The sequence below is a fragment of the Mya arenaria genome, chromosome 8, assembly GCF_026914265.1.
Source record: "Mya arenaria isolate MELC-2E11 chromosome 8, ASM2691426v1".
NCBI classification, from domain to species: domain Eukaryota; kingdom Metazoa; phylum Mollusca; class Bivalvia; order Myida; family Myidae; genus Mya; species Mya arenaria.
In genome coordinates, this window is record NC_069129.1 from 64,943,294 (window position 1) to 65,157,268 (window position 213,975).

General features: G+C 35.2%; 13 protein-coding genes and 1 long non-coding RNA gene across 21 annotated transcripts; 8 read left to right on the plus strand and 6 right to left on the minus strand.

Moving 5' to 3' along the window:
• Positions 1-906: 906 nt before the first annotated feature.
• Positions 907-12,070, minus strand: LOC128242883 (zinc finger TRAF-type-containing protein 1-B-like). Its single transcript, XM_052960284.1, has 4 exons — positions 11,809-12,070; positions 8,284-8,522; positions 5,788-5,999; positions 907-4,722 (listed from the first exon to the last, which is right to left on the minus strand). The coding sequence occupies exons 1-4, from the start codon at positions 12,016-12,018 to the stop codon at positions 4,331-4,333; spliced, it is 1,053 nt and encodes a 350-aa protein (XP_052816244.1). The 5' UTR covers positions 12,019-12,070; the 3' UTR covers positions 907-4,330.
• A 6,314-nt stretch (positions 12,071-18,384) lies between these two features.
• LOC128242319 (negative elongation factor D-like) lies at positions 18,385-29,797 on the plus strand. 2 transcript variants are annotated; one of them, XM_052959421.1, is made up of 15 exons: positions 18,385-18,559; positions 20,502-20,617; positions 20,894-20,999; positions 21,955-22,068; positions 23,586-23,693; positions 23,922-24,074; positions 24,356-24,486; positions 24,728-24,848; positions 25,096-25,168; positions 25,409-25,521; positions 26,080-26,216; positions 26,506-26,716; positions 27,094-27,234; positions 27,890-28,019; positions 29,230-29,797. In XM_052959421.1, exons 1-15 carry the CDS (start codon positions 18,491-18,493, stop codon positions 29,259-29,261), a joined length of 1,755 nt encoding a protein of 584 aa, XP_052815381.1. In that variant the 5' UTR covers positions 18,385-18,490; the 3' UTR covers positions 29,262-29,797. The 2 variants fall into 2 exon arrangements, with proteins under 2 accessions (XP_052815381.1, XP_052815383.1); XM_052959423.1 differs by lacking the exon at positions 18,385-18,559 and adding an exon at positions 19,500-19,708.
• Positions 29,798-61,298: 31,501 nt separating this feature from the next.
• Positions 61,299-76,882, plus strand: LOC128242107 (transcription factor 25-like). The gene is made up of 17 exons (XM_052959150.1): positions 61,299-61,554; positions 65,874-66,035; positions 66,265-66,398; positions 67,698-67,763; positions 68,231-68,316; positions 68,642-68,772; positions 69,064-69,163; positions 69,880-69,973; positions 71,069-71,161; positions 71,284-71,389; positions 71,706-71,807; positions 72,325-72,437; positions 73,140-73,298; positions 73,646-73,736; positions 74,012-74,088; positions 75,554-75,629; positions 76,050-76,882. The coding sequence occupies exons 1-17, from the start codon at positions 61,393-61,395 to the stop codon at positions 76,227-76,229; spliced, it is 1,932 nt and encodes a 643-aa protein (XP_052815110.1). The 5' UTR covers positions 61,299-61,392; the 3' UTR covers positions 76,230-76,882.
• A 1,320-nt stretch (positions 76,883-78,202) lies between these two features.
• On the minus strand, positions 78,203-97,783 carry LOC128242859 (conserved oligomeric Golgi complex subunit 7-like). 2 transcript variants are annotated; one of them, XM_052960243.1, is made up of 22 exons: positions 97,658-97,783; positions 96,099-96,191; positions 95,783-95,827; positions 95,083-95,138; positions 94,602-94,686; positions 93,664-93,753; positions 93,323-93,391; positions 92,084-92,119; positions 89,822-89,942; positions 89,413-89,495; positions 89,096-89,206; positions 86,816-86,974; positions 86,056-86,110; positions 85,428-85,561; positions 84,456-84,596; positions 83,911-84,265; positions 83,715-83,768; positions 81,612-81,742; positions 81,120-81,203; positions 80,681-80,795; positions 79,539-79,670; positions 78,203-78,990 (listed from the first exon to the last, which is right to left on the minus strand). In XM_052960243.1, exons 1-22 carry the CDS (start codon positions 97,658-97,660, stop codon positions 78,824-78,826), a joined length of 2,319 nt encoding a protein of 772 aa, XP_052816203.1. In that variant the 5' UTR covers positions 97,661-97,783; the 3' UTR covers positions 78,203-78,823. The 2 variants fall into 2 exon arrangements, with proteins under 2 accessions (XP_052816203.1, XP_052816204.1); XM_052960244.1 differs by lacking the exon at positions 83,715-83,768.
• Positions 97,784-97,914: 131 nt separating this feature from the next.
• Positions 97,915-104,553, plus strand: LOC128242860 (homocysteine-responsive endoplasmic reticulum-resident ubiquitin-like domain member 2 protein). The gene is made up of 7 exons (XM_052960245.1): positions 97,915-98,349; positions 98,798-98,968; positions 100,403-100,557; positions 100,939-101,103; positions 101,470-101,730; positions 102,033-102,162; positions 102,386-104,553. Exons 1-7 carry the CDS (start codon positions 98,218-98,220, stop codon positions 102,557-102,559), a joined length of 1,188 nt encoding a protein of 395 aa, XP_052816205.1. The 5' UTR covers positions 97,915-98,217; the 3' UTR covers positions 102,560-104,553.
• Positions 104,554-105,967: 1,414 nt separating this feature from the next.
• LOC128244479 (testis-specific serine/threonine-protein kinase 4-like) lies at positions 105,968-107,494 on the minus strand. Its single transcript, XM_052962480.1, has 2 exons — positions 106,820-107,494; positions 105,968-106,330 (listed from the first exon to the last, which is right to left on the minus strand). Exons 1-2 carry the CDS (start codon positions 107,492-107,494, stop codon positions 105,968-105,970), a joined length of 1,038 nt encoding a protein of 345 aa, XP_052818440.1.
• Positions 107,495-109,257: 1,763 nt separating this feature from the next.
• On the plus strand, positions 109,258-133,392 carry LOC128243787 (protein broad-minded-like). Of its 5 annotated transcripts, none has more exons than XM_052961729.1 (36): positions 109,258-109,459; positions 110,033-110,191; positions 110,764-110,913; positions 111,120-111,306; positions 112,142-112,216; positions 112,671-112,796; positions 113,020-113,095; positions 113,460-113,563; positions 114,023-114,084; positions 114,376-114,517; positions 114,733-114,789; positions 115,011-115,113; positions 115,577-115,717; positions 115,989-116,075; positions 117,331-117,473; positions 117,932-117,961; positions 119,907-120,034; positions 120,336-120,537; positions 120,878-120,975; positions 121,388-121,526; positions 122,157-122,244; positions 122,606-122,724; positions 123,342-123,461; positions 124,844-124,932; positions 125,426-125,542; positions 125,765-125,873; positions 126,156-126,252; positions 127,719-127,763; positions 128,744-128,866; positions 129,531-129,614; positions 129,957-130,026; positions 130,430-130,551; positions 131,112-131,266; positions 131,686-131,826; positions 132,705-132,893; positions 133,264-133,392. In XM_052961729.1, the coding sequence occupies exons 2-36, from the start codon at positions 110,040-110,042 to the stop codon at positions 133,375-133,377; spliced, it is 3,984 nt and encodes a 1,327-aa protein (XP_052817689.1). In that variant the 5' UTR covers positions 109,258-109,459; positions 110,033-110,039; the 3' UTR covers positions 133,378-133,392. The 5 variants fall into 5 exon arrangements, with proteins under 5 accessions (XP_052817689.1, XP_052817692.1, XP_052817688.1 ...); XM_052961732.1 differs by lacking the exons at positions 117,932-117,961; positions 127,719-127,763 and adding exons at positions 118,524-118,553; positions 127,289-127,303; XM_052961728.1 differs by lacking the exon at positions 117,932-117,961 and adding an exon at positions 118,524-118,553.
• Positions 133,393-139,535: 6,143 nt separating this feature from the next.
• LOC128244796 (kelch-like protein 24) lies at positions 139,536-144,071 on the minus strand. Its single transcript, XM_052962877.1, has 4 exons — positions 143,981-144,071; positions 142,788-142,947; positions 141,553-142,272; positions 139,536-140,987 (listed from the first exon to the last, which is right to left on the minus strand). Exons 2-4 carry the CDS (start codon positions 142,890-142,892, stop codon positions 140,070-140,072), a joined length of 1,743 nt encoding a protein of 580 aa, XP_052818837.1. The 5' UTR covers positions 142,893-142,947; positions 143,981-144,071; the 3' UTR covers positions 139,536-140,069.
• Positions 144,072-144,075: 4 nt separating this feature from the next.
• On the plus strand, positions 144,076-147,830 carry LOC128244797 (mediator of RNA polymerase II transcription subunit 10-like). Its single transcript, XM_052962878.1, has 4 exons — positions 144,076-144,246; positions 146,433-146,516; positions 146,943-147,045; positions 147,301-147,830. Exons 1-4 carry the CDS (start codon positions 144,125-144,127, stop codon positions 147,394-147,396), a joined length of 405 nt encoding a protein of 134 aa, XP_052818838.1. The 5' UTR covers positions 144,076-144,124; the 3' UTR covers positions 147,397-147,830.
• Positions 147,831-150,360: 2,530 nt separating this feature from the next.
• On the minus strand, positions 150,361-161,608 carry LOC128242884 (partitioning defective protein 6-like). The gene is made up of 3 exons (XM_052960285.1): positions 161,412-161,608; positions 157,709-157,931; positions 150,361-155,129 (listed from the first exon to the last, which is right to left on the minus strand). Exons 1-3 carry the CDS (start codon positions 161,472-161,474, stop codon positions 154,180-154,182), a joined length of 1,236 nt encoding a protein of 411 aa, XP_052816245.1. The 5' UTR covers positions 161,475-161,608; the 3' UTR covers positions 150,361-154,179.
• A 208-nt stretch (positions 161,609-161,816) lies between these two features.
• On the plus strand, positions 161,817-170,671 carry LOC128242885 (uncharacterized). Its single transcript, XR_008262736.1, has 4 exons — positions 161,817-161,972; positions 165,293-165,451; positions 165,693-165,880; positions 166,864-170,671. It is a non-coding gene; the product is annotated as an uncharacterized LOC128242885 (long non-coding RNA).
• Positions 170,672-178,401: 7,730 nt separating this feature from the next.
• Positions 178,402-189,053, plus strand: LOC128243483 (uncharacterized). Its single transcript, XM_052961274.1, has 4 exons — positions 178,402-178,730; positions 179,869-179,958; positions 182,154-182,240; positions 182,576-189,053. Exons 1-4 carry the CDS (start codon positions 178,682-178,684, stop codon positions 185,068-185,070), a joined length of 2,721 nt encoding a protein of 906 aa, XP_052817234.1. The 5' UTR covers positions 178,402-178,681; the 3' UTR covers positions 185,071-189,053.
• Positions 189,054-189,058: 5 nt separating this feature from the next.
• Positions 189,059-207,365, minus strand: LOC128243484 (cyclic nucleotide-binding domain-containing protein 1-like). 2 transcript variants are annotated; one of them, XM_052961276.1, is made up of 14 exons: positions 207,204-207,365; positions 204,902-204,983; positions 204,597-204,710; positions 204,055-204,104; positions 203,454-203,631; positions 201,496-201,644; positions 200,988-201,121; positions 200,709-200,770; positions 200,438-200,516; positions 199,124-199,256; positions 196,587-196,696; positions 191,629-191,779; positions 191,157-191,224; positions 189,059-189,869 (listed from the first exon to the last, which is right to left on the minus strand). In XM_052961276.1, the coding sequence occupies exons 1-14, from the start codon at positions 207,277-207,279 to the stop codon at positions 189,741-189,743; spliced, it is 1,515 nt and encodes a 504-aa protein (XP_052817236.1). In that variant the 5' UTR covers positions 207,280-207,365; the 3' UTR covers positions 189,059-189,740. The 2 variants fall into 2 exon arrangements, with proteins under 2 accessions (XP_052817236.1, XP_052817235.1); XM_052961275.1 differs by lacking the exon at positions 196,587-196,696 and adding an exon at positions 198,591-198,700.
• Positions 207,366-207,544: 179 nt separating this feature from the next.
• LOC128244785 (AN1-type zinc finger protein 1-like) lies at positions 207,545-213,036 on the plus strand. The gene is made up of 8 exons (XM_052962860.1): positions 207,545-207,645; positions 208,834-208,876; positions 209,062-209,101; positions 209,856-209,983; positions 210,487-210,584; positions 211,723-211,919; positions 212,266-212,346; positions 212,754-213,036. The coding sequence occupies exons 1-8, from the start codon at positions 207,549-207,551 to the stop codon at positions 212,919-212,921; spliced, it is 852 nt and encodes a 283-aa protein (XP_052818820.1). The 5' UTR covers positions 207,545-207,548; the 3' UTR covers positions 212,922-213,036.
• Positions 213,037-213,975: the final 939 nt, after the last annotated feature.

A 213,975-nucleotide genomic window follows, 5' to 3' on the forward strand; every position in this document is an offset into this window, starting at 1 on the left:
GAAAACATTCAGAAAGGAGTTTTTAGGTTGCTTTTGAGTTAGCATGCAGGCAACCAGTATGTTGTCTGATAAATAAATTTAGACACCTTTGTCCATACGTAACCAAATAGGTCAGAATATGTATGGGCTTAACATCTTGGACAAATTCCAATATTGCTCGAGTCACTCAAAAGTTATCCCACTTTAATTAAAGAAATTACCTTAAATTGGTGTCCGAAAAATAAATTTAGAATCCTTTCTCCAATCATCACCAAATTTAGTCAAAATGTGTGATGGGAGTAATATCTTGGATATGTTTATGAACCAGCCATACCACTCAGTTGGCTCATGAGTTAACCACCCTTTAATCATAGAAATTACAAAAAATAGGTCATGTGTGGTCAGAAATGTGTAAGGCCAGAACAGTTTGGTCAAAATTGATAAAAAACCATGTTGCTTCAGTTACTCTACTAGCCCTTGAATAAGAAAAAACTGTACTAACAATGTCAGATCTCTAATTTTGTGTCCATCTTTAAATTTTGCTTAACGACAACCATTTATCACCGAACTTGATGTCCTTCAGAGTGGAATGGCATATTTTTGCAATAGTTTTCACTTTTGTTTATAAGCTCCTTTGAGGACTTTCCTAACTTGAAAGTAAACTGGAGTGTCAATACTAACAACAAATGAAGTAATAACCAGAAGCAACCAGTTAACCTGTTTTAAAAAATTGGGTCCCCAGGGGCCATTAGATCTGAGTGAAATTTGCAGACAAATGACATACCTGCCTGGACTTGTATATAAACTTTTAATCACATTGAATGAACATGATTTTGTTTAACATTAAGACTTACTGTTTTAATAAATTTAAGTAAAAACAAGATAACTGATTGCATTGGGAAACTCATACCAGTGAAAACACAAGACTGACTTTACTTAATATTTATTCTCTAATCTACTTAAATAGCAAACAATACAATCTTAGTAAAATATATTAATGCAAGAAAGTATAATATACCAATAGATCATGACAAGAAACAGGTTATCTGACCTAAGGAACGGTTAACAGAATATGGAGAAAATAACAAGTCAGGGTTCTTGATTGAATGTGAATAGTGCAAGTCACAGAAGGTACCACTACATCTGTCTAAGTATGAGTCTATAAGTATTATAGTGAGCTCAAATGTGATTGAGAACCCTGGAAAGTGTTATGATACAGTGTATTTGGAAAGAATACAATATTGATTTTCTCTTCTCCTGATTATATTTAATTGGGTTGTGCAAAAAAATAACTGTCTGGATAGGTAACAATACACATTTTTTATAGTCTTATATGTAGTACTTAATATAGATGGGTCACTAGTTCCATTAACGACAGAGCATTGTGATATTGGCGATTCAAAGCATAATTTATTCACACATTCATCTTTACAATAAAACATTGCCCGTTTTTGAACTACAGTAAACTATTTTCTAAGTTTGAGAGTTAATCCTGCACAATCTGTCCAGCTCCAAGACATGGCTTTCAATGTTTACCTAGCTATCAAATGGACTTAACAACCACAGTGTTGTCTTGACAACAAAAAGATTTCGAGGCTTTTATCAGAAGAAATACATTGTTTTACAATATGGATTTTTTTTTAACTAAGTCATTCATTTTCAGGTTTTTGGTCATACTGTAAAAAAATCGTTAAAATTGACAAAAACAATGGTTATAATTGTCACACGATGTTTTGGTGAGGATTTTTAACACTTGTGTCCCCATGTTCACATTAAAACCAATTTAAAGGACCAAAATGCACGCCACATGGTTACGCCTTATATAAAAAAAATCCTTTGGAAAATGCATTGCTTCCTTAAATGTCAATTTACTGTATTAATAAAAGACAAACAAGAGAAGAAAAAGTTTGTTTGAAGACCCAATGTTATGTATGTCATGTATCATTATCGCATATATCAATCTTTGATGTATCAGTACTGAATAGATGCCTGTTCAAAGACAATTCAATAAAATAACTGCCAATAATCCAACAATGTCAATGAATACATTGGTTCATACAAATATTAACGAGAAATCAATATTGTATTACTCAATTTTGCAGGGAAAAATAATCCAGATAGATTGAAGCATTATTGGAGAAAAATGAAAAACTGAAGTACAAATATTGGTCATATGATACAGCATTGAAATCTGTCTTATGGGACAGGGTGATTGATGTTATCCGCATTTTAATTGACTGATATTCTTTATAAATTTTATTTAACTGGAGAACATTTTCCCCAATTAAATATAAAAAAAGCTGTGTGAATGAAACAAATATTAATATGTTTGTGTATGTGGTGAACATTTTTTTAACAATTGTGTGATAAACTTCAGTGCATATTTGTGACTGTGAATGGTTCATGAATCTCTTTTTAATGATGATTAATGTCTTTTTGATATACATGTTATCTACTGTCAAGGCAAACAACACTGCTATTGACAACGTAGACTGAAGAAGTTCTTACAATCTAACATAAATAGACACTACTGCACTTATGAATGATTGTGGGGGGTCTTTTTAGACATGGCTGAAATATATCTTAACACGTTAATGCCTATACAATAACTACAATACCCGTAGTACATTGAAGCCTGATAGGAAAGCAACTATTTACAAAAGTCCCTTTGAATATTACTCTGTTATCACTTGCAACTGTACTCAATCTCCAGCATAGATTTTCAGAGAGCATAGCAGTTAAAACAATATCTTGCAATAAAAAAAACAATACCGGTAACATAAATTTATAGGAAAGTGGTTTACAAATGTTTTTATTTCCTTGCAATATCTAACAATTACTGTATCTTAGACATCTACCAGTCATCGAAATTAGACTTTTGGATCAACAAGCCCGAATTATTATACTATTGCTTGGCGTCAAATTTTTGAACAAGCCCTGCTATATAAAATTAAGAATTTTAGCAAGCCCGAAAGACATTTTACCAGTGCAGGGCTTGCGAGCTTGTGCTAATTTCGACCACTGCATCTACCATCTGCACATGCAGCTAAATCTAGTTCCAATGTTATCTGCCTTTTAAATGTACAACTATATTCAATGATTGTAATATCCTAAATTACAACTTGTAAATCTCTAATGCCACGTTATGTCTTACTATATCTAATACATAATGAAACCTCGTACTTCACATCAGTCCTTACAAGACATGAAATAAGGTCTTTGAAAGCCCTTGGAATACATGTACAAACTTGTGTTCAACTGCATTACACAGACACATGAAAAGTGGGTCAAAATAGGGTACCATTTTAAAAGGATTTAAAATATAATGTACTTATAATACAGGTAAATTAGGATACAAATTGAGTAAAATGAATAATTAAAGAGATATCTTGCATACATGTATTTTGACCCAAGAAAAACATAAATATACATTACACACTATCAGTCAACATTCTTGCAACAGTTAACACAAATAACACACTATCAGTCAACATTCTTGCAACAGTTAACACAAAAACATATGAACACACAAAAGTTAGGGCAGTTTGAAACAGTGTAGCCATTAAACCATATCTTTGTTAAAACAAAATATCTTGAGCAAGTACTAATAAGCCAAGAATAAATTATTAATCATGAAGGATAGAATGATCTGATGAATTAAAAAAAAAAAAAAAAAGATTTTAAAATATTTTATAATTGGTACAAGTTTGAGTTATACGGTTTGGTCCCAAAACAGTTTAATTATTAAGTTGTATATATATTGTACTAAATATTGGGTTTTGATTGATTAAAAAATATTGTTTATACTATTTTTTTAAATAAAGTATATACACAGTAAAAATATGATATATTTAGTAAAATGCCTTCGTAAAACAGACTCTTCAACAAGATACAATCTTAAAATAGACTTAGCAAGATTTAAAACAGAAGTTTTGACTATTGTAAGAATGCCCAATGAAACAATAAACAAGAGTAACAGGAACAAATAAAAACAAGTAGAAAGAAAGAAAGATAAAATAACAGTCAAACCTAAAGTCTTAGTAACCGGGTGATTCATAGTGGAAAATGTCAAGATTTTTCAATCAAATAATGTCAATGATCTGGGCCTGTTTAAATAAGTTATCTAAGTCATGAACCTGCTGCTTAACAGTGCTCAGGTTCACCAGAAAAGTTACAGATGGAATCTTTGCGATAAACTTCTTAACTTATTTTTATAAAAACACATTTTACGTCAAAAATGAGTTTATGCCTGTAAATTTACTATTGAAAGCCTTACAATCTTTATTGAAACATGACCCATGTAGAGAATGTAACTATCAAGCGTTTCTAAACATATATGCTCTCAAGCTTTCTAAGATGGGACTTGAAACATCAGTAATCGCATGTTCATAGTTTTGGATGCAAGGAGCTTGTTACACTCAATGGAGTCAATGATGGGAAGATCATGGAGAGTGGTCTCAAGACTATCGCTTGTGAACTCGTGTCGGTAGATGGCGGGGTTAACCTTCATGTCCCCGTACGGGCCCTTGAGGACGACGTAGTGAAGGCTGATGGGCTGAGTCAGTTTGCTCTTTAGAACAAGCTGGTAGGTGAGGGCGCGGTTGGAAGAGTGAGCCGGGTCCTTCTGATCATGGGTAACCTTGGCACGAATTACCCACTGGTGGTTGAACGCAGAAAACCGACTTGACTCATAGAACAACCTTGTAATAAAGTCATCAGTGCGGTATGGCTTCAGCTGCAGGTCTGAAAATGTTTTAATGAATGAATCTTTAAATCTTATAGACATTATCAACTCAGTCATAAATAGGAAATTTCTGCACCATAAAAAGAACATGAATCTGAAGATGTTGAAATAAGCTCTTAAGATGCCTGTGGCCATTCTAAAAACAAGTTGCCAACAGCTGCTTTAATTGTCTCTTAATATAAAAGAACATGGACAAAATGAAGAAGTGGCTAATTCAATTTTCTTAACCATTTTATTTCACTGGTAGAAAGGATAATGCTAAATGTATATTTTGCAATTAAAATACAGGAAATTAAATTTAAACTTCTTTTAAAACATCCATGTTTGGTGATAATTGATGTCCATTAGTCAAATAAAATGAGAGCGGATAATGTAAATGCATTTCGCAAATTAAAGGGCCATAACTCCGGAATGCCTGGGGCAACATGGCTACCGTAGTTATCAAACTTGACATAGATATCCTGCCCACACATATTAATAATGTACAAGTTTGGTGATGATCGAACAATCATATTTCAGTCACAGTGCAGGCAACATATACCTTTAAAATTAATGTATTATAAGGGCCATTACTCTGAAGTGACTGGGACTACATGGCTGATAATCAATATTCTGCTTATACACTTATTGTCAAAGTTTGAGTTGATGGCCTACTGCATGACCCAGTTTAATATAGAATACATCCTGTATCATAGTATGGGCATAAAATGAAAACACAATTTGAAACCATTAGTTTTTTTAAAGAAATCTATTTCTATTTTTACACTTTCAATTAAAAAAGGTCATCTGTGAGGTTGGGTTTTCTTAATTAAACAGTAAATATATAGTTAACACTTTTAGTGTTCCATGATCATAAGTGCACCGCACTAAGTGATGAACTGATGAAATTATTTGTAGATTAACTCTTATGATTTAGCCATTTGCAATAAGCAGTGACCATCAAATAATATAAATATATCTGATAAATCAACCAGAAGGGCCACAAATATTCAAATCAGTGTAGAGGTTAAATACAGCTAATGTGAAATACAATCACTGGTCTTTTATACACAAAATATGCCTACCATTAAATGTTACTTTCTCAAATGAGAGAAGACTGAATATATCCTTGAACAGCTTGTGTTCTGCTGACCGGGCATCATCTATCTTGTTAAGGGCATCCATTATCTCGAGCCCGGAATTCTGTGGGTGAGTGCACGAGTCTTCATGCCCCAACATATCATGAAAGGGGCCTTTCCAAGGACAGCCAATACGCTTGTACTTGCATGTTGCTGGCCTGAATAAGCAAACATTTCAGGTGTTAAAAGGGTAGCCTGTGAATACTAAAGGGCCCCTAGGTTAAGGCAATGTGAGTTTGCACAGTTTTTTTCTCTCAGGACATTGTTGTTTGGATGCTCAGAAGATATTGAAGAATGGTAATATACTTACACTTATAACTAACTACATCAAGGTCTCACAGTAAAACTTCATAATACTTCTCTTTTTAAATGAAAATGTTCCTAAACTTACCTGCAATTGTTAAATTACTGAAACATACCTTTGGACAAATAATGTATTGTCACTACCTATCAGCAACTTGTAACCAAACAACAATGTGATTATGCTCTTTACATAGAAATCTAAACAAATTTTCTGCCATTCAACTTAAATTTAATATGCAGTAATTCCTCAAGCCATTGTTACTCTTTTTAAATATTTTATCTCACAAAACCTTAAATAGGTAACCTATGTTTTAAAATATCTGCAAAGAAAATGTCATGTTAGAACAAACAGCCATAAATGAATGAAAGCTCAGTACAATGAACTGGATGACTTGGTCCCTAGAACAGCTTACGGCTGAATGCCACGGTTCAAGTCACTATCGCGTACTGACAGAATGGCTGAAAAACAAGTAAATTGTTGTCACCATGAAGAGAAATGTCTTCCCTGCAAATAAAGGTCATTATAAACAAAATATCTCATGAAACACTGAAGTCAGAGACAATGTAGTGCATGTAATGGTTTTTATGCACATATCTACCAAAAACCCATTCACTCCATCAGCACACACACAGATACATTTTGTTGATGATGTTTTTTAGTCTTTTTTCCTATTTCAGTTGCTTGTTTCTTTTGACATTTTAAATGTCTGAAACAAATTCACAGCAGAATATCGTTGAAAAAGGTAAATGAAAATAAGCTAAGTATTCTCAAACTTGCTGTATATTATATGTATTTATACAGTTGTCAAAACAAACCCTGATATTAAAACTTTCTATAAAAGTAATAAAACCTCTGGAATGGATTTATTTACTTGAATTATATTTCTTATTTAAGTTGCTTGAATTGTCCATCCTTTGCATAAAATAATCAAACTAAAAACATATGTAACAAATCACTTGTTGAGATCATCTTCATTCTACTGGATTGCTGGTGTAGGCTCAGATGGCTGTTCAAAAAACGAATAAATAATAGTACACAAATCATCATGATAACATACATCACATGCTAATACAAAGTGACATCAATTAAGTCATGTTTAAATATGTTTAATGATTCTGTGTCATACTAGACACTGATTTTATTCCTTTTAAAAGTGTCACAATTTTTTCATCACTAACTTCATGAAAAATAATATCATTCAGTGATTAGCTCATTTTTGACGGACGGATTCACAGCAGGAATACTAATAGTAAAGCTGAAAGAGAAAACGGAATTAACAAATAAAAAAGGATGGACAATTATACCATAATCTTAAAAGTCAACAGTCAGATCACACATTCTTAGGAAATGTAAGAATAATGTTATGCTTTATGTCAGTTGCAGAAAATCTAAATTAAGGGATTAAAAGTAACAGTAAATAAGTTAAATGTATAAGTAGATTCGCAGAACATGTTTCGCTTATTTTTTTCATAAATATGGTGTTTGTTCTAAAGGTTAATACAGCTTAAGGTGATTAGGATTTTGATCTTAAGTTTTAAAGCTTTTTCATTCATCAAAACTTAAGCTATAAAATAAATATTGAATAAGAACATTCTTTTGTTTGACTTGTTTTTGTAAAAGCAACTGATATAAAACATTCAATATCCTACCAAAAGTACTGTCATGACATGTTTTAAGAAAGCTTTCGTCAGATGACAATACTTTTGGTGAAGTACGGCACAAAGCATGCTTATGAAATAGGACTCAAAGGATAAAATACTTGCCAGTAAAAGTGATCGTTATAAGGAGGGGACATCTAGGCGTCGGTGAGATGGAAATCCAGCGCTGAGGTGTCACACGATCAGTCCCCACTGTGACTGACTAACCGAAGCCTGGGCGCTGATAGATATTTCCCTGAGTTCCAAGCCCATATTAACCCTATTCCAAAACCTGCGCTAGGAGAGAAATGGAAGAAAGACATGTTTTCTTCATTAATCAACAATAAGTGGAAATACGGCTTTGGATCGATTCCAGGTGTGCCTTATTTTCCCCACAGCACACCTGCATCCGAATAACCAAACACCTCCACTTAGCACAGCAAATATGGGGGTGACCTAACTTAACATGTATGGTCACTTACCCGGAAGAAGAGTCCTCACCTCTCTTGACAAAGTTCCCGCTCATGGTATTCCAGGGAATTGCGGGGCAGCTGTACACAGCAAAACTGGCACTGTGATGGCAGCTCAGACACAGCCTTCTCCACTGCAAGGTTCCTGGTGCACGATGTTTTACTTATTTCACAGCGACAGTTTGGGCAAGTGGATGTTTCATCCTTTAGTCGTGCATCAGCCAGCAGATGGTTAAAACAACCACAGCACATCAGATGTCCATTTGCACACTGAAAAGCACAGAAAGATGAAAAGGATTAGTCAGCAAAACACATGTACTCTTACTTGGATAATATCTCACAGCACTGTTGTTCAAAGGTTAAGAAAATAGTGTTGTTATAAATTACAAAAGACTCAGCTAGTTCATGTAGATAAGATATGATCTGCTGAATTTTTAATGTGTTTTGATTGTAAAAAAAACAGTCAGACATTATCACACTATCATAAGTCGGAGAGTATCTGTCTATACATAGAGGCGATTTTAGAAGACTGCAGAGTATTCCAGAAAGACATGATTTCAAAAGACCATTAGTGAAACGGCCACCAGGAAATATTCTAGGCCAGGTTATAAAATTTCTTGGTATTTAAGTGTGTTGAACCTTTCTGACTCCACTATAAGTTCAGACAACATTTGATTCCTCAAAAGGTGGGTTTTAGCTGCAAAAGCACAGTTTGTTTCAAAGGCAAAAGTAGTTCTAGCTTCCACAACTTTAATGTAGATATTTATTTTTTTGATGTTTACATGTACAAAAAGGTAATAAATAACTTTTTTGCTGAAGTTCAATAGCTTAAAGGCAGAAGCTATTTACTGTACCCCGGCCCAGCCTTGAGAACTGGGTGTACTTTGAATAATACAATAAAAACAAAAACTCAGATAACCGTATTTAGAAATAAAAACAAAACAAGAGCTGTCACAGTATGTGACGAATGCCCCCAAATGTGACATTGACCTTTGAACAATGTCAGTATATAAAAAGGGAAGAAAATAGCAATGAAATGTCCATTATGTCTTACTGATATGGCTGTTGCATTTGCAAGACCACATGGTTATGTCTTACAAACTTGGCAGGCGCATTCGAAGGTCACATAGCATTATGTCTAACCTGGTGGTGTATTTGCAAGACCACACGGCATTATATCTAACCAACATGGCTAGTGCATTTGCAAGACCACAGTCATGGCATAATGTCTTAACAACATGAGTGTTGCATTTGCAAGACCACATGGCATTATGTTTAACAAATTTGGCCGGCGTATTTGAAGGTCACATGGCCTTTTGTCTCACCAATATGGCTGGTGCATTTGTAAGACCACAGTCTTGGCATTATTGCCTAACCAACATGGCTGGTGCATTTGCAAGACCAAATGGCATTATGTCTAACAACCATGGCTGGTGCATTTGCAAGACCACATGGTATTATGTCTAACTAACATGGCTGGTGCATTAGCAAGACCACATGGCATTATGTCTAACCAACATGGCTGGTTCATTTGCAAAATCACATGACATTATGCTTGTGTCATAGGGTTGAAACTCTCTGGTGCTTTATTACAATACAGAGTGGGTCTTGCAAATGGGACATTGCCTTTACGTGGCAAATTATTTTAAATTGCCTCTGAACATAAAAATACCACCAATATTTGATGAACTACGCTCTTATGTCCTTTTATGCAGCATTCTATAGTAAACAAACCCTTAGTGTGACCTTGACCTTAGAGGTAGGGACACAAGTCACGTCATCTCGGTATGTCAAACACATCTGGCAAGTTATTTAAAAATATGTCCATACATGAGAAAGTTATAGCCCGACCACCTATAGTCTATGTCTCATTTGCAGCATTCCATAGTATTCAAACACTAAGTGTGACCTTGAACTTAGTAATAGGGACACGTATCTTGCATACAACACGTCATCTTGGTATGTCAAACACAAACATGTGAAATGTTATCTTAAAATCCATCCATACAAGAGAAAGTTACAGCCCAGACACGACCACCTATATGCTATGTCTCATTGCAGCAATCCATAGTATTCAAACACTTAGTGTGACCTTAACCTTAGAGATAGGGACATGGTTCTTGCATATGATACGTCATCTTGGTATGTAAAACACATGTGGCAAGTAATTTTAAAATCTGTCCATACATAAAAGTTACAGCCTGGACATGACCAGCTATACTCTATGTCTCATTTGCAGCATCCCAAAGTATTCAAAAACTAAGATCAGTGACCTTGACATTTGAGGTAGGGACATGGGTTTTGCATGTGACATGTCTTCTTGGTATGTCAAACACATGTGACAAGTTATTTAGAAATATGTCCATAGTATTCAAACACTAAGTTTAACCAAAGGTAGGAACAAAGGTCTTGTATGCGACACATCGTCTTCATATGCCAAACACATGTGTCAAGTTAATTTAAAATCTGTCCATACAAGAGAAAGTTACAGCCCAGACACGAGAAGATGAGCTAGACTAATGGACAGACAGTGCAATTCTTATATGACCACCTTCGGTGCAGTAAAAATGCTTAAAAAGTTTTAAATCGATACGATATGTGATCTTCAAGTTATAAATTTTATATCAGTAGTTTATTTATTAACATATCAATATTATTATATCCAATACATAAGAATATTTTATAATAATTGAATTATACCCATATTATTGATATATTTTGTTCTCTTTCTCTCTATATAAAAACATGTATGGAAATAAATTGATCACTTTTATAAACACATTGTATTTAACACAGTACTATCAGAGGCAAATAAAAAGTTTACACAGCCATGGAATTATTTTCTAGGTTATACATTAAAAATTAAGAATTATTTGATATCATTCATTCATTATTATTTTATGTCTATGAATGGTTCAAGTATTATCTTTCGCATATAGTAAACATGTTTGAAATCAAGTTCTAGACTAGCCATTTCCTTGTCTAAGCCCCAGGGTGTGACCAGTTTACCCACTGCCACTCCCTGGTGAATTGTGTGATAAGGAATCTGTCAGTAGGAAGTCTTATTAAACCCAGATGTAATACACACTTCTGTATGTATTAAGGAATAAGGATACACAATTAACGTCATCATTTTATCTGGACAGCTGATCGTGGTAAATGGTCACGTGATAAAAACATGCTGAGCCTTGAGGTCACGGAAAGGTTATTACAGCTGTCAAAAAATGAAACAGCTGTATGCAACTGACAAATTAGCACTAAAACATTGAAAAGATTTACAAACACAACTGAATTAGTGACACTAGCATTGATCCACGGTATTCAGTAGAGGCAATCATTCAAAGAGAAGTTATATCTGCAAAACATGCAACGTCACGAATCATCTGCGTACACTTCGCATCAGACTAGGAAACCACAAAATAACGCCATCTGAGGTTTGCTTCATGATATTTTAGTAAGAGATCAATACCTAAAGACATGATGCACAACCAATCCAAAAGTTAAAACAATCCAATAGGTAAAAAACAGCTTATTACGCAATAGTTTTTTTGCAAACCTGGAAACAAGTCCTGGGGAGGTCCAAACAAACTGCGCAGCAAAGGATTCCGCTCAGCCGTTCCTCCAATTTAAACTCGAGAACAGTCGACGAGCTTTCTAGTTTTACTTTCTTTTTCTCCGGTTCAAATGTTTCATCTTCGTTTTCTTTATTTTCGCTTGTATTTTCTGGATGAATGACAGAAAGGGCGGATTCAGAAGTCTCTGCCATCTTTCTTGTTTATAAATAAACCTCAAAGTGATACCGTCGTATACATTTGGTATCCCATGATGCAAATTCTGTCCAATAGAAATGATCGACTTTAATCATGTGACTATCCTCGGCAATTTCCGTATACGAACTGTAAACATTACCATGTGACAACTGTCAAAACTTGTCGGGTCATCGATCGATCAAAAAATTCTATAATCCTGCGATTATCGTAATCCTGAAAGTAATTTTACTTTCTAGAATTAAGAAAAATATTTGTGGTTGCATTATAATAAAAGAAAATAAATAGATAATTAAGGTTAAAAATATTTATTATACATGGTTGAGTTAAAGCTGCACTCTCACAGATTGAACGTTTTGACATGATGTTTAATTATGCATTTTTCTTAAACCGTAACGGTTTAACTTAATTATGTTGTAATATGATATCGGCTACCTGCGTGTGGCCGGGCTTATCAGCAGTCTGTAGTTAGCTAGGGTCGAATAAACATCGTAAACTACATAGCAGTCTTTATCTATCATCCCTATATAGTTAATAAATAATACGACATGGTGGCAGCGCGGGATTACACTCAGCAATAATATTGGAACTATTTGCACTAGTGTTAATAAACAAAATGGCAAATTTTAATTTCCAACATCCGGATAAATTTGACTTCCAAAAGCAGGAACAGTGGGAAAAGTGGTTAAAACGGTTTGAGAGATTTAGGCTTGCGTCAGGATTAGGAGAAAAAGACGAAGAAGTGCAAGTTAACACTTTAATTTATTCAATGGGACCAGAAGCAGAAGAAATTATGTCATCGTTCAATCTTTCGAATGAAAACAGCAAGAAATATGACACTAGTGGAAAAACACAATCAGCATTTCATTCCAAAAAAGAACGTTATTTTCGAAAGAGCCAAATTCAATCAACGATCACAAATGGCTGGTAAAAGCGTGGACAGCTTCATCACAGAACTGTACCATTTGGCAGAAAATTGTGAGTTTAGGGACTTACATGATAGTTTAATTCGCGACAGGATTGTGGTCGGAATCCGAGACCACAAATTGTCCGAAAGACTGCAGCTTGACCCAACACTGTCGCTAGAAAAGGCGGTGACTGAGGCCAAACAACGAGAGTCGGTTCGAGCCCAACAAGCGGTAGTAAGAGGCGAACCGTCATCTACAGTTGAGGCAGTGACAAGACGGCAACACAAGACTCAGGGGCACCGGAACTGGGAGCCAGAGAAAAAACCGGTCCCATCTACGCCAGCAAGCAGGGATTGTCAGCGTTGTGGCAACACGCCGGGGCACCCTCGAAACAAGTGCCCGGCAAAAGATGCGAAGTGCCGTAAATGTCAAAAAGTAGGACACTTCCAAAAGAAATGCCGCTCAACCGTTGGAGCCGTGAACGAGGCTAGCAACACCGAGCATTCCGACGAAGACGAGTCCTTCCTTGGTACAGTACGGGGATCAACGACCACGGACCCGTGGAAAGTGACACTAACCGTAAATGATGAAGCGGACGTGACGTTCAAAATCGACACCGGGGCAGACGTAACAGTTATCCCAGAGAAACTGTTAAAACACATGTTTGGAGTGAAAATACAGAAAACTAACAGATCATTATTTGGCGCAGGCAATTCTAAATTAACAGTTCTCGGTAAATTCCAAACAACAATTGAATCTTCATCAAAAATGTGTGTTACAGAAGTGTTTGTTGTAAAAAGTTTGGAATTTCCTCTCCTTGGCCGACCTGCTATTGAGGCTTTACAAATTGTTCAGGTAAATGATTTTAAATACATTTCATCTGTCAAAGCATCGTATGAACAAGTATATGAGAAATTCCCCATTGTCTTTAGCGACAAATTAGGTAAAACTGATTGGGAATACAAAATCACATTAAGTGAAAACTCAAAGCCGTACTCATTATCTACACCGCGTCGAGTACCATTGCCTCTAATGAAAAAAGTCAAAGCCGAGCTAGAGCAAATGGAGAGATCAGGGGTTATTTCAAAAGTATCAGAGCCGACCGAGTACTGTTCGCCAATGGTAGTAGCTCCTAAACCAAATGGTCAAATTAGGATATGTGTAGATCTGTCAAAATTGAATCAGTCAGTAAAACGAGAGTGTTATCAATTACCATCCGTAGACGAGTCACTTGCAAAGCTCGCTGGAGGACGTTTCTTTTCGAAAATTGATGCACGCCACGGTTTCTGGCAAGTAAGATTAGCACGCGAATCGCGACATTTAACTACATTCATAACCCCATTCGGTAGGTTTTGCTTTAATGTCTCGCCATACGGTATAAATGCTATGCCAGAATTCTTTCAAAGAAAAATGTCAGCATTGTTAGAAGGAGTACCGGGCGTAGTTTGCAAAATGGACGACGTCCTCATATTCGGTGAGAATAAAGATGAACATGATCAGCGTTTATTTCGCGTGTTAGGGCTCATTTCTGAGGCTGGCATCACACTGAACAAAGAAAAATGCCAGTTTGGTAAACACAGTTTGACATTTCTAGGTCATATTGTAGGCCAGGGCACAATTGGGGCCGACCCAGCCAAAGTGAAAGCAATTATTGACATGCCAAACCCGCAGAATATTTCAGATATCCGGAGATTTCTTGGAATGTGCAATCAATTAGCAAAGTTCACGCCAAACTTAGCACAAATGTCTAAACGCGAGACATTAATTTTCGAACGGAAATAAGAAAACTGATCTTTTGTTAGTATCTTATATTTAGGGACACTGCGGACCAGATTTAGGGACATTACGGACCATCTTCGGAATCTTACGGACCATGATTTAAACATATTTTTTCTTCCATAGACTCCTCTGGCCGAGCTTCATCATTACACGTGATGCACGTGGATTCTAACTCGGTACCATCCAGGTTCGCGGCATCATACTGGGCAATGGTTATACCTGTACCACAGCGTAGATTTCTGTTGCCTTAATTAGCGTTTATTAGTTATAATTGTACCCGTAATTATCGGCGGTATATTACAAAAGAAACAAACATTATACTGACAACCTTTAATTGGCAATCATAAAAGTATGAAAACCCATTGTAACGGCGCACTTTCACTGAACCTTTCAATTAAAACAGATGAAACGGAAAACAAACAAATATGACGATCCAAAGTTTATTTCAGAAAGCAATCGATCACATATGAAAATATTAATATTCACATTTACAATTATAAGATAAACACATATTTCGTTCATTATTATTCAAATTATTAAAAATACATTGATGTTTAACATTGGAATTTCATGGGATTTTTCAGTTACATTAAAGATAATTGTCATACTGAGCACTAATATTCAAGTATTTATTAACAAATTTAAGACCAATGAGTGAATAAATAAAACAAATGTTTAAAAACATTATAAATGATGGTCCGTAAATTTCTGAAGATGGTCCGTAATGTCCCTAAATCTGGTCCGAAGTGTCCCTAAATCTGGTCCGTAATGTCTGGTCCGTAATGTCCATGGTCCGTAGTGTCCGTGACCCTCTTATATCATTGGTTTGCAGATATTGACGCAAAAGTTTGCTCTTTCCAAGACAAAAAATAAAAAAAGATGTAAAAATGGTAAATCTGTGGGAGTGCAGCAAACTCTGATTGACTGTTTTGACAACTTTTTGTCTTGTCTGGGAATGACCCAATTTTGCATAAATGTAACCAGTGATATGAGACTGCTGACAAAAGATCGTATCGCAGTTTTTCATACTTACATTCGAAAATTCATGTTTTTTTGCTCAAAGCGTTACATACGCTTTACGAAAAATTAGTTTTCGGCAGTTTTCCAAACAATTGTGATTGGTTCTTTAGTGAGTTATCTTATATATAACTGAATTGAATGTTTTGATGCCTACATCAGCAGATTCTAGGACAAAAATATAATCAGAGTCAAAACTGTCAATCCATGAGAGTGCAGCTTTAATATCTCGTGCAGGATGTGCCATTTGCATGTTTTTTTGGGGAGGATATTTTTATTTATACTGTACTCTATTTGTCTGTATAAAAGCATGTAACATTTTGTCAGTACTTTTGCTCCAATAGAATATTGTGTTAAGACTTAAAAAATCCGTCACAGAGGTACAGATACACTATCCCGGCAATATCTAATTAAGCTGGGGTCAGTAATTAACAAATCTTACTCCTAGATCTAAGATAGAGGCAGAAAAATCCTGTTTACATAATTATGTTATTTATCGTTACAAGAGGAAATTAATTAACAACGCGCGACGGCGTATATCGTATGAGATGTCTGAGGTCAATCATAACCCCTCTACATATCCTATTTATCTCGCATGTTGGAGTAGGATAAGTATATTAGTCTAAGCTAGCATCAGACGCAGATCCCATATTTGGCGTTATAATTTGGCTACGTTTAGACTGGTAGATTCTGTTTTATTCTGTCCATATTTAGTCTACCATGTTGACACGAAAAGTACACTTGGGACAAATTAAATGGAGAGAGGTGAACTTCATTGTTCCGTTGCATGTGTGCGAAACAACGTGCACAATGCCGCAGTCGGGTCACTATTGGCCTCCCAAGAGAAGTCGCTCACCCGTAGATCGCCTCGGCTTCGATTGTTGTCCTTTGTCCATATCGCATGCGTCAGTGAACAACATTGTCACCACCGACTTTGACTGTAGTAAAATAGTTTTGTCCCGAACTGCTAGTCCTCAATGTTATGTGTGTAGCATATTAGGGAGGACGGGGCGGTCAAGATTTTTTAGCCCAAACTTTTATGTCTCCCGTCAACAGAATATTACTGTCATAAGACGCATTCCCCTTCCTATATTTTGACGGGTTGAAATGAATTCGTTTTAGGGCATACTATGACATACGGAAATTTATGTGCTTAAATTACATTTGAATTAGTCTGAAGGATTTTAAAAGCTGTTCACTTACAGAAATTTTCGGTGAGCACACATGTACTTGTCGTCCTCCATCATCCCTAAAAAAAAAAGCAAACCTATTATGCCGAATTTGCCATTATAAATATAGTCTTTCTCCTGGGTGTTGGTTTTCAAAGTGATGATTTGCGACGAATATATTGATCAAAAAACTATCTAACAAAAAATTCAAAACTTAATTGTACATGTACCTAGCTTTTTTCTAGGCATAACTCGAAGAGTTCAGAGAACATCGGGTTCACAACAATTCAAGATGTGGAGATATCTCTAATTCAGCTGATGAGCTCTTCAATTGAGATTTTTTAATAATTGATAGAGGTCTCGTATTCATTGATCTAATAATACCAATTGAAGACATCATTAGTTGAATTGAAGATATTTCTCATTATTTTCATTCTCGGCACCCCAGCTTATTCATGGATACGTTTGGGTGCCGAGGATGATTATTTGAAGAACACATTAAATATTTGAGTTTATGTAGATTCGGCGTTTCATACAAAATGGCTTCATAGACTCTGCGTGACTCTGTTAGTTTATGCAGATAGCCTAAACCTCTGGTTCATGTTAATGTTAGCTTCGATTTGATTATTAGTTTTATCAACTCCTCATGTACTTCATTTGACGGTTTACAAGTAACACGGCCAGAAATATGAGTGTGTTCTTTTTTAATTTATTTCTTTCGTGAAAACGTTGCTAAATTCTACAATGGAAATTTGTCCTTTTCCTTCTTCAGAAAGAGACTTACAAGTATGTCAAGTTTGTAGACGTTTTATCGAAAATGAATTCTTTATTACGACCTTACCGTAACAGCCTTCAACTACGGCTTTGACAATTACACTCTATATCACTAGAAAGTATTGTTTTAGCATTCAATGGTGTAAAATTTGCTGAAAGAACGGATTCCGGACCCATAAATTTAGAACTATTAGTCCCAGGTAAAACTGAGGAGGGTTAAGCTTTGTCAACGGGGTCTAGTTCCATGGTACCGCCACGGGAGCTGGACAGGTCTAGAGTGCTTTGATGGTCAAAATAAGTTGGTCAAACTTTCATTCTTATCGTTCAATTTGCTATTTCTTAAATACAGTTTTCGGGAGTATCATTAAAGAGGGTGGTATGCGGTACCTTTCTCCTACTTTTTCTAATATGTTATCTTTGTTTTGTGTCTTTGCACCCAGATAAAGTAATAACTAAGTTGACAGTTTAACCACGGATCTATCATTTATAGATCCGTGGTTTAACGTACCAAACGAATAGTCGCTTGCTTTACATACTGTGAACCCATAGGACATTATTTATAATTATTGTTATGAGATGAAGCCAGTAAAAGTTAAATCGATATATGCATTAATTAATAATAAAGTCATGGAACCAATTTTGAATCCAAATCCTGCCGCCTTTAAATCAAAACTCCACCCCCTTTTCCACAGGGGAGGTAACTGCATATGAGATTACAATCGATCCATAAAACAACTGTTGTCTGCATTATTATTTTCATAATATACAACAACAACAAATTGGAATTAATTACCGTTTACTCCTTTGTTTAAGACATTTTAACCATGGCAGACTATGAAGATGACGATGATGGAATGTGGAATGCAAGTGGAGAAGATGGAATGGGAGAAGGGGTATTACATTTTAGGGAAATTATCAAATGCATTTAATTGAATGATTCGGATTAAAATAATTCGGATATAGTAATTAAATTAATATGGAAGTAGAAGTTTATTTGCCATATTTTATACAGTGTTTATGCCACTGATTGGATTGGCAAGGTCCCTCCATCTGTTCCACATTTACTATCATGTCTAAGTTGTCACTTGTTGCAATTTCATTAAGATTGCATCAAACTTCACAATTGTAACACAGGGGCAGGTTGCGTTGTTTTGACACACCACGCCCCCGTCCGTTTTTTTTTATTTTTGTTTTTTTTTATCAAATTTTAGTAAGAATATGATGTGGTAACTGTAACTTGTGAAAATTGGCAAAAATAAATATGTTTTTATTTTTTTTATTTTATTATCTTTGTAAAGGGTGACGACTTGACCCTGAATTTCCATGTATTTGCCGACATGACCCTGTTTAAGAGGCCATAACTTTATCAAATCTTAACCAAACTCTACATTTTTGGTCTTTCCTTGTAGAGTTAGTGTCAATCTTTAAGAAAATGTACAGTTTTAATGAAAACAAATGCAATTTCAAACCCGAATTTCCTAAAACATGTTACTCAACGAACCAACTACCCACAAATTTCACCGAAATTTTCCAGACTAAAATGCATCATCCCGCTATTGCATCATCAATTCAACACGTGTGCATAAGAGAAACAATATATCTGTCACGATACAGGTGAAATGGAAGTCAAATATCGTCCCATAGAGCCGTGCACACTAAAAAACAAAGTTCATACTTTGTTTACAATAATTATACCTATGCCAGCTAGTATGTGTATACACAAACAAATTTACCCACGCAACGCAACTATATCATAGATGCAAGCAGGGCACCAACGCATGCGCCGTGAATAATTTCCGGTTGCGCAATGTCCATGTCGGCATATACGTAAAGAAATAAACAATGATTGTAAATCGTGTGCACGGCTCTGTTGGACGATATTTGACTTCTATTTTACCTGTATCGTGATAGATATATTGTTTCTCTTATGCACACGTGTTGAATTGATGATGCAATAGCGGGATAATGCATTTTAGTCTGGAAAATTTCGGTGAAAATTGCGGGTAGTTGGTTCGTCGAGTAACATGTTTTAGGAAATTCGGGTTTGAAATTGCATTTGTTTTCGTTAAAACTGTAAATTTTCTTAAAGATTGACACTAACTCTACAAGGAAAGACCAAAAATGTAGAGTTTGGTTAAGATTTGATAAAGTTATGGCCTCTTAAACAGGGTCATGTTGGCAAATACATGGAAATTCAGGGTCAAGTCGTCACCCTTTACAAAGATAATAAAATAAAAAATAAAAAATAAATATTTTTTTTGCCAATTTTCACAAGTTACAGTTACCACATCATATTCTTACTAAAATTTGATAAAAAAAACAAAAATTATAAAAAAAACAAAAACAAAAACGGACGGGGGCGTGGTGTGTCAAAACAACGCAACCTGCCCCTGTGAATTGTAACACAACATTGGTCGTATTATGATGGGAAGGTAGCCCATAACATTACCTAAAGTAAACTATCTCATATTTAATCCCCTAAATAAGTGCATGTCCCATTGAATATTTTACGGAAAAATGAAATAATCATGATTTGCATATTAAGTTATTAATAGCTAGCTTAAGATGAAATCTCAATGTTAAATTACACATTTTAGTTAAACTTTATATGATATTGAATCAAGTACAAACATAAAAGTACAAACAAGAGCCAATTAGGCCATTAGAGTCTAGATAACAAAATAGAACTGTCAGGCTCAGATCAAGCTTATAAATAGAAGATAAGTTGTGAAGATTGAAGAAAAGATGTGTACCATATGGAACCACCCTCTTTATGGAACCACCCTCTTTAATGATAGTCCCGAAAAGATGTGTACCATGGAACGTTGTTTTTAGAGTCCGGAGCATGATGATGATGAGATGGGAGATGAGAGCGTACAACAGGAGTGTCTTGAGACATTCGCCAGCCGGGACTACATCATGGAGCCAGGGGTCTTCCTCATGCTGAAAACGTAAGTCGTTTGTGAAAATTTGTATCAATCTAGATGTAATCAAAATGTGTTTACACCCCTAGATTCATAATAATAAGTAAAACTACTTTTGTACAATGATTGATCTCCACTTAATTCTCAAGCCCTCTGATTTCAACAGACTATTTTCTGATTCAAGAGGAAACATAAAATTGAAGTAAAATAAAGCACTCTTCTTTTCAATATGTAAAGTTCATCAGCATTAATGAGCTTTCTTTCACATACAAATTAGTAAACTGTAATGGTGTGTGTCCCCAGGTTCCTTCAGGCCGGAGGGTCGCCGGAGAAGGTGGTGGAACTGCTGTCAGACAACTATACAGGCGTGGCCCAGACTGTCAACCTCCTGGCAGAGTGGATGATTCAGGTGAACATTGCCATTACAAGTGAATTTCATTTTCATGTATTATAATCATTCTCAATGACTTGGAATTTTATCTGAGAGCTTTTGTTCTTTTACAGAGCATAAGGTTTCTGTACTTTCTGACTGTTCAGGTAGAACTTTGATTTGTTCTATTTATCAGCAGCCATTTTGATAAATTTGTTCACATGCTAATTAGTCTAATTTGCATATTTAGGTGATATGTTGGTTAGAGGTACTTATTAGATACATATTGACCTATCAATTTACACTTTTGATAAATAAAATTTAACCGTCTCCGTGGCGTAGTTGTTAAGGCGTCAACCTACTGAGCAGGAGGTCGTGGGTTCGATCCCTGGCCGTATCATACTGAAAGACATTAAAAGTTGGTACAAGTAGCTCCATTGTCTGGCTATTGGCATTTAAAATGTAGTGCTTGAAAAATTGGTGTACTCAGTACTGGTTTAACCCAGGAAAGTTGTACCCGTGTATCGGTGCTTTACACCGAGCACATAAAAGAACCAAGGGGTCTCTTCGAAATAGAGCTAGGGTATCACACCCAGACTTTCTTGTATCCCAACACTGTCTCTTCCGCCTGCTGTCCCTTCACCAAATACAAAGGACCACGTTGGAATAAGTGCTTGCACTTTCACAGTTATCCTTGACTGTAAGGTCTAAAGAATACATACATACATAAATTTGACCAAACCATAAAATGAACCAGTTTTATACATTTTGCTTCTATGAGTATCACCTTTCAAATTAAGTTATTAAGTTGGTGAAAATAATGGCATGTTAAAATGTAAGAAGGTTGGCCAAGAGCTAAAACAAACATCAAAGTGCTTGTCATATTATAACATTAATTGTAAGTCACATGTTAATGCCCCAGATCACTTGTGGGTGATTGATTTGGCTCCATTTTAAGTCCCACTATTACAATCAGTGTTGCTGTTCTTGCCAGGCTGGTGTTGACATCAAGGAGGTCCAGGAGATGGTGGAGAGTCACCTGAAGGAGATGATCATCCGAACATTTGACCCGAAGAAGGCTGACTCTATCTTCTCTGATGAGGGAGAGGTTGGTAGTTCAAAACATAAGCTGGAGTGTGGATTTTAGTTTAGTTTATGCTTATTTATTTTAGCTTGATTGTCAAGACAGTTAGAAGTTAGTACATGTACTTATCACTCTCAGTCTACCACAATATCACTCACAGTCTACCACTTTACCACTCTCAGTCTACCACTATACCACTCTCAGTCTACCATTATACCACTCTCAGTCTACCAGTATATCACTCTCAGTCTACCACTATACCACTCTCAGTCGACCGCTATATCACTCTCAGTCTACCACTTTATCACTCTTCGGTCTACCGCTATACCACTCTCAGTCTGCCACTCACAGTCTTCCACTATACCACTCTCAGTCTACCGTTATACCACTCTCTGTCTACCGCTATACCACTCTCAGTCTACGGCTATATCGCTCTCAGTCTACCGCTATACCACTCTCAGTCTACTGCTATATCACTCTCAGCCTACCGTTATACCACTCTCTGTCTACCGCTATACCACTCTCAGTATACGGCTATATCGCTCTCAGTCTACCGCTATACCACTCTCAGTCTACTACTATATCACTCTCAGCCTACCGCTATATTACTCTCAGCCCACTGCTATATCACTCTCAGCCTACCGCTATATTACTCTCAGCCTACCGCTATACCACTCTCAGTCTACCGCTTTACCACTCTCAGCCTACCGCTATAGCACTCTCAGTCACCCGCTATACCACTCTCAGCCTACCGCTTTATCGCTCTCAATCTACTGCTGTACCACTTTCAGTCTACTGCTATACCACTCTCAGCCTACCGCTATACCACTCTCAGTATACCACTATACCACTCTCAGCCTACCGCTATATCACTCTCAGTCTACCGCTATACCACTCTCAGTCTACCACTATATCACTCTCAGTCTACCACTATACCACTCTCAGCCTACCGCTATAGCACTCTAGGTCACCCGCTATACCACTATCAGCCTACCGCTATAGCACTCTCAGTCTACCACTTTAGCACTCTCAGTCTACCGCTATACCACTCTCAGCCTACCGCTATAGCACTCTCAGTCTACCACTTTAGCACTCTAAGTCTACCACTATACCACTCTCAGTCTACTGCTATACCACTCTCAGCCTACCGCTATAGCACTCTAGGTCTCCCGTTATACCACTATCAGCCTACCACTATAGCACTCTCAGTCTACCACTATACCACTCTTAGTCTATCGCTATACCACTCTCAGCCTACCGCTATAGCACTCTCAGTCTACCACTTTAGCACTCTCAGTCTACCACTTTAGCACTCTCAGTCTACCATCATATCACTCTAGGTCTACCACTATATCACTCTCACCCTGTGAAACAAAATTCAGAAAGGCAGTACAACTTGGAGCACTTGTATGTAACTTGTCTAACACAACGAAGTTACGATATGCTAGTATAGTTTTAAGTGTAGTATTGGAAAAGAGGAAGATGACTTTGATTTCAACCAGAAACAGAATTTTATTTCCCGTACTCTGTTTCAATTTTAGACGCCCAGTTGGCTTGCAGAGATGATTCTGTTTCCAACGTGGAGAGAGCTGTTCTACCGGCTAGCAGAGGAGTACCCGGACTGTCTCATGTTGAACTTTACCATTAAGGTGGGTCAGCAGTTGTTTTTTTTACATTTTATCATCAAAATCATATTGATTTGTGCATACAAACTTTTTGCATATATAATATACAATTTTAAGTTTGACTTTCTGATTTTACTGGCATTGGCATCAATCGGACACTACATATAAATGTAGTTGCAACAGTCTTATGAATATGACAGATTTGCTATTCCCAGATATTAATGTTCTACCCCTCCATATTTCATATTTCAGCTGATCTCGGACGCCGGCTTCCAGGGAGAGATCACTTCAGTGTCGACAGCGTGTCACCAGATTGAGGTGTTCTCCCGCGTCCTTCGAACATCCATTACTTCCTTCCTAGAGGGTGGCGTTGAAGTCATGGAAAAAAACCTGCCAGAGTTCACTGTTAGTTCAGGAAGAGTCACATTTGATAATTAATCCTTTACCACACACATTTTGAACAGATTTAAACAACAGATCATAGAAATGTGATTATGTTTGTTAAATAGGCTATCATTTCATGTCATGAAGTTGCAAACTTAACCACTTATTCTGTGAGGCATAATACAAAAATATTTTATCCGATTTCCACAAAGACCCTTGTTTTTGCACCCATCCTTATTTTTGTCCTTTCATTGTGGCAGAAAAGATCTGTTATTGAAGTGTCCCATGTATGTATGTTACAGAAGATGGTGTGTCACGGTGAGCACACATACCTGTACAGCCAGGTGATGATGAACATTCTGGCCCAGGAACCAAAGGGAGGCTCCAACATACGGCGCATATGCCAGGAGCTACAGAAATGTGCTAACCAGAGGTAGGTCATTGTTTGACATCTGTATAGTGGTCCTTTGGTGCTTAATGTCATTCACAGAATCATTTGAAATATATTATAGTTATCTTCATTTCTATGTTTCATTCAGAAAATTATTAGGTAAAAAACTACTATGTGACAAACTGAAAAAGTTAAAGCTTTCACTAGACCATGTACTGTTTAATATCATATATACTTAAAAAGTATACACACATTGATTTGACCCATGCCCTTGTTTTCATAGGGGCCTGGATGTTACTCCCATCACCTTGGCCCTGAGTGGGGCGGCCGCCTACCCCCGGGCCTGCCAGGCTCTGTCATCCATGCTCTCCAAGAAGGCACTCAACCCTGCAGATATCACCATTGTGAGGCTTTGTCAAACATATAACCTTTGATTAATATATTGAGGAGTTTATTTGTTATAAGATCTCAAGTTATTGTAAACCCTCTTAAGCTCTTGCATTATTGAACCAAATTCATTTATATTATGAATTTTTATGAAAAAAGCTGAATTGATTAATGGTAAAGAGACGAGGGATGTTCCTTGATATTTAGTTGATTGATACATTCTCAAGTAGTTATCAACCTGTAACCAGATGGTTTATGTTTCAGTTGTACAAGATGTACTCAGACAACCAGTACCCACCACCACCAGTTGATCTCATCAGGGTACCAGCTTTTCTTGGTATGAAGCTTCCTCATGTTTATTCTTATCATATTGTAACTGGCTCTGTATGTGTGCAGAATTGCCACTCATCAAAAGAAAATTTTGAGTGCTTTACTGGTGAATAGTGTAGGGTTTTGAATTCATCTGCATAGTATTCACTAACGCTGAAGGCAAATCTTTCTGTTTATCAAGAACTGAAGATGATTAGAAAGCAAACTACTGTAATACTGTAATACTACTGTGTAACCTATGTTTCAGATCTGTTGATAGAATCTCTGTTCAAGACGAGCTCCCGTTTGAACCAGGAGCACAAGAGCAAGTACATGTACCTGCTCTCATACGCTGCCAGTGTTACAGAGACATACAAAAAGGTAACTTTCTTTGATTTTCACCCTTCTTATTACAAATGGGTATAGTTTGCCACAAAAACACAAAGGCCCACCACTCTTGCTGAAATACTTATTGAGTTACACCCCTTGAACAACTGAGAAAACAATGGCATTTACTTGTGACTCATGTTTACTCTTCTAAAATTATTTAATTTTGCTACACAATTGTCCACTCAACAGTTGGCTGATTGGTCAGAACTTTGCTAAATTTACCAACATTATTTACATCATCATTGTTAACTTTAAAATCATTACTGCTCTGGAAGTTTAATGAATAGCAGTACTATATCTAGATTTGATAAAACTGTTTCAGCTGTACTTTATTTATTTAAATATATGAGCACTTTGCATTTAAAAGTTAACAACGATCTCATCAACAACGTTGTTAACTTGAGCAAAGTTCTGAACAATCGGTAGAATATGTGATTCAATGAGTTACACCCATGGCTCTTTATTCACACTGACTGGTGATGGAATAATATACAAAAAGAAATGAAAATATACTAGAGCTAAAGTAGTCCTATACATGTATCTGTGCAGGGTATTCGTAAGCATATAGAGAAGAAGGAGTTGAAACCGACCACGCAGGCCCTGGAGAAGGTACAGGCGCTGTGTGCCCAGAATAAGAACGCCTCCGAACTCTTGGTAGACGTGTCCACACTCTTTCAGTGCATCAAGTAAGGCCTTATAAATATATGTGTCTTCTCCCTCTGCCAGTTGTCAGAGATAATGTTGAATTTAATAAACGCTGTAACTAGTTTTATGCATCCCAAATGAAAAAGGTGTTATACAGCCAACCATTCATTGTGAAGACGTTCAGTGACTATGTTGAATATAAAATTTCTTTAATAATGTCAGCCATTTTTAACTCCTCAATATTCAAAGATGGAAGTTTGGTAATGTTCTTATTGAATATACATCATAAAACATCAATTTAATGCTTTAAACTCCTACCATCACCTCAAGGTTCCCAGTCATAGCTATTGGTGTGCTTGCGTGGGTGGATGAGATATTGTCAGACAAGAGTTACTTTAAGCTAAACACCGACCACACCCCGTTGCACCTGGTCCTCGTGGATGAGATCGTCACCAATCATCTGCTGTTACATCAGAAGGCCCTTGACCTCCTTGTGAGGCTGTTTGAGTCCAGCTTTGATGAGCTTGATGTTATGGTCAGGGTAGGTAACAACTCTTTATCAGATTCATGGGTCTATGAAAAGTGTCTTTATCTTAAATAAGTGTTGATGGATGTTTCTTTTTTTGCACAATGACTTTAATGCTTGAAATATTTCCATCCCAAATACTTTTAATATCACTTTATATTATCACTATCTGTATACTGTGCTTGATTCAAAATAGCTTTTTTGGTCGATTATTCAATTGCTGATGATGGTGAGTTTAATGAGTTTGAATTTTTAAATGCACAATAGCTTCTTTCAATGAAATATGATATACATTCTATATTTAAGTGTAAATGTGTTTGGCAATTGGCTAGACATTTGTCCATGCATGTTTGTAAAAAAAAATTAACCTTGCGTGTATATCTCTTTTGCAGTTGGAGCTGAAGAAAACTGTGCTGGACCGTATGGTTCACCTGTTCAGCTGTGGGTGCGTTCTGCCAGTGGTCAACTATATCCGGGAATGCCACGCCCGACAGGACACAGACATCTCACTCATCAGACACTTTGTATCAGAGGTAAACACATGTACATGTACACATTTATATAGGGCTTAAAGAAATTTTCATGAAGTTATTTTATGCAAGTGATACTTTATTCCAAGTGATACATTTTACATGTAAATTTTAAAAAGAATTGTAAAGCATTGAGTCAGGTATTGTTATTGTTTCAAAATTGATTACTAAGATAACACCCATTATTCAATTTTATTGGGAAACTAAATGGTATAGACATGTACATTTTTATATCTAAAGATTCAACATCCTCACCTATGGTATACACTTTACAAATAAGTTTGTCATTTTATTTGTGCCACCTGCGATCATGTGAAAATTTGATGCCTGGTGACCCCATATAATGTTGGCATCATTTGAAAAGGTATGGTTTACTGATAACTTCTATCGAAAATAAATGAATGATAATACAGTACAGAGAAAGTGTTGGCAGTTTATATATTTCAACTGTAAGCCGACGTGGAATTACCTACTTTGTAGCATTTCTAGGCCGAAATGTGTTTTTGTAGTATTTTTGTTCAGTATAATTTTACTATTTCTTTCTCTACTTGTCAACCCCGTTGAAATGATACCAAAATAATATGGGGTCACCAGGCATCGAGATTTCACACCATTGTACTTTAAGAACAATTTGTATTATATTGATCGCTCTCCTCAGGTTCTTGATGTGATAGCCCCGCCATACACCCAGGAGTTTGTGAATCTCTTTCTCCCGCTGATAGAGAATGATGGCATTACTGGAAAGCTGCGCTCTGACGATGGAAATGATCCTGTCTCTGAATTCATTTGTAAGTCCGCTATGTGACTCTTATTAGTATTTGTAGTCTGGTTTTGGTTAACAATTTTTTATTAGCTCGTCTGTTTTTCGAAGAAAAAAAGTCGAGTTATTGTGATAGCCTTGGCGTCGTCGGCGTCGTCTGCGTCTGCGTCTGCGTCTGCGTCGTCGTCGTCGTCCAAAAACTTTAACCTTACCTCATAACTCAAAAACCGTTCAACATTTTCACATTAAACTTGCTACACGTGTTCCTATTAACACTATGCATGTTTATAGCAGGTCATATAATTTTGCCTTTAATTAATATTGAGTTATCCCCCCTTTTCGACTTGGAAAAAAAACAGACGAGCGTTGGCACCCACTCCGCGGTGCTCTTGTTAACAGTTGAAATATTCTTATCATAAATAATAAATTATTCACTGTGAATATTTGCATTCATTTTCCTATATACAGTTTAATAATTAAAACTTGTGTTCTGATGGGTTATTCTATCTTTTGATAAAAATATTGAATATTTTGTGCAGTATGATTTCATTCATTCTTTGTTAGTTGTGTCAAGCAGTCGGCATTTTTTTTTTTTAATTCGGTGAATGGCAAACTGTAAATGCGTGCTGCACAAAAGATAAGACAATCTAAATCTTAGCCAATCAAAATCATACATGAGATGGTAGTAGTACTTTAGGGTAATAAGTATTGCTCGTGGGCGGATGTAATAAACCTAAGTGAAATTAAAATCTGCTTAAATTTATGATGAATTGATCTACCAGGGTGAGAGTGTTATAGGTGTTCGCCTCTCACTAAAGAGGTCGTGGGTTTGATCCCCACCAGGGGCACCTTCTCATAGCCTCTCAAAATGGACATTGGTACTGGTTTCTGCCCAGGAAACAGAGTCAAGCATGATTCTATAAGCTGTCAGCTTTTATCTAAAGGAAATTAGTATAAACTTAACTAAGTGACCTAAAGGATTAAATTGCAGGACTGATAAACCATTTTTCATATACATCACTGGTATAAATCAGTTAGAATACATGTTATAACATAATATTCAACTGTATTTTACTGATGCACTACTTTGTTTTCTGACAGCATTCACACATTGCACAATAATACTGGTTGTTACAGTATGTCAGTGAAATACAGAGTGGAATACAGTGTGTGTATTTTGCAATATGAATTGCTTGCATATTTATGATCTGTACATAACGAAATTCATTATGTTTCAGGTCACTGTAAAGCCAACTATGCGGGAACTTGATAGGCTGGACCTTCACCTGGACTGGGACATTTCAACGAAAAAAGGGGATCTGTGTTACTGTTAAAATGCAGAAGAACTAATGTGACTAGTGGAACTGCTTTAATGGTCCTGATGTGCTGGCACAACCATGGATCTGATAGTGGACGTTTGCTCAAAAGTGCAGCTTTGCTATCATACAACATACTTACATGTAGAAACGTCTGTTGAAAATAAGAGTTACCAAGAACCGAATTTAAATCAATAACAAAATTATGTATACACAATTTCCAGTTCTAAAAAAAAATGACAAGTTGACTGGCATTTTTAATCGATCTTGCACTCTCGTTATTTATTTGTATGTTCATATTGGCGGGTCTGTAATGGATAACCAGGCAGTAACCAAAAAGCTGGCCATATTGTAACCAATATGTACAAATGGCCACTTAAAATTAAGGGACATACATAGATACATGTAATAAATTGAACATTTTGGTAGAAAAGTTTATGCCATATTGCAAAATGTACCAGAAAACATTCAATAAAACTCAAGAATCATTGTTTTATGTTTGTTGAACAACGTTTTCTTTTGCAATGTTAACCAAGTCAAGGTTGAGAAAACGCTCAACAAATGTTAAGGAGTTGTGTGTATATTCAACTTCTAAAAAACAAAAACGGTAGCGTAGACCTTGAATTCCTATCTTATAAATAGGCTTATACAGTACTTTTAAGGTTCTCAAATGGCATCAAACTGACGACAATATACCCACCCAGTCCCAGAACCAGGATTCCCGTGGCTCCAGGTGAACTTTGAACAACCTCAGTTCCATTACTGACTATTATAGTAGTGGAAATACATTATCTTTCAAATGGCAAATACTTATTAACTCTTCAACAGTTGAATGTCTGAGATGGTATTTATAAATCATTTTAAGTAATTTCCTATCGTAATTTTGATTCTCTTTCCTAATTTACGTACAACATTGGTCATTTGATATAAAAGTTCTAATAACTTCTGAAATACAATATTTTCACTGACCTTATTAAAAATAGAACCTTATTGAAAATAGATACTTATATGTTAAAAATCACATCAGCATTTCTTTTGATTTGATAATGAAAGTTTTAAGAAATCGAATTGAGATGCTTTATGACAACGACCCTTTTACGTGTTATATTAAACCGTTTTCACTTGAGACGTTTTGACCTCTAACAATCTGTCAGCTAATCGATTAAACTACCAAAAGTTATATCTGCCGGGACCCGGGACTGATCATTGGAGAAGTAGGGACTATCAAAATCGCTTCTGGGTTGGGGCAATAGTAATAATAAATACCAGAATTACTACAGACACTATTCGGTATCAACCACTATTAAAATCGACCCCGGGTCGAGACCACTAAAGTGCTACATGCCTTGACTAACACACCGGTAGCTTGAAGGAGAAGAAATAAAATGATCTATATTGTGACACATTCCAGTAATGTTTTTAAGACATTAATTGTGCTGTTTAGCAATGTTTACACTACATCAGTCGCTTTAAGTCGACTTTTTTAATAAATCATACTGTAAGATAATGGAAACTTCAAAGGTTAAACAATAGTATTTTCTATAATGTGAGCAACACAGTTTTATTTGTTTACGCTGAAGGTATGGTTAACAACGGACGCCATGTGGTCACAAGTTCCCTAATTATTCTATAACCTCCTAAAGAAAAACAACAAAATCAATACTTTTCAATGGTATTATTAGTCTCAGTAAAGCGATTTGGGAAACCGATTAACACATGTAGCATAAACTTGCAAAATGAGCAAAGTATGTTTAGTTAACAACGTGCTTGCAAAAGATTGTCCTTCCAGACGTGGTCGACTGGCTGAGGAAACACTGAGATAAAACCCTCCTTCTGGGGAAAACTCAGAAACCTCTGCCCGTTTGTAATCCAGTTTTTTGCAGGATTTGTCTCGTACCTCTAGATGTCAGGCCAAATCACTCGTAAGCTCCTTGACAATTATGTATAAAAAACATATCATTAATATGATTTATGTATACGTACTATATCAAGTTATACAAGTGTCAATTACAACGCTATGTATACAAGAGAGAACAAATATATCATTCATATGATGAATTGCATAATAACAGAAAACTTTTCAACATTTGCTTGTACATTTTAACAATCGATTGTATCGATGTGAACGTATCGGCTTCCCAACGCTGAATGCTCGTACATTCATATGCACGTGAAATACTCGCGCATATAAATCACTCGTGCTTATAAAACGTCACCTGGCGGTTATTCCATTATAAACAAGGGAAAACAATTTTCTTCTAATTCGTTTTACTCAAACGCAGAAAATAACGTTTTTTTCACATACTTATATAGGGACATCTTTAAAAATCTTGTCGTATGAAACCGCTAGGCCCTGATCCTTGATGTTTCGTATGTAGTATCATACAGTATTCCTCTACCAAGTTTGTTTATATTGTGCCCCTGATGTCAAAGCCTCGGGGGTCACAAGTTTCCTATTACCTTATCTATAATAAGAAAAACTTATTGTCTGAAACTGCTAGGCCCAGACCCTTGATATTTTGTATGTAGCATAATGTGGTGGTCCTTCAACAAGTTAGTTCAAATTATGCCTCTGGGAACAGAAATGGTCACGCCACATGTTTCCTTTATACTAATATAGGGAAAATATTTGAAAATATTTTTTCTCAAATCACATGGCCCAGACCTTTGATATGTGTTATGAAGCACCATATGATGGCCCACTACTAAGTTTGTTCTAATTATGCCCCTTGGATCAAAGCTGGTTCTGTCCCTTATGACCTACTTTCTTATTTATGAGTCTACACCGATGAAATTTTGACCAGGTGTACAATATTAATATTAATAATTTGATGACATTGACTGTGACCCTTTGACCTACTTTTTTAAATTTCAGCGATGAAACTTTGACCAGGTGAATAGTTTTGAAAACAAATATCAATGTTGTCCTCGACCTATACTGTGACATTTTGACCTACATGTACTTTCTTATTTCTGAAGCTTCAGCAATACAATCTGAACTATGTGTACCGTTTTTAACATGAATATTGTGCATGGGCGACCTTAACCACCACTCGATCATATTTAATTCCTAGTTGTATTGCCATCAACCAATAAACTCATTCATTATCGTTAAATACAATGCGCATTTTTTATGTGAATATGTTTTAATTTGACCATCTTATGTTTAGAATATTCTACAATAGTAATACATCCTGATATTGGTACAGACTTCCCGTTCTCAAAAGGAGAAGAGTTATGCCTACCTGCCTGCCTACCCTACTTTTTTGGAGATGTTAATCGAAACAAATAACTTTTTGGCCTTACTGATATTCCAGACGACAACGACAGTGTAATGGGAAAGAACTCTGGGCTACCCATGATCCAACATTAAATCCTGATCCTCCGCCAATGTAACTGCTGCTGTGGATGATGATGAAAAGAAACAGAAGGGACGGGTTCTGGAGTTGTCGTTGCCTATCATTAAATGTGTGGTGGAAGGGATGCAAGACAACCAGCTTAGATGTTATTTTCATTCGAATTGACATAAATAGATTACTCGGACAAGCTTAGGCCCCCATCCACACAAACACCTTAAATCTGCTCGTGGTCCTTGATAGGGGAAGTCACTGCTAGTGGGAATTTTCCTCTCTGATGATGACGGTTCGTTAATTCGGTAATTTAATATTTAAAAAAATGGCGGAGTTGAAAACTGCATTTAAATTCGATTGAAGTAAAAACAAATCTGGAAAATTGTAAATATCTGGTTAAGTAGTACCTCGTGCTTATTTAATTCTTTTGAAAAATGAACATTTACCTATGATTTTATGTTTATTTTTAAATTAGTCAAAATTATATCACTTCACGTGCATTTGCAAAAGTTGAAAATACAGTATATAACAGTAAAACGGATTGATGTGAATAGCAGGAAACTAACAACTCTTAGACACTTAACATTTTTAATTTTATAGGTCTTAATACGGTGGAAGAATCTTTTGACACGGTGGAAGATTGTAAAAAACACCCTTCCCCTCCCACTCAACAAAAGAAAGAAGTGTGCAACTGTTTACTATATAACAGCTCAACTGACTGCTTAATACCAGATCATAAAGATAAGGTAAGTCATCATCATAAAGTAAGTTTTAAGTCAGCAATGCATAAAACAAAAACACACATGTTAAAGCAGCACTCTCACAGATTGAACGTTTTGACAACTTTTTATTTTTTGTCCCTCAAGAGTTATCACCCTTGAATTATAGAAATGGACTTTAATCTGTCTTTTCTGATCAACACCAGATAAAAAATATCCTTTGTATCATCATCCCCAAATTGGCCAGAATGTGTATGGGCATAATATCAATGATAAACTTGAAAACAAGCCTTATTGCTTGAGTCATTCCAGATTTATCACACTTTAATTAAAGAAATTATAGAATTTGTATTGTCCGATCAATAAATTTTTCTAAACCATTACCAAATTACGTCTGAATGTGTATTGGATAAATATCTTGGACAAATTTGTAAAACAGCCATTCTCTTGCCATTAAAAGGCATCGTCTGATCAAAAGCTAAAGAATCCTTTGTATTATCATCATCAAATTTGTTCAGATATATACTCTGCCCTTACAAACACAACCACTTGCACTTAATGCCTACCAACAGCTATATACTCTGTCCTTACAAACACAACCACTGGCACTTGATACCCGCCAACAGCTATATACTCTATCCTTACAAACATAGCCACTGGCACTTAATGCCTACCAACAGCTATATACTCTGTCCTTACAAACACAACCACTGGCACTTGATACCCACCAACAGCTTAATACTCTGTCCTTACAAACATAGCCACTGGCACCTAATACCAACAAACAGCTATATACTCTGTCCTTACAGACACAACCAGTGACTCTTGATACCCACCAAGAGCTATATACTCTGTCCTTACAACCACATCCAGTAACTCTTGATTCCCACAAACAGCTATATACTCTGTCCTTACAACCAAAGGCACTGACACTTAATGCCTACCAACTCCAATATCCGCTGGCACTTGATTCCTGCCAACAGCTATATAAGCTGTCCTTACAAACATAGCCACTGGCACCTAATGCCAACCAACAGCTATATACTCTGTCCTTACAAACTCAACCAGTGACTCTTGATTTCCACCAACAGCTATATACTCTGTCCTTACAAACACATCCAGTGACTCTTGATACCCGCCAACAGCTATATACTCTGTCATTACAAACACAACTGCTTGCACTTGATACCCACACATTTGATACCTGCCAACAGCTATATATTCTGTTCTTACAAACAAAACCGCTGGCACTTGATGCCTGCAATCAGCTATATACTCTGTCCTTACAACCACAGCCACTGGCACTTGATACCCACCAGTAGCTTTTTACTCTGTGCTAAAAAACCATCCAGTGACATTTGATATCCATCAACAGCTAAAAACTCTGTCCTTACAAACACAACCACTTGCACTTAATGCCTACCAACAGCTTTATACTCTGTCCTTACAAACACATCCAGTGACTCTTGATATTCACCAACAGCTATATACTTTGTCCTTACAAACACATCCAGTGACTCTTAATATTCACCGACAGCTATATACTCTGTCCTTACAAACACATCCAGTGACTCTTGATATTCACCAACAGCTATATACTCTGTCCTTACAACCACAAGCACTGGCACTTAATGCCTACCAACTCCAATATTCTCTGTCCTTACAAATATAGCCACTGGCACTTGATATTCACCAACATCTTTATACTCTGTCCTAACAAGCATAGCCACTGGCACTTGATACCCACCAACAGCTGTATATACTCTGTCTTTACAAACTTAACCACTGGCACTTAATGCCTACCAACAGCTACATACTCTGTCCTAAATACAACCACAACCACTGGCACTTGGTACCCACCAACAATTCAAAGTAAAACTATAGAAACCTAATGCCAAACAACAGCAATTTATTCAGTCCTTAAAGTTATAACCATAGATACCTAAAGATTAATGCCCACCAACAGCAGTTTACCCAGTCCTTAGAGATATAACCATAGGGACCTGATATCTCCAACAGCAGTTTACCCAGTCCTTAAATATATAACCATAGGGACCTGATATCTCCAACAATAATTTACTCAGTCCTTAAATATATAACCATAGGGACCTGATATCTCCAACAACAATTTACTCAGTCCTTAAATATATAACCATAGGGACCTGATATCTCCAACAACAATTTACTCAGTCCTTAAATATATAACCATATGGACCTGATATCCCCAACAACAATTTACTCAGTCCTTAAATATATAACAATAGGGACCTGATATCCCCAACAACAATTTACTCAGTCCTTGAATATATAACAATAGGGACCTGATATCCCCAACAACAATTTACTCAGTCCTTAAAGATATAACAATAGGGACCTGATATCCCCAACAACAATTTACTCAGTCCTTAAAGATATAACAATAGGGACCTGATATCCCCAACAACAATTTACTCAGTCCTTAAATATATAACAATAGGGACCTGATATCTCCAACAACAATTTACTCAGTCCTTAAATATATAACAATAGGGACCTGATATCCCCAACAACAATTTACTCAGTCCTTAAATATATAACAATAGGGACCTGATATCTCCAACAACAATTTACTCAGTCCTTAAATATATAACCATAGAGACCTGATATCCCCAACAACAATTTACTCAGTCCTTAAATATATAATAATAGGGACCTGATATCCCCAATAACAATTTACTCAGTCCTTACATATATAACAATAGGGACCTGATATCTCCAACAACAATTTACTCAGTCCTTAAATATATAACCATATGGACCTGATATCCCCAACAACAATTTACTCAGTCCTTAAATATATAACAATAGGGACCTGATATCCCCAACAACAATTTACTCAGTCCTTAAATATATAACCATATGGACCTGATATCCCCAACAACAATTTACTCAGTCCTTAAATATATAACAATAGGGACCTGATATCCCCAACAACAATTTACTCAGTCCTTAAATATATAACAATAGGGACCTGATATCCCCAACAACAATTTACTCAGTACTTAAAGATATAACAATAGGGACCTGATATCCCCAACAACAATTTACTCAGTCCTTAAAGATATAACAATAGGGACCTGATATCTCCAACAACAATTTACTCAGTCCTTAAATATATAACAATAGGGACCTGATATCCCCAACAACAATTTACTCAGTCCTTAAATATATAACAATAGGGACCTGATATCCCCAACAACAATTTACTCAGTCCTTAAATATATAACAATAGGGACCTGATATCCCCAACAACAATTTACTCAGTCCTTAAATATATAACAATAGGGACCTGATATCCCCAACAACAATTTACTCAGTCCTTAAATATATAACAATAGGGACCTGATATCCCCAACAACAATTTACTCAGTCCTTAAATATATAACAATAGGGACCTGATATCCCCAACAACAATTTACTCAGTCCTTAAAGATATAACAATAGGGACCTGATATCCCCAACAACAATTTACTCAGTCCTTAAAGATATAACAATAGGGACCTGATATCCCCAACAACAATTTACTCAGTCCTTAAAGATATAACAATAGGGACCTGATATCCCCAACAACAATTTACTCAGTCCTTATATATATAACAATAGGGACCTGATATCCCCAACAACAATTTACTCAGTCCTTAAATATATAACCATATGGACCTGATATCCCCAACAACAATTTACTCAGTCCTTAAATATATAACAATAGGGACCTGATATCCCCAACAACAATTTACTCAGTCCTTAAATATATAACAATAGGGACCTGATATCCCCAACAACAATTTACTCAGTCCTTAAAGATATAACAATAGGGACCTGATATCCCCAACAACAATTTACTCAGTCCTTAAATATATAACAATAGGGACCTGATATCCCCAACAACAATTTACTCAGTCCTTAAATATATAACCATATGGACCTGATATCCCCAACAACAATTTACTCAGTCCTTAAATATATAACCATATGGACCTGATATCCCCAACAACAATTTACTCAGTCCTTAAAGATATAACAATAGGGACCTGATATCCCCAACAACAATTTACTCAGTCCTTAAAGATATAACCATATGGACCTGATATCCCCAACAACAATTTACTCAGTCCTTAAAGATATAACCATATGGACCTGATATCCCCAACAACAATTTACTCAGTCCTTAAAGATATAACAATAGGGACCTGATATCCCCAACAACAATTTACTCAGTCCTTAAATATATAACCATATGGACCTGATATCCCCAACAACAATTTACTCAGTCCTTAAATATATAACCATATGGACCTGATATCTCCAACAACAATTTACTCAGTCCTTAAATATATAACCATAGGGACCTGATATCCCCAACAACAATTTACTCAGTCCTTAAATATATAACCATAGGGACCTGATATCCCCAACAACAATTTACTCAGTCCTTAAATATATAACAATAGGGACCTGATATCCCCAACAACAATTTACTCAGTCCTTAAATATATAAAAATAGGGACCTGATATCCCCAACAACAATTTACTCAGTCCTTAAAGATATAACCATATGGACCTGATATCTCCAACAACAATTTACTCAGTCCTTCAAGCTCATTATAACCATTAAGACCTGAGGCCTGCCAACAAACTTTTACTCAGTCATTAAAGATATAACCCTAGGAACCTGGTGCATGCAAACAACAATTTCATCAGTCCTTTAAGATCATAATTACCATAGGAGCCGTATGCCTGCCATCGATTAACTCAGTCAAACAAGGTATCACTATAGATAACTAATGACCTAAAAAAACATTTACCCAATCCTTCGAGACATAACCATAGAGACCTGATGCCTGCAACTAACAATTTTCTCATTAAAACCTGCTGTCCCCAAACAGCAATGTACTCAATCCTTCAAGATACAACCATACATACCTATTGCCCACCAACAGCAATTTATTCAATCCTTTAGGATATAACCATAGGAGCCTGATGCCTGCAAACAACAAATTTCTCATTAAAACCAGCTGCCCCCCAAACAGCAATTTACTCAGTTCTTCAAGATATAACAATAGGAGCCTGATGCCCCCACCTCCAAACAGCAATTTACTCAGTGCTTCAAGATATAACCTTATATTACTTCTGTACTTTATGCCTGTCATCAGCAATTTACTTATTCCATAAAGATATTATGATAGGGACCTGATGCCCTCAAAAGGCAAATATTCAGACCTTCAAGATATAATCATAGGAACCTAATGCTCACTAACAGCAATTTACTCAGACCTTCAAGCTCTATAAACATGGGGACCTGATGCCCACAAACAACAATATACTCAGTCCTTCAAGATATAAAACTATTGCTCACCAACAGTAATTTACTCAATCCTTTAAGATATAACCATATGTCTGCAAACAACAATTTACTCATTCTTTCAAGATAAAACCATATACCTGTTGCCCCCCAAAACAACAATATACTCAGTCATTCAATATATAACCAGAGATACCTAATACCCACCAACAGCAATTTACTCAGTCCTTAAAGATATAACCATAGGAACCTGATGCATGCATACAACAATTTACTCAGTCCTTAAAGATATAACCATAGGAACCTGATGCATGCATACAACAATTTACTCAGTCCTTAAATATATAACCATAGGAACCTGATGCATGCAAACAACAATTTACTCAGTCCTTCAAGATAATAATTACCATAGGGACCTGGTGTTTGCCAACAATAATTTACTCAGTCTTTTAATATATAACCATACGACCTGATGCCAATCAACAGGAATTTACTTTATGCCTGCATAAATCAAGTTACTCTTGTCTTCCCAAGTATGGCAAAAGAACAATTGTGTCTTCCAACAACAAATTGTTCTGTCATTAAAGATAAAACATTGCACCTTGTGCTTGCCAACAGCAATTTCCATTTTCCTTCTTGGTTTAACTACCTTTGTAAGTCAGCAATTATTTACTGTTTTCCAGATATGACTAATGAAACCCTTCTATGTCTATTACTCAGTCATGAAAGATTTTACACAGGAACCTGGTGCTTGCCAACAGAAACGGGTTGCTCTATCCTTCCAAAAAACACAAAGATCTTTTTTCTGCCAACAGTAATTTACATTGTCTATGAAGATATAAATACATGCACCTTATTTGGCTTAGCATTTTACTCTGTTATACCAGAAATAACAGCAGAAATCTGATTCTCACCCATGGCAATTTACTTTGACCTACTTGATATTATCACATATGTGTTCATCCAATGTATACATGAGTTTACTTAATTCTAGATATAACCCAATATCTGACAGCAACAATGTTGCTCTGGCCATTCAGGTATTACATTTATCCTATGTCTCCCAACAACATTTAATTCCAATCCTTCCTAGTTGGTATTTTGGTTTCACCAAGTCCATTCTTCTCTTTAGCTGTACTATTATTTTCTTCAAAATTTAGTGACAAGGCCAAGGCTGAAAAGTTAGTTGTCTTGTTTAATGGTGCCTGCATGAAGAATATAACTACATGCCGTTTGATGACAGCCCTGAATATAAATGTTTCTTCCCCATTTTCTTGAGACATTTTGGATTTCAAATATTTTTCTTCATAGATCTTAAGGTTTTACCACAAAAATCTTTGGTCATTTAGTCATTTGCGTGTATAGTTACATTGAAATATTATGAATTAAGAAGGATTTGTTAAACTCACAGACATGTACATGTAATAATTATATTAAAGTATGATTCAACTGTTCTATGTATATGTGAACCGCAGAAAATAGAAATGGCCTTATTGTAAAATTTAAAATCACATTAATAAATGTGTTCTAATTCATTAACATTAAAGAACTTAAAACTTAAGTTTCATGGATCTAAATAAAATGTCAAACAATGGGTACCACTGTTCTAGTTTTAGTCACAGGAATCTATGATGTCGAATTTATTGATGACGTCAAATCTGTAAGACCTATTTTTCTTTGCAACGGTTCATGTAAATTTGTGCTTACATTCAAGCAGTTAATGACTTTATTCAGGAAAAAATGCATACAAGTTGTCACTATTTTCATTTGAGTAGGGACACCCTTTTATTGCTAGCAGCCAATATCCATTAAAGTGGCTGGAAAAAATTATGTTGTATCCATAGATTGTTTTTAGCTTGTCTGTGTTTTAGAGGTAATCAATTGAGTTATTATCATAAGCCTTGGTGTCAACATCATCCTCATTGTTCTGAACCTTTTACCTTGGTGAACATTCACAAAATATGCAAGATATTTGAATGAAACTTGGACACATGTTGCAAGATTAAATATGTACATGTACAGCAACTGCCAAAACTTGTCCTTTAATAATAATAATAGTAATGTCCCTTGATACATGCAGGACAATGTCATGCATAAACTCAGCCATGACTTTATAACCAATTATTATATTAACATGAAACTTTGTGCACATATTATTTAATGCAAAATGCACTTGTGTAGCATGGCCCATTTCTCTGGATTTAATAATCGTTGAGTTATGCCCCTTGAGACCGGGTAGTTTGAAAAAGTGATGCAGAACTTGAACTTGGCCATAACTTAAAGTCCATTCAAAATAAACACGTCAAAAGTTAAAAACCTGATGCTAGTGATAAAATGCACATGTTTAGGAAGGCCCATAACCCTGGGTTAATTATTGTCAAGTAATGCCCCTTGACAGTTTTAAAATGTCAGCAAAAACTTTACTTTAAGCAACTTTATAACCATTTAAAGTAGGGATGCAAACGAATATTCGAATATTCGATCAAACGTTTGGTATTCGAATGCCAAAATCGGTATTCGAATATTCGAAAAACAATCTCAATAAGGAGAATAAAAACAACTTTTGCCTACACACATTAATGTAGTTGTTTATAAAGTTTGTATGTATTGATTTTACAACAACTGGTCCCTAATGCTAGAGGTGTGAATGTGATGACAATACACTAAACACGCGTCATAAGTCATTTAGGGACATATCGTCAGGTACTATAAAAAGTCCCCATACTGTTACAATAACTGGATAGGAATCGGCTTCAACACCAGTGTGTTGTCTTTGCTGCAAGTTTAGCTATGTAACATTCAAATCACCATGATATGAATGCTATGCGCTACAAAAATGTTGTTACATATATGTGCTTTAAACTGTTTTTCATGTTTCGATACAATGCTCGTGCTTTAAATTGTAAATGTATAGTATAACTTTTTCGGGTAAATTTACTCTATAGATGAGTCAAATCCACATATGTTTTCGTTTTATTATTTTACTAGTTCCTGGGTTGGTTTGGGGTTTTCATAGTTTTATTTAGTCAATTTAGACGTCAATCTCAGAACGAGGCTGCACGTCCTACGGAAAGACTCCATTTGCGCAAAACGCTATTTGACTAGGAATCCATCTAATTTCACATTGTTTACAAATAAAAAGGCCGGGGAATTGAAATTATTCGATTTTGTTGTTTGTCTCTTTTAAATGTATTGCTTTTGTCTTTCTGAAAATGGAAAATTTCAAAGGCTCGTTTGGGGAAAAACAGGGTCCGCCACCGTACTGGCTACGTCAAAGGAGGGGAAAATTGCCCTGGCTATTATCTATAGCGAATAATAAAAGTAGTTAACTACATCTTCTAAAATATGTATTTCGGTAATCGAATATTCGATTGAAAGAATTCACAAATATTTGAATATCAATTTTTCCATTCGTTTGCATCCCTAATTTAAAGAATTCATGTGAAAGGTTGTTTTCATATTGCCAGTGAAAATGTGCACACACATAGTAGGGCAACTCTTACATCAATAAACTTGAGTCAAGTTATGCCCCGTAACGACTTAAACAGACAAGCATTGTTGTTCACTCCACAGTGGTCTTGTTAGCTCTTTTTAGTTTTTTTGCTGGCAGCAATAATCAAAATATGTTTTTTAACCAATTGTAATCTTAGTAAGATATTGAATGTTTTTGCTGGCAGCCACTGTTTACACATTAATTTTGTAATTGGTTTTTCTATATTATTAAAACCGTAATTTGTATTTAGCTCTTAATCCTGAAGCCATAATATACGTATTAAGTTTATTAAACAGCTATTTTGTTACCTTAGTTTCTATTGGCTCTTGTTACAGCAGCCATGATCTATGTATTAAGTTTATTAAACAGCTATGTTGTTCCCTTAGATTTTATTGGCTCTTTTTGTAGCAGCCATGATCTATGTATTAATTTATTGAATGGCTATGTTGTTACTTTTGTTTGTATTGGCTCTTTTTGCAGCAGCCATGCTGTATGTATTAAGTTTATTGAATGGTTACTTGGTTACCTTTGTTTGTATTGGCTCTTTTTGCAGCAGCCATGCTCTATGTATTAAGTTTATTGAATGGCTATGTTGTTACCTTATTTTGTATTTGGCTCTTTTTGCAGCAGCCATGCTCTATGTATTAAGTTTATTGAATGGCTATGTGGTTACCTTTGTTTGTATTGGCTCTTTTTGCAGCAGCCATGCTCTATGTATTAAGTTTATTGAATGGCTATGTTGTTACCTTATTTTGTATTTGGCTCTTTTTGCAGCAGCCATGATCTATGTATGAAGTTTATTGATTTGCTATGTTGTTACATCAGTTTGTATTGGCTCTTTTTGCTGCAGTCATGATCCATGTTAATTGAATGGCTATGTTGTTACCTTATTTTGTATTTGGCCCTTTCTTGCTATAGCCATGATTTATGTATTAAGTTTATTGAAAGGCTTTGTTTTTTCATAGTTTATATTTGGCTCTTTTTGCAGCAGCCATGATATGTATTACACATTTATTGAACAAAAATGTTGTTACCTTGGTTTGCATTTGGCTCTTTTTGTTCTAGGCATGATCTCTGTATTAAGTTTATTGAATGGCTATTTTGTTAACTTAGTTTGTATTTGGTTCGTTTGCAGTAGCTATGATTTTTGCTTTTAGTTTGTATTTAAAAGTTATATTGTAAACTTAGTTTGTATTAGGCTCTTTTTCTTGTAGCCATGATTTATGTATAAGTGTATTGAATCTGTGTATTATGTTTATTGAAAGGCTATGTTATTACCTTAGTTTGTATTTAAATCTTTTTGCAGCAGCCATGATCTATGATTAGCTTTTTTGTTAGGTTTTGTTGTAACCTAATTTTGTATTTGGCTTTTATAGATGTAGCTATGATTTATATATTAAGTTATTATTGAACAGTTATGATGTTACCTCAGTTTTTATTTGGTTCTTTTTGCAGCAGCCATGATCTATGTATTTAGTTAATTGAAAGGCTATTTTGTGACTTAAGTTTGTATTTGGCTTTTTTACAGCTGCCATGATCTATGTATTAAGTTTATTGAAAGGCTTTGTTTTTTTTTCATAGTTTATATTTGGCTCTTTTTGCAGCAGCCATGATATGTATTACACATTTATTGAACAAAAATGTTGTTACCTTGGTTTGCATTTGGCTCTTTTTGTTCTAGGCATGATCTCTGTATTAAGTTTATTGAATGGCTATTTTGTTAACTTAGTTTGTATTTGGTTCTTTTGCAGTAGCTATGATTTTTGCTTTTAGTTTGTATTTAAAAGTTATATTGAAAACTTAGTTTGTATTAGGCTCTTTTTCTTGTAGCCATGATTTATGTATAAGTGTATTGAATCTGTGTATTATGTTTATTGAAAGGCTATGTTATTACCTTAGTTTGTATTTAAATCTTTTTGCAGCAGCCATGATCTATGATTAGCATTTTTGGTAGGTTTTGTTGTAACCTAATTTTGTATTTGGTTTTTATAGATGTAGCTATGATTTGTATATTAAGTTATTATTGAACAGTTATGATGTTACCTCAGTTTTTATTTGGTTCTTTTTGCAGCAGCCATGATCTATGTATTTAGTTAATTGAAAGGCTATTTTGTGACTTAAGTTTGTATTTGGCCTTTTTACAGCTGCCATGATCTATGTATTAAGTTTATTGATAGGCTTTGTTTTTACCTTAGTTTGTATTGGATCTTTTTGCAGCAGCCATGATATGTGTTAAGTTTATTAAACAGCTATGTTGTTCCCTTAGTTTCTATTGGCTCTTTTTGCAGCAGACATGGCCTATGTATTAAGGTCATTGAAAGATTTTGTTTTTACCTTAGTTTGTATTTGGCTCTTTTTATCTGTAGCCATGATTTATGTAAAAAGTTTAATGAATGGCTATGTAGTTATCTTAGTTTGCATTTGGCTTTTATTATTGAAGCCATTTTCAATGTATTACGTTTATTGAACAGGTATGTTGTTACATTAGTTTGTATTTGGCTCTTTTTGTAGCATCAATGACCTATATAGATAGTTTATTGAACAGCTATGTTAAATCTTAGTTTGTATTTGGCTCTCTTTGCTGTAGCCATGATCTCTGTTTTACGTTTTTTTGAACAAAAATGTTTTTAACTTATTTTGTTTTTTGGCCCTATTCGCTGTAGCCATGATCTGTGTATTTAGTTTTTATTGAACAGAAATGTTGTTACCTTACTTTGTATTTGGCTCATTTTTCGGCAGAGATGACCTACGTAATAAATTAATTAAAATGCTGTGTTGTTTAAAACTTTAATTTGTATTGTGCTCTTTATGCTTAAGCAATAATATGTTTAAGCTTTTTGAACACTTATCTTAATTGTTACTTAGTTTAGAATTGGCTCTTTTTGCAGCCCTGATCTATGTATTAAGTTTGTTGGATGGTTATGTTGTTACCTTAGTTTGTATTTGGCTCTTTGCGGAAGCCATGATCTATGTATAAAGTTTATTGAACGGCTATGTGGATACCTTTGTTTGTATTGACTCTTTTTGCTGTAGCCATGATTTATGTATGAAGTTTATTGAATGGCTATGATGTTACCTTAGTTTAGTTTGTATTTGGCTCTGTTTGCTGTAGTCATGATCTATGTTAAAAGTTAATTGAAAGGCTATGTTGTTATCTTAGTTTGTATTGGCTCTTTTTGCAGCAGCCATGATCTATGTATGAAGTTTATTGAATAGCTTCGTTACCTTAGTTTGTATTGGCTCTTTTTGCTGTAGTCATGATCCATGTTTAAAGTTAATTGAATGGATATGTTGTTACCTTATTTTGTATTTGGCTCTTTTTGCTATAGCCATGTTTTATGTATTAAGTTTATTGAAAGGCTTTGTTTTTTCATAGTTTATATTTGGCTCTTTTTGCAGCAGCCATGATATATGTATTACACATTTATTGAACAAAAATGTTGTTACCTTGGTTTGCATTTGACCCTTTTTGTTCTAGGCATGATCTCTGTATTAAGTTTATTGAAAGGCTTGTGTAACTTTAAGTTTTATTTGGCTCTTTTTGTTATTGCCATGATCTCTGTATTAAGTTTATTGAATGGCTATTTTGTTAACTTAGTTTGTATTTGGTTCTTTTGCAGTAGCTATGATTTTTGCTTTTAGTTTGTATTTAAAAGTTATATTGTAAACTTTTGCTGTAGCCATGATCTGTGTATTTAGTTCTTATTGAACAGGAATGTTGCTACCTTAGTTTGTATTTGGCTCATTTTTCGGCAGAGATGACCTACGTAATAAGCTAATTGAAAGGCTGTGTTGTTTAAAACTTTAATTTGTATCGGCCTATTTATGCTTAAGCAATAATATGTTTAAGTTTTTTGAACACTTATCTTAATTGTTACTTAGTTTATTTGGCTCTTTTTGCAGCAGCCCTGATCTATGTATTTAGTTTATGAACAGCTATATTGATACTTAGTTTGTTTTGGTTCTTTTTGCAGCAGCCATGATATATGTATTAAGTTTATTGAACAGCTATGTTGTTACCTTTGTTATTGTAAGTGTTTTTTTTTTGCTTTAGCCATGATCGATGTATTAATTCTTTTGAACGGCTTTTTTGTTACCTTAGTTTTATATTTGGCCCTTTTTCCAGCAGCCATGATCTCTGTATAAAGTTTATTGAACGGCTATGTTGTTACCTTAGTTTGTATTTGGCTTTTTGCTGTAGCCATGATAAATGTATTACATATTTATTTAACAAAAATGTTGGAACTTTTTTATTTTTGCCATGATCTATGTATTTAGTTTAATGAATGGCTATGTTGTTACCTTAGTTTGTATTTGCTCCTTTTTCGGTAGCCATGATTTTTGCATTAAGTTCTTATTGAAAAGTTATGTTGTAAACTAAGTTTGTGTTTGTTTGTTTCTGACGGCAGCCATGATCAATGTTTTATTTTTAATGAACGGCTATTTTGTTACCTAAGTTTGTTTTTGGCTCTTTTTGCTTCAGCCATGATATATGTGTGAAGTTATTATTTGACAGCTGTGGTGTTACCGAAATTATAGATGGAATTTGTTTTTTTTTCCAACAACCATGAATGATGTATTGTTTTCGTTGAACAGCTACTTTGTTATTTATGTTTGTATTTGGCTCTTTTTGTGTCAGCCATGATCAATGTATTTAAATATTTTCCAGTGTTCTAATTATATTGCAGTTGTTATTTTTATTTGTATTTGACTCTTTTGTATGATCTATGTATTGAACTGCAATGTTGTTACCATAGTTTGTATTTGACTATTTTTTATGCAGCCATGATCAATGAATTAAGTTATTATTTAACCGCTAGGTTGTTACCTTAGTTTTATGTGGCTCTTTTTGCAGCACCCTAAGATTTTTATGTGGCTCTTTTGCGACAGTCATGCTATGTTGTTGACTAAGTTTGTATTTAGCTCTTTTTGTGGCAGCCATGATCTATATATTAGCTTATAATTAAACGGCTATGTTGTTATATTGCCCACGGACAAAGCGTAACTCTGTCTTTTAATATATAAAAACAGGCCCCACATATCTACCAAAGACACACAACTCTGTCCTCTAATATATATAAACAGGACCCAACCTCTACCAAAACATATGCTAATCTTTAATATATGAACTCAGGCACGAACGTCTACTAAAATCACTCTGCCCTTTGATGGATAAGCACAGGCCCCAACCTCTACCCAAAATTTATTACTCTGTCCTTAAATATATAAACACAGGCACGGATGTCTACCTACACAGCGTAAGACCTTATTATATAAACACATGGTACCAAACCTGTCCTTTCATATGTAAACACTGGCCCACATGTCTATCAGCTTCAAGTATGTCTTTCCTTTCATCAGTAAACACAGGTGCCAATATGTACCAACAATATGTTACTTTGTCATTAAATATAAACACTGAGGACCCAATCTCTTCCAAAACACATATCCCTGTCCTTTAATATGTTAAGACAGGCATCAATGTCTATCAACAACACATAACTCTGTCCTTTAATATATAAACTTAGGCCCCCATGTCTACCAAAACAAATTACTGTCTTCTCTTAATATATAAAACAGACCACAACCTCTACCAAAACACGTAACACTAATCTTTATTATATAAATACAAAAAAAAATGTATAACTCTGTTCTATTATATATAAACACAGGCACAAATGTCCACGGACAAAGGGTCACTCTATTTTATAATATATAAACACAGGCCCCAATATCCACCAAAACAACACAACCCTGTCCTTTCATATATAAATCAGGCTCCATCCTCTACCAAAAACACCACAAATTGTTCTTTAATATATAAACACAGGCCCCAACCTTTACCAAAAACCCAAAACACTGTTGCAAATAAATAAAAACAGGCTCAAATCTCCTCCGACAACCTTAACTTTGTCCTTTAATATATAAATACAAGCCCCAGTTTCTACCACAAACACAACTCTGTGTTTTATTATATAAACACTTATCCAAACATCTACTAAAAACTCACAATTTTGTCCTTTAATTTGTAAAAGCAGGTCCCAAACATCTACCAAAAACAAATAACCCTTTCCTTTGATATATAGACACAGGCTCCCATATCTTTAAAAAACAAATAACTCTGTCCTTTAATATACTAACACAGGTCCCGAAAGCTACACAATACACATAACTCTGTCCTTTAATATACAAACACAGGTCCCGAAAGCTACACAATACACATAACTCTGTCCTTTAATATACTAACACAGGTCCCGAAAGCTACACAATACACATAACTCTGTCCTTTAATATACTAACACAGGTCCCGAAAGCTACACAATACACATAACTCTGTCCTTTAATATACAAACACAGGTCCCGAAAGCTACACAATACACATAACTCTGTCCTTTATTAAATAAAAGCATGCCTGAACCTCTGCCAAAAACATTTAACTCTGTTCTTTAATATATAAAAACACTGGCACCAATGTCTATCGATGCGTATCTATATTCTTTATTATTTAAAGACAGACACTCTTTTCCATGAACAAAGCATCAATATGTCTTTAATATGTAAACACATGCCCTCATGTCTACCAATAACACATTATTATTTCCTTTAATATCAGAAAACGGGTCGCATCATCTAAAAAAAACAACATGAATTTAGTCCTTTAATAAATAAACACAGGCACCAATGTCTACAAACAGCGTGTATCTATATCCTTAAATATATAAACACATAGTCCATGTCTACCAAAAATACTTAACTATGGCTTTTTATATATAAACACAAGCACCAGTGTCTACCAAAAACTTCCCTTTAATATATAAATAACAATTCCTTACTCTATGTTTTTAATATAATAACACAGGCCCCCACGTCTACCAAAACAAATGACTCTGTTCTTTAATATATCAACACAGGCATCAATCACCACTGAAAAAGCACATCTCTGTTCGTTCTGTATCCCTTAATATATAAATACAGGCACCATTGTCCACCGACAACGCGTGAATATGTCCTTAAATATACATTAACTCTTCACTCTGTCCTTTAATATAAAACAAATAGGCCCCTATGTCTACTTTTAACACATACCTATGTCCTTAAATATATATAGAGAGAGAGCAACAGGCCCTTAACTCTGCCAAAGACATATAACTTTGTCCTTTTAAGGTATAAAAACAGGCCCGAACCTCTATCAAAAACGTACAACTATTTTCTTTAATAAATAAACAGGCACCAATGTCTACTGACAAAGCATAACTACCTTAATATATAAACATGGCCTCCAACGACGCGTCACTCAGTACTTTTATATATGAACACAGGCCCCCATGTCTTCCAATAACACATAGCTTTGTCCTTCAATATATTAAAACAGTTCCCAACTTCTACCAAAAAGACATAACCATGTCCTTTTATATATAAACACACTCCCCCATGGCTACCTAAAACACATAACGCTGTCCTTTAATGTATAAAAATCAGACCCCAATCTCTACCGGAAACACGTAACACGAATCTTTAATATATAAATACAGGTACCTATATCGACCGGCAAGCGTAACTCTATCCCTTAATATATCAATGCAAACACCAATGTCTACCGATAACACATTACTCTGTCCTATAATATACAAACACAGACCCCCATGTCTACCAACAACACATAACTAAGTCTTTTAAAATATGAAAGCAGGCCCCAACATCCGTCAAAAAAGACTGGTAACTGTTTTCCTTAATATTATAAACAGGCTACAATTTCTACCAATAAACACACAACTATGTCCTTTAATATATAAACACAGGTCATAGCCTCTGCCCAAAACCCAAATCTCTGTTCTTTTTATATTTAAATACAGGCACCAACATCTACTAAAACACAACCTCTGTTCTTTAATATATAAACACAGGCCCCCATGTCTACCAAAAACAAATAACTCTGTCCTTAAATATATAAAAACAGGCTCCCAACATCTCATGACAGTAATCTTTAATATTCTAATACAGGCAACAATATCTACCGACAACGCGTAACTCTTTCCTTTGATGTATGAACAAAGCCAAACATGCCTACAAAAACACATAACTGTGTCCTCTAATATATAAAACAATCCCAAACCTCTACCACAAACACATAACTGATTCAGTCTCACGTAAGGGTGACAAATGCTGTCCTTGCAATAAGCGGTTCTTCATGGATCAGATTTTAATGGCAATTTTGACAAAAAATAGTACTAATACAAGGTCTTGTATATGATTATTATTTTTCATGTACTTCAATATGTTATTCACAATATTTCTGTCTAAAATTTTGGACTAACTTTTGCAAGGTAGCCAAAAAGCTGGTGTCCTTTGCAAGAATATCAATTTTGTATGTCATATATAATCAATATCGTGCATCCCATGTATTGAAAAAAATGTATCTAATGCAATGCTCTGGATGTGTTTATTTTTATGTTGAAAATAAATTTTATCCAATCCAGTAAAAGTTTTAAAATATTTTGTGTTTTACCTATGTCCTTCAATTATGTGTCAGTTACGAGTCATTGCCGAATTATGTTAATAGAATATCATGTAAAAGTATAAATACACATTGCAAAATACGTTCTTAAAGAGCCAATATTGATTGTTTGAAAGCAAATTTATTTTTGGACTGAAATATTTTATCTATTTTGCAAGCAGAAGACATTCCTATCGACCATCGACCGTAATTTTTTAATAATAAGTTACGAGGCCATGGTATAAATGTTTGTTACATCCACATGGTGTTATATTCTGTAAAAGGATTACACATGTACATTACCATAGTACTTTCCTAATTTGGAATGGCTCTATGTAGTTATTAATATTATTAATATCAAAGGTAATAATCAAGTAAGAATTGTTTTTGAAGTAATTTACGAGGCATAAGTTACGAGTCACATGTGTTTCGTTTATACCATAAAATTAATTTCTTTTCGCTAGTTGATTATTTTTCGGTCTAATGACGCAATATAGTGACGTCATATAAAGAAAACACAGTCATCCGCCATTTTTGTTATAGTTTACAGGCCGCCCAAATTTTGAACAGAAGGTATGTTTTTGTTTTATATCATAAAATTTTATTGTTAAATAATATTCAAATAATTTTGTGTACAAAATGCTGTGATTGTATGTTTATTTAAAGTATGAAGTCGATGTCAGCTGCATTTTACTGTTTCATGTTTACATGTTGTATTGAAATGTTGTCCCGTAACTTAAGTCATTGTCCCGTAAATCACCCATTTTCATTGATCTTTTAATAAAGTAATATTTCATGTTTCTACATCGGTACATGTGTTAAACCCACTGATCACACTAATAAAGTCAATGGTTTGTATAAAACACAGGATATTATTAAGTTTTATAAGTTTTTTACCCTTAGAAAATTTCATTGCACATTAGGGTACTATATTTTCTCAATGACAATGTGTATTCAATGTTAATGTACTAAGAGTAAATCAGGTATGTTTTCTTAAAAAAGATTAATTAAACATTGTCTAATGTAACAGTATATGTGTGCAATTAAAAAGAAAATGATTATTTTAACTACATGTCTGATATGGTCCATAAAGGGACGCTGTCCCGTAAATCACCCCCATTTGTCCCGTAACTTATTCATCTTTTTATTCCGAATTTTAGATTGATACGCACATTTTCGTTCTTTCAAACGATAGTTTAATAATCAGCTACATTATGTATACATATATAAGTTATATTTAAAATATTATATTGCAAAATATTATCATAATTAATTAAGATATTTACATATTTGAAATTGCAAACATATTTTGCTAATAAAATAATCATACACTATTTTCAGCATGACAAAGTCAAAATCACAGTGAATGAAGGAGTACAGGGCAAGGAAGAAAGCTATGTTGGGAGATGAATGGCTAAGAAGAGAAAACCAGAGAGTTAAAAGTTATTTTGTGCCAGTGTCAGAACTCCCATTAAGGAAACGAGAACACAAACGCGAGCTTAACAGAAAACATGCTCGGACACACAGGAGGAAGCGAAAGATAGACACAAACTACATTGAAGGCCAAAATGACAGAGAAGAAGCCATGCTGGAACAAGAACCAAGTACCTCACAAGAAAATGAAATCAGTAGCACAACTGATATTAGAACACCACTGGCAATTAAGATGCCATTTTCTTCTTATCAGAAAAGTTCAAGAGAGTCGCGCGGCCGCAAAAGAGTATCAAGGGCCCTTGCAAAACAATATAGGACAAATGAGACACTGAGAGACCAAAATGAAAACTTACAGAGAAAGCTGAATAGTGCAAGAAAGAAACTTTATAGGCTTAAACAGAAGCAATTGGCAACCCAACAGCCATCTACACCTAAAAGTAAATCAGAAAGTTTATTGCGCGAAGCAGGCATTGACCCGAGTGACCCGTCAGCATCTAAAGTCAGGCAAAAGGTGCTGTTTGCCGAATGTATTGGAAATGAAATAAAGGCAGCAACTCAATCGAACAGAAAACATGTTGTCATGCGCATTGCATCAGGCAAAATTATAAAGAAATATAGAATGAAATATTCGCTTGCATCGTTGACGGGCCTTAATCGGAGAAAAATGAATGGGCTACAGAAAACCGCTTCAATTTGCAAACGAGCACGAAACAAAGTCCTTAATCAACGAGTAGAGAATGATATACAAATATTTTTAGAAAGAGATGATAACTCGCGACAACTACCTGGCAAAGCAGATGCTGTAAAAGTTGGTAAAAGTAAGGTACAAAAGCGCGTTCTCAATGACTATATGTACAACCTTCACACAAAGTTTTTGACTGAGTCAAGCTACAAGGTGTCACATGCTACGTTTTGTAGGAAGAAACCGGCGAACATAACGCATGTTAATTTCTCCGCTCGGAGCGTATGTTTATGTCAAAAGCATCAAAACTTTGCGTTGAAACTGCGATGTCTAAAAAATAACAAGGTCACAAGTATCACAAGCCCTGACAAGTTCATGGAAACGTTCGATAGTGAAGACAAGCTGAAAGCAATGTTGCAAAATATTAATTGCACGACTATTAAGTACCAGGAATGGAAACGAAAGAAAATGAGTGACGGCAAGGAGCGTATGAGAGTTGTTGACATCGAGTTACCGAAAGGGGAGTTCATCAATGTAATGATAAGCACTTACAATGAGTTTGCAAAACACATTAGTAGAGTCATTGATCAATATAAGGGATTGAAACAAATGAAAGAAAAGCTTCCTGTAAACCACGTATTAGTACAGATGGACTTTTCGGAGAACTATACTTGTCAAAGTTTAGAAGAAATTCAGAGCGCGTATTGGAACGCAACAGCCATCACCCTACACCCTACGGTAATTTACAAAAAGGCCACGGACGGAAAACTTACACACGACAGCATTGTTTTTGTCTCTGAAGTTCTTCAACACAATGCTGCTATGGTCCAAGTAATAATCCAGAAGGTGATAAAGTACATCCAGGAATCAGATAAAAGTATTAAAGGAATTCACTTCTGGACTGACTCGCCCACGAGTCAATACCGTAATAAGACAGTATTTGACATTGTAAGTCGTCTGGAAACAGAGTTTGGAATCAAAGGGTCATGGCACTATTTCGAATCAGGTCATGGGAAGGGCCCCTGTGACGTCGTTGGTGGCACGACCAAGAGGAATGCAGATAATGCAATAAAGCAGGGCAAAGTAATCATTCAAGACGCGGAGGATTTTTACAAATGGGCAATACAGACAGAAGGTCAAATCAAATACAAAAAGATATTACCAGAAGAGTTTGACCAAAGTAAGGAGGCTGTGGATACGCGAAATATAGAGCTGAAACCAGTAAAGGGAACAATGAAGTTGCACAGTGTTATTGGTGTATCACCAATGAATATCCTATCGAGGGAGACCGTTTGTGCATGTGATGAATGGTTTCAGTGAAAATTCACCATGTGAATGGGAGAGACATTCATTATTAAAGCCTATAAAGAATGCAAATGCAAATGATGGTGAGTCACAGAAAACTGGTGAAATTGTATCTGATACAACAAATAAAAGCACTATCCAGAAGGAAAACCCAGAGATTGATAGCAATGTAGAAGATTATGTTGTTATCGCTTATGACATGAAATGCTACATCGCAAAAGTCACAGATATTGACAAAGAAGATGGTGAACTAGAGGTAGCATGTATGGAGTCGTGTGGTAAGACTGTAGGTCGATACAAATGGCCCAGAAACGAGGACAAGATATGGATTAATCGCCAAAGTATTTTGAAAAAGATCGCAGAGCCTGTAGCCACTGGAAAGTCTTGCAGAATTTTCAGCGTTGATGCAGAAACACTAACATTTATCAATACACAATTTTGACAAACGTTTGTCAGTTACGGGACATACAATGGCTATGCACTTATAGCGTATGCTGAATAGTTTATGACCTAACAATGGACAAAAATGTTCTAGTTAAAACTGAAATTAGCATGTGAAATTGACAAGTTCATGAAAAATCTTGTGTTGTTAATGTTTAATAGTTAATTGTTCAAAACCTGTTTGTAATTGCTTACAACGGAAAATGTTATATCATGTTATGTATCTAGTCATATGTTAACCAGGTATATATATAGTATGTATGTTAAACATGATACATCCTAGCCTCTAGTTTAATGTTTATGTATATATATAAATGTTTAAATTCATTATATGATGTTCAAATGAGATATCTTATTAAGATAATTTACGATACATTTTCTTGTAATTTACGGGACAATTTTTTTAAATCAAATAGAAATTGATTGTTTATTGACAACATAATCCATGTTTAACATGTTAAAATAAAATGATTTGATGTATCAAAAAAAGCTACTGATATGATTTAAACATGTTTGTTTGATTTACTATTGTTATGTTACAGTTAGATTTTCAAATTAAAATTAGAAAAATAGAATAAACGAGTTCGTTTTTTTTGCCAATTTCATCAAAATACACAATAAATAAACATAAAGTATATTGATTCATTTCAGAATATATATCTAGTTTCAGAATTTGACACAAAATGACACTCATTTAATAAGTAACAGTGGTTTACTTTGTACTTGTTTTTTGAAGGTGTGACTCGAAAATTACTGCAATAAACTCGACAGTGGCTACCTTAAAATGGCTATATATTTAGTTTCAGAACACTTGTACTCATAAAATTTTGCCAAATGATCGGATATATACTTATTATCAATGCAAGCAATACAGATAATGTAAATATTGTTGTTGAAATTTTGACATTTTGCTGTATGCTATTGTCACCTTTAAGCGAGACTGAACCAACTATGTCCTTTAATATATAAACACAGGCCCCCATGTCTACCAATAAAACATAACTAAGTCCTTTTATTATATAGAAACAGGCCTCAACCTATTCCAAAACATAATATGTCCTTTAAAATGTAAACACAGGCATCTACCAAAAACACAGACCTCTGTCCTTATATATATAAAATCAGGCCCCAACCTGACCAAAAACAAAAAACCACTAATCTTTTATATATAAATACAGACACCATTGTCCACCGGAAACATGTCACTCTATCTTTAAATATATAAAAACAGGCCCCCATTTCTACCAACAACACATCACTAAGTCTTTTAATATGTAAACAAAGGCCCGAACATATACCAAAACACATAGATCTGTCCTTAAATCTATAAAACAAGGACCCAACTTCTACTAAAACACATAACTATGTCCTTTAATATATATATACAGATATGCCCCGATGTTTACCAAAATTACATCTCTCTGTCCTTTAATATATAAAACAGGCCCAAACCTCTACCAAAACACATAACACTAACAAAGCGTAGCTCTATCCCTTATGTTTTAATCTTAACACCAATGTCCACGACGACACATAGCATTGTCCTTTGATTTATAAAAACAGGCCCCAATCTCTGCCAAAAACACATGAATAAGTCGTTAATATATACAAACAGACTGGACCCTCTACTTAAAACATATAACTCTGCTCATTAATAAATAAACACCGGCACCAATGTCTACTGACAAAGTGTTATTTGCTAACCTCGATTGTCCACTCATTCTCTTCATATAACTAGAGCCTGAATCTAACTGTCCACCCCATCTCTACATAGAACTGCATCCTGACACTAATTGTCCACTCTATTTCTTCATAGAACTGCAGCCTTATACTAGTTGTCCACTCCATATCTTCACAGAACTAAAGTTTGACATTGTTTGTCCATTTCATCTCTTCATAGAGCTGCAGTATGGCACTTGTTTTCAACTTACGTCATCTCTACTGACACCTCAGTTTCCCACTCCATTTCCACATAGAACTGCAGCCTGACACTAGCTGTCCACTCCATCTCTACATAGAACTGCAGTAAGACACCTCAGTTGTCCACTCCATCTCAACATAAAACTGTAGTCTGACACCTCAGTTTTCCACTCCATTCCTACATAGTTCTGCAGCCTGACACTAGTTGTCCACTCCATCTCTACATAGAACTGCAGCCTGAAACCTCAGTTGTCCACTCCAACTCTACATAGAACTGCAGCCTGACACTTCAGTTGCACACTCCATCTCTAAATAGAACTGCAGCCTGACACCTCAGTTGTCCACTCAATGTCTACATAGAACTGAAGCATGCAACCTCACCTCAGTTGTCCACTCCATCTCTAAATAGAACTGCAATATGACACCTCAGTTATCCACTCCATCTCAACATATAACTGCAATATGACGCCTCAGTTGTCCACTCCATCTCCACATAGAACTGCAGTAAGACACCTCAGTTGTCCACTCCATCTCTACATAGAACTGTAGTCTGGCACCTCAGTTGTCCACTCCAACTCTTCATAAAACTGTAGCCTGAACCCTCAGTTGTAAACTCCATCTCTACAGTAAATTCAGTCTGGCACCTCCGTTGTAATCTCCATCTCTAAATAGAACTGCTGCCAGACACCTCGGTTGTCCATTCCATATCTACATAGAATTGCAGTCTGACAACTCAGTTGACCACTCCATCTCTACATAGAACTGCAGTCTGACAACTCAATTGTCCACTCCATCTCTACATAAAACTGCAGTCTGGCACCTCAGTTGTCCACTTCATTTCTTCATAGAACTGCAGCCTGACACTTATTTCCACTTAATCTCTTCATAGAACTGCGTTCTGACAGCTCAGTTGTCCACTCCATCTCTTCATAGAACTGCAGTCTGACAACTCAGTTGCCCACTCCATCTCTAAATAGAAATACAGTATGACACCTCAGTTGTCCACTCCATCACTACATAGAACTGCAGTCTGACACCTCAGTTGTCCTATACATCTATAAATAGAACTGCAGTCTGACACCTCAATGGTCCACTACCTCTCTACATAGACATGCAGTCTGGCACCTCAGTTGTCCACTCCATCTTTACATAGATCTGAAGTATGACACCTCAGCTGTTCACTCCATCTCTACATAGAACTGCTGTATGACACCTCAGTCATCCACTCCATCTCTACATAGATATGCAGTATAACACCTCAGTTGTCCACTCCATCACTTCATAGAACTGCATCCTGACACCTCAGTTGTCCATTCCATCACTTCATAGAACTGCAGTCTGACAACTCAGTTGCCCACTCCATATCTTCATAGAACTGCAGCCTAACACCTCGGTTGTCCACTCAATCTCTAAATATAACTACAGTATGACACCTTAGTTGTCCACTCCATCACTACATAGAACTGCAGTCTAACAACTCAGTTGTCCACCACATCTCTACATAGAATTGCAGCCTGACATCTCAGTTTTCCTATCCATCTCTACATAGAACTGCAGTCTGACACCTCAATTGCCCACTCCATCTCTACATAGAACTGCAGTCTGGCACCTCAATTGTCCACTTCATTTCTTCATAGAACTGCAGCCTGACATTAATTGTCCACCCCATCTCTACATAGAACTGCAGCCTGACACCTCCGTTGTCCACTCCATCTCTACATAGAACTGCAGTCTGACACCTCAGTTGTCCATTCCATCTCTACATAAAACTGCTGTCTGACACCTCAGTTGTCCACATCAACTCTACATAGAACTGCAGCCTGACACCTCATATGTCCACTCCATCTCTACTTAGAACTACAGCCTGACATCTCAGTTGTCCACTCCATCTCTACATAGAACTGCAATCTGACACCTCAGTCCACTCCATGTCTACATAGAACTGCAGTATGATACCTCAGTTGTCCACTCCATCTCTACAAAGAACTGCAGTATGACACCTCAGTTTTCCAATCCATCTGTACATGGAATTGCAGTCTAGCACCTCAGTTGTCCACTCCATCTCTAAATAGAACTGTATGATGAAACCTCAGTTGTTCACTCCATCTCTACATAGAACTGCAGCCTGACACCTTAGTTGTCCACTTCATCTCTTCATAGAACTGCAGCCTGACTCTAGTTATCCACTCCATATCTTCACACAACTGCAGCTTGACACTAGTTGTTTATTTCATCTCTTCATACAACTGCAGTCTGACATATTTCCCACTCCCTCTCATCATAGAACTGCAGCTTGACACTATAAGTCCACTCCATCTCTTGATAGAACTGCAGCCTTACACATCAGTTGTCTACTCCATCACTACAAAATATGCAGCATGACACGAGTTGTCTACTCCATCTCTACACAGAATTGCAGCCTGACCCCAGTTGTCGACTCCATCTCGACGCAGAAACGCAGCATACTCTATTGTCCATTCCATCCCTTCATAGAACTGCAGTCTGCCACTAATTATTTATTCCATATCTACATAGAAATAAAGCCTCTACGCAGTTGGCCTCTCATGTCTTACAAAGAACTGCAGCCTGGTACTATTTTCTACCCCATCTCTACATAAAACTGTAATCTGACACATAAGTTGCCCACTTAATTTACATATAAATACAGTCTGACTCGAGTTGTCAACTCTTTCTCTACATAGAACTGCAGCCTGACACTATAGTTGTCCACTCCAACTCTATAGAAATGCAGCCTGACTCTAGATGTCCACACTATCTCTACTTAGAACTGCAACGTGATACTAGTTGTCCACTCATTTTTTTCATAGATTTGCAACCTGACACAAATATGTTCCACTCCATCTAGACAAAGAACTGCATCCTGAAAAAGTTCGTCATCTCTATGTATAGCTGCAGCCTGGCACAAGTCTTCCACTCCATCTCTACATATAACTGCAGCTTGACACTATAGTTGTCCACTATTTCGCAACGTAGATTTCCAACCACAACGCACTTGTCCACTCCATCTCTACATAGAACTGCAATCCCTACGCAGTTGTCATTTTAATCTCTACATTTAACAACAGTCTGACACTAGTTGTCCACTTCATCTCTACATAGATCTGCAGCCTTTCATTATAGATGTTCACTGCATCTCTACATTGAACTGACAACCTGACACTACAGATGCCCACTTCACACGTAGAACTGCAGCCTTACACCTTTTGTCCACTGTATCTCTCCCTAGAACTGCTGCCTGACCCTATTTGTCCACTTCATCTCTACTCAGAATTGCAACATCTACGCAGTTGTCGTTACAATCTTTACAAAGAACAGCAGCCTCATTCTTTCAATTCCATCTTTTCCTAAATCTGCAACCTCTACGCGGATTACCACGCCATCTCTACATAGAACAGCAGACTGACACTAGTGTCCTCTTAATTACAACTTGGAACTGTAGACTGACACTAGTTGTCCACTTTTTCTCAACATAGAACTGCTGTCTGACTCTAGTTGCCCACTCCTTCATAACAAAGATCTGCAGCCAAACACTAGTTGTCCACTTCATCTTACTATTTAACTGCAGGCTGGCACTGTGGTTGTCCGCTCTAGTTCTAAAATAATTGCATCCGGACTAGTTGTCCTTTCCATATCTACATTGAATTCCAGCCTGTACCAAGTTGCCTGTACCAATGAATCTATGTGCTGGCTGGTGTGCAACGCTTTAAAGAGGAAACGGTATCTACGAACATATTTACCATTCCTAACCCGCTTTAAAAGTGATATACCCAAACCCAAACCTTAAACAGTCTCTTGGCTCAGAGGAGGTCTGTTTAAAACAAACGGTTACTTCTTGACTCAGAAGAGGTTCGTTTGTAAGTATCTCTCTCTTGGTACATGGGAGATGTAAGTCTACTTAAAGGAAACAGGTATTTGCGATCATATTTACCATTTCCTACCTGCGTGCAATGTGGGTAACCTGACCAAAGCCAGTCACAAGTCTGGGTGAAAAACAGGGAGTGACCACTTATTTATGTTCGAAACAAATTATTATCTCATGTTTTCCAAAATATAAAAAAATTCGCCTTTCAATCGCTCAAAAAACAAAATCCTCTCATTTTGGAATTTAATTTTAATCTCCGACACACGATTGGTGTGCAAAAGATGACTATAGATTTTGTTAATTTGTTTCTTGAAGAACATAATTTCTATATAATAAATCTCTCAGTGGAGACATTAAACATAGTTAAATTTAACTTTTTGTAACTTTAAAATGAAGCTTTACCGGTTTTTTTATGATGGATGGATTACTTATGGGGTCAGAAAATCCTCGTGAACTTATTTCAAATAAAGCAGCTGTGGAAGCGCTAAACGGACTTCCAATATCCTATTCATGTCATGCATGTTGTGGGATTTTTTACATGTTTGTCAAAATAATATATAACGCAACGGTGTTTTTGTCTTAATAATGTATCAGCCAAAATGATTTTACGGATACATCGGATGATCCCAAAACATGTCCATACTTTTAGCAGATCATGCATTTTTTACAAGAAATATTAAACACTCTATAAGGAACAATGCATTAAATATTGCATTATATCCAAGAAAATCTAGAGCCGTCTCTGCTTGCCCATATGCTATATCTCTGCTTAAATGTGCAATGAATATAACGGCATATGTCATTTAAAACACTTTGTAATAGCTCAAAAGAAAGTAAGAAAAAAACGATTATTGAAATTTTGGTCCCGCGACCCGGCAGATAAACATCGATTAAAAAAATCAATCAATGCTACCTTCAAAGTATACTTCCGGTTTCAGACGAAGATGAAATTTCTACAATATTTTTATATTTATTTTTGACATTTCTGCATTTAGAGCACTGTTATAAAGTCGTTTGGCAGTCATGTCAAGCAGAGCCCTGCGTAAACTACGAGGGAATGATTTAGACAATTTAAACATCCCAGAAGATATATCTGATGGGGAGGCTGATTCGGTTAATCCAGCTTGTCAGAAAAGAAATGCTTCCAAAAAGAAAAAGGCAAATGTCGGAAATCTGTTTGATTTGGTAAGATATTCAAGTCAAATCAAATCAAATTTTATATTCAGTTGGTATGATATAACAGAGAAAAACATTAGCTATGAATAGCTATTGACTGACTAAATATTGAATGCTTAATTAATTGTTTCATCGACAGACATCCTTAAAGTTAAAACAAATGCAAATTTAATAGTACTCTAGTCTATGTCTTGTATCACATGGGTCGTTGGAATTATAGAAAAAAAAACGGAAAACACTTTCATTTACATAAGTATATACAATCGTAGTGTTTTAGCTAAAGCTAGTCCAAATAATTGTACGTTGACGGATTTTTTTTAGATTTTTGATATGGCAAATCCTTCACGTACAAATTGTTTAGTATCAAAAGTGGGTAGTTGTTCCGATCAGGATTCCGGGTTAAAGCATATAGCGTCTATAAAATATCATAAAAACAAGAAATATTACCAGATAATGTTATTTTATATTAGTTCCGTACACAAAAAAATAAATATCCAACTTGTAATTATGAGTTTGACGGCTTTTCTTCTTTTCATTCTGTCAAAACATAAAGATATATACCGTAATTCACCTAAGAGTTCGGACACTCTAAATATTCGGACACCCATAATTATTTTCCAAAATAATTTATTTTGCGTACCTAATTTTCGGACACCCAAAGGACATCATAACATTCAGTTTCACAGACGAAGATTATTGATTTTTATCTTTACAATGCCTGGCTAGATTACCTAACCGTATACACCACTGTGACAAGTTAATTAGTTACTACCCATCCTAAACGATTTATTGCCTGTTGAAAAGGAAGTGTGATATATTTATTAGAGGATTAAAGAAACAACAAGGGCAATCAAGGGATTAAGAAAACATAGACATGAGATGTTTGTAAAACGATCTGCCAATAAACTTTCAAACTTGTACCACACTTATAGGCTGTAAGAATCAATAATTGTACAGTTATACATTAATCCTACATAGCAATGTCCATGCTCTCCACGAGATCCTCGTGGGTATAACTGTAAGTTATGTGACGTCACACAGTGTGACTCTTTGATCTGAAGGTGATAGAATGTGTTTATTCAGTTCAATGCATGTATAAAATGGTGTTTTAATTAACTTGATGAAGGATTTACACTTATAGGCGTAATAAATAAGTTTATGACCATTGATTACTATGGATAAATTAATAAGTGGTAAAATGCAAACATGAAGAAAAAAGGCAGGTTAAACAAACATGTAAATAAAATGTAAAAATGGTAATTTTCTATGTTTTCGGACAGCGAAAAAAATAATTAATTTAAGGTGTCCGAACTCCTAGGTGAATTACGGTACATGAAGGGCACCTGCAAGGCTTCAGGGCACAGTTTTAAATCGATTGGAACATTTCGGCCATGGCCGAGTTGTTACGATTGTATAACGAGGCCTCGAAGCTTTGTCGGAGGAGGCTGAGTTATTACGATTGTATCGAGTTGTTCCCCTTCGCATAATTGTTTTCTGTGTCAGTCAACTTTCGTTTTATTGGAAACGTAAACAACTTGTTTTAATGCATTAAATGCTTGTTTAGTGCAAAATAGCATTTCACTTAATTGGTAAAATATGAATATAACTCTTTATGATCAATTTCAACCATAAAATACTTCACTTAAAAGAATTTCAATATTTTTAAAACACCCCTGTTTTTTGCACATTCCAGTTTAGACGTTAGGGATTGGAAGAATCCCGTAAAACACGTCTATTATTTTAGACTAAGCTAAAGCGGAATGGAAGGGCGGCCCGCCCTGCCCTTTTTGACCCCGCCCCATTGCCCCTTTTTACACGCCCTGTCATATTTTTCCTGCCCCCTTGTGCCCTTCTGGCCATTCAGATCGTCGTTTATCACAAAGTTACGCCCTAAAAGTATTTCATTGGTCAATGTTGCCGTGTCCTAAGCAGACGGTCATTGAAAAACAGACAGTGGCGCTAAGAAGATCAAATACTCAAAACTTCATGACCAATATTTGATAGTTTTTGTGTTGAATATTCATAATGAAAATTTGTTTTGTAATCTCAAAACTTTTTTATTTGCTTTATATAGCGTTTACTTACAGTATTTTCCTCATTTGTACAATGTTTACAAGTAGCAGATTCGGCGAGACACCGCCATTTTGTCATAACATTTTTCGGAGTTTATTCCTCAATTTTCTAGTTCTAGGAAGTGTTAGTGAGTTTTTCATCAAGGATAGAGATTTTAAATGTCATTTTGTTTTAAAATGTCAGCATATTGAAATTTATTTAACCAAAGACAAGTAAACAACAGCAAAGCTGAATGTGACATTCGTACCCTATCCTGATCCTACCAAAACAAGATTCGCCCCCTGCACTTAAATGTTTTAACAGCTTATATATAAGGCCATTCTGATTGTTTCAAATGGTATTTTTTTAAATGTCTTTGTTTTTATTTTAGACGCTTTTTAGAGGTAAATTATACATTGCAAAAAGGAGACTCTAGACAAGTACACTTTTGATAGGCCATAAAAGAACACTTTTTTAACATTCCATCTAGTAAAAGCAATCAAAGTAAATGTGAATTTAAAGTTTTGTGGCATGGCACAATATTTATCTCAGGTTTTACGATAAGTATCTCTTCCCCTTAAAGTCTCTCCACTTCTCCCAAATTTGACTGGAGGGAGAAGTGACTTCTCCCGAAAAAATCAGCCTTGTGAGAGCCCTGGTGACAACAACCCGAGATGTTAAAGAAATTGTCTGGAGTGAAAATGAACAAGACAGAACAATTAAGAGTATTCTGTAGGGAAATTACACATGCATGTACTTTGATAAGTTACATTGTCGTTCTACAACAATACATTTAGCTAATATTGTGCGCATTGTTTTCCCATTTAAGAAAGCACCATGCCCCTATTTTGACCCACCCTGCCCTTTTTAATTCCTGGCTAAAACACTAAATAGAGTGGGCTAGGGAGGTGAAGCTTGGGTCCATACCATATTATGTGGGAGGGGTGTTTATAGTGAGTGTGGGGGGCCTAAGGGGGGTCGGCATTTGGCTCTGCTTCAGAGGCCTTTGAAGTCTTTTATCCGGGTGGCCCTACAGTCACGTCCATAGGACAGTTTGTCTTTCCCCAGCCAAAACCTAGCGCTAACAATATCTTGTAGAAAGATAATGCACCTGCAAATAATCAAAAAGAAAACGTCACCTTCGGTAAACAAAATTCGTGATGACCTGTTGATAGAAGCCGATCTGCATCAGTTTCTTTATAGAAAACTTGTGTCATTAATGAAAGGAATTGGATACTTAATCATTTATGTGCAACTTTCTATAGTTCACATGAGTCCTCCTTTGATTGAAGATACCATTTGCAACACTTTTTTGTTGAAGACTTATGATGTAGGCTGATGACTATTGAGATTTATTAAAATTTAGTTTATTGTGTGGCCTTTTTTGCAATATTAAGAGCACTTTTGTTAACTGTCATAAAAAATGTCAACAAATGTTTAAAAACAAACCTATGCTGAGTGATAGTTCATACAAATTGCAACCAAAAAGTATTTTTGAGGACGTAAGTGTTGGGCTTGACAACTTTAAGATCTTTGAGTCCAGGCTGATTTCTCCGGTAAAATAGTAAATTTTTATGACATTTTTACTCATTCAATGTTAGGTGTATCGTTATATTGAATGTTTTGCCACCAAAAAGTGCTATTAAGATTCCTCAGTAAAATCAAAGCAATCTGGGCATTATACACTGAAGACTAATAATGAAATTCTAATATGTATGGTTAGTTTATTCTGTAAGTCTTTAAATCTAGTAAAGAAAATGAAGCATTTCCGCTGACATCCATGATACATTTTTTGTTCTAAAGTGAAGGATATTGTGAATGGCAACATGCTAATGTATCAGAGTGGTATTTGAGGCATTCCATTTTTTTTTAGTGTAACACAAACCTCTTTTAAAATATGTTTGTTAATATTGTTTATTATGTAAAAAGTGTCGCAAATAATGAAATATATAATTTATTGTTTAAGTAAAGTTGCTTCAAAAATGATGTAGTTTTGATTTTTGACCCAAGGGAACCTAACCCATATGCCAAAAGGGAAGAACATCTAGGAAAAGATATAGAATTGAATACAGATATGATGAAGATGTAATAATACTAATTATAAGCACAGATTTCGTAGTAAAACCAAGATTGGTTAGGGTGCACAAACACTTTGGCAAGACAAATATATGTCACTGGTACGAAATACATCTAACTTTTCATATTAAGGGAGTCCCTGAATATTTAATCAGCACAAATTGCATGACTTGTAAACAGTAAATACCCTTGTTTTACAGTTAGGTGAGGAGGAAGGTAACCAGTCTGATGATGAGAACCAGTCAGACAAGGAACCAGACCAGCCAGAGCCTGAACCAGTCCAACCAGCGCCAAAGAAGAAAAGAAAGAAAAAGAAGAAAAAAAACAAGGAACAAGAAAAAAATGACATTGAAGTGATTGAGGTTGTTCCCTTTAGTATTGTGGTCTACTAAATTGTTACTTTACTGTGATCTTCTGTAAGTCATATTTCAAAAAGGTTTAATATTAGATGAGAAAAAGAACATTTGTCATCAATTTTGGAATTGGATTTTCATCCGGTATGTTTTGCCATTTGGGAAGACGCATATTTCTCCCCATGTTTATTTTAACTGTTATCCACCCCTTCCAATCTGCTCCGTCATGTTTCCCTAGGGAGAGGATGAGATAGATGCAGGCCTTCGAGAGGTGAACCAGTTACTGGACAACGCCAACATCGGAGAGGCCAACTTCTCTACCACCAGTGAGGCCTTACCGTGCTGCAAGGCCCTGCTCTCTGTTGAACATAAGTATGTGGTAGAACAACGTACTCTTTCATGGTTTTAATTTCCCTACAAACAATAAAAAATCTAGCAGGAAACTGAAGTAGTATTTCCGGGTGTTACATCTTGTTTAATAAAATAATTTCAAACAGAGGCATGTGAAATAATTCTGCTATATTAATGTTTATATTAAAAAAATTATCTTTTCATATACCTATCTGCACCAGATCTTTCCTCATACCTATCAGCAACAGTACTGATCTTTAATCATACCTATCAGCAACCGATCTTTCCTCATACCTATCAGCACCCAATCTTTCCTCATACCTATCAGCACCTGATCTTTCCTCATACCTATCAGCACCCTATCTTTCCTCATACCTATCAGCCACCTATCTTTCCTCATACCTGTCAGCACCCGATCTTTCCTCATACCTGTCAGCACCCGATCTTTCTTCATACCTATCAGCACCTGATCTTTCCTCATACCTGTCAGCACCCTATCTTTCCTCATACCTATCAGCACCCTATCTTTCCTCATACCTATCAGCACCTGATCTTTCCTCATACCTGTCAGCACCCTATCTTTCCTCATACCTATCAGCACCCTATCTTTCCTCATACCTATCAGCACCTGATCTTTCCTCATACCTGTCAGCACCCGATCTTTCTTCATACCTATCAGCACCTGATCTTTCCTCATACCTATCAGCACCCTATCTTTCCTCATACCTATCAGCACCCTATCTTTCCTCATACCTATCAGCACCTGATCTTTCCTCATACCTGTCAGCACCCGATCTTTCTTCATACCTATCAGCACCTGATCTTTCCTCATACCTGTCAGCACCCGATCTTTCTTCATACCTATCAGCCACCTATCTTTCCTCATACCTGTCAGCACCCGATCTTTCTTCATACCTATCAGCACCTGATCATTCCTCATACCTGTCAGCACCCGATATTTCCTCATACCTATCTGCACCCGATCTTTCCTCATACCTGTCAGCACCCGATATTTCCTCATACCTATCTGCACCCGATCTTTCCTCATACCTATCTGTACCTGATCTTTCCTCATACCTGTCTGCACCCGATCATTCCTCGTACCTATCAGCACCTAATCTATCCTAAAATCATTATTTGATTGGTGAGTAGTTATTATTGGTTGATTATTAGCTAATCAATAGACATTTCAACATACTTTGACCAAACCAAAGATTTAACCAGTTGAATACATTGCCCTGCTAATTAATTACAGATGTACATGTTTATGAGCAATATTTTGTTGAAACCTTAATGTATATCTTTATTGATATTTTACAGAAATCTCAACCCAGATACTGAGCTGAAGAGAATTTTTGGATCAAGAGTGATCAGAGAGGAAGGCATGTAAGTTGTTATGATGGGTCAATCCCTGTCTTAATACCCTGTTCGCATACCTGCAGAAGGAAATTGAACATTGGTTTAACCAGTATTTATGTCAGATATGTCAGATATACATAAATCATTAACATTTAGACTGATAAATAACGAAAGAAAATAATATATGGTGAATTCAAATATAATAAAGAACAATACTAATGCAATGATAGTATACATTCTACAGAATTGAGAAGTTATCAGAACAATTGTTTTTTCTGAGTCTCTCTTCTGGAAATTGGACATTGCAGGCATAACATAGTTTATGTAATAACAATTACAATCTTGTTATATATTATGCCTTTGAAAACAGAAAAAAACGGTTTCAAATATAATATTTTGTTTTATATATATATATACATGTATAGATTACGATATAGATATAGACTTTAAAATAACAAAATAAAGGTCTACATAGATTATCCTATCTGTTGTAGGCGTCGGCGACACCAGGGTAGAAGGAGACAGAAAAGCACATGGCTGGCCACTCCACAAGACTCGTGGCCTCCTATAGGCAGAACAGGTAAGGACTGGGGCAGTGTGCACAAACTGAGAAATTCGTCTTCTGGGCTTCTACTTCTGCATGGAAAAAATATTCAATGTTTTATTTCCTATAAATTGTTAGATGACTGTAGGAGGCAAGAGATCGGATACTAGGTAATTGTATTTCATATGTTACTGAATACAGAAGACTGAGGTTTGATATTCATTATCTTGACTATATATGGCCATGCTCATGGTCTATATTTAGTCTCATGCGTCTTATTGAATAATTTTATTTGAGACATAAAGCATCCATGTACTTCGTGTACTTAATGATGTGATAAAATTACTGTGTCCTCCTACAGGTTTGTCGATGCGGATGATCGAGCAGCGTAATGGCTGCCAGTTCTTCGTATTTGAACATTCACACAGCTACCAGAAGGTTCAGTTCCAGTTCTATGATGCTGTCGAATCTCTCAACCCACAAAATATTGGGGTAGGAAAATGCATCTTTAAGTTTATTTACTTCAAATAACATAGATTTTATCCATCACAATAGCCAGGCACCAGGCTTATTTTGATATGGTTGGTTCCTGACCCAACAGCTAGTTAAATGAATGGTTTATGTTTGCCTTCCTGCCAGTTGCTCAGCATTAAGAGTAGGAATTGGGAGTTAAGATGTTCATCAATGAAGTTGATTCATAAATTAAGTCCAAGAGTCTGCCCTTAATTCAGATGAGTGACACTTTAGTTAAACCTTTTTCTTTACTTTAGTCATGTGTTTCAGGACATCATATCTATGCATCCCTATCACATCGATGCCATGATTCAACTCGGTGAAGTGTTCCGCATGAACGAAGACATGAACATGGCTGCTCAACTCATTGGTAATGCATGTTCAGCTTCTCAGTTTTGGGTGTATTGGTCTGTGCCTAGTAGCTTTTATGCTGACCACAAAATATACTTGTACTGTTTCAGATTCTATTGTTACAAAAGTAGTATTAATAAACACTTGAATAAAAAATACAGTTATGGTTGTAGGATAATTCTATATACACTGCTTTTTTTGGCTCCATATTTGGAGAATTTAGGACTTTGTTCATATGATATTAATAAATTGGCATCTGATCTTGAGATTAGATTGCTTGTTTCAATACTGTCACATACATGCCATATCCCCCGGCGGGGGGAAAAATCCCCTGGAATTTCGACCCATCCCCTGGTCCCCCGCCGGGGGATCCATATCCCCTGGAATTTAAAAAAAAAAAAATTCAAAACTTGCTTTAGGTTGACAATGGAAAGCATCAATAATATTATAAGTGTGAAAGACCATGATGACTAAGTCCAAAAGTTATTGTAATTTGAATGTATTTCTGTATTTATTCTTATATTATAAATGCAGATATTGCGCAAATTTTCGTCGCGTAAAAATCCCCTGGTGTAATATCAAAATCCCCTGGAATTCAGACCAAATTCCCCTGGGAAGCCTCTCAGAAATATGGCATGTATGCTGTCAGGAAAGTCTTCCTAGTGTGTTGTACAGTATACAATATAGAGAACAATGTACGTGTTTGTATAACAGTTCACAATTGATTTGTTTTAGAGCGATCAATGTATGCAATGGAGATGGCCTTCCATCCACTTTTCAACCTGGCTACAGGCACGTGTAGACTCGAATATAAATACAGGGAAAACAGGTCTGCTAGCTATAGCTGATACTTAAAGCACAATGTGTAACATTAATTAGCATATGTCATAACTATCATTAAAATTCATAAATACAATATGTAAATATGTCACCTTGGTGCAAGAAGTCAATGACTGCAGTGCATTTTAAAGGCAGTTATTGACTTCTCGTAACTAGTTGATGTAATATAAATACTTGAACCGTCTTATTGACTTGAGAGCTTAGATACCCGATATAGTATCCTTGGTCTATTTCCTTGGCAGAAACCAGGCCTGTTTTAATAAAAATCTGATTTAAGTTATAAATTTGAATTATCATCGTGTCATATGTTTGTTATTTTGTATACCGGTAATATTTGTACTTGAGCATGTATAAATGATAAACATGAAGTTGAGGAATAGCAAAAAAATCAACTTGTTGTCATTTGTGGTGGTAATACAGATTTGATATTTTTGCAATTATATCTCAAAGCCTTTAATGAACAGACTCGACTACTGGTGTTCTTCATGACAGGCTATAAGGAATGACCCCCATTAGGGCTCGAATTCACAACCTCCTGAGTGAGAGTTGGACACTTATACCACAACACATCTCTCACCCTGATTTTCAAAGTGAAACTTGGTTATTAGAATGAAGTATGTCGTTTTTCGGGAGGGCGGCTGGTTGTGTGGATGGTATTTATGGCATCATACTAAACTATGAAACTGAATTACTTTTGTTAAGGCCGCCATATCTTGACCATACTTTGTATATAGGAACAGATTATTGGAACCTTTCGTGGGATTGCATTTGGGACCCCTAGGGTCAAGGTCATTGTCACTAAAAATAGGAAAACGGTTGAAACAGAATAACTTTAGTTAGGGTTGACATATCTTGAATAAACTTGGTATTTAGGAAGAGTTGGTGAAGACCTTGCATGGGATTGCATCTGGGGCCAGTAAGGTCAAGGTAAAGGTCACTTTTACTTTAAATAGAAAAACCGTTGAAACTGAGTCTCACAATGAAAGCTAAAGTTCTTCTTTCAATTATTGAAAACCTAGTTTCGTCACATTGCGGTGTTTCTTGTTACATTTATATAATGATAATATTCTTGTTTTTTTTGCAGGTGTCTGTATCTCGCCTTATTTAAGCACATAGCTTCATTAGGCCAACGAGGATGCAATAGAACAGCATTAGAGTTTTGCAAACTTCTCCTAAGGTAGAGAATATTGGTTACTTTTCTTTTGATTTTTTAAATCATTTATTTTACTACGATGACATCACAGACATGTTTTCAGTTTCATCAACCTGTAAGGGTTTTACATATTGTGTGTGTTTCAGCCTGGACCCAGACAATGACCCACTGTGTGCTTTACTTATGATAGACTTCTATGCTGTGAGGGCCACAGACTATGAGTTCCTCATCAGGCTGTACAACGAGTGGGAGGTACTACATAATTATGTTACACAATGTTGGGAAATGTTTTCATCGCCTACACTTCTTAGGTTGGTTTTAAAAAAGCAGGCATGCTATTTTTACAGCCTGTCCTTATTGAATTTCTTTTAGCTTAACGTGTTGGTAATTTACAAAAGAAAGAGAAGCATCCAATACAGGGTGGCCCTGTTTCCATTCAGTTTCCATTTATATTACATTGTACTTTACTATATATGTGCGAGGCTGTTCTTAAAGTTTGTGGACATACTATACATTTCCTTGGATCCTTATATGTCCTCTAACTGACCCCCTATCTCTCCCTGTATAGGCTCATCGGAACCTGTCTCAGCTGCCCAACTTTGCTTTCTCCCTGGCGCTGGCCTACTTCCTGCAGGCAGAGGGTGGGGACACCACCAAAGCAGATAAACAGGTATGACACAAATGCAATATAATGCACATGCAGTGACTCTTTACCTGTGCTTTACTTATTAGCTTGATTAGAGGAAAAAATTTCTTGTAGTAAAGGAAATATTGTATTATTTTTTGGACTTATTGTCAAAAGAGATTTAGTATATTTAGAAAAAAAATCTAAATCATAGAAATTGTAAAAAATGCTGTTAATGTTATGACAGACCGGAAAATTGTCAAATTTATTTTTGTTTTTTCAATTTAATTTTCTCAAATATACATGTACATCATACATATATTCATAAAGTATACAAAAGTCTTGTACCAAATTCAATCATGAAAAAATATTTGGGTTTTTCTCTTTTTGGGTGTTAGTTAAGAAAGTAAGAAATGTTAGATAGAAGAAAGCAATGTGGGTCAAATTTATACATAACAAGGAAAGTAGAAATTATCTGTATGCATGATTTTCTTAGCTTTGAGGATTGAATGATTGAGTGGATGAATGAATGATAAATTCAAGATCATATTCCATTCCACAGCTGCAGGACAGCCTGCTGATGTTCCCGGGAGTGTTGAACCCACTTCTGGACAAGTGTGGTGTGCAGGCTGATAGCTCAGCCTCGCATGCATTCTTCACACAGCCAGAATACTGGTACGTGGCTAATATGTGGTGGTTACCATAACAATATATAACTGCACTTGATTAAAATATTATTTAACAAGAATATGACTGAAGGATTTCAAAGCCGCCTGCTAACCTTGCATGTTAGTTGTATACGAATCCTTACAAAAGATGCAAAATCAGACCAGTAAGTACAACTTATGAGGATACTGCTGAGAATGGTGAAGTAAAATTATAAAAACTACTTCATAGGTGATATATATAATTATATCTATACAGTCGAAACGCGTTGGCTCGATATTCCAGAGACCATCAAAAAACATTTGAGCCTCGAGAAAATCGAGCCAAGGGGGATTGCTTACTGAATATGTATTTTTCTTTGATACGTTAAAGAAAGTCTTCTTTTCCTTGTTTATTATTTGCTACATTATCTCCACAAGAGAAGAGTATTTATTACCGTACAGACATCATACATCACACATTCGATACTATGAAAAAATCATTTGATTTTTTTTTATTTATCTATGCAAAAGATATAAACACATCTATGTGGAAACAATAAACAAACAGTTTTGATTTTATGTATATTTAATATCTATCACTGAAGCACTGCAAAGTTAAGCCTTTGGATTACAACACTGCTTAACTGTAATTGTATGTTGGAGGTGATTTGATGAAACCAGTATGTGAGCATGAGTATATCTGTCTTCTATAAGAAATCTCCCACTTCAGTGACCCTGTGGCCTTGAAGCAGCTGGAAGCCCTGTATGCAGGTCGATGTCATGTGTGCTGGAAGGTTCCCGATGTCCTGGAGTGGCTGGAGACTAATGTAAAGGTCGTACTGGACCTCGTGCAGGCGGGGGACACAAGGGCCCAAACATACAAAACAAAGTAAGTGGTTGGTTCATATTTGCCGTGTGTCATAATCCTTTCGCTTAACGCTAGCAGCCACAGCTCTTTGTTTACACTCTTGAATTTTCTACTCAATTTCCAAACTTGGTCATAGTGTTAGTTTTTATAATGCTTTTAGGTCAAGTTTGAATATGGTTCTTTTAAATGGCACTGAGATAAAAAAAAAGATAAATAAACAAAGGACACTCATTATGTTCTTATGATTAAAATATGTAAACCAAATTTTGCTGTTGAAAAGCGCAGATACAGTATAATTATGTAGTTACTTTATCAGGTGCGTTTCATGCCATATGATATCTAACAATGATGTTGTATACTGATTGCAGGCGATTGTCACGGTACAAGGGCACACCTAGGAACATATACCGTCACATTCTCATATCAGAAATACCCTCGGCTACTGCTACACTTCCCAGGGTAACTCATTAAGTGTGATAATGTAGTCGAAGGTTAATATTGATAAAAATATTATTATTATTATTGTTACGAGTGCCTTAATTCCGTTGCTTAATATTGAAGCTGAAAATATAAGAGCTAGTCTCTTTGAAAACTGGCATAAATGACAAAAGTAATGGGGAAATCAGTCCTTCTATGACAATACATGTAGGTACTAAAATACACTTAGGGTAGAATAATTTTGTAGTTTGTTTTCATTGAGAGATGTGTTAGTTGCTAAACACTGTTCGTTTCAGGATGTCGCCAGTACAGTGCTGAGTTATGACCCTTTACCACCTGTTGACTCAGTGGACGCCTACACAAGGCCAGCAAGGTAGGATACCACACGCTCTATCATTTATAGATGTGTGGTCTATGCTTGACAAATATTTACTTGTTAAAATGTGGGTTCAGCGACGATCTTTAATTGGAAATATATATATGGGATCAGTGACTCACTTTACTTGGAAAAATATATGTGGGCTCGGTGACTCACATTACTTGGAGAAATATATGTGAGCTCACCAGTGACTCATTTTACTTGGAAAAACATATGTGGGCTCAGCAGTGACTCACTCTATTTGGAAAAATATATGTGGGTTCTGTGACTCACTTTACTTGGAAAAATATATGTGAGCTTAACAGTGACTCACTTTACTTGGAAAAATATATGTGGGTTCTGTGACTCAATTTACTTGGAAAAATATATGTGAGCTTAACAGTGACTCACTTTACTTGGAAAAATATATGTGGGCTCGGTGACTCATTTTACTTTGAAAAATATATGTGAGCTCAGCAGTGACTCACTCTACTTGGAAAAATATATGTGGGCTCGGTGACTCAATTTACTTGGAAAAATATGTGAGCTCAGCAGTGACTCACTCTATTTGGAAAAACATGTGGACTTGGTGACTCACATTACTTGGAAAAATATATGTGGGCTCGGTGACTCACATTACTTGGAGAAATATATGTGAGCTCACCAGTGACTCATTTTACTTGGAAAAACATATGTGGGCTCAGCAGTGACTCACTCTATTTGGAAAAATATATGTGGGTTCTGTGACTCACTTTACTTGGAAAAATATATGTGAGCTTAACAGTGACTCACTTTACTTGGAAAAATATATGTGGGCTCGGTGACTCATTTTACTTTGAAAAATATATGTGAGCTCAGCAGTGACTCACTCTACTTGAAAAAATATATGTGGGCTCGGTGACTCAATTTACTTGGAAAAATATGTGAGCTCAGCAGTGACTCACTCTATTTGGAAAAACATGTGGGCTTGGTGACTCACATTACTTGGAAAAATATATGTGGGCTTGGTGACTCACATTACTTGGAGAAATATATGTGAGCTCAACAGTGACTCATTTTACTTGGAAAAACATATGTGGGCTCAGCAGTGACTCACTCTATTTGGAAAAATATATGTGGGCTCGGTGACTCACATTACTTGGAAAAATATATGTGGGCTCCCTGACTCACATTACTTGGAAAAATATATGTGGGCTCCGTGACTCATTTTACTTGGAGGAATATGTGAGCTCAACAGTGACTCACTTTACTTGGAAAAACATATGTGGGCTCGTTGACTCACTTTATTTGGAAAAATATATGTGAGCTCAGCAGTGACTCTACTTGGAACAAATATATTTGTGGGCTTATTTTTCATCTTAAAATGAGTGGCATTTTCTTGGATATAAATTTCATAGCATGTGTATAATCTTTTCAGGACCATTACTACTGAACATATCTCTGTTTATGATGTTGGTAACTACTTTTTTTTGTTTTACAGGCCGAATCAAGCCCAGGTGGATGGTAGTGCCATGTCCATGTTCCTGCGATCACTTCTGCCAAATTTTAACCCTAATGTGAGTACCTGCACCAATTAGCTAGATATAAGATTCATGTGTCAATGTATTACCCTTTATTAAAGAAGAAAGAACAGTTTCAAAATGGAATCAGCATTTAAAAAACGTGTGGGTTTTATTGCCAAGATAAATTCATTCTTGATGAACCAGTCGTCTGTTGTCCATTTAACATTTAGTTGACCAACAATATTAATAGTTTTCATACTTCACTAGCAATCAAAAGTGCAATGTTGCTGAGTTTAATGAACCATATTAAAATAAACTTCAAAAAGTATGGTATAATATTCTATGCTAGGCATCTGGTTGATTGAAATAACCCTAATGGATTGAATTTTAAAATTTGCAAAAGAAAATCATAATGCATCGATTACATTTGCTGTTAAGTAGTTAGTATTTAACCAGTTTTCCCTTGTGTGGCAGGAGCCGGTGCCAGAGGGGGCAGTGGGAGGAGATGGACAGCCCCTGAGGCAGGGTGTGGGGGCATTGATGGATGCCATGCGGGACCTGCTCAACAACATCCAAATGGTGGACCACCATGGTGATAGGCAGGAGGGTGGGGAGGAACAAGCAGAGGAGGAAGACCTGCAGGAATGGGACTGACACACTTGGAGTTGACAGGGTGTGGGGAGGTTCCATTTGCCTATGGTGGGGGAGTAATCTTGCATTTGCTACTGGGTGTACCTATGTATTCACAGGACTGGTAAAAGTAGAACTAGTCAGTATTGTATTGACTAAGTACTGCTTGGGTAAATAGTTAATAAATGGAAAATGAAATGGTGCAATACTAGTATACATGCAAAATGTCAAAATAGTTTGTTGATAAGCAGTCCAATATCTGCTGAAAATGCAATATGTATTGAAACATCACTTTTCTTCCCCCTATTTAAGTACTGGAATATCAAAGATTATGACCAGTTGCTTGTTGGAAACTGTATTTGAAATATGTTGAGGAATTTTGTAGGTGTAGGACTTATGTTGCTGGTTCGTCTGTTAAATATTTATCTCAGAAATAAAATTATGGTGCACAGCTACTCAAAATCTTTTCCAAATACAAGGATTTTAGTAGTATATTATTGAAAGGAATGTTTTGTTTTTTGAACTATGACTTGATATAAAAAAAACTTGATTGCCTCAAGTTGCTTACTGTATGCTGTGTTACATGATTCTGCATATACGTGTGTGTATGTGCTTGCTCTTATTCTGTTATGGTTTTAAAGTATTGAATTATGCAAATAAAATATGAAAACATGCAATGTTGGTTTAATCATTGGTCAAGATTAAATGGAGTCGAAGCTGCATCAACAACTACTTATTTCATTGGTTTTGATTTCGCTGAGTTTATAAGTCTGCCCGCGCCCTATAATGGCTGCCTTATGGCTTGACCCTGTCACGTGCCCAAGCTAGACCTGCGATGAATGACATCTATCCTGTTGTGATGGTTCCCCCTTTTATTCCCGTACATGTACCTTATATGCAATAAACACACCTCGGATGTACTGGAGGATATAGGGTGTTTAGTTTACCCTATACTAAACATAAAACTTATGTGGAGTCTGTGACAGCGACATGAGCAAAACATTTTGCAGACAATAACTGAAGTATTTACCGGTATTATCAAATTGTGAATGTGTAACTTAACTTGGAAGTGTTTATGGGCATAATGGCTGGGTCAAGCTCATGGGTTAAAATCGTCTCTGTAGCACCAAGTATGAAATCGGAAGGTTAGTAGTTGGTTTATTTCTTGTGCAGACAATAGCACAAGTAGTTTGTGTCCATTGTTCATAGAATCATGATGCAAGTTTCAGTGTTTGTGGGCATAATGTTTCAGTCAATTTCAATTGTTGGATTAATAACTCAGTAACTCCAGAGTAATACCACTTTCATGTTTATGAAACGACCATGATGACAGTTTTTATTGGCCCTTTATCTGAGTCAAGTTTGATCACGGGGTCCATTACTCCAGAGTTTGACCCTTTTACATTAAAATGTCTTTTGAAAAAACATACTTCAACCATGATGAAACTTGGTTACATGCTTGTGGGCATAATGTCTCGGTCAAAACGTGTTAATCACCCAGTCACTTAATGCCCTTTTTACATGTAATACAGCTGGCTAACCTATATTAAAAGGGTACACTAAGCAGTTCTTATTTTACTACAAAGTTTTGCTCTTTTACATGAAAATTGGTATTACAAATGGTATTACTATGATAGGTGGTCCAAAAGGCAACATCCCATTCCACGGAATTCTAGTTCTAATTTATTTGAGCTTAACTGTGAAGACAGAATAAGCTGATATGAATCGCCCTTGAGTCCGTTTCCTGGGTAGAAAACCCAGCCATTTTGAGGGCATAAGAAAACTAATGCATTCACAATTTTGGATTTACATACCCTATCAGACAATTCCTTAACATTTCTCAAGCATTTAAGGGAAAAAGCTAAAAAATATTATTTTAAAATTTCAAATTGAAGAGAGAAATTTCTTTATGATTAGGAAGATTAGGAATTTATGTTTAAAACAATATACTAAACACATATGTATACAGTATATGTACTTAACAATGAGCCAAAACATGTACCAGTATATTTTATTTTCATTTATGTAACATTAATCAATAAATAACAAATACATCCAGATATCCCCAAACTGTACAATGAGTACACACCAATGAACAAAATTCATTTTACTGATGCACATGTAAAGCAGGCAGAAATACCAAAAAAAGTTGTTTGAGCCACTTGAACTTGGGTAGTCCACCATGGTTGATTGATCTTTTACATAGGTTTTTAATGTACCTGTACATATCTCATCATCTCACACATTACAGATTTGCTTGGAGCTACATGCGCAGCCTATCACTGATATACAGGCATTGTCACCAGAGTTATTACAACTCATAACATAATATAAAAAACCCAATTACTAGTAGACAAAATGCATTGCCTTGGTAAGCACACCTTTCATGATGTACATGAAGGAAGTGTGACAGTCCTCAACTTTTCCATGAACATATCACAGGACAACAGCGGCCTATTCAGCTTCTTGCATGAGGAACACGCTTTCAACATCGCTACATTGTGAATCAGCATTACTGATGCAAGTGAACCATGTCTTGCCCAGTCTCACAGTCTGTTTGTATGTTACAACCCGCAATATATATGCACTCTTCTTACAACACCAATATGTGGTGTAAATCAGATATCAATATGTCTCATGTTGCTGATTGCGTGAGCAAGGCGTTGGGGCATGTTGTCTGCGAGGTCGTGGAATGTGTCTGGTGTTGCCCGAAGCAACTGCTGCATGTGTCGCAGCATCTCCGTGGCAACAATTCCTAGGTCCTCCAGCACATTACACAGGTAGTCTGCAAATACCGTGATGAAGAATTCATAATTAGACTGTTAATTACTTCTCATTTAAGCATAATTATTATAATTAAGTTGGTGAAATAACAATTGGATGTATCCTTCAACAAGAATGAGGACTTAATGTTTAGTTTTGGAAGTTTAGTTAAGAAAGTCATTGCAAAGATTATTACAAAGTGTGTCAGGGCTAATCCAATAAAACACAACCCACGGGGTGGGGAAGGCAATTATTTTCTTAGTACATGGGTGGGTGTCTTTTTTTGCTAATTTGGACACCAAAAGGGTAAATTTGCTTCTGTAGAGGGATGGTATAATTTAAGGGTGCTTCCCCCCCCCCCTCCCAAGGGTTATATGTTTAAATGGAATAGCCCTCAAGAACAAACCAATAATTAGCCAGAATATCAGTATGGTACCACTAAGGAAAGAAGGCATGAAATCAGCCTAAGATACTTTATGTTTAACATAATGATGTTAATTATTATAAAATCAAAGAATATAAATAAATATCACAATTATTCCAAAATATATGAAGCCAGCCGGTGGGTACCTATATCAGTGTTGAGCTGTTTGGTTCCATGAGGTGTGAGCTCTTGGATCCTGAGAACTTCCTCACAAAGCACATGCATTGTGCCACGTGCCACCGACTCCAACCATAGGTCCGCTATGTGCTCAGGCAATGCTGACATGAGAAAGGTAATGTGTAATGGCAAAACTTTCATAGGACACAAACTAGTTTCATATAAATATTTCAAATGGTGAAGCTGAGCCTGTTAAAAGAAAAAAACAACAACGACATAATATGAGTTTATCTTTTTTTATTTGACGACTGGTTTTGTTTCATGCTCAAAAGGGCAAATCACCATACAAACATTGTTATAATGCTGATATAACAAAGATATGTATACATAAATCTCAGAAAGCCAGACAGATCCTGTGTTATTCCTTCAAGATGGATTGCCCTGCTATCTATACCTGTCCAACCAGTAAAGTCAATTGTCCAAACCTGTCTCATGTATAAAGGCTGCTATCCATTACTGTCCCATCAGTGAAGTCTGCCATTCAAACCTGTCCAATAAGTTAAGTCTGCTATCCATAAATGTCACATCAGTGGTCTACTACCAATACTTGTCTTATTAGTAAAGTTTGCTGCCTATCCATAACAGTCATATCAGTAACGTCTATTTATAGAATATATACCTGTCCAATCAGGGAAGTCAATTATCCGTACTTGTCCAATCAGATAAGTCTGCTATCCATTCTTGTCCCATAGGTAAGTGTACTATTCACACCTATCCAATCACTTAAGCTGCTATCCGTACGTTTCTCATCCGTAAAGTCTTCTATCCGTACATGTCTCAGCAGTTCAGTCTTCTAACCAAACCTGTCCCATCAGTTAAGTCTGCTATCCAAACCTGTCCCATCAGTTAAGTCTGCTATCCAAACCTGTCTCATCAGTTAAATCTACTTTCTGTACTGTCTCTTGAGAAAAGTCTACTACCCATACCTGTCCCATTAGTTAAATCTACTATCTGTGCTGTCTCTTGAGAAAAGTCTACTACCCATACCTGTCCCATCAGTTAAGTCTGCTATCTGTACCTGTCTCTGGCGAAAAGTCTTCTACCCATACCTGTCCCATCAGTTAAGTCTACTATCTGTACCTGTCTCTGGCGAAAAGTCTTCTACCCATACCTGTCTCATCAGTATAGGGCAGCTTGCCATACTTGAGGGCCACCAGGACGGCTGGGTTGTCCTCCAGGGTGAATGGTTCCAGGTGTTGGGGCAGTGTCAACAGGAACTGGCCGATCTGTGCACGAATACGAAACAATAGTGGGATTGTTAAAAATTAAATAAATATTTGTACAAAGACAGGAGATTGTTACCTCAAAGTTCATGCAGCTCATATTCAATGACGTCAACAGTGAGTTTGTACTGCATATATGCCATATACTCCAGTGAAAGAGGGGTTGGGAAATTTTCACTTTATCCGTACTGGTATAAAACGTTTACTAAAGTTTAAATTATAAGCACTTCTCAAAGAATACTACTCGCTTTGTCTATTAGGAAATTTTAAAGAAACAATTGAATATGCTTTCATGTTACCAAATTAATTATGTCAATTAAGACTGACCTTGGTGATGTATTCCTGTGGGGAGAGACTGAAGGTTGGCAGGTCTGAGGTAAGGGCTCCACCAGCGCTCCGTGACTGCCAGATCTGTAACACACATGGTAGCTTATATCAAACTTGGCTGTTATATCAAAGTTTTGGGATAAATAAACAAACATATTTTGATTATAACTTATCACTTCAATTAAACAGGTGTATTTCTGTTACACTTATTATTTCAAGATGTCCAAATGTATTATGAGAAACCAGGCTAACCTTAAGTGTTTAACTACCCATTTCATTCTATCAAATATAACATTATGTTGTACGTAACTTGTGTATAAACCAAGAAGCCTGTTTACCTCCATGTTATACATAAAAATTTCATTTACCAAGCCCCCTGTTTAACTCCCTGTTGTACAGAACTCCTTCTGTTTACCTCCATGTTGTACATAACAATTTCATTTACCAAGCCCCCTGTTTAACTCCCTGTTGTACATAACTCCTCCTGTTTACCTCCATGTTGGCGAGATTTGTGAGGTAGCCCTTCAGTTGGCCAAACACGACCTCAAAAGCAAATGTGTGCACCTCCTCACTCAGCTTGTGCATGTCCGTCTGTGTGTCCACCAACACAGCTGGTGTCTCTCCTGAGGTAATGATAGTGACATGTATCAAATAATGAATTGACAAAAAAAAATTGATTGCATGCAATCTATTACTACTTACAATGTTTGATTTCTGCTCATAAAACCAAGTATTCTTTTTCATCAAAATCTATCTAATTGCTCTCTAAATGGAAATTTTAAAAATAAAAATTTACTAAACCAAAACATAGTTATGACACGACTACAGGGAGGTGATTGACCTGGCGGGTGAAGGGCTGAAACTATTTAGGTTTGAAACATACTGGCAAACTCGAGAGTCAATACTAACAACCGTTACAAATAAATAATAATTGTGTTTTTTTGGTCCCTGGAGATGATTTATCCATGGAAATTTGCGAATCTGCAGACAATTCATATCCTTGGCGTGCCAGAAAAAGATTTAAATAACTATTGTGCAAGCTTTTTAAACATTTCTTTCTATTTAAACATTAGTTTTAATTAGGAAAAAGGTGGTTTACCAAATAAGCATTTCCAATTCTTTTCAATAATTGATTATTGCCTGTGTCCAATTTCACTCGCTACTTATTGATAATATGAAAGAATATGATATGGGGCTGCCTAAGCGTATTTAATTTGAAGTGATACAGGTTTGGAAGGTTGGTTTTGGGACTGGCGGCAAAGTTTGGTGAATTTTCAGCATGAAAAGCTCAGATTACAATGAGATAAGTGTTGACATGCAAACATGAATTTGGATTTATTTTGTGAAACACAGGGGTTTTTTACCAGAAAATGTTCACATACTAATAATACATAATAATGAAATATTGATATTTTAACAGTGGTACATAAATCACCACAAAAGATGAAATTATTTTAATCTTAGCATGATGTTACGCAAGAGCGTGAGTTTTCTGCTGTGGAGTAAACCAGAGCACCTGGAGGAAACCCACTAGTACAGCTTGTTGACCACAAACTAAACTCACAAATGCCCAGGCAGGGAATCGAACCTGGTCGCCTCGGTGAGAAGCGAGTGCACTAATCAGACAACATGATTGAACCGCAACATACAAAAATGGGGCTTATCGTAAAGTTTTGCAATTGTCAGCAGTAAGCAGCATGTCAGCTCTTTTTCTACATAAAAAGAACAGTTAATGACCTTAGAAGTATCTTCTAAGATCTTTTAAATAAATCACTTTATAGGTTCCACCATTCTGTTCCCAGTCATAGCAAACTATAATGTTGTATTCCCAACGTACGTCATATTTACAAAAGACCCATTTCTGTATGACTCCGTTCAAATGGTAATGAGGCAACTGTTAGTAAATTGCTAAAATCAATGTAAAGACATGACAATATTCAATGACGTGTTGATTATACAATAATACACAATGAGAGACCACTGAAAAAACGTAAAGTTTAATGTGTAAAGATATGTTAAATTAGTCAAATTGGTAAAAAATACGAAACAATTTTAGTTTATACCTGTTTTTTTCAGTTAAAACAATATAAGACTTAAAAGTTGGTGTAGTAGCTATGCCTATGGAAACTTCGCTTGTATTTTAACTACAGTGCAAAATATACTAAAATGCAAAACACAGAAGTCATGTTATCTGCATAAGCCAGAAAAAGGTAAAAAGACACCCTACACTGGTTACCCACGCAGAAATCATCGTATCAAGAAGCAAATGAAATACTTGTTTAATTGACTAGACTTTTTCATTACTACAAAAGAATACCTTAACTTTTAGAAATAGCTAATTGAATCTATCTCAAAATATGGTATATAAAACTAGTATTGTAAGGTTTAAGAGTGTGAGATTTCAAGAGTAAAGCATGTGAGTGTGAATTGAGGCAGAAAGGTGTGAGGCTCACACTGCAAACACTTCAAGCATGGGACTTGACATGTATGCTGTTATCAGTTCAGGAGCAGTATACATGTATCTTGCACAGCAGTAAGCACTATACAGAACATCTTACTGGCATGAGTGTTGATGATGCTATTTTTTTAAATTACCTGAAATCTGCCAGAATCTGGATTTTTTATTTGTAAAGTTGTCTGTCATCTTTTCTAAAACAAAATTCTAAAACATCAAATAGCTCCTTAAATTTATTAAGCACTAGCAATATATATTTATTTTGTGCTATATGTCTTGCAAAGTATTTTTTCTTCCTATAATAGAATGATTTCAATACCATCTTCCTCTACCCACCTTCCTGTAGAGATGTGACGAGCACTACCAAAGCCTCCACATCATCATTGTTGCAAAGGAACAGTGATGCCAAGGCATGCAACTCTGACTTCTTTGTAGTGAACAAGTGACCTGCCCCTTCCCTCGATATGCTGGATGTGTGCAGGTGGCCTATAGAGTCCGTGATAGCGCTAATCACTTTGCTGTCAAACTCCTCAATGTGCATGATGAGGTCACCAAGCATCTGGATGACCCGGAGAGAGTGCTGGAAGTGCGACCAGTCTTCTGAGTCAGGATCTTCGTGACTGGTTTTACATTTTTCCTTGATGTTCACCAGCACTCTTCGAAACTCCTTACAGTAGTTTGTGAAGTATGTCTGGCAAAAGATATATAGAAAATACATCAAAAGTCGTAAAAAACACTATACCAACATGCTTTAAACATATTCTTCAAAGAACTTTGATGGCAAAAAACAGACATATCATCTTTTGAGAAAAAATACCAAGTCTATTAATAAATGTACAGATCAAAATTACTCTGGTATTACACGATCACATCTCTCTAACCTTGAGTGCCTGGAGCAGGGACACGAAGCATGTCCCATTGGTGAGGCGTACACAGCGGTCAGTGGCCTGATTGGCGGCAGAGATGAGGCGGGACACGGACTGACCCAGCAGCTGGACAGTCTCAAATACCTCACTATGATCCTGTTGGGAAAATTACTTGGTTTAAGTTTGTATTGTACTATTTTTCCAATCAAAGATAACAAAACTGTTGCATAACCAGACTGCATAATAATGCTCAGCTTCATCATAAAATTTACAGTGATTTCATTATGATAAAAAAGTAAGTGGCATGGTTAAAACTTAAAATTTATGACTCCATCATGGCAAAAATAATATTATTAAGCTAAAGGCCATATTCATAAGAAAATGTGCATGTACAAATAACATGTAAAACACAATTAATTCACAGACTGATACAATAAAATACATAGTCATGGCTTCCAGTTATTGTCCTGTTCTGTTATTATTTTTTGGCAATACAGAGTCATTGCTAACTGCACTTTGAAAACCTTCATGATAACAGTATGAAACAAAATGGAGGATTTTGATATGTACAGCCAAAACTTGTTGGCTGGATATCACTTGACTCAATTTTCAAAATGATTCGAATGAGATATTAAGGACTGATTTTACACTTTGTAAGCATTTCCACTTGGCTCAATATTTGCGAGGCTCAAACTAATTTGGCCAGTTCCTAGGATATTGAGTCAATGTGTTTCGACTGTAGTTGAAACTTTGAAAACTATGAGGCACAGATTTAGCAGTTATTAAAAACTAGCATTTTAGAAGATTAGTATTGGTCTTAAGCATAAAACAGTTTTAAAAAGTTAAAATTATCAATATTTTTAATTAGAAAGGTGTTTCAATTTCAGACCTGAGGCTGTTGAGTTTTGCTATGGATTTCTTCAACTCCCAGATAGCATTATAAGCCAAGAAGAGTCTAAACCTTGGGCTATAAAAACAAGGCCTTACCAGTTGGATGTTGTTGAGCTGTCTGGCCAGAGAAGCCTCCTCGTATTGGCGGTAGTGAAGCAGAGAGGGCGTGTACGGGGCATATATCATTATCAGCAAGCACTCTACTGCACGCACACACTCTAAACTCTCCTCTGAAATACAACCAGACAGATACTATAGCACACAGGGCTTGTATGGGCCATATATCACCAGCAGGTACCAACTGTTCACAAACTCTTACAACCTGGATTATAGAAAAACAAGATGGCAATGAACAAATTTACATATCAAACTTCAATAACAGACTTCACAACTGTACTCAATATATCCATATGTAACTGGATTGTCATTTTATAACTTCCTGGTCCTCATGTCTAAACTTATCTAACTTTGAATGATGTAAAGATGAATGGTATGACTTTAATCATTAGACAAGGTCTCAGATATACATGTTCAAACAATAGTTTGGGAAGCATTATATACAGACTCAATATTCATTTTGACATTCAGTGCCATCTTTATGCTACTGCAAGACCTATAGATACATGAATGACAATAGTGATAAAACAAAAGTGTTCAACAATGCATATTTGAACTTTAAAAACGGACAAACGTTTTTTACAGCCTGATCAATGTTTTCACATACCTTTCATGTGAGATTCTGCAGCTTTCTCAATGCTTTTGGCGAATCTTTCCGATATCTAAAAATGAAGGATGCTACAGCAAATTACAAACTATCTTTTCACATGAGAAAGAGCATCAAACAGAGATACGGTATTAATATGGTTAAGAAGTTAAGCTGCATTTCTCAAACATTCATATCAGAAAAATATGACAAGAACGCCGCAGAGTGACAGCCAACACTCGTCTGTTCTTGTTTTTTTGGTTGAACCAGGGGCATAACTTTATAAAAAAAAAAATTTAAATTAAGAGCCTTGCTATTCATGTGCATATTATCTCGGCCAACATTTGTATCAAGTTTTGTATGATTTACATGTATATTGCTGTTTTTTTTGTAATGGCCAATGTTAAAGTTTTTGCATGCCACACATTGTTTTTGGAAAAAAAGCTATTAAAGCTAATAATAATAGTGTGTCATTTTTTGGAAGCACCCTTCTGCCCTTATGGGCACCTGTCTGCCTTCATAGACTGGCAAGTATTACTTTTGTTTTCATTGAAACTGTTAAAATGATTATAAATTTATAATAAATTATATAATAGGTAGTTGAGACCTAATATTACTGTGTTGTAACACAACTGCAAACAATTTTTTCTTTCTCTTTTCTGCAATACCCTGTCCCTTTTAAATCCTGGCTGAAACAGTTAAGCTATACAATTAATACAGTTAGTGAGTTATCTTATACAGAACATCACAGTGACCAGCCAGAACCTGCTTCTTCACCTACCTGTTTAAGTTCAATGAGTGCAAGAAGTGGTTCTTGTTTATCCTGCAGGAAACCGGTAAAGCAGTCGCCCAAGGATGGGTCGAGGGACCCCAGGGTGTCTGTGATAAGCTGACACACTACCGGCAAGGGGGCAGGGAATATTTGACCACACCATTTCATCTGAAGAAGGAAATGTTTACAAGTATAACAAGAGATGTTTGTCAAACATTATGCCCCCCCCCCTGAGCGCCATGTTGTCAGGCTTAAATGGACAATTGAATGAAATATGCATGGACCGAAATGACAGCTGATTTGTTGCTGTTTTAAGATTATGACCATTAAAGTGTGAGGATAAAGTGTGTTATGACCGTCATGACCTTTGAGTCTATGAACTCAAAATCCAGAGTCATCAGCTGGTCACCAGAAACCTAAATGTCAAGTTTGAGGGCCATGGGTGCAGGCATTGTCAAGTTATCACAAGACAAGTTTTTTTGGTTCAAGGTCACTGTGACCTTGACCTTTGACCGGATGACCCCTTAAATCATAAGGGGTCATCTACAAGTCAGATGCAACTCCAAGTCAAGTTTGAAGGCCATGGGTTCAGGCATTGTTGAGTTATCACTCTGACAACCTTTTACCATTCAAAATCACTGTGACCTTGACCTTTGGCTCCATGAATCCTAAAATCAATAAGGGTGATCTACTGGTCAGACTTAACATCCATGTCAAGTTTAATGACCTTAGGTTCAGGCATTGTTGAGAAATCAGTGGGGGAAGATTTGTTAACTTTTTTGCGTTAAAGGTTACTGTGACATTGACCTTGGCCTCATGACCCCCAAAGTCGATAGGGGTCATCTACTGGGCAGGCCAAACCTTCATGTCAAGTTTGATGACCATAGGTCCAAGAATTGTCGAGTTTGCTTTCAAGGTCACTGTGACCTTGACCTTTGACCCCTAAAATCAATAGGGGTCATCTACTGGTCAGGCCCAACCTCCATGTCAAGTTTGAGGGCCATGGGTGCAGGCATTGTTGAGTTATCACTTGGACAACCTTTTATCATTCAAGGTCACTGTGACCTTGACCTTTGGCCCAATGACCCCTAAAATTAATAGGGACAATCTTCTGGCCAGGCTCAATCTCCAAATCAAGTTTGAGGGCCATGGGTGCAGGCATTGTTGAGTTATCACTCGGACAACCTTTGGCCAGATGAACCCCAAAAACCATAGGGGTCATCTCCTGGTCAGGCCAATTCTCCAAGTCAAATTTGAGGGCCATGGGTGCAGGCATTGTTGAGTTATCAATCGGACAACCTTTTACCATTAAAGGTCACTGTGACCTTGAATTTTGGCCCAATGACCCCCAAAAACAATAGGGGTCATCTACTGGTCAGGCCCAACCTCCAAGTCAAGTTTGAGGGCCATGGGTGCAGGCATTGTTGAGTTATCACATGAACAACCTTTTACCATTAAAGGTCACTGTGACCTTGACCTTTGACCCATTGAGCCCAAAATACAATAGGGGTCATCTACTGGTCAGGCCCAACCTCCAAGTCAAGTTTGAGGGCCATGGGTGCAAGCATTGTCACGTTATCACTCGGACAACCTTTTACCATTCAAGGTCACTGTGACCTTGACCTTTGGCCTGATGACCCCCAAAAACAATAGGGGTCAACTACTGGTCAGGCCCAACCTCCATGTCAAGTTTGAGGGCCATGGGTGCAGGCATTGTTGAGTTATCACTCGGACAAGCTTTAAAATTATTTTACCATTAAAGGTCACTGTGACCTTGACCTTTGACCCGATGACCCCCAAAATCAATAGGGGTCATCTACTGGTCAGCCCCAACCTTCATGTGAAGTTTGATGACCATACGTCCAGGGATTATTGAGTAATCACTCGGACAAGCTTTGGTCTACCGACGGACCGACGGACCGACCGACCGACCGACATACCGACATGCCTGTGCAAAGCAATATACCCCTCTTCTTCGAAGGGGGGCATAATAAGAATGCTCAATTGACTTCAAGCTCAGGGTATATTTTGAAAACTTACTACACACATCACAGTGGACTATATATATATATTTTTAAAAAGAAATTATTTTCGTCATCTTGTAACAACTGCTAATCTTACCTGGAACTGTGTTAAACAAATACCAGAAGATGTATTGTTGATTATAAATATGAGTATCACCTTCAGCTAAGGTCACAATAAATAGGTAACTTTGTGAGAATCTTTTAGGTAATCAGAAACAATGCATTTACCATCATCAAACAACCAGTCTGAATATCAGCTGCATACCTGTGAATGGAATGTAGACAGAAGGTGGTCATACAGCTGGTTAAGCCACTCAACCAGGGTCTCCCCACTTTGGTCCTGAACTATCCCTTTCCACTGGTCAACTAGCTGACCCTGTTACATGCAGACAGTGCAGGGGTCAGAAAAAAATAAGTCGATTTGTTCCCCGAAACTAGTTTCATAATAAAACATTCTTAGACTACATGATGTCATGGAAAATATAGGAAATGAAGGCATTTAGACAGAAACATCCAACTTTTTTTCAAACAAATGCACATAAACTTTTCATCTTCTTTTTAGCTTGTAAAATGAGTCCATACCTTGTGACTTAGGTTGTAGAAATTATAGAGCTGTGGAAGCCGGTCTATAGACTTGAATATCTCTGTGAACATCTGGGCAGACTCTGAAATAAAAGTATTTTTTTATTAAACTTTTAATGAACAGCACTACTAAACTAGGACAACTTAACTTAATCTGAAAGCACATGGCATTTGTGTAGCACTTGGAAATATGGAAATATATCAAGAATATATCAAGTTAATGCAAAAATTCAAGTGAAATGTATCTATAATTTACATTCGTGACTTTGCATTTTTAAAAGTACATTCATTACCTTACTTAAGTTGAAAAAGTGTAATACAATTTTCATGGACCTTTTATGGTATATTGGTCACATAGTGGTAAATATGTCATCTATGTACGTGAAGTCATGTACATGTTTGTACTCACCAATAGACTGTGAGTTGAATGCGGCCATGAGTTGTGGACTGAGCATGGCTTCAAGACGGTTACGGAGTTTCTCCAGATGGGCACAGCGGTCCCCATAGTCTGGTGTGTCTACAAGCATCAACTAGGAGGGAAATATATGACAGGTGTAATAGACTATCAGCAGTGTTGTTACAGGGAACAAGGCCAAGCAATCACAGCATTTCTTAAATTTTAATTCAAAAGTGCTTAGTTTGAATGAAACAACAAACCTTCCTATAAAATAGTGTACTATTGTACAGACAGAAGGTGTATTAGCTATCTCTTTAGGTAGCATGAAAACACAATGGGCTTATTGTTCAGAACTTTTTTGAAGTTTAAAATGTTGTTAACTTAAATGGTGTTAACTTTCGAATCGTTAAAGCTCTGGAGGTTTAATGGATACACTTGTGATCTGCAGTATCTATACAAGATTTGAGACTCGTCTTTTACCTGCACTGGCTTTATATTAAAACACTTGAAAATTTTATCAAATACCGGTAGTTCACATTTAGAAGTTAATGTAGTTGTTACCTTAAACAAAGTTCTGAACAATAAGTCCTTATATATTAAACAACCTCTCTCCCAGATTTACCGTATTATATCATGCATAGGACGCACTTTTTTACCTCCAATTCTTGTCTTAAAAAGGGCCTGCGTCCTTTCTATGCTATTAGAATTGCATCTGTTTTTTTCCAAGTCCATTTCAGGTCGAAAATATCGGACCGGGGAAGAACGCGGTAAAAGTAAGTATCTGTACTGCGTCACCGAAGAGAACAACTGACATAGGTAAAATCACGCAAGTTAACACACGCAGAAATGTTTACTTTAAAATGATTTATTGAGAAATAAATTGAAAACAAACATGAGTGTTTACTTTTTTACAAAAGGGACGCTACTCACAAAAACTCGATGTGAGTCAGCACTTTAACTGGTTTGAGTTATAACGGCAACGGAAAATCGGGAAAGGAGGTAAATATCAATTAATCGTTGTTCATGATTTTAATGTTTCGATATTTTACAAAACATTTTGTTGTATCTTACTGTTTTTAAAAAATAATAAAAGAATGTGCATAACGCAAAGTAGCATTATTGTCACTATCAAATCTTTTTCAAATGCGCGAAGGTGTGAAAAACACCCGCTGTCTGTCATTAGAAAAACATCCATAGAACGAACTATTGAGATGTTAATACCGTATGGTTGTTTGTTCGCACTTTACCCGTCGTGCCTTCCGCTGGCAAGGATAATTACCGACACGCATTAATTATGCCTGACATGCTTTAATCCGCGCAGCGACAAGCCTTATCAAAACAATCATCAGTTTTGACAATACACAGTTTTGCAACGGTTGCAACGGTTGACTGTCATTCAGAACGCATGTCGGAACTATTGCAACGGTTGACTGTCATTCAAAAGGCATGTGGAACTATTGCAACGGTTGACTGTCAGTCAGAAGGCGTTTCAGGACTATTACAGCATTTGTATAAGTCTTATAATATGCGTGAATGTTCTCAAAATGTCAAGACTTATATCATTGTTGTGTACACTAAATTACCGAAATACGACGATAATTATCGAAATACACAAGACAGTTATCGAAATATGCCTTATATACATTTTTTTTACTTCAATATATGTTATAAATACTTTACCAACCTCAATTTTTCGGCTCCGATTTTGACATTTTTTCGCTGCGTCCTATCTTATATATTAAGGGTTTTTACCCGTTTTTTCAACTATTTTTTTGCCTGCGTCCTATCTATGCTAGCGTCCTATACATGATATAATACGGTAATGTTGGCAATTTTTTTGTAAACTTTGTTAATATTGAGTTATTTGACTTACTTTTCTGAACAAAAAGCCAATAGCAACTGGTAGATACTTATTTGAACATACTTTGGTAAATCAACGATTAAATAATTCAATTTTCAATAGCATTACTAATGCTTTCTGCAAAATAGAGCATTTTCTGTCACAAATTAAAATATCTTTTAAACATTATAGATGTATTTAGAATTTGTTTTGATGTTTTATCATTGCTACAAGCATTTTGTTTACAATTGACACAAAAAAATTGTTCAACGCCTGACCCTATAACATGTGAACAAGTCCCTTTAAACCATGTCAAAAACATAAACAACCTGTAAAAAATCCCATAAAAAATTCTTCATTGCATATCGCATTCATAAAAGATGACTATTTCATCACCTACATGTACATTCATTAATTTAAACATGTTAACCTACCAAGCTTTGTTGCATTCCTGTTAACTTTGCAGTAATCTGAAAACAAAATACGAGATGAAAACATAATCTGAAAGACACATGTACACAAATAAACATGTATTTTAAATAGCGTTGTTAAATTATACTTAATCAGCTGCATACAAATCCCTACTCCTTATAAATCATAACCGAAATCACATGCCATACGAGTACTTGTAAAAAATAGATACATATCAACATGGTGAAACAAGACACTAAGGATCTGCAGAAGTGCAAAGCAGTATAAGATGATCGTGATTGCAAAAATAGGCAAAGCACTAGAAAATGATTGGCATGTCTTTGGTCAGTAAATGAATGGCACCGATTAAATATGCCGAAACCTACAATTTCTTTGGTTTAGTTTTTTCTTAAATCAGGCATTTTTATTTCAATTTTTATCCTTTACTGAAAATACTGGACATACTATCCAAATATGGCAAATGAACAAAGAGATCATGTGACAAAATACTGAACACTCATTGGACTGGGAGATGATGCTTGTGTAGCAGTTACGGCATTTTTTTACATATATGTGGTGGTTATTTTTGGCCATAGATCCACACCATCTTGTTTACCAATTAAAAGAATACATATAAACTTAGTTATAACAGAAGAACTAAGGCTTAGTAAGTATAGGAAGTAGGCTATGATTAATTTATTGATGATTGTTTTTATGTGGGCTGGGATTTGCATTCCATTATTTCTGTTATACAAATGAATATATTAAAACAAATGTTTTTTAAATGACAAACAAGCAAACAAAATTCGTAGGTAGGTTTTTGTATGGTTGTCTTGTATATGTCATATTACTTTTGCTACTGAGAGCAAGGCACATTTTAAAGGATTTTGTAGGTTCAGCATTTTTTTTTTTTTTTCAGACACAGCCATAGCTTGGTAGCTTCTGGAACTATGTTGTGTGCCAGTGTACAAAAACCCTGACATACATATGAATAACATAAAAAAACCAATATACAATCTAACACAAATTATCAAAGATAGTTTAATTGCATCGAAATGCAAAAGAAGTAATGTTAAGAATGTTTAAGATTTTGAATATTGATGTAATACGCATTGTTTCTAAAATTAGTTTCACTTTTTTTATTCTCCTAAAAAAGTAAAAAATTTAAGGTTCGGAATTTTTAAACGGTGCCATTGAAATGGCACATTCAAGAATACCAGTGATTTCACCCTAAACTATATGACAAATTGACAATGTCTTACTGCATGAATATCCTTTGACTGGAACACCTCTTCTATGTCCGCGCTCAGTGTTGTCCAGTTGTCGGCCTCCTGGAAGGCACAAATGGAGTGAAATATCTTACCCCTGAATACTTGAAACGATAAGTCAGAACAGCCAAAATCTTGAAGTAATAAACTAGTTTATATAATCATATAAATGAATATACAATTATAGTTAATTTTATTTGTACAAAAGTGAACGAAGGAATTCGGTCTATACAGATCAATTTACTTCTGACATAAGTGACCTGAAATCGCATGAATCATCTGCTGCACATTCTATTTTAAATCCCTGTTTTGGCATTTTCACCAACAAAACTGACCTTGAGGGCATCAGCAGCCAGAGTCATACGAGACTTAATCGAGTCCAGCTTCAACAATGTCTGCATCGACTGAGCTGTGTCATGCTCCACCTGAAAGAAGAATGGGAATCAGTATATGTAAATTCAACAGGAGCAAAAACATTTTTTAGCAGTATTGTATGCTTCATGATTCAATATTTACACCTCAACTTCCATTTCTTCAATGAACTGCCTTTCGGATATGTTCGGATCGCAATTCATTGCATAACGATATACATGGAAAATATTTATCTTGTTATTGTTTGTATTGTGTCAGAAGTTCCCGTAAAATATAAATCAACATTTTAGAAAGTGTTAATTTTTTTAACTTTAAATGTATAGTTGCCATAACTGTTTGAATTTTACGTTTAAAAGTAATTTCAAGTGGTTGATCTTTTCCCGCGATATTGTGACGTCATTTGAAAAAAATGCTTCCGGTTACAGTCGGGTTGTTCTATTTACAGAATGGGTAGGAAAGGGTTACTGAAAGTTTTTGTTTTAAATGAAATAATGTATTTTTTTTTTAACAATTATTGAATGAAATAATGAACTATTGGTGTAAATATAAGTAATGAATTGCGGGCTTGATGTCATTATCGGGGATATGAATGCAATTGGGCTGGTCAAAGTACAATGAAGTCCTTCGGACTCCACACACTTTGACCAGCCCAATTGTGTTCATACCCCGATAATGACATCAACCCCGCAATTCATTCCTTAATTAATGATATCCGTTGACAAGAAATTCAAATAAAGCAGTTATCTTATAGGTGACTTGTGAACAGTCCATAAAGAAGTTCAAGGAATCCCATAACAAAAGGACAATCATTCTGACAGTTGTCCAGACACCGTGTTATTTATAAATGTATTCTTTAACCAACCAAGCTCATTGTTACATACATAATTATGATAGAGGGTACCTTCTCAATGTCGTGTTTGATGGTGACCATCTGGTCCTGAAGGAGGACAGCTTCCTGCTTTACTGCCTCTATTTCACGCATCACCCTGCATTATAAACAGAACAGATCAACACATATAATAAATTATCAAAATATGTGTTTTTAAATGTATGTGGAAAATTGCCGAACAGTTACCAAAATATGCTCGTAATAGTTTGTTCAGCTCTTTGTACAACATGAGCACCGCAGAGCAAACGCCTGCGCTCTTCTGCTGCTGTTTTTTAGTAAAAAAGGGGCATAACTCAATAATAATCAAGGCCAGAGGCCTTGCTGTAAATATGTGAATTGCTTCTGTGTACTAAGTCTCATTCAAATAACTTTATTGACTTTTGAGATACAGACAAGGTAAATTAAAAAAAAATCCACTAATAATTATAGTTAGATATGCAATATGATACTTTGCTTATGCCATATTTGACAAGTTTTTATAGTGTTTACCCACCTTGGAAGGTTTTGTATTGCCTGCTGGCTGGCCTCCTCTATGACATTATTTACCTCCTACAATAATACAATTAAGTAAAGAGTAAACGCACCCTCTACAGGAGTTAATGAATTCATACATGAGTGCTTAGCATGAAATATGTATAATTTCAACAATGAAATGAGTTGGGTGTAGTAACTGTTTTGTACCATATTGTCCAGGACAGCTTTAAATAATTAGCGTACATATATTAAAATTTGTTTCTCTTCCAACTGATTACCGTTCTGTTAGCAAATAAATGAATGAACGAAAACAAAAAAGACACCCTCCAATATGGTATACACTAGCGGATCCAGGGGAAATGCACCTCGTGCGTGTACACACACACCCCCCCTCTTAAATTTTCCAAGTTTTCTTTTAATTGCAATATAGGAGAAAAAGTTATAACATGTGCCGAATATGCACCATTTCTGATTAAAGATTGTTAAACTCTTTTCAGGGGAGTACCATCAAAGCCTCCTGCCAACACTTTCAGTGCAAAAAAAAATATTCTGGTGGGGGCGCAAGTAAAAAGGTTACATCCCTTAGTTATGCCCCTCTAACGTCGAATCCTGGATCCGCCCCCACAAACAACTCTCCTGCTATAGTTTCAAAAAGAGAGATGCTTATATTCCAGAAAAGCTTTGTATTTTCAGTTCATCAACACAATATAAAACAATACCTGTATAAACATTTGCAACTTCATGACCAATGTCGTAGCATATTGCTGAAAATATATATAAAAAATCTAACATAATTTTAATGCTACAGGTAGTATAGTGAATAACATGTGCAAAATAAATAAACATTACCAATTAATCTGACAACATAATTGTTACAACAAACTTCTGTTAATATAAATTTCCAATATACAAGTATTTCAGAAAAAAGTGACTACAGTATAAACCATGGTTGAGTACATTAATTTAGAGGTTGTCCAAACAATGAACTTAAAAGTATAAGACTTGAGTATTCAAAAATAAAATCAATAAACTTACATCTTTCGAGGCACCCTGTTCTTTGTTAGAGGAAAATGCATTGTTCACCCAATCCTTGACATTGAACTCATCATCTAGAAACTTGGTGTAGTCCTACAGAGATGATGATACAGATTTTAAAGAGCACAATTAAACAACATTATGTGGATCAAATTTAAGACAGTTGTACCTCAATACAGAAATTGAAAGCATAATAACAGTATAGTAATAAGCCCTTGCTTTATTAATAAATTAAAAAGCATACAAGGCAGAATTAAGGAAGAAAGTATAGATTCATTGAAAGAAAGTTGCATCAAAGTCTTGAAATCTCAATAAACCAAATTCAAATTTTCAATCCAGATTACCAGTTCTGGGACAAATCTTTCTACAGTGATTCTAATTCAACTTCCAGGTTGAAATATGTTGTTATCAATTCAAAGCAAAAGTGTCATCGATATTCAATACACACTTTATAGCTTACAGGGGTGTCGTATCAGTTTAAATTGCATAGTTGCAGTGACACTATTATTAAGTGGTTTTATGATTGCTAACTTCAAAATAGTTATTCAGACAAAATTATAACTTTTGCCATTGATGAGGTTCACTGTTTTTCATTAGACTCGACTTCCTGGCAAGACTCTGGTGTAATAGTATAAATATGACATTGCTACAATAACTAAGAGGTAGCTTTACACTTTTTCAAATGGTTTCCAGTAGGTAAATGTTGCTTAACTCTTCGGTAGGAATAAGCAGTATTTTCAATTATTGAATGTATATTTAACAAATAGAACTCAGATGTTTACATGTAACACATATACAATACTGGTAACACACCAATACAGGTAAAAGTGCACTTTTGAATCAATTTCCAAGCTGGAATACAGGCCAAATTAACAAGTTTACAGGTGATACGTATGTATGTATTTCTTTTAGACCTTGCTGTCAAGGATAACCCGTGAAAGTGCAAGCACTTATTTCCAACGGGGTCCTTTGTTTTAGCTGACGGGACAGCACGCAGAAGAGACAGTGGTGGGATACAAGGAAGTCTGGGTGCGATACCCTAGCTCTTTTCCGAAGAGACCCTTTGGTTCTTTTACATGCTCGGTGTAAAGCACTGATACATGGGGTACAACTTTCCTGGGTTAAACCAGTACTGAGTACACCATTTTTCCAAGCACTACCCTTTAAATGCCAAGCGCCAGGCAAGGGAGCTACGTGTACCAACTTTTAACGTCTTTCGGTATGACGTGGTCAGGGATCGAACCCGCGACCTCCCGCTCCGTAGGCGGGTGCCTTAACCACTGTGCCACAGAGACGGATTCCAGTCGCTCTACAAATATTATTCCCAGGACAAATTGTTTCATTTGTTTTGCTTTAGCATTAAATGTAGCAGTAACAGAAATTAACCTATGAAGAAATAATGATCTGCCGTGAATTTCATTATATTTCAGCATAAAATCCATTAAAGGCATTAAGTAAAAATAAATAAATCATAAATTGAAATGCTATTGATAAAACCATTTGTTTTAATGACATAATACAGGCCCTTAGAATTAAAGATAAATTAAACTGTTAACAACCATGTTTGTTGAAGAGTGATAATTGATGAATGTCAAAACTAGCGGTGTTTATTCTGTTTGTATCCACGTCATGGGCGCTGCCATTTTGTTTTGCTCTCAAATACGATACCGTACCTTCAATATTTGGATTACAGTAAACTAATAAAAATCAGTGACTTTGAACATTATAATAGTGATGCCTATCCATCAAAACTTTACCTTAAATTAACCAATCCACCATCGCCAAATCTATTTTGATCACGTGACAAAACGTCATTCTTCCTGTTCTGTTTATCTTGTCAATCAAGAATTTTCGGGATTTAATTCAGTGTTATTGCTTTAAAGCGTTCGCCAAAACCTCAATCGAGTTACTTAGGAATATTAAGTATAGAGTTGTAATCCATACTGACAAGTGCTTATCTTTATTATTGATTTGTGAAATCACTGACAAGTCAGCAGTCACACCGCATTCGGAAGAAAAACTACAGTACTGTATTACAATTACAATCACAGTTAAATAACAACAATTGTTTTACTGTTTTGTGATTACACAATTCGCTTAGCAGGATACTGGTGGAAGCATGGATCCCTCAGTGACACTCGTGATAAAGGCTCCAAACCAGCGCTTTGAAGACCACACAGTAGACTGTATGCTTGACTGGACTGTCAGAAAGTTGAAACAACATCTCACAAATGTTTACCCCAGCAAACCAGTAAGTCATCAAAATCAGATATATCAAAAGTAAGCCTTGGCAGAAAATGGAACAAATGAATCACGTTTCACTAGCTCAACAAGATTAAGCTAGCATAACAAGTGGTTGCTTCTTTCCCACACACAACTACACTAAAAATATGTAGTGTGTTTCGTAATAACCAGCCGCCTGGTTAGCTCAGTTGGTTAGAGCACTAGTGTTCCATCAGTCATGGATTTGAGGCCCACTGGGCACACTTCTCCTCCAAAGGTTACATAACAGATCCTGAGATGATGCAATCACATCAATTTTAGTTTGAAATCAATTCAGGGTCAGCTATTTATGTCATGCACTTATACATGGGTGTCATAAGTTAATAAAATAAATAATGATAAATTTGCAGGACAAAACTGTTATTCTCTATTGGTCTCAACAATGTACTGAGATTGAATATTATTTATATTTTCAGAATGAGCTGCACCAAAAGCTCATCTACTCCGGTAAACTTCTCCAAGATCACTTGACATTGAAGGAGGTTTTACGGCAGTTTGATGATGGAAGCAACAAACACACAGTGCACCTTGTCTGCTCAGTGTCACCACAGATGGAAGCCAAGTCATATTCTAGCAATAATACCAGAGTAAGTGGAAAACTCCATCTATTTGTCAGATGCTCTGAAGGATTGGAGGAAGGATGCTGTTTTTTTTAAGTTACTCCTTTTTAGAAGTTTTATCATTTTTTTTATCTTAAATTTTAAATTAAATCATATAGTAAGTTATAAACAATGGAAATTAAAAAAAGATACCCTGGTACATACTTTTGATGGAATGTTGGAGACTTCGTACCTTATCTAAGGAGGTTTTTACAGGTGGTCAGTATGTGCTGATTGGGTCGTTTAAGGAGCCAATAGGTGCTTAAAATGGTTTGAAAAACTGCTCTCTTACAACGAAAAACTTAACAACTGCGATCAAGTAAATTTTTACTTTTGAAAATACTTTGTTTTTAATATACAGTACATATAAAATATGAAATAATATCAACAACATAAATGAAAAAAATGTGGCACATTATCTAGCAAAATGTCTGAGCACCATATTGTAACAATAGAAACCATTGTGAAATAAACTGGGTAAATTCACCTAAACAAAATAAAAGTTCTAGGTGTTTAAACACCAAGATTAATGTAAGTTATAAATTATAAAATGAACTGGGTAAATACACATAGATCGAAATAAAAAGTCTAGGTGTTTTCATCATGCATTTGTGATAAACGAGAATAACAAAAAATACACAATACATACAGAGAAACACATAATTATATATAAAGTACTGAAAAATGAAATTCATATACACACAGTTCACATCAATATTTTCTATATGAATGTAACATGATGAATTACATAAAGCAATATTAACAAAATAACACAGTTCAATTCTTACACATTTTACTCATCTGCTGATGTAGGTCCGAGTCAGATGAAGTGGCTGGCTTTCGTCAGGAGATGGTTTGCTGTCATCATGACTTGTAATATGTTTAATAAAGTAGTAATATTTTTACATGAATATGTTTAAAAAAAAATTTGACCACAAAAAGGTACAAAGGCCCTTATGAAAACTATATAAATGCAACAACTTAAAAAATGTTTCACGTTTTATTTGCATGAATCTCAAATATTTACATTATATACAAGTGATTTAATATAAACATGAACTAATAAAATATAACATTTTACTTTAAATTATAATGAACTTCTTATTGATATGATATAATTCAGAGAAAGAGCAAACATAAATTTAAATCTTAAATTTATTTATCAATTATAACATACACAATTTTGTGTGCTAGCATCTTAAATATATTGTATAAACTAATTTTTAAATGAAGTGTAGTGGTGCGAAGTCTCTATAAATTTTTTGATGATTTAATAAAATGAGATTCCCTAGAAACAGTATGAATTATAATAAATTTTATGATTTTTTTTTAAATGCTACTTATCGTGCATATATTTATTAAATGGAAGTTATACTAAATAAATAAAAGCACATTGTAATGTTGAATTGCTTCTCGTTTCAGGAATCTCAAACTTACACACGTCAAAGCAGTTCTAGCTCAAATACTTCCCAGGCGAGTCCAGACCCGAGTGGGCTTCGATATCGCGGGCACTCGCCTGTCAGCCCTGATCAGGCTGCATCAGCGTCACCCAACCAGAATGTGTTCAACCAATACAGGTCAGTGCTCTCTGGCAGTGATGTTGTTCTATGTCATATTTATGCAGTGTTATTGATTCAAAACTAGTAATGGTAGTCTAAGTGTTTGTCTATGATTTTAATTTGCTGTGTATGCTGAGATTTTAAAATGTTTTAAAAAATGAATTTACGTTGTAAAATATAAGTTTAAATACTTAAGCCATCATTTAATAATTTTATAAATTATTGTATCTCTGTCAACCTCATGTTTAATAAAAAAATTACTGTAGTATTGAATTAAAAAAAATACTAGATTTTAAATAGATTTAAATATATATATGTATTATGTAATAATGTTGCTCACACTTTCTCATGATTCAGTTTTCAAGAAAATTTAAGCATTGTGTTTCTGTGTTTTAACAGTATGCCACAGATGTCTTTCACCCCGCCTCAGTTTGCGGGTGGGTTTTCCCCAGAGACAGCGATGTTTAGTGCCATGATGCCCCCTTCCCCATCTGGCTATTCCCCAGAACAGTACGCCTGGATGCAGCAGATGTACGCTCAGTATATGGCCCAGTACATGCAATAGTATGTTTATTATGCATTTATTAATGAACTATCTAGGACAGCTTCTATAAACCTAAAAGTCATTAAACATTCATTACCTGAACAATGTATTTAACTTTAAGATGATGTTCTCTTATTGACTATGCTGTTTCTACAGGCAGTTTTAGATATTAATGAATTTATCAGAAAATATTGTATTAAACAGAGGCTGCACATGATATAACTTTATGAACTTGTGATTTATTTTACCCACAGTATTGTGAAGTCTCCTGTTGATATATATGAAGCAATTATTTATTATCAACTATCAAGAATTTTTATTTTGACATCTTTATTTAAGAAATATCAGTTCTGAATGTATTACAGTATCAATCATTTTCTCCCCAGTTACCAGCAGGCTGGCTACCCAACCCCTCCACCCACGCCTAGCCTACAGGCAGCCCCACAGCAGTACCCAGCCCAAGAGAACCAGGCTGAAGGGGACGCAGCTTTTGGTGGCGATATGGAAGATGAAGAGTTCCAGAACAGGGACTGGCTCGACTACCTTTACATGTTCAGCAGGTTCATGGTTCTCATCGGCATTGTCTACTTTTACTCCAACTTCACACGATTTCTAATGGTGGCTGTATTCTTCCTCGCTATGTATGGGTAAGTTATATTCACCACATGTGTTGCAGATGTGTTGAAAGTTATATATAGACTTATTAGTGTTTTAATCATCAACATCAATCAATAAGTACAAATCCAAGATCATCCTTGACCATATAAGAATATGCGTGTTTTTTGGGGGGGGGGTTATTGAAATCGGATCAAGAATCAGACAAATTGGTATTGAAATTATTTTAAAGAGGAGGTCACTTAGAAACAAAAACTGATTTTCAGCTTACAAGTATTTAAGTTTCTCTTGTCATGTTGGAACACAACAGTAGAAATGAAATGTTCTTGTGCAGGTTTCAGATGGGCTGGTTCAGAGGTCGTCCAAGGAGGAACCAACCTGTGAATGGACAGGAACCAGTCAACCAACAAGCACAGGAGATCCCTGCTCCAGAAAATGTCAATCCACAGCCAGATAATACTCAGGTGAGTCTCATAGCTTGTGTTTTATTATTATACACTCACATTAAAGTTACAAATGGTTGTTTGAGTAATCAGTTAGTGTATTGAATAAACTATATACTCAAATTAATGCACCTTAAAAGGAATGCTACACGTATCTATTTTCAAGAGATCAAAGGATATTTTACACTAGTTCTAATGAAATATATGTAAATGAGGCTCCCTAAATTGCATTTCTTTCTTTCAGGCTGCCAATGTAGATGGCAATGAGGAGGGGTTAAATCCTGATTCAAGTAGCACCAACCCAACAGACCCCCCGACCCCACCCGCTCCAGGAAAGCTCCAGGTCACCCTGACCTTTCTCGTCAGCTTCTTCACCTCCCTTTTACCCAGTCCGCCGCCGGCTGTCAATGCGAACTGATGGAAATGTAACACAGTGCTTTACAGTGTGATCTTCCCCAAGTGTCAGTGCATGGAACTTTGTTTCCAAAGATGCATGTACTAGGAGTTGAATATAGTGGTACTGATACAGGTATCAGGCTCCTACAAACGGTATCCCAGCTCCTTGGCAAGGATGTTTTCTCTCTGCTTTCTACCAAGGAAAAGGTGATTAAGGAATTCTAGTTGTTCAATTCAATCTTTAACTGGGTTTGTTATCATCATGAATGTCTAGTACAGTAAAAAAAGTTTTGTGATCCTTGTATTGGACTAAAAAGTTTACTCAAAATTGAGAAATGGACTTTAAGTATGGAACTTACTGAACTGAAGTTTTGTTAGCATTATTTACATTGTACTTGCTTACTACTGTGATTTATAATGCAGTCATGTCTTGCATAAATATGAAGCATAATCGTGTATATTACAATTACCAATGGTCTATATTTAATAGTGTATTTAGTTTGGATGTTCATCATTTGATGTGGTAAAGGCACTTTTGTAATGATATTGAAGGTTTCTTTATTTTGTAACATTTATACTGGTTGTGCCTCATTCAATCATTTAGTTTTAAATATTATATCACAATCACATCTTACATGTGCTGTATATGGGCTAATGGTACACATCTACAATATAATTACTATTTAATTTCTTCTATTCAAATTGTTAATTTAATTTTCTTTTAAATTGGCCATATAAGAACTCAATTATGTTCAAAGTTTATTACCGGTATGTGATATACATGTAAGTGGCAACTACAATCCTTATCTATAAATGCAAATGTGTAAATACAGGCTTTACTGCGATGACTTTGTACAAGGCACTGATAAAAATCTTTGGAATAGTTAACTTGTTTATATTGACATAATATGTTTTGAGATATTTAGTTTTGCTTTATGATATACTTTGCAATGAGAACAGTCAGTGAAATGAAATGGGTATTTCACTTTTTATAGCTGAAAATATCAATTTTATTTTCTTCACTGTTTTTAAGTTTTACCCTGTTTTCACTTCCATATTCAATGTTAGCTTGCACAGGGCTGGTCGTTTTATATCCTTTTTAGGCAACAAATAAAAAGAAAAAAATGTTTTTTCAGTGTAAGTTGCAATATTTTTCACACTGTGAACACCAAAAGTTTATATTTCACAACCCTTTTCAAACATAGCTTTTGGTGCTCACTCAGTGAAATATTTTGGGATCTTAAACTGATACAATTATGCAGATTATTTAGATATTATTCAGCTTATAAAATAATATTTCATTTATTGTTCATCTAACAAAAACAAGAAACATATAAATTACCGTCTTATCCGAATAAAACTAACCAGAAATAAGAATAAAACTAACCAAAAATAAGATGGAATTGTTTTAATCAAGCTTATCGAAGTTCTTATTGGCCTAGTTTTGACAATTCAGCATTTAAGTGATTAAATGAAGTATGAAAAGTGCAATGCAGTTGTTTAAAATGTTTTTAACTTTTAGTTTTACTTTCAAAACAATTGATATTTCCAAATTGCTGTTTGAGCCGTTTTATATTTCTGTCAGTCGAAACATTACATACATGTTTTTTATGACCATACAGTCTAACGGTAACCTTGGTTAATTTTTCAACTGTTTACCGTAAATGGTTTAAATCTGTTATGACTGACCTGTTGAAAAGAGATTCATGCTAATTTTGTGTTTTGTGTTTGTAACAAATTGATTTTTTGGGGGTTAATTTGATATCAAGTGAGTTCTTTTCAATCATAAATAGCTTTGAATAATTGTTTATCTTCATTCTGAATCAGATAACCAGTTCATTTTTTGGAAACAAAAATAAATTTTACAGTCAGTTTTATGCCCATTTAGATTCTATGAAACCTGTTAATTTTTGTGAATGTAAATACATCATATAAAGCAGCCGGCTGCTTTCTGTTACTTTTATAAACATTTTAATGTGGAAAGAACTGTTATCTGAAACTGACAAGTCATTTGCATACTAATAGAATTTTATTGATTTGATTGTTTTTGTTGTTTAAGTGGGGTTTTATTTTATTATTGTTTTCAATTAACATGGTATATGTACCATTAAGTTTGTAAGGTTTCATAAGACTTTGAGTACATTTGTACTTTATTCCCTGTTTAAAGTTGATAAATTTCTTCAGTTTTGTAGCTGTAGTTACCTGTATGTCTTCTGTTAAATACTGTGATACTTTGTGAACAATATTGCAAGTTTTTTTAAAACTCTGCATTTAGATAAATTTAAAACATGCTAAATACATAAATACTATATACGTACTAACCGTACATCGCACCTGGGACTAATAACAAATCTTACCCCCTGATTGTGGATTGTTAAGCCTTAACAAATAGACAAATACCAGGCTTTTCAAAAATTAACTGGAATTGCAAGTGTATATATTTTGTAAATATGGAGCTTTTTCATTATTGAGTGTTGGAATGTATTCATGATTTTGTTGTGTATGCTTGTTATGTTGGTAATATGTTATTGCCTACTCACATTGAAATCCTGTTATTGTTATTGATATTTGAAGTAACAAAATAATAAATAAATAGACACACTTCTTTGTCTATTTTTTTTGTTTGGTCTTGTAAAGAGTGCTTGAAGATATTCTATGCCCCAGGATCAGGGTATGTTAATCGGGTTATCCATTGGTCAGTCCATCTATCTGTAAAGATCTTGTCTTAACCAGAAATTGCCATGATGTTTTTTTAAACGATTTCAGTACCATACCGGGAATGTGTGTATACAACTCGTGCTCTCATCTCAAAGGTCACACTTGAAGGCAAATGTCTAATTTCGATTTCATAGCAATACTTCATGTCTTCCTAACTTTGCGACTGTTAAACAGATTTCAATGAATCTTATTAATGTTTTAATGTTGAATTTGGGTTTCTGTTGGAATTATTCTTAATTGACCATAACAAAATAGTAGGAAAGACAAGTGATATGCACACATGGTCGCTATCATCTCAAATGTGAGTGTCACATTTGCAGGCCACTGTTGCCCATTATTGATTGTATAGCAATATTTTGTGTCTCAGCCATGACTTTTTAACTTTGAGACCAGTCAAACCGCATAGAATTGAAGACGATAATGGGAATAGGTGTCGGGTATCTGCCATTTGCCAACGTCATACCGTCATGCAACAGCTCTTGTTAAAGGGCCCAAAAAGTAAACTTCTCAATAAATATTTCATCTTGCTTCATAAAAGACCCCTATCTGACGAGATAGAAAATACAATGATGGGCGCCAGTGATGCCACACACGCATATCAGCCGTTTTGGAAGTTTATTGGAATAAATCTTGTTATCACTTTATTTATAGAGCAATGTGCTTTATAAAAATGTACTGATAATAATATACTTGTTTCACAAGTTGATCGACATCAGTCATGGTTGTCTGTCTCCAGACTCACATAGTCCGCGCCTTCAACCATTTCCGGAGCGGGCCCACTTGCAGGAGCACACTCAGCGGGGGCGTCTGCCTCCGGCCCCGCAGGCACGCTGGTTTTATTCTCAGTCTCACCGTCGTCCATCTCCAGATCACTAGACGCTTTATGCAGTCTGAACCAATGGTCTGACAGGAAACTCCTAAGCTGCACTCGGTCGGCTACTCGAACAAAGATTTTCAACATGAGCGTTTTGCATTCTGACGAAACTTCCGGCCTTGCGGGAAGTGTGATGCGGCTTTGTACCAGCTTCAATAACTTGTTGTGGTCTTCATCGTCGAAAGGCAGCCGTCCATAAAGCTGAAATAGAAATGCATGTTGGTATTCTGGGGAAATCGAAAAAAAATAGCTTTAAAGCTGTACTCTCACAGATGGACCATTTTGACAACGTTTTTAACAAAATTGTGTGGGAATGAGCCAATTGTTGCGATAATGTCTGATAACCAGTCATATAAGAATGCTGAAAAAATATCAGATCGTATATATATAGTTGTTCATATTTACGTTCGAAAAGTGATGTGTTATTGCGATATTTTGTTAAATTAGTTATTTTATATAACTTGAGTTGGAGGTATTAATGCCAAAAGCGGCTTATTCTGAGACAAAAAAAAATGAAATAAGTCAAATTAATATGTCAATCTGTGGGAATACAGCTTTCAGAAAATGTGACAATTAGATATTCTTTGTGTATGAATGATATATATTAAGGTCGTGTATTAACATCACACGCCCATATTCCTATATCATTCCAATTGATCTTACAATGTACTACATAATGAGTAGCCTTACCATAGTGTATAACACGACGCCCATACTCCAGATGTCCGACATTACCGGGTTGTATGGCACCCCTTTGAGGATTTCCGGCGCTGCGTACGCGTAACTACCACAGAAAGTTTCGCTGAGCAGAGGTCCGCCGCTTTTCGCCCGCCCTATTTTCTTAGCGAACCCGAAGTCCGTCAGCTTGAGCACATTTTTTCCGTCCAAGACCAGGTTCTCGCACTTGATGTCCCTGTGGACGATGCCACGGCGGTGCATGTAGCGCACGCCGTCGTACATGTGCACGAACCAGCGGCCCGCCTGTACCTCCGGAATCCGCCCACGGCTCTTTACCTCCGTCAGCAGGTCACCACGCTCCGCATATTCCATAATGAAGAAATATCTACTCGTCGTCTCGATGATCTGATAAAATTGTATTAACGCATAGTGCTTAGAAAGAATTCGCATAGCTTCTATTTCTCGTGGTAGAAACTTTACTAAAAAATCATCAAACGATTTCTTCTTATTAATGATTTTGATTGCTACTTTATGCTTTTTATGAATAGCGTATGCACATTTCACCCGGGCGTATGAACCGCTTCCAAGTGTTCGGCCTACAATATATCCTTGTGACTCTAGGATCTTATACGACTTGTTCGACTTTTCGCCGCTTTTGTGCTCATCCGTTTTCATTCTTTCGTCCATCTTTCCCCGGGTGAAATCGCGCAAAGTATTTCAAAATTACATGATGCAGAAAAAACGCATGCCTTTAAAAAATTAAATCGTCATAGACACAACGTCATCTGACGTCTATTGTACCACGTTATGTCGCACTAGCCAACCCGTCACAAATACATGACGTCATAATTATATTATCAAACATTTTTACTATTCTTCTCTAACTGCAATATTTATTCCTTTTTTATAGTCTCATTATACTACTTTTTGGAATATACATCGTTTCTATGTTAAATAGTTCATTGAACATTACATATCAACCATCGGAGACGCTGGATACACGGGTAACATAGTGGACGTTTGTGTGTATTTTCTAAAAACAATAGATACATTCTATAAAAAACACACACCATTTCAAGAATTGTAATGTATTAATCCATAGATGTATTGTATGTGTGTATTTCGTATTTGTGTAATGTAACTATGAGTTACCTATGATAAAGTAAAAGAATAAATGTTTTGTTCTGTTCCGTTGATAATTATGATAAATGCATATTTTTTCATCTATCCAACGAGAAAAACCTACTTATTCTTACAGTGAAACAGATGCGGCTTTTCTAATGGAATCTGAACTGATCTACCGCAGTTGTTGTTTTGTTAAAAATTCAATATGTACATTCGTTATTTTTAGACGGGGAGGTTAATAGAGGGAGTAACCTTTGCCAATGATTTGTGGTACAGAGTGGCTCAGTGGACATACAGCCAGGGAATACTTTTAAACAACTCATTTAGATAAATTTAAATGTCTTTGAATGTTTTTCAAAATTACCCGGGGAGGGGTGTGGGCGCGGCGGCGGCGACTGCTTCCACCAAAGGCGCGTTAATTAACGACCAGTATTATTCACTTATTTCACGTCAATACCACTCGTCTGATATATAGTACATGTATTTGCATCTATTATCATAATTCAGAATTATAAATAATTTTATGATTATCTCAGATTTGGACATTTTTACACTGAATGTATTCGAAAAATATATTTCATAAATACACTCAGTTTACTTACGCATAATTTCCATATTTATTCGAGATTTTTCGAGTCATGATGCCGTTTCATATCGTATAAATCGTAGACAAAGAAAGATAGATATAATTTACTCTTGCAAAGAACATGTGACAGAGAATAACTTGTAGTTTTAACAAAACGCGCAAAATCAATTTTATTTCAGACAGCCAGTGCAATTTGAATAGCATGCGCATGAATTGGAAGTAGTTCAATTTCAAAGAAAATTGTATTTTATTAAAACATAACCAAGCCTTAGGCACTCTTTTTTGTCAGTTAAAAACGTAAAACTACTGCGTAGGAATGCTAAAAGATGCAATGGCACAGGTGTATATTGTAGTTGTTGGCTTAAACTGTAATAAGTATGTCAGTTCCGTAATGTTCTCGCACTCGCAACGTTCATCTTTCGCGGCACTCGCGACACCAGAAATCATACGCATAATTATGTTCGACTATAAACAAATATTTTAATTATTAAGATTCATTTTTACATTTCTGTTTGTATTTAATATTATAAAGCAGGAGGTGATTATGAAGCTGGACAAGACAATAGTTAAACTCATTTTAAGTACTACGCTTCGAAAAATAGGAAAAGTATTAGAGTACGCATACAGTACGGAATTTACTGGGATTTTGCATACGGGAACTAAAGTGCATATCAACCGAATTTTGTTAAAATCATTATGATTGGATGTCCGGTGTTTTGTTAGCCAATCAATGTGTGATTAATAAATAAAAATAGGCAAATTTCTGAAGATGGCCGAATTTATAAACAACAACAGAAATAATTTCACTATCACATTGTTTTGAATTAATCCAAATAGGCTTTGTGTTTAAAAGGAACTTAATGCCATACCATCCTTAAAATGGTTCCTTTTAAGAATATAATCGTCATTATTGATTTTAGTTAATTCTAAAGCTGAAAACGGTAAATAGAATTTAATAATCAATAATAACCAACGGGCAACAACTATTAATTTGCAAGACATATATTTAACCATACCTACAAAAGATGGTGTCAGGACATAACGTACTATGGACATTACGGACCAGACATAGTGGACCATATTGTGGGACATTACGGACCATCTATAGGATCATAAAGACATAACGGACCATGATTTAAAATTTTATTTAGTTTTTTTTTATCTTCATTTTGTTTTAACCCATTCTCTTCATATTTAAATAAATACTTCAATATAAATACTTATTAGGATTTGCTAAATTTGATATGACACCTGCTAAATTCCTTCCAAACTAAGTGAAAAACAAAGGATACTTCTTAGTTGATGTATAACAGTCATTGAGATTTTCTCAAACATGCCCGCATATTAAATATATTCATATATAAACATAAAAAAAAAAATGTTTTTCAAGCCAAGTTTTGATTCAGACTTACAGGCTTGTTTTATTTCTTTCACTGTTATAATTGATGTATCTTACTGTGTATAAATTTGATTAGTTATATCTTTGTTTTGTGGTTCTTCAAACCTATTTCCAGGAAAAAGATGGCTATGAAAAATCTGGAAGGAGAGGAGTTGGTTCAGAATCTCCGTCAGCTTGTGATCAGCTGTGAACCACACATCCGGGAGGCAGGCTCAATTGAAAATGTTGAAGAAACACTACACCATCTGGAGGAAAACGATGATAAATTTCACAGGTGAATGTGGCACAAAATATACTTGACTGCAACTTTATCTTGTCACGATCAATACATAAAAGAAGAAATTTTGAGGCCAAGAAATTTCTGTTTGCAAATGGACATAGCATTTGAAGTTTGTTTGCAAATGGACATAGCATTTGAAGTTCAGCATCATTGATGATCATGGTGTTGGCTCTGCCAAAATACCTTATCAAATTTGTATCAAGTGCAACATCCATAACCTGCTCATCATCTTCATACATCAAAGAAAGCCTACCACCACCATCAGCAATTAGCATATTCTCTTATGTACTAACTTATTAATGAGCGGGCTCATACTGCAGCAAGGATCCATACATGTATAATTTGCATTTGTTTCAAATCGTAGCCTTAAATAACGCTTTTTGGAGTGTTGAAAACTTACTTTAAATTTTTCGAAATCACCATTGCATAAAGGCATTTTCATCATGTTTTTATTAGCTGATTGACAAGTATGCTGTGCTAAGTTTATATGGGAACAATAGTTCATTACAGAAATACCATTTTCAATTGTTAAAAGTGAACATTCCATGAAGAAAAATATTTTACAGGTATGAGTTTGTGAGACAATTGAAGAGGAAGATCGAGGAGATTCTCGGTCCCCAGATCGATGAAGAGATTGAAAAACATGGCGGCCACATTGACAATGGTCATGAAACACTTGTCAGCAAAATCACTGACAGAATCATCAAGTCAAAACCGTGAGTAATTTTGTAACTTTGTAATGTAAAAAGAATCCCCTAAACATCTGGGTAACTTTAAGAAAGGAAGAAATCTTCTAATATTAGGTATCAATTTGTTAATGTACATGAATTAAATTAAGAAGTCAGATGAAATTTTTTACATGAAGTTTTATCTAAAACTAGTTACATTTTTAGAAATTTAATATTTTATTTATATATTTCAGTTATAATGATTTGTCAAAGAAGTTGAAGGGCAATGTTCAGGAGGCAGTGACGGAGCTTGTTCGTAATTTTGATGCGGAGTTTGGCACAGGAAAACACACTGGTGATAACTTTCTGCACAGGGATAGACACATTCATCCCTACCACGGCAGTGATGATGAAGACACCATTGACAGCTCATACAACCACGTAGGCAGCAGCTGTGGTCAACTTTTTTAATTTTTTGTCTTGGAATGAGCCAATTTTTGTGCAAATGTCTGGAAACCAGTAATGTATGACAGCTAACAAAGATCAGATCAGTAGTTTTTCATATTTCGTTCCAAAATTGATGTTTTATAGCTAAAAGCGTAACTAACGCTTTAAGAAAAATGATTTTTTTTTGCAGGTTTCAAAACAATTAAGATCTGTTCTATTTTGAGTTATCTTATATTACTGAATTGAAGGCATTGATACCAAAATTAGCTGATTCTAATATAATTTTTTGTTTTCAAAACTTTCACTCTGTGAGAGTGCAGCTTTAACAAAACCCAACCAACCTTTGTTATTTCTAAGGTCTTTGGGGTGATCTCATCAACTATTGTATCATAAGACCTCTTTTTCTAATCAGTATCCCTGAGTAGTGATGAAACTTATTCAAAAATAAATGAAATGATTGAAGACAAAAAATACTTGTGATTTTGAGTGAAACTTTCAATTCAAATTGTGATATTACCGTAATTATAATATCAAACCGATCTTCCTGATACTACAATATTGTGTTGTATGCTCTTTGATAAGATGGCCCCTTAATTCATCCAAGAATTGTTTTGTCAAACTTTACATGCATATTTAGATTTCAATGCACATACAAACAATTATAAGGAACAAATCCTTTCACTTTTGATTAGTTTTTTTCAGGAGAAATGCTCTTTTGTGATAAAGATTTACACATTAGTATAGGCATTATCAATATTTGAGTAGGTGTTTAGTAATTTGCATGATGATTTTAATACTCATAAAACAAAGTTGTTATGTTATGTTTCAGGGAAGCCTGATGTTCATGAAACCGGACTATCTTCAGCAGGTAGCCGATAAAATCAGCAAGAGCAATAATGTCAGTGTAAGTATTCTGCACATGTTTGCATCATTCCTCAGCAAATGGTAAGATAAAAATATTGTATAATATTCACAGTCATTACATCAACAGTTCTGGATCTGTTGATTGATATTATTATACTGGTCACTCAGTGATAATTTTCTACATTTATGTAGTATACCAATACAGTCGAACCCGGTTGGCTCGATTCGCTTGGCTCGAAATCCTCTTGGGTCGAACTTGATTTAAATAACCGGTTTCTTTATACTAAATGTTAGCATTCCCGCTTGCCTCAAATTTTCCGAGGCTCGAGGTATTTTCGCCGGTCCCTTGGAGTTCGAGAAAACGGGGTTCAACTGGACATAGAATTTTTGAAACATCATATCAAGTTTGAATTAAAATAGTTAAAACCAGTTATTGCCACATACATATAGATACACACACTGTCATTTCCTTTACTATCTTTATGGTTGTGTAGACTCGTAGAGATGCCCTCCAGAACTTGAACACCGTGCGTGTGGACGATGTTGTTACCAGCGATGTGGTCCATGTCGTCAAGAAGCATGTCCTTGATGCTCTCAGTGACACTGATGAGCAAATTATGGTAACAGCTTTGTAGATTTAGATGAAAGTTTTATCTCATATTTTACAATTCATTTTCGCTCTTAGTAACATGTACTTAAGCTTTTTATCACCAAGTTTATTGTTTATTTTATTGTAATGTTGAATTTGAGCACTATGATTTAATCAAACTAATTGACTTATTTAAATGAGATTAAAACCATTGATTTGTCCCAGCTACATTCAGTATTGGATTTTTTTTTCAGAATCTGGGTCTGAAATTTGTGACACGGGCCTTCTCCAGCACCTCACCTCATACCAAAGATATCTATACTCTGTTAAGTACGTCCTTACCTTAATTATATTCATCAATCAGATAATCTTTTAAACCTTTATGACTATCACATTAAGTTTTATTTGTTTCTTTCTGAATTCTTTCTGTTGTACACAACAGAATTTGACCATTTAAAAATCACACTTATGTAGGAAATAATCTTCCGCAGCCAAATGTTTAAAACTTGGAATAAGTAATCCACGGTCATCTATAGGCTAGTTTGCACATTTAAAATATTTGATTGGTTAATAGGAATTATACAATAAATATTGACCAATCAATTTTAGCTAACTTTTACCAATTCAAAGATTTAACCAGTGTTACACTCTTGGCTGCAGACCATGTTTTCTAACTGCCATCATGTATTATCAGTTGATCACCTGATCACCCAGTGTAAGGGCAGAAAGAGCAGCCTACCAAAGGTGAAGAACGGCATGGATCTCTCACGGCCAGAAATCAAGAGTCTTCTAAAGGCTGTTAGTCAAACATTTATTTAATCTGAGGATTTCATAAATATTAAGTATTCAGGCATTAAAACTGTGCTGTAATATATTAATAGCTAGTTGTCCCTTTGGAATCTCTTTAGTTTAGAAATAAGTATACGGTTATACATATTTTTTTGTTTTTCATTCCATTGGCATGATAATTCACAAGTGGATGTGCTTGGGTTGAAAAATCCAACAATTTATATAAAAGTGCCAGTTTAGTATCGTTTATCAGCTGGGCCTTTTGTATATCTCAGTAAGAGAGTGCTAAGAAACTCGGCATTTTTATTTGTTTTTCCTGACCCAAACTTGGACAAGTTAGTAATTAGAAGTTGTATTGTAAAATTACACATACACATTTACAAACTGTTACACATAGTCCAGCCATGGATGCTATTGAGATTTTATTTGGAAAATTTTCATAAGAAAACATGTGTGTATGTATTTCAGTTCCGACTGATGAATGAGTTTCAGCTGGAGACAACCAACTACTGGATAAGATACCCGGAACAGTAGGTCCCTTTGTGCTACTTCTCTCATTCGGCTTATTAAGACGCACTTCAACAGTAATGGGTTGCCATTGTAGAAAAATTCACACCATCAGTTTAAATGAATCTTAAAAATGTCAATCTTGGACTGATGTAAAAGCTAGTAAAGAACATGGGCGATGAAGCATCTCATAGTATCACTTGTCTGCCATTGTGCCAGTTTTTTATGAGAACAGATTGAGTGTCCACCTTAATGAAAGATGTCACAGTATGTGCTGTTGATTTTGAAATTCATTACCTGCCCTTGTATGTCAGTTACCTGGAGGAGGTGTTGAGGAGCACGCTGAGCCTGCTGTCTATTCACCACACGGGCACAGCGGGCATGTTCCAGGTCCTCTCTCCCATACACTTCATGGCTCTCCTCGACACACGGGCACAGTGGTTCATCAAGTGGATGGTAAGGGCTTGTGTGAATATGCGCCCATGCCCAATAAGGGTAGACAATAAGCGTGAATCCATTTTCATAACCTAAACATTATTTTCATCCTACCGGTATTTAAGTTTTTGAGTCAATATTCATTAAGAAAATTATGTAATTCTTCAGTATGAAGCTTGATGAACCTGTCTGTGTCTGTGATTTTCGTTTACATTTTATATTATACTGTTTTGTAGCATGGACACTTTAGCAGAAGTTTTCTCCTGGAGCAGCTGACTGACTACAAACCTTTTGTAAGTTTCCATGTAAATAATTTAATATATTTAGGAACAGGAGAAAGTATAATATACATTGTATGTTTATTATTATATTCCCTGTTACATTTTTTTTACAAACAGCAAATGTAAAAATGCATTTAGGTTGAATTAAACTGTGAATTGCATTTGCTGCTTTTGCTTATACATATTCAACAATCCCTATGTTACTTGTTCAATAATTCCTATGTCTCCTGCAGGTTGAGGATGCAGTAAGACACTGTCTGGAGTTCTCCGCAGCCAGGAAAGTTCCCTTTGACTTGATGAGTGAAATCTCAGACAAGGTCTCTAAGACATCTTATGGTATGATGGCTTGAAAAAAATAATCTTTATTTTGAAAAAGATATTTGTTGTAGTTCAAAACTTTAATATGGTTAAGTGACACTTGTTATTGTTCAGAAGAACCATTTTTTATTTTTTTTAAAGATGAAAAATATACAGTTTGATTACTTCTTGCATCATTTATCATTTTATTTATTTTGTCAAAGCCTTGGTGTCATTGTCAGCAGTGGATTTGTTGTAGAGCAAAAATATTACCTTGACCTTAACTCATAAATCAAGATATTCAATTGAAACTTGCTATAACTCTTGCTGAAGACAATACCGGAGTACTCACATGTATAGATAATCTCATAACAATATTAATTGTTGAGTTATGCTCCAGCAATAGTAGACAAGGTTTAGATTCACACTTCGAGGCCCATTTTAGCAACCATTGTCTACCATATCTGATTTTATTAATTCTGAGTTTCACTTTCCTGAACAGCTGAGAGCCGTCGCTCCTACTACACCGGTGCAGAGCTTGAGTATGCCTACTTTATCCATTCCGTATGTGTCATAGGCAAATTGCTGTGCTTTAAAAATGGCAGGAAATTCTTCCCCATCAAACTGAAGGACTCTACAGAAGGTACGCTAACAAATGGGAGTAAGTCAGTGTCTGTTAATTGTGACTTGCAATTAAATTTACTTTACTTTATTCTTGAATTGTGATGCCTCCTTATATGGTGCAATCGAAACAACAGAGTCAGACCCAGTAACCAAAATACCTGGATGATTGTGTTTAAAAGCCATAGAACTGAATTCAGTAAATAACACATACTCTGTCTTACTTGGATATTTAATAAAAATGATTATCACCTACATGTATCATTCATTCTATATGGCATCTTACTTTACAGATGTGTCCATAAAGAAACTGATGGTTGCCATGGTGTTAGTGGTGGTCGATCCTGGACCAGTCTTCCACCAGCAAAGGTCAAGCTCAGGTAATGGCAAAATACATGTAGAAGTATGTAGTTTTTAAAGGACATGATTAGATATTGACACAGCCTTGTATGACCCTGTTTATGGATTTAAAGTTATATCCTCAGTAATCATCAAAGGATATATATTTCTCCCACCTCAGATAAGTAGATCCATTAATTTAACCATGCTAGAAATTCTTATCTTGCCCACGGGCGAAGATAAAATGCCCGTATGGAACTTCTTTTAATGGTCACCACATTGTTATTACCTCCCTTGTTGAAGACTGTCGTCTGTAGCGCATCATGGAAACCTTGTCTTGTGGCAATATTTAGAACGCTAGTTAATTATTTCTCGCTTCAAATGTCACCAGAAAGCAGTTTTCACGCACCTTTCAAGAAAAAATGCTTCACTCTTCTTAGAACTATTTAAAGACCGATCAGACCATTTACATACTCTGAATCACTGCGCGAATATCCATGACAACCACGAATTATCACATATCCGTACGCAATTATTTTCACTAAGCACAAAAGAGTTCCAGCAAAAAAACACATTTTTACTTAATTTTGTTTAACTGAGGTGGGAGAAAAAGCATCTACCATAGCCGCTCGTGTAAGATAGGTTCATCCCGACCCTCGCGCATGGTGTTTTGCGGAAACTCGGTAAACCTTGTTTCCGCAAAACACCCTACGCTCGGGTCGGAATGAACCTATCTTACACTCTCGGCCATGGAAGATACTTATAATCTCGCTAAATGTCAACACAAATGCCTTAGTTATATTATTACACACATGTCTCTAGCTATCTACTGTATGAATCCAAAGATTTTATGATGTGTTTAAAACTGAGATCTGCAACTTGACTCATTCTTGCCTCACTTACTGAATCCTACTAAATTGTTCATCTTCTAACTATGGTATTTCTTCTCCAATCATTTAGAAAAATGAAAGTATTTCAAGTTTATTATGATGTTGTTGTAGCAGAGGGTTACCTTTCTGTCTGCCATGCAGATAAACATTTACTCAAGGACCATCATACTACTTGTTTTACTTCAAGCATTTACCATGTAAAGCCCACCACATTTCTCCCTGTTTCTATGCAACCGTTGCATCTCAGATTTACGACGTGGGGGGCTGGTGGCAAAATTGTTGAAGCGTCTGTGCTGCTTGGAGCAAGCATCTTTAACTGCAACAGTATTTCTTGAAAAAATTTGTGAGGCAAAAATTATCTTAAAACATATCAAGTTAGTAAAATACGTACCGTATACCATTGAAGCCGAGATATACGACCCTGCCCGGCTGGTGGCGGATGTGCTGAAGGGTTTGTGCAGCTCGGAGCAGGCTAGTGAGATCTGTCTTTTCAAGGACGAAATCACCAGCACCCTCCTCTCTCCCATCTCACACTACCTCGACGTCGCTGTAAGTACTGGGGTAATAAGAGGGATTATTTTACGCTTGGTTTTGGCTAAGCTCATCATTATTTCTTACTGGTACCTGACTTAAAAGATTTAAATGTAAGAAAAATAACTGAACTGAACAATAAGCATTTCAAAAACATTATTTTTAAGGCTAAAATATATACATTGATGTTTATTTATACGTTGAAGTTTTGAGCACATTCGATAAAATTGAATTTCTGCTGGACTGTATTCTTTATGTCCAGTGTTTCTGGTAACAGCATATTGATAAGTAGTACTGTCTTCTTAATCTGTATGCCAATCTTATTTCAGAACTGTTATTTTTTTCATTTCTTGTAGAAAGTAATTTCTTTAGTTATTTTGTAATATCCCGTACATATTCTTTCTTTTTTTCCCATAAAACCATATTTATTGCTATTCTCTCAACCAGAATAACCATGTTGTTACTTGGTACTTTAGTACTGGGAAGAGAGTGGGTTTGAAGATGAAGTAAGTGCAAGATAAATCCATACTTACCAACATCTGAATGGAGAAATCATAAAAGTAGACATTACAGTCTTAAATTTGCAATCTGGGGAAACAGTTCAAGGCTGATTGTCTAGTTGTATGGTCCACAAATGTTGGCAGTATGGTTTGATTCATTCACAAGTTTGTCTGTGAGAGTCCTTGTTTGTCTGTACGGCTTATGTTTAAATGCTTAACGTAAATTTTACACATGACTCAGAAAGAAATCTTAGTTGTTACATCAAGAATTTTATTGAAAGGAGATATCAAAGATATTGCACTGGATGACATTAGCTGTAGCTTATAACATGGACTGAGGAAATATAGTAATATTTCTCAAATCACTTGTTAACTAGTTTCCATACAATAAGTTTATTTTTTTTGTATAATCTACATTTCCCTCCAATGAACTTGCAAATAGGCTATAGATCATATTATGTTCTATTCTAAATATTACATAAAATTATTATTGATGATTTATCTCATCACTTTAAACTATTTAAGGAAATTGTGATTCTCTACTTATGTGTGTTTTTATATTTATAAGTTTTTAGAAAAGCATCATTTCCCAAAGTTTGTAAGTTACATTTTATAGGAAAAAATGCATGTTTGTATACTTGTATGGAAATGGGCCTTATATCCTGGCTGGTAGTAGTTAGAGATAGTTAGAGATAGTGAATGTTGCTGCCTGGTATATATACAGAATCATGTATTATATTCAATATTCACTGAACAAGAGATGGTACAATCACTCTGTGTATTCCTAGAATAGAGATTTTGTTGTGTTTATAAAAACTTCTAAAAACCGACAATCTGCCGGTCTGGACTGATTGACCATACCAGACTGATTTCAGTAACAGAAAATGGTTTAGAGAAACGGTCTGAAATTTGTTCATGTTAATTATATTTTCTAAAATGACTTTTATTTTATTTTAAATGACTATAAACTATAAACCAGTAATGGAAGAAAAGGTTGTTATTTACAAAGAAAGGGCTATTAAGGGAAGATAGCTGATATTTTTGTCTTGTTATTATTAATTTATTCCCTAAGTAAATAGTTATTAATGATCACCAAGAAAATGTTTGCCAAATTGATCATATCAGTCTATTTTCTTTAAAATAATATGTGATGATGTTCATAGTTGATCATAATGAGGTTTTAATAATTGAGCATCAAATTCTATTTTCTGATGAAAACATTTTTCTATATGATACCAACTATAAAGTATTCTAAAGTGATAACATATATTCATATCTGTGTTATATGATCAATGTCCTTGTGTCTTTTTGCTTCTATTAATCCTGTCTGTCTTTGATTTAACTTTGAAGTATTTCAGTAGGAAGGTAAATGTTTGTTTTATAACCAATCAGATCTTGTTAACCCTAAATGTATTTACAAGTGGAAGTAACTGTGAGTACCTAATGCTAAAAGTATGGTATTTTCGTATGCTAATCTCATGTGTTGTCTGTGTTCCCTTTCTGTTCAACCCACATTTAACTCCATTTTCATTATTCATTGTATGATGTAACATTCATAGTTTTACCCAAGCCATCGTTACTTCTGGATAACAGTAACATTTTGTAAAAAGATTTCAGCCTAAAAGTAAATATAAGTTTCGAGATACACAAAGCCCCACAGTGGTTACTTTTTCTGTATGCCACAAATGTATACAGTTTCCTAATAAATCATTTTAGCTTAAATTATCTTTCTGTATGCATAAACAGTATGATTATTATGTTGATAACATTTATACTTTTGTCTTATTTACTTTTAATCTGCATGCAAAGCTTCTTAGCATTGAAACCTTTCTAAGCTCTTGTAGTCTCATTAACAGAATTACATCCATCACACTAAGGTCACTTTCGCTAATGGATACTCTGTGTATGTGAGAACCAATTACCAATTGTGTGCCTCCTCCCTCCTTGCTAGGAGCACCAGGCCCCAGATGAGAAGACACTGCTACACGTGGCTGACATCCTCTCTATGATTGCGTCCAGTACGAAGGGACGAAGACACCTCATGTATGGGGAGAAAAAGGACATCTTCTCCAGAACCAAGTATGCCCCTTAGTTTTATCTGGTATTTATTTGCAATAGGATAAAGTAAATATTAGTCACTCTTCATACTTAATATATTTGCCCAAAAATTTATAGTTTAATGTGGATTATGTTTTAGTTTGGTAACATTCTATTTTGAAAGAAACGGAATGACTATATTCAATTAACTTTTGTTTAATTTTTAGTATCATAATTTTGGAATAAAAGAAGACGAAACATATGTATTTAAGTGTACCATTCAAATGTATGGAAATATTATAGATATAACCCCAAAAATTAATTAAATGCTTGTATCATTCAGGTCATCAGCAGCCCACATCATAGCAGAGTTTACCAAGAAGGCGTTGCTGCGTGAACTGCCGCGGGAGGCGGGCCAGGCCCCCACACATGCTGTGATTGGGGCGTACTTATACATCTGTAGACAGATATACAACACCTGTGAGGGACTACTTGTCCTCTATCAGTATGAACTACATAAAGTTGTTGCTGAAACCTGGAGAGATGTTAGTCACACTGCTAATTAATATAGACCATTATAAAGTCAGAAATCCTTTTGCTAATAATTCTAAGCGCTCTTACGACATTGCTTATATTCTTTGTCATGTTTAATATTTCTTGTAAAAATGTGAATGAAAGGATTTTGATAAAACCATTTTGAAATGTGTTCTTACATTATCCATGGTGAAGAGTGTACATAAATTTGCTGTAACGCTCTTGTTATTAAAGCATAATTGTAATTTTCTTGTTACTTTCTGGATATTGAGACCACATTTTATGTAAAGCTTTAATGACATAATTTTCTTAATGCTCTTTTGTCCCATATACCTGTACCTGTATTTACAGGCATCTCGTGATCTGGAGGCAGCAAACACACCGACGCCAGGGGACGATGACAGCTCCAGCGACAACTCAAGTATCACCATCAGGGAGAACTATGATGTGTGAGTAACTGACAATGAAAATCGTCAGATGTTCATTGTTTACAAATCAGTACTTTTTTGTTTCTTTCAAGTTTTATTGAAATTAATTAGTTATAAACATGCACCATTATGTGGGCAAAATTGCCAAAAATATAAGATATGACTGGTATAGCTAGTACCAAAAATCAATTTTAGTTTAAGTTATTTATTAAGGTTATGAAGTTTTATTTTCATTGTAAGTAAGATGCTTATGCCATATTCTACCTGACACTGACTGTACATATGGTAATCACTGTATTTGAATGCTGTGTGAATAATCATGCTGTAAGCTTTGACATTTTGTGTCAGCCATACTGAGCATGGAATTGACTGTTCATACCGATTTAGCCATATTTGTTATGACTTTGACTGTATCCTGTGTCTGATGTTTCAGTGCTGCATGGGAGGACACATTGCGGGACAATCTGCTGAACTTTGCCAGCACAGCCAAGGGCATTCTCCTTCTCCAGCAGACTGGGGCCCTCAATGAGTGTATGGTCTACATGCACACAAGATACGAGAAAAAACTGCAGGTAACATTTCTGGACCCATATTCACTAATGCTTAGTGACCTTTTTAAGGATTGATCACATTTTTTCTTGTGTTTATGCTGTATGAACGCAGTACGGCACGCGAGCAAATCCCATGAAGCACGCTAGAAATATCAATACTTATATTTACATTTTAAAAGAAATATTCATTATGATTTAACATTAGCATCTTCTGCAATTGAGTATTTATTTTTAAAGAAGTGTGACAGACAAGATACATTTGTATAAAAGAAAAGCTGATTTGATTACATCGTATATATCATTGGTTTGATGACGTCGCGCTTATCCAATTGGAGAATAATATTAAAATAAGAAATGACGTCATATTACCCTGCGTGTTATACAATATAAATGTCAAGTTTTATCTTCACAAAGGACTAGGCGAATGTAAATATTTCTGCATGTCCCAGTTCAAATGCCATCAGTGGCAATATGCAAACATGTATTACCAAGGCCAATAATTCTAGCTTGAATTGTTTTCAAGTGATCATTCTCAACCGCTTGGGAGAAATGGAAAAGCGTTGTCTGCCTCCTGTAAGGCTCTAATTGGTATGAATCTTGTTTTGACATTGAATGGAGAAATAATCTGCAGATATTGTGTATGTTATATAGGTGAGCAAGTGTGAGAAGTTTGGTTACGGCTACATGGTGACCCAAGTTGCCACTACAGCCCCAGGAATGGCAGCGCTGCAGAAAACTGGTATGCCTCTTTGCATATCTTGTGGTTGTGTTGTTTGAAAGTGGGTTGGTTGGTCTTGTTGTAAACTTAAATGATTAACAACGTTGTAAGAAGTACATGTTTGTATCTTGATTGTTTTTTGTAAAGGCACATTTTATGTGTAATCAAAAAAATATCGGATTCTTTTCCTGAAAGTACAGCATTAGTTCTTGTTTTTCAAAATAAAGGTATACCAATTTAAGACATAAATTTCAAGAAGTCTTGTATTTTACAATATATATGATTTTCTTATTCTTAAAATGTAATTCTTGAAGAAAATGTTTTACATTTTGGAAATGTTAACCTGCCAAGCATAATGACATGGTTACTTCTTCTGTTCCAGGATACATGAAGGCCTTGATTACGGAGCTATGGGCGGTCCTGGAGTGCGGGCCCAACGACATCACACTGTTTACTCCCACACACTGGCCTGTGGACCCGATAGACAAGACAGTACATAAGGTGAATGCAACTTGTTTTTAGGGCTTGTTGTTAAAATATCTGAACGGTTTATTTTTGTTAAATTAATTGACTCAATTGTTTAAAAAGTGCTTCATCCATTTTGACTGGAAGTGTGTACGCTTGTTGTTTTTTTCCTATAATTTTTATTGAGTAAAAGAATCCTTTGTGTCAGATACTCTTGCAACATTTTTTTGTGACAAATACATGATTATGGGAGCATCTGTGTCCTCAAACTTGAGACAAAAAATACTTCCCTTTATGAGACGTCATTCAAAAAGTTAAAATTTCTCTGTTGTTGGAATCCATATTTTATTTTTAACTTTTAACAACATTATTTGATGGAATCTTTTTAACATATATAGCATATATACATATACGTATGTGTTAATACTGGTCGCTATTTTTCAAAATTAGGATATAGATAAAATCCAGCTTCAATAGCTGTCATGACAGAGATCTTTTCACTTGTCAAGTGATATTATTGCATAGGGGATTGCTGTGTCCTATGGACACAAGTCCTGTTTCCTTTATTTCATAAAATTCTTTTCTTTCTTAGTAAAGCATCAAAGAAAAAATATCCATGTCATTATATATTTGAAACTCCATTATGTTTTCAGCACCTGATCCGGATTCTGAATGTTCTGTCTTCGTTCCCTGCAGTGTATGAGCTGCTGGCAGACACCAGACTGCCCACCAAGCAGGCGTACGGCTTCCGGGAAATTCCTGATACTATGGCAGTAGGTGTATAACTGTAACAGTAGCTTTTACATCAATAACATAGTGAAATACTGGTGATGATTAATGTAGATAGGAAGTATTGCTGTCAGTTTATATGATATTGTGATTCGTTTCATTTCTTGAAACATTGGATATAACTTAACATTTGTATATGCATGTACATGTATTGCAGTTTTTATGAAACATCAAACAGACAAATTTCATACTGAATGTGAAATGCATTGCTTTTAAAGGTACTGTCTAGATAGCTGCACAAAAGAAACATATTATGCATTATTATGTATAACTCATTTGACTTAAATGATCAAAACCCCCAAAAAGCGTGCTTTGTGTAGAGATTAACAAATATTAGTAATAATCTGGTGTTTCTTTTTTAACTGAGGAAGTTGTGACCACATAGCGATTATTTGAAAACCCCATTTATTAAGGCTAGTATGTTTTTGTCTACCATATACACTAGGGATGGCAACGAGTAGTAAAATTGGTACTCAAGTACTCAGACAATCTTTTGATCGAGTACTCGGGTTCTCGATTACTTGGAAAAAATGAATTTGTTTTCAGGAAAGACAATATTGTGTATACATGATTCCGGTATGATGTATATTGTGCGTTAGTCGTATTATTGGTCATTTCATCTTTAAATTAGACTTTCATTATGTACTTTAACAGAAAATTAAATAAAAGGAAAACAAATGCTGTTTCATGCTTGATAATAATGAACGAAATACTTCGTACTGTATTATTGTTGTTTACCTCATTAATATTCAAAATTCTTGATTTAAGATATCAACCAATCAATTGTGATAAACATTGCACAAAATAGTTAAAATACGCCCATTAAGAAATCTATGCTCGTAACGGTCGCTACTCGTTTGCTCGTTAGCGTTCATTGTTTAGTGAAGTGTCTCTAATTGGTAAACAATAGAATTGTATAGGTGAAAGTTCCGCTATCAAAACTTCGCTAATTGAGATCAGTGCTAATTGGAAATAGGGGCCTTTTGTTGACAGTTTGCAACTCTCAACTAATTTATTAGGGTCTATTGTGTACACAACAGGGATAAGAGGGACCATAAATTGTTCTCTTGGCAACTAACCAGGTCTGTTAATTTGTCTGTAAATCGTGTATTTTGTGATTTTATAGATTTTTTCCGAGTACTCGAGTAGTGATTTGGTACTCGAGTACTCGGACGTTCGATCGAGTACTCGAGTACTCGGGTACTCATTGCCATCCCTAATATACACAAATCAAATGCTTTTTATGTCTTGATCATTAAAGTCAAATGAGGTAAATGTAATGCATTAAAATTAATATGTTTCTTTTGTGCATCTACTATCTAGACTTTGTACGTTTACGTGTAATGGACACTTACGTACATCCTAGGGTTTGATGGACCGTGTGATTTTGATGGACAGCCCAGCCAAGAGCCACTCCCTCTTCAACGTTGAACAGTCCCATGGGTTTGGTCTCAGGTAGGAAACACAGGTTAACAAGTTGTCACCTTAAAGCAAGTTCTCAAGATCTGCTTCTGTGTCTGTATACGATTAGTGAAGTTGTAGATGTTGTACCAGTGCCTTCATATGTAACAATCTATCTTATTGGATTTTTTCCCATGAAACAATAACTGCAGAGCTATAAATACAACTTGATCAATTTCTTGATCGCTGTCACATCTGTTTTATAAAGGACAGTTCATTGAAGCAATATCTTAATTAGGTTGCATTTTAGGGTGTTTGTTTATACTAATTAATTTACCATGGTAAGCTTCATTGTGAAGATAGAAATAGGCTGAATTAAATCAATTATCTTGTATACCAGTTCTGAAACTCTTCTTGAGGGGCCAAGAAAATGTGACCCTGGTCAAGCTTGAACTCACAGTCTCTTGGGTGAGAGGCTGCACTTTTACCATTAGACCACTCACACTGTCAAGGTTATTTCAGGGTGTTGAGTGTACTGGTATTTCAGGGTATTGAGTGTGCTGGTATCGTGCCTGGACTCCTTTCTGCTGCTGCAATCCCAGTACCAGATACAGGAGAAGCTGCTGGCAGCCCAGACAGACAACCAGGCAGCTAACAAGAACCAGTATGTGCACATTCCTTCTAGGCAGCTTTTACATTTATAAGAGAAAATTAAAAAAACACATTATAATAATGACATTTTACAAATTTAGATTACTGTAAACTATTGTTATTTTTAGTGTTTGAAATACACAACAATCTTAATATCTTGCTTCTGTTTATTATGGAACATGACTATAATCGTCTAAACCTCTCCAAATGCTCATTTTTATACCTGTGTCTACAGCAAGGAGATTATCGTGGACATGTTATCGGTGGAGCGGAACAACATTCTGGTGCGCTCGTATCTGATTGGTGGACCATCAGAGAGGGTGTTGCCCAACAGACATATCGATGTATGTTGTCTCCTCTGGGTTCTTTGTCTCGTAAATATCTTGTACTATATTGTCGACAATGTTTGAAAAAAACCCACTTGATTATCATTCATAAGACAAGTTACCTGCTTGAAATTTGTTTAGAAAGCTTGTATAAATAATAATGATACAGAACTGAAGTATTCGAGTAAATAGAATTTTATTACGCTTTAATGAGGGACTACATATGTATTAAAGCTTACATGTAGTATTTATAAGTATTATCTTACAACTTGTAACAAACCAAAATTTCTCCATACCTAGGATTCAGGAACTCCATACAGTTTTCCGCTGTTTTCGTCATTCCCGATTCCCCGCGAGTACAGTCCCAACCTTGGAGGGAGGTCAGCCATGAAACAAGGTCAGTCGCCATCAAAGAAAAACTTTCATTTGTAAGCCCAGAAAAATGAGTAGTTTTTCTGTGGAAGGAAATAGCAGTTAAACAGCCAAACAAACGCTGTTGGCAAAATGGTTTATTGTAATTTATGTGTCCACAATTTATTTTGCAATCTCATCTTTTAGTTGTATCTATCAAAGTTGGTTGTTTCGTTTCACAATGTTACTTCACATACAGTTTCTACCCACAGGCTGGATAAGAGTGTTTTCATGAATATTGTTGATTTTAAAGAATAAAGACCCTAGGGGGCTCAAATCTCGAAATGAAAGAGTCAATTTTGATTTGGTTTTGTTTTATTTTGTTGATTTAAGCTGCATGTTATTAGCTATTGATCATATTTTGTGTACAAAGCTTGTGAATTTAACATTAACACATTAACACTCGGGGTCTGCCATCTGGCCATGGGATCAGTGTCAACTGCTTGATGCCGAGCTGCCCTGATTTACATATTCACAGCTGTTTATCAAATGAAGATGAGTAGAACGCAGGTCAAACAAAAATGATGTATATGAACTTGGCTTCATTCATCGACTTGTATTCAAATGCTTGTTTTGTTAAATAAATTAGAAAAGGGTGAACATAATCAGGTTTTTACGTTATAACAATTGTTGAAAACAATATTCATGATTCAATCATCAAGTTTTCTTGGTATCACATTAAATCAAGTTTCATCATTGACATGTATGTTTTGGTGGCAGATATTGTGTTCAATGCATATTAATTGCATGCTGTTCTATGTGGTTGCCTAGGTACACATTTTAATACAGGATTATAAAAAATAATATAATAACCTTAAACTATGCATTTAGAGTATTATGAATGTCAATAACAGCTACTTATATTGGTGTGAAAAAGTTGACCATATTGGATGTTAAAAATTAAAAGACCAAGGATGATATAGAATTTTATTTTAGTATTTAATGTAGTTAAAACTGACCATAGTACCTAGGCCGCCATGTTTTCATCTCCAGGTACTCACTGTTTCACGTTTCTGTCTTAGGTCCCCTGTTCAAAGGTAGTGGTCATCTCCCTTTTGTGATTTTTTGCAATTTGCCCCTCCCCGTTATATATGTGTAAGTTATTCCTTTTGTCTATATGTACTTTCATTTAGGCTTTTATTTAACTAATATTGCCTTCCTCTGATTGAGTGAGCAATTTGACATATTTGGCAAACACATTATGCTCTTGAAAGCATTAGATAGCATGCATATCGTTTTTCACCATTTTGTAATGTGCATGTATGAACTATGAATAGGCAAAAAAATTGATCTACATTAAATCTATTTATTTTTCAGAAAAGTTTGGGATTTTTTTAAATCATCTTTTGACTTCCAAACAAGTCATTGGCCCTCACCTTTGTCACGCGGCATTTTTTTGAAGCACTAACACTGTTGTTTTGTTGGCTTAAAACCTTACTGTGAATGTTGCAGGGTTCATTTACCCCACCCACTTTCAGGCTCCGCCTGGCAAGAAAGGTACCAGTATCCTTGCTGTGCTGTGCCATCCTTGAGGGAATTGGCTGTATTTTGTGTCATCTCAGCTATATACATATATATGTATGATGGTCGGAGGGTTTAAACTATTTCATACTTTTATTTTCATGATTGGAAAAATATTGGCAGTTAACTTTTTATTATCGGGTTTGAAAATTAATTGAAATAAAATCTCAATACAGCCATTTCTCCAGCATTTGGAGGACCTGTTTGAGCTTATCTGCCAAAAACCTTTATGAAAATAATATTTGCAGATCAATTTAAAATGTGAAAATTTCAGCAAAAAACACTGGTCGATCTTCTTTGTCCCCCACTACAGAGTCCAATGTGTTTTTATTCCAGCAAAACGGAACATACTTACGGATGAAATATTCATTTAACCCAATGTTTGCACATTTTAAGAGTTTATTTCATGTTATCACAGTGGCTAAATATTTTTTTTAAAAATAATACTGATTGTTTTACTCATCATATTGGTTTGTGATGATATTTTATTGGATTCGACAGTTGTCCACAATGGTTTTATTCCTTTTTCCTGAATGCTTTTAATTTTAGAATATAATTTTTGCTTCCATATATATCTATGCCTTTTCAAGCAAAGCTTTGCATGTTTCAATAGCCAGAAAGTATTTATTTATCATGGAGTTATTGTCAAAACTGTAGAATTAATAAAGAACAACGAAGACTGATGTTAAAGGTAGAAATGTCCTTTTAAAAGTAATTGAAATTAAATCAAGTATTTTGTCCGTTTTCATTCAATCTGTTATTTCCACAAAGAGTTACATCCCTTTGTTTTGTAATTGTAAGTGGTGTGTTAAATGTCGGCATGTTTTATATTACCCAGAATAAATTGAGCATACCTTCCTAAGATAACTGAAAACATTACCCAGGAGTTGGTAGTACTAATGTTCCTTGTTTATTTATCAATTTACTGATATTCCTGTCTTTCTCTGTTCATTTAGACAATGAGTTGACTGAGTTCCTGGATGCACGGAAGAGCGAGAAGGGTCGTGCATGGCTGGACAAGTGCCAAACTCTGCTGACAAAGTTCCTTACAAGTCGTGGAGACCAGGTGAAAGGTGCAGGTATGTTGTGCATAGCCTCGTGACCAATCATGCTATAATGTTCCATGAATCTTAAGTCCTAGTATTCATCCAAGTTGCCAAAGCAGACTGGTACCTAGGTCAACACCATTCAATGAACTTGAATTGCATTTTTTTTTATAAAAAATGCTTTATCACATGACATTGTTTCTTTTGAGTGTAATACAATAATTACACATTTTCTAATAATACATTAGTGTAATAAAACTTGACTTTGACATCATTTGCCCAAAAATGCATTTTTGAGTGTAATACAATAATTACAAATCTTCTGATATTACACTTGTATACAAAAAATGACCTTGATATCATTTGCCCTCAAAAGAATTTAGTGTGAAGCTTTGTTTCATTTTTCAAATCAAATCATCATATTTGGTGACAAATATGTCATGTGATAAATGAATCTTACAATTGTCACCAAATGCTCGCTTTATCACATTTCCTAAACTTGTTTCATAAAGTTTTGAATGAAATGGCAACTCATGTAAAATCCTTTTTATACAAATAAAACATTACGTTTGTGATAAACAAGCTGAAATAAATTGTTATGTCTTCTAGACCAGTCCATATTTGTCCAAGTATCTATGTTTCAACACCCAAGCAGTGTAGCGGCAGAGTGTTCTACATTGAACTCTATGTATTGCAGTGATTCAGAAGATTCTGGAGCAGAGTGTCAACAAGATGTCCACCATTCCTGAGGAGTCTGTGTTTCCACTCATGCAGTTTGGAGGTGAGCACAAAACATGTTTAATATGATATAAAAATATTCTGTTATATGATATATGATCAGTTATTTTTGTAATTCCTTTGGCTATTCTTGTAGGCTAATTTTGCATGATTCCACTTCAAGTTATTTCATTTTATCTTAATTAATGGATACCTGTATTGAACACCACACCAACAGCTAAGAGAAGGTCTATAGCTATATAAAATCTTTGCTTCAACCACAGAACACAAATTAAAGAACTGCTTGTATTTTCACTAATCATGATGTAATAGGCATTGAATAAAGTTGTTTCAGGTGCCATGTAAATACATGTACATGTAAATCATATCCCCCCCCTCTCTGCAGGTAGTGACAGTGCTGTGAAGGCAGTGAGCCTCTCCCCTCTGCAGATGCTCGGAATCAAGATGGCCATCAGGTATGTGCAGACATAGAGTATGTGTTGTCATCTTTTCCTTAGATCACAGAGGGCTGATTGTTGTTAACATCATCAGTATTAACTTTCAAACCATTACTTCTCTCGAAATTTAATGGATACACTTGTGATCTGCTGTATTTCTAACATAATTTGGGACAAATGTTTCAGCTGTACTTGTTTATATTTAAATATGTGAGCATTGCAAATGTTGTTAACTTTTACATTTTTCTGAATAATTGGCCCATGATCTTACATAATCTGAAACATTACATTGCTTACATTTTGGTCTTAGTATGGAGTGTTACTGTTTTTGGTGTATTTTTGTTCGAAAGTCATACACATATGTGAATGTCTATAGACTCTATGTGTTTAAGCCTGTAAGCCCCTCCTCTGTTTCCTGCAGGTATGGTATCCATCTCAAGGCTGTGCACACGTCGTCTGATGCGACTGACTCCTTGACATACCTTATACGTCAGGTGAAATACTACCTGGAACAGCAGCAGAAAACTCCAGACTCACAACTCAGTATCCTTCTGGCTTCATCAGTGTACTGGGGTGTTTGTACATTTTTAACCCTGTTCTTTAGTCAAGTTAAAATTTTATCGCCATATTGTCCATAATAGAGAGTTGAAAAGTATTTTGACATAAGTCAGAATTTAACTTATGTTTTTCCCTAAAAAAATAATGATTTCTTCTTTATGCCAAAGATGTATTTAAATATCACCCTTCATTGGACAAAACCAAGTACTACTTCAGTAGTTTAATCATGGTATTTTTAACATTTTAGGATATAAATGATATGCAGTGATCTGTTTTAAATCTGCTTGAGTGCATCCCTCGTACTCCCATTTTTCACATCCATTGGTTCAGAGCAAAATCTGAGAGTCCCAAGCATTACTTTGTGCATATATTAATGGAAAACAGTGCATCCGAGGATTCACATATTTGGGAAAAAAGGTTATTAAGGAAAAATAATGAGTATTGAACATTGGATGCTCTGGAAAATGAATCACTGGGTATGTACTTTGTATGGAAGACAGAAAGAGTTGTTTTTGTTTATTATCAATTCCTTGACCACATCCTAGAGTATATGAAAAATGGGTACCGTGGCTTTGACTGGTTTGCAGCAACCGTGTTCCTCATATTTAACGGGAACCATGACAAGGCCTGGGACTTCCTGCAGGGTTTCTCCACACTTGGCGCGTCTGGCTACCTCTGGATTCCCAGACTTCATGCTTCAGTAAGGCACAAAATAATCAGCATGCTTGCTTGCTTCTGTGTTCTTTTAAATTGTATTTTGAATCCATGCTTTTTTTAAAAATTGGGGACTATGCGACAGGTTGTATATAATGCATGTTAATCATAAGTTTTTGGCAGAATTATTAATGACATAAAAAAGAAAGAACTACTTTGTATTTTTCATCCGGTTTTATTCTAAAGTTAGCTTGTAGGTGATGTACATATATATTGATGGTCATTACCAATTTACCAGTATACAGAAACTTTGTCTTAAATTTATCTTTCATGATTCAATATTCTGATATATTTTAAGGTTTTTGATAATACATTTGTACCATTATACTAATGGGCACAATGAGGGCCACTGGCCCTTAAGACTTACCGTTTGAAATGTATATATATATATGTACACATGAACAGGTTCACCTCCCCTCTGCACTGAGTGCAAGTGGGATCCACCCACTGTTCTCCAGCACGGGACACAACATAGAGTTCATCCTCCAGATAGAGCTGCCCCTCGTCTCCTCAGCCTTCAAGATGTCTGGATTCACACCTGCACAGGTCGGTCATATGAATAGGGATGAACAAATGTAGTAAGGCCATGAACAAGGGCTCCATTACCATACTTTATAATACCAAAATGAATTGGAAGATCGTAGCCTATAAGGGTCCAGTAATCAATCCCATTTATCATACTTTTTTACATGTTGGGTACCTCATTCTAGCACAGGTACGCACACAAGCGTACAACCAAATGGAATTCAATTGTGCTTCCTTTGTTTTGAAGGATAGTTATAGCAATATTCATGCATGAAACATTGTTTGCAATGTGTCTTCGCATTAAGTCATTTAATAAATAAAACATGTGATAGCAAAAAAGAAATACCGTTTCTCCTTTAAACAAATTTTCATAATTACAAGCTTAAAATTGCTAGATTTTCAATGTGTAACAAACGCTTTTGGTAAAATGCAGCATTTACTTTACAATAACATTATATCACATGTCTGAATTTCTTCTAGCTTCTAATGCATGAGGCTAAGTAGACCCCCCCCCCCCTCCTCAGGAGTGGCCATTAATTTTCTAGTAAAGGTCACCTTTGACCTGACATCAAAATTAAAAGAGGTCATTTACTGACCATTACCTACATGTATGTGTGAATCAAGGTTGAATTCGCTATAATTATTTATAAGTAATTGATAGGAAACAACAGTGTTTCGAAGACCCTGACACCACCAAACAAAGTAATCCCTATGCTTTGCCATGCTTTGCAGACAAACAAAAATGTGCATGTCTCTTAAACAGATACCAATCATACTGATCATAAACTTTCAACTTTTCATATTTGGTTTGAGTGTTTTGTTTGAGTAAACTATATGAATAAGTATAATGCCATATACTAGTTCCAACATGTAATCTTACACATGTTCCTTTATATCAGATCTGCCAGCACTGGATAACACAGTGTTTCTGGAACTACCTTGACTGGCTGGACATTTGCCACTATGTGATCACGTGTCTCATCCACGGGGTTGACTACCAGGTGTATATCTGCGTGGCCATCCTCCGACACCTCCAGCGGGACATCATGTCAAACATGCAGACTCAGAACCTCTTACTCTTTTTAAAGGTATGCACTATTTTCTCTGGTAAAAAATGAATAATACTCTACCTTTTTCACTGTACCTGTGAGGTGCTGTAGTCTTACAATTTTTTTTTCCAGTTTATCTCATCTATTCGTTGATGATATATACATACTGCATAGTATGTTGTTGTTTTTTGTTCTTATGTTTTGTTTATTTGAACTCTTTTTTCTTTTGTTCCTTTATCTTTGGACAAGATTTGTTCTGTTTTTTTGAAACCCATCTTATTTAGATATAATGTTCTTTTTTTGCTATATAATTGAAGTTGTTACAATGTTATTTTATATGTACGAAAAAAGTAAAGGTACCTTTGAAAAACAACAACACACACATTATTTTCTTCCTGGTATATTACAGGAGGAGCCAATCAATAACTTCAAGATCTCACAGAACCTCAAGTATATGCAGGACCTGGAGAAAAAATACCGCAAGATTGTCCTGCCTGACATGCTTAACATTACACGGCCTTGAGCAGTGGGGCAGGAGGAAGGAGGGTGGGGAAAACAGGATGTGTATGGGGGGGGAGGGGGGAGGTAGTATTGGAGAGAGCTCAGTGTCCATGGGAGACGTATTCAGTACAGGGAAGATTCTGTGCGAAGGGATGTATTGTATCATCAAGATGTGTTGCTCTGTTTAAAAGCTATAAACTTCATGATCGAGAATGAAGTGTTTTAAGCCATTGATTTTTTTATGCCTATGGATTTGTTTATCTGGAAAATCCACTAGTATGTTGTATGTGTAATGTTTTGTAGGATTTAAAAATATATATATTATCGTATATTGCTTACTTAGCCAATGTTTTGATATAAAAGGTACACGTAAAAGTGTTATGTGTGGCAGTGGTCACTAATGTTATACAAGAATTGAGGATACAACAGTAGATTTCCAGAGACTGTTACAATCAAATAAATTGTATGTGAGGTTATGCCTCACATTGATTACATGATCACACTTTGTACAAATCATGGTGACATTTTGTGATATACGCATTTCATTCCATCCTTGGTCACTCGTTTTGGAGATGTGATATTTTTGAAAGATATTTTAAAATGTGCTTTAATGTTGGAGTAGAGTAAAAAGTTTTGAAAATCTTTTGCTGTTTTTGTTTACGATGCAAAGTTATGAATGGTGACTTTCAGTGGACCAGTAGTGTTCATACAAAGAAAAGCCCTGCGAGAAATGCCAGCACGTTTTTCCCTGTTCATCAAGAGGCATAACTTGGAATATATATTTGAGTTAGAATGACCAGAGCAGCTATATTGGGGGCATTTTGCCATCGTGGACATGTGCACTACATTTCCTCTGCATATTTTAAGTGTCTGACTAGCAGTCAGAGTCAAGTTGCATAAGAACACCTACAAAAAAGCTATGACATTACATCATAAATTGGAAGTGACAACTATCCTTAACAACAAAATATAAACTAGATTTATTTCAAGAGTGATGAGTCTACCCCCCGCACACACTTATGACACAGGATGCACCACTTGTCTTGATATAAATCACTCCTGTGGAGTATGATCCAGCACACAAGGATCACAAAGTTATTAATATTGTAAAAAATATCATTGCGCCATAACTCTGACTGAATCCTACTGAATGCATGCATCTTAAAGTTCGATTTAAATCACTCCTGTGAAGTTTTCAATTAAATCTGGCCAGGTGTTTTTGGTAGATGAAGCGCAGACAAGCGTACCTATGTATCTATCTTGTAATAAAATAAAGAAAGGGCCATAACTCTGTGGAATATAATCCGACCAAATCCTGCTGACTCCATGCACAATTAGGCTTAAAATGGATCACTCGACTATCTCATTCAGATCAGGCCAGGGATTTTAGAGATCTATTTAGAATCTCTATGTATGAGTATGATTTATTTGAACTGAAACACGAAGGGCTATTACACTGTGAAAAATAACCCTGTAAAGGCATGCATTACTAGACTTGATATTTATCAGTCCAGATCAGGCTTTGGTTTTTAGAGATGAAGCACTCATAAGAATCTCTATTTAAACTATGTTTTAAAAAAAACACCAAAGGGCTTTATCTCTACAAACTTTGTAGAAAACCACTTGATAGTATTATTCACTTTAGCCAATGCAGTTCACAAGGATTTCCCTGTATTATCAGTTACCAGAAATTATGCCCACAAACACTGTCATCAAGTTTCATCATGATTGGATAAAAAATACTTAACTTATTGTCTGCACAAGACATGAACCTAATATTTGTACTTTGAAGGGGCATAACTCTGGAGTAACTATAAAAAATATTTATATAGATCTATTCAGTGCATGGGTATATATATATCAACCAAAGTGACTGTCTGATCACAAGACATAAACCAACTGTTTTTATCAGTTTTATACCCCTGGGGCACAATTAAGTAGAGGACCACTAGACAATGCTTCATACCAAATAACTATATCCTCGGCCTAATGGTTTTGGACAAAAATATTTTTTAAAAATCATTGCCATGACAACCAGAGTTTTTCATAAAATTTAAATCTTCGGTGTGCCTAAAATGAAGAGCCATAAAACTATGACAAATACTCCTACTTGACCTTGCCAACGGCATGCACCAATAGTCTTGATCTTGATTACTACTGTAATGTTTGATACCGATCAACCAGTGATTTACAATGAAGTGCCTCAAGAATTTGTATGTATACTACATTGTAAAACAAAGGACTTTTAACTCTGTGAGAACAAGAGCGGTCACAGACAGCTATATCCCCGCCTCATGGGGGCATTTTTTGTAACGAAAGCCAATCAATGGTAAGGGTAGTTTCTCAAGAACATAAGAAATGCGTAAAAATAAGAAAGGGCAATAACTCTTTCAAAAAAGGTCAAATTGCAAAAGCCTGACAATATACGCTGCGTCACTATATAGTCATAAACGTATGAGGAGTTGCGAAGAAACCAATTTTTAATGTAAAATAAAGATAGGGCAATAACTCTTTCAAAAATGGTCAAATCAGGAAAGCCCGATAATATGCGCTGCTTCACTTTATGATCATCAATCTGTGAAAGTTTGGTAGAAATCTCATGAAAAACGTAAGAGCTGAGTTGCGAAGAAACCAATTTTAAATGTAAAAAAAGCAAAGGGCAATAACTCTTTCAAAAATGGTCAAAACGGGAAACCCGACATTATGCGCTGCTTCACTTTATGATCATCAATCTGTGAAGGTTTGGTAGAAAACGCATGAAAAATGTAAGAGCAGTTGCGAAGAAACCAATTTTAAATGTAAAAAAAAACAAAGGGCAATAACTCTTTTTTTTATAAAAATGTTCGAATCGAGAAAGCCTGACAATATGCGCTGCTTCACTTTATGATCATCAATCTGTGAAAGTTAAGTAGAAATCGCATGAAAAACGTAAGAGCAGTTGCGAAGAAACCAATTTTAAATGTAAAATAAAGATAGGGCAATAATTCTTTCAAAAATGGTCAAATCGCAAAAGCCAGACAATATGCGCTGCTTCACTTTATGATCATCAATCTGTGAAAGTTTGGTAGAAATCGCATGAAAAACGTAAGAGGAGTTGTGAAGAAACCAATTTTAAATGTAAAATAAGCAAAGGGCAATAACTTTCAAAAATGGTCGAATCGGGAAAGCCCGACAATATGCGCTGCTTCACTTTATGATCATCAATCTGTGAAGGTTTGGTAGAAAACGCATGAAAAACATAAGAGCAGTTGCGAAGAAACCAATTTTAAATGTAAAATAAACAAAGGGCAATAAATCTTTTTTATAGAAATGTACAATCGAGAAAGCCTGACAATATGCGCTGCTTCACTTCATGATCATCAATCTGTGAAAGTTTGGTAGAAATCGCATGAAAAACGTAAGAGCAGTTGCGAAGAAACCAGTTTTAAATGCAAAATAAGCAAAGGGCAATTACTCTTTCAAAAATGGTCAAATCAGAAAAGCCTGACAATATGTGCTGCTTCATTTTATGATCATCAATCTGTGAAAGTTTGGTAGAAATGGCATGAAAAGCGTAAGAGCTGAGTTGCGAAGAAATCAATTTTAAATGTAAAATAAGCAAAGGACAATAACTCTTTCAAAAATGGTCAAATCAGGAAAGCCCGACAATATGCGCTGCTTCACTTTATGATCATCAATCTGTGAAAGTTTGGTAAAAATCGCATGAAAAACGTAAGAGCTGAGTTGCGAAGAAACCAATTTTAAATGTAAAATAAGCAAAGGGCAATAACTCTTTCAAAATAGTCGAATTGGAAAAGCCTGACAATATGCGCTGCTTCACTTTATGATAATCAATCTGTGAAAGTTTGGTAGAAATCACATGAAAAATGTAACAGGAGTTGCGAAGAAACCAATTTTAAATGTAAAATAAGCAAAGGGCAATAACTCTTTCAAAAATGGTCAAATCGCAAAAGCCAGTCAATATGCGCTGCTTCACTTTATGATCATCAATCTGTGAAAGTTTGGTAGAAATCGCATGAAAAACATAAGAGCTGAGTTGCGAAGAAACCAATTTTAAATGTAAAATAAGCAAAGGGCAATAACTCTTTCAAAAATGGTCTGTGAAAGTTTGGTAGGAATCGCATGAGAAATGTAAGAGGAGATGCAAAGAATGAATGTGGGACGGACGGACGCACACACGCACGCACACACGCACGCACGCATGGAATCACACCTACCATTACTATGTCCCCTCGCCTTTTCAAGGCGGGGGATAACAACTCCAAGCAAAAACAGACAGATGGACAGACTGAGCGATGATCTGAATCTTGAACCTATTAAAACCTAAGTATTTTAATATTAAAATTATAGTTTGGGCCAGAAGTCTAGTTAGGACCAGTAGTCTAGTCAGGGCAAGTAATTTAGTAAGGACCAGTTGTCTAGTAAGTGTGAGTTGTCTAGTTAGGACCAGTTGTTTAGTTAGGACCAGTTGTCTAGGGTCAGTAGTCTAGTTAGGACCAGTAGTCTAGTTAGGACCAGTTGTCTAGTTAGGGCAAGTAATTTAGTAAGGGCCTGTTGTCTAGTTAGGGCCAGTTGTCTAGTTAGGGCCAGTTGTCTAGTAAGGGCCAGTTGTCTAGTTAGGACCAGTTGTTTAGTTAGGACCAGTTGTCTAGGGCCAGAAGTCTAGTTAGGACCAATAGTCTAGTTAGGACCAGTAGCCTAGTTAGGACCAGAAGTCTAGTTAGGACCAATAGTCTAGTTAGGACCAGTAGCCTAGTTAGGACCAGAAGTCTAGTTACGACCAGTTGTCTTGTTGGGGCCAGTAATCTAGCAAGGACCAGTAGTCTAGTTAGGAACAGTTGTCTAGTTAGCGCCAGTTGTCTTGTTAAGGCCAATAGTCTAGTTAGGGCTAGTAGTCAAGTTAGGTAAATAAGCATAGTTAAGGCCAATAGTCTAGTTAGGGCTAGTAGTCAAGTAAGGTAAATAAGCATAGTTAATGCCAATAGTCTAGTTAGGGCTAGTAGTCAAGTTAGGTAAATAAGCATAGTTAAGGCCAATAGTCTAGTTACGGCTAGTAGTCAAGTTAGGTAAATAAGCATAGTTAAGGCCAATAGTCTAGTTAGGGCTAGTAGTCAAGTTAGGTAAATAAGCATAGTTAAGGCCAATAGTCTAGTTAGGGCTAGTAGTCAAGTTAGGTAAATAAGCATAGTTAATGCCAATAGTCTAGTTAGGGCTAGTAGTCAAGTTAGGTAAATAAGCATAGTTAAGGCCAATAGTCTAGTTACGGCTAGTAGTCAAGTTAGTTTAAATAAGCATAGTTAAGGCCAATAGTCTAGTTAGGGCTAGTAGTCAAGTTAGGTAAATAAGCATAGTTAAGGCCAATAGTCTAGTTACGGCTAGTAGTCAAGTTAGGTAAATAAGCATAGTTAAGGCCAATAGTCTAGTTAGGGCTAGTAGTCAAGTTAGGTAAATAAGCATAGTTAAGGCCAATAGTCTAGTTAGGGCTAGTAGTCAAGTTAGGTAAATAAGCATAGTTAAGGCCAATAGTCACGTAATGGCAAGTAGCTTAGTTAAGACCAGTAGTCTCATAAAGCTAAAAGGCAAGTAGTTTTATTAGGATCAGTAGTCCAGTTAGGAGTAGGTGTCTAGTTAGGGAAAGTAGTCTGGTCAGGGAATGTAGACTAGTATGGGCTTATAGTCTTATTAAGGCCAATAGTCACGTAATGGCAAGTAGCTTAGTTAAGACCAGTAGTCTCTTAAAGCTAAAAGGCAAGTAGTTTTATTCGGATCAGTAGTCCAGTTAGGAGTAGGTGTCTAGTTAGGGAAAGTAGTCTGGTCAGGGAATGTAGACTAGTATGGGCTTATAGTCTTATTAAGGCCAATAGTCACGTAATGGCAAGTAGCTTAGTTAAGACCAGTAGTCTCATAAAGCTAAAAGGCAAGTAGTTTTATTAGGATCAGTAGTCCAGTTAGGAGTAGGTGTCTAGTTAGGGAAAGTAGTCTGGTCAGGGAATGTAGACTAGTGTGGGCTTATAGTCTTATTAAGGCCAATAGTCTATTTGGGAAAGTAGTATAGTCAGTGCATAAATTATGACCTTAACCTTCAACCTCAAGGTCAATGACAGAACACTGATGAATATTGCCATGACAGAAAATATATTTCCTGCATGTTATATCACTTTTCAAACAACAGTGGTTTTTGTATGTATTTTAATAAATATATAAAGAGTCAACATGATCCACGCAAAAAGAGTATGAAAATACTGAGAGAAAACAAAACAGATAGACTTTAAATGCTAGAGTAACAAAACAAATAAGGAACAGACAATGTAAAAAGTGAAATGAATATCTAGCATCATAAAAGTACAAAAGTTCACACTATTTGTGATGTATCAAAGCTTTTTAAGACGTATTAAAGTAACAAAATAAGTTGCTAAAAAACTTGAATCACTACACAGTATCTCAACATTTACTTGACAATGTAGTTCACTTTCTTATGAAACTGAACCTGATACTTCCTTGGATTCCCATTATTTAGGAACATTCAACAAAAATGCAGAATCAAATTCTGTACTTTCATTGATAAACAACGCATTTCATTCCGTGATAGACTAACAAGATACACAACACATAGCGCTAACATGTGGTCAGATGAGCATGTTTAAGAAAAAACAATGAAAACATCTGATCCTGATGATTTGTGTCCTTTTATTGCTTACAGGTATATTTTCCATTTCATTGTTTTGGTCCGAGTTCTTTCTTGTATGCAATGAGAAAGTCCCTGTTCATCACAACCCTGACAGAGCCATAAGACTCAAATGGATTCGGCATAAGGTCGGAATACATCTTAGATGTGCGGCTAGTCAGATCTAGCTCAAATAGATTCCTACAGAGTTCTGTCCCTTCCTCCACAGTTGGATCGTCACTCTCACCTCCAAATGCAAACAGTTTGTCATGGAACATGGTTAGCCCAAAGTTGTAGCGTTTGAAGCCTGAAATTTTAGCAAATTTTTCAGCTTCCATAGTCCCAATCTTGTACCGTACTACTTCTCCAGTTGGGTACATAATATACACACAGCCATCTAGGCTTTGCACACACCTGGAAAACTTGGCTGGGTCCGGTAAACAGTCAATAATTGTACACTCATTTGTGGCAGTGTCAAAACACTGGACACACGCAGCATGATCACAGTCCTTTAACCAGCCACCAAACACGTAAATCTTTCCCTTGTAGGCGGCAGCTGACAGGGCGTCCACAGCACTGGTCAACTCTCCAATCTCCTTCCATGTCTCCTGGGCAATGTCATACTTCTCAATACTGTGGTAGGTTACATCAGTGATCGGGTCAAACCCACCTACAACATACACAGAGCTTCTCTCTGCTACCATAGCATGTCTGAGGCGTCCAAAGTTCATTGACCTGCAGTGAATCCAGTCTCGACGTCCAATGTGAAGCTTCAGACAAGCAATGGGCCTCTCGGTCCCCCCAGACACATAGATATAGTCCCCATACACACAGCAGGAGAAATACCTGCCTATATTGCTGGGCAGAGGAGGCATAGTGAACCAGCGACAGTCTGATGGACTGTAGCAGTAAACTTCTATAAGCTTCTGCTCTCTTCCCTGGGGTGTCTTGCCAATCAATACAATAACCTGAAAATGTGCAATCATGTTTTGATTTGTGATGAAAAAAAAAAGATTCACAAGCTGAAAGTAGCCTTTACATATGCTTGGGTTGAAATTATTATCATTTAATAAAATGCCTATTTTTACTTTGAACACAGGTAAATTGAGCACAGGTAAATTTGTTAGTTTAGCATCACCTTAAAACTAATGTATCTTTCAGCAACCCTTCAAATACTAGACTATGCATATATTAAGGGCAATTTATCAATAAATGCTCACTGTGAATGCCATAATGATAAAATTTATATATCGCTTCCTATTTCAAGCAGTGGTTGAAATTGGCACCAGCCATGCAATGGTGAAATGTTTTCCAGGCTTGGTCAAATTCTGGATTTTATATAGCAAAGCTTGTTGATTTTATTATGGCAAGCACTAGAACATAGATTTGGGCTTGTTTATCCAAGAATTTAACTTCAATGACTGATTTTAACTGTATGGGGACGGCTGCATCATATTCTATTTCCCTGAAGAGATCAAATATAGTTTTAAGGTACCGTATTGTTTTAATTTATGTGTAGTATACAACACAAACCTCAACTTTGTTTCCATTCCTAAGAGGAACGTTGTACATTTCCCGCCTCTCAGGGTAGAGGTGGTAGTCAAGAGCGTGTTTCACCAGCTTTGTGCATGTCTCACTGTTCCTCACTGCGGGGTTAAAGTCCACCTTCTCCAGGAGGTATTGTAGACTGACTAGCTGTAGCCGCAGTTCCTCGAAGACATCAGCAAGGTAAGATAGTCGACTTTCATCCCTCTCCAACCACCGGAACACAGCATCACATACATTTTCCTCATTTGTAACAGTCAGGTTGTCATTGCAGATTATGGAAATCAGTTCCTCTTTATCAAGACCCAGAAATTCATCAAGTTGTGAAATAACTTCAAATTCTTTCAGAATAAATTCCCAGCTTGTTTCTTTCAACTTTTCACAGTTCAGACTCTGTGCAAGTCTCCAAATACCGATGCAGTTCTCAGCTGTTGTCTGCTCCAACAGGAAGCTCTCACACCTTGACTGCAAGCACCTAATCTGCAGGAGGACAGAAGCTCTCAACAAGTCCTCAGCATTCTCGATGGTAACACAGTCCTCACCAGAGTAGGCAAAAGAGAGCACATTTTCAAATATGATAGAGCTGATATCTTTAATGCAAACCACATTGTTCTGGCTTTCCTTCATTCCACTGGAGAACATAGCATGGAAGTAGTCCGAAAATGCTGACAGGATCACCTTGTGACTTTTGAATGTTTTCTTTTCAACCTGTAAATTAGATATAATAAAAATAACATAACAAGACTTCAGTTAATTTATTTATGTTTTCCTTTTGTTATAGAAAATAAACATGTTAACAGTCGTCGAAAATAAGATTGTATTCAACAAGCCTGAATACCATAACATTATTATAATAATGAGATAATGAAAAAACCCAAGCCTAAGTATAAAAACATGTCATGATGTGACAAAATCCAGAGCCTGGATTCTCACAACCCTGGAATATATCTACATTCGAGTTTTAAACTTAACTTCAATCCATTTTTTTTTTTAAAACATCAGATTAATAATAAAAAGACATACCAATTGATTCTGTATTTATAAAATTTGGCACTTACAAAATGTTTCATGAATCAATCAGAAGCCAGTCTATTAATTTCTTTTGTGCTACTGTGAGCCTATATTATCAACAAATACAAATTAAGCGTTTGCTAGATTTTCACAAAGAGACTGAAAGACTGCTTTAAAATATACAATGTACTGAAAATATATGTACTTCTCACCTGTATTTCAACATCAGTGTAGAGACCAGCTGTGTAGCTCTTGAATATGCCTGTCTGGAGGCATGTGGCAGTGCTCTCCTTCCAGTCCTGCACTGGGCTTGTCATGGTTGACAATTAAGGCTTCACTTACATTATTGTAACATTTCAGTCAAAACAGCCTCTGTAAAAAATGTACAATTTGTGATATTAGATTAGTACTGTCCAATTTAAATCAGTTTAAATAACTGCAAGTCTGTCAACTGCTTTAGTGAATGATAATATTAATCAAGTGCAGAGATACTTTACTCAATTTAAATAGAAAATCACGCCTAAAAAGTGCACTGTTTTCTAAGCTATATGAATAGCAAGGTGTATGGACATGATAAGATAGCCAATCAAATAATTATATTGTAACAAAAAATTGAAGACGCTAAACACCTTTGATACCTAAAACTTCACATAGGTGCAGAGGTGGTGCATTTGAAAAAAAAATCTTTTAACATTGTATGTCACTCCAATAGTGCAAATTAACTTTATGATTAAGTCAAATGAACTTGCTTGTGTATTTCAATAGTTAACAGCATTTTCGTGTCACCTTTTCTTTTTACCTACATTAAAACAGACAATATAGACAAGTGCCATTGCTTAACTCTATGTACATATCCTGCACATATCTGCTAGATAATGAGAACACAAGAGTTGTCTTTTCCCAATGTTGAATTAAGTGTTTATTTATTTTCCCGCAGCTCCAGTTTCAATAATTTTTTAAACAAAAAGTTGTTGCTTCTTTATAAAATTCTAATAACAAACCAAAATTAAATGTTTAATGTGGGTTATTTGCTATGATTGTTTTGACTAGTCAAAAATTATGTAAAATAATAAAATTAGCTTCAACCAATGGTCAAGTCATGATGAAGTTGGTATTATTTTAGTCCAGAAAATTAGTCATTCAGAGCAATCACTGTGAACTTACTGGACTGTTTTTTGTTTACATATTCTTAAAACTCCTGTAACCTGAATTGATTACTCGAAATTGTTGTGTCATGTATGTTGACATCTGTCTGTTTGCGACTGCAAGCCGCTCAATAACCATGATAATTTTATTTTTTAATAACTCGTATCCTTGCCAGCGTAAGGTATTTTATTTATAGCGCAATTAAATAAATAATTAATTTGACTGTTTTTCTTTTATCTATCAGTGGATTTGGTAATACCTCAGTGAATTCAGCTCAAGAAGAAATGTTTCATATATGTGTTATTGCATTTTTTCTTCCGGGTCAACGAAACGACTGCACTGCAACATTGTTTTTTTTGTGAAAATCAGTTTACACACGGTGCGGAAGTAAATTGTTGTGAAAATGGCAGACAGGTTCGAAGCTCTTGAAGAGCAGTTAGAAAGGTTTATAGAGAATACTAGGCAGTTAGGAATCATTGTCAGTGACTTCCAGCCCCAGGGTCAAAATGCGCTGAATTCAAAATTGTAAGTATATGCGTATAAACAGACAGAAGTTGTTGTGTTACAGGTTTCAGTCCACTATTTTTTTTGATTAGCAATAAAATGTGTAGTAGTAGTAGTACAAATCAGTTTTAAACCATAATGCATACTCTTTTGTATGTACTTAGAAATAAGAATGGGGTTCCCGGGTTTTAATCACTCCCTGTCCCACTCCCAACTTCTCCGACTCCCCCACCCCTCTCCAACCACCAAGAAATACAGCATACAGCTCACTAAAACACAATGCAGTTTCGAAGCCCCGGCGTACGAACCTCCTCGCATACTCTTCTTTTGTATGAACTTATGTAAATGAAAGGGGGTCCCGGGTTTTAGTCACCACGACCCCCATCCCCACCCCTCCTCCGACTTTTCCACCCCTCTCCAACCTCCAACAATTACGGCACACAACATTCGAACAGTATTAAATCCGGGCGTATAAAAGAAAACGATATATACCTATGAAAATGAAAGGGAATTTCGGTATTTACCAGGATTTCGGGATTTCGGTAATTCCACTGACCGGTAGTAGTAGTAGTTTTATTCGTGCATTATGTCAATAACAGTACATATAAGATATATCACATATTGTATTTGCATGATATTTAGAGTCCTAATAAGTTATATCACAGAAAGTTTAACTTGAAATACATAATACTAGATCTACTAAAACAAGTATTACTTCTGGTGTTAATGATAAAGCTATCTAATTTGTTACCAAATAAAGTTTTACCAAATAAAGTTTAACATAATAAATGACATTGCACAGGATAACCCGTAAAGATTTGCACAGGTACAAAAGCTCATTTCCAACGGGGTCCATGTCTAAGGTATTAAAGTTGGCATTTAATGATTTAGTGAACAGTATTATATAATATTATATCACATACTCAGATGAAATAAATTAGTATATGACATTCATCACAAATAACTACTATCAGTATCACATAATTATATAATATACCACACCCATATAGCATTAAAATAAAAAGAAGCTGCTGTAAAACCACCATTATGTGGGACACAAAATTTTAAGTTGGATCTACTGCCATATGAGTGAACTTCGTTACATTTGGCAAAATTATCCTTCATATAACTTGGACACTTGTCATAAAATATTTTGTGTACATGATTTAGCCTAAGTTGTCTACATCTTTGTTCGACCTTTTAAAAAACCAAGATCAGCAAAACTTGCCACTGAAAGCGAGGTTCTACAATGAAAATTATTAATAAAACGAACAATTTTATTTTGTGCCACCTGGAGTCTATTTTTAGACTTCATGGTAAGGCCACAGTACCAAGATGATGAAGCATAGTCAAGATGACATTGAACATTACAAAGAGTTTTCCGAAGAGATTTGTTTAAAAATTCACGTTGTCTATATAAAAATTTGATTCTATGAGTTAACCTTCTTAACAATATTGTTCACAGTAGATGTACCTGACAAATCAGAGTCCAAAATTGACCCAAGATATTTGACTGAATCTTGAGACTTGATTTTATGGCCATTACATTGAATGCTGAAATCCCCTATTTTGCCAAGTTTATGTTTGGAGCCAAAAAGAATGCATTCGGTCTTTCCTAAATGAAGGGATAATTTGTTATCAGTTAACCAAATGCTGCAGTTTTGCAATTCTTGACCAAGAACTTGTCTAATAATATCAGGGTCTTTATGAGAAAATAAGATAGCGCTGTCATCAGCATAAAGTATAAGTTTGCATTTAGAACTGATGCTTGTATTCATGTCATTAATGTAGCATAAAAACAGCAGAGGACCTAATATACTTCCTTGAGGTACACCACACACAACTTGATCAAAATCTGATTTGGTATTGTTAACATGAACAGACTGTTTTCTGTCGGTTAGGTATGAGCGAAACCACTCCACCGACTCAACACCCAAGACCTGTAGCTTTCGGCATAAAATATCATGATCTACTGTGTCAAAAGCTTTTTGCAGATTTTTGTGTGACTGTTTATTGTCATTTCATTTATGATATGAGACTAAAAACTTCTTAAGCCTACTCTTAGGTAAATGCTTGTCGGTATTTGTGAGTAAAGGCAATCAACCGATCTCATGAAAGTAATGTAATGGTTTGTTTGACGCAATGTGCTGTAATCTGGAATAATTGTAAACCTGTTTCCTTCTGATAAACGTAATCAATCATTTCAGACAGACGATGGTGCAGGGTATGCAGGAGGTCGACAAGTTGAAGGGCCACATGCAGGACATACATGTGCCCCTGGAAGTGTTCGAGTAAGGATAGGCATTTAAATGATAATAACAAATGAATACGTACAATTTCCTGTTGTATTGATTTATAACAGTCATTGAAATTAGACTTGGATGAACAAGCCCAAAGTATTATACTATTGCTTGGTATTAAATATTTGACCAAGCCCTGCTAAATAAAATTTAGAATTTGAGCAAGCCCTGAAGACTTTTCACCAGTGCAGGGCTTGCAGGCTTGTGTTAATTTCAACCACCATACATTTACATTCTTCAAGAAAGCACTGTCTTAATACATCAAGAACAGAAGGCTCACTTGATCAAACCACTTCCATTATTGTTTGAGCTATCATGAAAATCCACTTAACACTCATGTTATTGAACTTGAACTAGGTGTTGAATATTTATTATCCTCGCTTTTATATAATGCCTTTCCTGGGTTTTATGTTTCAGGTACATAGACCAGGGAAAGAACCCTAACCTTTACACCAAACACTGCCTGGAGAAGGCCCTTGCCAAGAATGAGCAGGTCAAGGGAAAGATCGACGCCTTCAAGGTTATTAACTGGCTTAATTGCAGACTTATGGACATGTTTTGTTGTAGTTATATGATCATTTTCATTGGCAAATTTAAACATGCATTCTGAAAGGTTTCAGATTTATAAAAACATGTTGTTTAATTGTGCAGCTGAAGTGAATACCTGTTATCCAAGCTAAACACAACAGCAGATAATCTTTCAGAACTAATTAACTATTCCATACCATATATTATAAATCAATGATAAGAACACCTTTCTCAATACATATTTCAGAGATTCAAGGCAATGTTGATACTGGAGCTGGGTGAGGTTTTTCCTGTGGAGATGGCAAACTACCGAGCAATGCGGAATGATGACCGGCCCACTTGACCACACAAGCCTGACCACCTCTCCTGACCCCGCGTCTTAGATTACTAGTAGGCCTTTAGAAAGCTTGTTCATCAGTGCTGGACTCGACATAGTGCTGGGTCGCTGTGGATTGTAGATGTAGACATTGACATTGGATACTACATAACTTGATAAGTGTGCGCCTGTTGATCAGGCTGAAAATATCTTGGTACATTGTTTTTGTCATTGAATGATTTTGCGTAGAATATTGAAAGACCCAAAGTCTTGTTTTAAGGTACAATAAATCATTGTTTTCCTTAACATTCTGTTATCATATGTGGTGTGAAACTCTAAATGCTTCTTAAACTGATATCTGTTTTGTTCTAATTCATCTATTTTTTATTGTATTATAAGAGCAAAATTCATTTTCATGAACAATTCATTTTCATGAACAATAAAAATCTACTTTTAGCATATACATGTAGTGGTTCTTTTCTCCACCTACAAAGGTAGTCAATCTACTGTTTTGTATAAGATGATTATCCTCAATGAAAAAAAAGAAAAAAGGACTGGAATGTGCATGCGTCAAATAATGAATACCAGTATTTTGCGAACACTGAATGTTCCAAGGGATAATTAATTACTTTTATTAAAAGACTGGCTCATGTAATTCTGCTGTTTGGCATGTTAGGCCTGGCCAAGAAGTTGTAAATAGAGAATGTTTATTTTCTGTAAAGAAACCATTCAGCTTCAAGAGAAACTTCAAACATTGATGTTTTTTATGCAATGGTACACTGATGGTGTTGTGATGTCAAGCAAATTGATGTATATTTGTCATGGTTGCTCCATAAATTGTGCTGTCAATGTGTTGACCAGTTTTTGCTACCATCCTATCTGATATTAGGAACCTGGATCTTACATGCAGCGCACAAAGGTGTCTCTATGATTATAGTTCAAAGCCTATTCATTACAAGGCTGAAGCAGAACAAAGTTAGTTTGGATAGTCTTGTGAAGAACTAATTGTCTAAATATGATGAATACAAATAAAGGCTATTCCATTTAAACATAGGGGGAGGCACTTATAAATTATATCACCCCCCCCCCCCCCCCCCCCCCCTACAAAAGCAAATTTACCATTTTGGGGTCACAATGACCTTGAATGTGAAAAGCATGCCTAAGAGGCTAAGTCATAACTTGACAATTCCTGCACTGATGGTCTTTAATCTTGATCTTGAGTGTGACCTCGTCACCTGTAGATGACCCTTCTGATTTTGAGGTCATCAGGTCAAACGTCAAGGTTGCAGTAACATTGAATGTGAAAATCTTGTCTGATTGATAATTCGAGAATGCTATTAAAATCTGTGTCATTGGGACGAACTCCCTGTAGCCAGATGGATACATGTTTATCTGCAAATATCAGTCATTATCTCAATGTGATTAAGAACAGCTGGCATTTCGGTCCATGCTTATTTAATTCAAATGTCCAAAAATTCCTTACAACATAGCACTCAGGGGGCCATATTGTTTGACAAACATCTATTGTTGAATATCTGTTTAGCAATGTTCTTTGAAAAACATTTCTGCTGTAAGCATTGACCTCTAAGACCTTCAAACATAGAAACCTAGGTCTTGTGCACCGAATGTTCAGTACATTGTTTCAGTTTCATGCTCACAAAGATCTTTATCCTCACTATTTCTCCAAGCAGAGCAAAGTTGCACCTCTGGCACAAACTTGGGTGGCAAGCAAAAAGGCAGAAGTAAGTGATTTTTAGCTTGACTATTCAAAGAATAGGTGGGCTATACTACTCGCCCCAGCGTCGGTGTCGGCGTCCGGTTCAAGTTTTAGGGCAAGTTTTGATTTTCACTTATAAGTCCAATACCTTTCATTCAATTGACTTAATACTTCACACAGTTGCTCAGGGCCATCACATGATGAGGTTAGATAACTCCATATTATTCTTTACACAGATTATGGCCCCTGATTGACTATGGAACTTAGGTTAAATTTTTAAGGCAGGTTGGGATATTTATTAATAACTTCTATACCCTTTGCTCAATTGACTTAATACTTCACACAATTGTTCAGGACCATCACACAATGAGGTTACATAACTCCATATTATCCTTAATACAAATTATGGCCCCTGATTGACTTAGTTTAAAGTTTTAGGGCAGGTTAAAGTTTTAGGGCAAGTTGGGATGTTCACTTAAAACTCCAATACCATTCATTCAATTGACTTAATACTTCACATAGTTGTTCAGAGCCATCACATAATGAGGTTAGATAACTCCATATTATCTTATATACAAATTATGGCCCCTGATTGACTATGGAACTTAGGTTAAAGTTTTAGGGCTGGTTGGGATATTTATTAATAACTTCTATACCCTTCATTCAATTGACTTAATACTTCACACAATTGTTCAGGACCATCACCCAATGTGGTTACATAACTCCGTATCCTTAATACAAGTTATGGCCCCTCATTGACTTAGGTTAAAGTTTTAGGCAAGTAAAAGTTAAGGGCAAGTTGGGATTTTAATAAAAAAAATTCTATACCGTTCATTCAATGCAGTTACTAAAATTCAAAATTATTTAAGACCATCTTGCAACAACAAACATAACTCCATTTTAACCCTAAATACAAATTATGGCCCTTGGAATTTTTTTAAATTTCTTTTGAAAGACATATTTGTATATTCTTTACCACATTTTCATAATGGGAAATCAAGTTATTTGAATGGCTTGCGTCATTGTTCTGGCGGGCTGGTGGGAGGGCAGCATCAAAGTCACCTTATGTATCGAATAATTTTAGTTAGGTTTGACATAAAGAGACCAAACTTGGTAATATTACATCATTATTGTATTCATTTCTAAGTAAAGCGGCATAGTTGAGCGCGCTGTCTTACGATGGCTCTTGTTATAAGTCCGCTTTGTTTCCCTGTCAACAGGAAAGACCCCTGAATGAAATTTGTTCGGTCTGGCATTGACAAGCAACAAGTAAGTGTCATACATAATAGTTTATTGCATAATAAAATAAATCACTAAAGAATGTATTTAGATAATAGTAAAGTTAAAAATATTCATTATTATGTTATTTTCATACAAATGTACAGAATAATTAAGACTATATGAATAATACATTACATCACCCATCACAGCAGAATATTGTGATATTTCCACACTTTAAACCTTAAATCATTTACTTTGTTAACCATATTTCAATACCTATGTCAATTTCTACAGTAACTGAGCTTTACTCAGTTGAATCTGGTATATTTCAAGTTTACAGCTATTAACCATTAAACGAAACTGAACATCTTTGTCAAAGTTGGAAATAACAAAATAGTTATATGCTTGACAGCAGTGATTTATATTTAACATTAACTGATGAACCAACCCCTTAGCACTTTAAAGAAAACTGAAATGAAAGAGACAGCACTCATTAGTACTAAAATTTGACTCCGCGAGATAAGCAATTTTGTTTTATTTAATTAAAAAGGTCTATTTTTTGTTTGATAATACCGGTACTTCATGTTAGTAAACTCATGCAATCACACTGTTATTTCAAAACTGACTGCAATAATTGAAAAATAGCTGAACGATTTTAAATAATCAAATAATCTCACACTTATCAGTCAATTATTAATGTAAAAGTCTGGTAAACATGATTGTTTCTACATGTATGGTACAATTAAATATCAGTATAGATTGCAACTAAAATAAGGAATGTCTAGGTAAGTGATATGTAAGACTTTGTAGAAAAAATACACAACACTTAGGTTAGCAAAAATCACAACTGGTGAATTAAAAAAAAGTTAAAAAGTGTAAGATTTAGCTAAAATTATATTTCATGGAAACAAAAATACAAACACAGAAAGGCACATATATGTATTTGCAAATGTATGTTTGCTTAAGTGAAGTCGTGATAATTGATCCTTCCTTTAAAAAAATAGTTTGGCTCAATATTTTCATTTACAAATCACAAAAAAGTGTGTGAAAATCACCCGCTACACACCATATTATTATCTAAGAGGAAGTAACTGTGCATGGTAAGCGATTTGTCTAAAATGAACTTAAGACGTTTGGCAATTACCAATCTTCTTAAATACTTAACTTAGCAAAGCAACTCTGGTATTACAGCATGGTAATCATCTTTAAATGGTCATATTTCTTAGTAAATTTAAGAACACGTATGTCTTACATACACAGTTACTTTTTTCCTCTTGTATATTTGAATATTATATGTTTTACTACTGATGTTCAATGTTGATATTTGTGGCAAATGAAAATGTTCATGCAATGATTAAGGCTGACAGTAATTTCATAGTGGTTTGAATTTTTTTTAAATAATAGGTATATACATGTGTATAATAACATAAATTACTAATAAGTAAATGGCAAGTTTATAAATTCTGAATACACATGATTATGTTGCTCAACAACCATTGTAACCGTAGTAACCAAAATGGTACATGTAAAACAGTAAAACATCCGCTTCATTCCTGTACATTGAAATAAATGTACAGGATTAAAACTATGCACACTTCTGCAAATAAAAGACTAGTTATTTACTAAATACAATTCACAATCTTATGTACTGCTATACAAGCATCATGTGTATTTACAGCTAAATATATATTTTTTATAAAAATATTCACATAGACACATTCATTACAGAGTGGAATGAAATTTAAAATGTGTAAAACTAATGAAAGAAAGTTTGCCAAGTACAATCTTGACAATCAAAAATGCAAACTCAGGATATCTTTATCACATACATGCATAAGAAAGTTAAGAAATGAAAAGGTAACCATTTGAGAATCTGACTACAAGTTTTTCCAAAATTGTCTAATTTGGTGATGCCAAATGATAAATGTCAATACCTTTAATATGCAATACTTCTAGTCAATTACTGGCGCTCTACGATGAGATTCCCCTATTTTTTGCTTATATACGAATGTGTTATATGATGAAAAATCTATTCGACACTTGCCATAGACTGAACATGTGAATTCTGCCCAAATAATGTGCTATAACTATTTAGTTTCAGTGTAGGATATAATTATTCATAGGAGACCAATTATTGAAATAAGTCTGCTATTTTTGCCTAATTTTTTCTAAAATATGGCTGTTTAATATATCGAATAAAGGCAAGAAATGTATTACTGACTTTTAGTCATGTATAATCTGATTTTAAGACATTTCTTTCATCTGCTGGCAACACCTGATACAAGTACATTAGCAACTAAACTGCCAAGCACCATAAAAAGAGATCACATACATGATGTTTTTAGGAATATAATTTGTGGGTTTAACGCCATAAGGTTCCAAAACCTTCTATATTTCAATGTCGCTTGGTAGCTTTCTGGCATTAACCCAACATTGTTTTTTAATTTAATTTAAACTATAAACTTCACATATGCACAATTGTTTTGGAAGACGCTTAATCATGAAATAATTCCTCCAAACAATGTTTTTGGTTTTATATGGGCTTTACCATCAGTTTTTTTCTACTCATAAAATAATATCAAAGTTTAAGCCACTGAATATGGAACAAATCAATTAAATGCTGTCAGACTCAAAGGAAAGATGTTATTATCTGGAATGATTCGATGGACTGAAAACATGATATAAAATAAAGGCTGCGTAGTCAATACTCAAAGGTGACTTTAAATCATGATCGTGTGGATTTCTTTACAATAGAACAACCTGGAACCTGGTGAATAGTGATTGGTACAAGTCCATTACTAAAGTTACATAAATGTGCGCAAACTAAAAAGAGTACAGGCAAAAAATATATATGTCTGTTATCCCCTTACAAAAAGCAAATATGTACCTCACCAGATGTGGTTAAAAACACTTTTGTATAAAAGCAATAATTGATAATTGTCAAATGATTTAGCTAGAGCATAAAGTTTACGTTGCTACTCTTTTTCTTTCTGTTGTTTGCTGGTGCAAAAATTGCCATGGTATTTTTCTTCAATGTGGATTTTACTTACTTTTACCAATAATGATCATTACTTAAATATAACTACTTGATAGTTTGAAATATCTTTTCATTACAACTATTTTGAGAAGTACGTCTTTTATTAAAGATATAATCTACATCGCAAATGGAAGAGAACCTCATTTAACCTTTTTACAAATGTTTAAACTTAGTTGAAGGTAACCCTAGCCAAATCAAATGTTAGCCAAAAAGCAAAATATTTTCATACATGTACACAGTGTAAATAATGCTTATAATTTATATCATTAATACATGCAATCTGTGCACACCTTACTACATGAAGACTTATTTATTTACAACAATTGCAAGACACAACACATTCATAATCAAGATATGTTACAACGGAGTAAATTGACAAAAGTCTTGGAATAATTACAAAATTGGTCCATATTTCGGATACAAAAATACTTGCATAGCAACTCAATACAAATGAAAAAGCATATTTCTATCTCTAATACTATTTTCCAATAAAGACACATTGATTAAGGTCAAGGAAGAAAATCACCTCATTGTTATTTCTCAATCAAGTAACATCACAGGAATTGTATCCAATGACTGTCAATCAAAATTTAAGTTTTAAATAAATTTAAGGAACTGTGTTAACCATTGAATTTTTTTTCAAATTCTATCATTTAATAATTTTCAAACAACGTTAAATACAAACAAATGTTATCTAATGAGTAATGATATAATCAAATACTGGTTTCTTTAACTTATGCAATTTCATGTATATTTCACATTTCCATTCGAAGCTTACACATTGCTTTCTCTAAGGGGACACAACCATTGTTTGTATGAAACCGAATGGATGCCACTAGAGTGTGACCATCGGCCCATCACTGGCCCCTTTTGTGCCCCCTCCCTCATGTTTTTGCCTTCCACTTCCACTTCCGCTTCCTTGGCTACGACCACTCCCGCCAGCTTTCTGGTTGCGTCCACTACCGTTTGCCTGCTGATTGGGGCCACTCCCGTTTGACCGGTTACCTGAACTACCATTGCTCCGGTTACTATGGTAACTTCTATCACTTTTGTTCAATTTCTCCACCTGTGTCAATTTTTCAGCTGGGTCACTAACCCGACTCCTCTCTGACTTATCACTTCTGCTACTTTGGTCACTTTTTGATGAACTCTTATTTAAATAGTCTTGAACTTCGTCCTCATCATCTTGTTCTGGAATCATGTCAGAGTCATAAGATTTGGAAGACTGCCTGGAGTGACCAGACGTGTTTGTTAAGTGGGAAGCCTGCGACATCTGGGAGTACCTGCCCACTCCGCCTCGCTGTGGCGCCAGTGTAAGTCTTTGATTCACGGGTTTCACAGTAATAATCAGGTTTGAACTATTGGCCACCATCATGTCCGTGACCTGGTCAAGGGTTTTGCCGTGAACTTCAATGCCGTTCACCTCAAGCACCTCATCATTCACAGCCAACAAACCTGTACTCTCTGCCAAACCTCCTGGAACTAAACGCGAAATATAAATGCCTGGCACTTTATCAAGACCCTGTGGGGTAACGCGAACACTGGTGCCATCACGAATGTAAAAGCCTAAGGGCTTATCGGACCCATTTTTCATCAGTTTCACCCTCCGATGGGTTTCAGGCACAACGTCAACATCAATGATGGCAGAGACCCGGCGAAAGTCCTCAGGAAGGCCGATGGGAATACGGGCCCGTGGAGAGCCGGAGTCGCTACTCAGGATTTTGGTGAGAGGCTTCTTCCTCTTCTGAACCGTGCCATAACCATTCAACTCACCATAGCTCTCTCCTGTAAAGACAATATACATGTTAACAGGTATTTAATTGAACATCATACAGGAATAGATACGTGAAAATACAAATCATTTTGTATACTGGCAGTGGTTGAAATTAGCACAAGCCCACAAGCCCTGCACTGGTAAAATGTTTTCCAGGCTTATAATTCTGGGTTTTATAAGCGGGTCTTGTTAAAAAATGTAATGCCAAGCAATTTGATTTTGGCTTGTTCATCCAGAAGACTAATTTCGATGACTGTACTGGGTAGACAGTTGTACCATATTTTTTACTTGAATTATATCAATGATTATAATATAAATGAAACTCTTTGTTAAGGTCATATTAGTTGAATACTATATTGCTCATATGTATATATGAATGCAATTAACATAAAAAACATTTGTAAAATTTCCACAGAGAAACCACAAACCTGATTTTCTCAATATCTTTCCCTAAGGTTTACCTCTTGTATTTGATGTTTACAGTAATAAACAACATTTTGGCACTTTTTTAACTGGGGATTTTGTGGCCACATAGCTAATAATTTAATAATTGAAAAAAATGTTCTTCATCAACCTCTTTTTGGTTCTTTAACAATGGCTATTTCTATTTCAAACATTTGTTTAATTCCAAATGATTATTTACATGTTCTATGGTAGTTATGTAACAATGATTGATTGTCAAAGTAATAAAAATTTAATTGGTCAAGAATAAGGTAGCAATAGTATATTTTCTTAAATTCTGAAGCATATCAGTTTATGTACCTGCACTTAAGTTAAGTATATATAAAAAGAACAGTTATTAACCTTAGGTATCTTTGACCTTCTAATCATATCATCCTATGGGAGCCACTATTCTTTCTGTTGCAGTCTTAAAGGAAACTTTTCCCACTATGCCATATTTATAATAAGACCCATATCTGCTTGTCACAATCAAGTGAGCAAAAACAAACTTCCTTTGTTTAAGGCAAGCCCTCCACCATTGAGTTTTCTCGATCTTAGATAATAAACTCTAATTTAAGAAAAAAAAATTAAGTTGTTGACAGTGAACTCCATTTGTATGGATTACAATGATAAACAGTCATAGTATTTACTGTTATTATTTAATACACAACATATATAAATGTCATGGTCAGCATTCATCACTTGCATTGCTGTTTTAATTCGACATTTAAAATATATAAATAACTATGTCCCTACCCTACTTAGAATTTTTGAGACCATTGCCCTAAAATCAGATAAAAACAATTAGGCATATTTCCATTGTCAATAAAACAACTTGTTAATTTGAATTTTGTGATATCTTATCATTCTCTGATAATTCTGCCAATATACCATGTACATTGATAAACTAATACCATAGATCTGTGCACCATTTTGAGATTTTAAAAAGCTATTCAAAGAGAAGAAACCAGATATCCCATTAATTGGCAATCCATGCCAGTTTTATGATCACCTTAATCACCCTCTTATCACACAAAGGTAGATAAACCAGCACACTGGCCACAAACATGTCATTGGATTGGAATATTGTACCTTCTGTATTAGTGCATACAAAAGCTAAGTGCCATTTGCATATTTATACCTGTATAAAGGTTTAAGGTAGGTTTAGTTTAAAGTGCATTACAAAGATTATATTCTAATAAAAAAAAGATTTCATTGGAAATACCCTAATGATCTATATATACACCCATGTAATCTTGATATTTATTTGAAACTCAATCTTCTTAGTGCTTTATCTAAATTAGAGACCTAACAATCTACAACACACAGTGATATAAAACAGTCACATTTTATCAGCTATTACACTAATGAGAAAATTAGGCTGTCGATATCTGAAATACCACAATCATGCTACAGACCATTCTCACTTTTATGTATGTCTTTTACCAATGTTGGATAAGTCTTAAGGGTAAAAGCTTAAATTTTAATAAATGTATTCATAAACTAAAACCTGATATTACTTACATACATATAATATGCATTAATTGGCTAATATATTCTTATTACATTTTAAATTTTTAAGTTTAACAAAGAAATCAGCAGTTAATTCAAATTAGAGAAACAGTAGACTCATTGTGAAAATCATGTAAGAAGCCAAACTCAACTAGAAGTTTTCAAGTCTTTAAAATAAAACATGATTTAACATCTAAGTTAATGCCATATCCCTTACTAATAAAGTAGACCTAGGGTATCATAATATACATATATGCATAATTCATCAAAGCGATTCTAAATGTGTTGTTCATGAATCACTAAAAAAGCACTGGATAAAATTAATGGTCTCTAGTTAAAATTTGCATGCATTAGGTACACAAATGTAGTCTTAAAAATGGAAATATATTCCTTCTTCGGATAAATCCTGAAAATTCTTCATGTATAGCCAACCAGTATTAAGTGTACAAATGAGCTTTTTGGTGGGTGAGTATGTGAACACACATCATCAGTGGCACAAAATGTACTTTTGCAAACTACATTGTAACAATGTATATTAACATTTTCGTTACTGTTTTAATATCATATCCATCTTAAGACATCCAGTTATTCATATGATAATACTTAAAAGCCAGAAAAATTACAATAGCAATTATACCTTTCTTTTGTACATTTATTCTAAGAGCAGGCTTAGCAGTAAAGATGGCGAGGTTAAAGTTATCATCATTGTTGATAGGCAGTAGGTCCCCATGGATGTCGGTGTATGTTATTGTGAATGGATGGTCCTTAAGAAAGTGAATACGTTCAACAGTCTCCTTGAAATCTGCAAATTTTGTCTGTCTTCCACGGTCCACAGAAAATCGTCGAAATTCTGCATCAAACTGAAATACATACAATACAAATGGCGTAAGTTAGATATCATATGTTGAAATCTATGTTCCCTGGGGAAGAATTTACCAGTGTTATTTTTTAACCCCTTTACACAGGAGCAGCAGTCAGAATGTTGGGAACACAGAGGTTTTGAAAGGGAAACATAATTAGTTGGGGTTTTTTTATTTGATACTTATGTATTGTATTTTTTATATCTTTTACTGTTTACAGTATATATTTTATTTATGTTCGGTCATGCTGTTTATTTAGAAGCGAAATAGAATCAAATAATAGTTAGTCATCTTAATTCATACCGGAATCATCTAAATAAGGCAATAATTCTATTTTGTATGCATTTGTTGTGATTGGGATAAGAGTCTTAAAATATTGATGAAGTCTTGTTTGTGATTTTATGTTCTATGTCTTTGGCGTTTACCCAGTGCCACAAAACTGGGTTTATGTTTAAACTTTTTGCTCAATATTAATTCAAGGAAGTAATAAAAAATGAGTGCATTTGCCCATTTGTTTTTAATTTTAAAAGGTTTCCAAACAAATTAAGAGACATTTTTTCCTGAAAAAGAGAACGGTTAACAATCAAGGAAGTTGTCAAATTGATGCACTTTGTAAAACGATACGAAGTTTGCAGATTCCACTGACGAGGCTTTATTACAGGTCACAAGTTCTGTGAGACAACTTCCTTACTGATGAAGAGACAATGGCATGAATGCCGAAATTCTAAAATTAGCAAATTAAAGCAATTCGGAAGGAAATAAAAGCACTGCAATAAATTTCCTCTTTTTTGATCCAAATGACCAGAGAATTAGGGTAGGTGTGACTCATTTGTCCAAGATACCACACCTGCCTGAACACCTGTACAAAATGTCACAAGAACGTCGATGCTATTGTCTATCTCAGATTATTATACGACCTCTTTATTGGGCATCACAATTATTAATATACTGTAAAGTAATGTAAAGTAGCTCGACTACCGTAAAATGGTCGTTTTAGGTGATACAACATGGCGGCGACCATGCAAAAAAGTTTATTGGAGGCTCTGGATGCGATTCGAACACATGAAATTGAAACAACTCGTTTTGTGTCATGGTCTTCGCTTAAAGGATTTGGAAATCTTGCTAATGGTTTTAATATTGCTCTCACTTCGAGTTTATAGACGAAAGTCAACAAAGGAGAAACACATTTTTTGGTGTCTATCTTGAAAACAAATTATGAAAATTTTGTAGTTGAAGCATAAAAAAGTGGTCTTATTTGTCATATTATCTATCATTCATGATCAACGCAGTTCCTCTTGTCTATCGTAAAATATTATTCTTGAAATGTTGAACTTAACTGTAGCTGTTTATCCAGATTTTTTCTTATTATCTATCGTAAAATATGTTGTTGTTTTTTAAATTTATGATAGACAATGAGAATTATTTATATTTTTCTTATTTGTCCTATAATTACATGAAAACACAAGTAGTAAGTTTCTTACAGTCAATCATGATTTTTGCTTTACTGTAATTATGTATGATTTGTTTTCGTATTGTCTATCATAAAATATATTTATTAAAATTTATGATAGACAGTAAGAAAAATATTTCATGATAGATAATAATGAAAATAATTCCTGATAGACAGTAAGGAAAAAAATCATGGTAGACAATAAGAAATATTTTAATTTATATATATGCATTAAAATTTATGATTGACAGAAAAAATATTTCATGATAGACAATAATAAAAATAATTCATGATAGACAGTAAGAAATATTTTTCATGATAGACAATAAGAAATATTAAAAAAAAATTCTTATTGTCTATCATAAAATATGATAATATTTATGATGGACAGTTAGAAAAATATTTCATGATAGGCAATAATAAAAACAATTCTTGATAGACAGTAAGAAATATTGTTCATGATAGACAATAAGAAATATATATTTCATGATAGACAATAAGAATATTTTTTCTTATGTATCATTTACATAAAAAATATTGTCTATCATAAAACATGGTTTTCTTAATTGTCTTTCCTAAACATATATATTTTATTTATTTTCTAATATAAAATGAATCTTTCATACTGGGATTAATCTTATCAATAAAAAAAATAGAAATGAACATTACTGTTCATTTAACTTTAACCATTGTTTATCTGCCATCACATGGCTTCAAGATAAGTTTAATGACATCATTAATTTTATTATAATAATAAGGTAATAAGTGATACTGGTTATGAAAGTTTATCTTAAAAGGAGGGGAGAGTTCAGGAATAGACGTTAGAGAGGGCATACCTAAGGGGCGTACTCCGCTCCCCAAGAGAGGACATACCTAAGGGGCGTACCCCTCCCCCCCAAGGGTCCGCTAGACGTAAGCAATTTGTGAAGAAATCAGAAAGACATACAAGTGAACATAACACATCGGTGGCCTTCAAGTAGTGGTAATATTGACTTCATGGCATATCTTGCACATGTTCAAGGATTGCGTTCTGCTACAAAACTGGAGAAAATAACTTTTTTCTCAGTTTTATGGCATGTATGCTTTTCTTGTTTTCAACAAATATCACACGGATGATGGATACATTTTCACCAGTATTGGAAATTGTTGGAAGACGTGGAAACTGTTGTTTATATACGGATGAAGAAACATCAAGAGGACATAATTAAAGGAAGTTGCGCTGTTTGAATTTGTTGTTATGAGTTCACATCGCCTGCACATGATGGCATTTGAAAGGTGTAGTTTATTAATTTCCACTCCTTTGAGATAGAATGCAAACTTTGAAGACTTTAGTGATGGGGCATGTGCCGGGTGTGCCATCCCCCCTCCCACGGAAGCGTTTGTGTTAACTGTTGGTCATTGCAATTGCTCATTGATCTGTGATAGACTGCAGACTGTGAGCAGAAATTATTGATTGGCAATTGAAGCCAGTTCTATTTCTTTCTCACTTACACTTGTTTGATCAATGTACTTTTCTTTATATTATCAAAGAACATATTTTATGCAAAAATTAAAATATATCAATTGATTTTGTTAATATGTACCTTCAAATGTCCATAAAAGAAATGGTATATGATAGGGTTATTTTTGTATGACATACATAAATATCAATTAAAATATTTCTTTGATAGACACTAACAACTTCGTATTAAAAGGTACATATTATTGAGATGCGGACAACAGTTTCATAAACGTGATACTCTTAAGCCTAAAATCTGTTTGCTCAATAGCCTATTCGTCAAGCTAAATAATCTGTGATAGACAACAGTTTCAACGTATTTATAAACGTTGCATTAAAATAGTTCATGATAGACTCCTAAAAAAGTATGGAATATACTATAATATAGTAATATTGCCATTCCTTTTATAACATAAAAGTAAAAAAAAAATATCACGACAAAGATGAACGACATTAATAATTCTGATGGCCTCAAGCAGGTCCGATCATAATTTAGGATAGACAACTGGGCCGACCTCACAAGAAACCATACCTTGCTCTTTACTTCAACAACTCCGGAATCATTCCTTAGCGAAGACTTGGAACTCTTCGACATGTTGAAGAATATTTGGGCCCTGATCAGGGCGAATTATGTATTATTACCCGTATTATAGTGATTAATTATTGTTTTGATTGACACAATTTCCAGGCTACACACATTTTCATGACGTCATTACGCATATATTCTCTAAATAGGCCGCAAGACAGAAATAAATAGTTTGGAACTCTGTTCAAGCATTAAGGCTTAATAATATTTTGATATATAAAAATATATAACATCATTAAAGATAAGTCCAATGAGACCTAATTTTCAGGAATACAGTTTTCGTAAAAATTAAATACAGTATGGATTTTGATAAACGACAGTGTGGATTTAGGCAGGTGCGTGTTTACACAATTACGTCATTGATATCTGTGTAAAACACATGAGTACACCACAGCGAACAAAATTGCTGGTTTGTAAAACCTTGGAAGAGGCTTTAAGGAAAATCCAGGAGCTGGAAATGCAAGATAATTTGTGCCTGACTCTAGTACGAAGAATTTTGGGAAGACGGTATTAAATATTTCCATAATTTTATGCATTATTTAACTATTGATGCTTGCAAATCATTTTTTTCAGCAAAGCACACAGTGATTTGGTGGGAATGAGCTGAATTTTGACCTTTACAAAATTTATTGACATTTAACCTAAACTAACCTAAACAAGTTAAACAAATGACAATTGGCTTTATAATGGTAGTCCTAGTTGGGCCTCATGTTCTACAGCACTGTAGTTTATCAAATGACCATATATCTTTATACTGGTAGTCATAGCTGGGGGACACGTTCTAAAGCACTGTAGTTTATCAAATCACCATATATCTTTACACAGGTGGTAATAGCTTTGGGACACGTTCTAAAGCACTGTAGTTTATCAAATGACCATATATCTTTTAACAGGTAGTCATAGATCGGGGACACGTTCTAAAGCACTGTAGTTTATCAAATGACCATATATCTTTATACAGGTAGTCATAGCTGGAGGACACGTTCTAAAGCACTGTAGTTTATCAAATGACCATATATCTTTATACTGGTAGTAATAGTATTGGGACACATTCTAAAGCACTGTAGTTTATCAAATGACCATATATCTTTATATAGGAAGTCATAGCTCGAGGACACGTTCTAAAGCACTGTAGTTTATCAAATGATCATATATCGTTATACTGGTAGTAATAGCTTTGGGACACGTTCTAAAGCACTGTAGTTTATCAAATGACAATATATCTTTATACTGGTGATCATAGGTGGGGGACACATTCTAAAGCACTGTAGATTATCAAATGACCATATATCTTTATACTGGTAGTAATAGCTTTAGGATACGTTCTAAAGCACTGTAGTTTATCAAATGACCATATATCTTTATACTGGTAGTCATAGCTGGGGGACACGTTCTAAAGCACTGTAGTTTATCAAATGACCATATATCTTTATACAGGTATTCATAGCTGTGGGACACGTTCTAAAGCACTGTAGTTTATCAAATGACCATATATCTTTATACTAGTAGTCATAGCTGGGGGACACGTTCTAAAGCACTGTAGTTTATCAAATGACCATATATCTTTATACAGGTAGTAATAGCTTTGGGACACATTCTAAAGCACTGTAGTTTATCAAATGACCATATATCTTTCAACAGGTAGTCATAGCTGGGGGACACGTTCTAAAGCACTGTAGTTTATAAAATGACCATATATCTTTATACAGGTAGTCATAGCTCGGGGACACGTTCTAAAGCACTGTAGTTTATCAAATGACCATATATCTTTATACTGGTAGTTATAGCTGGGGGACACGTTCTAAAGCACTGTAGTTTATCAAATGACCATATATCTTTATACAGGTAGTCATAGCTGGGGGACACGTTCTAAAGCACTGTAGTTTATCAAATGACCATATATCTTTATACTGGTAGTCATAGCTCGGGAACACGTTCTAAAGCACTGTAGTTTATCAAATGACCATATATCTTTATACTGGTAGTAAAAGCTTTGGGACACGTTCTAAAGCACTGTAGTTTATCAAATGACCATATATCTTTATACGGGTAGTCAAAGCTGGGGGACACGTTCTAAAGCACTGTAGTTTATCAAATGACCATATATCTTTATACGGGTAGTCAAAGCTGGGGGACACGTTCTAAAGCACTGTAGTTTATCAAGTGACCATATATCTTTATACTGGTAGTCATAGCTTTGGGACACGTTCTAAAGCACTGTAGTTTATCAAATGACCATATATCTTTATACAGGTAGTCATAGCTGGGGGACACGTTCTAAAGCACTGTAGTTTATCAAATCACCATATATCTTTATACTGGTAGTCATAGGCGGGGGACACGTTCTAAAGCACTGTAGTTTATCAAATCACCATATATCGTTATACTGGTAGTCATAGCTGGGGGACACGTTCTAAAGCACTGTAGTTTATCAAATGACCATATATCTCTATGCTGGTGGTCATAGCTGGGGGACACGTTCTAAAGCACTGTAGTTTATCAAATGACCATATATCTTTATACTGGTAGTCATAGCTTTGGGACACGTTCTAAAGCACTGTAGTTTATCAAATGACCATATATCTTTATACTGGTAGTCATAGCTGGGGGACACGTTCTAAAGCACTGTAGTTTATCAAATGACCATATATCTTTATACTGGTAGTCATAGCTGGGAGACACGTTCTAAAGCACTGTAGTTTATCAAATGACCATATATCTTTATACTGGTAGTCATAGCTGGAGAACATGTTCTAAAGCACTGTAGTTTATCAAATGACCATATATCTTTATACAGGTAGTCATAGCTGGGGGACACGTTCTAAAGCACTGTAGTTTATCAAATCACCATATATCTTTATACAGGTAGTCATAGCTGGGGGACCCGTTCTAAAGCACTGTAGTTTATCAAATGACCATATATCTTTATACTGGTAGTCATAGCTGGGGTACACGTTCTAAAGCACTGTAGTTTATCAAATGACCATATATCTTTATACAGGTAGTCATAGCTGGGGGACACGTTCTAAAGCACTGTAGTTTATCAAATGACCATATATCTTTATACTGGTAGTAATAGCTTTGGGACATGTTCTAAAGCACTGTAGTTTGTCAAATGACCATATATCTTTATACAGGTAGTCATAGCTGGAGGACACGTTCTAAAGCACTGTAGTTTATCAAATGACCATATATCGTTATACTGATAGTAATAGCTTTGGGACACATTCTAAAGCACTGTAGTTTGTCAAATGACCATATATCTTTATACAGGTAGTCATAGCTGGAGGACACGTTCTAAAGCACTGTAGTTTATCAAATCACCATATATCTTTATACTGGTAGTCATAGCTGGGGGACACGTTCTAAAGCACTGTAGTTTATCAAATGACCATATATCTTTATACAGGTAGTCATAGCTGGGGGACACGTTCTAAAGCACTGTAGTTTATCAAATGACCATATATCTCTATACTAGTTATCATAGCTTTGGGACACGTTCTAAAGCACTGTAGTTTATCAAATGACCATATATCTCTATACTAGTTATCATATAGCTTTGGGACACGTTCTAAAGCACTGTAGTTTAACAGATGACTGTATATACTCCGGTACATATCTATACCTAACACTGGTTTATATGGCAGGAAGTATATTGTCTTCAGCTGTGTTCTTATTCCACTGACCATACACATTTATATTAGAGATTTTGACTGGACTTTACCTTAAAAGCTCTGTTTTTTTATTAAATTCTCTTACCATATAACTCTATAAAGGTGACTTTCTCATGCACTGTAGGTCAATTGACAGATGTTCATTTTTTTTAGATTTGGCCTAAAAAGACCTGTAGCAGTTAACAAGCTATTAGATGCACAATAGCACAAAATGACCACCACCACTATCACCCTAAAGTGTGTGCTTGGTGTCTGTCTACACGTGCTTGCTTCTGGAATGTTGAAGAACAAACTGTGTTGAAACACCAACTGGTAAGACTGTGCTTTGTGTTTGTAATTTTGTATGATAAGACATTTATTGTTTCCGCCAGGCCTAAAGGAAATGTCTATGAACAAGTACAGGTCTATACACAAGTACAGGATTGAAATATAAACAACGATTTAAAGAGTATTGAGTTGATGAGTGAGAACAAAAATGATATACCCATGTACATTTACATGTTCAATAAATAGTGCATCTCATACTCTGAATAATAATTCATTTTGCTATTAGGAGTTGGTTATGGACCTTTGCCGCCCTTCATCCAGAGCCTTCCACAGAGATGGCAGATATATCGCTGCCTGGACCAACAGTTGACCATGCCGTTGAGTCCATGATATCAGTAGCAGCCATGAAAACATCTACAGAATTACATCTGCGGCCGTGGCTATTAATGGATACATTCTGCACCACTTCCATGTGTAAGAATAGAACTTTCCAAGTCCTCAGCATAAGCATTTCTGTATTTAAAACGAAAAATAATTAAAAATAAATAAATATAGTTTTAAATAATTATATACAGGCAAAGTAAATTATATAATTTGTTTCATGAATGTGTTGTTTTTTTAATTGCTGTTAAAGCAACAGTGTGCACCAGATGATCAAATTGCAAGTTTATTAAGTTTAGCAGTTATTTCATATTTTTCCATTCAAAAAGATTACTGGGTATGTCTACCTAGTAGAATTAATTTCTTATGCGTGATTGGCTAGTCGATGTTATCACATGATATAACCAAGTTAGGTGTATAGCTTTAATATACCACTTGATTGAAGTAAGCCTTCGTAGCACAGTTGATACAACACTGGACTTCAATTTCGGTGACACATTTTTTTTTACATGTTTGTACTTTTTTTACAATTATGACATAAAAGCGTAACACATTCTATTAAATAATTGTCCTGAGATATGTTACAGAAAAAAACCTTTTTAGTTCCAATCTGGTGTACAGTCCCTTTAAGGCCTTATACCGTACTTGTAGACTTATTGTTTATGATAGTCTGTTTAATCATTTTATTGTATATGGGCAACATTTTATGTAACATCACTTTATGTAAAAAGTAAGCCTTCGTAGTACAGTTGATACAACACTGGACTTCAATTTTGGTGACACATTTTTTTTACATGATTGTACTTTTTTTACAATTATGACATAAAAGCGTAACACATTCTATTAAATAATTGTCCTGAGATATGTTACAGAAAAAAAACTTTTTTAGTGCCAGTCTGGTGTACAGTCCCTTTAAGGCCTTATACCGTACTTGTAGACTTATTGTTTATGATAGTCTGTTTAATCATTTTATTGTATATGGGCAACATTTTATGTAACATCACTTTATGTATTTTTTTTTATAAAAAGTCACTGTGAATATAAACAGTTTTCAAATATGTACATTAAAATTGCAGGCTGTCAGTTTGAAACGTCTCTACTCTGACAGAAGGAAGGGAATGAATACCCAGGATTGTTCCTCAGGAAAATCTCTTCAACAGACTGTTGTCAGTTTGCATGCTCTTTGGATGGAATTACTCTACCTTGGCTTGCAGAGAATCTGTGATATAAAAGACCTCTTTTGTGCTGCATTGTGTCATTGATTTATTGTATTTTATATGTATTATGCCACTATTGTAAAAACAAATGGGCATATGTTTTAGCGTATGTTTTCAAACAGACACATTTATATTTCAAACAGACACATTTATATTTTTGAATAATTTGAAAATACATTTTGTAGGTTGACTTCAATCCATGAAACATTAATGGTAGGTTATATTTGACCAGAACATGACAAGTATTGTTCTCGGAGTTTTTTGGTCGAAGGTGAAGGTAATGGCTAACAGTGGTTATTCTGCACAATGAACCTTGAATTCTTTGACCTAGGACCATTAATATTTAGTGATTGATATATCAGTCCAACTCATATGTGAAAGGGACATGATGAAATTGAGCAAGAGCTTATTAGCATTGCAAATTATTATTTGTTCATTTTTAGCTCGACTATTCGAAGAATAGGTGGGCTATACTATCATTAACAATTCTGCGTTAAAGTTTTCATTTTATGTAATAAAATCAAGAGTTTTTATCCAATGGTAATCAAACTTGGTCAGACTATTTGTCGGCATGTTATCTTGAAGATGTATGAATATGGGTCATCCCTGGTCAAATTCTAGGTCACTAGGTCACATCTTAGAGAAAATATTTCCATGTCATAAATTCAACATTTTTTTCATATCTTTATGAAACTTGGTCAGAATATTTGTCTGCATACTATCTTGAAAGTTTTTTAATATGGGTCATCCCGGGTCAAATTCTAGGTCACTAGGTCAAATCTTAGGAAAATCATTCCACATCATAAATTGAACAATTTTTGTCAAATCTTTATGAAACTTGGTCAGAATATTTGTCTGCATAATATCTTAAAAGTTCTATAATATGGGTCATCCCCGGTCAAAACCTAGGTCACAAGGTCAAATTTTAAAAGAAAGAATCCCACAGTCATAAAAATTCATTAATTTTAGTCAAATCTTTTTTAAACTTGGTCAGAATATTTGTCTACATGTTGTCTTAATCATTTGTGAATATAGGTCACCTCAGATCAAAAACTAGGTCACTAGGTCAAATCTTAGGAAATACTTTCCTGATGTCATAAAAAAAATCCATGCTTACCAAAGCTATCCATATCAGTTAATAACTAAATTCAATTGTTATTTTATAAACACACATCCCAATCATGAATTTCAGACCTAACCATATTTTTCAAAAATTTAAATTTTAATTAACTTTAAAAATATTTGTGTACATGAAATCTTAGATGATAAAGTGTGTCATCTAGGGTCAAAAACTAGGTCTCTGGGACAGATCTTTTTGGAAAAGCTGATGTATTTATAAAATGTTCGTTTTTCCTCACACAAATGGAATAGTTTCTGTTGATCAGGTTATTTGTATGAATGATATCTCCGATAAATATAAATATGGGTCTTTTTGGTTAAAAATACTAGGTCATTAGCTCAAATCCTAGGTTTGCAAAATTGCATTGTCAAATAGAAAATCAAGCTTTGCCGCGTTGGCGTCTTGTTATTTTTTTTATTTTGACAGGCACATTTTTATAATCTTAACCAAATCAAACCTTGTTTTGTCACATTGTGATTCTTATTCACTTTTTTTATTTAATTGTTTTATTGCTTTTTACAGGCACATCACACTATTATTGTATTTACGTCCAATTCCAAGAGGCGTAGTAGAGCGCACTGTTTTATGACAGCTCTTGTTAACCTGTAAAGTGAAACCTGGTTATAAAAATGACATGACTGTGTCATTGTGTTGGCAGGCCAGGAGGAGGGCAGCATCAAATACATCTACAAACTTAGTATACAAAGTATTATAGAATTGCTTTCGGGGCCCATAGGATCAAGGTCACTAAAACAAAAAAATATTGAAACTTAATCGCACAACAAAGGCTTAATTAATTAGGTTTGTCTGTCAATCATTGAAAACTTGTTGTTTTTTTTGCATTGCAGCATTTCATGCTTAATTTTTATTTTGTCTCTTTATTGCATATTACCTTTATCATTATTGTATTCATTTCTAAGACAAAGCAGCATGTAGTTGAGGGCACTGCCCCATGACAGCTCTTGTATATCCTAAAAAGAATACAATAGTGATATACCCTGATATAGGTAGTTTTGGTACATTATCATGGTTTTAATTTTAGCTTTACTGGCCAAAGATCAGAATATCTGATGTGATGGTAATGTGTACGTAGTATGTGCTTCCTAGCGCCTGTAAACAATTGCTTGTGAACACCATACAGTCTTTAGTTATGATTGTATCTCAATAAAACAGTATTTAGATATCCAATAGAGCTCGGTTCCTTTCGAAAACCAGTCAGATCTGCCCATGCATGCCTAGATTATAGGCCTTGAACGTCTGTGCGACTGTAAACAATTGCTTGTGAACATGGTACAGTCTTCAGTTTTAATTGTATATAGATGAAACTTGTACAGTATTAAGATATCAATTAGAGCTTGGTTCCTTTCGAAAACCAGATCTGCCCATGCATACCTAGATTATGGGCCTCAAAAGTAAAAAAAAATGCTATTTTTAGCCAAGTCTACATGAGCGAAGTCTATTTTTAGACAAGTTTACATGTTAAGTCACAAATTCATGTGAAAAATTGTTCAAATTAGGCCCCTGGGGTCATTATTGGCCACGCCACTGGGTTCACCGGTTTGGTATACTAAATTGGGAAATGTTTGAAAATCTTTATGTCTGAAACAACTATGCAGACCCTTGTTATTTTGAATAAGGATTATTTTATTGGTCTGCTACCATGGTTGTTCAAATTATGCCCCTAGGGTCAAAACTGGCACTGCCCCCAGGGGTCACAAGTTTTTTAAGAAATATTTTCAAAATCTTCTTGTTTCAAACCACAAGGCTCATATCTTTGATATTTGTTGTGGAGCATTATATGTAGACCGTCTAGCAAAACAGTTGAAATTATGTGCCCTGGGCCGGGAAACCATCCATTTTGTCCTTTTAACGCTACAAAAATGAAAATTTGACCAATAGTACAGTTTTGTAGCAAATTTTATTCTCCTCAGATGACCTTTACTTGGCACATATTAGAATACTAGTAGTTCATGCAACTAATCTGCTTACAACACTTTCTGTTCTCAGATGTTAAATGTGCAACGTTTTAAGCTAACTCAAACACAAAACGTGAACAATATGTTTGTTGGCTATTACTCATACATACATGCTCTGGATCAAAAATAACCACATGAGCCATGCCACTAGAGCATAGGCACTCATGGGCCTCTTGTTTTTTTTAGAAAAAAAGCATACTGATCAACCCTATTTATTTTAGAAGTTAGCTGAAACCAAGAACTTTTTTTACCTTACTTTTATATTAGATTGTGTATTGCTAAGATTTTTGCTTAAAGCTCCATTTAAGGTAACTGTTCATCTCAAATGTAACAGCTTTTGCCTTCAAACTTTTAAAATTTCATTGAACCAGTGGGTTCATCATGATGCACATCTGTAAATGTTTCTCCCTAATATGGGCTTTTATGTTTGCAAACAGAACATTGAACAATTGGCTTTCTGTGTAAAGTAAACCCTGTCCAGAACATTTGTCAAATTGCTGTGTCAGCACTTGTTTGAATGGATTTATTTTATTTTCATATTATGATTTCAAATAAAGTATTTAAAAATGTTGATTTCTTGTATGAAGTGATTACTATAATCCTTATAAGGTCAACAGGAAGCTTGAAAAAGTATCTGTTACATGTATTAAGGCATGATTAAAATCATTTTTCCATTTTGCAAAAAGCAGATGGTTAATTTATACCACCTTCAGGTAGTCATGATGAACTCTTCAAAGATATCCCAGGTAAAGGTAGTCACGATAAACTCTTTCAAGTTATCCCAGGTATGCATGGTCACCTCTTAAAAGATATCCCAGGTATTCATGATCACCTCTTCAAAGATATCCCAGTTATTCATGATCACCTCTTCAAAGATATCCCAGTTATTCATGATCACCTCTTCAAAGATATCTATCCCAGGTAGTCATGATCACCTCTTCAAAGATATCTATCCCAGATAGTCATGATCACCTCTTCACAAAGATATCCCAGGCAGTCATGATCACCTCTTTAAAGATATCCTAGGTAGTCATGATCAACTCTTTAAAAATATCCCAGATATTCATGATCATCACCTCTTCAAAGATATCTCAGGTATTCATGATCACCTCTTCAAAGATATCCTAGGTAGTCATGATCAACTCTTTAAAAATATCCCAGATATTCATGATCACCTCTTCAAAGATATCCCAGGTAGTCATGATCACCTCTTCAAAGATATCCCAGGTAGTCATGATCAACTATTAAAAGATATCCCAGATATTCATGATCACCTCTAAAAGATATCCCAGGTAGTCATGATCCCCTCTTCACAGATATCCCAGGTAGTCATGATCAACTCTTAAAAAATATCCCAGATATTCATGATCCCCTCTTCAAAGATATCCCAGGTAGTACGGTAATGATCAACTCTTAAAAGATAACCCAGGTAGTCATGATCAACTCTTTAAAGATTTCCCTTTGTAACCATGCAGTTGTTGCAAGCATACTTTAAAGCCCTGGTAAAGGGGAGATCAATGCAAACTGAACATGGATGGTTTGTGTGGAAATGAGCCCACTTTTTTGGTAGAAAGTTCTATGTGATTAGTTAAACAACAGGTCAAATTGCAGATGATGTTAGCAAAATGATGCATGAAGTTAAATGACAGGCCATAGCTGTCAGACTTGAAAGGAAATTCACTTGGTGGTTTAAGCGTGAACAAAAGCCAAGATCAATCAATGCTTCAGACCCTTGATCTATGTATTCCAGGGTGATTTGCAAACGAAAGTGTATAATAGTTACTGTGTACTTTCAGGAGAATTAATTTGTGGCACAGTTCACATAAGTTCCGCTTATGTTGATTTTTCCATGCAGATAAGTAACCATACTTGTATGAAAAATTATTTCTCAATTTCACCAAGCATAGAAAACTACCAACAATGGAAGTGTTTTTTGTCACAGACTCAATCATGTCATCTAAAATCCACACAATTCTTTCATATTTTTTCAATCTTTTCTTCAACTTTGGCCCATTTCAGATGAACTTTTTTCAAAGCACAGTAAAAAAGACCTTTATCATATAGTTTCTTGTAATTCCTCAGGTGAATCCAAATCTGTTTAACTAGTAGTTGCTTCACATAATCCAACCTATTTTTGTATATCTTCTTAATCCAATGTTCTTGTAACTCCTCAGGTGAATCCAATTGTTGAGCTAGTAGTTTTCTTCACATAAACCTATTCTTGTAGATCACTTTCTTAATCCAATGTGACCTTTTTTCTCTAATTCCATGTCTTCATTAAACCAAAAGTTACCTATTTCTTAACACATCCAGTGAAGACTTTCTTTTAAGTCTTTACTGATTCTAACCACATTTCTTACACTTGTATAGATCCTGAGTTTTATCTGTAGACTTCAAATCAAACAACTTTTTTTTCATAGTTTTCCAAACATAACATGACCTCTTTGCTCCTCAAGTGTATCCAGGTGAACATCCAATTTCAAGTCATGATTCCAGGTGATCAGTTGATAAACTGCATTGCTTAAGATTTAGAACTTCACATCAGCTGTCACCGCCATAACTACTCATATGAAGCATTGAAGGCTGGGGCGTAGCCAGCATTATGCACTTACGCATGTGTGTAACATCAATTTGAAAAATGAAAAAATAAATATGGGAAAAAATGGCATCAAATTCAAGGGCTAAGCTAAATATTGATATCAGAATAAAGGGAAGATCAGCTATAGTAAGCATTTTTTCTCTGTGTTGGATAGCTTACTGAGCCTAAATCATTCACTTGGTTACTACAAGGTCGCCGGCCCCGAACCTATAAATCCCTCCAAATACACATCAGTGCCCAACATGTTAGTTCTATATTTCATTTTTTTTCCTTGGGGAGCCCCCCTACAGCTACAGGGATATTCCTCCTTCAACACCATCCCCCTTTCGTGCGTAACATTCAGTAAAGCCTGACTACGCATCTGGAAGGCATATACCAAGTAAACTGAATGCAGTACTTAAAAGTGACTCGCTTTTGTTTTTGGACCAAATATTAGTTTTCCCGGTAATGCATCTGAAAAAAACTATTTTTATCATTTTTTTATGTTATGAATAATGCAGAAAAAAATCCAGTGCATAAAAATTTATTTTGGTTTTTGTGGGGTTCAAACCCACGCCAGGAAAAACCAAAGTGAACAGTAAAAAAAAACAGCCGGCTAGTCAACACAGCCACCGGGACTTTAACAAAAATGGTGGATATGTTGGCCCCTTATGGAAACATTCATTATATCACATGATACATTGTCAATCAACCAATCAAACAACACATCAGCCGTAATTAATTTTGAATACACGTTTGAAATTGTGGTCTTCAACATTATTTTGCTAAAGGGTTCCAGCTTTTGCTATTTTTGTTTTAACACTCCTTTCCTTATGATTTAACACTTAACAAATTACGTGTCCCCCAGCTATGACTACCAGTATAAAGATATATGGTCATTTGATAAACTACAGTGCTTTAGAACGTGTCCCCCAGCTATGACCACCTGTATAAAGATATGTGGTCATTTGATAAACTACAGTGCTTTAGAACGTGTCCCCGAGCTATGACTACCTGTATAAAGATATATGGTCATTTGATAAACTACAGTGCTTTAGAACGTGTCCCCCAGCTATGATCACCAGCATAAAGATATATGGTCATTTGATAAACTACAGTGCTTTAGAATGTGTCCCCCAGCTATGATCACCAGTATAAAGATATATGGTCATTTGATAAACTACAGTGCTTTAGAATGTGTCCCCGAGCTATGACTACCTGTATAAAGATATATGGTCATTTGATAAACTACAGTGCTTTAGAACGTGTCCCCCAGCTATGATCACCTGTATAAAGATATATGGTCATTTGATAAACTACAGTGCTTTAGAACGTGTCCCCCAGCTATGACCACCAGTATAAAGACATATGGTCATTTGATAAACTACAGTGCTTTAGAACGTGTCCCCCAGCTATGACCACCAGTATAAAGATATATGGTCAACTGTTAAACTACAGTGCTTTAGAACGTGTCCCCCAGCTATGACCACCAGCATAGAGATATATGGTCATTTGATAAACTACAGTGCTTTTGAACGTGTTCCAAAGCAATGATTGCTACAGTCATATGATTTACAGTCAAAATACTTCAAAACGTAATGGATGTCTTAAATTTCAGTGTCAAAGTTGGATGCTTTTCATGATGAACATAAATAAAGGATTGATAGGTATTAAAATTAAAGGCATGGACCTTTGTTTACACCTTCTAAAATACTAGGCACATTAATGCGATTATAGGGAACTTTCGCCTATTCAAAAACCGTTAAAGACTCAGAAGCAGCTGTTTATATGGAGTACTAAAATACTAAATTATACTGTATTAGCTAAATCTAAATCAAAGATAAAGTACAGTGTAGATCTTCCTTTATTTCTTAATTGTTTGATTTACCCAAATTATTTCATAAAATAATCATGGGAAAATGTGGCAACTACTTACATTATTATTTTATATAAACACAATCAAAATTGAGTTCATTTTGACAAGAGAAATTTATGATAAACATTGTCAACCTTAATACTTTGCTGCAAAGGAAAATTTTTCTATTTACACAAATATCTATGACGTAAATAGACCATCCAAGCACCTGCTGAAATCCGTACTGTCGTTTATCTGGCAATACTACAATCCGTACTGTACCTTAGGCTAACCTACAGTTTTCTTATAAATGAAACAGACAACAGTTATAGATGACGCACTCCACTTGTACCATACATCGGCTACTTCCCTTTCATAGCAAACACTTTTGTCTAGTTATCAAGCTTTTGAGCTGACCGATAATTCTTCATTGCTCTCGGTTGTGTAAGAAGTCATTCAACGCTGTAACACAACTACTTTTTGGGGGCTTAATTGGACTCTTTGGCCGTATACATAAACATCCCCAACCCGCCCAACAAATATCATGTTAGGTTTCTGAATTATTCTCTGAACTGCAGGTGGTTGCGTTTGGGTTAAGTCACAACGCAGTAAATAAACTCTTCTGTACATTGACTAAAATTAATTAGTAACCATCACGAACCTATAAACCATACCACTATAAATGGCTTATAAATAGGTCCGTGATAATGCATAGCCACTCATGATTGGATACTATTGTTCGTATATATGTGTGTTATCGATCTACGAAAATCAGACCGCTTCTTTTGAAAGTTATGTTGTGTATATATTAAAAGGTTATTTGCAATGGTTAAAATTTTCGACTCCTGGGCTTTTCTCCGTAGTTTTCATTGTAATATGTAAATTAAGCAACGTACAAAACGTATACGATATTGTTATTGATCTAAAATGATTATGCACTAACGTCTTGAACCTCAATTTCATGTTCATGTGTAAAATTTGAGACTGAGCATCTGGCCTACATGTAAATCCTCAGACTTCATATTGTTCCAGAATTCAGGAACATGTTCTCAGCAAGTTTCGCATTCCATTCATTCGCTTGTTTTGTGTCACGGTATATGGCCTTATAAGTTATGTTAATACAATTTAAGTAAAAAAGCATAAACTGAGGCGAGTCATTGACCTTTTGATTTAGACAAAGCCAAACAACGTTTAGACAACGTGATTTCAGTAGGGAATAAACATATAAATATGTATTCTCTTTGTCAGAAAATTTCTTCTGAAACGTAATGAAGTATCAATATATGAAGTAGTATCTTCATCACAAAACAATTTCTCAATGATGTTACTAATTTTCAATGTCATTAATAATTAATAAGTTGTTGACTTTTATTTTTGGCTTAAATGACAGATCCAACAGACAATAGTGGATTGAGGAAATTTGTTTGAATGGATTCGACCACAACCAGGCGTACTCAATGTCAAACACTTTATTGCATCATCTGTTGTGAAATGGGTGACTGTCAATCATACATACATACAGTAGCCCCAATCTCTTGATATATATATTTCATGCAAGTAATGTTAATCGTGCAATTTAGTGAGATTGGGGCTACTGTATGTTTCATAGACTTGAGCTATGGCCATAAGCAATAATTTATGCCAAACGTTAACTGAACGCTATTCGATCATTGTCATGGTACATGACAAAAGGCTGCTTGTAATAAGTAAACGTGTCACACATTCAAACTGAATGACAATCTTTTCTATGCCATTTTGGCTAATCCGTGGTCAAGTGGTAAAACACTCAAACAAGAAATTGCAGGTTCAAATCCGCGCCTCATCACTAGACAATTCTTAACTTCTTCCGGGATGGACACAATAAAAAAGTGGGTACCGTGTGCCAGTGTCAAAGACTACCGCATTTTAAAGAACTAGAGTATCTCTAAGCAGCGCCCGATTTTGTCTGTGCAGTAAAACTCCACAAACTTACAAGACGCCCATATGGATAGTCTGATGGCAGCGTCAAATACAAGGCATTTTTAAGTCTCAAATTCTTTGCGGATTACAAAGTAAGTGCTAGCAGTACTGCTCTTTTTCAATGAGCTTACGTATGTTGTAATTTTTGAGACGTTGCACATGCATTGCTTTTGTTTAGCTTTGAGCGTGTTTTAATTGAACATCCATATATAGTGTAACGTATTTCTAACATGTATAGAATCACAAACGTGTTTGAATTTTATTGTACCGTAAGGTAATCACTTTGAGGGGCAGGATTTTTCACCCTCCAAGATAGTTCAACCCCTTCGCCAAACGAAGACTTTTCATCCCCTGGATTTAAGACTTTTCAACCCCTATATAACAGGTTGGACTTTTTAACGCTTAAATTGAAGACTCTAACCCCTATTTTAACATTTCAACCCATATATCAAAGTCGTTTAAACCCCTGTGAGTTTTTGTCGGTCAGCAGGAGTTGTTGTTGTTTTTAATGTTTGTTTTGCAAGAAACTTGAAACTGACTTAATATAAAAGTATGGTTTAAAGAACAAAAATAAATGATATTACGGGTTTTTCTTGTCGTTTTTAACAATAATTCCAATAAGTTTAAATTAAATTTTACGAAAATTGATGTGTGTATACCTCTGTTGGAATCTATAAACTTCTCATAGATGCAGCGAAAATATAATCTTATGAAAATAATATATTATAATATAAATACAATTAATATCTTTATTATAAAATGACTCATTAATTCAGAGATATATTTAAACACTTCCGTTTGTATTATGTATATTTGTTATGTTTTTGGTATATAATTATTGTTATGTACAGTAATGTATTAATTTGTCGCAAGTTTGTATATTACCATCTATATATAGATGTCTTCAAAATCCATGTTTTTACTTATTCATTTGTTTTGTACTTATATTTATTGAATATTTGTTATGTATTATTCATCATTTTTATTCTAACTGCATTTTACTATTTTACTCTTAATAAATTCTTCATTTTGAAAGTTAATTACTAAATAAATTGTTGATTGTTTTAATATTATCTTTCCAAAGGTGGGAAATCAAAGATTGAAGAGTCTTTATTTACTTGGGTTTGAAATGTCTTCATTTTATGATGGATTTAAAAGTCTAAGTCTTCTTAGGGGTGGAAATGACAAAGGATTTGAAAAGTATTTAATTTCTCAGATGACAAAGGGGTTGAAAAATCTTGGGATTAAAAAGTTTGACAGAAATTTAGGAGATTGGCGTTGTCACTCATGAAGGTGTAGGGTCAACTCGGCCCAATTACCTTTTCGGCCTTGTCTTTTTCAGCCTAGTCCTTTTCGGCCTACTTTTGAAAGGAAAGCGTGTCTATGGTATTAAGTTGTTCACACCTAAGTTGGCACAATTATTTAGAGGCGTGCAAGTGTAAGAATGTTTTAATGAACGCTGACAACACCTTTGATAATTGAAAATTTTAAAGGTTGTTAATGATGTTTTTAAACTAATTAAAACTATAATAATATACTATTTCAGGCCCCTGAGGAAACGGGCGAGTCTACCACTGCCGACGAGGCGGCCTACTTGCAGGACACAGTCCTTGATGTTCAGCTGCCAGAAGCGGTAATTAATTGATGTACTTTTTGTTAGTAGTGTAGGACTTAGTACGCCGGTGACGATTCAATCGTGCCAATTGCTGACTCAACAACCATGGATGTCACATATACATATTCACAAACGAATATGAGTATAATAATAACAATACAAAAAGTAGGCCGATTTGGACCAGGCCGAAAAGGTAATTGGGCCGAGTTGACCCGGATTCATCATGAAACTGTTGTGTGCTCCTCCGCGTACAATTTTTTTTTGCGCGAGATATAAACACAAAGATATCACAGCCAATGTGATAATAATTAATATGAAAATTTTTCAATGATTACTGACAAATCCAAATGATAGGAAATAATCTGTATGGTTCAAGAATTAATGTTTTATTAAAACAACAACACAGAACGTTCTTCGGGAATATACAATGCCTTTATCTTCTACAGGACCATTACTACTAACCCCGTAACATATATCACATCGACAACCTGTTTACATGTTTAAATGTCTCATTTATTCATCAGAATCGGAAAATAGACGCCATTTTTGTACGATATAAATCTGGTGACCCAATATGGAAAAATATCGGAATGGTGGATTGAGACCAGCACTTGTTCACCAGGGTAAATCAGATCCACCACATGTTGACATAATACGATACACTTCCTTTGTAATTTTAACCGAAATGCGTATTATGCTAAAATTCAATGAATAATTAAATCTAAATACATTTTAATAGTAAGTGTATAGAATTTTACTAGGTTTAATTATAAGTCATATTTTGTAAAAGATAAAGTGAGGAATTACGGACACTACGGACATTACGGATCAGACATTACGGACCAGATTTAGGGACACTACGGACCATCTTCAGAAACTTACGGACCATGATTTAAACATAGATTTTTTTTTAATTATTCACTCATTAGTTTTTAATTTGTTAATAAATACTTGAATATGAGTGCTACGTATGACGTTATATCTTCCATATAACTGTGAAAAATCCCGTGAAATTCGAATACATCAATGGTTCAATATAAAATCTAGTGAAATTCCAAAAGGTGTATAAGACCTATGTATTTATAACAACTATGTTAAAATGATGTTTTAAACACAAGCTATTGGTTAATCAGTTTTAATCATTCCTGGAACTGAAATTTGTCGAAATTTGAAATCTATGTTATTTATATGTTTACCAAGTTCATCATCCAATCTTGTAAGAAAACTGTTATACCTGTACCACAGCGTAGATGTTGCCAACGTTCACAATGATGTTTAAAACTGGCAATTTCTGGGGATTTTTCAGTTACATTAAAGATAATTGTCATACTGAGCACTCATATTCACGTTTTTATTAACAAATTTAAGACCAATGAGTGAATAAATTAAAAAAAAATGTTTAAAAACATTATAAATCATGGTCCGTAAGTTTCTGAAGATGGTCCGTAATGTCCCTTAATCTGGTCCGTAGTGTCCCTAAATCTGGTCCGTAATGTCTGGTCCGTAATGTCCATGGTCCGTAGTGTCCGTGACCCAAAGTGAGCAATCTATTTTTAGCCATTAAGGTTTTACACAGTATATCCCGTTGTTACTGGATGAAATTTATTACAATCTTACACTGAAAAAAAATAATCTTTTTTTTAGTATTTTCAATATTATTGAATTCTTTAATGTATGGCCATATCTATCTTTGAAATGGCCATACTGTATGTATTTATATATGCTGATATGTTTATAGACTTAACTTTTTTTTATTTGCAGAGGTTATGAAGAAAAATCTAATAGCTCCGTTTAGGGCTTTTGAGTTTGTGTGCTCAGGCTCCCAACGAAAGATCCTAAGTAGTCTTAAAGGTAAGATGTTGAATAATGCATGTATGGCTTCTGAAGTGAACAGGTCTAAGTTGGCACATAACACACAGTGTTTTAGTGTGGAAATATCTAGATCCTGTTTCTTCCCTTCAAAAATATGTTTTTCAGATATTAATTGACAATTTGACATGGCGCCGAACCACCCTGACATAAATATTCATTACTGTTAAACTAATTGAGAGATTAACAAGTCCTTTTATTACTCAGGACAAACAGATGCATGTGGACTTGGATTTAAAATATTAATTTGTGAAAGAAACTGAGTAATTATATAGGTGGGTAATAATGCTATTTAAGCTTAATAAAAAAAAATAATAATAATTTAATATGGTCATTAACCGGCAAGGTGGTGCGGTGATATAGGTATCTGTGTAACTCTTACATTCAAGTTGGACCTTGTTTAATCTCAAAAGTGGTATCTTTGTCAAGGCCTCATCAATATTAAATGAGCACAAGCCTGCAAGCCCTTTTCTGGTAAAATGTTTGCAGATCTTGTTCAAATTCTGAATTATGTATTGCAGGTCTTATTCCAAAATTATCTTTGATGTCAAAAGTAAAGTAAGAATTCAGGCTTGTTTTTCCAAAAGTCTAATTTCGTTTGCTGTAAATACACACTATTCAAGAGCTAGTTTCTTACCAAGCAATGGGTTTCAGTGTTTACTTTAAGCTCTATTTTAGTCACAAGAATTGGAGTCAACATGATAAAAAGAATAAACTATAGTTCTAGAAAAAGGTTAAACAATAGTTCTAGATATACAGGGTGATATTATTTGGACTACCGGGTAGACCATGCCAAATAAAATCATACTTTGATAAACTTTTTGTGACATACTTGTAGCATTTTTAGCTTGACTATTCGAAGAATAGGTGGGCTATACTACTCGCCCTGGCGTCGGCGTCCGGTTAAAGTTTTAGGGCAAGTTGGGATTTTCACTTATAAGTCCAATACCCTACATTCAATTGACTTAATACTGCATGCAGTTGTTCAGGGCCATCACATGATGAGGTTAGATAACTCCATATTATTCTTTACACAAATTATGGCCCCTGATTGACTATGGAACTTAGGTTAAAGTTTAAGGGCAAGTTGGAATATTTATTGATAACTTCTATATCCTTTGTTCAATTGACTTGATACTTCACACAGTTGTTCAGGACCATCACACAATGAGGTTACATAACTCCATATTATCCTAAATACAAGTTATGGCCCCTGATTGACTTAGGTTAAAGTTTTAGGGCAGGTTAAAGTTTTAGGGCAAGTTGGGATTTTCACTTAAAACTCCAATACCATTCATTCAATTGACTTAATACTTCACACAGATGTTCAGAGCTATCACATAATGAGTTAGATAACTCCATATTATCTTTTATACAAATTATGGCCCCTGATTGACTATGGAACTTGGGTTAAAGTTTTAGGGCAGGTTGTGATATTGTTTATTAACTTCTATACCCTTCATTCAATTGACTTAATACTTCACACAATTGTTCAGGACCATCACCCAATGAGGTTACATAACTCCATATCCTTAAAACAAGTTATGGCCCCTGATTGACTTAGGTTAAAGCTTTAGGCAAGTAAATGTTAAGGGCAAGTTGGGATTTTAATAAAAAAAACTTCTATACCGTTTATTAAATGCACTTAATAAAATTCAGAATTATTAACGACCATCTTACAACAAGAAACATAACTCCGTTTTAAGCCTAAATACAAATTATGGCCCTTGAATTATTTTTTTTTAAATTTTCTTTGAAAGGCATATTTGTATATTCTTAACCACATTTTCATAATGGGAAATCAAGTTATTTGAATGACTTGCGTCATTGTTTGGGTGGGCTGGTGGGAGGACAGCATCAAAGTCACCTTATGTATCGAATATAATTTTAGTTAGGTTTGACATAAAGAGACCAAACTTGGTATTATTACATCGTTATTTTATTCTAAGTCAAAACGGCATAGTTGAGCGCGCTGTCTTACGACGGCTCTTGTTTTAAGACTTATTATATACATCTTGGTTTGCATTTATTACATTTACAGCATCTGACATAAAAATATACACGTTCAGTCTCTGTATTGTCTTTGAAAATCTGAATGTTAAGCTTTAACTTTGTTCATCATTGTTTGCAATTATATTGTGAATGTTTGTGTACAATGTAGATGGTTTACATTTTAGAGTGGGACTCAAACTATTGTCCATCAGGGTCCAACACAAGCAACACCACTGACATTGGACACAGCAAAACTATTGAAAGTTACAATGGTAGGATAATGAATCGTTAATTAGGCTTTATCAGCGATGCATTTGACTGAGTGTCTATCTATTAAAACTTTAACAAACTGTTTTGTTTTAAATCCCTGTTGCAATGCAGGGCAAACACTGCAAGCGGGTAATCAAGCATCAAGCGTTCGTCGCAAATGAGTATAACTTCAATAGCACTAACTATTTTCACAGTGAATTTCATTTGATCATGAATATTGATGTTAAAATTCTTAGTCAATCTTTAAACTTGAAATAGGTTTTTGTCAGGATGTTTTTTAAATGTGATACAAAGTTTTCAAAGTTATTCAGTTACAATTGTTCATAATTGATTGCAGACAATGTTGACCCGAAGCACATCCAGCTCAGTGGGAGTTTCAGCAGTGACAGTAACAACAACAGCGATGATATAAACATCATGAAATCTTACTACAGTGATGAGCTTTCTACTTCTAGCCTGTTTTCAAGTTCTGGGGTTCAGAGTGGTGGCAATATGGACATTGGCAGGGAGAGTGTGGACAATGAACGTGATAATGTGGTCGTCTCAAATACCACAGATGAAATTTTATCAAATAGTGAGAAACAAATGACGGAAAGTAGTAGTTTGCATTCGGGTCAAAGGACTGTTGAGAATACAGTTGTAGACAGTCACTCCAGTGCTATTAAATGTGACTTCTCAGAGAGTAGAACGGTTAGAAATACTAGGTGTCAATCAAACAAGAAATCCAAGAAAACCTCTAAAAGAGAGCTTGTTGTTGCTTTAAAAAGAATGGATGTAGTTTTAGGTCAACTCACAAATAATCAAATCAACATTCATGAGATTGACATTGAAAGCATTTCATGTACTTGTAGCAAGAAAACTCAGAATAATGAACAGTGTTTAAAGCAGGCATATAAAGATGATAAGAATCATGTACATTCAACAAGTAATGAAGACTCAGCTGTATCTAAGGTAACCATTCAGAACAAAACACATGCAGAACCATGTGAGCAAGATACAACAGACAATGTTGAGGATTCTGTATCTGGCAGTGAGTGTTCTATGGAGAAATGGCCTGCCCTGTCATGCCCAGTGTTGGAGGGGCAGCCCCATTCTCCAGTGCTGGCCCCTGACTGGCAGATAAAGCAGTCTCCAGACATAGTTAGTGAGTCATATTCCTCGGACTTACCAGACCAGCCCCAGCCCCTAACCAAAGCAGGCCCACTTCAGCACTTGGCCATGACAGTTTGGTCTGAATCTATGGTTAACTCTTCACAGCCATTGAAAGTGGCAAGCTCCCCTGAACGCTCAGAGGAATTGGACTCAGAGAAAGCAGATCTGTTTCAATCCTCGTCCGAAGATCCACCGGAGCCCAAAGATATAGCAGATTCCTTAAAACACACATATAGAGAAGGTATGTCTAAGTTAGGAGATACATCAGATGTCCTGCAACCCTCAGACAAAGCAGGCTTGTTTAAACCTTTAGAAACAGAAGATCCCCACAATCTCTCAGACATTATAGGTGTTTCTCAACCCTTAGCTGAAACAGACCCATCTCGGCCTGAATACACAGCAGTGTTATTGGACACAACAGGCCCACCTCAGCCCTCGGACACAGCTGGCCCATCACCTCCCATGGACACAGCAGGCCCACCAAAGCCCTCGGACACAACAGGCCCACCTCAGCTCTCTGACACAGCAGGCCCATCTCCTCCCTTGAAAACACAGCCCTTTGACACAGCAGGCCTAACACAGCCGTTTGACACAGCAGGCCTAACACAGCCGTTTGACACAGCAGGCCTAACACAGCCGTTTGACACAGCAGGCCTAACACAGCCGTTTGACACAGCAGGCCTAACGCAGCCCTTTGACACAGCAGGCCTAACACAGCCCTTTGACACAGCAGGTCTAACGCAGCCCTTTGACACAGCAGGCCTAACACAGCCGTGTGACACAGCAGGCCTAACACAGCCCTTTGACACAGCAGGCCTAACACAGCCCTGTGACACAGCAAGTCTGCATAAACCATTGGACATAGTATCTCCCGATTTCCAGCAAACACAGGGCGTCTCACAATGTTCCTCTCTTCGACTGGGGAACACAAGTCAGTCTGGTTCAGAAGAGAGTGAAACTTTCTTACACACTGATAAACTTGATTCTTGTGATGACATGAAAGAAGTTTTTAATGGCTTTGTCAACTATGTGGAACAGAACTTACGAAAAGGAAAGAAAACAAGTCGTTCTGCCGAAAATCATTCAGGAACATTTCAGACTCGGACACGTATTTTCACTAATAAACAAAAAGCAGTACATCAGCAGTCCAAAAGAACAGAAACAGTAAAAATATATTGTCGACAATTATCAGAAGATAAAAAAGTTATCACAATGAAAAGCAGAACAATTCAAAGAGAAATCCTACCTCCCATTAAGGAACTTGAGAAAGAAATGATGGACTGTTTTAGGAAGAGTTGCTCTCCAAAACAACCAGCTTCTGCACCAAGTAAAGATAGACATAAGGACAAGATTTTAAAAGAAAAAGCCCAGATATTACTTCAATCATATGATGCAACTGTGGAAAGAAGTTTCAAGAGTCAATTAAGAAAGTTATCAGTAGACGTTGACAGAGGAAAAACTCCTGGGAATAGCAGCTTAAGCACAAAAAACACCTCGGCGGAGGGGAGTTATAGGAGCCTAAATGAGAAGATACTGAAGAGCAAGGCAAGGCAATTACTCATGGAAAGTGATAAGCCAAGTGTGGATAGGAAGGACAGAAATAAATGTTCTAGTTCTGGCAAGAGGCTGTCTGAAGAAACACCTAGCCGAAGGTTGAAGGAGTTGCAAAGGAAGAACTAGAACAGACATCAAAATTAGACTTGGATGAACAAACCCATCTTCTTTAATAAGTGCTTGCCATCAAAATCTGTCAAGAAGCCCTGCTGTATAAAATCAATAACTTGAACAAGCCTGGAAATTATATTACGGTACCAATTCAGGGCTTGTGGGCTTGTGCTAATCTCCACCACTTCTAGAATGGTGAAATCTTTTACCCTGCTATTAAAGTAGTGGATACAGAATTTGTTGATGTGTTCTTGATAATAATTTTAATACCTAATTTCAGTTTTATTATATTTCTCTGTTTTATTTGATTGTGATGCAAACATTTTTTGTACCATTGCAAGTGTTTTATAATTGGAAATAGTTTTTGATTGCTGGTATCCAGTAATCAGGTTTAATACTTTTACACTGTTTCTTTTTAGAAATTCAGTTCTGCATAATAATTATGTCCTTTGTTGTCTTGAATACCATTTTTATGAAATGCCTGTCACACACAGAAGTACACGCACGCTTGGTAGTCAATATAGGTCGAAATGATAAAAGCCTCGGCTTGTTTGACTTTTTCGAGGCATGTTTTTATGGTTTGAGTTTGTTGTTTTGGTTAGAAACATTGTAGATAACTGAATTAAGCTGGATTGCTTTTTGTTCAGTACAGAACAACCAGAAAACGGAATCATACAGATTACCAGTATATATGGACCTTTCAATTAGATGTAGACTTTCTATAAGGAGCCAAAATAGCTTCCTCTAGTTTGGCTTAGACTGTGTACACAATTTATCTTGCCATTTTGTATACACATTTTTAAAAAATTCAATTTGAAAGTCACTGAATTTTTGCTACATTAATGGGCAGTGTGCATAGTAACATGATTTCTTTTTTTATTCATGAGTGTATATTTTTAATTTTGTTGTTGTTTTGCTGTAAAAGAAAAATGAAAAACTCTGTTATGATTGTTATGAAGTTTTAGATTGTTGCTGAGATATCTCGATGCCATGATATTAGATCTTGATGACATGATATATTGTCCTTGATTCTATTATTCTTAATTTGACTAATCGAAGAATATGGAGAGCTATACTTCTCACCTAATATCATCGGCGTCACATCTTGGTTAAGGGTTTGCATGTAAGCACCTTTAAGTTATTATTTCAGCAAATACATCATGTATTGTATCGAAACTTTAGGTTTGTGTTCCAAACTATCCAACCTTCATTTTGTATTTAATTAATGAAGTTTGATAACACTGTTTTTAACTTATGGGCTTTTAAAATTCTGGATAAGGTTTTGCATGGTAATATAACAGTGATCCATGCATGTTTCAACCAAAACTTTGCAAGATTTCCTTTACCTTAAAAGCAGCAGAATAATCGGGTGCACTGTCTCTGTGGCATCTCTTGTTTATAACATATTGTTATTATGATGAAATTATGTAATTGTTACCAGTTCAGTACTTGGCAGACTTCTGTTGTACTACTTTTTTGTCATTTTGTAATGCTTTTTCTACATTTTTAGCTCGACTATTCGAAGAATATGGAGAGCTATACTACTCACCCAAGCGTCGGCGTCACACCTTGGTTAAGGTTTTGCGTGCAAGCACACATAGGTTAATATCTTGGCAACTACTTGAAGTATTGCATTCAGACTTTATACAATGGTACTCAACCATCCAACTGACTTAATTAACCAAGTTAGATAACTTTAGTTTACATTTAATGCAAAAAATAGGCCTTTATTATTTGACTTAGAAATTCTGGTTAAGGTTTTGCATGTAAGCACACATAGATTAATATCTCAGCAACTACTTGAGGTATTGCATTGAGACTTGATACAATGGTACTCAACCATCCAACCTACTAAATAAACCAAGTTAGATAACTCTAGTTTGCATTTTATGCAAATAATTGCCCTTTATTATTCAACTTTGAAATTCTGGTTAAGGTTTTGAGTGTAAGCACACATAGGTTAATATCTCAGCAACTACTTCAGGTATTGCATTGAGACTTTATACAATTGTAGTCAACCATCCAACCTACTTAATTAAACAAGTTAGATAGCTCTAGTTTGCATTTAATGCCAAAAATTGCCCTTTATTATTCGACTTAGAAAATCTAGTTAAGGTTTTGCATGTAACCACTTTTAAGTCAATACCTTAGCAAATACATCATGTATTGCATTGAAACTTTACACACAGGCTCCCATCTATTTAACCTTCTTATTTAATCAAGTAAGATAACTCTATCTTTCATAATATATAATTTTTGCCCCTTTATTATGCGACTTAGAAATTCTGGTTAAGGTCTTGCATGTTAGCACACATAGGATAATATCTCAGCAACTATTTGATGTATTGCATTTAGACTTTATACAATGGTATTCAACCACCCAACTTAATTGAATAACCAAGTTAGATAACTGTATTTTGCAAATAATGGCCCTTTATTATTAGACTTAGAAATTCTCGTTTAAATTTTGCATGTAACCACATTTATGTTAATATCTCGGCTCATCATGTATTGCATTGAAATCTAATCTAACAGTGATCCATGCATGTTTCGTCAAAACTTTTCAATCCTTACACTGAAAAGCAGTGGAATAGTCGAGTGTGCTGTCTCTGTGACAACTCTTGTTGACAGAAATTGTTATCCCCAGTTGTAGATAAGGTGACAGTACAAATAATATGTCCGTGCATCAATAAGGCTGGTTCTGTCCTCTATCTTCCCAACTTGGAACAAGGTTTTAATAAAACTTAACATAATTACATATTATATTAATGAAGAACTTAATGATCACATAATATGAAGAGCAACAATGGTAAGGTTTTTGGTATCTTTAACTATTAAGAGGGTCTTAAATAATAACAGGTTCTTTAATTGTTCACATATCTTCTGTTGAAAACATTTACATTAACGATATTTTGTAACATTTAAGAACTCACATTTCTAAGTCTCAATCTCACAACTCAAGAGGTGAGTTTATATGGGCCTAGGTCAATTTCATTAATGCGGTAAATCACCTTAGTAACTCCAGAGCTACATGTATGCCAATTTTACAATAAAAGATGTAGTTTTATACCCTGTGCAGATTATAACTTCAAACCTTTTTTATTTGCACCGTATTTGATTATGGGATAATCCGTTGCACAAGGAAGGCGTCCTAAAAGTTGTCCATTGTTGATAACATTTATATCTAAGCTTTACTTAGCTACAATGCCATTATATCCAATCTTTTAAACTTAGTCACAATGTTACAGCCATCATTTCTTGGAAAAGTTTAATTCATTGCTACCGGTAGTTAGTTCAGAGTTATTTCCCTGGAGCTTACGCACTCTTATAAGGTATCAATAAGAAGCATGGTCAACCTGGCCATTGCAGTTATGGCATTGGATTTGAAAAATCTTGACCCATTAATTTAAGTTTTTAACAAACGTGAAAAACAATGTGTATAGGAATATTATTTTCAAATAGTTTGATTGCCTACGTTATTACTGTTCAGTTTAAAGACAGTCTTCTGTTGTAAATATAAACCACCTTGAAAACTGACTAAGGCCATGCTAAATTCAATTAACATCAGATTTACTCCTTATTTTTTGGAAAATGCAAAACCTTTTTTCCATCTTTTGTATGCAACACCTTTTTTTTTAAACAATTAAGAGATGAACAAAATATCATTGTATGTCTTTTAAATATTCCGTGGACAGAGAATGTAATAAAATGATTACTTTGTAAGGTATTGCCTTAAAATTACACAGTTGAAATAGATAATTACGTTGTAATTCATCATTTGTTGTTTTAAGTGGATGGCTTCACCCACCCTTTTTTTAAATAGGTTGTGATTTTTTATTTTTATTTCAACTCCAATTTTTCTTGGTCAAATGTCTGAAAAACAAAAATGTAAATGTTGTAGTCGCAGTGTATAAACAAGATTGAAAAGTAACTAATGATCAGTTCACTGACTATGGTGCTATATTGGCATATGATCTATGCAATAAAAAGGAACATCTTTGTGCTTTTGTTCTTTATTTCTTTGTACAAAATCTAGATTTAATAAGTAACAAAATCAATAATGTTACCTGTAAAATGTGGCTAGATCAAAATGTCTAGTGTGTATATTAACCAAGAACGTTCAGAGGCATTTAGAATCACAAACATAACGGGTTATACAACAAGTATCGAATACATATAAATAAAGGTATTGATTCACTGGCAGTGAAAACAAGGTACACACAACTTTTTCAACAACAGGGCCAGTATTCAATACTGAACTTATCCTTTTACATTCCTCAGTGATTCCATTCAGCCTATTGGCCAGCTGAAAACACTTAGTTTCTAATCTTAAATTAAAGTTCAATCTAAGTTGCTTATTGAATATGGCCCCTGGTTGGTTTCAAGAATATGAATTTCCAATCCATGTCAGATGTACATGTATTAAAGGTCCAATACCTGTATGACCACAGTTGTTACTCACAGAGTCACAGTATAATCCATTTCACAATTATTTGATCTATCAAAATATCAATCACAGAACTGATACTGCAATGCAGCCAGTGAATGTAACATCTATATCACAGTGGTAAAGAACACAACATCTTATCCTCAAAGGAAGTTATTGAATGTAAGAGCATGTGGTGTAAAATCCATATCACAGTTGTTATTATCACCTGGAATCCCCAACACACAGCAGGCTGTTCTCATTTAGCCCATTTTCCGTATCCAGGCCGGATGCCCTTGGAGTTGATGACATCTAGGAGGACGCCATGTTTGAACTCGTTCCACTCGCGCTTCAGTTCCTGCTTCATGTATTCACTCTGGATCTCATCCTGCAAAGTCAAATAACACTTGGTACATGTGTTGCCCATGATAAAACAAACATGTATTGCAAGGTTCTTACTTTAACTAAAACTATCACATAACTATCTACTAATGCCACCTAGACACAGGAATGTTTTGAATTAATTACATGAGCACTATAAAGCGTGCAATATTTTGCTATTGTTGAGTCAGCCTGGACATTTTTCAAATAAAAATCTTAAGATTTTAAAACTGAATTACCAGGTGGACATTTTCCCACGCATAACAACATTCCAATGAAGTTTCATGAGTGTAGGTGCAATAGTTTTAGAGCTATGAAGCCATGTTTGTAGTTTTGAAAACAAAATTCATTATTTCTTTCAATGACCTTTTAACCTATTTTCTTATTTTTGAAGCACATGCACAACATCGAAATTTGGATTGTGTGTACAGTTTTGAAAAAAAAAAAAAAAAATTGTCCTTGGATTATCTTGACCATGACTGTTTGAATTTCTTTCTGTTTATTGAAGATACAGCATTGGTATTTGACCTATGTGTACAGTTAAAAAAACAAAAAAACAATATTGTCCTTGGATGACCTTTACCATGTACCTTCGACCTTCTTGCTCATATTTGAAGCTATAGCATTAAAATTTGTACAATGTTTTCTGTTCTGTGAACTACTTTCAATGCTGTCCTTGCAAGATCTTGACTTTGAAATTTTGACCTACCGGGTACTTTCTTATTTTTGAAACTACAGCAATGGAATTTGGACCATGGGTACAGTTTTTGATCATTAAGTTTCAATTCATTAAACACTGAAGCATTAAAATATATACAATTTGTAATTATACAAATTTCAATATCATCCTTGGATCATCTTGGCAAAAGATAGTTTCACCTTTTTTTTATATTAACAAAGCTACTTTCAAAAAAATATTCATAGCAGAATTTGGAAATCTTCTCCAATAAATACTTCTTCTGGGGCAAGTGATCTTGGCCCTCTTGTTTTTTGTATACCGGTAGTATTGAGTGATGAGATGGAATGTTTCATTACCACATTTTAGCCTAAAATGTTAAAATTATGGGAACTACTTTTATGCACAGTCACCCATAGTCGCTTATGTGTTAATCCGATTTGGTCATTGTTCAGTTTAATTTTCGTCCTATCCAGACGTCCAGTATTTGACTTAAAAAAGAGAGACTGTAAAAGTCACATTAAGAAGCTGTTTTATCAAAACAAACTTAATATTAAATATAATAAATATTTCTCTAGAATATCTTACCATGCTAAATAAAATCTTATTAACAATTACCTTTGTAAGATCTCCAAAAGTTCTATTGCTGGACTGCTTGAATAGTTTGATTGTAGTTTCATCTAGATCTGTAACAAGAAAATATTACACTGATCAAGCATGCAATTGTTTCTTTGTAGAAATATTATTTGGCTTCTTAATGGGGTTTAAGAGTCTTTGTTTTTTTTATATATTCTACTAAAACATGTCTAAATCTGGTGATGTGATAGTTTTACTGGAGAAATTATGAAAATTGAGTTTCACACACATTTTACTGGAGTCCTATTTCAAACAATACACATGTAATGATCATGTTTTTTTTTTGTTGACCATCTAAGCATATGTCACATCACCTTTAAATAAATATTATTTCAATTCAACCAATATCTTAAGTTTTGTGTGTTCTACAACAAAATCACATGTACTTCAAAATAGTTCATATTTTTTATTCTTTTGGGCATTTTGCATATAGTCAGTTGTCTTCCCATCATACCTTTAATTTTCTCTGGTCGTATAACCCCGAGAGTCATCTTGGTTGCCGTTACGACCGAACAAGTGATCTGCTCCTTCATTAGCACACTAAGCTCAGCAAAAGACTCGGACGGTCCCAGTCTTCCCATCACAACCTGCTTCGTGCGCTTCTCCTGGAAGAGGCACAAACATTCACTAATTTTGCTTCAGTTTTGGATAGATATAAAAGCCTTTTTTTATTGTAATTTATAGCAACAAGATTTCCACAAGATAATGTTTATTTGTTGTTGTATTAAGACTCTTAGAAGCATTACTCATCAACTATTTAAGCCAGGATAATGAGCTATAATGTATGCTGCACTTTGAAGTCTGATGAACACTATAAAGTATAACAACAACATTGTGTTCTATTTATTAATAACATGTACATGTAATATTGTGAAGATGGTACAGCGCTGGCTACTAGAGATACATTGCTTGCTAGAGTTGGCTTGCTGGCCTTATCAAATATTGTGATCAATAAGTAGCCAGAGAAATTAATGAAGTTTGACTTCATTGAAGAGAAATAAAATGATCATCCTCAAGTGCAGTCTCAATTGCTTGAACTCATTCATGCAGGTCACATGGGAGTTGAGAAATTTCTGAGAAGGGCCCAAGATGTTATGTTTTGGCCAGGAATATCGGCTGACATTACCAGTCTAATAATGTAGCACCTGTTTAAAGCACTGAAACTCAAACCCAAAAGAGCCATGATACCAATTGAGATTCCTGATTATCCATGGCAAATTATAGGCACTGATCTACTTACCTGGGAAAACAGGACCTGTGTGCTGGTAGTGGATTACTAGAGAAGGTATTTTGAGGTCAAGGAATTACCCATTATATGACAAGCACCCTGGTCATTACCAGAATATAAGGCATAATGGCCAGATGGGGAATTAGAGAGAAGGTTATATCAGATTGGGGTCACTGTTATATTTCGCAGGAACTCACTGATTTTGCAAAATAATGGGATTTCATTCACCAGACAATAAGACCCTATCAGTCAGTCAAATGGGTTAGCTGAAAAATATGTAAGAAAAAATTCTTACACAAGGCTAAGAACACTGCATGGCCGATGTTATCCTTTTATTGGTATTTTAGAATACCTGGTCCTAATATCATGAAAATACTCAAGTCAAATCTCAATCTCAACTACCACATAAAAGCATAGTATAATTTAAAATCTTGCATTTTTTTATAGTATTTGAAAACATATTTTCTCATAGAATTTGTTGGAAAAATGATTTTGTCAATATTTCAAAGAAACTTAATACCAGAGCAAAAATACTTGAATAATTGTTAAAACAAGAGGCCCAAAAGGGCCTATGCTCTACTGGCATGGCTCTTGTGGTCATTTTCAATCCAGAGCATGTACGTTTGAGTAATAGGCAACAAATACTTAGTTCACTTTTAGTGTTTGAGTTAGCTGAAAACGCTTCACGTTTAACATCTGAGGACAGGAAGTGTTGTAAGCAGATTAGTTGCATGAACTACTTTAATATGTGCCAAGTAAAGGTAATCTGAGGGTTTAAAAATATTTGCTTTCAAAACTGTACTCATTTTCAAAATTTCATTCTTGTAGCATTTGCCGCACTGGTCCCTTACGGGACAATCTCCGTGGGGGGGGGGAAGTAATGACCCCAGGGGCATAATTTGAACAAACCTTCACAAACAATTGTGACTTTACGTGTAAACTTGGCTAAAAATAGACTTCGCTCATGTAGACTTGGCTAAAAATAGACTTAGCTTAAAATAGCATTTTTTATACTTTCAAGATTCATAATCAAGGCATGCATGGGCAGATCTGGCTGGTTTTCAAAAGGGACCGAGTTCTAATGGATATCTAAATACTGTACAAGTTTCATCGAGATACAATCAAAACTGAAGACTGTATCATGTTCACAAGCAATTGTTTACAGACATACTTTTTTTTAATACTTTCAAGGCCCATAATCTAGGCATGCATGGTCAGATCGCTGGTTTTCGAAAGGAACCGAGCTCTAATGGATATCTAAATACTGTACAAGTTTCATCGAGATACAATCAAAACTGAAGACTGTATCGTGTTCACAAGCTAGTGTTTACACAATAACATTTTTTTATATCAATGGCCATAACCTAGGCATGCATGGGTGGATCTGGCTGGTTTTCGAAAGGAACCGAGCTCTAATGGATATCTAGATACTGTACAAGTTTCATCGAGATACAATCAAAACTGAAGACTGTATTGTGTTCACAAGCAATTGTTTACAGACGGATGCACATACTACGTACACATTACCATCGCATAAGCTCTTCTGGCCTTTGGCCAGTAGAGCTAAAAACAAGAAATTGTACTTAAATATATTTTTGGCTGTAGAATATTATTCCCTTAGTATCTTGACCAAAGTCATAAATCATACATTTTTTTAATAACTTTTGATGCTATGTGGTACAATGAGTTGAGACCGAGATTGAGATTTTATTGTGAAATTGGGGCCTGGCCACTCCTCCTGAGTCAGTTTATTTCCCTGCGGACAGACAATTGCACTCCATCCTGGCATGTTCTAAAACCTGGCCTGGCCTGCTGACTAAGCATTTTGTGTCAGGCCAGGCCAGGCCAGGCCATATTTTATACATATTGAGAGGACAAGCACTGAATATATTGGAACATGATGATAGACCTTTATTTAGAAATAAAAATGCATGTTTAATGTAATGAGTATTATTTAGATAAAATGTAGTTTAAATGAATGTATGGGAATATTGTTAACACTAATCGGATACTTCTTTATTTATGTGCACAGATGTGGGTTTACAAATCGAACCTTTAAATCAATGTGTTCAGACTCAAGTTTTGCATACTGTCATACACATATATTATTTTTTTAACATACATATATATATTCTATTTGTGATGATTTTGATGTTTTGTCTTTATTTAAGATGTAGAAATTCCATCATACAGTGCATATAGTTGAACATCAAATTGTTCAAAACTATATGCATAGTTCAATTGAAAACCTGATTATTGTGTAAGTAAATTAATTAATTATGTATTCAATTAAACTACATTTTTATCTAAATAAAAAAAATGATATTTAAGAGAGCAAACAGAAGAGGGAGAAATATTATGACAGACAAGCAAGTTCATTTGAGCCCTTGACATTTGGAGAAAAGACAATGCTTCGAAAATCAAATAAAAATTGGAAACCTGCCACTGTAGTAGTAGAAATGTCATATACTGTTCAGTGCCCAGATTGGTCTATATACACCCAAAACAGACAGATTCTGTTAAAAGCAATGTGCCCTGGCCCTGTAAATTATCAGAGCCAAAACACAGGAAATGCTATTACATGATTATGCAAAACACCTTTCCAGTCTCACATCAAAGATTCAGGAAACCACCTAATTGGCAATACTTTTCTCCATGTAACAATCCCTATCTGTTCATGACCAGGTCAGGAAAGGCTGTAAAACCCAAAGTTATTCCATCAATGCGATGTTCACTTTGCTGGCAAGCTTATTGATTTGACAACCATTAATTAATTGCTGGTGATATCAAGTAAATTCAAATCCTGCTGTCACAACCCTAACATCCATGGAATACCTCTCTCTATATTTAAATATATATGAATAAATTTTATTTAAAATCACATAATATGAATTGATCAATGTACTGATAATTTGTTTGTTTATAAAGAAGAGAGATATAAAATTATATTTCATTGAATTTAAACATAATTAATTCCTCCCACTTTTTATAAATCACAGTATTTGATAACCTGTTTATCTCTAGGAGCCAGTGCTGTACCATCCTCAAAATATTACACATACACCTTATTAATAAATAGTTAGAACACAATGGTGTCATTCTAAATAAAATATACAATATGACCCACACTATGAAGTATGATGCACATTATGAAGTATGATGCACATTATGACATATGATTCACACTGTAAAGTATGATGCACACCATAACATATGATGCACATTATGAAGAATGATGCACACTGTAAAGTATGATGCACACCATAACACATGATGCACATTATGAAGAATGATGCACACTGTAGAGTATGATGCACACCATAACGTATGTTGCACATTATGAAGTATGATTCACATTATGAAGTATGATGCACATTATGAAGTATGATGCACACTGTAAAGTATGATGCACACCATAAAGTATGATGAACATTATGAAATATGATGCACATTATGATGCAAACTATGAAGTATGATGCACACTATGAAGTATGATGCTGTTGATAAAGTATGATGCACATTTTAAAGTATGATGGGCACTATAAAGTATAATGCACATTGTAAAGTATAATGCACATTGTAAAGTATAATGCACATTGTAAAGTATAATGCACATTGTAAAGTATAATGCACATTGTAAAGTATAATGCACATTGTAAAGTATAATGCACATTGTAAAGTATAATGTACACTATAACGTATGATGCACACAACAAAGTATGATGCACATTTTAAAGTATGATGTACACTATAAAGTATGATGCATATTGTAAAGTATAATGTACACTATAAAGTAAGATGCACACTATGAAGTATGATGCAAACTATGAAGTATGATGCATTCTTTGAAGTATGATGCACACTATGAAGTATGATGCACACTATGAAGTATGATGCACACTATAAGGTATGATGCACACTATGAAGTATGATGCACACTATGAAGTATGATGTGTTCTTTGAACTATGATGCACACTATGAAGTATGATGCACACTCTGAAGTATGATGCACACTGTGAAGTATGATGCACTTTAAACAAAAACAAAAAAATCTGCAATAAAGCTTGTTTAAGAAGTAAATCTGAGAAAATCCAGGCTGACAAAGAAGTACTGATGAACCTTTCATATTTACTTCCTTTAACTGAGGCCAAAATGAGTGCATTATATTGTAGATCTAATTTACCTTTTTGCCCCCAGGCACATGGATGACCACATTGATCTGTTTGATAATAACTGCTGTCCCTTCTTTTATGTGTGCCACATACGGAGCCTTGTATTCCTCACTGGCAAGTACTGGAATAATTTGTTTCAAATTATGACCCATCTTACCTTTGAACACATTGAAAAGTGCCAAATCTACCACCTCAACCACGAGCTGTGTGTTTGTGACTTTATCTGCATTGGCTGTGTAACCCATGTGCTGGAAAGTGATTTGTTGCCATTACCCTGAGAGGTAACTCATGTGCCGAACAGGGATTTGCTGCCATTACCTTGGATGGTAGCCCATGTGCCGAACAGGGATTTGCTGCCATTACCCTGAGAGGTAACTCATGTGCTGGACAGGGATTTGCTGTCATTACCTTGGATGGTAGCCCATGTGCCGAACAGGGATTTGATGCCATTACCCTGAGCGGTAACTCATGTGCTGGACAGGGATTTGCTGCCATTACCTTGGATGGTAGTCCATGTGCCGAACAGGGAATTGCTGCCATTACCCTGAGAGGTAACTCATGTGCTGAACAGGGATTTGCTGCCATTACTCTGAGAGGTAACTCATGTGCTGAACAGGGATTTACCGTCATTACATTGGGTGGTAACCCATGTGCTCGACAGGGATTTGCTGTAATTACCTTGGGTGATAGTCCATGTACCAAACAGTGATTTTCTGTAATTACCCTGAGTGGTAGCCCATGTGCTGAACAGGAATTTGCTGTAATTACCTTTGGTGGTTACCCATGTGCTGATCAGTGATTTACTGTCATTACCTTGAGTGGTTACCCATGTGGTGAACAGTTATTTACTGTCATTACCTTGAGTGGTAGCCCATGTGCTGAACAGGAATTTGCTGTAATTACCTTTGGTGGTTTCCCATGTGCTGAACAGTGATTTACTGTCATTACCTTGAGTGGTTACCCATGTGCTGAACAGGGATTTGCTGCCATTACCTTGAGTGGTTACCCATGTGCTAAACAGGGATTTGCTGTCATTACCTTGAGTGGTTACCCATGTGCTCAACAGGGATTTGCTGTCATTACCTTGAGTGGTTACCCATGTGCTGAACAGTGATTTACTGTCATTACCTTGAGTGGTTACCCATGTGCTGAACAGTGATTTACTGTCATTACCTTGAGTGGTTACCCATGTGCTGAACAGTGATTTACTGTCATTACCTTGAGTGGTTACCCATGTGCTGAACAGTGATTTACTGTCATTACCTTGAGTGGTAGCCCATGTGCTGAACAGTGATTTACTGTCATTACCTTGAGTGGTAGCCCATGTGCTGAACAGGGATTTGCTGTCATTACCTTGAGTGGTTACCCATGTGCTGAACAGTGATTTGCTGTCATTACCTTGAGTGGTTACCCATGTGCTAAACAGTAATTTGCTGTCATTACCTTGAGTGGTTACCCATGTGTTGAACAGTGATTTACTGTCATTACCTTGAGTGGTAGCCCATGTGCTGAACAGTGATTTGCTGTTATTACCCTGTGTGGTAGGCCATATACCGAACAGTTATTTGCTGTTATTACCTTCGGTTGTAGCCCATGTGTGAAACAGTTATTTGCTGTTATTACCTTCGGTTGTAGCCCATGTGTGAAACAGTTATTTGCTGTTATTACCTTCGGTTGTAGCCCATGTGTGAAACAGTGATTTGCTGTCATTACCCTGTGTGGTAGGCCATATGCTGAACAGTTATTTGCTGTTATTATCCTCGCTGGTATTCCATGTGTCAAACTGTAACTTGCGCTCATTACATTGAGCATCCTAGACCTCAACCAATATATTTTTAAGCAGACATAATTCTGTGCAAACCTTGTCCTCTGGAGTTTCACCTCTGCAGTTTACTGTCCTTGAAATACAGAATTAAAGTGCAAAAAGGTCGAAAGAGTGCATATTGATTGTGCATCACAAAAAAGTTAAAATATTGATGCAGCTGAATTGCCGGAATGAGTAACCAAGTGCATACCCGTTTGCCATTAGGCTGTGTGTGCATGACCTCCACCTGCCGTAGAATGTGACACTCCCCGGACTTTATAAACCCGATAAACGGGGTCATGTAACCCTCGCTCACTATCACTGCAATATGAGTACAAACATGTGAAATAAGCAAAACAAAACTTGGTGCAAAATGCAAAGTTTACATATGCTTAAGTACCCATGTATATATATAATGTCTTATTTTACATGCACTTAAGAACATGTGATATCTTACTTTGATATGCTTGTGAATATTTGTGTACCTTAATAATCAAATAAAATCAACATTTCACTGTACAAGAATCTATAAAATGTAAAGCAGGGAAAATGAAATGTTTTAACAAAATGCAGTAATTAATCGTGGTTGACAACTCGTACGATACTGTAAACAATGTGGTACTAAGGTCTGCAAAATAAATAAAAAATTCAATCAAGTAATTTTTGAAATAATTTATCACATTTCCAATAAACATTTTGAGACTTTGTGAATCTTATCAGTAATTCCAGGAGTGCCTGTGTTACCTGTGTTTGGAGGGTAGTGTATCCACTCAATGAGCTCGGCAACCTTGAGGAGGGGCTGGCGGGGCCAGAGCTTATACTGTCCACATGACAGGAGCAGATTCACCTTCTCCGTGTGCTCACGCTGCCGAATTTGCTGTAACATAGAAAACACAGTGACCTTGTTTTTGCACTTAAAACCATGTGCAATAAGATTTTTTTTCTTTTATGTTCAATTTGTTAGATTCTAAAAGCTGCTTCTTGTCAGCTACAATGTGAATGCTCTTTAGTGTTCAAACTTACATTTTGTCCATTTGAATGCTGGTTTTTTCAAATATGCTGTACTGCTATTTTAGAAACTCAGCAGTCTGCTTTATTGATTTCATCAGTGAATCAGTAAATTTAAACACAAGGTGGGGCAGTAGGGGAAGTATAATTTTAAACACTAAATTTGTAAATTGGTTGTCATGTACCAAATTGGACACAGTGTTTGAGACGCTCCAGACCCATTTATTTTGGTAAATGCATAATAATAATCTTTAACCGTTACATATTGCTATTTTACAATAAAGAACTTAGTGGTAAGAGCAAATCCCGAAATGGTCCTTATCTAAAAAATAATGGTACTGTTTGAATCATAAAGATGACAGGTTAAACTACTTTTATTTTGGGAGGGTTTTATTTGTACATATTTTTTATTCATTGTTTTCTCGAATACCGGTAAGCTTTTATTAAAAATGAACAAATGTTGCTGTTTCAAATTTAAACCTAGCAAATTTGGCTATAACAGAAACAATGCAAAAAGAAAGACTTCGCAAAATTAATGTTTAATATCAACATTTGCCTAGTTCTTCGATAGGTAAAACTTGAGGTTTAAATTGTATAAAAAGCAAGGTATTATAACATCATTGTTTATTCCAATATTGCGCTCCAATTGGATAAGTGGGATGTCATTTAACCAATGATATACGCCGTTACAAAACCAGCTGTTTTTTATACAAACGTATCTTGTCTGTTACACTTCTTTAAAAACAAATACTCATTTGCAGAAGATACTGCTAATGTTTAATCACAATGAATATTCTTTATACATGTAGGGCAAGAGAGCAAATGACCAAGAAGCGCTAGCGGGGTTCATGAAAATTGCTCGGGTGCAGTACTGTTTTCATACAGCATAAACGCAAGAAAAAATTTGATCAATCCTTAAGTAACGTCTCATCAATGTCAATATATATAATATTCACATTCCCTGTTATTACACTTTGGATATACATGTTCATAAATAAAAAATAAATAAATGGATATACATTTAAAATGCAAGTTCTAAAAGAAACACACCTCTATCACTCTTGCATAATCCTTGGCTGTTACTTTTAGAAATTCGCAATTGGAATCTTTGGTAACCACACTGTAAACCCTGAAAATAGAACATGTCAATTGCTTGTTATCTTAATAAATTATCCAAAGTTTATACGCTGTTCTCCTTTCATTTTAAGCTGTTCTCCTTTCATTTTGTTATGTTTGTTGCATCTTTTACTTCTGTATACTGGTATATTTATCAAGATTAACACGCTTGTAAATTCAATACTAAATCATTCTAGACACTTACTTTGACCCAATGTCCCTTCCCTCCACTTTCGTCAGGGTGCCAAAGAACTCACCTGCACCCAGCTGAAAAACCAGTCATCTAAAATTGAGTTTTACGTCATAACTTTGGGAATTTTACCTCCTAAAAGCTTGAAAAAGAGTAAAACAAATATTAAAATCATATAAGTAGCAAAATAAATGATAATAATCCCGAAGCAATTTTACTAATTCACCATAGAAGTTGAAAATTAACTGTTGTTGTTCTGTGGTTTTGCGGATAATACAGACAAATAAAACCCACTGTAATTTCTGTTTCAGTGGGCAGGAGGGGTGTAGGGGATCGGAGCATGGCCCCGTCATCCTCGTTAAGGTAGGGGTCAGTAAGGGCTGTCACTGTCCCCTGAAGCACCATGTGTAGGCCTGTATTCCCAAATACTGAAAAGAAGACAGAAAATCTTTCTTATACAATCAAGGTGTTTGTAATTTTATTCAGCACATACTGTGTTAATGAACAGCATGACACCATCAAGGGTAGAAATACTGACAATGAAACAAGAAATTTTACCCATACACTAACTAGCTCAAATATCAACTTATTACCTTGACAAGTGGAGAATGTGCACAAACTTGTGAAGTCTTGGTCCTTTTACATTTATGGAAGCCATAACTTTGCATGGATTTAATTTTTTCCTTCAGCCTGTTTGATACGATGACAGTGTACATGTACACATACTTACTAGACTGAGATAACACATACATTAAGACTATGTATTCCTATCTCTACAAGCTATAAAAGGTGCTACACTTACTAGTAAAGTCTGGGTCTTTCCATGTCTCATGGACAGCAACCACACACAGCTCTTTCAACACATGGTCGGGAATGTGCTGTTTGAAGTATGAGAATGTTCGCAAGATGTTGAACAACCGGTCATTGTCAGCGGCAGTCCTCTGAAACGGCCTGAAAAACACATCCAGTAATTACATATTTGAGTTGGGATCAATCGGAATTAGTATCACTGTAAGTCTTTGGTAAATTTTAACTTTTCACCAGTCGTGCCGCTGTCTTTAACAAATGGGGTCAGACATCAAAAGAAATAATTTCTTGTGAAATGTTAACAAAATGCTCTCTTCAATGAATATAAATCATCAACAGTTAAAATAATAGCTCTAGCCTTTGTTCCGAATTATTCAAAATACAGTGTATTAATATCAAGAGCCGCCGTAAGACAGCGCGCTCGACTACGCCGCTTTGACTTAGAAGTGAATACAATAACGATGTAATATTACCAAGTTTGGTCTCTTTATGTCAAACCAAACTAAATTATTCGATACATAAGGTGACTTTGATGCTGCCCTCCCAACAGCCTGCCTGAACAATGACGCAAGTCATTCAAATAACTTGATTTCCCATTATTAAAATGTGGTTAAGAATTATATTACAAATATGCCTTTCAAAAGAAATTCCAAACTTGCCCTTAACGTTTACTTGCCCAAACCTTTAACCTAAGTCAATAAGGGGCCATAACTTGTATTAAGAATATGGAGTTATGTAACCTCATTGGGTGATGGTCCTGAACAATTGTGTGAAGTATTAAGTTAATTGAATGAAGGGTATAGAAGTTATAAATAAATATCCCAACCTACCCTAAAACTTTAACCTAAGTTCCATAGTCAATCAGGGGCAATAATTTGTATAAAAGATAATATGGAGTTATCTAACCTCATTATGTGATGGCTCTGAACAACTGTGTGAAGTATTAAGTCAATTGAATGAATGGTATTGGAGTTTTAAGTGAACATCCCAACTTGCCCTAAAACTTTAACCTGCCCTAAAACTTTAAACTAAGTCAATCAGGGGCCATAATTTGTATAAAAGATTATATGGAGTTATGTAACCTCATTGTGTGATGGTCCTGAACAACTGTGTGAAGTATTAAGTCAATTGAACAAAGGGTATAGAAGTTATTTATAAATATCCCAACCTGCCCTAAAACTTTAACCTAAGTTCCATAGTCAATCAGGGGCCATAATCTGTGTAAAGAATAATATGGAGTTATCTTACCCCATCATGTGATGGCCCTGAACATCTGTGTGAAGTATTAAGTCAATTGAATGAAGGGTATTGGACTTATAAGTGAAAATCCCAACTTGCCCTAAAACTTTAACCTAAGTCAATCAGGGGCCATAACTTTTATAAAGGATAATATGGAGTTATGTAACCTCATTGTGTGATGGTCCTGTGTGAAATATTAAGTCAATTGAACAAAGGGTATAGAAGTTATTCATAAATATCCCAACCTGCCCTAAAACTTTAACCTAAGTTCCATAGTCAATCAGGGGCCATAATCTGTGTAAAGAATAATATGGAGTTATCTTACCTCATCATGTGATGGCCCTGAACATCTGTGTGAAGTATTAAGTCAATTGAATGAAGGGTATTGGACTTATAAGTGAAAATCCCAACTTGCCCTAAAACTTTAACCGTACGCCGACGCCGACACTGGGGCGAGTAGTATAGCCCACCTATTCTTCGAATAGTCAAGCTAAAAATGCTCCTTTTGGGAATATTATTAATGCTAATGAAAATTTAATTATTTAAAATTTCTGTCCAATAAGAATTTGACAATTACTGCTTAGTGTTTGTTCATAACAATATATTTTTTAACATAAATTTGCTCCCAACAATCCACATAAAAACTGTGAGTGAGTCCCTTCAAATGTTGTGCTGTGTCATTAGACCATGGTCTGTATTCTATAAATAACTCACAGTTTCTTTGATATTCTTCTGAGAGTTTTCAGATTCTCCAGCCGTATCAACTCCGGGTCTTCAATCTTTCTCTGTTTGTGCAGCAAGGGCAGGTAATCTCTAACATCATGGGTGATTGCGTCTATGGGCCATTCCTTCTTTGTTTTAGATTTGTCCACTTTCTCTGTACTAGTTTTTCCTTAAATAATACAACGTTTTTTATCTTCCTGAACTTCATCAAGAAAGTTAAACAATAAATTGACTCCGAAAACATAATCATACTAAGTAAAAGTTATAAGAGTATACTGGTAGATGTGAATCATACCGATGATCCAATTGGTGAAGGCCTGTGTGCAGTAACTAATTTTACAGATATTCATATTAAAATATTGTTCAAATTGCTTTTTAAAAAAGCGCAACAAAAAGATTTGTAGTTAAGGTAAATATTAAATTCATTCAATACACCTGGGACCAACTCCCAGATAACACTTTTGTTTTCTACTCCACATAATGACGTTTGACTACTTTTCTGACAGTCCTATACTGTCCATTGACAGTCTTGATCAGCGAACATGCAGTCCCATTATATTGAATACTGTTGACAGATGTCTGGCATTTTTACCTGTGGCATTTTGTGTAACTGTAAGGCTTTGTAAAGACTTCTGATGTTCTCTGAAACACAATGAATTAAGAAATCCTAGAGATAAGTATTTGTCCTTTGACAAGAATACATGTTTAGCCTAAAGGTTCAAACTTGCTCATATATTAGTGGCACTGTGTCAATGGATTTTTCAAGTTTAACCTTATTGTCAGTGTCTTAGTCAAACAATTTTATTCTATTTCATTCTATAAACTTTATGTTAAACACATTCAACAGTTCTCTGATTGCCTTAAATATTGACTGTGATACAATTTTACATCAATCCAATTAGTGATTACTTATTACCAAATATCATTATTTTTAGTAAATTTATTTCATGTACTTGATTTCCTGATACCTCTCAGGACACTGATAAAGTTTAAATCAAGATATATGCATTTAGCCGAGCATTTAGCCGCAATAGCTCTTCTACTCCGAGGTCTGACTAATCATATATAAGAGGAACAGGACATATACTGAATATGACCCTAAATACACAACTTAATGAGTTTCAATGTGCTCACCTGTTCTCTGAGTGGATAGGAAAGCCCAACTTTTTGGGCTTTTTCACAAAAACATTTTTGTAGTTGTCCATAAATGACTGGTGTGCTTCTTCTGTTGTCTGTAGAACACCATTTCTGCAACAAACATTGATTTTATGGAATATTGTATGTATGTACAAAATATGCAATGCTGTTTGTCTACTTATCAGTATATTTTTAAGTAGCATATTTAATCACCAAACCATTGCTTGCTGTGTATCAAATATCTATGTGCAATAAAAACAAAGTATGAGCTACATGTATCTCCTGAAAATATTCGAGCTTACTGCATATCCTTTAGTCCATCAATACCACACAGCTCTCTCAGTTTTTCATAGTCGATTGCTGGCGGTTTCTCTATTCTGGGCACTGAAAATAATGATACTTTTTCAATAAGTAAGATAAGTTTTATCTCCAATAATTTCAACTGTGATATGTTTATGAATAGTATAAACAAACAAACTACTTGTTCTATTCTGGGACCATGCATTTATTCTCTCAAATATTAGTTTTTATCCACTATTTTCATGATTTTGGGAGGGGGTCAGGGCTTCAATTTAAATAAATTTGGGAATTTCATTTTTTTCTGACAAATTGCATATTCGGAGAAACGTGAATAACTGATAACTTGGAGTTTCTTCACAATAAAAATCTAACCTACTATGAACATTTTTTTGGTAATTGGTAGACTCATGGCGAGTCATATATAAACAACATTTAAAATAATAAATACATGTTTGTAAGTATCAATTTATTAAGTACCGGTAGTTATTTAACATCGTTTTGTACAATACAGAGATATATTTGGACGAGTAAATTGCTGGGAAAACCATATGATGAGCTGCTGTCTTGTTTACAATGACTAGCCGCTCATGCCAGAGCTGTGAATGTGATTCCAATACACTTTACATGTGTCATATGTCAATGAAGGACATATCATCCGGTACTATAAACAATCCCTATAATTTTACAATAACTGGCTATTAGACAAGAGACATCAAATCAGTTTCAATTATTTTCGGTACATTAAATGACCATACAAATTAAAGATTTAAGCAAACGGCCTTCACACCAACGTGTTGTCTTGACTGCCAATCAAGCTGTACAATATTGCTTAAATCGCCGTGATGATATGAATGACATGTGCCAGTTATGTGCTATAAACTGTTTTCAACGTTTCGATATAACGTTCATGCTTTGAAATGTAACTCTATAGTAAAGGGCTTGGGGAAAATTTCCTGTATTTTTGTACAATAGATGGGACAACATCAACATTTTGTATTATTATTTTACTAGTTTCCGAGTTGGTTTGCTTATTCCTTAGTTATATTAAAATAGTCAATCCCAGAACGTAGCTGCTCATACTATGGAATGGCCCTCCAATGGCACCTGACGTCATTCTACCTGGAATTACCGATTTTCAGTTTGTTTATAAATATGAGCCCAGTGGAATTGAGATTATTTGATTTTGATTTTTTGTTTGTTCAAACTGTATTGCTTTTTTGTTGGAATGCTTTTTAGAAACGGAGAATTTCAGAGACCAACTTGGGGGAAATTCAGGGATTGTCATTTGTACCAGCTACGACAAAGAAGGGTTAAAAGGCCATGACTATTACTATAGTGATAATAATAGTTTACTTAAACTTCTAAAAAATTAAGTTTGGTAATCGAATATTATCGAATATTCGATCGCAAGAAGTGGTTTGAGTTCAAATCTAATAATCTATATAGTCCAAATAATTGTACGTTGACGGATTTTTTTTAGATTTTTGATATGGCAAATCCTTCACGTACAAATTGTTTAGTATCAAAAATGGGTAGTTGTTCCGATCAGGATTCTGGGTTAAAGCATACAGCGTCTATAAAATATCATAAAAACAAGAAATATTACCAGATAATGTTATTTCATATTAGTTCCATACTTATAATTATGAGTTTGACGGCTTTCCTTCATTTCATTCTGTCAAAACATAACGATATATACATGAAGGGCACCTGCGAGGCTTCAGGGCACAGTATTAAATCGCTTGGAACATTTCGGCCATGGCCGAGTTCTTACGATTGTGCAACGAGGTCTATCTCGAAGCTTTGTCGGAGGAGGCCGAGTTATTACGATTGTATCGAGTTGTTCCCCTTCGCATAATTGTTTTCTGTGTCAGTCAACTTTCGTTTTATTGGAAAGGTAAACATCTTGTTTTAATGCATTAAATGCTTGTTTAGTGCAAAATAACATTTCACTTACATGGTAAAATATGAATATAACTCTTTATGATCAATTTCAACCATAAAATACTTCACTTAAAACAATTTGAATATTTTTAAAACACCCCCGTTTTTTGCACATTCCCGTTTAGATGTTAGGGATTGGAAGAATCCCGTATAACACGTCTATTATTTTAGACTAATAATCTATACAAACTTGACGGAAAGAAGTACCGAATATTCAAATATCAATATTGTCACACATTTACATCCCTGATTTATACCTTCCAGAACCTTTGTAACAACTGTATTACATGTAATACTATCACTAAACATGAAAAGAAAACATGTTTGAGAAAATATATATATAGATTAACAACAACATACAAAGGACATTGCTAGTGCTGGCTTTTGCACTGTGCCATCTTCGAACTGGATACTCTCTTCTCTTAACTAAAGCCATTATACAGGATATGAAATGTCAAAGAATGAACTTTAATTAGACGTTAATTAGCAAGCACCTGCATCCCGGACGCCATATTGTTTACATTGGTGTCACGAGCAACGACAAGACAGTGCTTTCGAATTATAATCATTGATATATTTTCAGAAATGTATTAGAGGGGTTTTGTAAAAAATAGATAAAATTTGAAATCCATATTTAAGTAAGCCTTAATAATTTTTAATGAAAAAAACCCTTAGAATATGAGAAAATTCGCATGCGTGGCTTGCATGTCAGGAGCTGGCCTAAAACGAAATTTAAAAAGAATAATGGCAGAACTACCTAATTTAGGGAAACATTGCAACTTTGCTAGTTGTAAACAACTCGGTTTGTTAATCCTTCTCGTCATCACTTTATGTACAAGTTATCATTTTTAAGACTTGACGTAAAAGCTCTCTTTATTAACCGAAAGAGTGATATTTCCAAACAGAATTATACATAAATTTAGAAAGGAATAGCCACCTTTTTGGTAGAATTCTAATATTTTGAAATAAAAGACATTGTTTTGAGTACTCCTTTTGTTTTAATTCAAGCTCAGGCTCTGCTTCTGCTTCAATAAAGTTTACAGCCAGTTATTTTATAATGAAACTCGCAGTTGCTTTCATTACCCGCCCTATGGCCACACACCCCTCCTTAAAAAATATTTTAATTGATGAAACAAACAAAATTTTGTTGAAAACACTGATTAAGATGATGATTGAGAATTGCCTACCTAGGTTTTTTGGGAGTTTGGGTCTTAAAATATCAATTTGTTGATGAAAATGTATTGAAGTTGTACATTTTCTTAAACTTTATAATAATATTTATATTTTGAGATGTTTGGAAATAATTGGTAAAAAAATAAGTTAGTTACAAGTTAAACAAAAACACCATTGTCCAAACAAGGGTCTTAACATGTCAACCTTTATAATTAAAATTTAATTTTTTATTTATTTTTTTCATACATGTATGCCATATTTCTGAGAGGCTTCGCAGGGGATTTTGGTGTGATTTTCAGGGGATTTTGATAGAACACCAGAACACCAGGGGATTTTTACACAGCAAATTTAGCGCAATATCTACATTTGTGAAATAAGAAGAAATACAGAAAACACACTCTAATTACAATAATTTTTGGACTTAGTCATCATGGTCCTTCATGGAATTTCACACTCATAATATTATGGATGCTTTCCACTGTCAATTTTGAGCTAGTTTTGAAAATAAAATAAAAATAAATAAATTTTTAATTCGAGGGGATATGGATCCCCCAGTGGGTGACCAGGGGATGGGTCGAAATTCGGGGGATATGGCATTTTCTTTTTTTTTTGGAACTTTTGGTTGATATTTAGGGTTTTGTGAAAGATGATCAGGCGTGTGGCCATAGGGTGGGTCATGTCAACGCAACTGATGCCTGTGATGAAACTGAGGGTGTACGCCAGGATATTTTCTGTAGAGCGATTTCGGAAGTTTTCTAGCTATATTTTTTATTGAATATTTATTGTAAGTTCTTAAAAAATTGTCTTTTTCTTTTAGATTTCCTGCCATTTACATGCGACGGATGCACAAGAACATTTTGGTAAAATCATTAATAAAATACATGTAAACAATTCATTGTTTTTAGATTTTCTTTATTGCTCAAAAACATTCAGATGTCTTTCGGCTGTTATTTTAAATAAGCCAGGCCATTAGCTGCTTAGTTGTATAATCCATTTTATCTAAAAAAATTTTTTAGTTAACATGTCATTTTATTTTATTCTTTAGTTCAGAACATCGAGTGAAAGATATCCATGGATGCACTGCAGTAAGTTGTTTTCCCTAAAATTATGTTACGTTGGATATTTTTAGCAGTGAAATGGTATGATACCATTATAATTATATTTAAATGGTATTACAAACAATAACCTTATCAATATTGTTGACTGTAGTAAGGTTATAAGCTGTGTAATATTGTTAATTATCAAAACTCCCTTTAGTATTTTAATAGTATTTATCAGGACTTGTTCCATATAATTTTTTATGTAGAGTGTTTTATTTTATACTTTCTGGTTGTTTATTAGATCTTTCAGTGAAATAAACGTGATATTTCACTGTGATTTTAAAATTTTAGCCTTTTATTATGTTCAAATTAATCAACAAAGTAATTTCCAAAGTTTTTCAAAATAAAATATCTTTTTATTTCTGCCTTTTGGCCTTAAAAAAATGAAAAAGTTGGTCTTAGAGTAACATAGCAATGTATCTCACTCAGTGAAATATATATAATGATCTTACACCGAAACAACTTCTATCCTCAATTTCTTTGTTTTTGTATATTTCACTTACTACTGTAGCATTCATGTAAAAAACAAAGATATTTCATTTTATGCACACTTCTTATTGCATGGTAAGCTTGGCAATTTGTTATAAAATATTTATACAATTATGTATGGTGATGTAAATGTTATAAATTTTAGTTTATTTAATTATTTTGGAATTGAATTGCTTATATCTAAAATATCTATATCTATCTACTTAAAAATATTTTCATTTGATTTTAATCTAGTTTATTTTTTATTCAGGAAAATGTAGTAGCAGCAAGTGGAGAATATAAGGGAGAGAAGGGCTACTCATGCAGTGTAGCAGATTGTAAAAACAGGGAACTAACTCCAATCTGGTGCATGAAATGTCAGCTGTCATTTTGTTTGAGGTTAGTTCCTTTTCTATTTATAAGTAACACCTTAAATATAAAAAAAAAATCATTGTGATAAAATATATTCTGACAGTGTTATTTGTATTTTTCTCCGCCTTGTTGTAATTGTCAAACAAAAACAACTTGGCCCTAATGTAACTGACAAACAATAATTTAAGATATTCACAAAAAATGTAGATTACATATTCAAAGTCTTCATTCAAAGCAAAATGTTGCCTTCCAACGTAGCATTTATGACGCAATTTATGACGTGGTATACACACACTAATATTATTATTGACAAAATGTAGTAAGTTATAGCAAGGGAAATAAATCTGACTTTATCTCTGTGTTATGCCCCTTGAAAATTATTATTTTGTTAGCAAACTCTCAGTAGTGGTTCGCAGCATTGTCTTTAAAATCTTGTTTCTTTTTTTTACAAATTGTTTTGTTGTTTATAAAGTTAAGCTCTCAAAAAAAGTATGTTGTGTGATTTCATCAAGTGAATCTATATTTTTCAGTCATCGTCATGCACAGGACCACCAATGTAGTAAACTGGGAACAAATAAAACAGACACAAACATTTCCAAAACTGCAGAACATGTCAACAAAATCTTAGGTCAGTTGGATTGTCACCAATGCAGAATAATAAAGTCAAAGGTTTTGTTTATAAAGACATTTCTAGATGATTAGTATACTATTTATGCCCCCCTTCGAAGGTATATTGCTTTGCACATGTCGGTCGGTCCGTCGGTAGACCAAAGCTTGTCCAAGTTATAACTCATCAATGCCTTAACTTATGGTCATCAAACTTGACATGAAGATATGGCCTGACCAGTAGATGACCTCTATTGATTTTAGGGGTAATCGGGTCACAGGTCAAGGTCACATTGACATCGAATGGTAAAAGGATTTTAAAGCTTGTCCGATTGGTAATTTGACAATGCCTACACCCATGGCCCTCAATCGTGACTTGGAGGTTGGGCCAGATCAGTAGATGACCTCTATTGATTTTGAGGTTCATCGGGCCAAGGGTCAAGGTCACATTGACCTTGAATGATAAAAAATTGTCTGAGTGATAACTTGACAATGCCTTCACATATGGCCCTCAAACTTGACTTGGAGGGTCTGACCAGTAGAAGACCCCTTTTGATTTTGGGGGTCATTGGGCTAAAGTTCAAGGTTACATTGACCTTGAACGATAAAAGGTTGTCTGAATGATTATTCGTCAGTGCTTGCACCCATGGCCCTCGATCTTGACTTGTAGGTTGGGCGCTACCAGTTGATGACCCCAAATTATTTTGGGGGTCATCATGTCAAAGGTCAAGGTCACAGTGAACTCGACAATTCCTGGACCCAGGGCCCTCAAACTTGACATGAAGGTTGGGCCTGACCAGTAGATGACCCCTCTTGATTTTGGGTTTCATTGTGTCAAAGGTCAAGGTCATGGTGACCTTTAACACATAGTTAACAAAGCTTCTCCCAGTGATATCTCAACAAAGCCTGGACCTATGATCATCAAACTTGAATAGGGGGTTAAGCCTGACCTGTAGATGACCCCTTTTAATTTAAGGGGTCATCTGGTCAAAGGTCAAGGTCACAGTGACCTTGAACACAAAAAGCTTGTCTGTGTTTATAATTTTTAGGTTAGAACTTTTACTCTTATTTGGACATTACCAGTGTACACAATTTAATAATCATTAATGTGTAAAAAGATTTCATATATTGTATCAATAACATTATTATTATCTTGTCAGAAACAAAGAAAGCAGCCCCAAAGAAAAGCAAGCCTCTGAATGCCAAAGCCTCGAAGACAGCAGCGCGGGTGGCATTGATGAAGATGAAGATGACTGCAGTAGGAGATGGGAGCTGCCCGGAGGAAGAGAGACTCTATTTGAAGGTCCTCCCACCTCAGGGCTCAAACACACAATCGCAAACCATGTTCTTCTCCAAGGTAAAAGGCAGTGTGGTTGTCTGAGATCATTCAAGATTATGAGTCATAATTTTTATTCTGGTACAAAATGAAACACCATTCAAATACCTCAGATGAGAATCCATGTATGTATATGTATTTCATTTAATTCTTCTCTATGTACCTCCTTGCCTTAGTTTAGAGACAATCTGTTATTCACATATAACTAAGGGGGGAATAGTTGCTAAATGACACTTTTTGCTGATTTACTTAGCAACAATTTCATTACATTTCCTTGCTTTACCATATCATGATAAGCATGAAAGGTGTTGACATATTAATCTTGCTTCAATGATTATGCTTATATTTAGTACCTATCTGTTTATAGGTGTGGAGTGTTGGAAGGGTGATCGATAACATATCAGACAGACTGAAACTTACAAACAACAACAATGTGGAAAATGCCAAGGTAAATAGAAACAGAACATTTCACTTTCTTTTAGAAATAGTGCATACAAAGTTCAACTTTTCTCTTGACAAAATTTGTTCAAGTAAATGATAAATGGCAAACTTGTAGTTTTAAGCATAAAAATGAGACTTGAGAATCATTATGTATATATTATGTACACATAAGAGAAGAGAGCATCCAGTTCGTAGATGGCACAGTGCAAATGCCAGCACTAGCAATGTTCTCTGTATGTTGTTGTTATTCTATCTATAAAAAAATAATTTCAAACATGTTTTGTTTTCATGTTTACTAATAATTTTGAAAAAATAGTAACCTGATACATATGCTACAAGTACATTCTGGAACTGGTTCTAACTTCAACATGACAATGGTTATTGTGAATACAAACACTCCCGATTTTCTTCCAGAAGCTGCGTCTGTTCTCCACATTGACAGGGGACCTGTACCCGACAGACTGTGATGTAGGCTCCCTCCTGCAGGGGGAGCTCCTGTATAGCGGCTCCAGTGTCATCCTGGAGTATGTGGACAATGATTGTACATGTATTAGTGATCTCACGCTGTACAGCGCCAGCTGATGTCACGTTGCATCTTGAGAGACTGACTCACGGTGCTTAATATGTGATACATACCTGTATAGTACATGTACCTTATTACATGTTTGTGTAAATTATAACTTATTGTATTAAAGGATTGAACAATTGTTGTTTAAAATCTTTTTTAACCGTATAAACAAAACTCTTAACGGTGAGCAAGATCCATCAGTCTGGTAGAGTAATGCCCTTAAGCCACTTGAACTTGTTATCAAATTTTACCAAGCTTCGTTACAAATTTTATGGACATACTATATCGACCAAGTTCGATCGACAGTCAGATCGCGTTATTGTCCTTGAATTGACACAATTCTACCTTGAGCATTTCTTGTCGAGTCTTTACCAAACTTAGCCACAATGGGCATTTTATTTAGACTAAGTCTGATCAACAATCTGATGACCATATTAATTATGGAGCTATAGCTCTACATTGTTTTTCAGAAATATCAATTTCCCTTTTTTATCTTTCTAACTGGAGCATTTCTTATCTTATCTTTACCAAACTTGGTTAAAATGTTTATGGGCATAATATTACGACTGAGTTTGATCAACAGCCATACTCTGGAGTTATTGCTTTTGAATTTTCAACATTTTGACCGAATTTACTTTGACTGCTCGCATATGTGTCACTTAATTCAACGCAAATGTATGCAACAGAAAAATAAAAACAATATTGCACCGCTAACTTCACGGCGCTAGTAAACTAGGCCGCAGGACCGATATTTATGGGGGAAAAAACTTTCAAGGAGAAGAAAAGGTAGAATACCATGGAAAGTGAATTGATTACATCGTAAAGCCCCTAATAAGCCGTCCGTATTCAATAATTTAAGAAAAATGGTTAACTATCTTATATTAAAGGCATTGTTTTAAATCAAGGTTATTATTTCAAAATAATGAAAACATCTGCATTGGCTATAGCACTCAAAATATTACTATCAAGTTTTGTTCGAGTAGGCGCCGCGTCCTCCGATTCATGGAATTTAGTCTTAATCATGTCAAAAAGACTATTTTCATAGAAATAAATCAAAATTCATACTTA

What these genes read in the sequence shown, in the direction of transcription:
- LOC128242883 (XM_052960284.1), bottom strand. Translation starts at nt 12,018, where the DNA reads ATGGCAGAGACTTCTGAATCCGCCCTTTCTGTCATTCATCCAGAAAAT. An exon ending in CGGGAACTTTGTCAAGAGAG is followed by an intron (nt 6,000 to 8,283) that starts GTGAGGACTCTT and finishes TTGCTTATTCAG; the next exon opens with GCCAGCAACATGCAAGTACA. An exon ending in TGAGAAAGTAACATTTAATG is followed by an intron (nt 4,723 to 5,787) that starts GTAGGCATATTT and finishes AAACATTTTCAG; the next exon opens with ACCTGCAGCTGAAGCCATAC.
- LOC128242319 (XM_052959421.1), top strand. Translation starts at nt 18,491, where the DNA reads ATGGCAGACTATGAAGATGACGATGATGGAATGTGGAATGCAAGTGGA. An exon ending in TGGCAGAGTGGATGATTCAG is followed by an intron (nt 21,000 to 21,954) that starts GTGAACATTGCC and finishes TGTTCTTGCCAG; the next exon opens with GCTGGTGTTGACATCAAGGA. An exon ending in CAGAAATGTGCTAACCAGAG is followed by an intron (nt 24,487 to 24,727) that starts GTAGGTCATTGT and finishes TTGTTTTCATAG; the next exon opens with GGGCCTGGATGTTACTCCCA.
- LOC128242107 (XM_052959150.1), top strand. Translation starts at nt 61,393, where the DNA reads ATGTCAAGCAGAGCCCTGCGTAAACTACGAGGGAATGATTTAGACAAT. An exon ending in CTGCTCTCTGTTGAACATAA is followed by an intron (nt 66,399 to 67,697) that starts GTATGTGGTAGA and finishes GATATTTTACAG; the next exon opens with AAATCTCAACCCAGATACTG. An exon ending in TCAACCCACAAAATATTGGG is followed by an intron (nt 68,773 to 69,063) that starts GTAGGAAAATGC and finishes CATGTGTTTCAG; the next exon opens with GACATCATATCTATGCATCC.
- LOC128242859 (XM_052960243.1), bottom strand. An exon ending in AGTTGCAAATGTTTATACAG is followed by an intron (nt 95,139 to 95,782) that starts GTATTGTTTTAT and finishes GTATTATTGTAG; the next exon opens with GAGGTAAATAATGTCATAGA. An exon ending in TCAAACACGACATTGAGAAG is followed by an intron (nt 93,754 to 94,601) that starts GTACCCTCTATC and finishes TTCTTCTTTCAG; the next exon opens with GTGGAGCATGACACAGCTCA.
- LOC128242860 (XM_052960245.1), top strand. Translation starts at nt 98,218, where the DNA reads ATGGATCCCTCAGTGACACTCGTGATAAAGGCTCCAAACCAGCGCTTT. An exon ending in ATTCTAGCAATAATACCAGA is followed by an intron (nt 98,969 to 100,402) that starts GTAAGTGGAAAA and finishes TTCTCGTTTCAG; the next exon opens with GAATCTCAAACTTACACACG. An exon ending in ATGGCCCAGTACATGCAATA is followed by an intron (nt 101,104 to 101,469) that starts GTATGTTTATTA and finishes TTTTCTCCCCAG; the next exon opens with TTACCAGCAGGCTGGCTACC.
- LOC128244479 (XM_052962480.1), bottom strand. Translation starts at nt 107,494, where the DNA reads ATGGACGAAAGAATGAAAACGGATGAGCACAAAAGCGGCGAAAAGTCG. An exon ending in GCGTCGTGTTATACACTATG is followed by an intron (nt 106,331 to 106,819) that starts GTAAGGCTACTC and finishes TTTCTATTTCAG; the next exon opens with CTTTATGGACGGCTGCCTTT.
- LOC128243787 (XM_052961729.1), top strand. Translation starts at nt 110,040, where the DNA reads ATGGCTATGAAAAATCTGGAAGGAGAGGAGTTGGTTCAGAATCTCCGT. An exon ending in GATACGAGAAAAAACTGCAG is followed by an intron (nt 121,527 to 122,156) that starts GTAACATTTCTG and finishes TATGTTATATAG; the next exon opens with GTGAGCAAGTGTGAGAAGTT. An exon ending in GGAATCAAGATGGCCATCAG is followed by an intron (nt 130,027 to 130,429) that starts GTATGTGCAGAC and finishes TGTTTCCTGCAG; the next exon opens with GTATGGTATCCATCTCAAGG.
- LOC128244796 (XM_052962877.1), bottom strand. Translation starts at nt 142,892, where the DNA reads ATGACAAGCCCAGTGCAGGACTGGAAGGAGAGCACTGCCACATGCCTC. An exon ending in ACACTGATGTTGAAATACAG is followed by an intron (nt 142,273 to 142,787) that starts GTGAGAAGTACA and finishes TCTAATTTACAG; the next exon opens with GTTGAAAAGAAAACATTCAA. An exon ending in GGAATGGAAACAAAGTTGAG is followed by an intron (nt 140,988 to 141,552) that starts GTTTGTGTTGTA and finishes GCACATTTTCAG; the next exon opens with GTTATTGTATTGATTGGCAA.
- LOC128244797 (XM_052962878.1), top strand. Translation starts at nt 144,125, where the DNA reads ATGGCAGACAGGTTCGAAGCTCTTGAAGAGCAGTTAGAAAGGTTTATA. An exon ending in AATGCGCTGAATTCAAAATT is followed by an intron (nt 144,247 to 146,432) that starts GTAAGTATATGC and finishes CAATCATTTCAG; the next exon opens with ACAGACGATGGTGCAGGGTA. An exon ending in GAAAGATCGACGCCTTCAAG is followed by an intron (nt 147,046 to 147,300) that starts GTTATTAACTGG and finishes TACATATTTCAG; the next exon opens with AGATTCAAGGCAATGTTGAT.
- LOC128242884 (XM_052960285.1), bottom strand. Translation starts at nt 161,474, where the DNA reads ATGTCGAAGAGTTCCAAGTCTTCGCTAAGGAATGATTCCGGAGTTGTT. An exon ending in TTGTTGAAGTAAAGAGCAAG is followed by an intron (nt 157,932 to 161,411) that starts GTATGGTTTCTT and finishes TATGTATTTCAG; the next exon opens with TTTGATGCAGAATTTCGACG. An exon ending in AATAAATGTACAAAAGAAAG is followed by an intron (nt 155,130 to 157,708) that starts GTATAATTGCTA and finishes TTGTCTTTACAG; the next exon opens with GAGAGAGCTATGGTGAGTTG.
- LOC128243483 (XM_052961274.1), top strand. Translation starts at nt 178,682, where the DNA reads ATGGAAAAATATCGGAATGGTGGATTGAGACCAGCACTTGTTCACCAG. An exon ending in ACCAGCACTTGTTCACCAGG is followed by an intron (nt 178,731 to 179,868) that starts GTAAATCAGATC and finishes TTTTATTTGCAG; the next exon opens with AGGTTATGAAGAAAAATCTA. An exon ending in AACTATTGAAAGTTACAATG is followed by an intron (nt 182,241 to 182,575) that starts GTAGGATAATGA and finishes AATTGATTGCAG; the next exon opens with ACAATGTTGACCCGAAGCAC.
- LOC128243484 (XM_052961276.1), bottom strand. Translation starts at nt 207,279, where the DNA reads ATGGCTTTAGTTAAGAGAAGAGAGTATCCAGTTCGAAGATGGCACAGT. An exon ending in ACACTACCCTCCAAACACAG is followed by an intron (nt 196,697 to 199,123) that starts GTAACACAGGCA and finishes AAATTATTCCAG; the next exon opens with TACTTGCCAGTGAGGAATAC. An exon ending in CTTTTGGAGATCTTACAAAG is followed by an intron (nt 189,870 to 191,156) that starts GTAATTGTTAAT and finishes TTGACTTTGCAG; the next exon opens with GATGAGATCCAGAGTGAATA.
- LOC128244785 (XM_052962860.1), top strand. Translation starts at nt 207,549, where the DNA reads ATGTCAGGAGCTGGCCTAAAACGAAATTTAAAAAGAATAATGGCAGAA. An exon ending in GGATGCACAAGAACATTTTG is followed by an intron (nt 208,877 to 209,061) that starts GTAAAATCATTA and finishes TTTATTCTTTAG; the next exon opens with TTCAGAACATCGAGTGAAAG. An exon ending in ATATCCATGGATGCACTGCA is followed by an intron (nt 209,102 to 209,855) that starts GTAAGTTGTTTT and finishes TTTTTTATTCAG; the next exon opens with GAAAATGTAGTAGCAGCAAG.